The sequence below is a fragment of the Gopherus evgoodei genome, chromosome 6 (genome assembly GCF_007399415.2).
Source record: "Gopherus evgoodei ecotype Sinaloan lineage chromosome 6, rGopEvg1_v1.p, whole genome shotgun sequence".
In the NCBI taxonomy this organism is placed as follows: Eukaryota; Metazoa; Chordata; order Testudines; family Testudinidae; genus Gopherus; species Gopherus evgoodei.
Window position 1 is genome coordinate 114,294,843 of NC_044327.1, and position 288,358 is coordinate 114,583,200.

At 41.8% G+C, this 288,358-nt stretch overlaps 2 protein-coding genes across 2 annotated transcripts; both read left to right on the forward strand.

The window, feature by feature from the left end:
- Nucleotides 1-461: 461 nt before the first annotated feature.
- CCBE1 (collagen and calcium binding EGF domains 1) lies at nucleotides 462-176,765 on the forward strand. The gene is made up of 11 exons (XM_030567911.1): nucleotides 462-592; nucleotides 714-794; nucleotides 142,776-142,828; nucleotides 151,718-151,852; nucleotides 152,579-152,716; nucleotides 159,717-159,823; nucleotides 166,291-166,411; nucleotides 169,459-169,598; nucleotides 169,705-169,740; nucleotides 173,671-173,706; nucleotides 175,077-176,765. The coding sequence occupies exons 1-11, from the start codon at nucleotides 462-464 to the stop codon at nucleotides 175,308-175,310; spliced, it is 1,212 nt and encodes a 403-aa protein (XP_030423771.1). The 3' UTR covers nucleotides 175,311-176,765.
- Nucleotides 176,766-251,955: 75,190 nt separating this feature from the next.
- On the forward strand, nucleotides 251,956-285,562 carry LMAN1 (lectin, mannose binding 1). Its single transcript, XM_030567111.1, has 13 exons — nucleotides 251,956-252,198; nucleotides 259,931-260,085; nucleotides 260,173-260,280; nucleotides 265,134-265,195; nucleotides 266,133-266,232; nucleotides 267,729-267,852; nucleotides 269,245-269,303; nucleotides 270,048-270,180; nucleotides 271,785-271,978; nucleotides 272,115-272,185; nucleotides 280,236-280,389; nucleotides 281,948-282,069; nucleotides 282,665-285,562. The coding sequence occupies exons 1-13, from the start codon at nucleotides 251,973-251,975 to the stop codon at nucleotides 282,699-282,701; spliced, it is 1,545 nt and encodes a 514-aa protein (XP_030422971.1). The 5' UTR covers nucleotides 251,956-251,972; the 3' UTR covers nucleotides 282,702-285,562.
- The last annotated feature ends 2,796 nt before the right edge of the window (nucleotides 285,563-288,358 follow it).

A 288,358-nucleotide genomic window follows, 5' to 3' on the forward strand; every position in this document is an offset into this window, starting at 1 on the left:
CTAGCTACCCTGCCTGCCCCTCACATCTGGCTACTACAGCATCTGCCTGGTTCCCGAGCCCGCCTAACTATCCCTGCCTGCTCCCTCTGCAACATCTGGCTACTGCAGCGTCTGCCTGGTTCCCGAACCCCCTAACTACCTTGCCTGACCCCTCCGCAACGTCTAGATACCGCCAGCCTTTGCCTCGTCCCCTAGCTGCCCCTGCCTGCTCCCGCTGCAACATCTGGCTACCTCTTTCCCCACTGCCCGTGCCTCTGGCTAGGACCCCGCCGCCCCCGGGTACCGCTGCCTGCCCCCTGTGGAGCATCTGGCTGCAGCGGCCGCCCCTCTCCAGGCCGCCCCCGCGCTAACATCTGGCCGCTGCTGTGCCGCCGCAGGGGGCCGCTCTCCTCCTCGCAGGCGGGGGCTGCGGCGCTGCTCTCCTAGGAGGCCCAGGGAGCCGCGGAAGCAGAGCCCGCCTGATGGTGCTGCAGGGCGACCCGGGAGGGGCTGGGCGGCGGTGGCTGCTGCCCCGGAGCCTGGCTGCCCTGCTCCTGCTCCTGGCTCTGGGGCACACCTGGACCTACCGAGAGGAGCCCGAGGAGCGCGACAGGTGAGTCCCCCGCTTCGCCCCACCGGGGCCAGTTCCCAGCCCGCGCCGCACCTGGCAGCCCCCGCCCGGCCCCCCTCGGGCTCTGGCTAAAGCCGCCTCTTCTCTCCGGCTTCTCCCGCAGGGAGGTTTGTTCCGAGAACAGGATCGCCACCAGCCGGTACCCGTGCCTGAAACCCAGCGGCGAGCTGGCCACCTGCTTCAGGTGAGCGAGGCGGGGCCGGGGCCGGCGTGTGTGTGTTACCGGGACTGCCCCCTTCTCTGTGTGTGTGTGTGTGTGTGTTACCAGCACGTGGGACTGCCGCCTGTGTGTGTGTGTGTTACCGGGACTGCTGCCCCCTTCTCTGTGTGTGTGTGTGTGTTACCAGCACGTGGGATTGCCGCCTGTGTGTGTGTGTGTGTGTGTGTTACCAGCACGTGGGACTGCCGCCTGTGTGTGTGTGTGTTACCGGGACTGCTGCCCCTTTGTCGGTGTGTGTGTATGTGTGTGTTACCGAGACTGCCCCCTTCTGTGCGTGTGTGTGTTACCAGCACGTGGGACTGCCGCCTGTGTGTGTGTTACCGGGACTGCTACCCCCTTGTCGGTGTGTGTGTGTGTTTTGCCTGGACTGCCCCCTTCTGTGTGTGTGTGTGTGTGTTACCAGCACGTGGGACTGCCGCCTGTGTGTGTGTGTGCCCGCGTTACCGGGATTGCCCCCTTCTGTGCGTGTGTGTGTGTGAGAGACCAGAACTGCCCCCTTCTATGTGTGTGTGTGTGTGTGTGTGTGTGTGTGTTACCAGGGCTGCTATCTCCTTCTCCTCTGTGTGCTGTTACAAGCACAGTATGTGTGTGTATTACCAGCACGTGGGATTGCCGCCTCCTTGTGTGTGTTACCGGGACTGCCCCCCGTGTGTGTGTTACCGGGACTGCTGCCTGTGTGTGTGTGTGTGTGTGTGTGTGTGTGTGTGTGTGTGTGGTACCAGCGTGTGGGACTGCCACCTCCTCAGTGTGTGCCACCGGTATCTTGTGTGGTATAGTCACTGTGTTATGAGTGTGTGTGTACTTGTTACCAGAATGAGACTGCCACTGCCTTTGTTTGTGGGGAAGTGCATTATGTTGTGATAGCTGGTGTGTGCTTGTTGGTATGAGAATGTATGACCATCTTCTTGTGTGTGTGACACTTGTGTGTTGTATTGTGTGGTTACTGTGTTGTGATAGTGTGTGCTTGTCTTTGTGTGTTGTGATTGGTGTATTATGGCACTTGTGTGATTGTTGTATTGTGGTAGTGAGTGTCATCATCAAACACACGCAGCCTCCTGAGGACTGTTGTGCCAGGCAGAGTGGCCACAGTTGCTGATGTGGCACCAGATATTGTGTAGTGAAGTTCCCAGACCTGGCTCAATCCTGTGAGAATGCTTGACAGTCTCTTCCTGTGTGTTATGATGGATGCGGTGTTATGGCACTTGTGTGACTGTTGTGATCAGCGAGTGTGTGGTGACAGTGCGAGTGTGTATTTTTTGTGTGTGTGTGTAAGAGTGTGTATTTGGAGTTTGTAGGCTATGGGTGCTGATAGTACTACACATGTAAACATTCATGACAGTCCTATCGAGAAGATGAATAGCTGGTTTAACGGTTGCATGTTGTTTACAAAAGTTGTATCTGAAGTCAGCCAGAAAGAAATGTTTAACATTTGATTGGCTCTATCGTGTTCCCTTGCAAAGTCTTTCAGCAGCTGTGTCTGCTTCGTGCTTAGACTTAGGGAAGTCACTCTGTGTAGTGAATGGGATGCAGCGTATTCAACACTTGCTCTGGAGACATTGAATTAGGTACTGTAGCAGGTAACCCCTGTGTACTAGTAACGTTTTCTAAATTATAGCAGCTCTCCAAGGGTGCAGCTTGGGAAGTAGCAGTATAGGCTTCCAACCACATCACTCTGGTAGCATTTGTCTTAATCTTAACCTCGAGTGAACAACCTACCGGGGTAAGGGGATAATTCATTCCTGGGCCCATTTCATAGTTGACCTCTCTGCTGTGACTACCAACAAAGGGACCAATAGTGACAAACATTCTTTTTTTTAGATAGATACTTGTCTATTATGAACCCACTGAAAACATCATCATATAATTATGGCTTTCAATCATTGCTGGGTTTCATCTGTGCCAGGCTATAGCATATGTCTTAGAAGTGAATGGTTTCACGTTCCACGGGGGTGCAGTTCAAGGGAATGATATTGGTGTATGAAACCCTGCATGATTTGCATAACTGACACTTCCTCTTGCCATGCACTAACTAGGGCTGCATTTAAAATTAGCCAACATGCCCTAGCTAGCAGCCCCTAGATTTGAATGTTTGGGGCGTGCTGGCCAGATGTTCTCAATGGGGTGGTCTTGGACTGTGGAACTCACTTTCCCTGTTGATCTGAAAGAGTTTAACCTTTGGGGTATGGTTCATAAATCCATCTATTTACTTAGACGTTTGCCTGAGATAAGTTGATGGGAAGGATGTTATGTCTTTAAGGATGGCCTTCCTGTAGTTATTGATCAGAGATACTGTCTCTGAGTTTCCACTTTTTATTATATGTTTGTAAATTTGAGGAATGTCCTTTTTATATCCAGTTGTCTGCAAGAAATTGTCAAAACTAGAATTGTTTCTAATGTCTATAAATGTATCCAGAGCCTTTGACAAAGACATAAACAGCAAGCAAACGAATATCTAATTACCAATGTCCTGAGTAATGTAGTCTCTCTCAGACAAAATGTTTAGCCTATGAGAGGCACTTTCCTCTACATAGCCACTTCCAGAGGTAGCTACATTGGTGTGTGTGTGCGCTAAGTGATCTGCTATTACATAGAGGGAGCATGTGATATGGTGAAAGCACTTTGGTGCTAGTGAAAGGCATTAAAGAAATCCATAAATGATAGAAGACAAAGGGGAGTTTTTAAAAACCTCTTTTGCTGACGGATTGTTTTTCTTTTCACAATGCCTTTTATTTAGTATACACATAGGTGGTTTGAAAATGTAGCTTTGCAATGCACATAGGTTCTGCCTCCACTCTAGCTGTAAATGGGGAATTGTCACTAGTGGATGTGTTTCTAGTGGGATCCCTCACGGAACAGTTGTGGCCTTACGCTGTTTAACATTTTTATTAGTGACCTGGAAGAAAACATAAAACCATCACTGAAAGTTTGCAGATGCCACAAAAATTGGGGGAGTGGTAAATAATGAAGAAGATAGACTATTGATTGAGAGAGATTTGGATTAATAGATAAACGGGGAGCATGCAACATAGGCACCGACTCTGTGGGTGGTCTGGGGCTGGAGCACCCACAAGGAAAAAATGATGGGTGCTACTCCCTTATTAGCTCATCCCCACCCCCCACCAGTGCCTCCCTCCTGTCGGTGGGCCCCACAGATCAGTTCCTCCTGCCTGCCACAATCAGTTGTTTCATGGCATGCAGGAGGCTCTGGGCAGGATGGGGGAGGAGCGAGGACACGGCATGCTATGGGAAGGGGGCAGAACTGGGTGAGGACTTGGGGAAGGAGTGGAATTGGGGCAGGGCTTAGGGCAGAGCCAGGGATGGTGCCCCCTGCCCCCACCAACCGGCACTTTGAAAAGTCAGTGCCTGTAGCAAGCAAACAATATGTGTTTGAATATGGATAAATGTAAATGTGTACATCTAGGAACAAAGAATGTAGGCCATGTTTGTAGGATGGGGGATTCTATGCTGGGAAGCAGTGACTAAAAAGATTTGGGGGTTGTGATGGATAATCAACTTATCATGAGTTCCCCTTGTGAATCTGTGACTAGAAAAGCCTGTAGATCCTGGGATGCATAAACAAGGGGATCTTGAGTAGGAGCAGAGGTTATTTTATGTCTCTATTTGATATTGATGTGACCACTGCTGGATTACTGTGCCCAGTTCTGGTGCTCACAATTCAAGAAGGATGTTTATTTGGAGAGGGTTCAGAGAAGAGCAAGGAGAATGACTACAGGATAAGAAAACGTGCCTTATAATGACAAACTCAAAGACCTCAATCTATTTAGCTTAATACACAGAAGATTAAGGGATGACTTGATTATAGTTGATAAATATCTACACAGGGAACAAATATTTAATAATGAGCTCTTCGATTTAGCCAAGAGAGGTTTAACATGATCCAGTGGCTGGAAGTTGAAGCTAGACAAATTCATACTGGAAATATAGTGTAAATATTTAATAGTGAAAGTAATTAACCATTGGAACAATTTACCAGGGAGTGTGGTGGATTCTTCATCACTGACCATTTTTAAATCAAGATTGGATGTTTTTCTAAAAGATCTTCTCTAGGAATTATTTTGGGGAAGTTCTCCAGCCTATGTTATGCAGAAGGTCAGACTAGATGACACAGTCATCCCTTCTGGCCTTGGAACAGATGAATCAATGAACCCATAACTACATCTGGGATTACAGAATATATCAATGTAGATGACCAGCCAAAGGGAAGTCACAGTCCACTCACTGCTGTCCCCAGAGAGCGTTAGTATATCATCACACACTCTGGAAAGGGTTGGATGGTGCTATGACTAAGTCCTTTTTTCTTCACTGGTCCCTGCCCCAACCGACTGCTGAATCTCCTGTCTTCCTTCCCCGCATCCCCATGGCTTAGTCTTTTAAAGGTGCAATAGAGTTCATTATTGCATACAATTCCTTAAAACACAGTACCACAAAACATTTTACAGAGAAACGGTAATAAGCAGTGGAGAAAAGGAAGGCTGCTGAATGGGATTTAAAGTGTTAGTGTTTCAGAGGCAGAGTTTTCAGATCAATGAAACAGCCTTATTGAGAGAGCGACCTTTGACTGTGGAGAGTTTGAAGACTGAAGGAGCAGAATGAGCAGTGTGAGGTCCATTTACTGAGGTGTGTTTGCCCTCCCTGAAGGTAGAATCATAGAAGATTAGGGTTGGAAGAGACCTCAGGAGGTCAAAGCAAGATCAATCCCAACTAAATCATCCCAGCCAGGGCTTTGTCAAGCCAGGTCTTAAAAACCTCTAAGGATGGACAGTCCACCACCTCCCTAGGTAACCCATTCCAGTGCTTCACCACCCTCCTAGTGAAATAATTTTTCCTAATATCCTACGTAGACCTCCCCCACTGCAACTTGAGACCATTGCTCCTTGTTCTGTCATCTGCCACCACTGAGAACAGCCAAGCTCCATCCTCTTTGGAACCCCCCTTTAGGTAGTGGAAAGTTGCTACCATACCCCTCACTTTTCTTCTGCAGACTAAATAAGCCCAGTTCCCACAGCCTCTCCTCATAAGTCATGTGCCCCAGTCCCCTAATCATTTTTGTTGCCATCTGCTGGACTGTTTCCAATTTGTCCACATCCTTTCTGTAGTGGGGGGCCCAAAACTGGAAGCAATACTGCAGATGTGACCTCACCAATGCTGAAGAGGGGGGAATAATCACTTTCCTTGATCTGCTGGTAATGCTCCTACTAATGCAACCAAATACGCTGTTAGCCTTCTTGGCTACAAGGGCACACTGTTGACTCATATCCAGCTTCTTGTCCACTATAATCCCCAGGTCCTTTTCTGCAGAACTGCCGCTTAGCCATTCGGTCCCCAGCCTGTAGCAGTGAATGAATTCTTCCGTCCTAAGTGGAGGACTCTACACTTGTCCTAGTTGAACCTTGTCAGATTCTTTTGGCCCAATCCTCCAATTTGAAAAATTCTCCCACACTCGAGGGGTCCCAAATGCAGCAATAACAATGTTGTTCTGCTCTGTGTGCAGTGAGGCAAGACTTTTCCTGGATATAAGCGGCGTCACAGTCCATGTCTGTAGTAGCAGTCTGTAGTATTGCCTACCCCAAGCTTTAAAAAAATCACAGTTAATCAAACTGAAAAGGTAATGAGATTGGCTTTAAATTAGATTTTTTTTTAAAAAGTAACTTTTGGGTTCTTTTTGCTTGCCTTCCGGTTTCTAAGTCTTTAGGGCTCATTTGGGTCATGTTTTCAAACTTTTGTCCACTATGTGAATATTTTCACTCTTTTCTGTAAAGAAATGCCATTTTGAAAAAATTGAATTTTTTCATAACATTGCACAGATTTTGACAACATTTTGTTTAGAAACAAAATTGAAAAAATCCATTTAAAAATGTCTTGTTTGACATTTTTAGAATGAAAAGTTTTGATTTGTTTTGAAATTTATTTGATATTAAATTAAAAAAATAGAAAGGATTGAAATTGAAAAGAAACATTTTTAATTTATCAAAACAAAATGAATTTATTTTCAGAAATTTATATTGTGGAAATTTATATATGTGGACATTTTATCCTGATGTGGGAAAAATTTTGTTTTTCAAACTTTCACTGTTTTTCACAGGATGGAAAAAACTCTAGCTAGGATATCCTTTTATTTTATTTTTTAAAATCATTGCTGTAATTCCCATGTAATTACTTGTGTCCAGGAGCTGGGGCTCTAAGTAAATTACCTAATATTGTTAGAATTTGCAACACTGTAGCAGTGGAAGTGGTATACAGTCATCTCTTGCCAACCTTCAGGATTGTGAGGGGAGGAAGCAGGGGTGGCTCTAGGCATTTTGCCGCCCCAAGCACGGCAGGCAGGCTGCCTTTGGTGGCTTGCCTGCAGAGGGTCCGCTGGTCCCCCTGCGGCTTCGGCGACCCTTCGCCCCTACGGCTTCGGCAGCAAGCCTGCAGGAGGTCTGCTGAAGCCTTGGGACCAGTGGACCCTCCGCAGACAAGCCGCCGAAGACAGCCTGCCTGCTGCCCTTGCGGCGCTGGCAGAGTGCCCCCCGCAGCTTGCCACCCCAAGCACGTGCTTGGTGTGCTGGGTCCTGGAGCCACTCCTGGGAGGAAGAGCCCCTCATCGCAACCTCTCTGAGGTCTCCCATTTACCCCTATTCTGCTGTAGCATTTGGCCCTAGGCAATGAGAATAAGTCTGAAAAGTGGGTTAACTTCCCCATTTCTGGGCTCTGCTTTTCCATTTAGAGAACATCTGTCCTGTGTTGCATCACCTCACTCATCCTGCCTTGCAGAGGAGGCTGTCATCCCTATCAGATTTTACCACTGATCAATAATAGCAAGCGGTACCTATGTGGTGCAGGCTTTGACCTCTGTCCTGAGATGGAGAAGCAAGAGGCATCACTATGGTAGTAGCTTATGCTACCAGCCAATCTGTGAGGCTGCTCCCAGAAGAATTTAAAACACAAAAATATTCTCCAGTTAATGCTAATGTGTTTCTTTTGTAGTGCACTGGCAGAATACACCTACTAAAACTGAGCAAGCCAATGGAGGCTTGAGGTAGGGTGTGGCTTCATTATGAGCTTATGAGTAAAGATGAGCCAAAAGCAGGGCCAGGCCAAAGGGAATATTTTGATATTATTCACTTGTGATCATAGTGACCTTGTACATGACTAGATGTATTTTTTTTTCTTCTAGTATGTGTAGAGTTTGGCCCTTTGGCTTAGCTTGGTTTGTATTTATTTTTAGATGGTGCTTTTATTTATTTCCATAAGAGAACAGAGGAACAGATTTGAATAGCAGTTGGTGCTTCAGCATGGCCAGTATTCTTAAGCCTTACTTTTATTTTTTTTTAACAATAAATTAAGTGGCATGTACCAATAATAAGCTTTCGTATCCATAGACAATAAATTCTGGTCATTGCTAAACATATAATATGATACAGGACTTGATCTTGCATTTCTCAGGCACCCAGAACTCCACCTGAAATCAATTAGAATCTGATTGGATTCTAATTGCAAGGAAGGGGAGGCAGGGGATAGTTCAGTGGTTTGAGCATTGGCCTGCTAAACCCAGAGTTGTGAGTTCAAACCTTGAGGGGGCCACTTAGGGAATCTGGGGCAAAAATCAGTACTTGGTTCTGCTAGTGAAGGCAGGGGGCTGAACTCAATGACCTTTCAGTCCCTTCCAGTTCTAGGAGATTGGTATATCTCCAAAAAAAAATTTGGGGCAGGGGAGGGATAGCTCAGTGGTTTGAGCATTGGCCTGTTAAACCCAAGGTTGTGAATTCAATCCTTGAGGAGGCCATCTGGGGCAAAAATCTATCTGGGGATTGGTCCTGCTTTGTGCAGAGGGTTCAACTAGATGACCTCCTGAGGTCCCTTCCAACCCTGATATTCTATGATTCTATAAGACAGAGCCCTTAATTATTATAATGTTTCCACCATCTCAGATACTGCATATATCATATTTAATCTGCTTAACCCCTTTAAACAGTCCCTAATAGCTTTATTGGTATGCCAAATTAGAATGGTATTAGCAAAGTTCCTTCACTGCTCCAGGGTATGTGTGTTACTTGGCTTGTATTTGATAAGTCATTCATTTTGTACATCTTGGTTTAGCCCTAGCAGTAGACATGACCACCCAGCACACTTCTTTCACCACTTATAGGTATTTTTGTGGATAGTTCGCTTTGCTCATTTTCATATCATACAGTGGTGTCCTATATTATTCTCGTGCTCAGTAGCAATCTGGTAGATGATTGAATGAAGTTTGTCACTCTGAGCTATGGTGACCAACTGTATGTTCCTCTAAGAAACAATGTTAAATGGGACACCCTGCACCCACTTCATCATAAGACAGAATAGCTCTGTTCCCATGAGAATGTGGCAGTGGTTAGGATTATAGGTCTGTAAATTTAGTTATTTCCAAATTAAGGAGGCTTAGCCTGTAATTTAATGTAATGCCACAGTCATACCAGAGAACATCCGAAGGCAATTTTGGAAACGTATGAATACTTGTTGGAGTTGTCCTCCTTTTTGAAAACAAACAAAACCTAACCTCACAATCAAGTAAATCCTGCATAGTATTTTCAAGTGAGAGAATTTAAATATCGTATAATAAATGTCTATGATATAATGGAGATTGGTTTATAATAGATATATTCCAGAATGATAATCTAGAGCAGTGCTTCTCAAATTTTAGCAACCTGAGGACCCCCATTTTGATTTAAGATTTTCATAGACCCTCATAGACCTGCTCAGCCTCAGGTCCCGCCCCACCTCCATCCCTTCCCCCAATACCCCAGCCCTGCCCCATCTCTTCTTGCCCCCACTCCACCTCATCCCGCCTCTTCCCCACCTCTTTCCACCCCCTCCCCCGAGTGTGCTCCATCCCTGCTTCTCCTCCTCCCTATCAGTTCCTCCTGCTCACCACTGAACTGCTGTTCCCCAGCGTGCAGGAGGCACTGAGAAGGAAGGGGAGGAGTTAATCAGCAGGGCCCGCGCACCCCCTGGAGTACCCTTGTGGACCCCCGTTTGAGAAATTCCAATCTAGAGGTTTAGTAAAGATATTTGCTAATAAAAAAAAACATTGACTAAACATTACAGTTATATAGTAATTTAAACTATAGGAATAAAAGAACAGTCCAGTGCAAAATACACTTTAGTAACAGATGGGAAAATGAGAGAATGTTTGTGTCTCAAAGTCATGGAAACCACCAGATGCAGTAGATACTTATTTCGGGTCCAACCCTGTGTGCTTGAGCATCTGCTAAAGGGTGCTGAGTGCCCTCCAGATTCTGTACTTTAATGGGAGAGGAGGATATTAGGTATCTCAGAGGACTGGGCCTTTTATATCGCTACAGCAAATTTTAGCTCAGACTGCTCACTAAACTTGCATGAGTGAATTTACAAAGCATCCATGTTAGAACATGCTGTGTTCTTCCTTACTAATGTGTGCTGATATTGGTGCACATGCACCCATGCAATAAAGAGAGAGTACATCTATCTACTGGTTGGAATAAAGACTGGCAGTTTGAATTCCTGGATTCTCTCTGTTTGACCAGTCCTCCCCATCTTGCAGTCAATGAGAAGTTTGCCATTGACTCAGATGGGACCAGAATCATGCCTGAAACTACTGTTAGTCCTGGTTTACCCATCTATAAAATGTGCACAATGTATAGAATCATAAAATATCAAGGTTGGAAGGGACCTCAGGAGGTAATCTAATCCAACCCGCTGCTCAAAGCAGGACCAGTCCCCAATGTACCTGCCTCATGGGGTGTAATGATGAGGCCTAACTGATTAAAGTTTGTAAAATGCTTTGCAGTCCTTGGGAGGAAAGTGCTCCAGATGTTCTAATCATTATCATGGATAAATTGTCTCCTGAGAGGTTGGTGGTACAACTGAGTGAATGAAGCATGATGCTGGACTAAAAGTAGGTGCTAAATAAGAATTATAGTCTTATTCAAAATATGGGTAATATATATATGAAGAGAGTGATGATTTCGAAAGTTATCAGGCTCTTAAGTACTAACAATATCATCAGATTAGCCAGTATTTCCCTAGAATAAATCCATGCAGGCTTTTGAAAGAGGATATAATGATTGTACAACTCTGAAATATTGTCCGTTTTCTTATCTCATAATTGTCTGGCAGCTAAAAATATCTGTAGTCAGTATAGTATTGCAGGTGTTAAATTCTGCCATGAAAAGGATACTCTAAACTTTATAACAAAAAGATAATTCAAATATAAGGCAGAAATACATGTATGCCTATAAGCTAGCTAATTGTGATGCTGACTAAAGATCACATTCTTAAAAAAAGTCATCTTTTTATTCTATTGAATGTTGTTGGTGCTGGCAGAGTCCAGTTTTTATAGACTGTATCATTTTACACATTCTTAAAGGATAAAAGTTATTGCAAGTAAGTTAGAACTGAACTGCTTCACAAAGGGCAGTACTTTACTGATATGCCCCCTGAGACCATGTTCAGTTCTTAGTTCCCAGAGTCCCTGAAGAGCCTGTTGCATTGCTTCCCAGTTAATTTGACTACATAGATTTTTTTGAAGTTTTCAGCCAGAGAAAGCAAAGGTGATATTTTATCTTAAGACTCTTTTTTGCTTTCCAGACACCATTTCCATGGCCTTTCTAATCCAAAACTCTGCTGTCATCACTTTCAGCGGAATCAACCTAACCCTGATTCTCGTTGCAATATTAAATTGTAAATGACATTTATCCAGTTAGGGCAAAAGAATGCATAAGCCCCAGTTATCTTGGAGGATAATGTACTGCATGCTGGAAGTTTGCTGAGGATGAGATGTTCTTGGTTATATTTTACTTGTGGTGCTTTTTTTTTGTTTGTTTTAGAAAAATAAACAGCTACAACATCTGTAACAATGCTTTTGCCAAGAATGTTTGTTTCCATAAACTAATAGATTTTATTTCACATACTTTAAAGTGCAATGGCCTGCTAGCTCTTTGGGACAGTGCTGGTACCTCTGTGCCTAGCATATTGTGAGTGTGACTATAAATGAATGATGAATATTATTTAGTCATCATTTTCAAAATGAGAATTTCAGAACTAGATATGTCAATGCATCTGTCATGTATAAAATCTGTCTGTCTGTCTGTCTATCTCAAACCTTAGGCCTCTAGGCACCAAAACAAAAACATAGAACCATATCCTGAGATGTGCTGAGTCCCACTGACTTGGATGGGAGACTTGGATGCTCAGCATCTTTTAGGATTTGGCCCATAGACTTGCTATTTTCAGCATCTGACTTTTAGTAATTCGGATTAAAATCAGTAGCACAATGAGCTTTCTCAAGGACTAATAAGTATAATTGTGGTCATGCTGAATGCAGAAGTGCTTCTAATAGCTACATCTCTTTCTTCTATCTTTGCTGTTTAATTGTTCTTACTCAGAACTTAGAGCTTGTGAAAATGGATAGTTTGTAGGAAAATGTAGCATGTTATTTTTTCCCAAAACAGGTAAACCAGGGCAGCGGACTAAACTTCCCCATGCCACCTACTCATTTACCCTCACTACTACTTTGAAGTAGCACCCCAGTAACAAAGGTTTTGTGCCCATTCAGTCCTTGGCTTGACATCTTTGCTGAGACTACCAAAGGAACTGATTGGTGTCAACTGTTGTGGTGAATTATGATGTGGACCTCTGTCAATAGGAGCAAAACCAACACCATGCACGCATCTTATGTAGGTACCTGAATTGCTGGTAGTTGGTCATGGTAACTTTCCACCATTACTGATTGGAGACACATTTGTGCTAGTGACAGAGGCCTCGTTTAAACACTGAAGTTGTACTGCTTTAACTGGACTGGTATAGTTAAAGTGGTACAACCCTCCCTTATTGTGGGTGCAGTTATACCAGTATAAAGGTTCTTCTGCTTGTTCAGGAAAGGGAATGAGCTATGCTAGAATAAGACACCTTTACAGGGGCATAACTGTGCCCACATTAGTGGTTGTAGTGGTATAAATGTGTCAGTAAAAGAATCACACCCCTACCCAACATATGCTCCTACAAAAACTGTGTGTAGACCAGGCCTAAAATTATCATTGACAACGAGCAATACAGTCTTCTAGTATTTTATGTCTTTTTTTAAATTAAAAATGTGTCCCATACCAAGGTCACAGCCTCATTTTTATAAGGCATAGTACAATTGGTATGCTGTCACCATGTAGTTTAACTGGGAATGTTTATGAAAATCAGTGTTTGCAGTCTCAGAATACTATAGTATGTGTACTAAACACGTTTAACATTTATATATGATCTCTTGTAAGTCTTCACTGAGGTTTATATAGTTTTGGATCATATACTTGCTGCTTATGAGATGCAATACCAAGGATTAGGATATATCTGTGTGCCTTCGCTAATATATCCCCCTAACCCTTTACCGTAGCATCTGAGAAACACAGTCTTTTATGTACATATCCTCACAACACTTCTGAGAGGCTAGGAAGTACTGTTATCCATATCTTTTATAGATGGGAGATTGAGGCATAGAGAGGCTAAGTGACTTGCCCAAGATCACATAGGACATCTATGATTGAGCAGGGACTTGGACCTTGGTCTTCTGAGTCTTAGGCTAGTGCACTGTATACTGGATGATCCTTTCTCTCAAAGGTAGTCAAAGGTGGATGCAGATGATAGTTTGGATAATACTCCAAAAGTTATTTTCTGCACAAAAACCAGAACCTCCCCAAATTTTTCTCTGAAGCACTTAGCTATTGTGGTTGTTGGCAATATACAAAAACTTAAGACCTAGAGAAAAGCACTTTCACACGTGGTAACACTTATACATATTTTCCAAATTTGCTGCACAGAAAAGGGGGTGAGTTTCTTCAGGAACTCTTGGTAAAAGATCATCTTATGGATCTGAGGTTGCCTGCCTGGCAAACCCATCAAGACCACAAATGGTGTCAAAATGTGTACTCTGCTGCAGAAGAGCAAAGGATTAATACATTCTCTGTGAAGTCTAGTCCATGTTGGATGACAGCCCTCTGGGCTAAGTTCAGTCGGAATCTTACACAGACATCTAAATCACGCAGTGCAAAATGCAAGTTCTCTTATTTTCCTAAGGGAGTGTTACAGGAGGAGCCTCGCAAAGGGCTTTTTTCTTTTGGAGCAATGGATGTATCTGCTGTTCCACAGTGTGCAAGTGACATGCTTAGCTGCTATTGCTGGAGGAAAATTAGCACTCCTCTTAGGAACAAGAGTGTAACCAGTTCTGTGCAGCTCTACAAATCACCTCAGCTCAGCACCAGGTACTCCACAAGCTTTCTGAATGCAGCCCCCTGCTGCCAACCTTTCACTTTGCTAATGTTGTTTATCCTTTATTAATAACCTCCCATCTACCCCAAATGTGAATGCATCATAATGTTTTGCAGTATGGAGGCTAAGGGCGGGTTTTTCAAAAGAGCATCTGGAAATGTGGTGATTAATTTCCATTCAAATTCCCAACCCGAAACCATTATTACCCTTAGCAATGATGTTTTGTTAAGATAACTGAAGAGAGAAGCCTCAAAGTCCCATAAATACATGCTTTTAATAGCTCTAGAGCAGGGGTAGGCAACCTATGGCACGGGTGCCAAAGGCGGCATGCGAGCTGATTTTCAGTAGCACTCACACTGCCCGGGTCCTGGCCACCGGGCCGGGGGGCTCTGCATTTTAATTAATTTTAAATGAAGCTTCTTAAACATTTTGAAACCTTATTTATTTTACATACAACAATAGTTGTTACAGAAAGAGACCTTCTAAAAAAGTTAAAATGTATTACTGGCACATGAAACCTTACAATTAGAGTGAATGAATGAAGACTTAGCACACCACTTCTGAAAGATTGCTGACCCCTGCTCTAGAGTAACAGCAAAAATCAATGCCTATTTGGGTTTACTTGTAAAAAAGCTCCTATTTATACTTCCCCCTCAATATAGTCAGTTCACTGTGAAATGAACCAATATAATTATGATCTTCTGGTGAGCTGGTGTAATTATTGTCAATAATATATTGAGGCAGGAGTTACTACAAAGGATGAGGTCTGGCAAATAGCTGTTCATGTAGACGGGAGGTTCTGGATGGTCACATCAGAGAAGTTCTCAGAATTTTAAAACTGGGCAAGCCACGAACTATCTGCTTAGTGCCGTCCTTGGTGGTTTGATTAAGTAATGAAACCCAGGTGCACTGCATCATGGTTTTGATCTACAGACTATAGGGTTAAATATGAACTGACTTTCGGGGCATGTCGTCTAGTGCAAAGATTCCAGACCAACAAAATAGTAGCCTAAGGGCCCACTGTGGTTGATTCAAAATCTGTAGTAAATCTAGGCCACCAGAGGGAAAGTGACTTTTAAGATCATACTGGGTATCATATATGCTCCTGAGGGTCAGACTATTTTGTCTTTAAAAAAATCTGCTCACATCCCCTGTTTTAAATAAAATAGGGAGGCAGTGTGAGCTAGTTGTTGTTAATTATTCTTTGCATTCCTGTAGCACAGAGGGGCTGTAACTGAGATGAGGGGCCCATTGTGCTGCATAGACAATCCCTGCCCCCAAGATTTTATAATCTAAATACACAAGACAGATAAAAGAAGTAGGAAAGGGCAAAGAAAAGGAACAACCGGGAAGAGAAACAGAAGACGGGAACTAAAACAGGCAGAAAAGGGGATGAGCAGAGACAGGAAATGGGAAAGAGAAATTTCATCTTGTCATTATTTTCATCTAATTTGTGTGGGGGGGAGGAGCAAGGAAATCATTCCCTAACTAGCTCCAATTAAAATATTTCCAGATTGCCTCTGTTTTATACAAAAATTATATTTTCTAAGAAAGAACCTTGTACTCCCAACTATACTTGGAATAAAAAAATCTAGTAAATGCTGCATCTTCTCTTGATATTTCTTTCTTCCTTTCTCTCTCTCCTTTACCAGTTTGAAAAATGTCTCTTCCCTACTGTATATTCTAGGTACCTGGGAATAGTGAGAGTGTATCACAGATAGACATGTAGGTTGGCCCACTCACCCTTTGCTCAGGGTGGCTTTGCTCTTCTGTATTTGCTGGTCCTTGATGTTAGAGAACAAAAGATTAAGTGTCACTTGCCTTCCCTAGGCAAACTGGCTCTGCAATCCTTTGATGACCACCCACTAGCGAGCTTTGAAGGAAAATATGTTTGTCCTCATTCTGGTTCCACGAAATCAGGGAGAGCTAATTTAAAAAGAAATATTTAAACTGAACTAAAAAGTGCAATTTTCTTATAACAACGTCTCCAATTTTTTTTGTTTTTGTTTTCCATTTAATTTTTTGTAACGCTTACCCACAAACTGTGGGGTAGAATCTCAGCTGGTGTGAATCATCCTGGCTCCATTAAAATCATATCAGGACTATGGGTGGGAGTGGAGGAGAGACAGTCAATAGATGTATAAAGAAATCAATAGAGTTGTGACAATTTACGCCAGCTGAGGATCTGCCCCATGTGTCCTGATCTTGCAAACACGTACTCATCTGCATAGTTCATGTGGCCCTGATCCTGCATTGCTAAAGTGAATAGGGACATAGGCTAAAGCCCCACATGTGTAAATTTGTAGCGCTGTCAGTTTAATCCTTTATTTTTGTCTCCTCAACCTCTTCCCCAGAGTTCTCCTAGATTTTCTCCCTGTCTGTGTTTCACTGATAACACTTCAATATTAGTATAATTTCACTTGGAGTTTGTTATAATCACAGTGATTGCGCTGCACTCATTTGATGTTATATACATAGCAAGATACAAGCAAAGGGTCTGATTCTTGAACCTTTACTTACATTACTTCTTCTACTTATTTACATGAATTATTCCAGTGCAGTTAATTGAACTATTAATGTCTATAAAACTTATTCCCACTAAGGGGTGCAGGATTGGGCCCACAGCTCAAATGAATGGATATTTCCAGTGATGGTTGTTAACCAGAAATTTGAAAACAGGTGGGCTATCATTTTTCTTCCTCTTCTGCCCATTTTCTTTACTTGAGTTTTAACTGATTAGTTTTCAAACTATTTATTGGTGTCTGTTATAAACACAATAGTTGCAAATGTGGTTCCATTACTGTTCTTTGCTTTTTCTTCTAAGTTAGTCCAATTATAACCAAACTAGATAGAGAACAGGACCTGCACGATGCTAATTCAGGAGAGTTGTTGAGAAGATTGGGATTTTTTACGCCAAGAAGAAACAATTTTAGTTGCAGACAGTAGTCTCAGATCTTAGTTCTGCGTTAGGAATCCTTCTCACTAATACAGGCTCATCCATCTTATCCAGTAAATTTCATTGCTGAGCATATAAGCAACTGAAACATTGTACGGTAAAGAGTTTAGTTACAATCAGGCAACATATTTTCTGTTACATATGAAAGCTAAATACATACACTTCCATTAGTTAGTTTGTACTGGAATTTAAATTAGGTGGCACAGATAAAGACCATGCTCATTGTATTGGTATTAGCAGCAATTCAATAGTAAATCCACATCAAAAAGACTTTTCCCCTTCCTTTCAAGTAGGCTGGGAACACTGTCATATGCAATATTTTAAATAGGCAAGAAAGGCAAAGTCCAAAGGAATAATTTGATTTTTTTTAAAAGGATTGTTGTTGGAGAATGAATAGGCTTATTATAAGTTAAATACGAGTGACACCAAAGGGGAAGCTTAAATTTGTGGAGGAGAATATTCATCTTGGGATTGCAAGTGTATAAAGGACAAAAGTCTTTTCTATAGGGAAATTAGTGGTGTGTAGCCTCCAGTGTAAAACAGCAGTGTTCACATTGGCTCTGCAGTCTCATTAACCTCTAGCTGAAGGTGAAGGTTGAAGATCTAATTCTTCTAGGTAGTGGCCAATAACTCAGCTTGCACAGTTGATGCTAAAATATTTTTAGGTCTACTCCTTTAACGAAGAATTGCTGATGAACGCCGACATTTCAGAATACTCGGTAAACTACAAGTTGTATGTTTCACAATTGTTTTATTAAAAAAGAAGCACAGGACCTTAACAGATACATTTTAAATAATTTTCCAAGGTGTAGCATGGAGCCTTACCATCTCAGCTGAATGTTAACATCTTTATGGTCACATTAGATATCTTGTAAATAAGATGTCTCGGCTGGTCAGCAAAATGATTTAATCATTAATTACCCAGCTTGCATTGTAAAGTTTATTTGCATAGCTGCAGAAAAGAAAGCAGTGTTGTTTTCGGAAAGTTGCTTTCTGAAATGTTGACAACACATTTAGGGATCATTGCCCTTGAGAGAGAATAAGTTAAAATGACTTACGCTATAAACAGTAAATAGCTGAAGAGGAAATTTCTTTATCTCTATAATTTCTTAATAAATAAATGTCATACTGATGTAAGAAAGGCCTTCTATCTCTCAATCAGCTGGAGAACTTCATCCATCACTGTACTATTTAAGCAGCAAAGAATCCTGTGGCACCTTATAGACTAACAGACGTGCATCTGAAGAAGTGGGTATTCACCCACGAAAGCTCATGCTCCAAAACGTCTGTTAGTCTATAAGGTGCCACAGGATTCTTTGCTGCTTTTACAGATCCAGACTAACACGGCTACCCCTCTGATACTTGTACTATTTAAGTAACCCTTACTCATAAAAATAGAGGACAGAGGCAATGGTAAGCTAATCTTGGGCCATGTTTTGCTTGTGATGGCTGTGAACAATCCAAAATGTGATGTCAGAGAGAATGAGATGCAAGTACGGGAGGTAGCTCTAGAATGGAGAAATATATACAAGACTTGTTAGCACAGAGGAGGCAATTAATCACACATGAGTGGATGAGGTGACCCAAGGATAAGGTATAAAGAGAGAAGAGGAAAGGGGTAAAAATAGAGCCCTGGGAAACTCCCAAAGAAAAGGAGCATTGAGAGGGGAAAGAGCAAGTGGAGAGGTGAGAACAGAGGTGCCTAAGCCAAGAGAAGGCAGATATCAAGGAAGAGCTCAAAGACAAAGGATTGCTAGAGTCAATTGCATTAGTAAGAGTTTCAGGGAAGGACCCAAAGTTTATAAATTACTTGGAGTATCTTTGAATATTGTAAGGGCCTGATCCTGTAAACGGTTGAGTGTTGTCAACTCCTGTTGCCTTCAGTGGGAGTAGAAGGCAATCAGCACCACACAGGGCTGAGTCCTCTGTTAGTTGGAACCTTCTCCACTGAAGTCTGTTCCTACTGGGAATGGGAACGTGATGAGACCTTTTGTCCGCACACCGGCTCCACACAGCAGAGTCTATAGTCTCTGACTGTAAATAGCATGGTGCAAACAGATGTTTACTGCATGTGATAGCTCTCTCCCTGTATACATACACAGTAAGCAACATTTCGGTCAACCGGAAAACTGTGTATAAATTTAGTTAAATGTATAAACATTTGTTGTTTTGGTGTATAATGTGTTGTGACCTAAATAGCTAACTTCCTTCAGAAGAAGGCATACACATTCCTACCGCAGCACAGCTTGTACCCTATTGATTTTGTGGAATATAAACTTGAAAAAAGTATATGAAACCACACGTTAGCTCCACTCTTGTCAATTTTCATATTTTGTCAGAAAATGTTTTTTTTTTCCTGTTGAAATCTGAAATTTTCCTATTGGAAAATAATGGTTCTCTTGTGAGAAAATTAATAAAACAAAACTTTCTGACACTTTTTGACAATTTTGTGTCAATTACCATGCCCTGAATCAAGTACCAGTAAGAAACTGGCAATTGCTGCCCCTGATTCCTCAGCTACTGGATCCTGGGGTGCAGGGTCAGGAGGGTTGGGGATTGCCCGAATATTGGCTACGTTGGACTCAGTGCAAATTAGAGAAAGTGATGAATGGAAAACTGCCTTCCGAATGCACTGTGGTCATTTTGAATACCTCATGATGCTGTTTGGACTGATCAACCTTCCGACACTTCACGAACGACATGTTATGGGACATACTGGACCATTATGTAGTGGTTTACCTGGTCTTCCTAGACAACCCCGAAAGCACACTGGTCACATTTGAGTGGTCCTGAAGCCTTTACGGCAGCAGACTCTATAATAAGCTTGAGAAGTGCATGTTTGTCCAGATTTCCACAGAATTTCTAGTCTTTATCCTGATCCCTAAAGGATTGAGATGGATCCATACAAGGTCCAGGCTATCTGTGACTGGATGCCCCCCCTGCCCAACCCCGACAATGCTTGATCTGCAACGCTTCTTAGGGTTCACCAATTTTTATTGGCTGTTTATCCTACATTTCTTGAAATGAATTGGGCCTCTCAACACTCTGCTCCAGAAGAATACCCAGTTCCAGTGGTCCCTGAACCCAGAGCGTATTTAATCAGCTGAAACTCACCTTTACCACTGTGACAATACTGGCCCACCCAGATGCCATGCAAGCCTTCCTTATAGAAGCGGATACATCTAGTATGGCAATGGGGATCATATTTTCTCAGCCACACGGAACCAAACAAATACTGCACTCATTGGCCTATTATTCACAGAAACTTCTCTCTGCCAGACAGAGCTATGAGATCCGGGATAAGGCACTCCTAGCCATTAAGGTGGTCTTTGAGGAGGTGAAACATTATTTGGAAGCTGCTCAGCATCCAATTGAAGTACACTCTAACCACAAAAACATGTGCAGGGCAAAGACACTAAACCAGGGGTTCTCAAACTCGAGGTCGTGACCCCTCAGGGGGTCACAAATTTATTACTTAAGGGGTTGTGAGTTGTCAGCCTCCACCTCAAATCCTGCTTCTCCTCCAGCATTTATAATAGTGTTAAATATAAAAAATGTGTTTTTACTTTATAAGCAAGGGGGCACTATCATAACCTTAGTCCCAGATTTGGACCTTAGCGTCCAAAATATGGGGGTTAGCATGAAAACCTCCACGCTTAGCTACCAGCTTGGACCTGGTACTTGCTGCCACCATCCAAAAATTTAGAGTGTTTTGGGGCACTCTGGTCCCCCTGAAAAGCCTTCCCTGGGGACCCCAAGACCCAAATCCCTTGAGTCTCACAACAAAGGGAAATAATCCTTTTTCCCTTCCCCCCTCCAGGTGCTCCTGGAGAGATACACAGACACAAGCTCTGTGAAACTACACAGAGTGACTCCCCCTCTCTGTTCCCAGTCCTGGAAACAAAAAGTACTCTCCTCTTCACCCAGAGGGAATGCAAAATCAGGCTAGCCAATTCAACACACAGAGATCTCCCTGATTTCTTCCTCCCACCAATTCCCTGGTGAGTACAGACTCAATTTCCCTGAAGTAAAGAAAAACTCCAACAGGTCTTAAAAGAAAGCTTTATATAAAAAAGAAAGAAAAAATACATACAAATGGTCTCTCTGTATTAAGGTGACGAATACAGGGTCAATTGCTTAAAAGAATATTGAATAAACAGCCTTATTCAAAAAGAATACAAATCAAAGCACTCCAGCACTTATATTCATGCAAATACCAAAGAAAAGAAACCATATAACTTACTATCTGATCTCTTTGTCCTTACTTTAGAAACAGAAGACTAGAAAGTAGAAACTACTTCTCCAAAGCCCAGAGAAAGCAGGCAGACAGAAAATAAAGACTCAGACACAAACTTCCCTCCACCCAGAGTTGAAAAAATCCGGTTTCCTGATTGGTCCTCTGGTCAGGTGCTTCAGGTGAAAGAGACATTAACCCTTAGCTATCTGTTTATGACAGGCACACACTGGGCTTGCTGTGTGAAAGGAGTCACCAGTACAAAAGTTTGAGAACCATTGCACTAAACCAACAGCAGTTCCAATGGGCTCTGTTCTTTTCACAGTTTAACTTCACCATCACATATTGTCCTGGGACTAGAAATGGTAAGGCTGATGCCTTGTCCCAAATCTTTGATACTGAACTCTGTGAACCTAGCCAGGAACCAGCCCACATCTTTAAGCCCTGTGACTTCCTGAATGCTGCTCTTCACCAGAACCTAGTCATGCAATCTGTTATGCCTCTGCCTCAGAAATTCCACCTGACAAATTAGCTGCCATCGATAGCGAACTGCCTGACCTCCAGAAGGGGTCACGTTTGTGAAGAACCTCATTTATCTTCCCTTAGGTCAGGCAAGAGTGGCAGCCTTAGTGACACAGCTCCCCCTGGTAGGACACCTGGGTCATTTTAAGACTCAGCAGCTGACATCCCATCTTTTCTGGTGATCCTGAATGTGCCCCATCATACAAGCCTTTGCAGTAACTTGCTAAGTGCATGGTCAAGCTAAGATGCCATTCCACACACTGTTTGGTCTACTTCAACCTCTAGGTACCCAGTCCGGACCCTGGGCTGCTATTGCATTGGATTTTATTGTGGATCTCGCACAGTCCAGTGGATTTATGATAGTCTTGACATTGGTAGACCTCTTCACCAAAATGTCCCACGTTGTGCCCTGCACCGGTATGCTCTCTGCTGAAGAGATGGGATCCGTTTCCATGGCTCACTGGATTGCATCACCTCGATTTCAGGCAGAAGGCTCTATGTCTTCTGGGAGTCCTGCTGCATCTCTCCTCTGCCTCTACCCCTATTCCAACAGCCATATGAAAAGGGTCAATCGGGTTTTAGAGAAATACCTCTGATATTATATTAATCACCGCCAGGATGATTGGTCCTCACTGTTACCCTATGCGATGTTTGCATATAGTAACACAGATCATGCTTCCACAAGGAAAAGCTCCTACTTTGCAACCTCCGATTCCACCCACAGCTTCCTATGAGCTCTCCTAAGATAGCCCAATTATCTCAGGGTTGGTGCAGAAGATTCATTGGTCACCTGGAAAAAGTGAAAGTTGACTACAAGTGACATGTAGACCAACGCTGTCAACGAGGCCCCACCTTTCAGTGGGACAAATAGTACAGCTGTTGACAGAGCACATCCACATGAAGAGACTCTCACTTAAGTTAGTCTTCCAGTTCCTTGGCCCTTATTGAACCTGGTCACCAATGAATCACACCTATCTTGATCTCTCAAGATCCACCCAGTATTTCACATATCCCTCCTGAAACCACTTACTGAAAATTTGTTTCCACATAGGACCTAGCCCTCTCTCCCACCAGCGTGCATACAATGCCATGAGAAATACGTCATCCATTAGATCTTGGATTCTAAACAGTGGTGGGGTAAACTTCTGTACCTGGTTGTCTGGGAAGGCTTATGATCCTCAGAAGCGTATAAGAGAGTCAGCAGAAAATGTTCATGCTCGTGCTCTAATACAAGCCTTCCATGAGAACCACCTTGAGAAGCCCAGACCCACAGGAACCAGAGGGTGCCCCTTGGGGACAATGGGATGTCAGACCCCATGAGTCTTGAACCTAGGTTCATGGGGGTCCTGAGAGTCATAACACTTCAATCCTTCATCAGGCAACTCTGACAGCAGCTGGGACTGGGGTCTGTGAAGCCCATCTGGGACACAAGCCTCACTCCTATGCTTTGAATGGAAGAGATCAAAGATTCCTGATTGGGCTAAAGGCTCTATTTAGGCCAGAGGAGGAAACAGGAAGTTGTCCATACAGCTGGGCTCTGTCCTGCTTGCCTGGTGTTTACCTCTTTCTTCCTTCTGATCCTGACTTCTGGTATCCTGACAAGGCCTGGCTCTTGGTAACTGGTTTTTGTCCTCTGGGTCTGTCACCTGAACCTGACTTCCAGATACCCTAACTTGGCCTGATTCATGATAAATGATTCTTGATCCCTGGCCTCCAGTCTGTCTCTTGATTCTGATCTGGCATTCCAGCCTGGCCTGATTCCTGGTGATTGGCTTCTGTCTTCTGGATCTTTGGTCTGTGCCAGAAACTAACTCCCAGGCCATGCTGCCCTTCCTCTGGTCCCTAGACCCTTGGCCAGCTCCTAATGCTAATCCTTAGGCCAGGCCACCCATGCCAAGGAAGAAACCTCAATTTTCTGTTGGGGAAATTTCATTAGGGGATTTCCCCCTAATCCTCCCAAAAAAATTTCACTGGGAAAATCCTGGTTTTCTGGTCAGCTCTTCTCAAATTTTGTTAAGACCAGATGCAACAAATAAGTTTAAATTAAGCCCCTTTGCTGCAGACACTTCTGTATGTTAGTGTCTCATGACATCACTCTCATGCATATATTAACTGTGTGTGTAAGTCTTTGCATGATTGGGTTCTCAGTGAGTATAATTCTACTCTGTTTTTATTAGAAGTCCAATCTCTTTTTTGTTTTGTAATTTTTTACTGAGGAAAATAGAATGGAGCACAAACTTTGGCAGCTCAAATGTAAAAATATAATATAGGCAGGCCAAAAAAGAATTTGAAGAGAAAATAGCAAAAGACACACAAACTAACAGCAATTTTTTTTAAGTACATCAGAAGCAGGAAGCCTGCCAAACAATCACTGGGGCCACAGGATGGTCAAGATGCTAAAGAAGAACTCAAGGAGGACAAGGCCACTGCAGAGAAGCTAAATGAATTCTTTGCATCAGTCTTCACTGCAGAGGACATGAGAGAAATTCCCACATCTGAGCTATTCTTTTTAGGCAACATATCTGAGGAACTGTCCCAGACTGAGGTGTCAGTAGAGGAGGTTTTGAAACAAAGTGATACATTATACAGAGTAAGTTGTTGGGACCAGATGGAATTCACTCAAGAGTTCTGAAGAACTCAGATATGAATTTGCAGAACTACTGACTGTCTTATGTAACCTATTTCTTAAATCAGCATCTGTACGAGATGACTTGAGGATAGCTAATGTACCACTGATTTTTTAAAAGGACTCCAAAGATGATCGTGGCAGGCTAGTAAGCCTATTTTCAGTACCAGGCAGATTGGTTGAAATTATAGTGAAGAACCGAATTAACAGACACATAGATTAACACAATATGTTGGGAGACTTTCAGAAAGTCTTTGGCAAAGTCCCTCATCCAGGTCTCTTAAGCAAAGTAGGCAGTTGTTGGATAAGAGGGAAGGTCCTGTCATGCATCAGTAATTGATTAAAAGACAGGAAATAAAGGGTAGGAGAAAATGATCAGTTTTCAGAATGGAGAGAGGTAAATAGCGAGGTCCCACAAGGAACTGTACTGGGACCAGTGCTGTTCAATATATTCATAAATGATCTAGAAATAGGGGTAAACAGTGAGGTGGCAAAATTTGCAGATGATACAAAATTACTTAAGATATTGAGTCCAAAGCTGACTGTGAAGAGTTATAAAGGAATCTCACAAAACTGGGTGACTGGGCAACAAAACGGCAGATGAAATTCAATGTTGATAAATGCAAAGTAATGCACATTGGAAAACATAATCCCAACTATACATACAAAACAAGTGGGTATAAATTAGTTGTTACCACTCAAGAAAGAGATCTTGGAGCCATTGTGGATTGCTCTCTGAAAACATCTGTGATATACTGCATCCCATATTCTTCATAAAAAAATGATGATATGATTATGGCATAATTCTGATGTATTTTATGCAAGATATGTCATGAAATATCATTGAAAATATTATGATTTACTGAATATGATTATCCTATTTGTATGCATGTATCATGTTTGTATTTAAAGTTAGGAATATTGTGACTATGTAACTGTGTTACAAATGTGTTTACATATGGGAAATGCCCCTGGACAAAAGACTTGGTCTAGATGGCTGGCTGGGAAGGCCCCATTCAAGTTAATGAACCATTAGGGAGAACAATAGACCTTAGAAGAAATGTATTTCTCACCAGGGGGCCTTCCTGACGATGCTACAAACAGCCTCTGACTCATGGCTCCTGTAACACTACAGGGACATGTGACCAGGTCACCTGGTGCTGGACTCCATCTTGGGATACCAGTATTTTTCCACTGACTGGTGTGGGAACCAGGTTTTGAAACAAATGGTTCCTGCCATATAAAAAAGCTATGTAAGGCAGAGGAGTGATATAATTGTGGTTCTTCACTGAGCTGCCCAAGGAGACTCCTGAAAACACCTGAGGAACAAAGACTTAAGTGTGGGGAAGTGCTGAACCCAGGCTGAAGGGATTTTTAGCCTGTGAATGGAACACCTGGGGATTCTAAGCTGTGAGCCAGCAAAGCTTGCCCCTTAAGAATCTGCAGCCAGCTTCCATCATCATTTAGGGTGAGAATTTACTACTTATAGCCCATCTCTTTAGTATATTAAGCTTAGATTGTGTTTTGGTTTATTTGTTAGCTACCCTGCTTTGATCTGTTTGTTATCCGTTATAATCACTTAAAATCTATCATTTGTAGTTTTTGCTTTCTCACAAACTATAGTGTGGGAGTTACATTTCCTCTCCACATTGAGGGAGGGGACGAATTTCAAGAGCTTATGCTGTACAGATCTCTGTGCAGTGCAGAACGGTATAATTTTGGGTTTACACTTCAGAGTGGGTGTGCTCTTGAGCAGTTGGGCACTTCCTTAGCTGTAGTCTCTCTATGCAGAGCTGATCACAGCAGCCTGTAAGTTCTGCAGCTGGGTGTGTCCCTACCTGTATGTGTGCTGGTTAAAGTGCAGGGTGGATCCTGGGAGAAGGCTTGGCAGACTGGTCACAGTGGTACGGTGTAAAGGGATCACAGGCTGGTGGGCCAGAGGGGCTCAGTGGTACCTCAGTGCCAGGTGGCACCCTGGGGGAAACCTGTCACAATCTGCTCAGTGTGCAGTGTCAGTCAAAAAAGTGAATGGAATGCTACAAACTGTTGGGAAAGGGATAGGTAATAATCCAGTAAATATAATGACACTATAAATCCATGGTGCCTCCACACCTGGAATACAGTTCTGATTGCCCCGTCTCAAAAAAGATATATTAGAATTTAAAAGGAGCAGAGAAGGGCACAAAAATGATTAAAGGTATAGAACAGCTTCCATATGAGGAGAGATTAAAAAGACTGGGACTGTTCAGCTTGGAAAAAATGACTAAAGGGGATATGATAGAGGTCTGTAAAATCATGAATGGTATTGGAGAAAGTAAATAAGAAAGTGTTATTTACTCCTTCACATGACACAAGAGCAAAGGTCACCAGATGAAATTAATAGGCAGTCAGGTTTAAACGAACAAAAAGGAGGTACTTCTTCACCCATTGCAGTCAACCTGTGGAATTCATTGCTGGGGATGTTGTGAAGGCCAAAAGTGTAACTGGATTCAAGGAAGAGTTAGATAAGTTCATGGTGGATAGGCCCATCAATGGCTATTAGCCTCTAACTGCCAGATGCTGGATGACAGGAGATGGATCACTTTATAATCGCCCTGTTCTGTTCATTCCCCTGAAGCATCTGACATTGGTCACTGTTGGGAGACAGGATACTGGGCTAGATGGACCATTGGTCTGACCCAGTATGGTCCTTGTTATGTTGGTCCCTGGTTGGTCACTTAAAATGCTAGAAGGCCAGATTTTCAGTAGGTGTAAATTGGCATCCACCTACTTCATTGGAACTATGCTTATTTGTGCCAGTTAATGATTTAGCCTTTTATTCTTTTTAACATTCTAAGAAAAATAAATACATATACAGTTGTTGCAACAAATTAAATATGTCTCATCGCTGATGTTTCAGAATGTCCCATGATTTGTGTTTGTGTATCTGAATTATCTATGTAAGTGTGCTGTTTATTTTTCCCACCCTACCCCTGTACTAGGAAAGAGAGTTTGGGTACCAATTTTATTAAATTTGCTTGAAAGAGGTGCATTACACTGTCCTTCCAGACTTGTATCACAGGGAGGCAGTGGGATCCTGGGACGCAGTATTGTTGAAGCATAGGTCTACCTGCCAGAAATGGAGTTTTACTACTAGCTCTTGTGCTGACTTGCTGTGTGCCCTTGGGCAAGTCATTTAACATTTCTGAGCCATATTCTGCCCTCAGTCACCCCTGTTGGGGTCTACTACTTCAGAATTTGGTTCTGATTATATCCCCCTCTGTAAAATAGAGGGATGGAGATTTATCCTTACTTTATAGAGAAGGTAAAGATTAAACTGATACACAGATAAATGTAGGAAGTGCTTTGAAAGTGTAAAATTTCATGTAGATGCTAAGATATTATATTATTATTATAACAAAAGGGACCTTGTTAATTAACCCCTCGAATGATTGTTAGACTTATCTGCTTATAATGATTTACAGTCATACAAGACCACTGAACTACTTCTGTGTGAGATGGGGAAAAAGTTGTTGCATTTTTTTGGAGTACAGTTTTCGTATCCACAAAGAGACACATTTGATTTCTGTGATGTTTTCTTATGTTACAAAACTATCCAGACAATTTCCACAGTGGGAATAAGCTAACGAGACCTCACTGGAATATATCCAGTAAAAATAGCTGTGTTGACTGAAAAAAGAAGCAGAAAACAAGTAGTCAAAGGGAAAGAATTGCTTTTTCTCTCTCATACAGACAAACACACTTATTTACACATCTTCCTTTGAATATAGTCTGCTGGGTATTTGAAAAGTATCAAGAATAAAAGATACTTCTAGAATTACAGATGCCCTTCTCACCATTAAAGTTAAAAGCTCTTCCATAGAAAGAGAATTGTTCTAATTTTCTTTAAGGTTTTTACAAGTGATTCCTGGATAACAAAATATATCTATGGGAGTAAACATGGAGATGGCACTTTTTAGTGATCAGTTCCTGTTGATTGTAGATGATGGAATTATATTCAAGATTATGGAGATCTTTTGTACAGCAGAAAGTGTGGCATTGTTCTGTAGTGCTTTTCTTTGGAAGGAAGAATTAAGGCAAATGCAGAAAACATGATTTTAAATAGTGTCGTAATCTTCAGCTCTTGGAAATAAAACTTTACTGATTTATTAGGTGAACATGTTGCATTAGGTCATTTTACTGAAATTCAGTATCAGTTATGAAATGATTAAGTATGAGAAAAGCAACTTTAAATAATGTGATAGACACAGGCCAGTTGTGAACAGCAGAGTAGTAGAAGGGAGATATACTGGTCACTGGATAAGCAGTTTTCTGTTCCCCGAGTGACCAGAGCAGAGGCTACTCCAGGCTAATGAGAACACTTGACTCCAATTAACCTGCTAAGAGTCAGGTGAGGCAGTTAAGCACCTGACTCTAGTTACGGCCCCTCTGATGCTATAAAAGGGCTCACTCCAGTCAGGCCAGAGGGAGCCAGAGGAGAGGAAGTGTGTGCGTGTGAGGAACTGGGAGCAAGAGGCATGCAAGAAGCTGAGAGTGAGTAGGCATAGTGCTGGAGGACTGAGAAGTACAAGTGTCATCAGGAGGAAGGTCCGATGGTGAGGATAAAGGAGGTGTTGGGAGGAGGCCATAGGGAAGTAGCCCAGGGAGTTGTAGCTGTTGTGCGACTGTACCAGGAGGCTCTCTAGACAGCTGCAGTCCACAGGGTCCTGGGCTGGAACCCAGAGTAAAGGGCGGGCCTGGATTTCCCCCAAACCTCCCAACACCTGATCAAACACAGGAGGAATTGACCTGGACTGTGACTTCTACCAGAGGGGAAGGTCTCTGGACTGTTTCCTGACCCACAGGGTGAATCAGTGAGGCAAGCAAATCTGTCAATAAGTGCAGGACCCACCTACATAGAAGAGGAAATTTGTCACAATAACCTCATATTTGACTCCTGGTCTACACTGGGGGGGAGCAGGAGGTGTCGATATGCAGCTTCAGCTATGGCAATACCGTAACTGAAGTCGATGTATCTTTTTTCAACTTACCTCCTGTCCTCACGGTGTGGGATCAACGGCCGCGGCTCCCCCATCGACTCTGCTACCTCTGCTCGCTCTGGTGGAGTTCCGGAGTCAACAGGAGCGTGTTCGGGGATCGGTAGATTGTGTCTAGATGAGATGGGATATATAGATCCCCGATAAATCAGTCACTACCCGCCAATCTGATGAGTAGTCTGAATGTACCCTTAGTGTGGTAAATGGGCCTATGTATCCTGGTTAACCTAGAAAAAGTCACAGATGACAGAGATGAGAATTCTGAGAAATATGGTTCGTTGCTTTCTTGAGAGGTTTGATGGGTATTTGAAGAAAATGCCTGAGGACATGAATTTTAATCACGGTCATCAGGCACCTTACTCCAGAACTAGCCTCACTAATTTAATGAGACTCTGTGCTAATTAACAAGAGTAAAGGAACTGGAGTCTATCATTCTAGGTCTTTGCTTACAGCTTGTTTGCTGCAGTTGTTGTGTATGACTGTTGGGGAGGTAAGTTAAGGCCAAATGAAGCCAAAATACCGCAAAATGTGTGTCTGAGAGTGCTGGACAAATGGCAAGTGACCTTTCTGCAGCCAGACTTCAATAACTGAATGCAAAAGGTTTTTGTTGCCAATCTGATCTCTTTTCCCAGAGTAATCCTGATTCCTCAACATATTCATGTTTACGTTGAGCTTTACTGATGCTATCCTTACTTTTGAATGAATAAGATCTGCTCACACAAGGAAAGGTGGGTCAGTGATTAATAAACCTAGATATAAGTTAAATGTTGTTAGAAATAAACATGTTTTGCAGAAAAATCCTTCAATGATAGGGATTTTAGTAGATATCAGTTTTTTTCCACTTCTTAAAGACAAAATAAAAATTAATGCTTCTTTGGGCACTTTTCTATTTGTAATATTTCCCTCCATTTCTTTCATATTATAAGCGAGGGGTCGGCAACCTTTCAGAAGTGGTGTGCCAAGTCTTCATTTATTCACTCTAATTTAAGGTTTGGCGTGCCGGTAATACATTTTAACGTTTTTAGATGGTCTCGTTCTATAAGTCTGTAATATATAACTAAACTATTGTTGTATGTAAAGTAAACAAGGTTTTCAAAATGTTTAAGAAGCTTCATTTAAAATTAAATTAAAATGCTGATCTTATGCCACTAGCCTGCTCAGCTCGCTGCCAGCCTGGCGTTCTGTTTGCCTAGCCAGCAGCAGGCTGAGCGGGGCCTGCGACTGGGACCCCAGACCTGGGGTGGGTAACATAGCTATGCCGGTATGGTTTCCGTAGTGTAGACATGCCCTAAGCATAGCAACATCACCTCCTTGAACAATGGTATTTAAATCGATGGAAATATTCTTCCATCAACATAGCTGCGTCTACACTGGCGGTTAGATTGGCAGAGCTATACTGGTCACAGGTATGTTTTTTGCACACCTCTGACCGATCTAGCTATGTCGACCAGCTTATAAGCACAGGCCAGGCCTTCCATTCTGTTAAATGCTCCTAGACAATTAATGGAATATAATTAGATGGTCCGTAGTAAGCCTTCTTGTAAGGCCATTTGTTTTGACAATGTAATGTATGTTAACTGTTGTTTCTGATGGCATATGTCCTTAATTTTCCTTCCATATAGCACTGTATCAAAATCAATAGGTATCTCGTAAAAGGGAATTTCTACTGGCAAATTAGGATCATAATTGTTAGAGTTGGAAAAGATCTATTCAATTATTGGGTTCATCCCTCTGGAAGGGAATGTAGTCTCGTGGTAGAGAATTGTTTACTATGACATTTTGAACCTAGACAGTATAATAAAGAGTGCCTTATGAATGCCTCGGTAGGCAGATCTTAGTCAAGAGACTGAGGCCAGGTGCAAAAGTCCTGAATGGCATAGTTAAGCTGACATATCCTCCAGTGTAGACAGTGTGAGGTCGATGGAAGAATTTCAAAACAATAGTAGGTCAAAGTGCAGCACGGAACTTTTAGTGCATGGCTCTAAGGTCTACATGTTGATTTAGTCTGTGTCTGTAGTGTGCTGTACCTTCACACCGTAGCTTGCCAGTCACTAGATCTCCATATGGACAAGCACTCAGACTAATGAATAACCACTTTATTAATGATTAGAGTGCCTAATTGGGTGTCACATACTAAGATGTTGCAAGGTGGGTTTAGCAAAGTGTGTAGTAGGGTGAGGGCTAACACTCTTCTTTCAAAGCTAACGACTTTCAGTTTTATAGCTTATAGCAGATCATGTATTTTCCTGCCCTCAGGGCTTGTCTTTATGACATATAGGCTATGTCTTTGCTAGAAACGCTTCAGCATCACAGCTGCAGTTCTTCAGTGTAGACACTCACTGGAACACTGCATCCCATATTCTTCATAGAGGTATTATTATGATATGATTATGGCATAACTATGTTGTAGTTTATACAAGATAGGTCATGTGAGATATCATTGGAAGGGTTATAATTTACTGAATATGATTAGCCTATTTTTATGCATGTATCATTTTTGTGTCTGAAGTTAGGAATATTGACTATATATCTGTATTACAGATGTGTTTACCCCTGGGGAACACTCAAACTAAGCAGAATGTAGTCAATCTAGACAGCTGGCTGGGAAGGGCCATTGAAAAAAACAATAGGCCTTAGAAGAAGTTTATCTGCCACCGGGGAGCCTTCCTGAGGATGCTACAAACAGCCTCTGAGTCATGGCTGCTATGACATTACAAGGGCATTTGACCAGATTGCCTGGTACTGGACTCCGTCTTTGAATGCCAGTGTGTTTCCACTGAAAGGCGTGGGAACCAAGCTTCAAAAGAAAGGATTCCCAACATATGCAAAAGCTATTTTGGGCAGGGGACTTACATCATCTGGGTTCTTCACTAACTGCCTGCCCAAAAGAGACTCTTGGAAATACCTGAGGAACAAGAACTGAACTGGGGGGAAGTGCTAGACCCAGTCGAAAGGAATATCTAGCCTGTGAAAGGAATACTGGCATTTTAAGCTGCAAACAAGTGCAGCGTGCTCCTTGAGATCCTGCAGCTGGTTTAAATCGTAATTTAGGATGAGAATTTGTTATTTACATACAATCTCTTTAATATATTAAGCTTAGATTGAGTTTTTGTTTATTTGTTAGCTACCCTGTTTTGATCTGTTTGTTATCCCTTATAATCACTTAAAATCTATCATTTGTAGTTACTCAATTTGTTTTTGCTTTATCACAAACCAGTGTGTGGGAATTATAACTTGGGGCAAAAAGCTATTGTATATTTCCTCTCCACATTGAGGGAGGAGGCAAGTTTCAAGCACTTGCTCTGTACAGATCTCTGTGCGGCGCAGGATGGTATAATTTTGGGTTTATGCTCCAGAGTGGGGTGTATTCTTAAGCAGTTGAGCAATCCCTTAGCTGTAGCCTCCCTATGCAGAGCTGATCACAGCAGCCTGTAAATTGTGCAGCTGGGTGTGTCCCTACTTGTATGTATATTGATGAAAGAGCAAGATTGTAAAGCTTTGCAACATGTCACAGCAGCACAGTGTGAGAGGGGGCTCAGGATGGTGGGTCAGGGGGGCTCAGCAGTACCCCAGTTACAGGTGGCACCCCAGGAGGGAAACCTGTCACACTCACTGCAGTGACAGCGAGATCTCCTGTCAGAGTAGTTAATCCACCTGCCGGAGAGGCAGTAGTTAGGTCGACAGAAGAATTCTTCTGTCAATCTAGTGCCATCTACCTTGGGAATTAGGTCAGTTTAACTACATCTTTCAAGGGTATGGATTTTTCACAGCCCTGAGAGACATAGCTATGCTGGTGTAACTTTTCTGTACAGATCAGCCCTAAGTTCATGGCAAGCAGGTGTGTAAATCTACCACGCACTAAGTGTGAGGGCGGACCCTCCTGCCATCCACTAAACGTTCCTAGTGTACTTTGATCTGCTCCCATTTCAAAGCAGGGTAGATCAAAGTGCACTAGAGAACTTCTAGTGTGTGGCAGCAGGGTCCACGTGAATGCTTCATGCGTGAACCTAGAGTGGGATAGATTTACACCCCAGCTTGCTGCGGACTAAGATTTTGTCTAGACAAGCCCTTAGAAAAATTCTCTTTAAACGAAAACTCTGCTGCAACCTTCGCCACGAAGTCACTGCTGCCCTTCTGCAATGCAAAAGTCACTGTCACGGGAGCTTGTTCTCCATCTAATACCCATTTTAAAACAGTTGGCTGATAATTAGACCTGAATATTGTTTTTCAATCACTAAAAGCAAGAAATAATGATCCACGGTCAAATTCTGCTCTGTTGCACCAGTGTAAATCTGGAGTAGTTCCACTGGCTTCAGTTGAATTTCCCTAGATTTATATTGGCCTAAATGAGTGGACGGTGTAAACTGAGGCAGGATTTGGCCTCTGGAATTCAGAATTTGTGAAAAGGTTCCTAAAACTCTTGGTCAACAGTACATTGAGGTACAGATCTTTCAAGATAGGGTAATCAGCATTCATTAAAAATGAATTGTCTAAACCCAGCAATTATTGTAATTTCAGCTGGGGATTTTTTTCCTCATGAAAGATTTGTGAGTGACTTTTGGTTGTGGCCAGAGCAGGATTTTAAAAAACTGGTTTGCCTTTGCATAATGTCTTTGTGCACAAAGCAATGTAGTCAGCAATTCTTAAATGTCTGACTTTACATTTGGTTGTATTGAAATGAATATTGTCTTTTAGTTGCTTCAAAATACTTTAATTGTATTCAAAATGAGATTGAGTGGGAAAAAAACAGCAGTCCAGAGGGACCGGTTAAGTCTGCTAGAGGAGGAATTGGATGTCTCCAGAAGGAGAGAGTGAGCCACCGGCAGCAGACCTTGGCAAAGTTACATAATCTCATCTGTAGCTTTTAAAATACCACGGTGTTACCCTGGCTGACATGAACTGATGAGGTGAATCAGGTAGAAAATTATAGAAATGGACCTGAGTGTAGAGCAAGATTCACATCATCTGCTCAGAGAATGAACCCCTGTTCCACTTAATAAAAAGAGACGTGTCTGAACCAAATCGGATGTTCCCATACCATATATCAGTCGCTCTTGCCAGTTGCAGACTTTCCTGATTTCTTTCACATGTGGGAAAATGAACAGGGCTGTTTAGGGTTTGACTTTCCTTTTAAATTAAATCATTCCCATACTCTTAATGAGAGAGCTGCTGAACTTTTTCAGAAAGTGAATGCGAAGAAGCAGCCTTGCCACCTTGATTTGTGTGAGTAAAGAGGGCACAGCTGAGGCCTTGTCTACTTGGAAAAGTGCACAGGTATAATTTACAGTGTGACAATAAACCTTTATAGTTCCACTGGTGCAAACCTTCAGTGCTCTCCTCTAGGTCGCAGGGTGTTTTTTTCTTCACTTTGGTGTCAGTTGGGAACAGTTCTCAGTTTAAACCGAAATAAACTGCTTTTATGCTGCAATATGTTGGGCCTCAGAAGGATTAGCACTGGTGCGCAGTGCAGCGGTTTATATTAACCCCTAGCTCTTATATAGTACTTTTCATCCATAGCCCTCAAAGCTTATCACAGTCTTTAACGTATTTGTCCTCATAACATTCCTGTGTGGTAGGGAAGAGTTTGTTATCCCCATGTGACATGGTTTTAGAGAGATATACTGTGGCACAGTTATAATCCATTTTGTCCAATTCAACTCTGATCTCATACGAACAGGGATACTGCAAGATTCTACAACTATTGTTGCTTTCCTGAAAAGCTATTTTTAATGAACGTGTCTCTTCAATAGGTTTTATAGAACTTTCAGTTTCAACTCTTCCAAACCCATTTATAAAAAGACCATGTGGGATGCATCCTGAATTTGAAAAATCCAAATCCTTGTCTCCCAGAAAATAATCCTTCCTGCCATAGATATATTCAACTACATATTTTAATTCTCTCAGCAAAATTGCATAGTTTAAATATAGGTATATTAATATTACTGTTTAACATGGGAGAAAAAGCAACTAACTTTTAAAATTATAACTTATTGTTACTGTGTAGTTCTCCTTTAAAAGGAATTTTTGTTTGCTGGTTCCTTTATGATGTATAAATATGTACATTTATTTTTAAATGTATTTAAATTAAGAAATATTAGGAATAATACATCATCTTGTTTTTGTCCTGAGGATTATATAGAAGACCTGAAAAGTGGAATATGAGCTTTCCTAGCACTCAGCTGAAAAGGATTGATGTTGAATTTTTCACAAAGACAGCTTTTCTCCTAAGTGTTTGTTTGGCAAACTTATGAGTTGAAATTGTGTTAACCAAAACAAAACCATAGTGTTTTAAAAAGCCTAGCTAAATTTTGCTTCCCATCCCAGTTGCTCAGCTTCCTGTCTTTCCTCTTGTGATGTCATAATCTCACTAGTTCTTCAGTCTTCCATTTCACAGAGCAAATATTGATTACAACGAAAAAGACTTTTTTCTCTGGGTGTCCATAGTGTGGCTTGCCAAAGCCTCAGCAAATCATGGAAAGTCAAGATCTGATGTTTCTAATGTGTACTCACAACAGACAACAAATAAACATTGCATAATAAAGGAACAAAAAAGGAATGAATGCACTTTTTGTGGGCTAGCTCGCCTCTAATCAAGGTGGAAAAACAGCTAGTTAATAATTATAAGTATATGCATGGTTAACATAGGCTTGATGTAAACAAATTTAATTATATGTCTAGCTTATAGTCTCAGTAGGGAGCTTGCCAACTCGGTTTGTGTGTTTGAAAAACTGGTGTGTATATATCCAGTGAGTAATGTTTGTATATATTCTTTACAACCATCACTTTAGAAAAAGTATGCCGGTATTTGCTGTAGGCATATTTATAATCATGGGGATGCTTGTGCTTTTCTAATGCAGTTTCCTTGTTGATTGCCTTCTTTGAATACTTATTTCTGTACCCACTGGCAAGCTGGGATGGTGCCAGAATAGGGATATGTCTGCCATTTATTGCCCCACTGCAGTTTGGGAACCGCACTGCTTCAAATTCATCCACTATGTCCTGCATGTTGCTGACAGTCACAGTCCTGTGCACCAGGATACGCTTATGGGCCTTGTACATTTGGATGACAACTGCCTCCAGGGTGGATTTTCTAACTCCAAACTGATTGCCTGCTGACCGATAGCAATCGAGAGTTGCAAGCTTTCAGAGCTTGATTGCCACTTGCTTCTCCACTGTCAGTGCAGCTTTCATTCTGGTGTCCCTGCTCTGGAGGGCTGGGATAAGCTTATCACACCAATCCAAGAACGTGGCTTTCCACAACTGAAAGTTCTGCAGCTACTGCTCATCATCTCTGACTTGCATTATAATGTGAGCCCACCAATCCGTGCTTGTTCCTCGGACCCGAAAGCTCCACTCCACTATATGGAGCTGTTCCATGAAAGCCAGCAGCAACCTGGCATTAAAACTTCTCCTCCCTTGCACACCTGGTTATAGAGTATTATCATAGAATATCAGGGTTGGAAGGGACCTCATGTAGGCCAACCCCCTGCTCAAAGCAAGACCAATCCCTAGACAGTTTTTTGCCCCAGATCCCTAAATGGCCCCCTCAAGGATTGAACTCACAACCCTGCGTTTAGCAGGCCAGTGCTCAAACTGCTGAGCTATCCTTCCCCCCCTTAGCTGAAGTTCTGCAAATACAAGAGAATTGTGCATCCTGTATTAACAATGGTTGTTAGAATTGTGCTGAGCTCTGCAGGATCTCTGCTTCTGCCAGAGAGATGGTGGAGACTGAAAAGTGGCATGCATGACCATGGGAGGTTTAAAAAAACTGCAGAAATTATGGGATGGAAAAAGTGGCATTATGGGAACTTGACCCTTGGGTCCTGGGAAATTCATGGATGAATTGTTAGTATAATACAAAGCACTGCAAATATGTTCCATAAGACATTGTGCAGGACAGCAGCACAGGTAGGGTTGCCAATGTTCTGATTGCACAAAACAAACATCCTAGCCCCGCCCCTTCCCACAAGGCCTTGCCACCCGCTCACTACATTCTCCCTCCCTCAGTGGCTCGCCCTCCCCCACCCTCACTCACTTTCACTTGGCGGGGGCATGGGGTGCAGGCTCTGGGGTGGGGCCATAAATTCAGGGTTCAGGGTGTGGGAGGGGGCTCCAGGCTGGGCCAAGTGGTTGGGGTGCGGGCTCTGTCTGGAGGTGCTGACCAGAGCCACCAAGGTCCCTTTTCAGGCAGTTGTTCCGGTTGAAAACTGCAATACCTGGTCACCCTAAACGCAAGGCACTCTGGGATACCTATCCTTGGTGCATTGTGTTTTCCATCCATGCAACTCCTACCCTTGCTGCATTGTGTTTTCCATCCATGAACCACGCCTGGTGAGTATATGCAGTGCTGATGCAAGCCCCAAAGTGTGCAGGCTCATGTAAAATATATGTGCATAACTTACATCAGCCAAACTTTGTAGTGTGAATATGGCCTTAAAGAGGCTACACTGCAAAATCACTCCAGAGTGATCTCATTAGAGCACTGGGCGATTGGATTAACAACTGATGAATTGTGCTGACTGAAGCAGCTGCAACCCCGCTACATCAGCAGCAGTAGAGCTTCAACCCACACCCCTTTACAGGCTAACTATCTTGCATTTACTCAATATAGAAAATGTTTGGGTGTGGACAGGAGTCAGGTTAGGGACAATACTCAGATTGCAACTTGAGCTAAATCTGCAGGGAAAACAGGCCCTTATGATATGTCCAGTGTCACACACGAAGTCTGTGGCACAGGGAATTATTAGGGTTGCCAATTTTGGTTGGATGTATTCTTGAATATTTAATCACATGTATAATCTTTAATTAAAGATTAATCTTTAATTCCTGGAGACTCCAGATCAATCCTGGAGAGTTTGTCAACCCTAAGGGAATTGAAGCTAGGTATCACAAGTCCAAGGCAGGGGCCCTAACCAGGGGACCATCCATTTTCTTTGGGAGTTTGGTCAGGCCTTGAGATTTGTTCTTGGAAGTAGCGAGCAAGAGCACCCTTATCTCTGGTGGAAGTGAGTTCCAGGTTGCAGTCTACCTCCTATGACAGTTATCTTCTCATGAACCTCCAATGCTGGTAGTGTCATTGTTGCTATGGAATAAATGTTCCTAGCAATGAGAAGCAAAGGAAAGGAGAAACAGAAAATATTTGCTATGAAGCAGACATGTCTTTAAAATAGAACTTTCCCATGATTCTGTTATACGTGTTCAGCTTGTTAATATACACTTCATAGCATCTACAGCCTGGTCTACACTATAAAATTAGGTCAATGTAAGCTGCCTTGCGTCAATTTAGATGTGGATGTGTTGACACTTGAATTTGTCACCGACCCATGGAAACGCCCAGTTACAGGTGAGCCACAGTTGATGTATTGAGTTCAACGCAGTGTGAGTGTAGACACTGCACTACTTACATCATCCCTAACAGTCCTCCAGTGACTGTCCCAGAATGCCAAACACTGATCACTCCAGTCTCACTTGTGAACTCTACTGCCCAGGGGACATAGAGACCAGAAGGCCCCCCTCCACTTTAAAGCCCTGTGAATTTTTGAAATGCCTTTTCCTGATTGTCCATCTTGGTGAGCACACCTAGCAGCTCTCCATTGCTGATCATACTGGCTACATGCTCCAGGCGCCATCCAGCTTGGAGTAGACCAGAGATATTGGCTCTCCTGGGCTTATGGGAAGAAGTGACTATGCAGGCACAGCTACAGACCAGCTGTAGAAACGTGGACATCTATGAGCAGACCGCCTGGGGAATGCAGGGACAGGGACCAGCAATAGTGCCATGTGAAAGCAAAGAAACTGAGGCAGACATATCAGAGGCCACAGAGGCTGACTGCTGCTCTTACAGAGAGCTGAATGCCAGACTTGGCGGAGCTCCCCCCATCACTGCATGCCCCAATGGATACCTCCGAGAAGCCTGAGCCGCAGGCCCTTGTCATGAACAGTGAGGTGGAGGTGGAGGAGGAGGTGGAGAAGGATGGGGGACATGCGACCAATGGGATCCAGCTACACCACAAGCCAGGACCTGTCTGAGACTCCACTACAGTCCAGTCAGTCCTGGCTGTCGAACACAGGTGAGCCTGATGCAGGGAAGGTTACCTTGAGTAAGGATATAATTGTATTTCCCATTACAGTGAGGTACTGATGGCACCCCCAATTTAACAGGACACAGCTGTAAGTTTTTCATTAAATTACTCCTATTGGAAGAGGTAGCAGTACAACAAAGAGAGGTAATGTTATCTGCTTTTCATTCCCCTGTTGAGTTAGGCAAGGTGGGGCCATGTGAAGCAGTTTTTGTCCCCCCTTGAATCCTCCTGAGATATCTTGGTGAAACTTTCTTGGAGGCACTGTGCAATCCTCTCCTGAAGGGTTCTAGGGATGGCAGCCTTAGTTCTTCCTCCATGGCAGGACACTTTCCCATGCCAGATAACTTTGAGAAGACACCACTGCAGTACACAGGCTAGCAGCATACAGACCAGGTGGCTTCGAGACAACAGCAGCAGCTGTGCTCTCCCTGCCTTTGTTACCCGCAGGAATGAGATATCAGCTAAAATCACCACCACCTGTGGAAAATGGCACCAGTATTCAGTGTCATTGTCCTATACTCATTGTTTCATGCAAACGAGCAATTCCTCCCTCTTTTCCCTCTGAGTGGCACTGTGCCCAACCACTCCGAAGCAGAAGTGTCAATTAGCCTGTCTTGTTTAAAGCTATATGGGAGTGAGGGAAGGGAGTACTAAATATTAACATTCACTTTCTGTTGTGACTATATGGGCCATGGTACGTCTGCCTGTTTTATCTGCAGCTGCTGCCATTGTGGCCTTGAGGGGCTCCTCCTCCTACCCACAGAACATCTGAGCCAAATAAGGAGGAGAAAGGAGGGGACTCAGGATGACATGTTCAATGAGATCCTGCCAGCCAGACAATGAACAAAGGTCCCGGAGGGAAAACGCTGCAGCCAGGAGAAAGACTCAGGAGTCCTAGCAGGAAAAGGAGAGGGAGACTGTTCATTATCCTAAGCCTGCATTACGATGCGGTCCTACCAGTCAGTGCTTGTTTCTCAGGCCCAGAAATGGTTTTCCACCATCTGTGGTTGTTTGAATGCCACCAACAACCTTGAATTGGTTCCCACTATGTCCAACGGTAATCTGTCCTCTAGGAAATTGTCATGTTCCTTGCTGATTTGGTTCTGCAAGTATCAGTGGATTGTGTATTCTGTGCTTATGACAATAGTGCAGAGGGGTGGCAGCTCCATGCTCCTGCCAGACTTGGTGGACAGTAAGGAATGCCACATGAGTTTGTGGGATTTTTTTTAAAAAGATGCAAAAATTATGGGATATAGATGATATTACAGAATGGAGACAGATGCACACTGGGAAGTTGTCCCCTTGCTCCCAGGCATCCCGCAGGACTCATTTGTGCCCCACCATGCTTTACTAAAACTCTCAAAAGAGGGTACGCTGGATGGTAGTGGATTGCACACTGGGATACCTACCCATGGTGCATCACACTATGCATTGACATGAGCACTTCTGGTGAGTCTGTGCAGCGCCGATGCAAGGAGTCAAGTATGGACCTGCACAAGCACTATGCCTGCAGCAGCAGCTTTATGCTGATGAAACTTGCATCAACCAAAGTTTGTAATGTAGACATGGCCTTAGCCCAGATGTTAAATTTTCCTCTGAAATTATTATTCTTTATACTAAACAGATGATGAGCCTTTTTAAAATGTCAGACGTCTTGTTGCATTCCTAAATCATGTTAAATTTTGTGTGTGGAATGATTGAAAGCTAAAAGGAGCTAGAGCCTTAATGTCATTCACATGCATTAATTCTTGGGAAACAATGTTACTTGACAATGTCCATTCTGAAAATAACTCAACAGTTTTATTTTATGCTAGTGGTTTGGGTTGGAAGGAAGGATATGGTATTTGGGCTATATTCTTCTCATTGTGCTCTGGGGATCTCTTTACAATAATCTGTACCTATGCTGCGCAGAGCAAATGTTAATTCTAACATGAGAGACTGTTTCTATAGATGTGGGTACAAGAGCAGAACTTCGCCCTTTTATTTGAGTCACCAAATGTAGCAATTTGGGGGCTGGATGGCTCAGATCCAGGCAAAACAATAGAGAGCATTTCACCTGTATGTTGCCCATTCAAATTGCATGCAAAGCCTGTTCGTATTAGCTCTGGGGTTTCCCCCCCTTAGAAGAATGAGAGGCTAGTTGTTCTGTTCCCTGTTTTTACAGTGCTTCAGGGAGTGTCACAGATTCTTGTCCATTGAATAGTAACGTGGACCTTTTGTGGGGCAGTGGAATGACCTGGAGTCTAACTCTCCAGTGACCCTTAAAATTGGAGTAACAGAGGGAGCAGCGGTTATGTCAATAAAGGCTGAAAATGAAGTGATGGTTGAGACTGGAGAGCTTGCTAGTGATCTGAAGAGTTTGACTGATATCAGTGGTGATCTGATACTCTGGGGACAGGAGCATTATCTCTCACACAGAAATGGTGCCTCCCGAGGGCTGATGGGTCAGGTTCTTAGTTTGCTTAAGGGCACAAAGAAGGAAAATACATCCTGCCTATCCTACAGGACACCAAGAATCCTAATTAGGATTGCTAATTCATTCGAAGGAGCTTGCCTCTTCTTGGAACCTCTTCACGGGTCTGTGTTCCTGGGTCACAATGATGGAAAGTTAACTTTAAAAATATATAGTTCTGCAAAGACAGATAATTTTGAGCTGAATCAGTGGCCAGATGCGGAGGCTGGATCTGTGGTTCTTATCCGGCACAGAAATTGCATTATTATGGAAGATTTTCTGATGAGCAGAGTGTCTTACTATTTAATGAAGACTTTGGCCTATAGAATAAAGTAAAAAAAAAAAAAGTTCTGGGGAAAATGTAGTCAGAAGCAGTGTACTTAAATGCAGGAGGAGTAGAAAATCATTTTTGAATGGTATGTTAGAAGTCAAGGCTTCAGTTACAAATACTGGAGTAAAAATATAATTGTGGGCCTGTTTCTGTCCCCCTTCTGTTGATTTTAATGAGACTTGTCACAGAGTAAGATTACTCAGTATTAATAAAGTTAGCAGACTGTGGTCCTTGACGATGCCCACAGGCATTCTAGTTACTTCAGAGGACAAAATTCCAAGGGAAATTTGAGACGTAACACAATCGGAGGGGTGATGACTAACTGCAATGAGGGGATAGGGCAAAGAAGGACTACGTTTACAGCAATGTAATCACATGGTTACTCAGTCTAGAATGTGCACATAGTGATGATTTAGTAACTTAAATAGTTCATCATGTATAGCAATATGGAAGACCAAGCCACGAATAAATTTGACTGAAGAGTATTTCCAACCACTGATGGCGTTTACTCAGCAATGTTCTTCAGCCTGTGCTATGCAGGAGGTTAGACTAAATGATCATAGTGGTTCCTTCTATTAATCAAACAGAAAAGTAAGCTCAGAATAGTTGTGTGTCACATGTTTTGGAGTAATTTCACAGATAGTTAGACGCTTCTGAAGAGTGCACACTGGGGGCCAATATTTCAAAACGTTGGGTTCCTAAACTAAACCAAATTCATATTTAATCTGCTTAATACGTGGCCTGATCTTCAGGGGTGCCGAGTACCTGCTGTTCTGATTGACTTCAACAGCAGCTGTGCATGCTCACAAAAATGAAAATCAGGCAGTTTATCTGGATGCAACAGCAATTTGAAAAAATTGGCCTGATTTTTTTTAACTCATCTGGTGCTGCTGCTGCTTAAGGCATTTTGGTTCAAATCAGTTTTGTATTTATTGAATTATGATCTCTAATTTAAGGAAAAACAAAAACATATTCATTGTGGCATCTTACAAAGGGGAGAGGGCATGTACATCTGTCTGGGTGCCTAAGTTTGTCTACTTACTACTTATGGGTTAGTAACAGTATCTGTATTTAATTCAGGTCTCAATAGTATGACCATGTCTTGTGCTCTTGTCTTTCGCAAACATCTCCTAAGGGGTACAACTTAAGCAAAAACAGGGGAAGATCATAAGAAATATTTAGTTGCTTGGAACCATCTGAAACAGGCAAATTTGGAGGGAAAAGTTTTGAGATAATTTGTGTTCTTCAGGCTCCTGAGAGGTGTGGGTAGGTCTCAGAATATATGTGATCTCACACATCTGTCAACTAAATCAGAGATCAAAATGCAAAAATCTATCTCTAGGGTTTAACAGTATAAAGATTTGTGGCAATTCCCAATATCCATAACTAATGCATGGATTATGGTGAGACATGAAATAGTATTTTAAACTGTGACAGATGTAATCTTGCACTGATATTGTTCATGTTATTTAAAGGGAAACTGAAATATAGGCTAACACTGTAATGTATTTTAAAATATTTCTGCTTTTATTGTGATCTAAATTATTAGAATCAGCATGAGTAAACTGAGCATTATTTATAGAAATTAATAAAGTACCTTTTCAAAAAACTGTGGAATGAGCAAAGTGGGATGTAGTTTTCTTTTGGTTGGATAGCATCCAGATTCCCAGCTGGCATAAAGTGGCATAGCGCCATTAATGGATCTTCGTCAACTTTCACCAGCTGACAGTATAGCTACCAGTGTAAACTTCTGTAACACAACGTAATGGAGATTAATTAAAAATGTGAGTTGAGTTTGCAAAAAACTGTGGTATATTTATATCAGTGAACCGAGAGACTTGTTGCAAATACAGGCTTTCTTGCTGTGGTATGATAGCTGGACTGTGACATGGTAAAAACGAGTCATGGTGCAGTCTAGGTGATCTACTGCAGCTGAAAAACAGAGGTGTGACAAATATCAGAGAGGTAGCTGTGTTAGTTTAGATCTGTGTGACATGAGAGGTGTGACATGCACTTGTCTGTAATGTGACAACTAAGATGTAAACACTAACATATTTAATTTAAAAAGCAACATTTGTATCTAAAAGGTCCAAGTTCCCTCTCCACTGATGTGTAGGGTCTATGTCACAAAATGCTGCCTTGTCACTAACAGGTAGGTAGGAGTGCGTGTGTGTATGTGAGAAAGATAGAGAGAGAGAGATGTTTATGTAATGTTGAAAACAATGAAGAGGCATGAAGGTTGTATGAGAATCTATGCAAGTGTCCTATTGCACCAGATATACACAATTTAGAACTTCATCTTTGCAATACTTTCTATTACATTACAAGTGGAAACTTTTCCACACTGTTGACTCGTATTTTTGATATCTGACATGTTAGGTAAAAAAAAAACTGTCTGGATTAATCAGTTGTGGAAAGGTGCATTTGGGTTATCTTTTGGGAATGACGCTGTTTTTTTCAGAACAAATAGATATGTGTAAGATAATTCTTTATGGAGTTGGAAGAATAATATGAGTACAATACTCCCAGGTACAAAAACTACTAATAGGCTTCTTTTAAATTAAGACAGAATAAGGCACCTGGAGTGGACAAAAGTTGCTTGAATCTAGCCTCAGATATGGCGTTACAGTGGATACCATTAAAAGACAGCTACTAATGGATTAGGTAGATGTGCCAGTTCTGTGTGGGGCATTTCCCTGGTCTGAGGGATTTGCTGCATATGGACCCCATCAGAAGTAATTGTGTAGCAGTTACTCTGGACTAAGAGGAGAGGTAACTGCTAGGCTCCCAAATGGCTGCATAATGGCTAGCTCAAAAGTACAGCATACGGAGCATCTGCTCTTTATCCTTAAGACCTTCATCACATCTCCTGCACTTTCTCTTTTCCAGCTATGCAGGCAGGGGATCTATCCCATTGCACAGAAGTTGGGCAGGGGCTGTGAACACAGTGCAGTATGTAGCTATTGCTACTCTAGCGTAGCTTGCTTTGGCTCTCAGAAGTGTTGTGCTAACAGGCTGCTACAGGAAACATTCACCCTGTGAGGAGCAGGCCCTAAGGTGGGGATATCAGAACAGCCCACCATCGTATGACAGGTGTAAACATCAAGGCAAGTGTTTAGGGTGTTCCCAAAGATTTGCAGGACGCTCCAAGTAAAAGGATAGTACTGAGCAAAGGACAACTGAGGCTGAATATTTTATTTCTCTGACTGTGTATTAGAGCCAGTGAAAACATTATACTTTCATTACTGAGCTGGCCTGTTTAGATTTTGTCGTCACTTAAAAATTGGCTGTCTGTGACAATGGGCACCAACAACTAGCTACCATCAACATTACCCCATCAATTGGTGTTGAAAACGGTTGGGCGATTGAGAGCGGTTATCAATGCAGATTTTTAAGTGCTGACAAAGCCTTATTACTGACTTGTTCTGAGGAGTAAAGCTGAAGAGTGATATTTACTGTGGGATAAAAGCTAAAATTACTTGAGCTTGCACTGACATTTTGCCAGTGAAGTTTTAGCATTCAGACCACACAACGGAAATGTTTTCGAAGATGTATTGCCTCCTTAAAGCAGACTTTGAGGTTATGATCTGATGTTTATAATTGTAAATCATTGATAGTCATTTAATTGAAAATACAAAACTCCCACACAATAGCAGTTAGCATTCATGTGATTAAAGTTAATCCCTTTTTAAAAAACGCTTGTGAAATGTAAACAAGTTGAACAGATTTAAATGGAAAAAGTTTTTGAGTCACACACTTTATCAAGAGTGAAAATTAAAAACATTTCATATGCTTTACATGTGGTTTAAAAGCATATGATTTCAGACCATATAATAAAAATCAAAGGAATTTTTAATGGGAATTAACAATAATTAAGTTTTGCTTATGCCAATAATAATTTGGAGAAGTGCCACATATTTCTTTGGAAACCAAAAGGAATATTGGTGACTGAATTGTACTCAGTGGGCTTAATTATGTGTTCAGATAATGGAGCCTCTACTGAAGTTTATCTCACTGTGGCATTGGTTCAGCAAGGTAGTTTAAGCATGTGCATATATAATACCAACAGATCCCAGTCATTGGCTGGCAGGATCAAACTGGGGACTTCCGGAGCTTCGTGCAGGAACCTCTACCGCAAGAGCAGTAGAGCCAACTGGCTGTTAGCTAAGGCTGTAGAACAGACTCATTTTATCTCTCTATCTAAGTGGTCTCCATGCTGCTAGATGACACACAACACCACACCCAGGAGGTGTGTGGGTTACACATAGTCTCCTGAATTGGGGCCCAAATGCTGCACTTACTACATGCATGTGAGTGAGGGAGCAGAACTTTTTAGGTAAGTGAGATTAGAATAGAATCTGAAATTTGCAACATCTTGAAGGTAATTCTTATCAGATTTCAGCATATAGTTGAAAATGGCACATTTTAGAATGTCAGACCACAAATTTAGTGCAACTCTGGAAGACCTTTCGTGTGGTAGAGGAAGCACAATCAGTTCTGCAGTCCAGAGTATGACTTTGACTCATTGTTGGCTCAAGCAAAAGTACAAAATAATTTTAGAGCTCTTTTGCAGACAGATTTATTTGAGGCTTGGCTTTTTTTTTGCCAAAGTTAAAGATGGGGCTGTTTTTTCTAAGCTTGCTCCATTTCAACATGTCCATTTTTTGAAGAAAGTTCAGTATTTGGGAAAACAAAGAGGAAATGGAAAGTCTTCATTGAGAGACTAAGACATCAATAAAGGCACAATTCCATTTTCCTGGAAACTACTGTACCTCTTTACTTTGCAGCCCTTGGTTTGTGTGAGGTATTATTACTTTTGTTATTTGTTGTTGGATTTTTTATAAGTTCCTCACAATTCCTGGGCTGGAGCATCTCCGTTTCACAGATGAGAAAGTAAGGCATAGAGAAATGAAGGACCCAATCCAAAGACTACTGAAGTCAGTGTAAAGTCCACTAGTGGTCTGTCCAGTCATACAGGAAGTTTGTGAAATAGTTGGGAGTTGAACTGAAGTCACTTGACTCTCAGTGCAGTGTTTTAACCACAATCACAGTCCGCCAAACTTAATCCCCTCCCTCCAAAATGCAAAATGATGAACATTGGAAAACATAATCCCTACTATATATATAAAATGATGGGATCTAAATTAGCTGTTCCCACTCAAGAAATAGATCTTGGAGTCATTGTGGATAGTTCTCTGAAAACATCCACTCAATGTGTAGCAGCAGTCAACCAAGAAAACAGAATGTTGGGAATTGTTAAGAAAGGGATAGATAATAAGACAGAAAATATCATATTGCCTTTATATAAATTAGTGGTATGCTCACATCTTGACTACTGCTTGCAGATGTGGTTGCTCTCATCTCAAAAAAAGATATATTGTAATTGGAAAGGGTTCAGAAAAGGGTAACAAAAATTATTAGAGGTATGGAACAGCTTCTGTATGAGGAAAGAATAATAAGACTGGGACTTTTGAAGTTGGAAATAGATGACTAAGGGGGGATATGTTTGAGGTCTATAAAATCTGGTGTGGAGAAAGTAAATAAGGAAGTGTTATATACTCCTTATAACACAAGAACTAGGGGTCACCAAATTAAAATTAATAGGCAGCAGGTTTAAAACAAACAAAAGGAAGTATTTCTTCACACAAAAGAACTCTTTGCCAGAGGATGTTATGAAGACCAAGTCTATAACAGAGTTCAAAAAAGAACTAGATAAATTCATGGAAGATAGATCTATCAATGGCTATTAACCAGGATGGGCAGGGATAGTGTCCCAAGCCTCTGTTTGCCAGATGCTGGGAATGGGTGACAGAGGATGGATCACTTGATGATTACCTGTTCTGTTCATCCCTCGGGGGCACCTGGCTTTGGCCACTGTCAGAACACAGGATACTGGGCAAGATGGACCTTTGGTCTGACCCAGTATGGCCGTGCTTATGTTATGTTCATTGATTGCAGTGGAAGTTTTTCATATGCAAGGACTGCCAGGTTAGGCTCAAGCCTATACCCAGGTTGTGGCAATTTAAGGCACTGTTGATCTGTCCCTTTGCAGCTTTTTTGATTTGATTGATTCAGCTTTCCTTTTGCATGCGGATAGAGGTTACTGAGGAGTTGGGAACACACATTTTTTTGGCTGACTCTACTCAGTTTGGTTTGCTCAGCCCCTGGAGTGTGCTGTGGTTAGAACATTACACTTACTGAATGGTCATAGTTTTAGTAAAACTTTTTATTTAATAAGGGCACCGATTTTTTTTTTACAGTTTTTTAAAAATAGTTTTAGTCCATTTATAAGTTGCAGTTTAATAGTGCATCATGCAAAATATCTTTGGAATGATTCCTTATTACAATCTAACTTAAGAATACTGTTATATAGATTTTTAAGAAATAAGTGTTCTATTTTGGCAAGCCCCAGTATTGTATTTGAGCCTGATCCAAAGCTCATCATAGTCCATGGGAGATTTTCCATTCGCTTCAGTGGGCTTTGGATCAGCCCCGTAGTGTCTCTTACATTTTGAATGATTTTTCATAAAGAGCTGGAGTAACTGGGAGTCTGAAACACTTCGGCCATGCATCATGTGCAGGCAGCTGCACACCTCCTTAAATTGCCTACCCACTGACCTGAGTTGTGACCTAGATGGACCACCCTCCCTCTAAGTGAAATTCAGCCTTTGTGCTTGTTCAGGTACGGACCTGCTGCTTGGGTCAAATTACTGTATTTGTTAATGCTTTTGTGGTGTGGACTCTTGCACACTAGGGATGGAGTTTAAACCACCCCACTCTTTTAACAGCCTTGGTCTCCAATCCCAGGTGCAGAAGGCCAGCCATTTTCCTGTTAAAGCGCCTGGCCCTCATTTGCTATTTTTAGTTTGTGTGTTATACTTTACAATGGTAAAACAGGGAGTTTTTCTGTAAATGGCTTATATTGTCACAAAAAGAACTTGTATAATCAGATGCGGCTTTTTAAAAATCGAATTGTCTCCTAAACAAGTAAAAGTGAGAGAATGCAGAGTGAAAACAGGTTTCATGGCAGTGCTCACATTTAACGATGTGCCATGATCTTTAAACAACATGTATTCTATAGCATTATAACTTCCCACTGTTTCATGGAGTTAAATAATTTTCCAGAGCCACAGTCTAGCTGTGCATTGCCATTTCTCCTGTTAAGAAACCCAAATGTCTTAGTATGCTGTCTTTTTTTAACTGTATTCCAATGAAATTTCCTCATCCTCTGGGAAATTAGCAAGATGTGTATACAGAGTGATACAAAGCCATATTTTCTATTTCCATCATATTTTCATATTGGTGAGAACTTCTGTTAAGATAAACAGTAGTTATGTGTAATGGGTAAAAAATAAAACAGTTATACAAACATGATATTATGCGTTCATAGTGTTGGAAACTCTGTAGAATGCAGATAGGAATTTTAATTTTTTTAAGTCTACTTCATTACAAATCCTTATTGTAAATTCTGTTGTAATAGCGTAACTTTAGGTACATTATTTTGAACTTGTCCTCAAAAGTAAAATTCAGACAAGCCATGCATGGAATGCCGTTTGCGTCATACACCACATATGAGAAGTTTAGAATTACATTTTAAGGCAGCTCTAACTTCTAACATCCCTTCCCCTGCAATCAGCCAAGAGACAAAAAATCACTCCAATAGCTTCCTGAATGGAAACTTCAGGAGCTGGGCACAATCCAAGGTAAGAGGTTGTCCCAACTATGGACTTACTGATGAGAACGATGGGGACATTCAATGAACCTGCAGGCAACCATTTAAAATCCGATAAAAAGGCAATACTGCTTTATACATTGCATAATTCAATGATGGAACTCATTGCTACAAGGTATCATCGAGACAAAGAGCTTAGTAGAATTCAGAAAAAAGGCTGGACCTCTAGATGGATGCTGAGAGCATCCACAATGACTTTAGGATACAAACCCTGATGTTTCAAGTCATAGGCACCCACTAACTGAGGGGGTTAGGAAGAAGCTTAACCCATAGGCAAGTTGTTCCCAGGTTGTTCTTTACTGGGTTTCTGGACCTCCTCTGAAGCATCTGGTACTTGCTACTGTCTGGATTAGGACAATAAACTAGAGACGGTATGAAATCTCAGTGGTGTTCTGCAAAGAGCAGACTGGTCACAGGTGCCTTCTCTCCTTGTTTCCACCTGCTACATTTCATTAAAAGACAGCTAAAACTACATTATGTATTTTAATGCTATTTTTCCATGCAAGCAATCACAGTATAGTTTTCCTAACATTATGGTGTGATTGTAAACCTTGTGCCATGTCTCATTAGCCATAGTAAAGGCTGGATTCAATGCTGTCCAGGGATACCTTTTAAAAATTATTGTTTTGGAGCCCCCACCTCAAACCTTATTCACTCCCTGGTTTTAGGAACTTAAAATTTTAATCCCCCATGCACCTTTACGAGTGGTTCTTCTCCACTCACAAGCACTCAAGAGTCCTCAGGAATGTGAAACCACAAATACCTTTTCACTGGGAAAAAACATAATAGCCATATACTTAGATGAGATTAAAAATCAGCAAAACTCAGTGTGTATCCAGACTATGACCAGCCCCATAGTCCCAGTTATTAATTGTCTGGCTTGTAGAGTTCAGAACTCCTCTTCTTAAAGTAGTCTCCATCTGCTTACAGCCTCACTCCTGAATCCATTTACACTTAGTGGTGGTCAAAACAGGCACCAAGTCCAGCAGCTCCAGTCCAGCAAAGCCCACACCACCAGTTCATACTGGCGTCCATTTGCCATATTCCAGCAATCTGTTGGTTGCTCTTTGCCCATCCCAACATAGGTCTTTCCAGTTCTGGGTCTTTACCTGCACTGTTGACATAAGAGAACATGAAAACATTTGATATTAAATCATGTATTTTTACAATAGGAACCGTGTCAGCACTTGGTGACTCAAAATAAACATTTAAAGAAACAGGTAGATGTGGTTAAAGGTCAAAATTGTAATCCCAGGCAATTAGCTGAGTCTACAAATAAATTCTTAATTCTCCTGTCAAATGTACTATATATTTTAATTTTGATTATTTTTGTGACGGGTTAGCCCCATTTCTTTTGGATAAGATTATGTCCATTAGACAATCTACTAATTCTCGTACTGCAGGCAAATCATAGAAAGTTTATAATGATCTCTTGGGCAGTAATTCTAATGCAAATTCAGGTTGTTTTTTAAAAAAATGCTTGCCCTTTAATGTTACCGATACTGAGGAAAATGGCATGTACAATGAGAAATGCAACCTCTACATTGCTACAGGAGTCATAGCTTTTTGTTCTATCTCTAGTCAAGTCTGTCTTGAATTCGGTTGTTCTCTGTTAGATGATATTGAAAGAGTAGATACTACAATTCAGGTAGATACTTGAGCATGTGGCTAATTTAATACTTGAGTTCCAGCTACTGTGCCCAAGGAAACTGACCTAGTATTTAGTTTTGATTGTCCATTTACCAGAGATTCACATATAAACCAAAAGTGAAAACTGTAGCATAATTCTATCTTTCAGTAGCTTTATGATTAAAGCAAAACACTTTTTTCTCTGCAGGAATTGCATACATTTAATTTTCACTTATGGTGAAATTGCATCCTTGTAATCTCTAACACTCCTGTTTCTTAAAGGAGGAAGTTTGAAAAAAGGTGTTTTCACAGGCATCTTGGAAGAACATGATTGAGAAATACTGTTGTGTAAACAGGAACTGGAGCCAAGGTATTCAAATTTGGTGCTTAAAGTTATTTGGCAAAAATCATATTTAGGCATATTAATAATTTTAGAGCATCCACAACTCAAATAAATAAAATTGAAGTCCTGTGGACGTACTTCTGTGGCTGCCATGAACATCATCTCCCCCATTAAGAACAAGACTGAGGCCACCAACATGTTGATATATGTCACTCAATTGAGTGAGAACCCATAGTTTCCAGTAGAATTTGGCCTTTAGGTTGAGGACAGTGATGTAGCCTCAAATGACACAACTATGGAGGAAGATGGAGTAGAGACCCTGAGATTTAGGTAGAAAGAAGTCATTTGTGACCTTGATGAGACCAGTTTTGGCAGAGTGAAAGGGTGGAAGGCAGGCTGGAGGATCTCCAGTGTGGCGCTGGAGAACAGGAATGGTTGTAAATAGGGAGTTTGTGTTCTGAGGTGACAGGAAGATGGAGATGGCTTGGTGGACAGGAAGTCAGGTAGGATCTAGGATAGAGTTTCTGAGGATGAGGGAGGTATAAGAATGCTTGTACTTTGAGGGGAACTGGCCAGAAGAGAATGAGAAGGAAGGATGAGAGTGGAGGAATTAGTAGCTGGAAAGAGATGAGCCAAGGGGCTGGTTGCAGGGTTAGAGATAAATGAACCTATGCATCAGTAACAAAGGGGGACTCTATGTTGGGATGGAGTGTTGATGAAGAACAGGAGATAAGATAGGAGTTGTGGTATTCCTTGTTCTTTTCTCTGAAAAACTCAGGGAAATCTTGTATGGAAAGGGAACCCAGGTTAGGACTGGGGGGAGATTTTAAGAGTCAAAAGTAGCTAATGGGCAAAGGAGTCGAAGAGAGATTGGAAATAGTGCTGCTAGTGCAGAACTACGGGAAGGGAAAACCTATTTGTAGTAGAGGAGGTCAGTGCAGTCACAGACTTATTGTAGAGGCTTTAGGTTACATAGGAGTGGAGACAGTGGGTGTTTAATTATTGGTTGTTCATGGTGTAATCCCAAAGAACCTTTATGGTTTCTTTAATTAGTTTGTTCTTCATGTTCACTCAATGAAGAAAATGTTGCAAGTCCTCCATGCTTAGATATGTGTAGTATCCACCATCAGTGTTCAGTACTGTAGGCCCAAGCACTCAAAAATCATGAGTCGGGCCTGCAGTAAATAATGAGATTTTAAAATAAAAAAGAAGGTGCTTTTTATGTGCCTTTTGTTTTTTCAGTCTTTGGGGTACGTTTGGCTGACATTTCACGTTTTCCTGCTCAACAATGAGGGCTAAGTATGTACTTTAACTTTTTTTCTTTTTTTAAAGGCAGAATGGCTCATTTAGAAAATATCGATTCAAATTGACCTGAACACGCTTTTTTTTCAGTTGTTCATTTGGTGAGAAAAACCAAAAACAAATTCAGTTTCAGGTTGAAACAAATTGAATTTTGTTCAGATTTTTCAATGCACTGAAACAAAAACTCAGTTATTTTCTCAGCTTTAAGCTCATTTACTTATGGGGACTATGAAAAAGCACTTCAGCGCTCTGCTGGTTACTCAGTAGCGTCATAATACTGCTTGGTAATCCTCTCCTGGAATGTGTCACATGTAGTTGGAAGTAATGTCCCCACTCTGCACCCCGTACCCCGAATTTAAGGTTGAAGTGTAACACTGAATTGGGATGAAGTTACACTTATTTTATCTGATGTCCTACTATCCTTTTTGAGAGGGGAACTATTCCCCAGCAACAGTCTTTGCTATTACTATCCATCACACTCCTAGCACTTCCTAGAAGTGATGGATGTCACATAACACTATGTATATGGGAGGGGAACTAGATTGATCAGACAGCAAGTGTGAAAAATCAGGACAGAGGTGGGGGGAAATAGAAGCCTATATAAGAAAAAGACCCCGAAATCAGGACTGTCCCTATACAATTGGGACATCTGGTCACCCTGGAGGGGAACAGAGTGGCTGATAACTGTCCTGCTGCTAATGCCTGCAAGGAGAGAAAGCAGTAACAATGAAAAGCAAGCACACACACACACAAAAAAAGGAGAGGGCTGGGGGTAGAAGTGAGAGATTTCCCCCTTTTGAAAGTTAAGCATCTGAGTCCATCTGAAAAGTGAGAATTTCCTTCGGAGCTATAAATAATCAACTATTTAATGCATCAAAACATCTCACAGCTCTGCAAAGAGAGGTAATCATAGTAGTAGTAAGACAGTGTTTATTGTGCAGAACACCTTGTGCAAATTTGGCATGTTCCTGGCTTGTAATTTAGAGGCACTGTTTACTCCAAGGGCTTTTATCAGATGTTAGGGAGTGTAAGGAGACCCATCAAAGTGTAACTCTGCTCCACTTAAATGGTTTAATTTGAGCTCTGGAGCCGAGGGCTTAATTTGAAAGTTTAGAATATATAAGAGATTTAATCATAAAAGATTAAATAAATCCGAGCTACATTTTGCTTCCCAGTAAGTCGTATGATCCATAATTAGCCTATTAAAAAGCCTAATTAGTCCAAGTGTCTCATTTCAATGACATATCTTTTGTAATAAGACTGTTCTGATGTAGCCTACTGTAGGCTGCGCTGTAAAATTGTATATCTTGATTTGTTTGGGGAAAGCTTGTGAAGTGTTCAGACTCTGGGTAATCGGGATTTAGATTCAACCTTTGTAACCCTGTCCTGCAGTGAAGTTGTTATGTAGTAATACTTTCAACTGAGCACATATTGTAGAGCTTTATAGGCCTAAAATCTCAAAAACCTGTGTGGTAAAGTGCCCCAGGACAGAAGTTAGTGTGAGTCAAAGGCCAACACTGTGTGACACGGTCCATGATTTAAACCTGCCTGAAGAAACTCGAAAGAAGCATGACATAAAGGTTCTTCTGCTTGAGGCTTTTCATTCCACCTGTTGCCCTATGACCCACCTCTAGCTAAACAGAAACGAGCTCTTCTCTTCCTGGCAGGTCATAGTTTTCTCTGTACAAAATGAAGTCACCTTTCTGATATTTGTATTTTTTTGCATGTTCCCAAGCAAAGTTTTGAGATATAAGGAGCATTCGCCTAAGAGGAATGCAATTCCTTTATTTCCTGTATATATGTAGATATATTGTACAGGATGATGCTCAGGAAAAAGATCAGTCATTTACTTTATCAGATCAGATTAAAACAGACTGCACAAACCTTTCCAAACATTTTAGATTATAATCTTTAAATTGGGATGCATGCAATCTAATAAGAATCCTGCACTTTTGACTAAATGGATATGTAATCTGTATATGCATATGCCCAAATTTATTTGGCTACAATCATACCATTTTTTCCAATTAATTTTTAGTTTCAGAATTCCCAAAGAGTATTCCAGGCAACAAAAAATAAATCTCTTGCACATTTTAACATAAATCGTTAACATACCATGTCCAAAGCAAATGAAATTTCCTCAGCATAATGCACTTGTTTAACTCAAATGAACAACCCCAGAAGTAAAGGTTCTCTGACATATGGTCTCTGGAGATCTGCCTGGTTACATGATGCTGACTCTCCTTGTTTCTAGCTGACAAATCCCATTATGTATTCACATATCCGCAATCCTATTTTTCCATGTAATCAATTGCAGTAGCTGCCCCACTGATTGTAAGCAGATGGGAAGGTGGTCTGCATGAGTGGTAATGGGAGGTGTACACAGGACAATCTATTTGCAAATATAAGGCCTTATTCTGCAACACTTACTCACACTGAGTAGTACTTTAGTCTTTGAGCACATTTTATTTATTCGTTGTGGTCACCAGTAAACAACAAACCCCCAAAAATACACAAGTCCAAGAGAAAATTTCAGGGAAGAGCAAGAGGAAAAAAAGGAGTGGTCACAACAGGCCAGTACTGAACAGAGGGCACAACATATGCATCGCTGGTGGGCTTGTGTCAGAAAATTATTTTGTACAGGCCAAACTAAAGCCCCAAGCTGTGTGTGTAAAAATGGGTTTGCACAGTCTTGTGAAACTCACATCCATACAGTGTGGCACTCTCACCTGGATCCACAAAAGGACTTAAGCATTGTGTGTGGAGTTGGATGTGCCCAAACATGCCAACTGGATTGGGCCCCACAGTCAAGATAGGCCTTGCCCTGCCTACCTCTTGCTGGTTTGAGGATTGCGCTGGAGTTCAGGTGTGAGGTAGGCAGCTGGATGTCTGCTTTAGGCAGCATTATCCAGGCCCAGAGATGCAGAAACTTAGGGTGCCAGTGGAGATTCTACAGTGAAAATTTAGGCACCAAGTGACTTTAGGTGTCAACATGGTTAGGTGGCATCTGAGCAGGGGTTTTGTGGATTGCCAGAAACTAGCACTTAAGCACCTAAATCTGAGTTTTATGTGCCTAAGTTCCTTTATGGATCTGGACTTCCGTCCCCTCCTAGTGATGGTTGAGCTGCAGATAGAGGTTGATAAACCTGCTTCAGTCTTGTCTAACAGAAGTGGGTCAGTCAGTAGCAGCTCATGCTTTAAGATCCAGAGGTCCCAGGTTGAGTCCCCATTCCTGATGACCCATCCTGGGATTTTTTACTACTGCAAAATCAGTTTTGATACAGACCAGTACTCTGACTTGAGCACAGGCCCATGGAGAGCCTCCCAGGAACAAGGATAAGCAGTGTGAGATTTGGAGTGGCCAGCACGGAGAGTATATATGCTAAAATCCTCTCACTGTGTTCCACGACCCAGAGCCTATGCCACAATGGTGCCGCACTGACACAGCTGTCTGTCTGCATATGCATGAATTTTGCTCCAGCTACTGTTCTAATGTATTAGTTGAACCACAGGGTGGTTTGGTTTGTTTGATTAAATGTGTTATGCGAGTGTCACAGACCTGGTACAGCCCCCCGGCTGGACACTCACCACAAGGGGTGGTGTTTGGACTAGAGCTGGGTGAATGATTTTTTTGTTTGTTTTTGTTCAGACAGCCAGGTCCATAGCCATGGGTGGGCCGGCATGGGCCTCAGCTCCCACTCAAATCTGAGCCTGTGTGAATGCCAAGTTTAAGTATATTTATTAACAAACAGGCTTATTATTGATTTATTTATTTTATTAAGCCATGCATCCTGAAGGCGGGTACTCAGGTTTTGGACGTTGCCCATCCACCATAAGTTGGAGTGCACCCAAATTTCCATTCCTAGCTACGCTACTGTGGAGAGCAAAACTGAAAAATCAAAAAAAAAAAATTTGGATTTCGTTGTAGTAAGTATCAGAAAACTCTGTGTGTGTGTCCATCTGGCCTAGTGGGCACTTGCTTGGGATGTGGCAGACCCAGGTTTGAATCCCTACTCTGGAGGAGGGTCTTGTCCCCCCTCTCCACCTCTGCCCCACCCATCATCAGCCTAATCACCAAGCTATAGGCTGTTCTGGGGTGGGCTGCTCTCATTCTCTCTCACTGAAGCTCCCCTTTGTATAAATACCTAAATATGCACTGGGCCAACTAGAAGTAGTGAGAATAACTCTCTAGTCTGGTGATTAAGGGACTTTCCTGGTCAGTAGGAACTGTGGATTCATATATTCTCTCTGACTTAGAGGGGGGATTTGACTGCACATTCTCCTACCTCCTCAGTGAGTGCCTTCATCAGCAGGCTGGGGGCCCAGTGAATAGTTAAATATGTATAAAAATTGAACAGTTTCAATAGGAGAAGCTGAGAGCAGACTAGCCAAAAGCTTGATGGTTAGGGCACTCATTGGACAGATAGGGGACCTGAGTTCAACTCCCCACTTCAGAGTGGGAATTCAAATGTGTGTCTTCTACATATCAACCTATCTCATGTCCATGCTCCTTTTTTTTTTTGACTTTTCTGAAACTGGCAAAACTAATTGGGTCAAATTCAGTAATAGATTCAGCATGACGGAAACTGCATTTTTTTGGTGAATAAACTATTTACCTGAAAAAATTCTCTCAGCACTGGTTTGGAGCCATGTGCTTCTAAATGCTTCAGGGTCCAGTCACAGGTATTGGCGACACAATTCCTGGGAACAGAACTGTGTCTCTGGTACCACTTATAGGGAATACACTGCCCTCAGCCCACAGGGCCAGTACTGACTCCTCAAGCACTCAGTCCCCAGATCTTCACCCCCGTGAGTACTGTGTTTATGGTTTAACCTTTCAGGGACATGTGATAGATGAAGCAAGCAATGCACAGACTTTGCTGAGGAATATCTAAACCAATCACACTTTTCTTATAGACAAATCACCTGAGATACACAAATCTAGGCAATATAATAAACACTTGTACGCAGTTCCCTCACTTAAAGTCCTTACCATGCTGGAACATTCTTTGGGTTTTAGTCAGTGCCTTTTGGGGGTCCTGGGTCCCCTTCTGGACCCCACTCCTCCAGCTCAGTTTTCTCTTCCTGGTTACAGGTCTGACTAATCTATCTTGTGACTCATGCTTCCAGCTCCCCTTTGCTTATTCAGGTCTGGTAGTCAAAAGGTGAGCTTGGCCCTTTTAAAGAGAAGCTCTTAACACCCTTTCCCCCTCCGCTTCTGTTTTGCTGGAGGTTTTCCATTGCTCCAACCCTACCCCCTGCAGACAACCCGGGGAGCCATCCCATTGGTCTAAGGTAGTTCTACCTGAATGAAAGATCATTCAGGTTAATGACTCTTATTGTTCCTGTAGCACCTACCTAGCCCAGGCTGGGGAGGTACATGACACAAACCCTGTTAGCAAATGGCTTATTCAGTACACACTGAGGCATTCAACAAAAGAGCAATTTTGTAAAATCAACCAGAATTCATAACTTTTAAATATCCAAATTTCCCAAATTGTCACAGCAATGATCAGTGTTTATCGATTTTAATAAATGGCATCTTGTCTATTCTCCAGAGTGAAGGGATGAACTAGATCTAAATTTAACCAGAATTCCTATGACAACTTAGCTATTTTGCTACTATTTTTGGATGCAAAATGTTTTTTTGTACAGCTGTGATATGGTATTAGCAATAAATCATTAAAAAGGCAGGGAAAAGTCCAACAAAATTGGGCCCTATTTAAAATTACAAAAGTTCAAGTGTTTTGAAATTAAACTAGCCAGTGACACATTGTTATAAATTACCCCTACCAAAGGTTGGTCTGTTATCCTATTGTATGAAATTGAGAATAACTTTTATAAATACTTAGCTGGCCACAAGGAATGCATGGTTAGGCCAACATATGGTATATATCGTTTAGGAGTAAAGAATGTTTACTACTTTATTTGAAGACAATTTGTTATAGGATGTCATAACAGCCTCTTTAAGCATCAGTAAATTAAAACAAAGTTTGATGTATAAAGGTTGAAAAAAACACACAAGGATATTGTGACATTCCCCTGGTGTTATTTGGACTGGGGATTTGCTAGATCACTCCAAGCCTTGACTCTGGGAGCCAACCTTAACTTGCTCTGCTGTGAGAACTCCCACTCCTGGGCTGTTCACGCACAGCCTCTGTCATGTAAGCTGCTTGGATTGTGCAACCAAATGACACTAGCCAATATCTCCTGTCCCAGACACAACCCTAGGAACCTCCGTCTTGCAGGGTCTGGTTATGCCCACTGAACGCTGTAAGCTTATATGAGTTCATCAATTTAAGGAAGAAATTGATATGTAACAGGCGTGTTATCCCAACTGGAGTCTCTGACACGCTTCAAACCAAACACACTGCTTCAGCTCGAATAAACAAACAGATTTATTAACCATAAAGCTAGATTTTAAGTGATTATAAGTCAAAGCATAACAAGTCGGATTTGGTCAAATGAAATAAAAGCAAAACACATTCTAAGCTGATCTTAACACTTTCAGTGCCCTTACAAACTTAGATGCTTCTCTCCACAGGCTGGCTGGTTGCTTTTCAGCCAGGCTCCCCCTTTGATCAGCACTTCAGTCACTTGGTGTGGTGTCTGTAGCTGGAGGTAGAAGAGAGAGGAAGAACATGGCAAATGTCTCTCCCTTTTTATCATGTTCTTTCTTCCCTCTTGGCTTTGCTGCCCCCCATTAGAGTCAGGAGAACATTACCCCATGCCAGTTCCAAACTGACCAAAGGAATGGGGGTGACTCACTTGGGAGTCCAACAGATCCTTTTTTATTGCCTGGGCCAGTGTCCTTTGTTCCTGTGAGGCTGGCCTGGGTTCGTCCCATACGTGCCCTGATGAGGTGTGAACTGCCCCTCTGCTCTTGGAGAGTTTTTGCCTGGGTTTTCTTTAAGCCATGAGGACACATTTCCAGCCTCATAACTATATACATGAAATTACAACCTAAAACATTACTATAACAATGATTACTATAACATTACCGTAACAACAATGCTCAGTATATCATGAGCCTTCCGAAAGCACTTGCACATAATCATATTATAAGGATGAACATGGGTAGGGTGTTCCCATGAGGTACAGAACATCACAGATATATCTTTCATTAACAAAAAAGTACTTCATATGCAGAGTGTATTTTTAACATATGCCAAAGTTCTTTGGTGTAAATCTAGAGTGACCTTACTAAAGTTACTCCAGGTTACATCAGTGAAATGGAGAACAGAATTTGACTCTTGGTTTCTCTTTCCACAGCATTAACAGCCCCCCAGCTGCAGCTAAGTGGATGTTAATGTTTTTTCCTCCATCAGAGTTACTCTTGAACCAGATTCTCTGCTGTCCAGCACCTTTGTGGTCAGTTATATCAATGCAAATCACTTTCATGCTGATTTAGTTGTGCTCTACCTTGCACGGGTGTAATTGACTGTATGAGGTGTAGGGCTGTGGGGAATCTGGCTCATTGCTGTTATTTGGCATTATGAAATATTTATATTGTAGGTGCTCCAAGAGACCTGAGTCATGCTAGGATCCCACTGTGCTAGGCACAGTACAAAGTAGCGCATTGTTATTATTAAATGATAGTTCTTGTACCTAATAGCTTATTTCTCATCACCACATGACTGTTTTGCAATGTACGGGTGCATCCTGAAGTCCTTGCACAGTTTTTAGTCAGGCAAAACTACTATTGAGTAAGGATTGAACCCTGTGTAAATGATAACCAGCAGTTGTTACCTGTTAAAGATAAAGTATCCCCCCAAGGTATCTATAAAAATCTTCAGGATTAAAATTAGGAGAACACTGAAGGCCTGGTTGTGGTTGAACAAGGTGGGGAAGGAAAGCTTCCACATATGTTCCTGTGTTGGGGCACGTAACAGGCTGGCAGGGTTTGCCTGAAAAACCTCACCCTGTGGGGGTGTTGATTCTGCTGAGAAGGGGATGAGGGGATTCTACTGGCTTTCTAGAGAGAGGGTCTAGGCTGTGGGCTGAGTAGTCTGAGGGAGGAACAGCCAGTCTTGAGGAGAAGGTGTGAGCTGAACTTTATCATCATACTGTAATTTTTGTTGTTCATAATTTGAAACTACAGGAAGGGGGTAAGATCAGACTGTATAAATACAGTCTACACATGATGTAGAGGTGGCTGGGCAAAGTGCCTAGGTGCTTGTCATGATCACAGTACTTGCATGCAAGAATTGCACAAGTCAAACACTAGACTCTAAAAGTGGGTGGTGAGGGGTAGGGGTATAGCCCTATTTCCCTCTCCTGTCCAGCCAGGAGAAGGGTGCAAGGGGAAAAGAGAGTGTAAAACATAAGAGGGTGTTGCAGGGCTATTGTGGCCCAAAGTCCTCCTATCACTGTCAGAGGCACTGGGCTTCTTGAGTCTGTGTGTGTCTTTACAACAGTCTAGTCTCGTATTTTGCACTGCGTGTTGAGTACCTCAGGACCTTTCCAAGGTTAAGCAGAAGCTAGCTGACATAAGAACCACAGCTGAGACCTTTTGACTTAACCCCAGAAGTGTATGAAAAAGAGAGAGAGAGAGAGAGAAGAAATCATCCTGCAATATAATCTTTGTAAATCTAAAACCAGAGTTGCCTTACTAACTAAAATACTGTACAGGCATATCAGGAAAAATTCATAAATAGATATTATGTTTCATATGGTGGTGGTGTGTCTGCTCAAAAGATTTAGTAAATTGAGTGTGTCCCAGGGAAGGCTGTAGAGCATTTCAAATTAGGTGTTCTGTAAAAGGTGTCTTGTGTCGTTTCAGTGTGGCCAGGATTTTCAAAGGTGACTAGTAATTTTGACTGCCTTGATTTTTGAACACCTACTTTGTGTCATTGAAATGGGCTTGATTTTTAGAGGGTGGGTGCTGGGCCCTTACTGAAATCCAGGCCACTTCAAGGTGTAGCAAATTAGATACCCGAATTCATGAATCCTTGGTTGAAAGACTTAAAGGACCAAATGCCGGTGTTCTGTCCATGAAAGGTCAGATTGTCTACATGAAGGGCCAAGTAAACTAAAGGTGAAATTCTGCACTGGGATCCATTGAACTTAATTGGAAAATGAACATCAGACGGCAGAATCTACTTTTAATCAGAGTATAGTCCAACGGAGAGCAGAGATTTAAATTCATGACAATTTGGGGCTGGAGTGAGAAAGAGATGGGAAAAATTCTGTCTCAATTTAAAAAAAAAAAAAGAAAGAAAAAGAAATATCTACTTTCTGTCACAAAAGGCTTTTTACTACTGAGAGTCTAGCTTTCAAACATTGGAAGCCAGCCCTACTCCAGATGCCCAAACATTTCTGATGAATAGCGCTGTACCAGGGGCCTGCCTGCCATGCTTGGGGTGGCAAAATTCCAAGAGCTGCCTCTGCGCTGTACAAATAAGCTGTCCAAAAAATCAGAAAATAATTGTTTTGGGTTGTTTTCAAAAAAAATCTGAGCAAAAAAAGTAAAAAAAAAAAATAAAAAATCTGAGATTGAATGAAATGTTTGGGGGAGTTTTTCTCTCTGTGTGTGTGTGTCTGTGTCTGTGTTTTATCTTGTTTTTTTTAATACAAAATTGAAATTTTTGATTCATTTCTGACTATTTTAAAGTAGTTTTGATTTTTAATAAAATTAAAGGAAAGTTTGAAATGAAAAGTTTTGTTTCAACACATTTTGGTCATCTTGGATTTTTTTATTTATTTTATTTAAATTTTTTTTAGGTTCCCTCCCCCCCCACCAAAACAATTTGGCAAAACAAACAGATATTGGTAAAACATTTTGCTATTGCCGATGCTGCATTTGTTGCTGGGGAAAAAAGTTGTGGTCCCAATTCAGCAGAGCTCTTAAGCATGCACTTCGTGTCATTGGGATGCTCACGTGCTTAAAATTCAGCACATGCTTAAGCACATGCCTAAGCCTGAATGTCAATTTGATGAGGATGGGCAGAATCTAAAACTGTGTGCCAAAGATTGAAAAAAAACCTGTGGAGTTTCTCAAGAATTGCTAGCTATTTACGTTGCATGGTACAAGTCTCATAATCGAGTCATACTTAATTAAGGAGCACTTTTAATCTCCCAAGGAATTTGTCCATCTGTTTAGTTCCTATACAGTGACCAGCATTGCAGTATATGAGAGCCTTCATTCTAATGATATACAGTGAAATGATCCCTGCTTAAATGGAATGTCTTCAGGTGGATGAAGTGAATATGTGTTTGTGTGTGGACGTCTCATGCTGACTCTACATCTCACAGGTGCCTCTGCCAAGAGCCATGGGCAGGTTGCATGATTAATTTACCCAGTGCACATTAGGTGCCCCTTTGTAAGTCCAAGTCTGCTAACTGCATGATAAGCTCAATGCAGCTGTGCAAATTCCTAGACGACAGCACTAATATTGAAAACAGCATCTTCTGATAACTGGAAATTGATTTTAATCAGGACAAAGATTTTCAGCTGCTTGAAAATGAAATACTTTTAAAATAATCATAAACGTTTTCAAAGAAAGAAACACAATGCTTCAAAATGGGAGAACACTCTGAGACATAATGAGAAGTCTTGGATTAAGTAACTCAGGCTGTCATTCTTTTACTCCCTTTTATTATTCTTGGCTTATTTAAAAGATCTTCATCCAGATTTGTCTTTTACGAATTCATAGTAGAAGTGGATTACGCAGTTAAGACAAAACAGCTACATCTTCTCATTTTCTGATGTTCGTTTTTCCTAATCTTCTAATGTTATTCTTGGGTTATGGTTTATTTTACTCTGAACAATTAAGTCAATTTAAATGGCCAGAGTGTAGCATAATTCAGAGAGGTGATTTAAAATGATTTGAGTCAGGTGTGTGCTAAAAGCAATGTCCGAATTGTCTGTGGATGATTGAAAGCTTTTCATTGATAAATGATTGTGATACCATCTGGCAGATTGCTGAATACAAGGAGGTTAGCATGGGATGTGGAACCTGTGCTGTTGAGAACAATTAGGAAAGTCCCTACCTTGACTATGACAGTGTTGTTGCCCCTCACAATTTTATCATAAGTCTTATGGTATCTGGTGCTTTTCTTAAAGCCCCATCTCCTGGAGTCATGTTGTTATGAGGGTTTCTAGCCCTGATAGTCGCAGGGCAGGAGGGTTGAAAATGTGAACCGTAAAGGCTCAAACACCAGGTGGTAAATAAAAACCACACATTTATTCATTTAAAAACCTCATGATTTTTAAGGCAACCTCATGATTCTTGTTGGGTCTGACTCATGATTTTTGAATTCTTGTGGTTGGGTAAGGTGCTTTAGGACCAATCTAGCACCCATTGAAGTCAATGGGAGCCTTCCCACTGGCTTCAGATGCATTGCTTCAGGATAGGGTTGACAGGCAGCTGGTTTTTGACCAGAATGCCAGGTCGAAAACAGACCCTGGCAGTTCTGGTCAGCAGTGCAGTGGAGGCCTACGGCTAAAGCAGGCTCCCTGCCTGCCTCAGCTCCATGTGGCTCCCTGAAGCAGCTGCCAGGTCCCTGCAGCCGCTAGACACATGGGAGGCCAGGGAGGCTCTGCGTGCTGCCCCTGCCCAGAGGGCTGGCTTCGCAGTTCTCATTGGCCAAGAACCACGATCAATGGGAGCTGTGGGGGTGGTGCCTGTGGGCACGAGGGAAGTGCGCGGAGTGTCCCTGGCCACCCATGCATCTAGGGGCTGCAGGGACCTGGTAGCCACTTCCCGGGAGCCATGGTAAGCGCTGCTGGGTCTTTGCACCCCAAACCCCTTCTGCACCCCAACCCTCTGCCCCAGTCCAAAGTCTCCTCCCACACCCAAACTCCCTCCCGGAGCCTGCACCCCCCATCACCCTGCCCCAGCTGCATCCTTCACCCCATATCCTTCATCCCCAGTCTCACCCCAGAGCCCACACCCCTAGCTGGAGCCTTCACCCCCTGTCCCAACCCAGAGCCCTCTCCTGTACGCTGAACCCATCATTTTTGGCCCCACTCAGAGTCCACACCCCTAGCCAAGAGCCCTCATTCCTCCAACATCCGAACTCCCTGCCTCAGCCCAGTGAAAGTGAGTGAGGGTGGGGTATAGTGAGCGAAAAAGGGAGGTGGGATGGAGAGAGCAGGTGCAGGGCCTCAGAGAAGGGGCAGGGTAGGGGGTGGGGTGGAGGTGTTTGGTTTTGTGAGATTAGAAAGTTGGTAACCCTACTTCAGGACCCAGTGAATAGTGGGGAGATGTGTGCTTGTGAGGGCAGAGGGATTTCTCAGTTCTCATTCCAGCTTATACATGGGCTATCTTTGGTGGTCTTGGCAACCTTTCTGTCTCAGTTTCTGCATCTCTAAAATGGAGAGGATACCTGCCTCTCAGAGGTGATGTGAACATTAAATTGGTTAGGGCAAACTCCTGCTGTTCACTCCTCTCCTGAGAAGCTGCAGAGCTATAGCAGCCCAGGGGAAACATCCTGTGAATTGTGTCGAAAAGGGGCAGGCAGCAAGTCTTTGGGAGCACTGTGGGGAGATGTTCTCCAGCATCATAACCTGCTGATGTGCTTCCCCATTGCCTGTTGCTGGAAACGAGCAGATGCTGTGAGGATAGCATTGAGGGCTTGCCCATACTCCAGACTCATTTGGTCACACTGCTTTGGTGTCTGGAGGGCTTCTGCATGTACTAGCCTCTCATGCTTACTGAGCAATTAAGGTAGGATGCTGCCTGGGTTCTGTGCATGTGTGCTAGGGGTGTGAACAGATCTCTGTGATCTTAGATAAATGACCAAAATTAAACCCACATGAGGAAGTTCAAAGTGCTGGTTGACAGTCTCTCCATCCCGCTGTGATCTTGAGCCTCATTAAGCTTGCTGAATTCAGCCTGCTTAAATAGTAGTACATACTAATAATCCTGGGTCATCCCATAAACCCTAATAAGCTAATGTGCAGCAAAGCGGGGACTGGGTATCTCAGAAGATTTTTAAATGGGCTCTTGATACTTTAGGTCAAATCTAGTCCTGGTCAGTTGTGGATGAAAAATCACTTCTCTCTCTAGCTGTTCATTGGGCTACTGTCCTTGAAATAATTTGTAGTCTCACTAGATTCTTGAAGAACAGCGTCCATATCATCACCTCCTCCCTCTGTCCCTCAAAAAAATATCACCATTGAAATTGGCAACCAAATTTTCAGACTGGCACCTAAGGTGTGCCCACAGAATTTGCACTGGCACCCTTCACACAGAACTGCACATTTGTGCCTTTGAAACAGGCGATGGAAATTTGAATTTTAAAAAACAGAGTATTCATAGAAGTAAATTTGTATATAACAACTTATTTTGCATGTGCAAATGTTTATTTGTGAACAAACAGGAGAGCTGCATGCACTGGGTATGCAAACAACTGTGATGGGTAGAGCATGAGTCACCACTAACTTTTGTGAATTTGCCTTAAAGGATGCATTGCCAGAAGACCATACTCCATTCCCTTTGTGAGCAAGGAAAGCTAAATCAACAGTCATCCTTTTTCATAGCTTGGCATAAATATTACAATTTTTTAGCAAGATACAGTAAAAGGAATCTCATGTGGCTGGAACTGCAGATGTTAGTTATACATTTGAATGTGTGTGTGTGTTTTCTAGAAAGCACTAGGATTCTGAAGCCAGACCATGCAGTGAGTTGGAGAAGCTTTCTGCTTTTTTTCAGTCATCATATTAAAGCCAAGAATGATTATCTCCAGCCCCAGTGATGCAGCTTTCTGAAATGTTAGCTTTTTTAATTTCAAACTTTTGACTAGCCTCCAAAAGTTGAAATGTTTCCAAAACCGTTCTATCATATGTATCATATTAGCACAGGTTTTATTTTTGATATTCAGTCAAATAAAGAGAACCAGCCCATGTTAGGCAAGTTTATTTGAAAAAAGTAGAGATGAAGCTTTTGTAATCTGTGCTGTTGGCATGAATTCAGCGCTGAACCCATCCATTACACATGTTGTCAGATCCCTCACAAAATTCCAAATGTCTCTGGTTTTAGTTTTACAAAAGATGGCTTTTGTTTTGTAGCTTTGTTCTACTACAAGATAAAGACTGATACAAGAAGCAGCATTTTTAACCTGATTGGGCTTTTTAATGTGTCTTATGCATTTTTTTATTGTGTTGGCACATCACTGTGCGAGTGTTTATTTAGAGCCTCTAAGCAAACATATTTATTTTGATGTTATCTTAATTTAGTTCCTCTTCTTCTTTCTGAGGTAGTACATTTCCCCATTGCATCTTCTCGTCCAGTCAGGAGGCTCAAAGGGCCTCTGTTGAGGCCACTGGCAAGCCATTCCATTCCACTGATGGGCCACCAGAGGGAAGCACTGTAAGAGTGATGAAGTGTTTTGTTCTCTTGGAGAAAGAACAGGAATTTTGCAATATGCTAAGAGCAGAGGTCCTGAGTAGAGTTGTGCAAATAATTAAACTGTTTTGTTCGGTGGCTGAACCAAAAAATTTTTAAAAAGGTTTTTTTTTTATTTTTATGAAACATTTAGTTTGACTCAAAATAAAATGTTTTGTTTTTGAGATTTATTTTTTTACATTTTTTAAAATAAAATGTAAGTAAAATTTGAGGCATTGAAACTTTTTATTTTGAAAATGTCAAAGAAAAATGCTTTAGCTTTTTTTGATATTTTTTCTTCAGCTAAAACAGTCTGGTGAATTTAACATGAATTCACTAAATGTTTTGGTCAACCCAACAATGCATTTCTTGGTGGAAAAAAAGTTTAATCTGAATTTTTTCACCCAGCTATAGACCTGAGGCTACTCTGTCAAGTCTTGCTCTCCCATGAGAGCTCTCCTGTGCAATCATGAAAATATAATGATCTCCAGTGTGTACATGTGTATGTGTGTTTGGTTAGATTGAATGAGGATTGTATCCTTCTGCTTTGTTGCCAGGATTTTATGATACATTTTACAGTCGTTATTAATGTTATCCTTTTTTTAAATGTAGACTAATGTGGCAATATCTGGAAAACACTGGAAACTACTGTGCACGCAGGCACTTTCATTCGTTCAGTTAGTGATGTAAAGGTCGATTTATAGCTCTAAAGCATATTCCGCAGCCAACATGTCAAGCTTAGGAACAAGAAAAGGCCATTTTACTTTTGGACCAGCTGAAGGAGGTTTGTGTCAATTAAATTCGCTGTCTATCACAAAGTGCAGAAAGCATTCAATTGCACTGCCTGGTAGCAGAAATTTAAAGACCTCAGATACCCTATGATATTAACTCAAGAAAAAACAACACTGAGCTGGTCCACAGAACATAGTAACTAAAAACTATATTTATAGACTCATAGACTCAGGTCAGAAGGGACCAATATGATCATCTAGTCTGACCTCCTGCGCAGGGCAGGCCACAGAACCCTACCCATCCACTTTTATAACAACCCCTAACCCAGGACTGAGTTATTGAAATCCTCAAAATTGGTTTGAAGACCTCAAGCTGCAGAGAATCCACCAGCAAGCGACCCATGCCCCACACTGCTGAGGAAGGCGAAAAACCTTCAGGGCCCCTGCCAATCCGCCCTGGAGGAAAATTCCTTCCCGACCCCAAATATGGCGATCAGCTAACCCCTGAGCATGTGGGCAAGACTCACCAGCCAGCACCCAAGAAGGAATTCTCTGCAGTAACTCAGTTCCCATCCCATCCAACATCTCCCCGCAGACCATTGAGCAGACTTATCTGGTGATAATCCAAGATCAATTGCCCAAATTAAACTATCCTATCATAACATCCCCTCCATATACTTATCAAGCTTAGTCTTAAAGCCAGATAAGTCTTTTGCCCCCATTACTTCCCTCGGAAGGCTGTTCCAGAACTTCATTCCCCTAATAGTTAGAAACCTTTGTCATCTGGTAATTTTATACCATTAATTCTTTTGTTGTTGTTGTTTGTTGTTGCCAACTTCAGATTGACTATTGCAAAATCTGCACAGATCATCATGTTTATCCACATATTATGTGTAGCTAATTCTTCAAAATTCTGGACAAATAGCCATGGAAACAATAAGGCTACACCAGCCACCTCAAGTGAAGATGTCAGCATCTGTCCAGAGACATTCTTGGCAGGCAAAAGGGATCACTTTTTTCTAATTATAGATGCTTGATGGTTCCTGAGCTCTTCCCCAAGGCTCTCCTCATCCCAGCCTCCTTTGTTCTGGGCATACAACAGTTCTAGTCTATGCCTTATTCTATACCCATCAATATTATATCTGAGGGTTTTTTTAACTGTAGGAATTTGAGATCCTGCAGGCCAAATTTAGGCTGCTAGGTAAGAGTTTATAGTCCAGGACCTCCATGGTAGCAGTCTATGAAATGCTTCCAGTTCCATGCACGTGGCCAGTTAGATGGGCGGAACTGCTGGGTCTCAGTGCATGGATGAGATGATGGTGTTCAGAGGAGGGTTTCGGGTTTATTAGGAACCAAGGAACCTTTTGGGAAAGGAGGAGCCTATGCCGGAAGGATGGGTTCCACCTAAAACAAAATGAAACCAGATTTCTGGCATGTAAGATTAAAATGGTCATAGAGAAGTTTTTAAACTAAGGTCTGGGTAAAGCTGGCAGGTGGGAGGAGCACAGGGTTCCGACAGAGACATCCCTTAGGGGAAGATCTATGAAACAGGGATTCTCTATATCAGTGGTTCGCAAACTTTTGTACTGGTGACCCCTTTCACACAGCAAGCCTGTGAGTACAACCCCCCTTATAAATTAAAAACACTTTTTAAAATATTTAACACTATTATAAATGTTGGAGGAGAAGCGTGGTTTGGGGTGGAGGCTGACAGCTCTTGACCCCCCCAAGTAATAACCTTGTGACCCCGTTTGAGAACCCCTGCTCTATATCCCAGTAAAGAGGAGAAGATAAAAGTTGATAAAGTACACATAGGAACTGAAGAGAAACAGTCAAATGAAAAATAGTCCCATTCAGTTACATCACATGAAGGCAGACAATTAAATATTGACAAATTTTATAAGTTCTTGTATACAAATACTAGAAGTCTAAATACTAAGATGGGTGAACTCGAGTGCCTGGTGTTAAACAAGGATATAGATATAATAGGTATCTCAGAAACTTTGTGGAATGATGAGAATCAGTGGGACACGGTAATACTAGGATACAAAATATATAGGAATGACAGAGTAGGTGATGCTGATGATGGAGTGGCTCTATATGCGGAAGAAAGCATAGAGTCAAATATACTAAAAGTCTTAAATGAATCAAACTGTACCATAGAATCTCTGTGGAAAGAAATTCCATGCTTGAACAACAAGACTCTAGCAGCAGGAATATGTTACCGAACACCTGGCCTGGATGATGATGGTATTTTGGTAAAGGTCAGGGAGATTAGAGAGGCTGCAAAATCAGAAAATTCAATAATAATGGGGGATTTCAACTATCCCCATATGCACTGGAAACGTGTATTCTCAGGCTGGGATACAGAGATAAAATTTCTAGACGCCATTAATGACTCTTTCCTGGAGCAGCTAGTCCTGGAACCCACAAGGGGAGAGGTAATTCTTGATTTAGTCCAAAGTGGAGCACAGGATCTGGCCCAAGAGGGGAACATAGCTAAACTGCTTGGTAATAACAACTATAATGTAATTAAATTTAATATCCTTGTGGGGGAGAAATACCAAAGAAACCCACCACAGAGGCATTTAACTTCAAAAGGGAAACAACACAAAAATGAGGAAGCTAGTTTAAATGGAAATTGAAAGGAACGGTCGCAAGACTGAAATGCCTGCAAGCTGCATGGAAACTATTTTAAAACACTGTAACAGAGGCTCAAACTAAATGCATACCCAAAAGGGAAAAAAAAAACAATAAGAGGACCAACAAAAATTCCACCATAGCTAAACAATAGAGTAAAAGATGCGGTTACAGGCAAAAAGATCCTTTAAAAATTTGGAAGTCAAATCCTACTGAGGAAAATGGAAAGGAACATAAACTCTGGCAAGTCAAGTGTAAAAGTATAATTAGTTAGGCCAAAATAGTTTGAAGAGCAACTAGCAAAAGGCACAAAGACTAACAGCAAAAATTTATTTTAGTATCTCAGAAGCAAGAAGCCAGCCAAACAGTCAGGGAGGTGATGGAGGGGCTAATGGAGCTCTCAAGGGAAACAAGGCCATTGTGAAGAATCTAAATGAGTTCTTTGCATCAGTCCTTACTGGAGAGGACGTGAGGGAGGTTCCCACACCAGAGCTGTTCCTCTTTAGGTGACAAATCTGATGAACGGTGGCAGATTGAGGTCAATAGAGCAGATTTTGGAACAAATAGCTAAATTAAACAGTAATACATCACCAGAACCAGCTGGTATTCACCTAAGAGTTCTGGAGGAACTCAAATACAAAATTGCAGAAGTAACTGTGGTGTGTAACCTATTACTTAAATCAGCCTCGGTGCCAGATGAGTGGAGGATAGCTAAGTTAATGCTGATTTTTAAAAAAAGCTCCAGAGGTGATCTTGGCAATTACAATGAGCCTAACTTCAGTACCAGGCAAATTGGTTGAAACTACAAGTAAATTACAGAATTACCAGACACACAGATAGACATGTGTTGGGTAAGAGTTAACAAGACTTTTGTAGTGGGAAATCATGTCTCACCAATCTGCTAGAATTCTTTTGAGGGTGTCAACAATCATCTGGACAAGGGTTAGCCGTTTGACGTAGTGCACTTGGACTTTCAGAAAGCCTTAGACTGGGTTCCACACCAAAGGCTCTTAAGCAAAGTAGGCAGTCATGAGATAAGAGGGAAGGTCCTCTCACACATCAGTGACTTTAAAAGACAAGAAACAAATTATAGGAAGAAATTGTCAGCTTTCAGAATGGAAAAAGGTAAATACAGGGGTTCCCCCACAGGTCTGTACTGGGACCAATGCTGTTCAACATATTCATAAATTATCTGGAAAAGGGAGTAAACAGTGAGGTGGTAAAGTATGTTTGCTGATGATACAAACTTACTCAAGATAGTTAAGTCCAAAGCAGACTGAAAAAAGTTACTAAGGCCTCTCACAAAACTAGGTGGAAACAAAACGGCAGGTGAAATTCAATGTTCATAAATGTTAAAGTAATGCACATTGAAAATGAAATCCCAGCTATACATACAAAATGATAGGGTCTAAAATACCACAGATACTCTAAGATCTCTTTCTTGAGTGGTTAGTTCTCTGAAAACGTCTGCTCCATGTGCAGTGGCAGTCAAAAAAGCTAACAAAATGTTAGGAACTATTAAGAAAGGGATAGATAACTAACAGAAAATATCATATTACCAATATATAAATCCATGGTTTGCCCACACCTTGAATACTGCCTGCAGTTCTGGTCACTCCATCTCAAAAAAGATAGAGTAGAACTGGAAAAACCACAGAGAAGGGCAACAAAAATGATTAGGGGTATGAAACAGCTTCCATATGAAGAGAGTTTAGAAAGACTGAGACAGTCCCAGTCCATTCGTTTTAGAAAAGAGCTACTAAGAAGGAATATGATAGAGGTCGATAAAAACATGGATGGTGTGGAGATAGCAAATGAGGAAGTGTTATTTACCACTTCATAAAACACCAGAACCAGGGGTCACTCTATGAAATTAGAAGGCAGCAGGTTTAAAACAAACATAAGGAAGTACTTCTTCACACAACACACAGTCAACCTGTGGAACTTGTTGTGGGGAGATATTTTGAATGCCAAAAATATAACTAGTTTCAAAAAAGAATTAGCTAAGTTCATGGAGGACTTTGTGACTTGGCCAGAGGGCTGAACCACACAAGACCTGGAGTCAGGAGCAAGCAGGAAGAACTGGGACCAAAGATACTGGCAACATTATGCCTGGTCAAAAGTGTGCCCCACCACAGTGGGAAGCTCCCTGTAGTTTTTACTGTGAGGTAGCTAAGGAAGGTCAACATTATATCCCTTGCCCGTGGCTGATCTTGCCTAGTTTCTCTCAGTAGAACTACAATGCCTTATTCTCCACTAAGATTTTACAATGGGATACGTAATGTGTGTTAGTTATCCCATGGTAAACACACACTGTCTTTTCACAATGAAGACAAAATAGTGTTGTTTTCATTCCCTGGCCTGTGCCACAGTACATGTTACAGAATACTTTTCTCTTTACTAAACAGAATCTGAAACAGAGCACAAAACAAATCCACAAGGGAAGTCACTGTCAATATTACGGTAATATGGAGACTTTAACCACAATAAAGTTAGGAAATTTAAAGTTATAGCAACTGAAACATGGCCACATTGCACATAGATGGAGGCAGTAAAATTAACACCATATACAATTGTCAAAAAAGGCTACATATGCGTAAAGGCGCGTAACTTGTGGTAGCTGTGGGAACCATAACATTGCATACATGTTTTGATTTGATAAATTGGAACAACTTCTTTGATTGCTGTACATAATGCACTTTTCAAAAACTGCCTGAATATGTCTATTTCCATGTTTCTTGGGTAGATAAGGCATGTTTTGTAATTATCACTTTTTATATTCTTAAAATTTATTAGGTAAAAGTAATTAAAATACAAAACTCTCTACTATAGAATCTTCATCTTTAATCCTTTATGGGTCTCTAGTCTGATTTCTGGGCCAGAGAGCTGTTATTAAAATAGACATGCTATTAAATAGAAGGTTTTTCATTTTCACATACATGAATTCATTTTTAAAGAGCCTAAGAAAATGTGCCTGAAAATATTATGGGTGTACACATTTCAGTCCAGGAAAAAACAGTAAAGTATAATTGCAGAGAGAGATTTATGCTCACAAATGCTTGTTTTCACACACAAAGATCTAATTCTGTAAGTAGTGGAAGCTATTTCCACTGAGATAACAACTGTGCGTTTCATCAGTCTGTAAACTGCTGTGTACCTCTGAAACCTCTTTCAAATTGTTTTGGGGATGTCTGGTAGTTGGATGCCTAGGTAGCGGCAGAGGACCAGATTCTCAACCCTGTTCTGGCTGCTTTGCATTGCTCTAGTGGCACACTCTATTTCTAAAGGTGGCCATCCACCCATTTCTGTCAAAAGAGCCCTGCTTTCTTGTCATTTATTGTTTATATGGTGCCCTAAGATTGCATGGAACTGTACTGACAAATGCTTGAGAAAAAGAAAGAGCTGAGGAGAAGCAACGCATGTAGTCACATTGCTTAATGAACTACTGGAAGGCGCTCAGATATGATGGTGATAAGTGCAGTGTAAGAATCTATATAGAATAGAATAACATCAGACCTAAAATGGGACATGCCAGGCGATAAGTGCATTGCCCACAGCTATCATGTGGCTTTACTAGGGCTGGTCCACACTACGGGGGGGAAATCGATCTTAGATACGCAACTTCAGCTACGTGAATAACGTAGCTGAAGTCGAATATCTAAGATTGGATTACTCACCTGTCCACACCGCGCGGGATCGATGTTCGCGGCTCTCCCTGTTGATTCCGGAACTCCGTTGGGGTTGATGGAGTTCCGGAATAGATATAAGCGCGCTCGGGGATCGATATATCGCGTCTAGATTAGATGCGATATATCGATCCCCGAGCAATCGATTTTAACCCTCCGATATGGCGGGTAGTCTGGACGTGGCCCTAGGCTTTCACCAAGTCTGCTTTCTGAATTGGAAAGGGATCGCTCAGCTGACTTGTTAGCTACCCAAGTATTTTTGACCAAATTACCAGATAATCACTCTCCAATTAAATTATCTAAATAAAAAGAAGCAATCAATAAATTATGCATGTCACATAGGTGGGAGATGGGTGGGCAGATTAATTGTTCCATGTTTCCTGATGTGTCTTATGGGTGATTTGAGAGGAGAGACAGAATTTCCCTTCGTAACAGACTGACCACTGGTGAGTTCAGCAGCAGTTGCCAGTTATGTCACCTTCACCCTGTCAGTGTTGCTGCCACATTACCAAGCTGTGTGTTTTAGGGAGCTTTAGATGCTTAAAATCCAGGTGCTAAAACCCTCTCAGTGCTCTTGTTCCCATGGAAGATTTATGTCTGTTTTGTCGTTGTTTATTTTGGCCATCAGTATCTGGCTTTGTTATGCTTATTTTAAATAGTAGGGATACTCCCTATGCCTTTTGTTTTAGTTCTTGAGAGCTTTTCCTGAGTCCTGCTACTGACTAATACCTGCCTAACTAGTGGGTTAATATCTTTGACAGCTGCCATTCTTTGGACAGCCCGCCCATCCATGTACCTTACAGATGCAGTGTTGTGTGTCTAGTGTAACTCGCACAAAAACAAACCCACAAAAATACCTAGCTAGCAAGTGACAGAGTCCTGTATCAGAGGGGTAGCCATGTTAGTCTGGGTCTGTAAAAGCAGCCAAGAGTCCTGTGGCACCTTATAGACTAACAGATGTATTGGAGCATGAGCTTTCGTGGGTGAATACCCACTTCATCGGATGCATGCACCCACGAAAGCTCATGCTCCAATACATCTGTTAGTCTATAAGGTGCCCCAGGACTCTTTGCTGCTTTTAAAGAGTCCTGTGGCACCTTATAGACCAGGGGTCCCCAACGTGGTGCCCGCGGGCGCAATTGCCCACGTACTGGCCAGTGGACAAGCACCACTGAAAAGTGGTGTCATCAAGAAGTGTCGCCACCGAAATGCCACTGAAAAGCGGTGTCACCAAGAGGCGCTGCTGCCGCTGATTTCAGCGGCACTGCCTCTTGATAACGCTACTTTGGCGGCATTTCGGCAGCATTGCCTCTTGACGTTGCTGCATGTCGGCAGCATTTCGGCAGAGGCTTGTCCGCCGGCCATGGTCCTCGGTGGCTCATCGTCTGGTGCCCGCCACCTGGAAAAGGTTGGAGACCACTGTTATAGACTAACAGACGTATTGGAGCATAAGCTTTTGTGAGTTAATACCCACTTCATCAGACGCATGTGTCACATACGTCTGTTAGTCTATAAGGTGCCACAAAACTCTGTCGCTTTTTACAGATCCAGACTAACACGTCTTTCCCTCTGATACTAGATAGCAAGTGTCTCACATTTTTTATCACACAGACTATAGACCAAAGTTTCAGAATAGCTCAGGGCCAGATTGGTTCAGCATCTATATCCAGGTTCAGATTTTCAGAAAAGCTCAGCTTCCATTTAGACCCCTAAATAAGGGCCAGCTTTTCTCAGAGTTTTAGCTTGCCTAGCCTTTTATTTACACAATGCTGTGCTAGTATCACTATTGGTTTATTTCCTTTGCTGGTTTTTTTATATTCCCCCACCCCTCAAAGTTTCCCCTGAATTATCTGCAGTGATGTCTGAATCTTTTTCCTGGCTGGTTGCAGTTAAACTAGAACCTATGAATGTGTATTAGGAAATCAAATTGTTCCTGCCGGAGGTGCATTACTTTGCACTTGTTTCCACTGAATTTCATCTGCCATTGTGATGCCCAATCTGTCAGCCTTCTTGGACCCCTTTGAAGCGCCTCAGAATGCTCTGTAGACCTAGCCAACCTGAATAATTTGTCATCCATAGATCTTGCCACCTTTCTCATCACCACTTCCTCGTGAACTGAAGACAGATGCTTATTAACAGCTAATACAGATCCCTACCCCACTTTTAAACTCTTTGCATGTTGAAAACTGGCAGCTTTTTTCTACTTTTTGTTTCTCTTTTCCAGTTTTTATTCCATGCCAGAACTTTACCTCTCACCACATCCCTACTTAAGTTTCCGTATCAGCTTCTTGCAAGGGACTTTATTAAAGGCCTTTAAAAATCAATTAAATTATAGCTACCATTTCTCCTTTATCTACTTTTTGTTAATTCCTCTAAAGATTTGCAAGAGGCCGAAGGGGCCCTATCATGCAGTAGGTTATTAGTAGAGCTCCTAGGCCCAGTGAATATTTCAGCGCATAAGCACATTTTTCTTTCTCTGGGTTTTTTCCTCTACTTAACTTGCAAGTTCTTTGGGGCAGGGAATCTGTCATCTATATTGTAAGGACAGACGCATGCCTTCGTTGCTGTACAAGTAATAAGAGCAATGCTAGATTGCATGCTTTTTCTAATACACTTTTCCAGTTGAACATACTTAAAGAATTTATCTGAAATTTCAGTTTGACGATGCTGTTTGGATAGTAGTTCTGCAAATGGGAGGAAATTGTCTTCCTCTATGAGATCACCTCATATCAGAATTACTTTGTATCTCTCCAGTTTGGCTACGGACAAGTTTGGATTTTTTTGCTTTTTCGGGTAAATTTCTAAAACAGGAGCTAAGCCAGCTAGAGCGGGCTGTAGTCTGAATGATTGATGAATGTTGGTGTGAAAGTAGCTCTGCTGTGCAATGATTTTATTTCCTACCTACAGTATAATAAAAACCATTTAAATACTAATCTATAGTACATGCCTAAAAATAATTACTGTGGCTGTGGGCTTAAAAATGAGAGCCGAGCACATGTGTTTGCAACTGAAATATGTAATTGTCTTCCCCCAAAAAATTCCATGCCTCTTCCAGTCTTTTTTTTAAACATGCATTATTCAGAGTGCAGTGTGTATCATGGAAGCAATTTAAATGCACAGGGCCAAATTCAACCAAAATAATAAATAGCAATGTGTAAATCACAGCCACCTGCACCAACTGAGCACCTTGTGTCACAGAGAACATTCACCTTAAGAGACATACACCGTTATGTGCTACCTTCCGTGTGATTCTGTTGTGGTACTGGGTGAGGAGAGAGGGCATTTGTGAAGAGACACATGCTTGGACCTGGGACAACCCTCCTTCCCCAACCCTTGGAATCCTCACCTGACACTTTCTTGTCATGATCATATTAGATCAGTGCCCCCCTTACTCCTGTCCACTCCCTCCCCCGTCCAAGCCGGGGGCTTGAGCAGGGCTGCATCTCCTGGAGAGGGGGACGCAGACGGGTGAGGGGGCCGAAACTGGGGCCACAGCTCAGGGTGGGGGAGCACTGGCAGCAGAGCCCTAGCAGCGTGCAGGGGTAGCAGACGGAGACATGAGCAGAGCCCTGAGCATAGGGATGGCATCCGGGGCTCCAGGCATAGATCAGGGAGAGGAGCCTAGGGCCAGGAGCAGAGCTGTGTGGCTCTCCCTCCCGTGGGGGTGCGGGAGTGGCCCAGCCCCAGCCGCGCCCCCTCGAATGTTCCTCCTTGCCCCCTTAGGGTGTGCACCGCACAGTTTGCGGACCTCTGTATTAGACTGTAAGCTCTTTGGGACAGGAACTCAGGGCCTGAGTTTTCAGAAGTGATCACTCGCACTTCCTGTTGATGTTGATAGGAGATACAAGCACTTCACTTTTGAGAAACCAGCCCAGCTCTGTTTCCATTTGTTATGGAAAGTGCCATGCACATCTCTGGGAGAGGAAGGCAGTTTGGTTCAACGAATGGGACAGCGGGCGAGATGTGTCCACACTGTAGCTGGGAGGTGCAATCTTGGATCAAGCTAGCATGCTAAAAAGAGCAGGATTGCCGTAGTGGCACATTTGTTGACTTGGGCTACCCACTGGTGTCTCTGTGGCCATGCTGCTATGCTGAGCTTGTTCCATGGGAGCTAGCACGTGTACTGCTACCTCAGCTGGGAATTCTACCTCCCAGCTGCAGTCTAGACATACCCTTGGACTCAGCAACAAAGAGTCCTGTGGCATTTTATAGTCTAACAGATGTATTGGCGCATAAGTTTTTGTGGGTGAATACCGACTTCATCAGACGCAGGACACTTAGGTTCTATCCCTGGTTCAGCCACTGGCCAGCTTGGTGTCACTAAGCAAGTCATTTCACTGTTATGTGTCTCAGTTTTCCCATGTAAGAGACGGATAATGATACTGCTTTTGCAAAGCGCTTTGAGATTTCTGGATGAAAATTGCCAGGTGAAAGCTAGGCATTTTGTTATATAAAAGGAATAAATAATAATAAATTGGTCCATAAATTATTCAGCAACACCAAGCACTCTGTCATTTCAGAGGGATAAAATACCTTGTCAAATAAAGAGCAGAAATGCAGGCAAGCAGTGTTCAAAGGTACCATGTAATCCCTAGGGGAAGATCTGCTTTTGTGAGCAATTTTCAGAAGACAGCGTGGAGATTTTAACAAACTGGTCCTTGTAAACTTGGAGGTACATTGAAGCCTGAGTGAACATTCATCATTTGGCACCAAAAGAAACTGAAAAGGTGGGGCGGGGGGTTGAAAAGCTTAGTCAAGGTAAAAACTAAGTCCTGTCTTTACTTGAAGCCACTGTGGATACAAATGAATTGCTTCAGTGGAAGTGACCAAAGATATGTTATCCCACATTTAATAAAAAGCAAAAATGAAAATACAAAGAGCTCACTTCAGATGTTTGATGCCCTCTTCTTTATTGCACGCCATCATTTTCTGTTGAGAAGGAGGCCAAAGAAGTATATCCTCCTTTAAAGTGTGGGGTGCCTGGTCATTTCCCATTAGCGTTGTTATGGAACGGCTGAATCTGCTTAATATATTCACTTTCACACATTCATCTTCCCTGTGCCCAAGAGAGGATGGGCTTCTAGTTAAGCCCAGCAAATGTGCACTAGAGGAAACTGGGGTGCATTTAATTTTGGTCTGTAACATAAAGGTGGAGACCCAAGAGACTTTAGGGCCTTGATTTGTGAGATGCTGTGCATACCCAGCTTCCAGAGAAACAAAGCTGCTCTGTACCTTGTAAAATTGGACCTGAAACACTACAGGCCTTATTCACATTGAATCGCACTTGGTGGGCTATTGCAGAGTGGATTGGCTGCCTGATGTGAGTAAGAATCCATAGACTCTGATCTTAAGTTTTCTCTTTCAGTTGAAATTGTTTTGTTACTCTAGCAGTCACAGCACTACATTTTAGAAAATATTGTTCTTGACCGTGCATTTCTGTGATGGGGTTCCCAAGGTGAAACCTGGACTGTGGCACCACGGAGCCCTCTGTCCCACCAACCTGAGGTATCCCTCTCACTCTGTGATGATGTTGTCTAGCCACAAACTTCTGACAGGTGCTGCACTTACACAGATGTCCACAGGCAGGTGTGCACCCAAGTGAGTAACATGAATGCTTCTTTCAACCACTCATGAACCAACAATAGAGAGACTCCAGCCAATTCCCCTCAGCTCCCCAGCCTTGCACCTCAGAACTGTACCATCTTGCCCTGGTCAGAAGCCTGACCAGTGTAAATTCATTATCCAGCCTGCCCCTCCCTCGATGTGGAGAGGACACATACTAGCCTTTGTAAACTGAGCTGAGATTTCCCAAGCACTTAAACCAATGTTAGGTAAAATATAAAACAAATTTATTAACTACAGAAAGATAGATCTTAAATGATTATAAGTAGCAATCATAGAGATCAATGTGGGTTACCTAAGAAATAAAAGTAAACTCACAGTCTGAGTTCTATAAACTAAACAGGATTTGAATCAAGCAGTGTCTCATCCTGACAGATGGTATAGATCCTCGTTATACAGGCTGGGACTCTCCTCCAGCCCAGGACTACCCTCTCCAGTTCAAAGGCTTTCTCTTCCAAATGTTTCTTCCGGGGGCGGGGGGGCGGAGAAGAGAGTGAGGCCAAGTCATAATGTCACTTCCCCTCTTTATAGTTTCTTCTAGCTTGCTATGATGTGGGTCAAGCAGTCTCCACTGCATACGTGTTGTTTCTGACATGGTCATTGGGAGAGTGGATTCCCTTCAGTGAGCCATCAGTGTGTCTGGCTGCTCCACTGTTGTACCTGAAAGACTGGCTATGGGTGTTCCCTGCCTCTCTAGATATTTCAGTAACATAGCAAAACTTCATAACTTCGCATACAATGATAGCATATACAATCCAACAGGATGTTAATGTTCAACAGATGAAGGTTTTTAAAGTAATATCTCACAAGGCATGCTTTGTACAAAACATATCATAATTATATGACCGTGGTGAAGAAGGGTGCGACTTTGAGGAACAGAGCGTCACATTTTCCTGCCACAGGACTTATTGAAGTAAATGGAAGATTGGAACCATAGTGAATTTCTAGACACTAATAAACACAGCTCATTTTTCCTATCAAACCCCACAATTTTATAACTGTATTACTAGTTAAGCAGAGATCTACCTTTGCAATGTACTATAGAATATCCTTGTAGTGAATCACAGTTGCATTGAACAGCAAATGTAAGTGTAATAGAATACAGTTAAGGCTCAAGTTATAAAATTATTTATTTGATATTTAAGTACTGTGTTTTGCACCAGCAGTACATTTGGAAATAAGTCCCAATGATCTCAACCAAATGAAATAGATCAAGATAAATAACTTTTGGGGGAGTTACACATTTTGACATTTCTCAAATAATGTATCATCTTAAAATAAATTGGTGCAAGATGATATCATTGTGGAACCATGACTTTGAGAAACAAACTGATTTATATTAATTTTCCTTATGAAAAATATTTCACTTGAAAGCATTGTCAAAACAATCCCCAAGAAAGTCATTGTTGTGGACTGGAAAGAATGCTACTTCACATGTGTTTAATTATTAACGGGGGGGGAGGTGAAGGATACTAGTCCTGCATCACAAAAATCAATCTGCAATAACAGGAAATCCTGAGCCATTTGTATTGAGATTCCTCTTTCATTGTAACTAGCAATTGGTTCCAGCTTCTAAAAAAAGTCTAATTCTTGACAGCTACAATAATACTGCCTCAGCTGGATTATACTCAGCAGTGTTCTGATCATAAGCCTGATTTGGTGCTATAGATCATAAAAAACAGGGGAAATGACTTATTCATGTGTAGTGATGTTTTATTACTTTTAGAGCTGAGCAAAGAGATTAGTGAAACATCAAAATGCCAAAATCTACTATAAAAAAGCTGGTTCTTCTCTCTTCTTCCCCAACTGTATTTTAACTTTGAGTTTATGCAGGAGACAGGGGCGGGAGAGGTGGGGAGAGAATGGGGCGGGGGCAGCAAACAGGACACTTAGGATTAGGTTGTGCAAGCTACTTCCATTTGTGAGCACTTAGACACAAGTAGTTCTACTGATGTCAGCATGACTACTCATGTGAGTAAGAGTGCACCAATGTGAGTAGTGGCTTGCACAATCTGACCATTAGCATAACTGTGGGGAACCTTGTTCCAAACATAACCCTGGATATGACAGAGACTGACATACTATAGCCTGGGGTTTAGGGCACTGGCCTGTGGAAGACCTGGGCTTAATTCCCTGCTCTGCCTGATTCAGAGCAGCGTTTTCGTCTCAGATCACTATGAATCAGACTCTGCTCTGAGCGTGAACTTGAAGCTGGATCTCCCATATCCCAAGGCAGTGCCATAGCTAGCCGGCTATAAACTGGGAGAATCTGTTTCTCTCCAGAAGTGACCACAAAGCCCTGGATCTAAAAACACCATCCTGAATCAAAAAGCTGAAGTTTTGAGCTGAAAATGGACATTTAGACATAATTCTCTTTCCAAAAGGTTTTGTTTTCAGTCCAATGTGGAAGCAAAACAGATCAGGAAACCTCAAAAGCTGCTGTGAAATGGAATTGTCATCCTCTAAGCAGCTGTAGCCCCCAGACAGGTCACATGCTGGTAGGCTGGCCTCCCCTCCATGGTGCCACCCAGCAAACGTATGCACTGCCTGAGTCTTTGCGCTGGTGGTCTCTGCACAGTGCCAAATCCACAGGATGTCAGGGAGGGGCCTTGCTCAGCAGGGGAGGGGACAGGGAGGAATGGTCACTTTTCTCTCTTCCCCACACACCTATTCACACCACTTTATGCACACATCCCTCACCCCACCAGCAACACGCCTGCCATGAGTGTCCCTGGAATTCACTATGAACTTCTGGTCACTCTGTGGATATCATACCAGCCAGGTGTGAAGAAGAAGTTGAGGTGACTGAACCCAAGGTAAGAGTTGGACACTGCTCTGGTTCTGCATTGCCAATGAGAATGAAGTCATCTTCATTTTTCTAAAAATCCTCCAAATTCCTGGTTGCTTTTGGCTTCGCATTAGTTCCTGTCCCCACTCCCCCCAATTCCCCCACAAGTGTCTTGGAGCAGGGACTATCAGTGTCTTTGTTTTAGACATTGCCGAGCGCCTTGTTAGCACAGAACAAATAGGGCCAGTCTGCTCTCCTTACCCATGTTGAGTAGTAACTTGCTACACATGTATTTTCATTGATTTCAGAGTCTGAGACCGAGCTGAGTAAGGGTGGCAGAATATGGTCCTTAATCATTAATAATAGCAGGAACAAGCTTTTCTAGCGGATATTAGTCACTAAAGGGTATTGCACTAAAAGGCATTCAGCCCATATTCAGCAGTGCACTTAAGCATGTGATAAAGTCTAGCCCTGTTCAGCTGTGCACGTGCGCTTACATCATGTTGACTTCAGTCACTGGTTTAAATGGGACTTAAACAGGGGCGTCATTTCAGAAAAACATGGTGAGGTTGTATCAGCATCTTGCGTCCACCTCCACAGCGAGGCTGCGGCTGCTAATTGGGGATGAGGGGGTCACCAGGTTAGTCCTATCCTTCTGGGGGTTGGGGAGGTTGCATGCTGGTGCCATCATTGGGGAGATGAGGTTGTTTGGGGGTAGGTGTCTCACCAATTGTCAGCCAGGGGCAGGGATAAGACTGACTTGCTCTGCCCTCAGCTCTGGCCAAGCCACCACTTCTGCTTACTCTCCAGGTGGCATGGTGTGAGGGACAGCAGTTACAGAGGCTGCTCATGACAACCTGCTGCCCCTCTCCTTGTAGGCCTAGGGTAGCAGATTTGGTGAAGCTGCCATGACAGAGGGTTGGCCAGGCCAGGCCAAAGTTGAGCGAGTGGAATTGTAACCTGATGCACTGGCTTGCAACTCCACTCAAATTTGACCTGTCTGCTACACAGCATCTCCTGCTGGCCCAAGGGAGAAACTGCAATGTTGGCTGGTGAGGAGCTATGGAAAGTTGGAGGAGTGAGGAAGTTGGGGCTGGGAGACAAGGAATGGGAAACTGCCCCTCACCCCCAGATCCACAGCAAATTACGCCCCTGGATTTAAATTGGAAATAATAGGCTTTATATGAAATACAAGTAGAGAACTGTGTGTGAGGGTCACCTTTCTTATTTTATACTTGGACTGTCAGCTGTGTGGGGTGAGGGCCGCCATTTCTGTGTTTGTGCAGCATTTAGCACAATGAGGCCATGATCATTGACTAGGGCTCAGACTGAACAGGAACAATCCAGAGTAAATGCAGGTGGTTAGCAAAAGGGCAGGAGTTATATGTGAGGGGAGATTATAAACTCTGGGATTACATAGTTTTAACACTAGAGGGAACTTCCCTGAGGTATTTAAGATCATGAAGGGCCTGTCTCTACTTTTTGTGCTGTTCTACAACAAGTTAAGAAGCTTTATTCCTGTGAGGCTAAATCATGAAGTTCTTATGTGAGGCCAGATTATCCCTGGCCTAGTTCATGTATGTTGGGGAGGAGACCACAAAGTGCCACCCTTGAAAGTCCAGAGACAACTGCTGTCCATAGGGGGACAAATTGCTATAAAAGGAGTAGGGAAGAGGTGAAGTAACAGCCCCTCATCTTTGCATGGCACGCTGCAAGGAACAGGTTTTTTCATCCTACAGGAAGTGAAAATTGCATGTTCTCCATGCATGCTAGAGAACATCAGTAGATACCTACTAAATTCCATAATCTAGTCCTCCATTTTTAGTAGTCTTTGCTCAGGCAAAATTTGAATTCAGACTTCAGCCTATATAAGGACCAAGAGAAAATCAAGTAAGGAGTTCATGAGTCGGTCCAAGTGGTAGTAAATATTTATTTTGTGGTAGCATCCAACAGCCCTGACTGGGTTTGGAGTCCCATTGTACTGGGTATTGTACAAACACATTAGAGAGAGAATCCCAGCCTTGAAAGGGCACAAGGGTTTGGCTTCCTTTCTAAAAATGCACAGGCCTTTAGTCAGGCCCATTCGCAATCTATCAACTCTGTTTCATTCCCACCGCTTCTTTTATATGGTGCTAGAAAAAGTATCTGCTTACAAAATACTCATGACATCAGTAATAGCCCAATGAGAGGGAAATGATGTATTCTCTGTGGTGGCTCTGATTGTTAGAGGCCAGATTCTAATGCTCTCAATCCCACTGAGCAGTGATTTACTCCACAAGGTAATCACCCACAAGCCATTGGAGTAAGGTGCTGCTAAATGGTAGCAAGGCTATCAGAATGTGGCTCTGAATGAGCAGGGATTTAAAACTCTCAGTGCAGAAATCCATTGTTGCATGATGTACTGGCTGAACCTTAGGAAATTCTTAGGTCAAACTGCATCCTACGCAGCTGAGGCCTATATGTACGCAAAGAGACAAAGTCAAGATAAGCCACCACCTCCACTGCTGTCAGGCAGCTGCTTACAGGGAAAGAAGACTGAGAAGTAAAGAGATTTTTGGAAGATTGGACTAAATTGTCCTTTTGTAAAGATTGGGATAAAATCTCTCTCACTTAGGCTAGAGGCCAGATTTGTTGTTGTTAATTATAATCAGATTCTTTGTTAAATTGAGCCAGGGCCGGCTCCAGCTTTTTTGCTGGTGAAAAAAAAAGAAAAACCCGATTGAGCTGCTGCCAAAGAGGAGGCAAGGGAGTGAAGGACCCGCCACCGAATTGGTGCTGAAGACTGAAGCAGAGTGATTGAGCCACCACCGAAGTGCTGCCAAAGAGGACGAGAGGGGGTGAAGGACCTGCTGCCGAATTGCCACCGCAAATTTGGACATGCTGCCCCACTAATGGGCGGAGTGCCGCCCCTTTCTATTGGCCACCCCAGGCACCTGCTTCCTTTGCTAGTGCCTGGAGCCGGCCCTGAATTGAGCAGTACCACCAAGTCCAGCCTCCCCTGAAGGCATACAGAACTTGCTCCATTATGGGCACTACTGCAACCAGGGCTGGCTCCAGGGTTTTTGCAGCCCCAAGCGGCGGAAAAAAAAATGCAGCCATCGGTGACAGTTCCACTGCGCCGCTTTCTTCTTCAGCAGCAATTTGGCGGCATGTCCTTCCCTCTGAGACGGACCGAGGGACCTGCGCTGAATTGCCGCCGAAGAGCCCGACGTGCCGCCCCTTCCCCTTGGCCATCCCAAGCACCTGCTTGCTGGGCTGGTGCCTGGAGCCGGCCCTTACTGTAATGCAGAAAAATTACTGAGCCAAAAATTCATTCTGCAAACACTGATGAGAAAGAGGCATTGCATCTCACACCAGACCCACAGCTATTCAATGAGGGCAGGTAGAAAAGAAAAAATCTTCCAGCAGATACTAGTTTCTGATGCCAAGGGTTGGGAGTTATGGAGACCTCATTAGGAAAAGAGGACTTAGCAGATCAGACCATTGACTGGTCCATCAAGTAGTTACTACTTGATGCTTTAGAGGATGAAGAAACCTGGACAATTGCCCAGAGCTGTTCTTTCCTAATGCCATTTGTGACAAGCTCTCAACTTGGACCATGGAGTTCATTACTCAGTTATGCAGACCCCTTAAAATCCAGCTACTTCACTGATTTATCTAAAAATCTTATTAATTTCATACCATGAATCAGATGGTGGATCATAAAGTGAAGTGTGGATATCTACTCCTTGGTTGTGTGCCGAACATTGGTTAAAAGAGACATTGGAGTGGTTGAAGGTACAACTTCATGAACAGCTGGTAGCACTGAACTGCCTAATGCCTTTTTAATGAAAACATGTTAACTAAATTACTTAATTCCAGGTCTTAATCTGAACACATTGCCAAAAAAAAAACAACCCAAAAACCCCACCTGAGGTGACCTGAAATAGTTTGCTTTTCTGCAAGTGTTTATTAAAATTATAATTCCCTTTCATATGTAAGATTGCAAAGGCCTCAGATATGTATTCAGCTGCTGCTCCATCATCTGACCTGGGACTATAGTGAATAACCTTTTTGTTAATTCACTGTTGCTGTTCTCCCAGGTTTAAAAGTCAGCTAGAAGCAAAGAACATGAAGACTAGTATGTGGCTGCAAAATGCTCCAGTGTGCTGATGAAGCATCTATAGACAAAAAGTTAAATTCTGGAAATAGATCTTAATGTACTAAATTATTTTTAAAAATTCAGTAAACACGAACTGGCCAAAGAGGTCCCTGTGAACAGTTAATGAACAAGAATGGCTGCTTGGCTGAAGCATATGCTTGAGCTCAGAGAAAAACTGCATATGTTTTATTTCCTGGGTAAATGGAACTGAACGGATTGTCTGCAGGAAACTGATGCTTTTCATTTTGTTTTTGGTCACACAAATTTTAGAGAGTGGCTGTTTTTCATTCAAACATCCAGATTTCCATGGCAACAAGGGTATTCACGTGCAAGTAAATGTATTCGCTATTTGCACTAAAATACTCATTCTTTAAAAAATTTCAGACCCTGATTTTCAGAAGTACTGAACACCCACAAGTAAAGCAGGGTGCATTTTTTGGTGAACAGTAAATTTGCCCCAAAAATGCATTTTTTTTTTGGCAGAGCATCAAAACAATCACAAATTTCAGTTGAATTTGGCAAAAAACTGGAGAATTTTTTTTTAAGTTGAAATTCAGTTGTGGTTCAAAATCAACTATTTTCCCCCCAGATTTTTCAGTTCAGTTTCTAAACCAAAAAAATCAACTATTCACTCAGCTCTACCCACCAGGCCAATTGAAGTCAGTGGGAGCTGCAGGTGCTCAGTGCCTCTGAAAAGCAGGCCCTCAGTTGTTCAGTCAGGGAGCTGAACAGGAATCATACGGACTCAGATGATCAGAAACACACCATAAATAAAAAATAGTTCCCCAAAACAGCTGAGTGCAAAAATGGAATTTCTGACCCAAGGGAAATGCTGACTTTTAGACATTTATTTTCCTCTTGAATCAGGGCAGAAAGTCAGAATCTTGAAATATTTTGCAGAATGGAAATTCCAAAACATTTTAATACATAAACATCACTATGCCCTTGATGATAATGCTGAAATGTTATAATATAAAATATCAAGTATTAAATATGTAAATATTAAATATATTGATTTTGTTATTACAAGGCCAAATGAAATGAGAAAACCAAAATGAAATACTGCAAAATGATTTTGAATCATTTTGCATTTTTTCTGTCAGAATTTTAGTTGAAGTAGATATATTCCTGCAAAGCATTTCTAGTTTGACAAAACAGCATTTTCCGACAGAAAACTGTTCCACTGAAAATTTTGCAACCAGCTTTATTTATGAACAAGCCCACTGGTTGAAATATGTTCACAAAGCTTATATGAAGAACTAAATTTGCAAAAATCCATACTCTGTGTATAATTCCTGAGCAGATTGCTTTGCTAAGGTATTCACTATGAATAGTTTATCCGATCATCTCCTCATGCACAATCTTTAGATCTGTTTACATTGCAAATATGATAAGACAGAATTAATATATTTACAGTAGAGTTAATATTGTTATCAGAATATATTTGGAACATTAATATAAAATCTCACTAATCTATGTTGGGGTTGGTTGATTGTATTAAATATTACATTTTAAGTGCAGTAGAACCCACTTTAATTAAACTTCCGTGTAGTAAAACTGTCTATATTGATTTTAAAGAACCTCATGCTGTTTTAATACATTGTGATTTGCAAAGCAATCCCAGCTATTTATAGTGAAATTGACTTCACAATTTTGATCTTAGCATAGAACCTGGAAAAGCCTTCCAGCTAGTACAGATTCTAGTACTCAAGTTGCAGCATTAAGGGGGAAAATATTAATACAGTTTATACGGGCCAATCCTGGTGTTGGGAGAAGGGGGGGGTTGGTTTTTTTGCTTGCCCACATTTTCCTTTGAAGCAGAGCTGGATGACATTTTTCAGCTGAAACATGCAGATTCAGTTCAACTACAACGTTTCACAAACTTGTGCAGAATTGAAACATCCCCCTCCAAAAAAAATTCAGACAAAATTAAACTGTTTAATTTCAACATTTTCGGAACAAACTGTTTCAATTTTTCATTAGAAATTTACTTTAATTTTGTTTTAAAAAATTAAACATTTTTTTTTAAAGTTCAAAACCTAAACTAAACATTTCACTCAGCCTGAAATTCTTACTGTTTTAATTCCATTTTTGGAACAGCCAGAAAACCAAAAAAGTCCCAGTGATTTGCCTTGCTCTTCTCTGGAGTCATGCAGGATATGTGTGCACTGCGCCTGGGAGCCAACCTCCCAGCCTGGAGAGAGAGACTCATACAAGAGGGGCTGGAGCTAGTGCATTAAAAATAGCAATGTGGACACTGCAGCTCCGGGTCTCAAGCATGGGTAGTTGGGGGTCTTGAGAGCTCCAGCCTGAGCTGCAACATCCACACTGCTGTTTTTAGCATGCTAGCGAAAACCTTGTTATCATGAGTCTGTGTGCCCCAGCGAGGGAGGTTTACTTTCAGCTGCAGCGTAGACACTCAGAATTTCAGGTGCCACGTGATTCAGTATTATCCTCCAGAAGAGCTGGTTTGCATAGAATTAATAAGATTCTGGAACTTTTCAGTATCTCTGTAGTGAATGGGAGGACAATTGCTACAGCAAGAAAAGAGGAGAATGGTGTGACTGGCACAGGGTACACACACAGCATTAGTTTTGACCGGGTGAGGACACCTGTTTGAATCCTGTAAAGTACTTGGTGCAAGGATAATGTCTTCCTCTGCATTTGGAACCTGTTTAGCAGAGCCTGGAGGCTACTGCAGTCTAAATAATAAATAATAACATACTACTGCTATTTTGGCTGGAAGTCTGGAAAATGCCAGTATTCTAAAGAGAAATAGGAAAAGTTAATAAAATGTCTCCTACTTTGCGTTTGAAATATTTAACCAGGCGGAAGCTGGGGTTTAGGTTTTGGTTTGTTTTAATTGTCTTTTTAGCTTCTGCCCTCCCTATTGACTATGTCAATTTCACACTCAGTGGTGTATTGTCAAAAATCTGGTATTCATAATACAAGCGCATTGGAGGTAAACTATTTTCTGATGTATTTCCATTGATGATAATGGAGTTAAACTTACCACCAGGTATAAATGTTGAACTCACCTTTTAATCTTAACAATTGCATAGGAACTAAGCCTTAAAGATATCCTTGAGCATCCTCCTTGATTGAGAACTTCTTGCTGGCACTCAGTTAGTTATCTGAGGTCACGCATTCTTGGAAGCCAATGTTTTTATAAAGCCCATGTCAAGAATTCTTCAGATGTAATTGAGACAGATAATAAAGAAACACATCTTATTGTTTTTAAAGCAAATATCATGTACCTCGTTCCTGGGGTATTTTGTGATTTCTAGTATTTAAAAGTATGGGGGTGTGTGTGTGTACAGATGTGTGTATAATGGACAACCTTAGCAGTGTTGGAAAGTATCTTTGGCACTTTGCAGCACAGTGGAAAATATATGAACATCTTTTCAGAATTTTAAGGCTTTTCTGGTTACTGTTTTTACTGTGCTATTTCTAAAAAAATTCCAGCAACATTAATATCCAACATGAAAAACTTAATGCATCCTGTTTAAAACGTTTGTTTTATTGCATACAGGCCATACTTTCTGGACACTTAAAACTTAATTTGTTTGGCAGTATTTCATAGTGCTTATACAAACATTTGTACTAATGAGTGCAGATGAATGTTAACATGTACATACATGCCTGTTGAGTTAATATACTCCTAATTAAAGTGTCTTAGCTTGGAATTCACACTAGAAGAGTGCCATATGGATCTGATGATTAACTTTTTAGTGGACTTTTCCAAAATTAAAATGGACATGTTGTGAATGGTGCCAGAAAGCAGAAACTTAGCATATGATATTAAATTAAATACCAAACACTATTTCTATTGGCTATATTGCTTGTTTGCCTACCTCTTGGAAGCAAGCACAAAAACATTTTTGTAAATGGAAAAGAATAGTGTTTTTTCCAGAGAAGTATGATAATTTGTTCCCTAGGGTTTCATGTGGAAATATTCTTTATAGTAATTATTTTTCATAGGGACAAGAAAGCCTGTAGGATTTAGAGAGTTTAGGGTAGAGCTGTACAGGTTTTTGAAGAATCCTAGCTGGCAAAACTTTCTTTTCTTTTTGTGTGAAAAGCTTGTTATTTTCAATAAAAAATTCAGCCAGAAGCGGGGGTTCAAATCTAAGTTCCATTACCAGAGTTCCCAAAGATTCTGGGTTTGTGATTCAGACAAAAGGTTTTCATTTTACCCCTCCCTAATTCTGACATAGAGTAAAACTGCTGCTTGTGTTAGGTTGTTGTTGCTTGCTTGATCATTCACAATAGCTCTCACGGTCCTTAGTGCAATTCTGCTGTAAGGAATTTAATAGATTTAGGATTTCACCAAAGTATTAGCAGTGGTGTTATACTCCTTGCTAATTTATTTTAAAGTATATTTCCAGCTTTTGCCTCATGTCTGCTATACTATTCAGAATTCTCCTGTGACTTGAAAATCATATGATTCCTTGATTTTTTTTTGTATGTTTTGAATCTATAGGAGGGACCTAAACATAAATGACTGTGATGCCAGAAAGAAACATACATGTTTTATGTCAGAAAGTAAGATATGAAGTTGAGGAGGAATGACACGGGTTTAGTCTGGTATTTCAATGGTAAGGATCTAAAACAAGATGAAGTAGAGGGATGATAAGGATCCAAATTGCACCCAAGATAGATGATCGCTATTCTTTCTTACTACTTGTCCATGTCCTGTGTTTGATGGCCTTCAGGGAAACTGCCTTCATCTCTCTCCTTTGTTATGCAAACATGTATTTCGCTGCCAGGTCATATCCAATAATTGCAGTATAGCTGATTATGTGCTTTCATTAATCATCACTCAGAAGGAATGTCGTGGGAGAAGTGTTTCTGCAGTTCACTTTCTCCTGTCCTTGGTGATATGAGGTCTTCTCACATTCTGGTATTAAAAACATGACTCCTACTTTATCGTTGTCTGGAGACATGCTGCAGCTGTGGCCAGCAGCACAAATGGTGTGTACATGTAAATAGCTTGAACTTTTGCTACACTGATTTTCTTCTGTCAGCATTGTCACACTTACAGCCAGGCACTAAATGCCACAGTGACCACAGGTATCCCAACTAGTGCGAAGTTTATGGCAGAAGCCCAAGTTAAAGCTGCAGTAAAAGAAGAAGGGATACATTCCGGGGCATACTGTGTCTCTGCCTTGGTAATGTAGGCAATTAGCAGAAAGCATACTTAGATTCTGTGCATTCTGGGAGTTCACCACCACAAACTGAACTCTGCTAACGGCCTGAAAGTGGCTGAGCACCCTCAAATCCTGTTTGACTTGTCAGAAGTTGGGAGTGCTCAGCCCGTGTAGGATCAGTCCCTACAGTTAGTAAACGCAGACAACAGACTTACTTTTTGTAGTGTTTTCACTGCCAAGACAGAACTTTATTTGTAACAGATGGGGCCAGTCTGTTACTTCAGAATGCCCAGTTTGGCTCCCCCTTGACCTTCAACTGTAGGAAATGGTGGAGAATTCATACTTGTCATTTTAGCAGTAGCCTGTGGCAGCACTAGTGATTTTTAGCCATCACAGTTATATGTTTTGCATTTAAATCTGCAGTGAGCTCGTTATAACTATTGGATTTGTTTAGTGTTGTAATAAAACTAATGGTATATTTGAGTATCTGGCTCTTTCAGACATTCCAAAGTGTAAATTTTTGTCTATGTATCCAATAGTGCACATGCAAAGTAAGCATGTCGATGAGCTTGCGAATAGGTAATCTCAAGAGCACTGAGATCAGACCCAGTGTGTATTTCATGGAATACATTTGGGATACGGTGGAGGTGGGCAAGGCAGTGGTACCAAAACAGCCTCTTCCCCAGGAACATTCTGGTCACTTTCCAGTCCCCACTATGGTGTATGGTTGTCCTTTCATGGGTTCTTTTTCCTGTCATACCTTTCTAGAGTTGTCCTTTGTAAATTTTGTGGAGCTGAGTAGTAGTGGCCGTTTTGCTGCTGGCAGCAGTTGCTTACATCTCTCTTTCTCTGATAGCATTTAAGTTTTGATCTGTTTGCTCCCAGCTTTCACTTCCTTATTGCTGAGGAGGTGGCACCGTCTCACAGTACATTTTACGTCAAGAAAAAAAAATGTAAAAACTCACTTAAAAGACCATTCTCATTGTACAAACCCAACTCTTTCAACACAGAGTGCATCACTATGTGAAACAGCGCAGAGTATATTCCAGATGTTTAAGTGCCTTTAGAGTATCTAAAGCTGCTATAAATTATCGAAAATGATAGAAATAATGAACACCACCTGGAATTAGAAAAGTGTTTGTAGTGAAAGCCTCCTACCTGTGGGGTTTGATTTTGATGTTTCTGTTTTTCGTTTATGCAAAGGAAAGCTCCCAAGCAGGCCTGTTTTCTTTGGCTCCTGTGCTATCATGTGGTTATGCTTCTTGACGATGTTCTTCCTCAATTATTTAACCCTGCTGGACTTATAGATCTAATTTTTGTAATAGTTCTGCACCATGGATATTTGTATGTGGCAGAGTTTACTCAGGAAAAGCATGGAACGATTTATTCCACTGTTTAAAGCATGTCTTTGGAAGTAATGGAGTAATTGATTAATTAAACAAACTCCCTTTTGCCACAAGCGATGATCCTTTTGAAAGTGACTGCCAGGGAGAACCTTGGTGAAATTTCAAGTCTTGACTCATGGCTGCCTATTAGCTTTTACTATGTAGGAATATCTTGCCATGTGACTTCATTAAACATTCAGCACCACCTTGTTGATTCAGGGACATCCATAGCATTCAGATCAGAGATTTGAACTGAATTAATCAATGGTTCCAAATATTTAATTGATTTACCTTTTATTTTTGGATGGTGCTTTAAAAAATTGTTACAAAATTGGCATTCCTGAATGGGACACTGATTGAAAACACCACTTACACTATACATATTTTAATCTATTGCAATCAAAGTTCTCAAGAGCAAGTGGAGATTGGAAATTGGTTCAGAAAAACACTGGATGCGCGTGGTGATTGCTAAATGATGGGTGGATCCTGGGAGTTCCTGGGTGAAGTGGGCTCTCAGTACCTTCAAATAAAGGTTTGACTCATGAGAGTGCTGGTAAGAGATTAGTCTATATTTTCTGGTCCCAATTACAGCTGCCTGGGACATCATTACATTGCATATAGCAATGTAAGCTATGCATATTGGTTCTTCTGTGGTGCATATATGTAATCCACGCATGCCCAATAGGAAGATATCTCTTTAAGAGATCTAGAGAGGAGACGTGGGGGAGGAATGAGTTGTGTCTGGGTCATTGTTGCCAGGCCAATGCACAAGTAGCATTGCAGGCTCACATGTTTCTGGAATTTGGTGTGGTAGCGTTCAGCATAGTCAAGCGACAGGGAGCCTATTGAGCAAAATAGACTCCACTGAGGGCAAATAGTCAGGACAGCTGCTTTCCAACAGGATGTATGATGGGAGTGGGCTGGGAGAGACTCAGCCACAGGAGCAGAAAGCAGGCTGTTTTCCCCTAACTCTGAAGCATTTTGCAGCAGGCTAGTGATATTATTAACTTCACAACAGTAACTCTGACAGTTGTAGTTATAGAAAGGGGAAATGGGGAGGGCAAACTAATGTCTTTCTTTTTAATTGTATACCTTGAATGTTATTTCACTTTAGCCAAATGGTTCACCAAGTCTTTTCTCATATAAATGTGATGAAGAGGAAAAAGTCCTCTATGTTTTGCTATTCTCAGATTTGTATTTTTCTTGTAATAGGGTTATTCGTTTACATATTTCATACTGATTGATTAATTAGCTGACTAGAAACTGAGTGATTCCAGTCCAGCAGAGGAGGAGAAAAAGTCTGCATGGGTTCCAACTGGAGATTTTTGCCAGTAAGAGGAAGGATGATATTATTGTAGTGCTTTTGTCTCGGCAGACTGTATGAAGTTGATGAGCAGAGACTCAGGTGAACTCAGCCTAAGCTTTTGGAATTCTGAGTTACTTCTCACTGTGTTTCCATGGGGATTTATCTCTTGAGATTTAATTTGGTTATCATGTGTATATTCAGGTATAACTATAAAGATAATGTATGTGGATTATGAAGTAGACTTTTTATTTAATGGAAATTAAGCTACTACTATTATTATTATTATTATTATTATTATTATTATTATTATTATTATGTATCTTTATGAAGTTGGCACTTAAGAATTAAGTTCATTCCTCTTGTTCTATTTGGATTTTGTTGTGGGGAGGTTGACTCTGTGCGGCCCTTGCTGAAAATCTTCAACTGCATGCCCAGTCTCCATCTACTTTTCTGTAGGAGTTGTGGGGAAGCACTAACAGAGAAGTGGTAAACTAAACTCTAGTCCACCCAAAGGTTTCACATGCAGGGATTATTGGCTGCTGTTTTCTCTGTTTGATAACAAGGGGTTGGGAGCACTTTGGTCCAGTGCCCTGTGTTGGTACTGATTTTGGGTGTGGAACTCAGAGCCATGTGGTATTTGATGGGCTTTTTAGTCATGCCCACTGTATTCTTCATGATGGAGTTATGCACGTATCAGAGGGCATGTTACAATGTAAAACTTCTAATTGTATTTAGTAGATTATCTCTCTCATGCAGTTTCCCCTGTTACATACAGGACTGGGTCTAGGCACCAGCAAAGCAAGCATGTGCTTGGGGTGGCACAATTCCAGGGGCAGCATTTTTTTTTTTTTTTGCTTGGGCAGTTGTGCTCTCGGAGTTTGGGGTGGCAACTTTTTTGCTTGGGGTGGCAAAAAACTTAGAGCCGGCACTGGTTACAGGGGCACATGGAGATTTGACTAAAGAGAAGAAGGACTCATTATAAAACCCTATGGGTCTAGAACTCAGGCCTGCAGAGCTGCCAGGTAACAGCTTCAGGCTGCTACCCAGCAGCAACTGTAAGGTGCACTCCACTGCCCATGACTAGAATGACCAGATGTCCCATTTTTAAAGGGACAGTTCCATTTTTTGGGACTTTTTCTTATATAGGCGCTTATTACCGCCCACCCCCATCTCATTTTTTTCACAGTTGCCATCTAGTCACCCTACTCATGACCCCCTGTGGACACTGATTAGGGGAAGTCCCACCTCAAGGAGTTTGACAAGTAGCAGCTAAATAACTGCTGATTGGCTCCCCGCACTATATAAAGGCAGGGGGCATTCCAGGAAGTGTCCAGGCAATAGTGTGGATTTTCTGTAGCTGCCACAACTATTCCTGTTCCTGAACTCCTGGCTTTGATCTCAGCTTGATTTGGACTTTACCTCCTGACCCAGATCCCGAAACCTGATTCAGACTCTGGCCCTTGGTATTGACCCTGGCCTGGCACCTGACTACAAACTCTTCCACTATTCCCAGCCTTAGGTTTAAATATTCTCTGATCCTTGATCCTGCCTGTCCTTGTTAGGATCCTGACACTCACCTTGATTTATGTGTCCATCTGTAATTAAGCGTGACTAACATCCTGGCTCTGTGCATATTGCTTCTCTCTCTGAATAGCTCTGATCTGAGAATTTGCTGGGGAAAGACCTTTGACTGAAATTCTGTTTCTCTCTTGGTGTTTTGGTGGTGATTTTTATTTCATGTTTATATTGTGATAGCATTTAGAGGCCAATCAGGTCAAGGCTGCATTTTTCTAGTTGCTGGTGTTGCTGCTGCTACTGGCTGTTTTCTAGATTTTCTGCCAAGAGTATATTTCCATGGCTGCTGTGAATCTCTGTGGTAAGGAGAGCCATAGGAGTTTTACGATACCTGCTGTTCCCAATCACGTGTCAATACGAGACCATAAAGCATCAGGGCTTGTTTCTTATAGCTTCTGAACAAATCCTATGATAATGGACAAGATTCTTGGCAAAACACTTACATACAATCCCCCACCTCCCCCCAGAGTCCACTGTTGTCTTTCTCATCTGAAGTCATTTTTAATAGTTGCAAAATCTAACTTACCATTCAGATGGACTAAGATACAAGCCAAAGTCTGGTCTTTGCATGGAATGTTTAGTGGCAAAATAAATATTGGAGCAGCCTTCTAAATCCCCATGTATTTTAAACCTATACGTTGAATAGTGAAACATGGTATTAAGAGCAGAACCCATCACCTACTTCACACACTTCTTGCTGACAATGAAACAGCAGAAGCAGGCTGGTATCCATCCTTGCTGGAAAAAACTGTCAAGCTTTCATACCAGAAAAATGGCTTGAGTTATTCTGTAAACTCACTTAGTTGTTCCATAAGCTTTCATTAGGCTGTGCCAGGGAAACATAGCACAGTGCAAGGGGGAGATATTATTCACTCTGCATTTCAGAGCGCTCTCAAGGTCAGGTATGCTACAAGTATGCAGCCATAATCCTGCTTTACAGGAGAAAGATCATTTACCTTGCAGTGTGACATCAAAATTATTACTGCTTTCATGAGAGAGAGATTCTGTCCATTCAGATTCAATTACAGTTTCCATTCACAAAGGGTTCTTGTAAACGGAGGCTATCTGCTTCATCTTTACTAAAAGTTTTCTTGTCATAACACTTGTAGGGCTGTTTTATCTTGGCTCCCAAATGCACTCAAATACGTAACTGCCTTTGTTTTAAATATTTGGGCAGCAGCTGCTGCAAATGTCAGATCTAAGTTCATGTAGAACATGCCACCTTGTGCTATTAATGGTCCATTGATATCAGTTGATACGGCCTTAAGATACCAAGGTGCTGGGTGACTTAATAAAACTTAAATAGAATGTTAACAAATAATGATGGCTACTCATTCTCCACTGCATCTGCAGTGCTAAGGTGTTGATAATAGGGAAACAGTGGTTCATGTGCAGGGTTAGGATTCGCGGACTAGTGCCTTGATACTCATTCACTGCATGACTTTACCTGAGTCACTTATATTCCAGTCCTCTGGTGTACTGAATGTTACTCTGAATGTGCTGAGGCCCTTAGCTTCCATTGATGTGAATGGGAGATGAGGTTGCTCAGCAACCGGAAGGAATGTAGGGCTGGGCCTTTAACCTTGCTGGGTCTCAGTTACATTGATTCTACAGTTGGTACTGTACTGTGGTACTTTTGCACCATAGTGAAATTTAATATTTGCTAAGATCTTCTGCTGCCTTTCTTTGGAGGACTGCAACGTGCAAATTACCATTATTGGGGCCTATTTAAGTGGGGTTGATAGACACAAGGAGCCCTTGACATGATATGATGGATGCCTGAGGGCCAGGTTGAAATGCCGCTGTGATATTCTGCCCTCATGCCTCTATACCATCGGGTGTATCGTTTGAACTGCTTAGTGAGTTTTGTGATGATCAAGACATTTGTGTGTTATCGAGACATCTTCCCTTTTATTGTGCCTTTCACATGTTTTCCCCCTATTCAACAGGAAACTGCTGTCAGCTGTTTCTCTTTCTCTCTCCAGGAATAGGAATCCCAGACCTGTTCATGTGGGTTATTGTTTCACCTTCCATTCCCCACCCTCTCCAATGGTATGGAAGAAGAGTTTGGGGCAAATTGGGATGGGGAGGGGAGGTTTCACACTGAAGATTAAGTCTTGTAGAGTTGGTCTTGATTATTATTACTACTACATTCTTATCTTCCAAAGATGGTGCTACAATGGAAGTAGGGCACAGATGAATCACAACCTGCAGACTTTGGGGAAGTTTGAATCTGAATCCAGATCTAAACTCGGTGGCATAAGCATAACTCTGGAGTTCACTGTATACAACAGAGTACGCATATAATTCTCAGATTTTTCTTACAAACACAAACACACACACTCTTGACCCTTTCTACTGTGTAAGCTTTTAGGATATGTGTTTACATTTTCCATATAAAATATAGACCATTCATTTTACTTCAGTGTCTGAATAAGTCATGCCTGTATCATAATGTATTTATTAAATGAGAAGCTGCCAATATTTCCAGTGATGAACTATAATCCATAACTGGTTGACTCTCTCTCTCTTTCAATAGCCTAGTAAAATGACTTGGGGAGAGCCCAGTAACGGGGAAAAAGCCTTGACAAAAATGCTTTGACTCAAACTCACAAGTCATAACTACTTTCTGCAGGCTGGTGGGAACTGGAAGAGTCAGTCTTCATGGGACTCTCTCTCTCTGTTGATAGTTCAAAATTCTAATCTCAGTGCCTATTACAAGTCACATCAGATGGCGGTCTGATTATGTGCTGCTATATCATTAGTTAGACTAATGTAAAAAGCCAGCCAAGATAAAATTACTAATGAAGATGTGGGGTGGGAGAGTGAGTGGGCATAAAAAGCAATCTCTAATGTAATCTGCTCTCACTTTGGTTTCATTAATATATTTTCAGCAGGGTGCATATGTTTTAAATTGCGAAGTTTAACCTCCTATATACCACAAAATGTATCTGTAAGAGAAGATTAATCTCTCTTATTAGGAATTAAACCAAACGTGGGGCTAAAAAATAATTTGATCTACAAATCTTTGTCATTTGAATGCCAAAAGAGTAATTTCCTCGCTGGTAAAATGCTCAATCCTAAGGACTTATCTTATTTGCATGCTATTTATTTATAGCACATGTGCACTTAGAAGCCTCACTTAATGGACCGCTTTCACCCTTTGCCTGTTGGATATAATGGGAAGGAGCTGAGTAAGGCACCCCGTTTAATGTTACCTAGACTTAATGGATCTGCGTCCCAAGATTTGCAGGTGTGTCCATAAAGCAGACTGTCAGAATGTGCAGGGGTGGAACCTCGGTCTCTAGAGGTTCTGTGCTGTTCATGCCATTGCCTCGCCATGGGAGGATTAGAGTGGAGTCCCACAGAAGGACCCTGTGAGGCTGGGCTTGGCAGGAAGAACCTCCTAGCCTAATCTGAGTGGCAGTCCCTTGCAGCATCTGAAGGGTCCTTAGATTCTTGCTGCATAGCTGTCAGCTGGGGCATTCCTGTTTGGGCCATGTGTCCAGTTAAGTCTCTGCTGCTGTGATGCAAGAATACACCCTCATTTGGAATTAGAGATGCGGTGAGCATGGCCATAGTGATCAGATGGAGTGGAATCTGTGACACTCCTAGCAAGCCTGTCATGAGAGGATTCTCTCTCATAGGTCTGTCCAGCCATGGCACCTCCATGGGTATCTAGAGACCAAGGGTGTCCCAAAGCCCAGAAGTGCAAACCTGACAAATTCACTGTGGTTTTTCTTCAACCCATAAAACACAATTACACGTGGGCTGGTTAACAAACTGGAGCTCCCTTTCTGATGGTGTCATTCTCAATAGCTTATTAACTAGTGCGTGGCCTTTCTCTAGAAATTATGAGAGCAGATATAAAGAACTGTTTATAAAACTGTTTATTCTAAGTGAGATGTCCTGAGGGGTAACAGATTCATCAGTGGCTTGTCAGAATGGAAATTAAGATGGTGGAAAATGTTAGGGTGATTGTGGGTTTTGGCAATAGATAATAAACATTTCTTCATGGACACAGCTGAGCATGAAATTTACTGCCCATTTTTTATGAGAGAGATTTCAATGATTTTGCTATGCTTTGCTGTAGCTGTCAAAAAGCAACAACAAAAACCTGTTCAGAAATTGCACGGTTGACATTTGTGTAAGTTGTGTTGTAAAACTTATTGAGCTTTATCTGGTGAACGTGGGGTTGATGTTTTTATAAGATCTCAAATGTTTTCTTAACTACGTCAGTGCTATATGGAAGTGCAATATAGGCCCGATCAGCTCCCACTGAAGTAATGAGACTCTTTCTATTGACTAAAATGAGAGTTGGATCGGTCGCCATATGGCTGGTTCTAAGGACATGTTTCAAACATCCATCCTCATGTTTCATCAGACTCAAGAATACTGAATTTGAGAACTAACTCATCCCTTAGAACACCCTGCTTCTCAGCACTAAAGTGGGGGCTACATCTGAAATGGATTTCCTTTTGAATGCAGAATTTCACTGTCTAAACTTACCCACCATTTGCCCTTATACAATACAGGCAAAGAAATATCATGTTGGAGCTATAGGAAGCTGTCAAACTATTGCTGGTTATTTGCTCATTTTTCTTTGCAGTAATCCTTTTAGAAGCCTGAAGCTGCCAAGTGTTTGCTAGAGATGTCCAAAACAGTTACAGCAAACCCTGAACGTGCTCTGAGCTGAGTCTGGCTTCATGGTTCAACAGAGTTTTGCAAATCTAGGAGGAGGAAGGGGAAATTTGCATTCTCTTCTATAATATCTCCCCCTTGGTTGCTGGGCTCCCTCCCAGTGCCCACCCTCTCCTTTCCTTCCTCCCAACAATTCCCAGAATCCCACTACTTACTGGTGCCTCTTCAAGGCAAGTTCAGTGTCCTGCTGTTTCATGTGTGCCCTTCTTCCACCTTTCAGGAGTGCTGGGTGGCGGCAAGGCAGGACAGCTGGCTCCTCCAGAAAGACTTTTGTGGCTAGGAAGTGGCCTCACTCTTATTCTCCAGCAATACCCATTTCCTCCCACTGCAGCAGTTTGTACTTATACTACAGAGCACGCAGTGACATTTACGGCCTAGCATGATAGCTGGGGAGATGGGGGGAGCCTTCCTTTCTCCTACTGTCCTAATGGATAGGTTGGGAGGAGTTAGACACTCCCAGGAGACCTTTGAGAATGGAAAGTTTATGGTGCAGCCTGGCAGTTCTTTCAGTGGCACAAGCGGTGGGAAGTGGCCAGCACCAGTTGTGATGTTGGCCAACCACGTGCTAGTTCATGCCAAGGTCTCCATGTCTCAACTAAACACTGACAACTACATAACTGGAACCAGTCTTGTGGATTGGTGTTAAGGTAGATATTAGAATTATATGAATATTTAGACTGTATTGAATGCTTGAGTGTTACTGCATGCATTAATCTCACTTATTACATCCGTATTCCATACTGTAAGGTCTTATTTAAGCCTTTGTATCATAAGCCTCTGTAAAGTGTAAAACATCAGACAGGAGAGAGACATTAACTAGTGTGAAATGTTGGTCTCCTATAGAAGGTGTTATATCCTGCTCAAGAAGGAAGGCCCATCAAAACCAGACAGGCTAGTGTGGAACATTAAAGAAGACAAAAGACTTTGCTGTTTACTTCCCCTCCCCCTCATCCATGATGAGTCATGCAAGTGAATTCCTTCTATCAGCTGAGGCTATGTACACACTACCACTTATGTTGGTATAAGTTCTGTCCCTCAGGGGTGTGAATAAGCAACATTAGTTACACCAACCTAAGGACCGGTGTGGATGGTGCTATATATCATAGCTACCACTGCTTCCAAGGGCTGGAGTAATTACGTTGCCTGGAGAGCTCTTCTGTTCCCTTTCTCTCCAGGACATGTGGATGCTATCTCATTGCTGTAAGTTTGGCCATGATTATTGGAGATTTTATTTGTAAAGAAACAAGTGCATGTAAGAACTTGTGTTAGAAAAATATCTGAAGAATTACATTAAATTGATAAGTAGGTGCTGCATAAGAGACAGCAAAGGTCAAACCTGGGGGCTGTCACATTAATTACTCTTTTACAGCTGGCCTCTTCTGGGAGAATTAAATTCACATGTTTAGAATTTGCTGATGGGTAGAAACAGAATTTGTAAATTCCTTCAATTTGGCTCTTAGTAAAGCAAATACATACTATATTATTGTAGAGGAGGACAGTATTTGAATGTTCTACTTAGTCATTACTGGTTCATTTCTGTCTACTGGGTAATTTATTGATGCTCTAGTATTTTGATCATACAGTACATGCACAATATCTTACAAAATAACTAGTTATTTATCAGTTATTGGCAGCTTTTCATTTCTAGCATGGCCTTGTTAGAAGTTTGATAATAAGCCCTTTACAATTAACCTTCACAACATCCCTGTGTGGTAAGGAAGTATGATTATCTCTATGGGGAACTGAGAGACAGAGAGATTAAGGCCTTGGCTACACTGGCACTTTACAGCGCTGCAACTTTCTCACGCAAGGGTGTGAAAAAACACACCCCTGAGCACAGCAAGTTACAGCGCTGCAAAGCGCCAGTGTAAACAGTGCCCCAGCACTGGGAGCACAGCTCCCAGCACTGCAAGCTAATCCTCACGGGGAGGTGGAGTACCGGTAGTGCTGGAAGAGCTCTCTCCCAGCGCTAGCGCTGCGACCACACTTGCACTTCAAAGCGCTGCTGCTGTAGCGCTCCCACGGCAGCGCAGTATGGCTGCAAGTGTCGCCATACCCTAAGTTATTTGCCCAATGCCATGCAGCAAATCAATGGCAGACTTGCTGGATTTTCTGGAATTCTTGTCTCCTAATTCTGTGTTTAAATTGCTAAACAGTGCCCTTGTCTCTCACTATTTTGTAGACCCCCTGTTCCATCTTATTTCTAATTTTTCTCTGCCATGTGAACATTGGAAAAGAATGCAAGGTTCAGTTCTGTTCTGAAAAGTGACTTGCTCAAGAACTTCATGGGGTTTCATTTTTATTCTCTCTCAGTAGTTTCTTTGTCAAGGGAGGTAGCTGGATAAGTCTTTCTTCCAGATTGCCATCCTACAAACGAAACAAATCAGGCTATGCTCCATTTGGGGACTGGTCTACCTAAGAAGTTGCAGCAGTGTAATGAAAAGCATGATTTTATAACAATTTTAGTTAACCCAGTGCAACATTGTGTGTGGATCTTCTTATATGGATTCAAACCTCGCTTATATTGGTGAAGCTTGTGTCAGTACATTTACAGGTGCAGCTAAACTGATATAATTAGTTTTAAACCATATGAGAAACATAAGAGCTGCCCCAGTTTAACTACATTGATTTATGTTAAATCAGTGCAACTTGTGTATAGACAAGCCTTGATTATCATCATCACTGATGAATACAGTGCAATTAGAGCTTAGCTGACAATGTGTTGATGGTGTGTGAGGCCTAAGAGTATCCATTCTCACTCAGGCATAACGGAAGTGGCTCTGCACTGCTAGCTGTTAACAGTAAAAGATTGTTTTTATCAGTAAAACAAGGAGCTCTGACCAGGGCTGGCTCCAGGTTTTCTGCTGCCCCAAGCTGCCAAACAGAAAAAAAAAGCCACTGCAGCACGATCGCTCCTCTCCACTCTTCTGCGGCAAATAGGCAGCAGGTCCTTCATTCCGACAGGGACTGAGGGACCCACCGCCAAATTGCCGCCAAAGACCCGGACGTGCCACCCCAGTAGCTGCTGGAGTGCCACCCCTTGATATTGGCCACCCCAAGCACCTGCTTCCTGAGCTGGTGCCTGGAGGCAGCCCTGGCTCTGACTTAGGCCTTGTTTACACTGGTGGTATAGGCCACTACGCTACATGTAGCTACGTGCTGCCATAAAAAGCAGGCTGCATACACACTGTGGTGCATAGCTACATGCAACAGTGAAAGGCTCTTGTAGGGGGGAGGCAGTGGGGAAAGGCCCCAGCAACTCCCCACTGCCTCCTCTCTGCCAGAGCTTTCCCCCCGCTGCAGGAGACTTTCCCTGCTGGGGGGACAGGCTTTGGCAGCAGTGAGGAAGTTATGACACTTAAGTCGCATGAAATGCTCCACACAGCCAGCCAGGTTCTGTAACACCGGCAAAGCTCTGTTCGCAAGGTCTGGTGTTGCTGATACTTGTTCATTATCAGCGGATAGATGCTGAGTAAATTAACACCCCCTGAAGAACAACAGTAGTGTTGATGCTGAAAGTGATGCTACTAAATACCACCAAAGGCTTTGTATCCATCCTTCCTCTGCCTTCATTAAACAAGAAGTTAAAAGATTGAGAACATCTTCATCCTGCATTAACTCCCTCAACAGTTTGTCTCTTGTCTGACACTTCCATTGCGAACTCTTGCTGTTTGTATGGTGCACAGTACATAGGGGGCTGGTCAATGACTGGGGTCAGGTGTTACTGAAATACAAGTAATTAATAATAAAACTGTTGAACCTGGGAGAGGTGAACAGTGAAGTCTGCTGTCAAGCTTTCTATGGACTGGCAGTGCTTAATTTATGCCAGGGCTGAGCCGCAGCACTTCTAGGCTTGGCAGTTCATAGCCCTGGGACTTTGGGCCCGCTGCATCAGTTATGAATGTAAAAAAAGCCCCAGTATCTTTTTCATTACAAATTAAGCACTGTGGATTGGCCTATACAAATCTTAATTGTGCTAGGTGGCACGCAGCTCTTGTAGTGATGGAAACCATTGAAATTATTATGTATTTGTAATGTGGCAGTAGCTAGAGCTCCCATTCAAAGATTAGGCATTGTACATGTTTCACTAATCTGGTCCAAACCAGAGTATCCTTTTCACAATGATTTTCATGAAAAAAGTCCCCCCTTTTTTTTCCCCTCTCAGAAAATCAAATTTTGGAAAACCTTGACCAGCTGTACTTACACAGAAAATTCAGTAGATAATACTTTCTGCACTCAGTTTGTAGGTCCGGTTGGACGTGATGATATTTATCATTTATTGCAGGGGTCAGCAACCTTTCAGAAGCGGGGTGCCGAGTCTTCATTTATTCACTCTCATTTAAGGTTTCGCATGCCAGTAATACATTTTAACATTTTTAGAAGGTCTCTTTCTATAAGTCTATAGTATATAACTAAACTATTGTTGTATGTAAAGTAAATAAGGTTTTAAAATGTATAAGAACTTTTATTTAAAATTAAATTAAAATGCAGAACCCCCCGGACCGGTGGCGAGGACTCGGGCAGTGTGAGTGCCACTGAAAATCAGCTCACATGCTGCCTTCAGCACGCATGCCATAGGTTGCCTACCCCTGATTTATTGAGTGCTAGCATTGTGGAGGTAGCTGTACAAAAAAGAGAATAGATGTAGACCTGGCTCAAAGGAGCCCAGTCCGGATGCTTGATAGGGATTATTGTGTTAACGGGGCTTTATTTAGTTTTGCTATCTCTAGATTGCTTGTTTACTCAGGACAAAATTCTCTTGCTTTTGCAATGAAATACTCTGCTCAATATTTAGCTTTCCCTGTATGTTTGGAACTACTTCTAAATTGAGAGGGATTAATTTGTAACTGAGAGGTCTGGACAAGCAGGGAAATCAATGTCAAAGCTAGCTACTATTGCATGAATCTGCAGAGAAATGTATCCTCTGTCAGTCATTTAACTGTGCAGTTGTGATAAGTATAAATGATGAATTTCTGTTAGTTCTGTGATTCATTTCAATAACAAACACATGAACACAGACAGTGTCTTGGAGAGAAGTCAGACATCTGGTTGAGATTCCAGGTTTAGGAATGTAAATGATGCAAATGCTGAAATGCCAAACACATTATACCCAGCAGTGCAGTAATGGTGATAAACAAGGTAATTTAACTAAACAACAGAATATAATAAGAGAGGAGAGAAAATAAATTCTGTAAAGGTAACAAGTGAAGTTTATTTGGGGGAATCTGCACAATATTCCTTTCAATAGGCTGTTATCCATCACTCTATGTAGATTCTTCTTTGTACGCCACATGCAAAATTATATTCAGATTTATTTGCTTGTGCCAGAAACAATTTTGCACTTTAAAATCACTGATCAGAATCAGATTTAGATTGTTAGAACATAGGAACGGCCATGCTGGGTCAGACCAATGGTCCATCTAGCTAGTTTCCTGTCTTCTGACAATGGCCAGTGCCAGATGCGTCAGAAGGAATAAACAGAACATAGCAATTACTGAGTGATGCATCCCCTCCCATCCAGTCCCATCTTCTGGTAATTAGAGGTTTAGGTACACCTGGAGCATGGGATTGTGTCCCTGACCCCCTTGGCTAACAGCCAATGATGGACCTATCCGCCCTGAATTTATCAAGTTAGAGTAACATGCCAGGTTACATATATAAAAATGTTTATTGTAAACAATAAGAAATGAGGGATTGAGTCTGTATATTCTAGGTAACAGATAACACCACCATGGTATGTTGGTGTGTGACTGGGAATAGTGGATCTAACTCAGAGCAACGTGTGGGTTAGGAATATGTGTTACATGTGGGCAAGTGAGTTTAGAGGGAGTCTGAATTAGTGTGATGGGCATGTTGAGAGGGCAGAAAAGGGTAAATCTGACCATCTCGACACTGACTTACCCTTGGGCTGAATTTGGCTTATTGTCTTTTGGAGTTAACATAGGCTAATGTAATTAGCTCCACTCAGCTGCAGCGTGTATTTTTTTCATCGAGGGCCAATGTTAATCCACTTTTATGGGAGGGAAAAGAAGATTAAATCACTTACCCAAGTGACCCGGGGGTCACATAACAATTCGGTGACAGGCCAGATAGTAGGAAAAATACAGGACTCTCTTATCTTCCAGACTTCCTTCACAGTCTATATTACACTCATTAAAGGAACTGGCTTGGGAATCGCATTACTGTCTGAAAGTTTAGACTACTGAAGTTACAAGTAACATATAAGAGCATTATAACTGCAAGGAGGTACCAGGAAAAAAACTATCTGATCTTTGAGTACACTCAGTTTCATGATTTGTCCTGTACAGTCAATCTCTTTGGCTTCTGTCCTGAAATGTATGTAAGCACTTTATGCACGTGAGTAGTCTCGCTGCGTTAAACTGGTCTAACTCACATGCATAGAGTTACAAGCTAGTCACATGTTTAACTTTTTGAAGAATAGGATTCATGATCAGTTTCTCCTCTGTTGGAAAAAGAGCAGGGTAGCTTGAACAAAGTCACAGGAAAATACTTATTTATTTTTTAAAAAAATAATTTTAAAAAATCAGTCTTTTTTTTAAATCAAATACATCATTAAATAGGTGCTGTGTAAGAAAGTGTTGTTTTCTTCAATTAAATCTCATTGCAGAGACATTTAAAACAATGAACTAAATTAACCCCTGGAATAATTCCAATAAACCTATGCCTTTAATAGGTAATTGGAATTGTGTATAATGAAAAGGCTATGATTTAGTCATGGGTATTTTTAGTAAAGGACATGAATGTCAACAAAAATTCATGGCCTGTGACCTGTCTGTGACTTCTACTATAACCCCTTAACTAAAACGTGGACCGCTGGGCCGTGGGTGCTCTGGGGGGGGTGTGGCCTAGGGGCGCCATGGGTGCTGGGGGGGGCAACCCAGGGCTGGTGCTGTGGGTGCTGGGTGGTTGTGCGGCCTAGGACCCCTGCTGATGCTGAGGGGAGGAAAAGGTTTGGCAGGGCTGGCAGGCTCCCTACCCAGCTCCATGTGGCTCCCAGAAAGCTGCCGCATGTCCCATCAGCCTCTAGGGGGAAGAAAGGCAGGGGGGCTCTATGCGCTGCCTCCACCACGAGCACCTGCTCCGCAGCTCCTGTTAGCCAGGAACCCTCTGGGCCCTCTGCCTAGGAGCTGCAGGGACATGCCAGCTGCTTTCAGGGAGGCCACCTAGGTAAGCACCGCCCCACATCCCAATCTCCTGCCTGAGCCCCCTCCCAAACTGCTGCTGCCATGGAAGTGGGTGGCCTGAGACTGCCCCAGCAACGGGCTGGTGCGGCTAGCCCAGGGGCTGCTCAGGCAGCTCAGAAAACAGTGCACCAGCCACTGCAGAAGTCACAGAGGTCATGGGAAGTCATGGAATCTGTGACTTCCACGACAGACACACAGCCTTAATAATTAACATTACTAGTAGATAAGAGTTCTTATGATTGGTACAAATAACATATGCAGGACTGTTCAAATGCAATTGCTACCCTCGTGATAAACTGGATCTTGGGCTTCAAATACTTCTATTAGTGCTTGAAAATCTAGGACACAGTCCATGAAATCAGAATTGTCCTCAAATTGCCAAGATTTACACTTGTTAGCTGTAGAATTGCATAACAAGCCTCTTGAAGGGACCTAAGAGCAAGAAATCTAAATAGCCGATGGCTGATGTTTTCTTAGGAGGGGCAGTGTTTGAGGGGTTTTGTACATATATCATTTCTTAAAATGCCCAACACATTGGAGGATGGCTAGCCCAAAGTTTGTGAGCAGCTTCTTGGTACTCCCTTGTAGAGAACTTTTTACTTATCTCCAATTCTTTATGCAGGACACTTCCTCATGTTCCCCTTTTAACTATGCAAAAGATGTTTTCCTTAGTTAAACCATTCTGTAAATGTGTAAAAAAAAAAAAAAAAAGTTCCCTTCTCTAATAAGGAAAAGTTGCTTACTAATCACATTTTTGTGCAATGGTAGGAAAGGCTGAAGGAATTCTCCAGCAACCAAAAAAATGTTCCTATCATTCAAAATGATTATCTAGGCCAGTTTTGGCAATTTGGCTGCCATAGCTTATGCATGTGTAAGCTGTTCATATAAACAGCTGTATGCCTTGTTGTCAGACAGCTTGGTCCTCAGATTTTCAGCATGCTGGAGTTTGGAAAGTTTAAACCTGTCTTGCATATCACTGGAAAACATGCATGAGGATTGTGCATGTTTCCATGCAGTATATGAATAGAACTTTATTCATAGGTATGATGTATATTTCTGAGACTATCTGTGAGATATCACAGGTAGAAATGATCTGGAATATCCAGAAACAGAATGTCAACAAGATTTCATTAATATTGTAGCTTTTCTATTACACTCTTACCTATTACAGTTTCAGAAGAACCCCAGTGTTTAAAATAGCACTTGTGTTATGTTACAATAGAGCACTTCTCAGGACTGTGAGTCTTGGCAATGTACAGAACATAATGGATGGATTTGCAGTAGTGGGGTTCCTGAACTGCACAGGGACAATAGACAGCCCACACATCTGTATTTTGGCACCAGACCACCTTGTCACTGAGTACATCGACAGAAAGGGCTGTTTTTCTATGGTTATGCAAGCACTGGCATATCACCGGGGATGTTTCACCAACAACAATGCTGGCTGCAAGATGCTTGCATCTTTAAGAATACAGGCCTGTCCAGAAAACTACAAGCAGGGACTTCCTTTCCTGACCAGAAGATTACCACTGGCGATGTTGAAATATCAATAGTGATCCTGAAGGACCCAGCCTACCACTTACTCCCTTGGCTCATGAAGCTGTACGCCAGCCAACTCGGTAGTACCAAGGAAAGATTCAACTACCAGCTCAGCAAGTGCAGAATGACAGTTGAATGTGTAACTGAAGGGGTGCCGGTATTTTTATACACAAGTTTGGATCTCAGTGTGAAAAATCCAATGGTTGTAGTTGCCTGCTGCATCCTGCAAAGCAGGGAAAGTTGCCACAGAGATGGAGCAACTGGCTGCTGAGTTTGGACAGCCAGACCCAAGCAGTATTAGAAGAGATCAGTGTGAGCTACATGGCTCAGGGAGGCTTTGAAAGAGCACTTTAACAGTGAGCCACAGTAATGTGTTGTTGTGGTATACTGTGCTCTACCTGGCCCTGTAGCTTGAAGGCCTGTTAGGAATTGTTCTGATGGGACTCCTGGGCGTTTCTCCTGTCAGCTCTTTCCTTCTCCATACAGTCTGCAATATTCATCCTCCAGGCCTTCTAATCATAGTCTGATGTAGCCTGGGCCAACTCCAGGCACCAGCGAAGAAAGCAGGTGCCTGAGGCGGCCAATAGAAAAGGGCGGCACTCTGTCCGTTATTGGGGCGGCATGTCCGGGTCTGCGGCGGCAATTCAGCGGCAGGTCCTTCACTCCCTCTCGTCCTCTTCAACGGCACTTTGGTGGCTGCTCAATCGGGTTTTTCTTTTTTTTTTCTTTTTCTTCACCACTTGAGGCGGCAAAAAAGCTGGAGCCGGCCCTTGATGTAGCACTGGCTGGCAGGATCTCACTGAACATATCATTGTGAGTCCTCTTCTTTCTTCTCCTTATCTGGCTCAGGCATTCCATGGGTATGGAGAGGGAACCCCTCAAGGCCACAATGGCAACAGCTGCAGATAACACACAAAGGTAAGTATAGTCTCAATGGAGCACAAAAGTTAAGATTCAGAACTCCCTTCCCTTGCTACTGTAAAGCTTTAAACAAGACAGGCTTATTGACATTTCTGCTTTGGCATGCTTGTGTGACTCATAGCACCAATCAGGCTCATCCAGGGTGAGGGAAGAGAGGAGAGAATTGCTCTGTCGCATGAACTATGAGTAGAGAGCAATGAATACTGAATACTGTCACCGTCTTCCACAAGCGATGGTGATTTTAGCTGATCTCTCACTCCTGAGGGTAACAAAGAAAGCACAGCTGCTGCTGGTGTCCTGAAGCTCCCCGGGGCCTTTATGCTGCTAGTCTGTGTACTGCAATGGTGCCTGCCAAAGTTATCGCTGACCAGCATGGGAAAATGTCCTACTGTGGAGCAAGAAATAAGGCTGCCATCCCTAGAAACCTGTGGGAGAGGATTGCAGAGTGCCTCTGAATGTTTCATTGAAATCCTTCATGAGGATTCAAGGGACATCCCTGTATTCATAAACAAACTGCTCCACATGGTTTCCCTCAGACCCCTGTTTAACTCTACTGGGGACTGAAAAGCGGATAACAATGTTACTTCTCTTTGTTGTACTGCTACCTCTTCTATTACAAATAAATTCATGGAAAGCTGATAGCGGTGTCCTGTTAAGTTGGGGGCACCATTACTGTAATGTGAAATACAATTACATACTTACAGAGGTTCCTTCCCCTGCATCTGGCTCTCCCGTACTCAACTTCTGGGACTGACTGGGCTATGGTGGCATCTCAAGCAGGTCCTGGTGTGTGGCATAGCTGGATCGCCTGGTCACATGACCCCCATCCTCCTCCTTCCTCATCCTTGCTGTTCTTGCTGAGGTCCTGTGGCTTGGGCTCCTCCGAGGTGTCCATGGTGATGAGTGGGGGGGGCTCCACCAAAACAGATGGTCTTCAGCTCATTACCAGATTGATTGTCAGCCTTCCTGGCCTTCTAATATGTCTGCCTTGCTTCCTTTGCTTTCATGGGCACTGCTGTTAGTCCCTGTCATATCCCTTCTCCTTCATCCTCTGTGTAAGCTGTTTGTAGATGTCAACATTTCTATAGCTGGTCCATAGCTATGCTTGCACAGGCTCTTCTCCCTGTAGTTCAAGGAGATCCAATATTTCGTGTCCATGGTGGGCCAGTGCGCAAAGCCAGCATGGTCAGGTGGGCAGTGTCATGCAACAATGCTAGGTGTGCTTGCCAAGCTGGAAAATTGGGAAAAGACCTTTAAAAAATGTATGGGGTTTTAAGGTGGGGGAGGCCTTCCAGTCTCTGTGACCCACGGTCAGTGAGTTCACAACTGTGACTAGAGAAGTCAGTGTCAGGCCTTGTGGGACAGCGGCTGGAGGACTGCTAGGGTCGACATAGGTAACATAGGATCTACATTGGGACTGCTCTGTCCTCAGTACATCAACCATGGTTTAACACTGCTCGGTGAAGTAGTGTTACTGTGTTGTTGTAAGGGGCACTTACATCAGTGGGAGACAAATGGCTTGTCTTCACGTACTGCACTACAGTGGTGCAGCGGCACTGCTGTAGCATTTTAGTGAAGACCGTCCTGTGCCAACAGGATAGCATCTCCCATCAGCGTAGTTAATCAGCCTCCCTGAGAGGCAGTTGCTATGTTGACAGGAGAAGTTCTCCCATTGACATAGCGTTGTTTACATGGGGGGTTAGATCGGTATAACTATATCACTCAGGGGGGTGGATTTTTCGCACCCCCGAGCGATGTAGTTATACCGATATAAGTCTGTAGTGTAGACCTGGCATAGGTTGACGCAAGGCAGCTTATGTAGACTAGCTATTTTTTTCTACATTTTGTTAACACTCATATAGTCTTTGAAAAGGCAGATTGAGTTTGACATCTGTGTGTGTGTTTCTGTGGCTGCAAGCAAGGCTGCTAAATAAGAAAAGCTTCTGTTGCTTCAGCCCTACACAGTCTGTGTGGTATACCTGCCAGTATTTTAATCCACGTGAAAATTATTTAACAGTATCAAAATAACATTTAAAAATGACTTTCTAAAAGGAAAGCGCATCGCTGTATATCACAAATGAGTATGCACTTGTAGAGTATGAATGTATTGATTGCAACGAGATTCAAACCCACAACAGACATCAAACCAAGGCTATAGTAAATACCTCATGTGAACACAGTGGGTGGGGTTCTCTATTACTTATTCATAGCCAGTTGTACCCAGGGCCGGTGCAAGGATGTTTCGCGCCCTAGGTGAAACTTCCACCTTGCGCCCTCCCCTCCCTGCGCCTCCGCCTTGAGCTCCCCCCCCGCGGCAGCTCCCCTCCTCTGCCCTGAGGCACCCCCCCACCCCAGCTCACTCCTGCTTTGCCTCCACCCCGAGCACGCCATGACTGCTTCACTTCTCCCATCTCCCAGCCTTGCAGCATTTAAGCTGATTGGCATCGCAAGCAGGGCTGGCTCCAGGCCACAGCGTGCCAAGCGCGTGCTTGGGGTGGCATGCCGTAGGGGGTGCTCTGCCAGTTGCTAGGAGGGTTGCAGGTGGCTCTAATGGACCTCCCACAGGCGTTTCTGCGGACGGTCAGCTGGTCCCGTGGCTCCGGTGGACCTTCCACAGACACGCCTGCGGCAACTCCACCGGAGCTGCAGAACCAGCTGACCGTCCGCAGAAATGCCTGCGGGAGGTCCACCAGAGCCATGGGACTGGCGAGTGGCAGAGCGCCCCCCATGGCGTGCCACCATGCTTGGGGCGGTGAAATTGCTAGAGCCGGCCCTGGCTGCAAGCCTGGGAAGCGGAAGAAGTGAAGCAGCTCACCCCTGCTCTGCCTCCTCCCCGAGCATGCTGTCGCCGCTTCACTTCTCCCGCCTCCCAGGCTTAGGCTCCACAAGCCTGGGAGGCGGGAGGAGTGAAGGAGACACGAAGTGCTCTGGGAGGAGGCGGGGCAGGGATAAGCTAGGGCGGGGAATTGCCCTATGTGCTGCCCCACCTTACTTGCTGCAGGCGGCCCTCCCCACGCTCCCCTGCCCCTGCTCCCTCCACCTAAATGCCGGTGGCAAACGGGACGGCCGAAGATCCGGCCACCGTGGTCGCTGCCGAAGAAAATGTGCCCCCCAAATTCTAGCCTAGCTCGCCTAAATGGTTGCACCGGCTCTGGTTGTACCTTACTCCAGAAATAGTCCCATTCACTTCACTCAGCCTACAGAATGAGTTAGGTACTACTACTTCTTCCTAGCTCTTATGTGGTGCTTTTTCTTAGTAGATTTCAAAGCCCTTTACAAAGGAGGACAGTATCATTATCCGCAAATTGCAAATGGGGAGACTGAGGCAAAGGGTGGTGAAGTGATTTACATAAGGTCACCCCCTAGACCAGGTGCAGAGCTGGGAACAGAACCCAGGTCTCCTGAGTCCCACCCCAGGGTTCTGTCCACTAGGTGACTCAATGTGAGTAAAGGTGACGGAACAAGCATCAGAGACGTTTGCAATAGGGATTGTAACCTCCTTGTTGGCAGAGGTAGTTTTTCCATTCAGAAACTTTGTTTTTACTGTTGATGGATTAATTATAGACCTCTGAAGAACTCAAGCAAAGTTCTTGGGTTCAGTACAGAGGCAGCTGAATGGAATTCTATGTCCTGTGCTATACATGATGATCTAATAGTACCTTCTGATCTTAAAATCTATAAACACTCTTGTAGATTAAGGGCAAACCATATGCTTTTAATGCTTCAGCTAATACTAGGATAAAGTGAGAACAGCTAAGGAAGCAGTTAGAATTCCTCGGGAATGAGTGCTATAAAACAAACCAATCAGGTTGAAATTTAGGGCATGTTTACACATGGAACTGGGGTGTTACTCAAGGAGTCACACTCACACTAGCACAATAGGGCACAGTAGGGCACTAAAAATAAAATGTAGGTGCAGCAGTATGAGGTGTAGGATGGGTTAGCTGCCCCAAGTACGAGCCTAGGGACTCTGACTGCACATGCTGAGGGCAGCTAGCCCACCCTGCTGCTTGCATGGCCATGGTTACACTCTATTTTTAGCACATTAGCTCCATGAGATCTAGTGCAAGTTTGTCTCATTAAGATGGGAGTTGCACCCCCAGCTCCATGCGTAGTAGTAGCCTTCATAAGTAAACAACGAAGACTTGAGGAAATGAGCCAAAACCATCCTCTAGGAAGAGAAATAGATAATTGAAGATGAGACCTAAAAGGAGGATAAACAAAGATAAACCTGAGTGACCCAACCAATTCCTTTTCAACACAGATGATTTTATACTGTACAAGTGGAATGCAAATGACTCTCATAAATCCTGGGCCTAAATTTCCTCTTTTTGGATAGCCTCACCATCAAATAACCCATAGTGCTATTTAAAGAGTTAAAGTAGAACAACAGTCTCTTAACTGTAGCCCGGTGCTCTCTGTCAATGAAGTCAAGGGTATGCCTACACTTAAAATGCTACAGTGACTCAGCTGCAGTGCTTTAGGTGCACCGCTGTAGCACTTCAGTGTAGACACTCACTACGGTGATGGGAAGTGTTCTCCCATTGGTATAGTTAATCCACCTCCATGGGAGGCGGTAACTAAGTTGAGGGAAGAATTCATTTCTTGACCTAGTGCTGTCTACAGCTGGGGTTAGGTTGGCGTGGTTATGTCTCTCAGGGTGTGGTTTTTTCACACCCAGAGAGACTTAGCTATACTAATGTATATGTTCTGATCAACTTTGGGATGGTCTACACTGGTTTAGGCTGAATTGCACAAGGTGCCTAGCACTATTGATGTAAATGGGAGATGAAGGTTCTCGGTCTCTCTTAAGAGTTGCCTGGGGGGGGGGTCATTAATTTGGAGTGTATTATATTCAGGGAAAGAGATTCAGAGAGAGCCCATTAGCCCAAGACAGTATTTAGATGAAAACGGCAGTTAAAAACACCCAAAGCAGTTGTGACCATTCATAGCTCAAACATGCTGACAGAGAAAGAAAATACCTGACGTGGTGGTGGATGTAAATGAAAACTGACATCTTTGGCTGTTCAAAAGACAGTTTCATCTAGATGGACAAAATTTAGTCTACAAACCAGTACACAGTGAGTGTAACTCCGCGGTGGTGATTCTGAGAGAGAGAAGCATTCACATGAATAAACAAACATGTGGCATGCATCAAGTACATCTCTAATCAGGCTGCCAGCAGGAAGCATCCCTTAGTCATGGCTCACAGAAGAAAGGCAGATGGAACAAAAACCAATCACCAGAAGAAAACAAACATTTGAAAGTGAGTTAAAAGAAGCTCTGCATGTGTGGATGAATCCATCGAGCCAAGCGAACTATATTTCTCTACCAGCAAAGTTTTATGTTATGATCAGCAAAGAATCCTGTGTCCTATGTTATGAACAATACAGGAAGGTCTATAATGAGGGGAAAATCTGATGAAATAAGACAGTCAGGATGGGGAGAGGGAAATTCTTAAGAAAAACACATTCCCAGACAAAATGAAAAAGATCAAACCCAGTAAAGCTAAGTAAGCCCTTTCCAAGCCTCATAAAATGCTATGCATACTAAGAGGTCAGAAGCCAATGATCTTATCTCACTGTCTCTTCTCACCTCTCCTAAAATAATGTTAACACTTTATAACAACAAACATCATGCATATCAAAACCCATTTTATGGATATTTTCTAACACTTGCTCTTATTAAATTGATCTGTAGCCCTGATTCTGAGCTCACTTTGGTGTAATGTACATTGAAACTCTTTTGGGGCAGATCCTAATCTCATTTACACCAGTAAATGCAGGGGAGAGGGATAGTTCAGCGGTTTGAGCACTGGCTTGCTAAACCCAGGATTGTGAGTTCAGCCCTTGAGGGGGCCACTTAGGGACCTGGGGCAAAATCAGTACTTGGTCTTGCTAGGGAAGGCAGGGGGCTTGACTCAATCCCTTCCAGTTTTAGGAGATAGGATATCTACATTATTTTTTTTTTTTTGAATGCACAGCAAATCCACTGAATTCAGTACATTTGCTCTGAATTTTCACCTGTGACCAGAATCTAGTCAACCAGCCTCAGTAGAGTTGCTTCTGATTTACACTGGTGTAAAGGACAGGTGAATGTCTGTGTTTTGGTTTAAAATATACACATACAGACAGCTACGGTGTGTACACAGTAAGTCCAATTACAATATAAAGACACTGCAGTATTAAAACATAACTACTTAAGCATTACAAAAATAGTAAATATATGAATACATATATAATAACCCATTCAAGTAGCAAGAAAAACAATCTGTTATCAATATTGTGCTAACACTGAAATGTAACAGACAGCCACAAACAGATTTCTACTATACAAAGGGAACAGGGGCCAAAAAAAATAAAAAGTAGCAAAAAATAAGAAGTAGCAACACAAGACTGTTGTTTTGTCCTCTTAATTAGAGTGATTAACAGAGTTGATAAAGCAACTGCATAAAATAACAACAAAACCCAACAACAACCCTAGAATAATGTAAAATTTGAATGTACTTCTGAATGTATTATTTTGACTCTGCATAAAATCTAAAATTGAATAATTTCAGATATAGAATACCATCCACCCAAAGAACTTTACAAAGAAAAACGACCCATATTATCTTCAAAGGGATCATTTTACTCACTAATGAAATGCATCCACTCCTAAAGTAGAATGTGGCTGAAATGCACAACAACATTACACGGCAGTTCAGGCCAGAATGTAAAGAAGAATCCTGGATGCATTTTAAATTGCAGAATAAGGATAAAAATATCTAAATGATTATTTGTAGCAATATTACCCAGCGGGCTCAATGCCTAAAAATGACACACTCCATTACTTTTCCTTGGAGATGTTCATTTTAATAAATAAATTTTATTCATACTTTATCAAAAACTAAAAAAAAACCCAATAAGTACCTTCTCCAAGTAAAACACATACTTGCCCAGAAAACATACTATGTGCCAGATCTGTATGCTTTACTTTCTCTAATTAATGGGCTGATGCAGCTGAAAATATCTTCTGCTTCCCAAGTAGCACAAGCCCTGGAAGTCACAGATCCTAGTCATCTGGCTTTCCTTACAGAGGAAAGATGGGAATTCTATTTTTTTAAATGAATAAAGATGTTTTTGATTCTGGTGAAGCAAATGGCAGGCAGAAAAGCTGTGCAAATTTGATCCCAACTGCGAATGCTCCTGAGACTTTTAGTCCTTCCATGACACACAGCCCCCAACAGCTCAGAGCCATGAAGCCAGTATAGATTTGCCAGCAGTTTCAAGTTGGATGGGATGGGACGGTCTTGAGCTTTTAACCTTTATCCTTGGTTCCCTTGTGACTCCCAGAGGGCTGGAACTAGCCTGCACTTCTCCATTCTGGCATCTTGGGGCTACCAGTTCTGCAGGCCTCTCGTGCTGCTACTCCACCGCAAGTTTTACTGCTCTGTTGGTTGGGTTTCCATTCTTCCACTTCTAGTGCTTCCTTTTGGGAAAGAAAGTTGGCCTTTTCTTTACCGGGCCCTCCAACCCCCAAAGCAAGCAGCCATGATGCCAGAAGCAGATTTTCCTCCCACCCTCAGACAATGGGATGAGAGGAGGTACTGTGCATAGAAGATGAGAGGAAATAGATGATATTCAAATGCTGGGGCAGAGCAGGGAAGTATGGAATAAAGGGAGAATCCCAGAGGGACACCAGAATTGGCAGAGGGAGTGAATGAAAAGCAGACATCTCAGATAAGGGGGGAGAGAGGGTAATTATCCCCCAAATATAGTGAATTGCCCCCCAGGCTCTGCTGTAGAAAAGAAAGGCCACTTCTACAACCCTCTCTTCCTCTGGGAGTCAGGTGTGGTGAAGGCCAGGCTTCTGAATGCTTGGCCCACCATGATAGATCGCTACAGGAAAATGGGTCCGGAAGTTGTTATGGGTTGGATTCTCATCTGTGGCACGAGACTCTGGGAACAGGTGAGGAACAGCTGGCAGTAAGGCTAGATGAAGGGTTTGCATTGGACCTTGGCAGGGAGTCTGTTCAGGACCAAGTTCACCTTTCAGCAGCAAGATCCATGAGAGGCAGCAGCTGTTTGTTGAGCTGGTCTCTCCTCTGACTCAGTGCTGGGGTTTTGCTTGCAGATGGCTTAGCTGGATCATGAGATTGGTGACCACACACTGTAAGTGAGTAATGGGCAGTCGGCACCAAATTCAAAAAGTGGACAGGCTCACAGGCTGTTTTGTGTGGACTCTGTGAAGCAGGGAAACTGGAGGAAGTGACAGGAAACTGGTTAACTCAGGGCTTGTCTACACTTATAGTGCTTTAGTACTTAGTGAAGATGCTTCCTACTCTGATGAGTGAGCTTCCATCAGCTGCCAGAGAGGCAGTAACTATGGTGACAGAAGTGCTTCTCCCGTCAACATAGCGCTGTCTATACTGGGTGTTAAGTCCATGTAAATACATCACTCAGGGGGGTGGATTTTTCATATCCCTGAGTGATGTAGTTATACCAGCATAAGTTCTTAGTGTAGCCCAAGCCTTAGTTAAAAAGAAAAATATCGTCAAGACCACTACTCTTCTCAACAAGAGAAGTTAAGAGAGTTATGCACATACACTGAGAGAAGATTGTGCCCAGTCCAGATTACATTAATGTCAAAGAACGACATCAGTGATATTAAAGGGAGTTGGATTGACCCCCTACTCCTTGCATTTTAAACAAAGGATATAATGGAAGAGCTGTATTTGAAAGCCACTTCTTTCACCTCACCTTCCATTATCTATTGACTGCAATGGTGTCTGCTCCCATCCTCACTCTTCACCATTGCAGCTGCCTGCCTTGTGTGTAAGCTCCTGTGAATGGCAGCAGTCTGTCTCAAAGAAGACTCTAAGGATATGTCTTGTCTACACTACCACTGTAACATGGTTAAAACTCAGGCTCGAGTTTAACCTCCCTTCTGTCTACATACAAACTGTGCTAACCCAGAGCTTGGACCCAGAGTCCCAGGACCCCACAGGGATGGAGGGTCCTCACTTGAGTCAAACCGGGACCCAGAGTTTGATTTGCAATGTGAAAGCAGTCCCACAGGACTTGTGGTCTGGGAGTCCACCAAAAGTATCCCACAGTCTCATAGGCTGACTTTCTTTGGCCTCTGGACAGTCAAATTTTCTCACACTGCACCATGAACAGAGGGTTAGAGCAATCACATTTTGGGAGGGCATTAGGAAGTCTGAAAAATGGCTGGCTGGACTTGGGTCTGCATATTGTAGTGTAGATGTTGAAGCCTCAGGCTGGAAGCTAGGGTTCAACAATTCCTAACCTGGGATTATAAGTGAGTGTAGATGCTCAAGCTCTAGGTTAACTAATCCAGGGTCTGATAACTCAAGTTCGACTAACCCTGGGCTTAGATTGCAGTGTAGACATACTCTAAGGGTATGTCTACACTACAATAAAACATCTGTGGCTTGCCCATGTCAGCTGACACAGTCTCGTGCTGCAGGGGCTATAAAATTGTACTGTAGCTGTCCAGGCCTAAATTGGAACCTGGGTCCTGAGATCCTGGGAATGAGGGGTGTCCCAGAGCCCTCCAGGCTCCAGCCCAATCCTGGATATCTATACTGCAATTTTATAATCTTGTGATCCCAGGTCAATTGTGTGGAGTTTTATTACAGTGTAGACATAGGCTAAGAGACCTGAAGACAAGCTCTGTGGAGCTCGAAAGTTAGTCTCTTTCACCAACAGAAGGTGGTGCAATAAAAAATATTACCTCACCTACCTTGACTCTCTCTAAAGGCACTGTATAAATAAATCATACTAATAATGATTGTCTAATGATTCAACCACTTCACGACTCACTGTGCATAATCCACCCTACAGCAAATAACCTGCAGCTGAGCATGTCTAAAAATAATCCATGGCATTGATACTACAGTATAATAACACTAGACTTTCATACAGTGTTATTTTACAAGCAAATCACTTCTTTATGCTGGAAGTGGTTCATAGAATAGAAATGTACTCCAGCCAAATAATGACTTTTCTATCTGTAGCACATGTCTTTATCATCTCCTTGGGCAATAAACATTCATCTGGCATGGTCACTTGAACAATTATTTTTTTTTCTCATCCAGTTAATTAAGTCTGTGTACTTAATAATCAGTTTTATCTTTAAAAGATCTTCCCTGAAAAAAATGAAGCAGAAAAGAGAAACATCTGGATAAGTGAAACACACTTGGAATAATTTCTTTGCTGTCTCTATAGAGATTTTATTAACTCACATTGAGAAATTAATTCCATGTTCTTTATGTGCTGCTTTTGATGTTAGAATATGTGTTAATGGAACAATTTTTCCATAGTCTCATTGCTTTGCTAATTCGATATTCATCTGAGCTGGTCAGCATTTTTTGTTTGAAAAAATTTTGATGAGAAAAAATGCGATTTTTCTAATCTAAAATTTTGGAGGGAAATTTTTGTTTCTTTCTAAATTTTCTGTATTTTCTGGGGTTGTTTTTTCTCCACCTTTTTCTTCTTTTTCCTATTTTGCCAAGGGAAAAGGATGGGAGAAAGAGAGATTCATAGATTCCATGCCCAGAAGGTACCATTATGACAATCTACTCTGCCCTCCTGTATAACACGGGCCATAGAACTTTCCCAAAATAATTCTTAAAGCAGATCTTTTTAGAGAAATATCCAGCCTTGGTTTAAAAATTGTCAGTGATCGAGAATCCACCACAACCCTTCGTAAATTGTTCCAATGGTTAATTACTCTCACCATTAAAAATGTACTCCTTGTTTCCAGTCTGAATTTGTCTAGCTTCAACTTCCAGCCATTGGCTTGTGTTATAACTTCTTCTGCTAGATTGAACAGCCCCTTATTAAACATTTGTTCCCCATGTAGATACTTATAGACTGTAATCAAGTCACCCCTTAAACTTCTCTTTGTGAAACTAAATAAATTGAGCTCCTTGATTCTATCATGATAAGGTATGTTTTCTAATCATTCTGGTGCCTCTTTTCTGAATTCTTTCTAACATCCTTCCTGAATTGTGAGCACCAGAACTGGACATAGTAATCCAGTAATGGTCACACCAGTACCAAATACAGAAATAAAATGATCTCTACTTCTGCCCAATATTCCCCTGTTTTTGCATCCCAGGAGCGCATTGCCTCTTTTGGCCACAGTGTCACACTGGGAACTCATGTTCAGTTGACTGTCCACTCCCAGCCCTCCAAATCTTTCTCTGAGTCATTGCTTCCCAAAATAAAGTCCCCCTTCCTGTAAGTATGGCCTACATCCTTTGTTCCTAGATATATACATTTATTTAGCTGTATTAAAATGCATGTTGTTGCTTGCCAAGTGATCCAGGTTGCTCTGAATCAATGATCTGTCCTCTTCATTATTTACCACCACCTCAATTTTGTGTGTCAGATTCAAATTTTATGTTTGATGACTTTGTTTTCTTCCAGGCCACACATAAAAATGTTAACTAGCGTAGGGCCAAGAACTACTCCCTGTGGGGCCCCACTGGAATCACACCTGCTTAATGATGATTCCCTCTTTACAGTTACATTTTGAGACATATCATTTAGCCCATTTTAATCCATGTAATGTGTGCCATGCTAATCTTTCATTCTAGTTATTTTAATCAAAATGTCATGTGACACCAAGCCAAACACCGACAGAAGTCCACGTATATCAATGCTATTACTTTTATCAACCAAACTTCAGTTGTACCCTCATCAAAAAAAGATATCAAGTTAGTTTGACAGGATCTATTTTCCATAATCCTATGTTGATTTGCATTAATTACATTACTCTCCTTTAATTCTTTATTTATTGAGTCCCACATCAGCTGTTACATTATCTTATCCAGAATTGATGTCAGGCTGATAGGCCTATAATTACCCAGGTCATCCCATTTTCCCCTTTTGAAAAATTGGCACAATATTAACTTTCTTCTGGAACTTCCCCAGTGTTCCAAGAGCTATTGCAATCATGGTCCAGGGAGAGCCTCAGACAGCCCTTTAAAGCTCTTGGATGCAAGTTATCTGGACATGCTTGTTTAAAAATGTCTCACTTTACTAGGTTCTGTTTAACATTCTCCAGAGATATTAGTGGAATGGAAAGAGTGTTATCATTACTATATGATCAGATTGTATCATCTGTTTTTCCCCAAATACAGAACCGAAATATTTATTGAACACTTCTGCCTCTTCTCTGTTGTTGTAGCTAATGTTACCATTTCCATCTAGTTATGGACCAATACCATTGTCAGGATTCTTTTTGTTTCACTCTCTCTTCCCCCCTCCCAATATATATATAAACTCTTCTTATTGTCCTTACTGCTGTTGACAATAGAGGTTGCCTTGTGTCCCTTGGCTTCCCTTATCAATTTTCTACAATTCCTAATTTCTCATTTATATTATCTACTGTGTCAATTTCCCCTTTCTTCCATTTTTTTTTAAATTTACAGCTACCTTCACTTTCTCTCTAAAGGACATCAGATTTTTAACCAGTAAATCCTTCTTCTTCAATTGTGTTTTTTTGAGCATTTAGTAAGGTGTTCTTCAGTGATTCCCAATTATCATTCACATTTTTGATTGAATTCTTCTTCCAGGCTGATTTGTCTCAAAATTGTTTTCAGCTTTGTGAAATTAGCCCTTCCAAAAGCATAATGTGTATATATATGACTGGTCTGAACTTTAGTTTGGCGATAAAGGAAGTGGGAGAGGACTGAAACAGCAATATATTTTCAGGTTTTCAGAAAAAAAGGTTTTTGTTTTTAATTGAGAAACTGAAATTTCTTTGTATTTTTTTTTGTTTTGTTTTGGTATTTTCCACTTTTTAAGACTTTTCAAGCAATTCTACTAGTGATCATGTAGCAAGAATGTCTTCCATGCATATAGCATGATTAGAAAAGCAAGTTGTCTGATTTGTCTTAGGTCTTGTTTAAGGTATATGCAGGATGGGTGAAATCCTAGCTCCAACATTCCCACTGTCTTCAGCATTTCACCCTATGTCTCTGGCCATTACTAGCCATGTCAAAGCATGTTGTGTTAAAATGTGTACATTAAATCCGGGTAACTTATGCTGAACAATGTTTTGCAATTCATGATGAATAAAAGTGGATCAATGTACTTTTTACACTCTTACAAAGTGTGTGCACCTTTTCAGTTCTTGCACAAAAAATCAAATGTATACCATCTGTCATTAGACAATATGTAAACAGTGCCCAGGAGACAACTAGCGATTTTTCTGAAGCAGGAGTAGCAGAGTAGCAGCTCACCAGTCTGATTTACTTTACAGGCAGCATATTGTTGAAGGGAGTTGATAGGTTTTTGATTCATAGCCATACAGATTAATGGGGGCTTTTTGATTTTGGTAAATGCAGAGTATTGGAATTATATTGTCCTTTTGCTCTCAGGAATAGATGTGACTGAAAAAGAAACTCTCAGTATGGTATGAAAGAGAGGCAGAGGCTAATAAATTTTAAATATCAGGCTGGTAAAACTTTGTTCAAATGACATTTGAATGAAAATGTTTGTTGTCAAGGAATTCTCAGGAATTTAAATTCATTCTTTTGTGATATCTGTCACAGTTACCGGGTGAACAATATCTCTGACCCCTTCATTGAATGTGCACTCCTTTCTTCGATATCAGGCCATCACCTGTGCTCAGGGGGGATTCAAGTGATTCTCCCACTCTCAGACCATATCCTGGGTTGCAATCCTCTGATATTAACTGCAGTTAGCTTGGCAGGTCTGATTTAAGCTCACACTCTGCAGCAATGCCAATGGTAATCAGTGACCAAACAGTGTCCTCAAAGCAAAGTATCATTCATTTGGAATGAAAGCATTTCAGAGAGAGCATACATCTTTAAACCAATGAACCAGCCTGCTTGCTAAGTATCTAGTCTTCTTCCCTGTGGAGAGTCTGGAAGGGCTAATTCATTAGAGATTCTTCTGTAGCACCTCTCTCTGTGACAGCTTGCCTCCCTGTCAGACCTCAGGGACAGCTCCCTGGGTAGCCCATAGCCACTCAATGCCTTTGGGAATAGCAGATCTAAGGATATGTCTACACTGCAGTAAAACACCCACGGCTGGCCTGTGTCAGCTGACTCGGGATCTGGGGCTATAAAATTGCATTGTAGACATTCATGTCAGGCTGGAGCTGAGACCCCTTCCTCCTTGCAGGATCTGGGAGCCCAGCTCCAACCAGAGCTCAAACATCTACACCGGGGTCGGCAACCTTTCAGAAGTGGTGTGCCGAGGCTTCGTTTATTCACTCCAGTTTAAGGTTTCGCGTGCCAGTAATACATTTCAACATTTTTAGAAGGTCTCTTTCTATGAGTCTATAATATATAACTAAACTATTGTTGTGTGTAAAGTAAATAAGGTTTTTAAAATGTTTAAGAAGCTTCATTTAAAATTAAATTAAAATGCAGAAGCCCCTGGACCAGTGGGCCATGACCCGGCCAGTGTGAGTGCCACTGAAAATAAGCTCGGATGCTACCTTTGGCGCGCGTGCCATAGGTTGCCCATCCCTGATCTACACTACAGTTTTACAGCCTCACAAGCCCAAATCAGCTGACAAAGGCCAGCCACGGGTGTTTTATTGCACTGTAGATATACTCTAAGGGTTCTGGGAGTGTTCAGTAGAATAGGATCTGGGATTAGGGTTTTCGACTTCTCGAGGGCTAATTTTAAAGAGTTAAGGAAATTAGTTAGGGAAGTGGATTGGACGGAGGAATTAGTGGATTTAAATGCGGAGGAGGCCTGGAATTACTTTAAGTCGCAGCTGCGGAGACTGTCGGAAGCCTGCATCCCAAGAAAGGGGAAAAAAAAACATGGGCAGGAGTTGTAGGCCAAACTGGATGAGCAAGCAAATCAGAGAGGGGATTAGACAAAAGCAGAAAGCTTACAGGGAGTGGAAGAAAGGCAGGATCAGTAAGGAAAGCTACCTTGGTGAGGTCAGAACATGTAGGGATAAAGTGAGGAAGGCTAAAAGCCGCATTGAACTGGACCTTGCAAAGGGAATCAAAACCAATAGTAAAAGGTTCTACGGCCACATAAATAAGAAGAAAACAAAGAAAGAAGAAGTGGGGCCGCTATACACTGAGGATGGAATGGAGGTTAAGGAGAACCTAGGCATGGCCAACATCTAAACAAGTACTTTGCCTCAGTTTTTAATAAGACTAGTGAGGAATCTAGCGATGATGGAGGGATGATAAACGGGAATGTGGATATGGAAGTGGATATTACCGCAACTGAGGTAGAGGCCGTACTTGAACAGCTCAATGGGACGAAGTCGGAGGGCCCGGACAATCTCCATCCGAGGATATTAAAGGAACTGGCGCGTGAAATTGTGAGCCCGTTAGCGAGAATTTTTAAGCAATTGATAAACTCGGGGGTTGTGCCGTATGACTGGAGGATTGCTAATGTAGTTCCTATTTTTAAGAAAGGGAATAAAAGTGATCCGGGTAATTATAGGCCTGTTAGCTTGACGTTTGTAGTATGTAAGGTCTTGGAAAAAATTTTAAGGGAGAAAGTAGTTAAGGACATAGAGGTCAATGGTAATTGGGACGAATTGCAACACGGATTTACTAAAGGTAGATCGTGTCAAACCAATCTGATCTCCTTCTTTGAGAAGGTGACGGATTACTTAGATAAAGGAAATGCGGTAGATATAATTTACCTAGATTTCAGTAAGGCGTTCAACACGGTTCCGCATGGGGAACTGTTAGTTAAATTGGAAAAGATGGGGATGAATATGAAAGTTGTAAGGTGGATAAGGAACTGGTTAAAGGGGAGACTCCAGCGGGTCGTATTGAAAGGTGAACTGTCAGGCTGGAAGGAGGTCACTAGTGGAGTCCCTCAAGGATCGGTTTTGGGACCGATCTTATTTAACCTTTTTATTACTGACCTTGGCACAAAGAGCGGGAATGTGCTAATAAAGTTTGCGGATGACACAAAGCTGGGGGGTATTGCTAACACGGAGAAGGACAGGGATACTATTCAGGAAGATCTGAACCACCTTGTAAACTGGAGTAATAGAAATAGGATGAAATACAATAGTGAAAAGTGCAAGGTCATGCACTTAGGAATTAATAATAAGAATTTTGGATATACGTTGGGGGCGCATCAGTTGGAAGCAACGGAGGAGGAGAAGGACCTTGGGGTACTGGTCGATAGCAGGATGACTATGAGTCGCCAATGTGATACGGCTGTTAAAAAAGCAAATGCGATTTTGGGATGCATCAGGCGGGGTATTTCCTGCAAGGATAAGGAGGTGTTAGTACCATTATATAAGGCATTGGTGAGACCCCATCTGGAATACTGTGTGCAGTTCTGGTGTCCCATGTTCAGGAAGGATGAATTCAAACTGGAACAGGTTCAGAGACGGGCTACAAGGATGATCCGAGGAATGGAAAAACTGCCTTATGAAAGGAGACTCAAAGAGCTTGGTTTGTTTAGCCTGGCCAAAAGAAGGCTGCAGGGGGATATGCTTGCTCTATATAAATATATCAGGGGGGTTAACGTTAGGGAGAGAGAGGAATTATTTAAGTTTAGTACTAATGTAGGCACGAGGACGAATGGGTATAAATTGAATATTAGGAAGTTTAGACTTGAAATTAGATGAAGGTTTCTAACCATTAGGGGAGTGAAGTTCTGGAACAGCCTTCCGAGGGAAGTAGTGGGGGCGAAAGACTTTTCTGGCTTTAAGACAAAGCTTGATAAGTATATGGAGGGGATGTTATGATAGGATTGTTAATTTGGGCAATTGATCTTGGATTACCACCAGATAGGTCTGCTCAATGGTCTGCGGGGAGATGTTGGATGGGATGGGAACTGAGTTACTGCAGAGAATTCCTTCTTGGGTGCTGGCTGGTGAGTCTTGCCCACATGCTCAGGGTTTAGCTGATCACCATATTTGGGGTCGGGAAGGAATTTTCCTCCAGGGCGGATTGGCAGGGGCCCTGGAGGTTTTTCGCCTTCCCCTGCAGCGTGGGGCACGGGTCGCTTGCTGGTGGATTCTCTGCAGCTTGAGGTCTTCAAACCAATTTTGAGGATTTCAATAACTCGGTCCTGGGTTAGGGGTTGTTATAAAATTGGATGGGTGGGGTTCTGTGGCCTGCCTTGTGCAGGAGGTCAGACTAGATGATCATATTGGTCCCTTCTGACCTATGAGTCTATGAGGAGCTGAGCCGTCCAGAGGGATGCTCAGAGTACTCAGCGGTTGACATGTGCCTGTCATAGGGTTACCATATTTGAACATTCAAAAAAGAGGACACTCCATGGGGTGGGGGGGGAAGGGTATTTGCACCAGTATCTGCCAACTCGCGTTGTATTAATGTGTTGTTATGCTGTTATATATGCTGTGCGCTACGTCGTCTATAATGAGTATGTATAAGAAAAAGTGATATGTCCTCAAAAGTGAAGTTTAATTATTTAAAGTTTACTGTACTTCTTTATATGTAGTGAATCCTTTCCTTTCACCAGTTCTTCAATTTTCTTTCTCCACACATACTTCTCTGTAGATCACTTTTTTCTCAGCAGTGGTTGATTGCTCTTTAAGAAGGCCTGAAAGTCTTTACAAGTAGTTTGTCTGAAGTTGTACTGTACAAGTAGAATTCCTTTCAGCGACTCAGCATTCAAGTTGTTCCTTTCCTTTGTCCACTTGCTTTGCATCAGTGAAAAAATTCGCTGTACATTTGCATTGTGAGAAGGAATAGCAAAGAAGAACTGTGCAATCTTTAACAGTTCTGAATGACACTCAATGTTTTTGGATTCCTTGAAATCTTTGGTCCACTTCTGATGTGCTAGCAAATAATTACTGAACTCTTCATCACTGTTGCAACTTTCCGTAAACTTCTTCAAGTTGCTGATCTGATCAAAACACTTCACATCATCAATTTGCACCCCCTTATCAATCAGGTACTTGATACAAGGCTCCACATCACTCCAATCCGATGTCTCACTCAGGGTAATCCACCTGAAACAAGAGAAGTCTTCCACGGGTCTAAGCCACTTCTCCAAATATTCTAAGCATCTGCTGTACATATTATCTACTTCACCACAGAATTTGTCACACTCTTCATCAATTCTTTCTGTGCGCTTTTGTGCCTGTAGTCCCTTAACTTTCAGGGACATAAAGTTGTGAGTCTTGTGTTCAAGAAGGATAGTGTGAACCGAGTTCAAACTTTTCATCATTTCCACAACAGAATTTGCTTTCCCTTTCGATTTCTTAGATGTAAGTTTGGAATACACTCATGAATGAAGGCATGTGCCAGAGGTAAATCTCTTAGTTCATACTCAAAAAATGTCTTAAGTACGGTGGGTGGTTTGTCCTGTGACAGAAAGAATGACTTCAAGGCTGGAAACATCTGTATCAGCCTTGTAATGCCTGGAAATAATGACAGCCATCGTGTCTTGCTATGAGAAAGCAGCTTTCTATATTCGATATTACTCCTTCAGCCGCTCAATTTGGACAGTGTAGATATGAAAGTACTGATAAATTTTAAAAATAGTGTTCTCTGTGTCAGTGTTCATTCTTTCTGCTGCATAATTGGTGAACACAGTTCAAAATGTGTGCTGGGCAACCCACATCACTTACTGTTCTCTTCTGCAACAACTTTTTTAAGTTTGCAAACACGTTCTTTCCATCTTCATCATGCTGGAGTCCTCCAAATGTTGTACTGAAGTTGTCACCTGTACATGCAATACACGTCTTGAACAAACCATTTTTTTCAAGCATTTCTTTTACGTAATGAGCAGTCGTGTCAGCAGTCTCATTAGATGTGTTCTGGACCTCATCAGTTTTGACTACAAACTGCCATTCTTCTAGTCGAAATACTGAATAATTACTGAAAACATTTTCACCGAACTGTGATTGCTTCCATCTGTAGCAACTCCACAGTAAACAATGTCATTTTCTTCAACCATTTTCAGAACAACCATCAGGGAATGTCTTCTTCAACAAGACAGATGTGCAATCCATTGACTTAAAGCTATTATGATGCTTAACGGTGTGAAATGCAAAAGTACCTTCTGCTGTAGTAACAGCATCCTCAGATTTGCTCCCTGGTTTTACAAAATAATCTGTCAATTTTGTTGATGAGCTCTCTCCTCAAACTGCTTTTTTGTCCTTGTCTGAGTCCACATGAGTTTGTAAATCATTAGCGCCTTTATTTTTCACAGAGATGTAAGTACCAGGTCTACGTACCAAGCACTCAGTTTCCCATTCTTCTCTACCACTTCGAAAACACAGACATTTTGTCTTTAGTTCTGCAGTGAATTTACACTTTCGTTTTGGCATTGTGTTTGGGAGTAGTAAAATAAAATATCAAATAAAGAGCTCTTGAGGAAACACTACCGTGCACGGTACGAACTCAGAAAAGACACTGAAATTGTCAACGTTGCACTATCGCCACCATGGAAAAATGATCATACCTGTCTGGAACCATAGGGCTAGGTGCCAACTTTCTCCGGCGACGGTGAGTACTCACGCCCCGCCACCCTCAGCCCCACCCCAATTCCATCCCTTCCCTGGCCCCATTCCAACACCTTCCCCAAAGCTCCCGCCTTAACTCCACCCCCGCCCTGTCCCATTGTACCCTTTCCCCAAATCCCCGCCCCGGCCCCACCTCCTCCCCTGAGTTTGCCACGTTCCCTCTCCTTTCCCCTCCCTCCCAGCTGCGCAAAACAGCTGTTTTGTGGCACAAGCGCTGGGAGCTAGGGGGAAAAAGCGGGCACTCTCTCAAGTGATCAACTTTCACTTTCTTTCTTGAATGATCAATTCTTCTTTGGGGAAAAATAATAATGGCAAAATCCTGGATGTTTTAAAGTATTTAAAAATTCCTCCCAGATGGTGATTTAAGAACCCAAAAGCTGGACATGTCTGGGAAAATAGGGATGTATGGTAACCCTCACCTATCACTATCCTGTGCAGAGTGAGCAAAGCCTGTCAAGGCCTGGAAGGTAATGCTTGTGTTGCCAGGGGGCTGATCCATAGCAAGCATAGAGAAGACTTCCTCGTACTAAGGAGAGGTGGGGCAAGGTGCCTCACAACACTGGATACCCCAGAGAAATGTCACATGTTCCTTATCATTGACAAGTCAAAATCAAATAGTTGTTTCTGAAACAAGGCCTTCTATTGCTAGGTGGGGGCAGAGGAATGTGGTGGTGGAGGGGAGGGTTGAAATCCTTGCCCCATTCAAGTCAATGGATATTTTGTCATTGACTTCAATGGGGCCAGGATTTCACCCAAGATCTCTTCTATTTATGCTGCAAATTAGGAAAACGTCCTTTTATAGGACAGCATTTAAGCATGCAATTCCATTCTGGGCAAGTAAATGAGACATTACCACATGCTTAAGTACTGTCCTGAATCTTGGTCTGCGGGTCTAATTCTAATCATATGGATGTCAGTGGCAAAACTGCCATTGACTTTCCGGAGAACAGGGTCAAGCTCTTATGCAACAGCCTCCTCAGTCTGGACGATGTTATTACTCAATATTTATATCTCATTTGGAAACCTAACTTTTAAAATCTGAATTCCTTGTATCGTTTGTATGATGTGTTTGGGTGTACGTGCATATGCGAACTGTGTGGTTGCCTTTATTTGTTTATTAAAAAAGGGTTTTATTGGGCATTGCTTATACAGCATTTTGTGATCTTCTTGATGGAAGATGCTTTGTAAACTGGATTGGATTCAGTAAATCTAACAACTTGCCAACAACTTATTTCTGTTTGGCTTCAGTGACCTAGCAACAGAACAGCAGCCAGCTAATGAGCACAGCGTTCCTTACAGCCTGCTTTGGCACAACTTTCATTACTGAAAAGGAATTTATGGCTTTCTATCGAGAATGCATTTTTTGTAGGAAATTGGAGCTACAAAATGAAGAGTCATGGAAGTTTAAGAATTCCAAGACACTGGACAGATGTGCAATGATTAGCACTGTACTCTGGCTCACCTTTATTTAGATAAATAACTGAACCTGCGCCATGAGCAAGACACGCTGTTTACAGGCTTGGAAAGAAATTTGGCTCCAATTGGAAGTCAGAGATGGTGAAAAAAACATCATTAGTCTCTTTTTTTATTTTAAATGTCATGTGGGCTCAGTTTGGGATGTCTTCAAATGAGGTTTAGAACACAAATATTTTTTGCAGAAGAAAACACATAAGAATAAATCCTACTTTGCCACCCTGTAAGAATGAATATGTAGCAAATTAGAACAAAGCCGTGTTTGCTGTATTCCATATATATATATATATATATATATATATATATATATATATATATATATATATAAAATACAACAATATACAACAAACATAGCTTTATTCTCTCTCTCACTTTCGTTAATCATTTAATTATATACATAAATGAAGTTATTTACTTTTTTCCCAAAATGTCACACCTGTTATCATAAATATGATTTATTGAAATCAAAATCAATTTTACCTGTGCATTTAAACAAAACCACTTTCTTGGTATAGGTCAACAAATTAAACAGAGCTGTAAAAAGAGGAGGGAAGGGAGATAGCCTGTAAATCTGACAGCACATAAGAGTATGAAAACCAGGTCTGAGCAGACAATATTAGTCACACACTCTCTTATTTAATCATATCATTATTTTCTGACAATCTAATCAAAAATTGTATGAATATTCGCTTGTATTAAACCCCATTTAAAAACAGGAAAATATGGTCCAATACCATAAATAGAAAGGGGAAAAAAGAAACCAAAATTCCAGTTTTATCCATACTATCTTCAAGAAGGTGATTTACATCCACTTTATGGAGGAACCTAGTGAATCTAATCGATGGCTCTTTAAGGTAGGCAGAGTACGTGCTTCCCAACATTATTGGAGTCACATACTTACATCGTGCTCTAAACTTGCTTTGATCAAGTTCTCATACCAGTTTTGCCTGCCACTTTTACATATCATTAAGCTAAACTTCATCAAACTGTCTGTGATAAGCCATCCTGCTGATTGGCGATGTCAGTTGAACTATGTCACAGAATAGAACTATGGCTATTTTACATGACATTTCCAAGGAACTAATATTGATAGTTCAGCATCAAGATCTAAGATATATTGTGTATACCTAAAAATTACCATTCTTGAGGCCTGGTTATGTTTTGGCGATGGCAAAGACAAATATTGTGTGTTTCCCCACAGAACAACACTGAGGTTTCCCAGAAAGTCCGAGAACCCATAAGAACAGCCATGCTGGGCTAAACCAATGGTTCGTCTAGCCCAGTATCCTGTCTTCTGACAGGAGGCCAATATCAGTGCTTCAGAAGGAATGAACAGAACAGGCAATCCATCAAGTGATCCATCATCCCCTGTCATCCATTCCCAGCTTCTGGCAAGCAGAGGGTAGGGACACTTGGCGCATGGGGTTGCATCCCTGACCCTCCTGGTTAATAGCCACTGATGGACCTATCCTCCATAAATGTATCTAGTTCTGTTTTGAACCCTGTTATAGTTTTGGCCTTTACAACTTCCCTGGCAATGAGTTTCACAAGTTGATTGTATGTTGGGTGAAGAAATACTTCCGTTTGGTTGTTTGAAACCTGCTGCCTATTAATTTCATTGGGTGACCCCTAGTTCTTGTGTTATGTGAAGGAGTAAATAACATTTCTTTATTCTTTTTCTCCACACCAATCAAGATTTTACAGATCTCTATCATATCTCCTATTAGTCAGCTCTTTTACAAGCTGAAAAGTCCCAGTCTTTTTAGTCTCTCCTCATGTAGGCTGTTCCATACCCCTAATCATTTTTGTTGCCCTTCTATAACCTTTTCCAGTTCTAATACATATTTGTTGAGATGAGGTGACCAGATCTGCACGCAGTATTCAAGATCTGGGTATACCATGGACTTATATAGAAGCATTTTTTGTCTTACTGTTTATCCCTTTCCTGATAGTTCCCAATATTTTGTTAGCTATTTTGACTGCCACTGCACATTGAGTGGATGTTTTCAGAGAACTATCCACAATGACTCCAAGATCTCTTTCTTGAGTGGTAACAGCTAATTTAAAACCCATCATTTTGTATGAAAGTTAGGATTATGTTTTTCAATGTGCATTACTTTGCAGTTATTAACACTGAATTTCATCTGCCATTTTGTTGCCAAGTCATCCAGTTTTATGAGATCCCTTTTTAACTCTTCATACTCTGCTTTGGGATTAAGTATCTTGAGCAATTTTGTATCGTCTACAAATTTTGCCACCTCACTATTTACCCCCTTTTCCAGATCATTTATGAATATGTTGAACAGACTTGTCCTAATATAGACCCTGGGATACACCACTATTTACCTCTCTCCATTCTGAAAACTGACCATTTATTCCTACCCTTTGTTTCCTATCTTTTAACCAGTTACTGATCCATAAGAGGACTTTCCCTCTTATCCCATGAGAGCTTACTTTGCTTAAGAGCCTTCAGTGAGGGACCTTGTCAAATGCTTTCTGAAAGTCTCAGTACACTATATCCACTGGATCTCCCTGGTCCACATGTTTGCTGACCCCCTCAAAGAATTCTAATAGATTTGTGGGGCATGATTTCCCTTTATAAAAGCCATGTTGTCTCTTCTGCAACAATTCATGTTCATCTATGTGACTGATAATTCTGTTCTTTACTATAGTTTCAACCAGTTTGCCTGGTACTGAAGTCGGCCTTATTGGCCTGTAATTGTCAAGACCACCTCTGGAGCCTTTTTAAAAAACTGATGTCACAGTAGCAATCCTCCAGTCATCTGGTACAGAGGCTGAGTTAAGTGATAGGTTACAGACCACAGGTAGCAGCTCTGCAATTTCATATTTCAGTTCCTTCAGAACCCAGTCTGTATCATTTGGAAATGGAAATGCCAATAAGGGTGTTCTCTTTTAACAGTCAGAAGGGATGGTCACAGGAACCATCCTTACAAATATGGAATCTCAACAGCTTGGCTCTGCCTACTTTGAGACTATCTCTGTCCCCTGTGCCATACTGCCACAGCTACACTCAGCAGAGGCTCTTGAACTTTATCCCCCTGGTTGCAGGTAGGCTTTTCTTTCTAAGGGCCCTTTCCTTTGGCAAGCTCTGTCCTGCAAGGTCTGAAATAGCCAGTATGCATTGACCTTTTAGGCATGCTGCAAAGCCAGTGTGTTGAATAAGTGTTGGCTCAGAGAGCTAAGAGTGGGGGTTTTGTCTAGTGGGAAAGAGGGGTTAAAGCTGTGTTGGTCACGTGACGGGTGATCAAATGACATATGGTAGGGAAGTGCTGCTGCTCTGGTCAGACTTTATTTTGTAAGTTTAGATGGCTCCCATTACCATAGTATTTGATCATCTCTCAGTCTTTAATACATTCGAACAAACACCACTCTGTGAGATAGGGCACATTTTACTAATAAGGAACTGAGGCACAGAGAGACTAAGGACCAGACCCACAAAGGGACTTAGTCACCTAATTACCTCTTTAGGTGTCTGCATGGAAATTTAGGCACACCTTGATCCTCAAAACCCTCACTCATCTGCCAACTAACCCTGGAGGCACCGATATTCCTTAGGCACCTATGTTTCTGCTGGAAAAATTCCCATGGTGCCTACATTTCTGCTGGTGAACATGTGCAAAGCCATCTAATTCCTGGTGCCACTGAGCTGCTTGGTGCCTTACCTCAAGACTTGGAAGGATTTTCAAAAAAGACATTCCCCTTCCTGTGTCACCTGCAGGGGCTGGTCCAGTATGCCTTTTCTACTAGCCTGGGCCTCACACAAAAAACAGCTGGGGGCAACTCAACTGGGACTGTTCTGGGCTGGGACTTGTGGGTAGATGAGGAGCCACTCACCTGTTATGTGGGAGCACCAAATTCAAGCTCCTCCACCAATGAATATTAATGTATTTATACAAAGTGGAACAGCTCCAGCAGAAAGGGTTAAGAAAGCTACACCCTGGAATACCCGATAGCCCGGTGGTCAGGGCATCACCTGTGATATTGCAAACCCAAGTTCAAGTTTCTGCTCCAAATGAGGAAAAATTGCATTTCACATTGTAGGTGAGTTCCCAAACCACTGGGCTATTGGTTATAATGGGGTGAAGATTCAGTCTCACTCTCTTTTCCTAAGAAAGGGCTGAATTGACCTTATTTAGGTGCCTAGCTCCAGAAGCGGGTTCACAGCTGTGACTCCCAAGCAGAGGTAGGTACCTAACTATCTTTGGGGGGGTGCAGCTTAAGAGATTTTTGGTAAATTCCAAATCTTCAAATTGTTTATTTCATTGTATTTTCAAAAGAATCCATCTCTCCAGGTGAACTGATTATTATCTCCTCTCAGCATATCCATCACCATGAGCCTCAACAGTTGGATCTGTTTGATCTTAGTGAGACTTTGTCTTACTGAAGGAGTTTTGTAGTTAATTTCTTTTTAACACACCTTTTGAAATTGATCAGAATCAAGATCACAGTGTCTCTCTATCCATGGATGTGCAGCCAGTTTCCTTCATGTGAAAAGACTGAGTTCTGCAGTAGCTCTGCAAAGTAATTCATCATTTTGTCATTTTTGCAACGTCCTCTGTAAGTTAGGAGGCCAAGAAACACAATTTCTACTCACGCATCATAAAACTCCCTGTGTCCATAAAAACACAGGGAGAAAACAACACTTCAAATAGCTGAGAGGGAGAGAATCAGATAATAATACATTTCAGTAATGGACAGCCAAATAGCATGTCAAAAAGCTTTCAAAATCACAGGGTCAATGGAGCTATGTTGATTTTTAACAGCTGAGGATCTGGCCTGTGGCATGTGTTTGGAGAATGAGTAATATAGTGCAGGCATTTTCAGTCTTATCAAGGGCTTCACCTTAACAGCAACCAAAAAAGGATTTGTTTCCTGATAAAAATGTGAAGAACAAGAGCCAAGCAGCATTTTGTTTTAGAGAAAACAGTAATGCACAACTAGACTGAATTACTTATTACCTGCAATTGCTGGTCAAAACAATGACCTTCATTCGCATCTTTCAAAATCCATTTATCAGTGGTAATCTGATTTTCAAGAAATCAAGTCTTTTACTACACTAGCTGATTCTCAGGTCTCTGACTTCTTCAGTTTCCTTGTCCCGGGGGGATCTTCCTGATCTTTACTCAGTCAAAATTCTCATTTTGCTTTCCAATAAACTGGTGAATGAGTTAGTGTGAACACAGTATATATGTTGTGGTCCCAGGTACCAGGAAGATTCTTTAGATCCAAGATAGTCAATAGGAAGACTGCAGGCCAAATCTGGACCACCAGATGCTTTTGAATGGACCCCAAAATCTTTTTATTTACTTATTAGTATCATTATTGGTTTTTTTTTCATTATATTCTCTGGAGTCTGGGCCTTGACTTTACGTCGACCCAGAAATTTGGACCTTGACAAAAAATAATTGCCTACCTCTGTTTTAGATAATAACAGGAACCTGCTGCTCCTTATATTATTCAGTCTCATTGAAATCAATGGAAAAACTTCTTCAGAAGAGGGAAACTGCCTTAGTGTGGTGATGTGGTCGCAGCTCATTTCGTTCTGATGATTATGGGCTCAATCCAATTCCCACTGAAGTCACAGGGAGTCTTTCCATTGACTGCAATGACAGTTGGAACTAGATTGATGAGAGAAATATGCAGAGGAAGAGAGAGGAGTCCCACTTTTGCAGGTAAGATGTCCAGGATAGCAAATGCTGCCTTGGCTGCATTTATCTTTTCAGATAGCTGTAAAAGAGGACTCAGTTTAGAAACTATGGCAAAGCTTATGATACTGAACTGCTGTCTGCACCATTCACTGTTACTCAAGATTTTGGTATGTATCCCAAATAAAAACAATGCATGTTCTTTCCGTTTTAGATCATGTTGTCCAAAACTGCATAAATCTTCTGTGTATGTGAAATATAGATACTCACAGCTACTGGGTTACTGAGCACTCTCGCGCTGCATATGGGCCTTATTTGTCCATGCAGGATTTGACAGGCCATGCAGGAGTTCATTTTGATTATATATATAATTTTTAAAAACCAAGGATTTTTGTAGCAGTTTAGTTCACTTCTAAACAATTCATCAGCCAGGTGTAGAAGTTAATTATTCCTTTTTGGTATTACTTTTAGAGTCTTGCATATTTCTGAAATTCAAGATCAAAGAAGCGCTTAGGACCGTCACAATAAGTATCCCTTCAGTGTACATATTACAAAGGCTCTCTTGTGTTATTAAGCACAGCAGGTTCACTTGCAGTTCTTGCTGAAACTCTGATCTGTGAGATAGTGCGCAGGTTCTTGTGAGTTCATGTTATGATATTCTTTGAGTAGGTCTGGTGGTGAATTTTCTGATGAATTTTTTTTCAATGGAAAATTGGGTTTTCGATTAAATGAAAATGTTCATGGAATATAGGCTTGAAAATTTGGATTTTTCACTGGAAAACCCCAAATGTGAAAATTTTCCTCTGAAAACCTAAAGTGTTTTGGTTTTTGATAGGTTTTGGTTGAAAATTTTCCAGCGTTTTGGGGGAAAAAAGGCAAAGTTTGCCACTGAATTTATATGAAAATGTGTTTTGTTTTCATCAAGACGTTCCATCGAGAAAACTACTAATTTCTGACCAGCTCTGTGAGATGTGGCCTCTTGCTACATTAATGATGGATACCTGGAAATGGATTAATATAATATCCATCTAAGGCCATGTACACACTTTCAGTTAGAATGTTATAGAATGCTGACAGCTGTAGAATTATGACACCTCCCTGATACTGTGACTCTTTTATTACTTCAGGTGCCAGATTTTGGGAGATGGGGACTTATGCAGTCTTCACTCAGGAGAAACTCCTATTTAAAACAGTGCTTTTCCTGAATGAATACTACCTCACTGAGCTCATGGAAACCTGGGAAACTGACAGGAAACTGTTGATACAACATTTTCTGATAGGTAAACCACTGTTACATGATGTGAAAGGCAGGTGTGCTAAAAAGTTACCGCTGTTTGGAAATAGAACTTAATAATGAACCATGCTAATTTCACAGCAAACCCACTACTGTTTCACATTCTGAGGCAGCTAAATATTATCCCCTGTATTTAATTCACACTTAAATGTACAACTACCTAGCAACAGGCATGAAGAAAACTGTTCAGTGCTTTAAAAGATCAGTAGCAGCCTGCTTGCCTTTCATTATGTATCATGAGATGATAATTATGCAATGTTGATTAGAAATGTCAGCCAGGTTCTGAAAATAAGTTTTACCATTAAAGTCCCTCTGTTAATAATCAACTTAAGTGTCAGTTATTTTGATAAATTGATTTTCAGGAATGTAGTTGGCCTAAAGAATGTCAAGGTCATCAAGAATGTATCCCAGGCTGTGTTACTTAGACTTAAAGATGTAATATGATATTCAGGCCAGCAAGTACTGTAGTATTGTTTTTTCTGTGTATGAACCCTAACCTGTCAGATTCCCCTTGTAAAATCGTGTCAAATTAATGTTTGCTATTTAGAAAAGTCATGTATCAAGAAAAGAAGCTGATATTCTGAATTGGGAATTTACTGCTAAGGGATTGTATGGGGAGATAATGCAGTTTCTGAGGCCTGCTTAGGTCCTTTTTGTACCATTCCCTCATATGGGACTTAAAGGTACCATGAAGAGGAGCAGGGATAATCCAGAGGAAGGGAGATCAGCAACTTCTGTTCTCCCTGTCTTATAAAACAAGACTAAGGGGACATTCAGTAAAATTAAATGGTGAGAAATTCAGAAGTGAGATAAGGAAATACTTTTTTTTTTTTTTTTTGCACATTGTGGAATTAAGCTGTGGAACTCATTGCCTCTCTGTGTCATTAAGGCCAAGAACCTAACACGATTGAAAAAGGGATTGGCTGTTCATCTGGATACCAAGAATACCTAGTAGTTATAATGACTGACAACGGACATATTGGAAGAAATACTAAATGTCGTGCTTCAGGGCATAAACCAATATCTAACTATTAGCGATCAGGACATGACCTATATAGGGGAAAACTGTGCCGCATCTGCCTATCACGGGGTTTTTGCATTTTCCTTACAAGATCTGGAACTGGCCACTAACAGAGATGGGATACGGGTTAGATAGACTTTGGGTCTGGTCCAGTGTCACAATGCTTCTTATGTCGGGGAACCTCCCTTACCCCCAGTAGCATGAAGAGTCCCTGCTCCCTCATTATTATTCTTTTATTTATGGACCAGGCTCCTGTGGTGGTAGGTGTTGGCCAAACACAGAACAAAGATAGTCCCTGCCCCAAGGAGCTTACAATGTAAGTATCAGACAAGAGACAATAGCTGGATACAGACGGATAAAAAGATGGGACAGAACAAGGAAACAATGAAACAGTATTGGTCAGCATGATCGACTCTGGGCTCAGCACACCAGCAGCCTAACTGTTGTCAAGTTTCTATAGACATCACAGTCAATGAGAGTTCTGCGCATCTGGCACGTTCTGGGGTGGGAGGGAGTTTGAACAGGGCAGGGGAACAAGCTAATACAATAATCCAGAAGGGAAGATACGTTAGCTTTAGATTTACACAGTTTAGCTTGCAAAAAACCCAAAAGTATTTGATTTAGGAGGATAGGACCCAAACCTGGAAGGTACTGAGCATTCTGACCCTGATCCGGCAAAGCATGTGCATAGATTTAAGCATCTGAGTAGTTTATTCCATTCTCTACCACTAACAGCTGGTTTCTTCACTGGTATGTGCCTATACTACCTACAAGGAGATGGTGCTGTGAGTCTCGCCCTATCCTGAAGAGGAAAGGAGATGACTGTGCATTTGGAAAGCAGTCTGCATAGCTTGAAGCATCTGAACAGCCTCTCTGATGCACCTTTGAACTTTTTCCTCTTCATTTGTTTGTCTTGAAGATAAAACGTCACAGCACTGTTTGTAGTGAAGTCTAATGAGGACCAGTGTTTGCATAACAAGACAAAGCTTCCCCTGCAGCCGTCCAAACTTCATTAAATTTAATTTATATTCTGGCTAATCTTGCAAAGTGTATAAAATGTGCGGCCAAAGCTTGTTTTTACATAGTTTGGAATAGTATATTGTTTGTTTTAAATGGGCAGTTGCAACAGATAGTTGTTTTAAATGCAACATAATGATATATTGTGATGAACTCTGGGTCGCCTAGGGGATGCATTTGTGTCATTGACTTCCATTGCGTTAGCATTCTCCTGGGTCAATTATACATTTAAGGAGGAAAACAGAAGAGTGATTACTTCTCAGCTTACCAGACACTTCACTTCAGCACGTCTGCAAAACATTCTAGAGTCCATATCTCTAAAATCCACAAAAACCAGATTAAGTCACTTAATTTAAATTTAATTCCACAGGAGGTTGAATGACAGGTTACTTCTGGGTAAACTGTGCTGGCAGTCCACAAGCAATAGAAAAGATCACTCAGTCTTGGCCCTTAGTATCGCTGTAACAGAGGACTGTAAAGATTGTTTCCATTAGTATGTATTCAGAAATGCTATCAAGAAACTTGGAGGCTTATTGTAGTTGTGCCATACAAAATAGAAGCAGAGAAATAACACCATATGTTTAAATGTGATTTCACACTAGCCTGTAAGAAACATGTTTTCCCTACACCCAGAACTTTCTCATGTTCTCAAGAAATTTTACACCATATAGAAGTGTTAATATTTAAGTGTCCCTGTTTCTAGAACATTCTAAGTGCCCTGTTAATCTTTCTGTAGTTAAAATATCTCATTTATTTAATCGGTCATCTTTTCAGAGTTCTTTGAAATGTGGGAAATGAATTATAACATTTAATCTTGTGTGTACGACTAGCTGAGATATAGGCCCTTCAATCAGTTTACTTTAGAGTGACAGATGCTTGGAAATGCTCTATGGCATGTCATGAAAGTTATGATCATGATTGTTTATATGTATAGCTCCAGAAGTATATCATGTGCTTTCCACACAAAGGCATAAGTTGTCCATGATTTTCAAAAGGGACTAATGATTTCGAGTTGCTCAGTGTTTGGGTGCACAATGTTAGAACCCTGATTTTCAGATGGTGAGTGCTTACCTCTTTCCAAAAATCAGACCCTTTTAAAGTATCTCAGGTAGAAGCCAAGAAGCTGAGGCACCAATAATCACTAGTCAGTTTTGAAAATCTTGGCTAAGGACCCTGCCTTAGAACTGAGTGAATAAAGATCAAAAATACTCTTGCTTTACAAAATAGTACCAGGTCATTTTCAACAGGTATCTTCTCATCCAAACTTCCATACTTTCCATGATTTTTTTTTTTTTTTTGTAATTGAGACACTCTCCATAAACTTCCCCACTTCTCTCCAAACACTCACCTATTAAAAGCACAGTCATCCAGCCTAAATAAGAGACACAGAAAGCCCTGACTGCGGCAGAGCAGAGGGACAGGATGCTCAGAGCTTTTAGGGGCCTAAGAACTTTGCTTTTCCACTTAGAGATCAGTATGCATCTAGGATGGAAAAAGGCCCTTCATTCTGAAGTTACCGTGCACCATTTGTGCTAGTATGGATCATTTCAATTCTCTCTCTATACCCGGGAATAGAACTCACTAGTTTATTAATCAGTTTTTTGAATTAATGGCTTTTTTAATTTATTTTTGAGATCGCTTCTCAAACAGAACTTTTAAACCCTTTTAAAAAGTTGTTTTTAAAGGCCATATCTCCTTTAAACAACATTTTAATTTTATTTTATTTTATTTTATTCTATTTTTGTCTTGCAGGAAAAAATGCTGTAAGGGTTATAAATTTGTTCTTGGACAATGCATCCCCGAAGGTACGTGATTTCATTGTTCTTACCCGTCACATCCTTGTGCCATTAGCCATTTCTCATTTCTTCTGTTTTCTGTGCTGTTAATTTGGGAGAAAATACTGAGTTAACCACAGGCTTGGTTTTCCCTGGTGTGGGATTCATTACCAGAAATAGCAATACGATAAAATTCTGTGTCTTCAAAATATTTCAGCTAGGAAGCCAGGTCTTGGCTCTCCCTACATACATCTGGTTGTATAGATCTTGTGATATGAATTAGTGTACACAGAGGGCTATATTCTGCCCTTGAATGTGTGTTGAGAGCCACTTCACCCAGGAGTGTTAGTCAGTGCAGTTAGGCCAGCAGCTAATTATTCCTTCTCTCCCAACAGCAGTAGTGCAGAGGCTGGGAGAGGATAGTGCCTCAGAGGAGTGTCTCCCCGGGATACTCCTGGGGTGGTGCAGCTTAGACATTGCCTCTTACACAGGGCTGTCCCTAAAGGCAATGAGAATTATTCTGCGTAGCTCATGCTGTGGTGAAAGGGAGTATTCTCTTACAGGCATTAGTGAGTGATGCTAAACCATATTTTGTAAATACAGGTTTTGAATCTCCTGAGTTCAAAGGTCTTTGAACATCTGGATCATCTTTTAGAAAAGAATGAGATGCATTTGCAAGTGAAGCTGTAGCTCACAGACACAACACAAAATGCTACTGGATGACAGGCATGAATTTTAAGGGCCTGATCTGAACCCTATTGACATCACCAGGAGTATCTCTAGTGATTTCAGTAGGCTTTGGATTAGTCCCTAAAACAGGTATTCACAAAACTGCATCACTTAAGATGTCTCCTCCTCTCACTGACTTTCCTGATGCAGGATCAAGCCATATATGCAGAGCTAAGACTGACTGCAAAGCTGTAAAATCCTCTTGCTGTAGGCATACTCTTTAAGCTGAAAATAAAAAGGCTGTGCTAGGTAACACATCAGTACAAGGACAATACCATACTGGGACCATGGAGTTGGTCAGTGAGGATCCTTAGTACCAATATGGACACAAGAACAAATGGATATAAACTGGACACTAGGAAGCTTAGACTGGTAATTAGACGAAGGTTTCTAACCATTAGAGGAGTGAAGTTCTGGAACAGCCTTCCAAGGGGAGTAGAGGGGGCAAAAGACATATCTGGCTTTAAGACTAAGCTTGATAAGTTTGTGGAGGGGGTGGTATGATGGGATAGCCTAATTTTGGCAATTAATTTGGCAATTGATCTTTGATTATCAGCAGGTAAGTATGTCCAGTGGTCTGTGAGGGGATGTTAGATGGGATGGAATCTGAGTTACTACAGATAATTCTTTCCTGGATGCTGGCTGGTGAGTCTTGCCCACATGCTCAGGGTTTAACTGATTGCCATATTTGGGGTCGGGAAGGAATTTTCCTCCAGGGCAGATTGGCAGAGGCCTTGGAGGTTTTTTGCCTTCCTCTGCAGCATGGGGCACGGGTCACTTGCTGGAGGATTCTCTGTAATTTGAGGACTTCAATAACTCTGACATAGGTTAGGGGTTTGTTATTGAAGTGGATGGGTGAGATTCTGTGACCTGCATTGTGCAGGAGTTCAGACTAGATGATCATAATGGTCCCTTCTGACCTTAAAGTCTATGAGTCTATGAGATGTAAACATTTTGAAGAGAATAGAGGCAGGGTAATGTCGTTCTTGAGAAACTCGGTGAACTGCTTGTTCTTTGGCTTATACATTCTGGACAATAAGTTCCTCCCAGCTGTGGATCTTACTGCCATTTGCCCCTGGGTGAGTGAGCTATTTGTTGTCAGATAACAAAAAATAGTCACCTCCTAAAAATATTGATCCTTGTGCTGTCAGTGAGGTGAGAAATTCAAAGTGCTCCGAGCACAAGACCCAGCATAGCTGCTGCAACAGTGGGTGATGTTTGAATGAGATCAGTTCAACTTGGTCTGCTTATGTTCATGGCTTTTATTTTGGGCTTTGCCTTTGTGTTTGTGTAGGGAGCTCATGGCAGGACTGGTGAGCTACAGTGTGAGAGACTCAGACTGAGTAGAAGCATGGTGTTGGACTGAAGAATTTTTTGGTTGTGTAAAATATAGGAAGACGGAAACAGAGACCACAGAGAATGGAAAGAACTCAGACTCTCTGCAAATCCATCCTTTGGCTTTCTCCAGTAAAATATCCTGTGTCTATAGTGATTATTGACTAAGCATCACAGAGATTGTGGGAGAAGAAACAGGGGTATGGATAACAAAAAAAGCCACAACAAAAGAGATTTGGTGCTTTTAGTTTTGACCTATTCAGATTTTGGTGAACCTGAAAGTAGCTCTTAATTATGACTCCATTGACTTTAGTTAAGTTCTCCCTGGGCTCTGGATCTTAACAAGCTTGGAGAATTTCTTTCTTTAAATGAACTTGTTTGCTGGCTGTGGTTTCTCTACCTCCAGCTCAGCCCTCTTTGTATCCTCCATTAGGCCCCTCTCAACCTGACCTGAGTTTCACCTTGAATTTCACAGACCAAAGGAACAGCGGAAACAGCCGAAACTGTCTGGGGCAATAGCGTAAAAACTAGAAACACTATGATTCGGAGAAACACTCTTTTAACCTACTCTGTTAAAATGTAACGGCTCCCCGTCCATCATTCCATTGTAATCTTGGCAGTATGGGTGTGCTTGAAATGCATATCTCATCACAGGTACATAAGTATATTACAGATGTCTCAGGCTGTTAGTTTCCTTATTAAAGTATATCCTTGCCTTTTAGCCATTACTGGCAAATCACAACACCAAGAAAGCAGTTGTAGTACCATCTTCCTGTGCAACTACCTGTGAGTACAAAGAAGGGCTTGGGAGCTCAGGCAGACTCTGCTCCATCTACTTTATTATGTTTGCAGCAGAAAGACCTGGTTCTCTTTCTGGGGCAGGTGTTTTTTAAATAGTCTCTCCTCCCTAAGGAATGGCGTTGTCATTGATCTTCAACCTCCTTCCTGTCGTTTCCATCCATTCTCCCTTCCCTGTTCTACCCTCTAAATCCCACGTATCCAGATAGAAGGCAATGCAGTCCAGTGGTCTGTGCCTCAGCTTCCCCATCTGTAGAATGGGGATAATGATATTTAGAAAAACAATTTGAGACTGAGTGCTAAGTACTATTTTTATTACTACAGATGCCTCTCTGACATCTCCTTCTGCACCACTTTCTCAAACCAAACGTGTCAAAAATAGAACATTTCATCTTTTCTCCAGAACTTCCTCTCTCACTGTCTTACTATTCGTGGTTGACAATTCCATTCTCTCTTCCTTCTCTGGGCTCAGCCTAAAGCAAAGTATACATGCTTGTAGCCTGGATCAAACATTCAGGAAGTATCCATGGTAGCTTTTACAAATGTGTTCACTACTGTGAGTTTCTTAGCAAAGATTAACTTGAGATAAGAGTCTAGTGTAGACAAACCCTGGTCAGATTCTCCTTCCTCAGTATCCCCATGACCAAAAACTCTGCTTCCTCCTTTCGGGTCTCTTTCTTTATCACCTGTCCAGTCTTCAGTCCATCCACATGCTGCAGCTAGAATTATTTATGACCTTTTCTATGCATTCCCTGTGATAATATGAAGAGTGATTAACAAGATCAGACAGGACAATATCTGGGTTATCCTTATAGTACCAACCTGGCTGAGACAGATTTGGTATTCTTACCTGCTTCACCTATGCGTCCAACCTGCATTCAAGTTTTCAGCCATCCTTTATCTCCTCTCCTAGGGTGCAGATCATGTGCTTCACCCCAACTGAGGGGGCTTCTGCATCAGAACATTGCTCCTAGAGGGGGCACAAAATTATAATCCACCTGTTCAACAGAAGTACAACAAGTATTACTAAACAAGCATAAGAGAGTCAACTAAAATTACCTTCAGAAATAGAAAAGGTTCAACCACTACTGTCACTGTGACAGTGTTGTGCCTGAATCTTCTTTGCCCTCAGTCATCTTGGATTACCTGCTGAACTTAAAGAAATCAGGTTATCAGTTATCTCTCTTAAGGTTTATCTGGCTGTAATATCAGCACTTCATCCCCCACTAAAAGGGTTTTCCATATTTGCTCACCCTATATCCTCAAGATTTATTAAGTGTTTAGGGAACCTCTCCCCCAGTTCAAGGATCCTACTCCTGCTTGGGATCTCAACCTGTACTTAAGTACCTCATGGGACCTTTGTTTGCCAGAGGTTGAACCTGCTCTTTGCTTCAGTTATCTATGAAGACGGCCTTTCTAGTAGACACCACATCAGCTCACAGTGTTGGGGAGACTGGGGCCTTGATGGCAGACCCTCCATTTATGGTATCTTTCAAGGATAAGATATCTTAATGGCCACCCTAAATTCTTACCTAAAGTGCTGTTGGATTTTCATTAACCAGGCCATTCATCTACCAGTATTTTCCCCTAAACCACATATATCTCAGTATGAGACAGATGTTAGATTGGCATTAGCCTCTTATCTAGATAGGACCAAACAATTTTGGAAATCACCTTGACTCTTTATCTCTATCATAGAGAGATCCAAGGAGTCCACAATCTTTACACAGAGATTTTCAAGAGGGATCTGTAGGTGTATCATCACTTGCAATAACACAGCTGGTGCTCTACTTTCCCCAAAGATAATAGCACACTCTGCCAGATCACAGGCACAGCTTTAGTCAAGAACATTCCAGCGTCTTAGAGACACAAAGCTGCTGCACAAGCCTCAGTGCACACTTTTTGTAAACACTATGCCTTGGTCCACAATGCCAGATCTGATGCGATGCTTGGTTGTGCTGTACTGTCTTCAGTCTTAGATTCAATTCTGAAGCTCCTTAAGGGTCCTCAAAGAGATGGGGGGTGGAGGGGAAATTAGCTATGGGAGTGAGCTTCACCATCATGGCTTCCTGGGACCCCAGACCTTCTTGATCCTAACTCTGACCACACCGGGCAAGAGCGAGGGACTCTGATGACATTGCCCCTCCTCTGGCTCCAGCTGAATACCGAATACCACCTGGGATGAAATGGGATTGGACTTTAACAACAATAAGCTCCGGCCCATTTCAACTAAATTCTTCTATTTTCCCCAAAAGAACAGGTGTTACTATCTTTGATACCCTCTAAGAGACTGTGAAACAAGGAGTGTGTGTGGGGGGGTTTCATGTGGGGATACTGCTCAGGAGGCATCTGAAGCGGAGCACCCGTAGGGACACTCTTTGAAGAAGAGGTTACTTACCTTGTGCAGTAACTGTGGTTCTTCAAGATGTGTGTCCCTACGGATGTTCCACTACCTGCCTCCTCCTCTCTGCTTTGGACTTCTTTATTGGACATTCGGGTAGAGAAGGAACTGAGCTCCGTTCACCCATGCAGCTCTATATACATTAGTGTGCACCATGAGGTCGTATAGCACATGCATGGGCCGAACAGACACTGCCAACAGAAAATCTCCGATTAAGGGCTTGAGAGGCACATGCACACCAGAAGTGGAGCACTATAGGGACACACATCTTGAAGAACCACAGTTACTGCACAAGGTGAGTAACCTCTTCTTCTCTTCAAACACAGCACTGAGTTGGTTTATAGTTAAAATAAAACAAATGTATTAACAAGAGGAGATAGGTTAAATAATGCCAAGTACAAGGAATAAAGTTAGAAAGGGAAACCAGCAAATAAAAGTGAAAACACATCTAAAAGTCTACAACTAAATTTAGTAAGGTACAGGCTTTGTTCAAGATGCCTTCTCTCACTGGTCTTCCTTCTTCTCAGCCATGGCTGACTTTACCTCAGTCAGGACCTTCCACAGCAGTACAAGATGCTGTCTTCCCTTGCCTTCCTAGGTGAAAGGTCTTTGCCTAAGCAGGTTTCTCATCTATATTCAGTATGCAGAGACTTCAACCCCTCCACTTGGCTGAAGGACCCATCTTTCTCTACTTGCAAGAGCTCTGTTCCCTTGTGTCTATCTAGTGATGGATGCCAAAGATGGCTTCCTTCTTTGCTTATGTCTTCCAAAGTTCAATGATGTCATTTCAAGAGGCAGGATGACCTCATTCTGTTTTTCCCTTTCTGTGAGTTTCCCATTACCCTGTATGTAAATAGGGTGTCCATTGTTTTGATTCCATCATGCTTAATTGATATAGGAGAAGGTATATAGCTGTGACATTCCCACCTATCTGAGAGAGACCTCTTTCTCCTTTTGTTTAGACACAGACTGTAAAGACTAATGTCAATAGAAATCCATAATTCCTTACGTAGTGTTAACACATACATTTTACGATGGTGTTAATCACCAATGTGTCATTTGCTGGTCGGAGAAGCAAATACACATTCCTTCCTCTAGGGCAGACCTGTTTACCAATTCCCGCTGACATGCCTGGCTTAAGCAAATTTTAGTCATCATTCCTGCCTATATCCATAACTGTTAATACACACCCCATATATACATCATGCAATACTATTAATGATCAGGGGGGTTCCAATGACATATTACGTGATACCTTTTAGATACAGATTATAAACATAGTGAGTTGAGGCACACTGAATTGATCAGGCCCGCTGAAACACATTACCTGATATGCCACAACTCCCCTTCCTATTTCTCTGCCTCTCCTCTTTTAAGAAAGCTTCTCCCCTCCCCGCCTCCTGGTTCAAGCAGAGTTTTTCCAGAGGCTAGGAAACAAAGAAAGGGCTTTTGGAATAAAAGGATGAGCTTGAACTGACAAAGAGCCTTCCTTTGATTCAACGAGTGGGCACGGTCCTAACCCTTGCCTCAGGGTGAAAGACTTTGGCTTACTGGGACCCCATAGGACTGATGGGTGGCCTCTGGGTAAGCTTTTCCCATGTATATGGGAACTTTCAGTGATTTTTATGTTTTTTTTCTGTAATGCTTTTACTCTAAGAATAAAAGCGTTTTGCTGTATGAAGACTGGCTGGTAACTGGTGTACACTGCTGTAGCTTCTGATGAGAGGTTAACCACACGGACCACATGCTGGTCAGACCTGCTGGGGAAATCACAGTGAGGTGCAGAGGGGCGACAAGCCTCAACCCCCTGGTCTGGAGGGAGAGAGGTGCAGTGCTCTGTCTGACAAAAGTGATGGTTGGGAGCCTGAGACCTTCAGAGGGTGCCCTCAAGAAAGACCAGGAGTGGGGGCAAAGCACAGTTAAGTTTGAAACTGTGACAGAGTTTAACCTGCATTGCCATCTATCAGTAATTTGTTATGACATTTGATCTTTTGGAAAATTCAGCAATTCACAAGGTGGTTGCCAGTCACTAGTATGAGTCAGAATATTTCTTCAATCATTTTAAAAGTATAGCATACATGCAAAGAGTGTTGGAATGTTGGCAAAAGCATTTAGAGTTTACTTAGATTTACATTTTCTTAAGTTGCAAGCGTTTGGGGGCAGGGACTGTCTTTTTGTTCAGTGTTTGTGCAGTGAGGTCCTGGACCATGATTTCAGCTCCATGGTGCCAAAATAATACAAGCAACAATTAAAAATAATTATTTTTTAAAAAGGTTAAAAACAAGGGACTGGCCCTTTTATAAACTCGGAATTAAACGTTTAGAAGTTTTTTTTAAATGATATAAAGCAATATTGTCATGAATTTTGATATAAAACTAAGGGCCTGCAACAGTGCTTATCCAGACTTGCTTTGGGCCCGGCCACTGTCTCAGTTTCCCCTTCTTCTCCAGATAATCAACCTTCTCACTGAGGGAATGTCCTTACTGCAGAGTTAACTTGTGTGATTGGCACCTGGGTCTAAGCACTCTTGTTAGCCTCGCCAGGGCGTTAATTCTGAATCATAGAATCATAGAATATCAGGGTTGGAAGGGACCTCAGGAGGTCATCTAGTCCAACCCCTTGCTCAAAGCAGGACCAATCCCTAGACAGATTCTAAAGCCCTACCTAAATCATTGTGTCCTCTCTGGTACTGCACTCACCTATATATGTCACTCGGACTTCTGGGGGCATAGCCCATGGATCTTAGTGCTATGGTAAGATGAGCTGCTCTGTAATTCTTTCCCAGTGAATTGTGGGAGAATTTGTTTATGGTTCTGAGCTTCGGGGGGGGAGGGGAATTGTGGGAAGGTACTGGATGACTATCATCACTGGCATGATTTAGGCTGCACCTGCACTGCAAAGTGAATGGTTACAAGCCCAAATGAAAACTTCACTTAGGCTTCACCCTCTACCCCCAGAGGGCCAGCTGGCCCAGGTGGAAAAGCTCCACTACACTCCAGTAAGAGGGTAGGCATCAGATGCTAGTCTGTACATTTATATTATTAGAAATGGTGATACTTTATTAACCATGTGCTTTTTGCTTAGGCAATTAGGGTTGGTTTGGTGCAGATAATGTGTTTATTTTAACTACGTTTTCTCTCTGAAGCATTTTCTCAATGTATTTGCAACAGAATTATCCGTAAGCTATTGTATAGTATATTACACAGCAGCTGTTGCTTCCGTCACTTGTGAATTTGGGGAGAGGAAAAAAAGCAAATTAGTCTTATGCAACTAGTATTTCCCAGAGAATAATTACTAATTCTGTGCAACCAAAGCAGCAAGTTAATTATTATTTTATTATATTGTCGCACCTAGGAGCTTCATTTGTGTTAGGATCCCATAGTGCAAGATGCTGGTACAAACACAAAGAAAGCGCCCCTTTCTTAAATTATTAGACCTGTAGAAAAGCTGTGATAAGGAATTATAATTCCCCAATAAAACATTAGTTACATTTTGTGACAATCTCACTTGTGTTTCTTCCATCTGTTGTGATAATGTAGCAGGACTTTGTTAATGAACAATAACATAAGCTGAGATAAAATATCAAATGATATGGTTGTCCTAAACACATGGGCCTGCAATCAATGTTTCCCTTAAGCACACTTTTCTCTCTTTAGACTACGATGTGTGTGCAGAAGCTCCGTGTGAACAGCAATGCACAGATAACTTTGGACGTGTCTTATGTACATGTTATCCTGGATACCGGTATGACCGGGAGAGACACAGGAACAGAGAGAAACCCTACTGCCTAGGTGGGTATGAAGAACATGTCACATTTATCTTTGGTTAAGGCTGTGTCCTGCTACAGGCAGAATTTTCAATTTTTTAGAAATTCTTCAAAGAAGAAGTTGAATGGTGCTAGACCCTTTCCTCTTAACTTGTGTGATTGGCACCTGGGTCTAAGCACCCTTGTTAGCCTTGCCAGGGCGTTACCATCCAGACTCTAAAGCCCTACCTTCCTTCATTCTTTTAGTATGAGAATGCTTTTAATTGATCTAAGTAAATAGCTGTATAAGTCCCCTCTCCCATGCAGTCTCTGAGCAGCATTCAAGGTCTTTGGCAATGAAACAGGGCAAGATTCTTGCATCAAACTGAAAACCAGAGAAATTATGTTAAATTATTAAAGCAAACCTCTGAGGTTCAGTTCAGATTGTAACTCCTAATTCAGGGATTTATACCTCTCCCAGATGACTCAAAAGCACTACCTTGCAGGCTGAGTATTCATGTGAACCAAGGTCTGCAGGATCAAGTTTTGATGCAAAGACCTGCCAAGTGGTGGTCATGTGTAAAGGGCCACGCATGTTAATAATTATAATACAGTTGATGTGAAGCTGTGGCCCAGGCCCCCTTAAGTTCTGTGTTTGCTTGACCATCCATTCAGAATCCCTTCTGATAATGGAACCCTTAAGGGAAATATCTTATTTGATCTCTGAACCTCTGTAACTTTTGGGGAATTCTCAATGTTTGTTCAACTTCAGATATCGATGAGTGCACCACAAGCAATGAGACTCTCTGCTCTCAAATCTGTGTTAACACCGTAGGCAGTTACAGATGTGAATGTCATGAAGGCTATATCCGGGAAGATGATGGGAGGACTTGCACCAAAGGAGACAAAGGTATTACTAGTATGCAGTAATATCCTGGGCCAAATGTAGCCTAAGAAAACTGACCCATCATAGAGAGGGAGCTGTGGAAATGTAATACAGCCAATGCCAAATTCAGGTGCCCTGGCATACCAGAATTGAACTTGGCCCATTGGCTGAGATTACTAAAAAGCAAGTGAACAATCCAAAAGCTGTACCGTGCTTCCATAGTCCTCTGTCCATGGTGCTCCTAGGGACAGTTACTGTCTAGAAAACCCCTATGGACGGCTCTGGCCTCCCACTGAACAGGGGCTCCACAGGGTTTTGGGACTAGCCTCTCACTGTCTGTTCTGCAGGGGGACAAAATACACTGCCCTCTGGCTGATGGAATGTTTGGGAAGAAAACTCCTGTAGGAGAACCTTTTGGTGATTTCCTGTCCTTTAGCCATGGGAGGGGGTAACCAGGTATTGTCTCATGATGTGATCCATACAGAAGATATTTGTACCTCATTCAGTTAGCGTGACCATACAGCAAATGTGAAAAATCAGGACAGGGGTGAGGGGTAATAGGAGCCTATATAAAAAAAAAGACCCAAAAATCAGGACTGTCCCTATAAAATTGGGACATGTGGTCACCCTACATTCGGTGCACTTGAAATAGTATTGATAAAAATATTTTTACATTCATGGCAAACATAGGTTCTCATCAACTAGACCACTATGTAATAATGTAAAAAATCTACGTGAGTATAAGTCTTTTACTGCCCCTTAGATACTGTACTCTTGAGTTCATTCCCAGGGCAATTCCTGTGGCTTGCTCTGGAAGTACCTTTTCCCGCTAATTAGCATTAAATGAACTGTCATGTCTGCATGTGAGAGGAGTGCAAATGAAAAGCTAATATTTTGAAGCATGTGGAAAACATTCTCCCTGGAGGGGAAGAGTGGGTGAATAACGAATCTTGCTCTTATTACTTAATTTAGGCCACTTTGTCTGAAACACATAAAATACTTGCAGCTAACATAATAATAATAAGCCAAATCCAATTTATACAGGCATAACTAAGAATAGAATTTAGTCCAGTGTGAGATCTCACTTAGAAGGAAAATGAGCCAGATTCTGACCTCCAGAAAGCCAAAATCACTTAAGTGGATTTAGACTGTATTTACAGACTGAGGCCAATGACATTAGCAGATGGCCCAATGTTAGTACTTTTGAGCTTTCAGGCACACACCAAAATCCTACCTGGAGATTCAACTTATGTTTTAATAATCTAAATCAGTAGGCTAAATTCCATCTGTGACTAGAGCTCTTGAATTCCATGGCACTGAAGTTAATTGCATGGCACTGTTGCAACAGAGATCAGAATTTGTTCCAATAAATATAGAATGTTGAGCTTTTGGGCTTTGTTTTGTTTTATTTGAACATTGGTATTAAATATAAAAGTGTTTGCCATCATCCAATGCCTTTAAATTAATAAAGTTTGGGATAATTTAAGTTAACCACAGATATAAAAAGTTAGTAACAGAGGAAATAAAAGAAAAAACTGAAAATATATTTTGATGAATGATAGGTTACAGTTGGTTCATCTGTTAATGACTAAAAGTACATTTTATATCACTGACTCTTCCAAACCCCAGCTGGACAATAGGCACAAACATTTTGTAATTTTTATTTGTCCCATTGAAAACATGTATCTGGAGCATCCCAGTAATCTGTGATTGCTCTTTGTAGCTTTCAAACATTTCTAATTGTTCCATTTATAAAGATGTCATTAACAAAACATGTGTGCGGTCACTAATACCCTTGCAGATATATTTATAATTAACATTTCCTCTGTAGTTCAAGCTTTCTGACAGAGGAATGTTCATAGCATTCAGGATTACTGACTGTTCAAAATATTCTAGGCATTTGTAAATGAACTTCAACTATCTTCCAACAGCAATTTGTAACACAATTTTCTTTTCATTATAATCCATGTCTCCTGTGTGGCGTAGGACACCACCTCTCAAACAGTTACCAGCAGCAGTTGGAGAGGCAGCATACAGATCTAAGGGCTACATTCTGCTCTGTTACACCACTGTAAATGTAGAATAATTTCACTGATTTCGGATTTAAATGAGAGCAGAATTTGGCCCTAGCTATTTTTTATTAAGCACGCTAGCCTGCGAAATACTGGCCAGAATGCACAACAGGAAGATTTTCAGCAGCTGACTTCTAGGTCTATAAATTATGTGCCACCTTGTGGTAAATGTAAGTTCCTGCACCATTATAAAACAGCAACACATTTAAGTTGTAATAACCTTATATAGAACTACAGTAGAGTCACATTATATTGGTTGCTGGAACACTAAGCCAGGTTTTCCGATAATATTTTGTATGAGACAACATAAAAACAGACAAAAATTTGACATCTCACCATAATTCCAAATATAACATACCTTACACAGAGAGTTAATAATAACGTGTTTCCTCTGCAATGCCAGAAGAATTACACTCTTTGGCCCTATCCTACTAGCAGTGGATTGGATTAAATATGATGAAGATTTGTACATCAGGCACCAAAAGGGGCTGCATCTGTGCTGCTTCAGCAATCACTCTTCATATTACAGAGGCAATACAGTTACACACTCAAAAAAGGACAAACTAAATCTTCTCTGCAGTCTGAGTCCAGATAATACAACACAGATGATAAGCTAAACAATCTCTGTGCAAAGAATGCATTCAGGACAGCTCCCTGTAGAGATCTTCTCCTGGCAGTATCTCTCTCTCTTCCAGCATAAGCAAGATCATGACTTCCAGCATATGCTAAGGAAACATACTGCCTCTCCAAGCAGTTTTCTTATCAATAGCAGCTGCAGGGCTCACCAGTAAGGAGGTAAAAGGCTCTGGAGAAGGCCAACAAAACATCATGTGAGCTGGACTTAATTGTTTGTACTGTAGGAGGCCCTATAAGATGGGACAGGATCAAAGGGACTCTGTCAAGTTTTATACAATGAAACCATTTATTTAAACAACCCACTGAAGTGTTGGTGATCCCTGGGGTTGCCAAGATTTACTCTGCCTGAATTCAGTATCTGCACCAATGATGACTGCCTCAGAATCTCATTGCTTCCTTGACCAATGGGCATGACCCAGATGGATTCTGGTTCTATTCAGAAGTGGACGCATTCTAGATCTGATATCTGGGATCACAAGGTAGTGATGGATGACTGTTTTCATGGTCAGAACATCACCTCCCTTTGGTGTAAATCAGGAGAATCCTGGCTTGCACAAGTTGGGAAGCAGAAGCAGGGAGATATCTTATCCCTGTTCTCACCAGTGTGTTGGATTTTGTTTTGATGGTCCCAGAGACTAATGGATCCAACTAGATTCACACAATTCTCTGCAGCACGATCCTTACCAACTATTAGACCACCTCACTGGTAGCCTTAGTCAACTATTATAACCATATTTTGTTGATCACAGGTCTTTGCTCTACATCAGTTGTACTGATGAACTGGATTATATATTAGAACTAGGGGCGAATTCAGTGTTTCTTATACTCCACTCAATCCCACTGGTTCCAATGGGATTGCATGGGATTTAAAGACAGCGGAGAAACCTGGCAGTTTTTTCTCTCTGACTGTTGTTGGTTTCAGCAACATTTCTCTACACAGTCCAGTCATCGGGAGCGGGGGGTGGAGGGAGGATGAACTCACTGGGATAAAATAAAAATTGAAAGGGACTCTGGTTTAATACTTGTTCCAAACCAACATTTTTACTGTAGTTTAAAAACAGACAAGCCTAATTATCTTTTTATTTTTAAAATGATGCATGCCTCTGCAATTCCTGCTTTTGACTAGAAATACTGGCACCAAAATATTCAGATTTTTAAAAAGATGTTGAAAAGTTGGGAGAAGGTGCAGAATTTGAGGTCTGGAAAAAAAATGCCTTGCAAGGAAAGACTGAAAGAGCTCAGTCTGTTTAGCTGATCAAAAAGAAGATGAAAAGGTAACTTGATTTCTGTGTATAAGTACTTTCACAGGAAGAAAACTTTGGCTATTGAAAGGCTCTTTAATCTAGCGGAGAAAGGCATAGCAAGAACCATTGGCTGGACATTAAAGTCATACGCATTTAAGTGGGAAACAAGGCACAAATTTATAACCGTGCAATGGAACAAACTACCAAGAGAGGTGGTGGATTCTTCATTTTTTGATGTCTTCAGATTAAGACTAGGTGCCTTTCTCAAGTATATGCTTTAGCCAGACACAAGTTATTGGGCTGAGCACAGGGGGTAACTGGATGAATTTTATGGCCTGTGTTATTCAGGAGGTCAGTCTAGATGATGTAATAATCCCGTCTGGTCTTAAATCTATGAATCTGTGGAGAATACGATGAGGGAAGCTGTTCTCCTGGTGTTACCATCTAGGAAGCACTAGAAAGCTCACAAAGAAGCCTGGTATTTCAAGCCAGAAAAAGGACTAAATAAAATTCAGAGGAGTATTTGAGGGATGTTCCAGTGCCCAATGCAATCAGTGAAAAGATTCCTATTGGCTACCGTGAGTGTTAGATGGAGCACTTGATAAGCATATGAGTGCTTAGATGCTTGTCTGAATCTCCTAATCTTTTGACTATTCATCGCTAATTCTGATACCCTTTATACTGATGATCAGCTGACTTTACCTCCTCTTTATCATCTTCCTCTTCGTGCTTTAGGACAATGAAGTACGGGTTCGGGGCACGTTTCTGATCTGACATGCCAAAAGCTGCTTGTTGCAGTGGATCCCAAAAGGCTTCCTGGATGTGGAGTCTGGTAGAATAATCCTACAGAAAAATCAATTGGCTGTGAAGCTGTATTAGTATCCTGTTGTATTACTAAGGTTAAGATTCTGTCATGGGTATTTTCAGTAAAAGTCAGATACAGGTCGTGGGCAATAAACAAAAATTCACAGAAGCTCACAACCTGTCCCTGTTTCTGTGGTCCCAAGGCTGGATGCAGCACTGCTCTGGCAGCCACAGGGCAGACGGCAGGTCACCTGTTCCAGCTGTTCCCCCCAGCTGCTGTTCTGATGGCCTGGGGGCTGGTTGCCAGCCAGCTGTTCTGGCATCCACTGCTCTAGCAGCCCCAATGCTGATCACTGGCCAGCTGTTGCGGTGGCCCCTGGAGTGACCTCTGGTCAGTTGTTTGGCAACCCAGAGGTGGCCACCTGTCAGCTGTTCTGGTAGCCACTGCTCCAGCCCTGGCCCAGGAAAAGTCATGGAGGTCCCAGAATGTCACAGAACCCCGTGACCTTTGTGACAGAATTGTATACTTATGTATTACAGAAGAACATAGTGAAATTTGAACAAAGGGGAATGATGTGAATTTTTTTACATTGGACAGAGTAAATATATATATAACCAAAAGTCAAGCCCTTAATACTGTACTAAAAGAAACCCTGTTTGTATTGTGACAGGGTCAAGCCAGATGGCTACAGGAGAGTGAAAGAAGGCAGATATATTAGCCCCAGGTTAAGTAGGTCCCCTTTCCCTGAGTAAGGTAACAGGGAAGGTTCCAGAACAATCAGGAGCTTTCTGGAAACAATTAAGGCAGGCTGATTAGAACACCTGCAGCCAATCAAGAAGCTCCTAGAATCAATCAAGGCACACTAATCAGGGCACCTGGGTTTAAAAAGGAGCTCACTTCAGTTTGTGGTGCACGTGTGAGGAGCTGAGAGCAAGAGCAGCTGAGAGTGAGAGGGTGTTGCTGGAGGATTGAGAAGTGCAAGCGTTATCAGACACCAGGAGGAAGATCCTGTGGTGAGGATAAAGAAGGTGTTTGGGGGAGGCCATGGAGAAGTAGCCCAGGGAGCTGTAGCTGTCATGCAGCTGTTACAGGAGGTACTATAAACAGCTGCAGTCCACAGGGCCCTGGGCTGGAACCCGGAGTAGAGGGCGGGCCCAGGTTCCCCCCAAACCTCCCAACTCCTGATCAGACACAAGAGGAGTTGACCCGGACTGTGGATCCTACCAGAGGGGAAGATCTCTGAGGTGAGCAAATCCGCCAATAAGTGCAGGACCCACCAATGTAGAGGAGGAACTTTGTCACAGTATCTAGTGTTGCAGTTTTATTTTTCAAAAGCACATTTGTGAAAACATTACCCAAACAATTATATTAAAGTTTGTTTTCAAATGGGCAAGTATAACACAATAGCTAAGTGTGTTGCTGCTGGTCCATTTAGGGGCAAACAGCCTACTATTGCTACTAGAGTTCCTCTTTTAACTCCAGTAGTAGAAGTCTGTACCATGATTCTGAAGGTCCAGAGTTTGAACCCTACAATTGGCTCTTGTGGCTGATCATTACGCAAGCCTGCATATGGGACAACTATTAAAAGAATAATTGTTTTTTTTGTGCTGCTAAAGTGATTAGCTCTGTGTGAGGCCAACAATAATAAGGTTGCAATGCCTATTCTCAGGGTTATTCTGCAGATGCCGCAACAGATTCATTCCTACATACCTAATGGTTATAGTGACCTTTTCTCTAACTTGGCTATAAACTTTTACCACGAATCCCAATTCTCATCCCTGTTAGCTCTTGCAGCTCCATTGCACAGCAGAATAATCTGTGCTGATAAAGACCGATTTGTGTGTAAATTGAATAAGACTGTCACGTTGAATAGGGGTTGAGTGTAATTCAGTGTATGAAAAGTGGCCGTTGGAGGGGATTGTAAATCATTTCAGATCTATAGGGCTGGCCTAGTGTAAATGCACAGATGAAAGTACAAGTGTAAACATTTTCAGATATAAAAAAGGAAAAGGGCATTTAGGACTATTAACTGGAAACAGCTGCGTCTAAAATGTGGGCTGCCTCTGTGAAATTGCTCAGCCTTGCATTGTGATTCATAATTGAAAAGTTGGTAATGGCATGAGCCTCTCTTCCTTTCACACTATTGGGTAGTCTCAAAACCTCAAAGGCTGTTCTAGGGCACAGTAGCTTTTGCAATTGCTGTATGCTTTTCTTTCCTTTGGGTTTTCTGCCCTTTTAAAAGGTATTGGAAATTGTTTTAATTTTAGCCGGGCTTTCTGAGAAGGCTGACAACGTGGTGAAAGCAGGAACCTGTTGTGCCTCTTGTAAGGAATTTCACCAGATAAAGCAGACGGTTTTACAACTAAAGCAGAAGGTACAAACATTTTGTCAGTCCCATTGTTATGTTATACATTTTAATAATATAAATTAGAGACTAGAAACAGCTGCAGTTCTTCTTAGGGTCAGGCTTGACAAAGCCCTGGCTGGGATGATTTAGTTGGGGTTGGCCCTGACTTGAGCAGGGGGGTGGGATTAGATGACCTACTGAGGTCCCTTCCAACCCTGATATTCTATGATTCATTAGAGGGTAACTTTAAACATACCAGTGTTGATGAATCACAGCCACATGAGGCTTGTGTTCATGAAATTGAGTGTAAAGTTTTAAAATCATGTGTGAATGGCAGCAATTGCTATTCAACTGACCTCATCGGAACAGATTGCTAATCATACCAAATTCAGTGGTAGCTTTGAGATATGGACAGATGCCCACTGTGGACTAGGATAAGACCATGAAATCCAGTTCCACTTACAAGGGTTTGAACCCAGCAGTGTTAACAAGCTGCATCATCTTTTCCCCTTTAATTCCTTCCAAATACACAACATTTAGGGCTTGAGCCTACACAGAACAGGTATAGCCAGTACAAATGTAGTTTTGTCAAAGTGGAAACTTTTGCAGGATCCGGGGCCAGCTCCAGGCAGCAGTGGAGGAAGCACGTGCCTGGGGTGGCACATGCTAAGGGATGGCATTCCGTCCATTCTTGGGGCCGCACAGTCCAGGCTTTCTCTTTTTTTTCCCGCTTTGGCAGTTCGGGCAGCAGTTCGAGTGGCTTTTTTTCTTTTCTCTTCTTTTTTCGCTTGGGGTGGCAAAAATGGTAGAGCCGCCCCTGGCAGGAACATGTCAATTTCAACTACATTTTGGTGGAAGGAGGTCTAAGTGATTCATTTTGACTTTCTCCTTACATTTTGGTAATATTCATTTGGACTTTCCTGCTTAATTTTATTTCATTTCAACTTTTATATTATAATCTAATTTTAATGTTTTTTATTTTGCAATCTGATGTTATTGAAACAATGTTTTAATGGTTTAGAAGGAAAAATTTTTAGGCATTTATGTTGTGTGGGAAAGTTGGAAATTTTTAGCTTTTCTTTCTGATTCGGAACTACACATTTTGAAATGTTGCCGTTTCCCACAGAACAGAAATTCCATTTTCCAACCATCTCTCGTTAGAAGTAATATTAATTTAATGAGAACAGCTTATAAAATAGCAAAGCTGGCTGTAAACAAACAACGTTAAAAAAATGACAAGTCATTGTGTGCTACTATGTGCAACTATTTACAGTAAATATGGCTCTTTGAATGGGCTGGTTGCCCAGTTATTTGTTCCCAATTGAGAAACCTGGCATCAAATCCTGTACTAAGTATCCTGGTCTCAGATTTGGTGGATATTGTAAACACTTAAGCTTGTGTGCTTATCTCCATTGGTAATTAAGTTTTGTCTATAGCAGGGGTAGGCAACCGCACATGAGCTGATTTTCAGTGGCACTCACACTGCCCGAGTCCTGGCCATCGGTCCAGGGGGCTTTGCATTTTAATTTAATTTTAAATGAAGCTTCTTAAACATTTGAAAAACCTTATTTACTTTACATACAACAATAGTTTAGTTATATATTAAAAGACTTATAGAAAAAGACCTTCTAAAACGTTAAAATGTATTACTGTCACACGAAACCTTAAATTAGAGTGAATAAATGAAGATTCAGCACACCACTTCTGAAAGTTTGCAGACCCCTGGTCTATAGCAAAATATACTGGCTGATCAGGAGTGACTTTCTGAACTTAGAATTGTTTTACGAGAATAAGGCATGTATGCATGGAGGAAAAGATTAGCAAACAGAAAAGAAGGCCTTCTAACAGAGGCATGTACAAGAACTTTAATGCCTAGGTCCTGCCTATCTAGGTTGCCTTTATCTCATTACCCCGAGGGCATTCTGCACCAAAAAATTAAAAATTCTACACGCAATATTTTGAAATTCTGTACATTTTTTTTGTCAAATGAGTGTGGAGGGTCTAGCATGGCATTGGGGAGCACAGGCCACTGACAGCACAAAGATGGGAGGTCACTGTACAGCTGTTCCCCAGGACACTGACTCAGCAGTGAGGCTGTACCAACCCTGACACAGCACAAGGAGCAGGCCTGCCCCAGAAACTCCTGAGGGCCATGCCCCTCTATGCCAGGTGCACCAGGTGTGGGCAAAAAGGCTCAGCAAGGCAGGATCCAAGTGTGAAGAGGCTTAGTGTGGGGGGAATCCAAGTGGGGTTGAGAGGGTTCTGTGTGGGGCAGTCTGGGCGTGAGCAGCTCAGTGAGGGATCCAGGTGTGGGGCAGGGTCTAGATGCAAAGGGGTTTGTTGGGGAGTTCTGGGGGTGCAACGGTAATGGAACCGTGCAAGGGGGTCCAGGTGAAGGTGTTTTGGGCTCAGCTCGGGGGGGGGGGAGAGAGGCTGGTTGTGGGGAGGATAGAGCTTGGCAGGGGGTCTGGGTGTGGTGGGTCCAGATGCTGGGAGAGTGGAGCTCAGTGAGGTAGGGATACAGGTGCAGCTGGTTGTGGCTCAGTGGGTTGAGGAAACAGATGCAGGTGGCTCGTCAGGGTGGGCCAGGTGCAGGGTGAGGGGGGGCTCATCTGGGGGTTCTAGGTGCATGTGGGAAGTGAGGCTTGGTGAGAGGGTCTGGTTACGAGGTGGGTCTGGATGCATGGAGGTTGGGTGGAGGGGGGGAGCAGTTCCCTGTACAATGATCCCTTCCCCTGCAGCTGAGGAGCGTTGGATGCTGGAAGCAGAGGAGTGTTGGGAGTTTGCAGAGCTTTCTACCACTGGGGGAGACCTGCTCCGAGATTTCTGACACTGCCCCGTGTGCTGTGCAGGGGAAAAGGAAGTCCCGTCCTCCCTAGCCCAGCCAGGACTAGCAACTGAGAGTGGCGCAGGGTAGGAGCCACCAGCCGGGTCTTCCCCAGTCTTGCCCCACGGTGATTCAGCTTTCTGCCAGCTGCCCTTGGCATCCAAAATATACTGCTTGGGAGGGTTGCATGACTACTCCTGTGGCTTCCCCATCAGAGAGTCATTTTTCTTCAGGGAACCAAAGAAATCTACGAGGGACATAAATTCTGCACATGTGCAGTGGCACAGAATTCTCCCAGGAGTATTTCATATAACAATCCACTACAGGCTGAGGCATCACAGATGGTAGAGCCAAGAAGTAATAGGGCTGGATCAAGACAGAGATGCCACCTTGAATGGTTTCTCCAGTGGGACTCAGTGTCACCATGATGTACTAGTGCAACATCCTGACTGCAGAGTTGTGCTGACCCTGAACCTTGCAACATTCAGGATAGCTCCAGTGAAACTGGGATGAGCAAGTTGAAGAAAGCAAAATGAGTTGTCAAAATTTATAAAAAAATATATATATATCAAGTCAGCAATCCAGTGCTTGGAATCAGTGCAACATAGTACCTTATGCACATCTGCTCACCCAGACATATGTAAGCATCTTTATTAGAAATCAGTGTTACACATCAGTCCAGTCAAACCATATCAAAATCAACTAGTCTACAGTTCTCATAGGAACCCCTCAGAGCTACAATATGTAACATGAAACACTGATGGTGTAAGGATCTTGTTTCTAGCACTAAGAATGTATCCACGCAAATCTTTACATGGAGACAGAAAAAGGTAGGCTGTGAGGAAAGGTTGGATTTTGAGTTATGGATTGAGAAAGCCAAGGTCATTTTGGACAAGTATCCCAGTCCATCCAAAGAATAAAATATGAATTAGGTCAGTGAGTGTAGTTAATCCCTAAGAGGATAACAGTCAACATCAAAAACACATGGTTTGGCACCAATTTGTATAACAGGTAGTTTCTGGCCGGGAGATATACAAGTTAGTGAACTAGACCTAGGACTCACTCACTTGACATGTTTGGTGCATGTCTCAGGTCCAGTTGACTCAGTGAGGAGGCATGTGTGTATGCTGGCTTTGCAGATATGTAATTTTTTTTTACTTACTAAATTATTTAATAAAAAGGCTTGTCGACAGTACTAGTCATTTTTTCTTACCCAGTAACAGAAAACTTTTTATATTCTGTTCATGTCGATCCTTTACAGTTACACACATATATTCCTGTCTGGCTGTTCAGAACATAAACTGAAGAATTGGTCATTGTAATGACTATAATGAGTAGCATTTGGGATCCTGAAAGAGCCCAAAGTAACCTCCAGGCCACAAATTGAAATAAAATCTATATTGGGGAAATTAATTAATCTATCACTCAAATGTGACCATCTATGGCTTGAAACATTCCATGCTTTTCAACAGTACATATAAATGCTACATAACTGCTTAGTCCAGTTGAAACTTGAGATTGGCAGAATTTTACTTACTAGTTTGAATGTATAGAGATGCTGAGTCTAAGACTCCTAGAACCCTCCTGCCAAAAGTGGTAGGGAAATTTTAACGATCACAAGTGGTCAAGACTTAGTTCTAGCTCTCAGTCTAAAAGTATCATTGTTGGCAGAATGTAGCCCCCAAACTGTGCTGGGGCATTGGTTTAATACCTACACAGAGAGAAGAATTTCATTTACAGAGTCACCACTGTGACTTCCTGCACCATTTAGCTGGTTCTTCTATGCTTCCCAACCAAGTGGTAGCCCAGCCCAAGATTACAAGCTTGTATAACCCACTGAGCAGTGCGTGTTATGTATCCCTCTTATGCTTAATCCACAGAGGCTGGGGGTCTGATACAGACCCCTTCCCACAGAACCTTGTTATTTAGCTCAAGCTGTAGCAACTCATCCTTTTGGCTCAGGAGGTCCAAGATTCAATCCTTGGGTAATAGCTAAAATAGCGGCTGGCACACCTGCAATCCATAAATTAATTGATGAGGGAAATATTTTAATTTAAAGCAAAGGATAAAAGTGCAATGCCCTGCTGGCATCTGTGCTTCCTCTGGGGCTCCTGGGAAATATCTATCCCACCCTGACCATTCAACTCCTTCCCCTTCCCAGAGTATAAGCTGCACTTGAGTTTTGGCCTGTGCCCCAGGACAGACAAGCTAGCTGATGTGTACAGCTCCACCGCACTCGGCTGAAAGGGTGTTGTGTGTGGACGGGAGCCAGATTAGGGACAACACTCGGGTAAGAGTCTGTCTGTGTTAGCTCTGCAGTAAAGAAAAACCTTTGGACTCCAAACAGCCCAGCTGCCGTCTGTAGTGTTGTGGAATGCAGGGCCGGCTCTATGGTTTTTGCCACCCCAAATGGTGGGGGGAAAAAAAAAGCAGCAATCGTGATCATTCTTTGGCGGCAATTTGGCGGCAGGTCCTTCCCTCCGAGAGGCGCTGAGGGACTGAGGAGCTGGACGTGCCTCCCCTTTCCGTTGGCCGCCCCAAGCACCGGCTTGCTGCACCGGTGCCTGGAGCCGGCTCTGGTGGAATGACAGCAGTGAAAGCACTGAGTATGAGCTGCAAGAAGCCTTAGTGGGCTGATTAACAGACAGGGAGAGATTGGATTGGGTTAGACAATCACTGTCCCTGGTTGACAGCCCTAAAACAGGCCTCAGACAAGGAGCTGAGCCAGGGGCTCATTAGGTGAGGTGTGACCAGTGTCAGATGAGAGGGAAGGATAAGAGCAAATCCTTCTACACACACATTCCCATTCCTCGAAAATACAGTTTTCTTCTTTTCTTTAAAGAAACAAAATTAGGACACTTGGTCCTATTTCCTCTCTCTCTGCCTTGGCTGCAGCCTTAGGGCTGTAGATACTGGGGCGTTACAATGAGTGAGAAGGACAGGAGAGGAAGTGATCTGGGCCCCGGTGGCTTTGCCACTGACTTGTTGTGTGATGTATGGCAAGTCATTTGAGCTGCCTTTGTCTCAGACACTAAAACAGACGCTAACATTTAGTTCCATCCCAAGCTTAAGTCATTAATGCTTGCAAAATGCCTCCATCCCTTGATGGAGATGCTTGCATAAAAGTTGCTACATATTACAGCACATAGTGTTGCCATCTCCTTACATTAACAGCCTTAGGTTTATACCATTGGCAGGTGAGTGTATGTCAACAATTGATAGCAATAACTAGAGGAGTCCTGAGACCATCCAGTTCGATGAATGCCACGTGGCTGGTCAAATTAACGCCAGATAACAAGAATCATTATGCTTTAGAATACAGCTGTCTAATGCAAATGTGAAGGAATCAAACACTGGAATAGCCAGTCTGCCCTTACGCAGTCTAGTATTGCAGGATTGGGGCCTTGTACTGGAAGCACCTAGAAGCAGTGAAATATGTCTTGGTTTGCGTCTGTACAACAACTAGTACAAGGGAACCCCAAACCTGATGGCCCTTGGGAACTGCCATAATATAAATAATAGTGAGAATATTAGTAATAAATACTTCATCTGCATCAAGACCTTTAAAGTTTCACTCACTTTGTTTCCAGAGAAACTTAACAAGGCTTGTAATCGAAATTGGGGAACTAGAGTGGATCTACAACCCTTTCTCTTTTTCCCCCCTCAGGTTGCTTTGCTACCAAACAACGCTGCTGACCTTAGCAAACAAATCACTGGTGAAAAGGTGCTTGCATCTAATGCCTATATACCAGGTCCCCCTGGGCAACCAGGACACCAAGGCCCTCCAGGTAAGATGCAAGCCGGGAGAAATCAAATATAAAATAGTGATATGAACAAAAAGCTTTTCATTTAATATGATTCTAAGTGTGCAACATTTTTCTTTTAAAATTGGTTTTATCTGCCAATCCACCACATCACAATCTGACAGTGCCTTCTATAGCTTTCCCATTTTCTCTTCATCAAACATCTCTTCACATCTAAAACATACTAGTCCTATAGATGTGGGTTTTTTTTCCCATCTCTTCCTGGGGTGACTCATATATTTCAGTCACCGTTTCTTATTTTTGTAACTCAGCCTGAAACTGAGTTACAAAAAATGAGTTACAGCCTGAAATGAGTCACCTCATTTCAGAAATGTCTGTTACTTTAGCCCATTCTCATTAGCACAATAGGAAATGTGCTTTTAATTTGCAAGGGTTCAAACAAACCTTTTTCCTATGATACTTTTGCATGGATTCATTCACTGGTTTAGTGCCGGATTTCTGGATTCAAACCCATTAGAAAGCAAAAACAAAACTCCACTGACACACTGCATTTTGTCTCATTTGGAGTTGAAACCATGAGAAATCACAGAAACTATAATTCAGCCCTGATACCTTCAAGCTAAGGTCAAATATACGAAAAGATTCACTAACTTTGATTAACTTGGGTCTAATTTTGGATTAGTAACAAATCCAAGAGAGTTTTACCTGGTTCTGGGTTTCATTAAGAAGTTTTGCAGAGCTCTAGGTGTATTCCTTAGTTGGTTTGATTTCTTATCTACTTAATTGATTCCTATCATTGCTGTCTCTTTTATTCTCCGAGTAGAAGAAATCTTTGCTTTATTTTCTCGGAGGAGAGTGTCCTCCGTCTACGGTATGTCATCAGTGCAAAGACAATATCATTTTAGACCCTTCTTCTGGCTAAGACTCTGACTGCAATGTATTGTTTATTATCTTCTTGAAATCATTCTGAACAAGGCTTGACTCTAGTCTCTACACTTCTTCCATCTAGTTTCTCAGTGACTTGCGCTGTCCAAGGTACTGTGGAATTATCTTTTTCTAGTTGAAAACTATCTGTGCTAACCTATTTCCTATGTGATTAGTGATCAAGTAGACTGGAATTTTCAAATGGAATGACACACTAAGTCACCGGGAGTTGGTTGTCTGGCTCCTTTGCAAACCCTAATCATAAACATTTTTAGTTCTGTTTTCCACCTCATTGTTTGACTTTCATTTCTTGTGCCCCTCATGTCCGTGCACTATGAAAAAGAATGCATCATCTGCTGGTTATAAAGCAGTTCAGCCAGATACCATATTAGTGTTGCTTATTATGTGAACATTGTTTGTTTCAGACATGATGTCTACTTGTAAGAGGCAAAGAAAGGCAATGTTTCTCCTGACATATATATACTTAATTTGTCTTGCTTCGCCTCTTAAAAGTATATTTTGTACAGAGTCAACAGTCACCTGGTAGCTGATGAGTATAAGAAGTGGAATGGAAGAACAGTACACATTTCTGCTCATGTATCAGGTAGAAGAAAGATGCAACACATCACCAATAAAAGTGGGCTAAGCTTGAAAGTCCTGATTGTTTCTGTGCCTCTCCTCTGTAGAGCCTTAAATTCACTTGTGATGGGTTCAGTCACAGAGACTCCCTTGAGGCTGTCACATGATGTGCTGGAATTACCTCTGAGCCTGTTTTTCACTGCCACCTTGGGATTCCAGAATCCTGCCTTGTTGAGCCAGACACACCAGTCTGCTGTAACACAGACCCAGGTCAGGTCCATGCCCCCAAAGCTGCAGACTTTAATCAAAAACTGCTCAGCAAATTGCCTATCTCACTCAGACACCCAGCTCCCAGTGAGATCCAAACCCTAAATAAATCTGTTTTACTCTGTATAAAGTTTATACAGGGTAAACTCATAAATTGTCCACCCTATATAACCCTGATAGAGAGATATGCACAGCTGTTTGCTCCCCCAGGTATTAATCACTTACTCTGGGTTTACTAATAAACAAAAATGATTTTATTAAGTATAAAAAGTAGGATTTAATTTGTTTCAAGTAATAACAGACAGAACAAGGTAAGTTACCAAGCAAAATAAAACAAAACACACAAGCCTAAGCCTAACACATTAAGAAACTGAATACAGGTAAATCTTACCTTCAGAGATGTTCTAATAAGCTTCTTTCACAGACTAGACTCCTTCCTAGTCTGGGCCCAATCTTTTCCCTGGTACTGTCCTTGTTAGTTCAGCTCAGGTGGTAACTAGGCGATTTCTAATGACTGGCAGCCCCCTTTGTTCTGTTCTACCCCCCTTTTATAGCTTGGCACAAGGCAGGAATCTTTTGTCTCTCTGGAGCCCCACCCTCCTCCTAAATGGAAAAACACCATCAATGGCCCACACTTTGCATAATTACAATAGGATCTCAGAGTAATACTTCATATTTCTAGTTTTAGATCCAAGAATGATACATTCATACAAATAGGATGAACACACTCAGATTATAAGCTTTTGAATGACACATTACAAGAGACCTTTTGCATAAAGCATATTCCAATTACATTATATTCACATTCCAAGCATATTTTCATAAAGCGTATGGAGTGCACCATTGCTGCAAGTTTGCTGATGCTTCTTTCTTTACAAAAGGTCTTTCTTTAGTTTAACTTGCCCATTTGCTCTGTGTTGTGTTAGTATTGAGACATTTCTGCTTTTCCCTTCATTTCCCACTCTTGATATCCTTGACCACCTGTCTGAGAGCAGTTGTGGTCTAGTTCTGTTCATGAGGTTTCCTTAGTTAATGTTTGTGAAGCACACTGAGATCCTGGGATGAAAGTGAAGAAAGGTGCTGCTACTCTGAATAATGTCGTTGTCCCTGACTGCCTTAGTGCTGTGTTTTGGTTTTGTGGAATTACTGCAGCTAATCAGCGAAGTAATATCTTAAAGAAAAGAGAGAGAGGAAAAGAGGGATCCATTAGGGAGATTGTATACTTTGCTGCTGACATTGATATTCTATCAGAAAGTCTCTAACTGGGTGTTAACCTTCACTGGATCACTTTTAATTTATAGGGGCCCCGGGACCGAAAGGAAGTCCAGGATTTCCTGGATCACCTGGACCTCCAGGCCAACCAGGTCCTAGAGGATCAATGGGACCCATTGGACCATCGCCTGACCTATCGCATATTAAGCAAGGCAGACGGGGCCCGGTGGTCAGTATTTTACTTTCCTGTCAAGAACATGCAGTGTGTCCTCCCACCCTCCACAAGCACACACAAGCCTTTCCGTTCTTGTGACAACCATTCCTTTGTCTTGCAGGGTCCACCAGGGGCACCAGGGAGAGATGGTACCAAGGTGAGGCCAGAAGTATTAGTCTTTTCCTGTATGCATACATCCTACGATCGCTATCATCAATCTCACTGATTGCTATTGCGGATCAGTTTATTCCAAATACTAAGATAATTTTCCTTTCCCAATATTTGACCGTGTTCCCCTCCCCTTCAAAGCCCTTCCACATCTTTCTATGTTTCCACATCAAGTTCACGCTCCTTAGCCTCATTTTCAAGACCATCCACGCGTTTTCACTGATGTCCTCAGAGTCTCTTTCTCAATCCCTATGCACTACTGAATCCTCCCTACCTACAAATCCCTTGTGTCCTCATCCCACTCTCTGTGTTATGCTTTTATTTATGCTCCCTGGCTCTTGAAAAAGCTTATCCCTTCTTCTATGCTGAGCATCTGCCCTTTCCTTCTCCATATCACTCCTTAAAGAGGACAGTGATCAGTTGTCCTCTATGTTCACTGAGGGCAGGACAAGAAGTAAGGGGCTTCATTTTCAGCAAAGGAGTTTTAGGTTAGAGATTAGGAAACATTTTCTAACTAAGAATAGTTAAGCTCAGGAATAAGCTCCCAAGGGAGGCTGTGGAATCCCTGTCATTGGAAGTTTTTAAGAACAGGTTGGACAAACACCTGTCAGGGATGGTTTACATATCCTGCCTCAGTGCAAGGGGATGAACTAAATGAACTCTTGAGGTCGCTTCCAGCCCTACTTTTCTATCATTATATGACCATAGCAGAATATTAGAATCAAGTCCTTCATCAGGTATTGAGTACAGTCAAAATGAAACTTGATTCACAAGGTAAAATCACTGCTTTGTTTTATCCATGAAGGGTATTTTCCTGCAATTGTTGTGTAATGAAAACCCCTACTGGTTGCTGGAGGATTTTGTATAGGATAATTACATGGCTGAAGGTAAAATTTTCAAAAGCACTTAAGTGACTTGAAGCCCAAGTCCCGTTTTCAAATGTGACTTAGAAACTTAGGGCTTGGCTACACTGGAGAGTTGCAGCGCTGGTGGTGGGTTTACAGCCCTGCAACTTACTCACCATCCACACTTGCAAGGCACATCCAGCGCTACATCTCCCTGGCTGCAGCACTGGCTGTACTCCTGCTCTGCCTGGAGTATAATGATTGCAGCGCTGGTGATGCAGCACTGCTCCACAAGTGTGGCCACCAAAAGCGCTGTAATTGGCCTCCGAGGTATTCGGAGGTATCCCAGAATGCCTGTTCAGCCACTCTGCTGTTTTGTTGTGAACTCCGGGCTCCCGGAGCTGCTTATCTAAAAAACAAACACAGCTCGTTTGCTTGAGCAGAGGCAGGCAGGGGGATTCCTTTGGAATATTCACAGTTTGCTTGAGGAGAGAAGCAACACGGCGGGGGGGGGAGCGGGGAGTCCGTTTTGGAGCAGCTGCTTATCTGGTCTGAAGGCTATTTGCATTTAGTGAATAAGAGAGGGGTAGGAGAAGGGGTCGAAACTTTTAAAATGATTGAAGGTTGGTGCTGTGTATCTGACACAGTGTCAGCTCCAAAAATCCACTCTCTCTGTCTCCCCCATGCTCCCTGTCACACTCCATCCCACCCCCCCTCTTTTGAAAAGCACGTTGCAGCCACTTGAATGCTGGGATAGCTGCCCATAATGCACCACTCCCAACAGCGCTGCAAATGCTGCAAATGTGGCCACACTGCAGCGCTGGTAGCTGTCAGTGTGGCCACACTGCTGTGCTTTCCCTACACAGCTGTACAAAGACAGCTGTAACTCCCAGCGCTGTACAGCTGTAAGTGTAGCCATACCCTTAGCAGTCAAAGACCTACTGACTTTTTAAGAGACTCTGAGTGCTAAGTGCCTAAGTCACTTTTGAAAATTGGACTTAGGTTTCAAGTCATTTAAGTGCTTTTGAACATTTTACCCTGGGTCCTTAATAATAGTCTCAGCTGATGTAAATCAATATAGTTCTATTGAAGTCAATGGCACTACTTCAGTTTACTTCAGGATCTGGCCCACAGGTTTGAAATCATTGCATGGTGGCAAGTTTGGGGTATCTTAAGAAAACTATACTTTTTTTACATAAACTTTCTAGCACATGCTTCCAAATTGTGTGTTCAAGGAAAGATGAAGCTCAGAAAAAGTATTCATGTGGGTAATTTCATTTTTAACAGCTGGAACATAAGTGCTCCTACATTTAATTGTTTTTATAATGGGATGGCCATTTTATTAAACTTATACATATTGTGTGTGGAGATATCTGTCTCTGGGACATAAATAAAAACATATTTTAGAAAAGATAATCACAGCCATTTTGGAAGTAATCAGCCAATTTATCTTTATATGCTCTAATTACTTCTATGATATGAAACTTCTCTTTCTAAAATCCCAGTAGAAAGTACTCACGTCTCTCTCACTTCTGTTGTTACATGCATGAAATGTATTTAGTTCTTCATACTGATTTCTGATCTCTATCTTCCCTCTACTGCAATTTCTGCTTCTTCCATCTGACTGATCCAAGTCTTCTAATTCCTCATTCTTTTCTCTTGATGACTATGGCCCAGGTATGCAAAGGTATTTAGGGGCCTAATTTCTATTAATTTCCATGGGAATTAGTCGCGGAGTACCTTTGAGTATCAGGGCCTATGTCCTTCTGATCTCTTTTTTTTTCCTAGGGCTTCTTTTTTGGTTGTTTTTTTAGTCTGATTTTCTATCAGAAGAGATTGTGCAAACATAGCATTTCCTCTCGATCTGAATACCTTTACAAAAAAAACCCAAATAGTATTTGGAAAGCTTTTGTCTTACATGTATAACAAATGGTAGCAAACGCTTAGTTTTACATGTGACTGGGGACCCAAAACATCAGCTTTTCAAGCAAATAATTATTACGGTGTTATAGTAAGCAAGTAAAGTCTTTCTCCTCTAGTGAAATGTGATTTCCTCTGTGGTCAATACTCTCTCCTTGGTTGTATTTTGTATGATGAACTCTATAAATCATAAAAATGAGTGAATGTCCTTAAGAACCAGCACTGATTTTTGACTGACAATTACTATTTATTATTTTTAAAATAACTTCAGGCTATTGGAAAGCTACTGGTGCCATTTTGTAAACCTTGTTTTCTACAAACCTTTCAGAAATTGATTGCTTCTGTAGATCCTTGTGCCAGCCAAGATTTGAAATTTTGTCCTTAGGGGTATTTAATAGGGTGTAGGTTTACAGGTTGCTGAGTGTGGTTGTGGAAAGCAGGGAGACACAAGCAATAATGTATGTACTCAGTAATTACCCTGTGCTAGTGCTTCTACCTAGTGAGGAGAAATATGTGAAAACCTCTACACCTACAGTGAACAAGCTCCGTTGAATTGGGGAAAAGTGGGTGAGCCATGTAGCCAGGGCATCAGTTCTTAAATCCAGTGACTGCAAAGTGTGCATAGCAGCCACTTATAGGATATTTAAACATGCTTCAGAGCTGTACATAGTAGTGAGAATTGAGACAGCCGTGAAGACCAGCCTCTGACAAAGAAATGTGTCTGAGGTTTGCATGCAACCCCTAGCTCTCACAGCCAGCTGCTAATTCCCTCATGGCATATGCTGGGCAAATGTTCTAGCTGGCCTACTAGCCTGCAGCACCTGTGTAACCCACTGGTCAGAGTGTGGCAGGTCCCCCAGTGTGCCTGGGATATGCATCTATTACAGACTGAACTAGAGAGGCTTGGCTCTTTAGCTCAAGCTTTTAAGAGCTTTTGCTTGAAGTTCTGGAGGTCCCTGATTCAATCCTCAGTGTGTAGGCTAGATGGAAGCTGCCCTACCTGTTCCTCGTATTTACATCACCTTATTGGATGATGCCTATAGTTACCAAGGGATTCTTGATCCACAGGAATGAATGAGTGCCTCAGTTGAGGCAAAGCTATGTCATTTTCTGCTTGCTTTAATCACAGCTAATTAAAATGGTATTTATTACAGGGGGAGAGAGGAGCACCAGGACCAAAAGGGCCACCTGTAAGTATCACTGCCAGCCAACCAGGATTTCCACAGTAGAGAGAAGACATGATCTAGTAACAATGTCACAGTCAGATACCTATGGTGAAAGGAATCCATCTATGTCTCTGTTACTGTGTCAGTATTTGTACCTAAATGTTTCATCAAGCCTAACACTTGTCTACGTACCCTGTTCTCTTTTCAGTGGATACGCTGCATCGCCATGCCATCATGGTGTACTGTACATCGCTAGAAGGCACTGTCCTGGAACATCTCCCATGGAACTAGTTAGCTTAATAATAGTAAATGGCAGTAACAGATGCTTAATTGGGACAGCATTAGCAAACAGTTTGCTTAAAAGGAACACCAGCCAGTAAGAAGGGATTAATTGGGGTTTGGCACATTTAACAAATAAAGGTTAAAAGAAGAAGAGAGAGAGATGCAATGCAGATCATTTGTTCTCATATACTTATTCAGTCAGGATGAAATTCCACCCTCTGCAGCAGACCAGTCATTCCCAATGGAGTTAGACACTGGTGTGTGTTTAAAAGTCTCACTAGGTACTTACCTGCATTTTTAACTACCTAAATACCCTTTTTAAAAAAAATCTGGCCCTTAGTCACCATTTACATCCTCAAAATAGGACTTAACTGGGATTTGAGTGAGATGTAGCACTGGGCAGGGCATCTGGACAAAGTTGAATATTTGCAGCATGTTAAATCCTTTCAGACTCTCGTTTCTACAGAGCAGATTCTTAAGTGGATGGTCTACCAGTGCGTCCACAAGGAGTATGCTACAGTGTACTTATCCATAAGAAGAGAACTTAAAAAAAAAGTTATGGTTTTGTCAAATGACATAAACCAGATGGAAACATTTTTACATATGGAAATGTATTTAGTAATTAATAAACAGCATTTGGGTCAAGGTACTGAAATGGATTAATTTAAAATTCAGTTTCTCATATAGATTGTGTTTTTATTATAAAACTTCCATTCATAATAAGTAAGTCATTATTTTTTTCAAATAGAAGGAACATGAGGAAAACAATCTTCTCTGAACTATGCTCTGTGCCTGCTCAGTGCAAAGTACTCTTCTGAGATGATGAGGGCTGATGCTAATAGAGGTTGAAGGCATTTGGCTACTCACAGAAGAGTTCAGCATCTTGCAGGATGGAGCCCTGTCCGCTAAATGCATTTACCAATTGAAGCTGTTTTTCTGAGTTATTCCAGGCTGATTGAATGGGAGATGTTTTATTTCGGGCAGCCAACACCAAGCAATGTTTTGTCAAAGTACCCCATCGAGCATAACCATGTTAATATTTGGGCAGTGCTTGGAAAATATCAAAGCACTAAGTAATAAGTATTATTAATGATCACATGTCATGTCTGCAGGGCCCACCAGGCTCGTTCGATTTTCTGTTGCTGATGATGGCAGACATCAGAAATGACATTGCTGAGCTTCAGGAGCGAGTATTTGGACACAGGACTCACTCATCAGCAGAGGAGTTTCCATTACCTCAGGAATTTACAAACTATCATGACACAGTAGACTTTGGATCTGGAGAGGACTATAAGCAAAGAATTGCACCCAAAGACTCTAGGATGCACAAAACAGACCATCATTAGCTAGGTTTGGTTATATATAGCAAGGAGAGATGTTCAGAGTGGTATGGTATAAAAATGCACTGATGATGTAAAATATATGTATAATTTTCCAGTTTTCTCTTTTCTTGTCTCCATGTCCTCTAGCTTTCTCTATTTACAGAGACATCTACTAGTGGTGGTTACATACATTCCAGCCTGTGTCAGTTTTTGTGCTTTGTGTATGTAGACATTATTGTAATGGAGATTAGTTGGCTAAGCACTAGTTCGAAGTGTCATACAATGAGGTCTAAGGTAAACCTGGGAGATGCGTGTGTCCTAAAATTACTCCTGCTTGTCCCTTAAAAATACCCTGCTGTTAATTCAGTGTAGGCAGTCAGATTTATTCAGCAACAGATTTCTGGCTGTGCAATGAGAGAATATGGTCTATACGTGATGTAGGGGTGGGCAAGGGAGCAGGAAACTTACTAAGAGGAAGAACTGGTGTGAATGAGACAAGTTTGCTGATTCACACAGATAAAATCAACTAACCCTCATGGTGGCAAACTGACTGTCAGGTTCAGTTATATGAAAGGAGTGGCAATATACACTGTAGATGACTAGGGGTATACTAAATGATTCTGATCTCACTCACACCCGTGAAGGTCATCCTATTGATTTCAGTGGTGATACACTGATATACGTGAAAATAGAATGAGGCCTAAGGTTTGCAAAAGAATTTTCATCCAATTTGTTTCTACAGACTGTAGCACAAGCATCTGCTGTATGAGTTGAAGGTAACTGGTGTTCTTCAAAGTGTAATATGAGTCAACGATTCCTGTAACATATATAATGAAGAGGAGTGGTTAAAGGAGTACATATGACCAAACACTGTAGCTGATGCTTGGGATGCCATGGGTGAACTCTGGAGAGAGTCACATCGCTGTCCTGGTGCCAGAGAGAAAATTGTTGTTTGAAAGCAGGATTGAAGAATTAATAGGGAACCCATTCCTCACATCTTTCTATACTGAAAAGTTGGATTAACAAGTTAGTGTACCCAGAGTCATCTACAATGTATATTACCACTCCTGGCACATTACTGAACCTGGCAGTCACTTTGCCACCATTATAGTCTAAACAGTTTTTCCAGTATATTAAGCACAAACATTTTATTTGCATGGCTCCTCTCACTACAGTACTTGTAGTGTTAAGAAGACAGCTTCCCTGTGACGAATGCAAAAGAAAACCCCTCATTGCTCCACTTCATCTTCAGGGCTTGTATGTTCTCCCTAGAGCAAGTATGGACAGTGATATAAGCAGCACCTTTCCAAGATGCATGGGTTGGTTGGGAGTTTTGGGGGGCGGGTCCCCTTTCATGTCTCCCTTCCTGAGGGCAACTACTATAATTCCTCTACCAGTAGTACTGTCCACATTGGCTACACTGCAATTAAAATCCATGGCTGGTCTATGTCAGCTGACTTGGGCTCGCAGGGCTCAGGCTAAGGGGCTTTTTAATTGCAGTGTAGATATTCAGGCTTAGGCTGGCACCTGGCTCTAGGACCCTGCTTGGTGAGAGAGTCCCAGAGCTCAAGCTGCACCCTGAGCCCAAATGTCTATACCACAGTTAGCCTGAGTCAGCTGTCATGGGCCAGTTGCAGGTGTCTAATTGCCGTATAGAAGTGCCCATATTATATTAACCATGTAGTTCAAACTTAATATTAGCCCTGCAGTTTGCCAGCAGAGGAGCAGGGAATCTCAGGAAATCTTGAAATTTGTGAAATTTGCAAATTTTCTTTGGGGGACTTGTCAGTTCCTCAGATACCTTTTCAATTCCTTCCTATGGTTATATTTCTGCAGATCGTATGGAATAAGTTTTTTCTTCATTCCTGTTTTCTTGATCTTGAGTGTATATCCCAAATTAAAAAGAACTGAGTACATAATTGGTAAAGATAGGCTAATTACAGTAACCCATGGACCTTCAAGGCTCTGAAGAGTTCTGTGAGCTGCAGATTGAAATATTTTGAGAACCAAGCAATGGCGGTTGGGGTTCTGGGAAAGAAGGTGTGTCCAGAAGTGGAATAATCTTTGAGTCATCAGAATGAAAGACCTAAACCAGCGTTAGATGTAGGGTGACCGGACAGCAAATGTGAAAAATTGGGACAAGAGTGGGGGGTAAGAGGAGCCTATATAAGAAAAAGAATCAGGACTGTCCCTATTAAATCAAGACATCTGGTCACCCTAGTTAGATGGGCTGTATATGGCCCACTTAGGGCTTGTGTCCACTTACCGGGGAACCAACGCATGGTGATGAATCCACCAGGCATCAATGTACTGGATCTAGTGAAAACCCATTAAATCGACTGCCAATCATTCTCTGTTGATTCCGGTACTCCACTGGAACAAGAAGCATAAGGTAGGTCGAAGGGAGAGTTTCTCCTGTCAACCCAGCGCCTTGTAGACACTGCAGTACGTTGACCTAAGTACATTATTCACATAGCTGGAGTTGTGTAATTTAGGTCAACTTAGCCCTATACTGCAGACCTGCCCTTAGTTATTTTCATGTAGGCAACTATGTATATGTCACTTTCTTAAACTATATATGTACCCCATACATACAATTATGTCATGCACTTAACCTCCTGGATCAGGTTGATATTCTCCATACATTATTAACTAGCAGGGGGTTTTGGAACACAAACTACTGAACAGGATGTTTTGTAAATCAATCCAGATTTCCCCCCTCCCCAAAGAAAACGTGATCTAAAATAAGGAATCGGTTTTAGTTTTAAGCTTTGCTTTTTCAGTTGTAGGGAAAACAACAAATTAAAGCTTCTGGACGCCCCAAGGGACAGATTGCCCTGGTATGCAGCAGTATCTGTGAGAGGGGAACTCTGACCCTGAATCCGGAAGTTACTTAAGCACATGCCTAACTTTAAGTGGGCAGGTAGTCCCATTGACATCTATGGGCATTACTAAAGACATATTTAAGTACCTTCCTGAATCAGAGCCTTAGTGAGGTTCCCCTTGTGGAATTTCCATCATGTCACTCCATTGGTTGGGCACAAGGTTTTCTGCAGGTCCTTGTCCCCAGTGGAACAGGCATGGAGATGAGCCCCCACAACCTGTGTATAGGGCTCTGCCACTCCTAGAATCATAGAAGATTAGGGTTGGAAGAGACCTCAGGATGTCATCTAGTCCAACCCCCTGCTCAAAGCAAGACCAACTCCAACTAAATCATCCCAGCCAGGGCTTTGTCAAGCTGGGCCTTAAAAACCTCAAAGGATGGAGATTCCACCACCTCCCTAGGTAACCCATTCCAGTGCTTCACTACCCTCCTAGTGAAATAGATATCTGCTTGATACCGGCTGCCAACTAGACATGGAGCCATTGATCACTACCCGTTGAGCCTGATGATCTAGCCAGCTTTCTGTTCATATTATCTGTGGCAGTCCAGTTCTGGGGAAGCTGTGCTGAATGGGCTTCCCTATTTGGCCACTCCCCTTGGGCATCCTTAAAAGGAGGGTAACCATGGAAAATGTTATGTAGCCTAAGGTGTCACTTCTAGAGCAAACACCTAGCAGGTTTCTGGGGTAGGAGATTTAATTGACCAGTACTTCTGGTCTCATGCCTGGGCTTTATTCTCTTCTCCCCGATCCTCCCATGGATTCCCAACCTCTGAGCATGCCTTGGTTGGGTCCCAGGGACTTGGGGATGGTGCTATTGAGCAAGGTCTGTCATTTTCACATTGCAGGCAGAGTTCCTCTGGCAGGGTCACCTCTTCTGCAATGATATAGCCCTAGGTGTGCTTACAGAGCAGATATCTTTTGGATGGACCATTCTTCTTATATTTTCAGTTAACCATATATTTTTCACAATAAAGGAGCTATAGCCGAAATTGTTCAGTTTAGGATTCTGAGAGAGAGACTTGTGTACATGTCCACACACACAAATCCTCAGATAAAAAGGTAAGGTATTAGGTATTTTCTGTGACCTACCTGAAGCATTGAAATTCCAGATAAGATAAATAGATTCCAGATTCAAGATGAGATTTTTTAAAGTGTAAATTACTTACTCCTTTATAATTCTTAAAATAACAAAAACATATGGATGCAGCAACAGTCACCTTTCTGGCTAGTTTCATTACTTAGTCTCATGCACATGACAAATTTGTTTCATCTAGCTAAATATCATGTATAATTTTATTAGAAAGAAATATTATTTTGATAAATTAAAAATGTGCTAAGTTTAAAAGAGAAGGATACTAAGGTAAAAAGTTCACTTTTATTAATATTGGAAATAAATATTTAATTGAAACATTTTCAGATGTGTAGTAATGGGCAGAATTCTTATTGTTTATGGGTTGGTATTAGTTTTTAACAAAATTAGATCAACAAAGCTGGAAGAAATTTTTGACTCTCCCAAAAGTGTACAAAGTTAATATGAGATTAGCCATTCTTGTAAAGCTGGAATAGTAAAGCAAAAAATGTCATGGTAAATCAGAAAACCAGGAAAAAATAAAAGAAATTGAAGTGACATTCAAGTAATAGCTTGTTGGTATCATAGTGTAAAAGAGTCTCTAATCAAGTCACTTCCTGGTTGTATTTCATAGTTAATAAATTAGAATCCTACTGACATCAATGAAAGATGAGAATTTGGGTCCATGAATTTGTTTTTAATTTGCCAAGACTCAACTTTGTTCCAGTTAAACATTTTGTACACTGCTCATGTTATTTATAATAAGTATATGAAATATTAAAATGTATATAAAAATGATTATGATTATATGATGTATTCTTAATAACAAAGATATTTTTCTTATGCTGTTGGTTGTTGCTTTTGTTATAAATCTTTTCCCAGAAACTTTCCAGGTTTTTCCAGATTTGGTAAAAACAAAATGACTGGGAGCCCCCTGAAACATGAGTCAGACTCCTGTTTACTAATTCACATGTAACAAAGTATGTTATACAGGCCCTTTTGTATCAAAAAAGAGATTTAGTAAATCTTTTCAGATGGCACGTTATTCATTAGAGCTGATCAGAAAATGGGGGGGGAGGGTTTCCATGAAAAATTTCAACTGTTAGACAAAAAAAATCAAAACTTGAAAATTTTCAGCCAAAATCTTTCAGATCAATGCTGAATATTTCAAATCAGAAATGCCGCCAAAGTGTCTCCTGGGAGTTGTAGTTCAGGTGCCTCATGCCCCCTCTTATCTTCTATGGACTGGACTACCTGAGCAGACCACATCTCCCACAATGCACCAGAGTCTCTACTCTTGCTGAGATGCCACAGTGCATCATGGCAGTCCCAGCTCTTATGAGACTCTATGGCAGTATTTCCAAATCAAAATTAGAGGAGGTTGGCCCAAAAAGGAAAACATTTTGGTTTTCAGGTGGTCAGTTTTTTGACAAAGTGTCAACATTTTCCATGGAAAGCAAACACCTTTTGGGAACAATTTCACTTTGTCAAAAAAAAAACAATTTTTCATCAAAAAATAGCGTTCATGGAATATTTTTACCCAGCCTTACCACCCTGGTAGCACTGTGACCTTCTAGGTGGTCAATGTCTGATGACTATTATTCCCAACATAAAGCTGCTTTTCGCAGCAATATGTGACACCTGTTCATTTATAACAATTCTCTCTACCAGCAGACTGAATGGGCTTGCTATCTCTGGACAAAAGTCTATACTTTGGGAAACTAGTTTCATTCTTGTTGGAGTTCCATGTATGTGGCCAGTTGGCAACATGTGTATATGCGAGTGTGGATTCATGCATGCACATGTGGTCCTGATTCATTTTGTCAACTGTTATTTGGGAGGAGGAAGCAGGAGACTGTTCCTTGAGGTCATTAATAATACTAATTCATTAATACTTAGCTCTTATATAGTGTTTTCCACTTTTGATCTTAACTCAACAGAATATGGTTCACTTCTAAAAAGTGGTTATGTAATCATGGCACCTTCTTACTCAGCTTCTTGGTCCCTTTTTTGTATCCAGAGGTCTGTGCACTTTGTTAATGATAGGAATACATTGTTTACTGCTTTTCACTGTGGCTAGGCCTGCAGAGCGAACACACTAACAAAGGAGTGAGCTGGTCCATGCTCCCTCTTGTGCAACACCAGCCAAACTATTTACTAAGTTCCAGTCAGTTTCACCTGTGCAAACTCAGTGACCCCACGGGGAATGCACAGGTGTCCATGCAAAAATGGAAGACAATGAGGATGCACAGGTATAAGTGAAAGCCAAGACATTTATAACTAGCGATGATGCACAAGAAAGAAAGAACTTAGCTTAACCAGTTTGCAGGACTGATAGGGTGGGGTGGGACAGGGTGGGAGGGGGAAAACACACCACTATCTTTTTATTCCACATTCTGGAGGGCAATTAACATGAAACTTCAAGAAGTCATTTTTACAGAATCACTTTTCAGAGTAGAGCCTCCTAGCAAGAGTTCCAAAGAAATGGGAGTATGATACTGCTGTATCCACACTGTATTGGTATTAATGAATTAGTGTATACTGCTATATACACACTGCTGATCTTTAAAAAGTAGAGATATGGGTTTAAGGGTCCTATAGTGGTTTCCACACTGTTGCCACTGTTCCATACTGTCCTGCAGTAGCTCAAGAGCATAAGTACAAACCTAAGGACAAGTTGTTAAGAGGCAGGGCCCAAAACCCAAATTGGCCATGAGTTCTATACTTTGATTTCACCAACCATTTATTAAGTGTAAATGCCTCAGGCACTATAACAACCTAACCATGGAATCATAGATTGTCCCCTTGCATATGCTGATCTATCTTGTCACCAAATACCACAGCAGTATTCAGGTTAAGCCCAGTCCCAAAGAACCAGTTACTTACCCCTGGTCAATTGCACCTTAGAGCTCACACCAAAGACAACACTTGCACCCAATCCTATAATAAACTATATACAGATTTATTAACTAGGAAAAGGGAATGAGTTATTGGTGGATTTATATGTTTGCTTGCTTTACTCTTGTAAATGAGTTCCAATCTTAAGTTTCAAAAAGTAATAGCTTCTATTGTCCTGATAACCACATGTACATATATCCTCCTTCCCCTTGTGTAGAATCCCAGCTACAAGATGGAGTTTTGGAGTCACGTGGGCAAGTCACATGTCCTTGCATGACTCAGTTCCTTACAAGTGGCAGCCATTGTTTACATGCTACCTTGAACATCCTCAGGTAAACTTCTGTGTGGATTGGAGTCTTCCAAGATCCATTGTCCATTAAGTGTTTCTTGGCTGGCACTTAACTTGCAAATTCCTTTCTAAAGAAGCTGACCAAATGCCTTACTAAGGCTACTTAAAATCAAATAAGTACAAAGCTAATATTCATAACTTCTAATACAAAAATGATACATGCATACAAATAGTATGAATAGATTCAATAGATCATAACCCTTACAGAGATATGTTACATGGCATATGTAGCATAAATCATACTCCAGTTATGTCATATTTACATTCATAAGCATATTTCCATAAAGCATTATGGGGTGCACTGTCACAGATATTGTAAGTGAGAGCAACTCACAAGCATTCACTTAAGTCTAAACACTAAGCACATTCTTATAACTTTAATACCTATTTTAACAATACTAACCCACAGGTGAGTGAGACTGCATCCAGCTATGTATTTGTCAGTGTTTAGTTGAGATGTGTGGACCTTGGCATGACCTGCCACTATCATACTCACTAATGCACTACCACTGGTGCAGCCCAGCTGTTGCTCATAATGCTAATGGAGACTGGCTCCTGAGGTAAGTAACCCCATAGTGTCTGCACCTTCTCAGAACAGATCTAGATGACAAGGTGGTAAAAATGCTGGCAGCACTTTATAGTAGCACCCTGCTACAGTTACCACTGTTAGGAACTCCCACTGTTGCATGAGTAAGAGAAAGCTCAGTATAGACACAGTCTAAATCAGTTCTCCAGGTTTGTCTTGAGAGCCCCTAGGAAAGGTCATGGGGACCATGGCTATTAGTTAAGATTCACACTTATTGTTTTAGTGCTGTGTAGTTGAGGTGCTACTTACGAACTCTGACATTACACAGGCCAGTGGGGAAACATTTATATTGTGATAGCAGATTTTGTTGCAAAAACATATGGCTATTGATCTGGGAATTAGCCACACAGCTCCTACTGATACCGATAGATAAGGACATGGCTTAAACTATGCACAAAGTACAGAAAATGAATAGCCAACAGCACAACATGTTGCCTATTGAGAAACAGACGTCTTTCCTCAGCCATAAACAGGCAGAAGTGAGAGAAACTGGGCCTTTTACCAGAAATCCAAATTTACAATTGCTTTTCATTGGTTCAAGTTGGAAAAAAGTTTTTGAACAAATGAGCTAAGCTACTTGTTACTACTCCTACAGTTCACACCAGCAGGGGCAAGTTGACTGATTCTACAGTCTACTAAAATATCTATTAGGGTACATAAACCACATGAATTAGTGTGTCACTTAGGCTGAGGATCCCAAGACAAGTTGTCAATAATCACAGACCTGTTTTAACAATGAATGTAGCACTGCAATAGTCTGACTTGTTAAGCCAGCACTCAGACTGCCCCATCATTTGTGGAACCTCAGAACACAGTACAGAACAGCAGTACCTATGGTTACCTGCTATGCAATTAACTGCTCACCTGCAGAGACTTTAGCCTCGGACCATAGCACTATTGCATCTCTCCCTTCGCAGCCACATTACACATGCCGGTCATTTTATGAGGGACAGAAACAGTTACATCAAACTGCTAATGATCCCCAAGTAGTTTGCATTTGCATTTACAAATAGATGTGCCTGGTAGATGAGGCAAAGGGCTGTCTTTCAGCATGTGAAGTTTAAGACATTCTGGAGGACTTTCTTGGCTATTTTTCCTTTTACATTTTTTCTCCCTGTAATACAGTATTTAATCTGGTTCACTGGAACTGCTCTGACTCATCTTGATTACTGACATTGTCACATTTTTATTTAGTAACAATACACACGCTGGGCCTGTTCCTGCTCTCCGTGATAGACATGCATGAATGTAAATAAGAGCAGAATTTGGCCATGTCACTCAGATACTTTCTTGCCAGTGTTGTAGATGGCACAGTTACAGTCTGTCTTTCCTCCGTTTGCAGATTATGCTCTTTTTATACCATAAAAGTATATTTCACAACTGACAAACATGAAAAGAAATAGAGAGAACCAGATGCTGGTACTTTCCTTTTAGAAAGTCTAGAAATGTGAAAGTTGCACAGATTGAATTTGTTTTACATTATATAAAGAGGAAATAACAGCTGGAAATCATTTTACAATGAAGTGGCTTCAAAACACCATTCTAAAACCACATAAAAACGATGTTCGGATTTCATCTGCGTTTTGTTAACTAAACTATCAGCATCTCGTAGTCCTAAGGCTTGTCATGCTCATTAGACAAGGTTCACAGAGTCTGTGCATGAAAGCATTTAATGTAAATTAATTTTCTTTATGTCTGAATAAACATAATTAGTCATATGGTCTCTTTGTTATAGTTGGCGTATCCAACATGCTTTGCGTTTTGTTGTGGTGTAGCAGAACAGAGGAGCTATGTTAGGGGAAGCTTATAGTTTAAAATGCCGTGAAAAATGTCAGTGTCCAAGGGAATATTTATTATCCAGTTGTTAGAGTGGGGGGCTGGGAGTCAGGAATGCTCTGTCAGAATCCTGGTTCCCACTTCCTGGGTGACCCTGGGAAAGTCATTTACCCACCCTCACCTTCCCAGTGTGATGGCAGGAAGCAGAGGTTTTATGCTGTCCCTGGCACATAGGGAAATAACAGCCACTCAGGCTCATATAGGTATTTCAGAGAGAGTCCATCAGAGCAGCTGCTCCAGGAAAAGGATGAGTGAGCCTGTTTGTTACTCCTGGGGCTGGGCAAGAAACCCCAAGCTGGGAGGGAGGAATATTTTTGTGTTTCAGCTGCTGTTTGTTTTTTATTTTTATGTGACCAAGAAAGAACATTTCCCCTGGGAAAAACCAGGATCTGGTTAGGGGAAGAGTGGGGCTGTGGTTTGCGTGCTGAACTGTTTCACTAGTTCATGCACACTTCACGCTGAAAGGGATGCTGTCTGTCAGCATGAAATTTAGCAATTACTCTGCCTAGCACAGTTAGTGCTATGATATACAGAACAAGGGACTGGGCAAAGCTACTATAATAAAACATGTTCACTGTCCTGTGCACTAACCTTTGCTGGGTAACGCTGTAATCCTATTGCTGTAAGTCATGCCCTCCCTCCTCACAAGGCCTCCCGTCTGTTCTGTTAACCCTTTATTTCTCACAGCTGAACTGAAACTATAATCCCTTTGAGGCAGGTACTATCTTGTGTGCACTCCCAGCATGCTTTTGGAGGTGTCAGATAAGGCCATTTACAAGAGTGGGTCAAAAGCAGTTACACAGGGCCCAGAGCCCCTCATACAATTTTTATGATATTACAGTCACATTATTCTGTGGTTTTACCCACATTCTATCCCCCAAGGCTGGGTGAAACTACCACACCAACAACCAAGGGCAATGACTAAGGCCTTGATCCTGTAACTGACTCTGAAGGCACATCCCTGCACTTCTGCATTGTGTTCCAAGTACCTGTGCCATGCAGACTTAGTTGCATGATCATGCCAAATTCCCAGAACAAGGTATGCCTGGTATGGCTACTGATAGTGCTAGCAGCTAACGGAGATTCCCGTCTAGCACAGCGGCAGAGGCACAAACTGCGAGAGTAGAAGGATCTGCATGCTGTTCTCACTGAGCTAATGAAGTTCCAAGTATCCATCATCTGCCGCAGGAATTTTTCTCTGCGTTGGCCAACAATAATTGAGAAAATTAAAACATTCAATTCTCACTCAGGCTGACCGGATAAATTAGATGGTAAATGGGACGAAGAGAACGTCTCCTTTTGTGGGCAAACAGCAGCTTGCCCAGTGGGGCCAGGCTGGATCCTTCAGCAATTACAAAGAATAAGAACAATACTATTCCCAGTCTTTGCACTGGAGAGGTGACATTCATTTATTACGTGGTTCATGTTTTTGTTTGTGGTGCTTTGTGTGCCTGCACACTTGCTGGAGCTGGATGGGATGACTCTGCTGGATAGACCAGAATCATCCAGAAATTGCATGTGGTAGGCATTAGGCATACTCATTAGCTGTTTGAAGCCACTTAAGTGATTTCCACTATGGGCAAGCACTCTGGCAGAAGACACCCAGAGATACTCTATGAGAGTGGAACCAATAGGAACTCAACAGGAGGGGGAGGAGTTTATAAATAGGAGAAATAGGTGCCAAACTGTAGATTCAGTAATGGTGCAACCACAGATGGAATGTCTGTAAGTGGTGTGCTCCAGGGACTTTCCAGTTTTGTTGGATTTGACTGCAGGTTCCTTCATACTGTAGATGAAGAAGAGGATTGGAATGTGATGCAGGCTGTGCAAATTGCAGACAATTATTGCAGAGATTCAAGGGGAATTTGAAGGAAACTGTAGGAACTCAAAGGAACTTGCAGCTCTACAGAGGTTTTGGAGCCCACAACTCAGACTGAAGTGGGTAAATCCTCCCAGAAAAGAGTCCTAGGGAACCATTTGTATGTGCATGGACATAATTTATATTTTGCATTGAAACATGGGGTAGGAAAAAACTTGAGGAAGGCATCCTGAAAATGTTATCTTTAAAAAGTTGTTATTGGCAATAATCACGTTTGTTTCATGGATCATAGGTAAACTGTTTTGCATTTACACACACACATTTGGATGGATTTAGTAAATGTGTTTTTCTTTAGAGATTTTTGTGTCACTCTTGTTCTCTGAGATTTAACTCTGTATTTTTTACATAAGTCCTGAAAAGACTAAACTCTTTTCTGTACCCCAGTAGAGAGATAAGCTGAAGTACAGGAAAGGGGAAAGTAATGTTATACTAAACCTTAGCATAGTGTTTTCCCCAAGCCCATTACATAAGCCCATGCTTAAGGGCCTTAAAAACCTCCTCCATAGCTGACAGTAAACCATAACCGGCGTAACTTTATAATTTTTTTTAGCTGAGTCTTGTTTTTTGGACCAAACAGAAGTTGTTCCTATTTCAGCCAGGCATGAAAAGAGGGCCATTTTTAGAAGAGTTATCAACTCTTTGCCAGAAGGATTTCAAGGAGCGTGTTGTGGCACAGTTGCTGGAGCTCAGTGTGTGGCACACCCACAAACACTCCCTGCATGGCTTCTTCCAGAGGGGAAAGACCCCGCCCTCAGGAAGTAGTGGGAGGGAGTGCTTTCTACATGGCTGGGAAGTCATAAAGGCCTAACTCCACAAAGGGACTAAGGCATTGAGATTATGAGCGTCACAGGACCTAACAAATCACAGGAACCACATGGTGATCCACAAAGCCTGACTTATGGGCCTAGATTCCCGATACAATGAATGGGGAGAGACAGGCACCTTAGACCAGTAGTTCTCAATCAGGGTGCGAGGCCCCCTGTGAGGCTGGGAGCAGGTTTCAGGGGGTCTGCCAAGCAGGGCCAGCATTAGACTCACAGGGGGCCAGGGCAGAAAGCCAAAGCCCCACCGGCCCGATCCATGCCAACCAGGCCTCAAACTGAAGCCTGAGCATCTTAGCTTTGCTGGGGCCCTGTGGCGTGGGGCCCTGGGCAGTTGCCTCGCTTGCTACCCCTTTATGCCAGCCTGGCTGTTACATGTGGAAAAACAGTTGTTGTGGCACGTGTGGGCCATGGAGCTTTTATAGCATGTTGGAGGGGGTGGAGGAGCACAGAAAAAAAAAAGGTTGAGAACCCCGCCTTAGCCTGTGAGCCACAAAACCAGCATTCTGGGTGGGGATACACCTAAGGTAGTCAATGGAAGATGCTGACTTGAGGTGTGGGGGGTTGCTCCTCTCCTGGAGATAGGTGCCTAACTCCAGGCTGCAGGAAGGGACCTGCTTCTGCCTGTGATCCATGTACTGTGGAAAGATAGGAGTTTGGCTGCTTAACTCAAGTGTGGGTCCTGAGCCAGTAGGCATGCTCAGAATCCATCTAACAGTTCTTATAGAGGCTTTCAAACTCTATCACTGGCTCAAATGCTATTTAACAACTTTAATAGGAGACACTGAGGGAACCCCATAGCAGACTATCCCCTGGCTTAATGGTTAGGGCTCTCACCTGAGAGGTGGCTGGACCCTGTTCAAATCCCTGCTCCAGGAGGGAGACCACAAAATCTCACAATAGTATCCTAAAGTCCCTTCTTTGTTTTGAATCTACATTTATGTTCTTTCTTTGCATTCAAAATGGACTGGATCCTGCAAGGTGGTAAGACCTTCCTGTGAGATACTGAGCCCTTTCAGCAACATGGCCCACACCAGTGTTTCCTCTAATTTTTTACGTCCATGTGTGGAAAGAATTTTGTTACGTGCACCAATATGGAGGTGATGTGGGGTAGGGATGAGGGGTTCAAAGTGTGTGGGGGGCTCAGGCTGGGGCAGAGGGTTGGAATACAGGGCAGTGAGGGCTCTGGCTATGGGTGCAGGCTCTGGGTTGGGGCCGGGAATGATGGGTTTGGGGTGTAGGCTGCCCTGGGGCTGAAGCAGGGAGAGAGGTCTCCCCCCAGTCCTCTCTCACCACAGCAGCTTGGGGCTGAGGGGAGAGGCACCTCTCCATGGCTGCTCTGGCAGGGCTGGACCAGGGGAGGAGTGCCTGTCTCTACATGACCACAGCAGCTCTGGCTGGGCAGGGCTGGGGAGGGGTGCCTCTCCATGGCTGCAGCAGCTCCAGAGGGTTGGAACGGGCTGGGGGAAGAGTACCTCTCCCAGCCTGCATGGCGCTTGAAAGCCTGCTGTGTGGCTGTGCAGCTTAGAGGGAACTTAAGCCCTCACTGCTGTTAGGCACTCAGCACCTCACCGAATTGGATCTCACATCCCTTCATTGTCTATGTCAACACTAGATGTGACAATTCCTACCATCACTTCCACTGTTTCAACTCCACCAATGGTGGCAACAGTGGGACCATTTGCATAGAGTGTAAACTTAGGGGCCTTTTTGGTCTGTGTTTGTACAGTGCCTAGCACAATTGGGTCTTGGTTCATGTCTAGGGCTCCTACGTGCTACCACAATGCACATAATAATAGACTGATCAGCGCTGCCTTAACATCCTGTCATCTACAGCAGATCTAGACAACTCAGGCCTGGATGCATGGAAGAATTTAGGCACCTAAATCCCAGTTCCATCATCATTGTGAAATGCAAAATTCCCAGTAAACCCCATAGGAGCCTAAACTCACTCGGAGCCTAAATTTTTGCAGTAGAAGTTCCCTAGGTGTCTATGTTTCAGCCTCTGGGCATGAGCACTGCCGACTTCTTCTGGGCATCTGAACAACCTGTCTCCCACCAAAGCTCCAGAGCAATTCACAAAGCAGAGGAAGAGAGGTATTTGGCTGTCTCAGTCGTATGTAGGGCCCAATTGGGTACGGGCCCTCTGAGCCTGAAGAGGCAGGGGCTCACTCATAACTTTTAGCCCAGTGGTTAATGGACTGTTGTATTAATTTAGATGGAATACATGGGCTAAAGGTGTTAACATAACCCAGCTGCTTTCCAGCAATAAAAAAATTCAAACAAGGTTTGGGGTTTGATATATAGAGACCTCAGCCTGTTTAATACCATGGCAAACACACCATTAAAATCCTTTGACAATTTATTAAAGCTACAGAAAAGAAGGGAAAAGCAGTTATAGCACGTGGATCAGACAGAGACTTCTCTTTGAGGAAAGTCTATTGATAGAAATTCTCTAGGTTTTAGTCAGGGGAAGAGGATAAAGTAGGGGCCAGATCAGATGAGAAACATTCACATAAAAAAGAATCCGCCACAACTGCCACATCAGAAAAGGGCAGACAAATAAACAGGGACAAGTTTTTAAAGTGCTTGTACACAAATGCTAGAAGTCTAAATAATAAGATAGGTGAACGAGAGTGCCTCATGTTAAAGGAGGATATTGATATAATAGGCATCACAGAAACCTGGTGGAGTGAGGACAATCAATGGAACATAATCATTCCGAGGAACAAAATATTCACTAGTTGCCCCTCTCCATTCTGAAAATTTACCATTTATTCCTACCTTTTGTTCCCTGTCTTTTAAGCAGTTCTCAATCCATGAAAGGATCTTCCTGCTTATCTCATGACAACTTAATTTACATAAGAGCCTTTGGTGAGGGACCTTGTCAAAGGCTTGCAAATCCAAGTACACTATGCCCACTGGATCCCCCTCGTCCACATATTTGTTGACCCCTTCAAAGAACTCAAAGAGATTAGTAAGACATGATTTCCCTTTACAGAAACTATGTTGAATTTTGCCCAACAGTTTATGTTCTTCTATGTTGTCATAAACAGATAAGTAAGAGTTAATAGAACAGAAGTGCTTCATATCTCTTTGCCTGGAAAGGGTTAACAAGAACAGTGAGCCTGGCTGTCACCTGACCCAAGGACCAATTAGAGGACAGGATTCTTTCAAATCTTGAGGGAGGGAAGTTTTTGTGCTGTGCTGTTAGTTTTGGTTGTTGTTCACTCTGGGGGCTCAGAGGGACCAGACGTGCAGCCAGGTTTCTCTCCAATCTCCTTGATACAGGTTCTTATAGATTCCAAATAATGAGTACTAGATAGATAAAGCGAGTTAGGCTTATGTTTGTTTTCTTTATTTGCAAATGTGCATTTGGCTGGAAGGAGTTTTAATTGTGCATTTGGCTGAAAGGAGTTCAAATTGGTATTTTGCTGAAAAGATTCTAATTTGTACTTGTATACTTAGACTGGGAGGGTATTCCCAGTGTCTATAGCTGAAAGACCCTGTACCTGTTCTATTTTAAATTTACAAAGCTAATTTTTACTGTTTTTCTCTCTTTAATTAAAAACTTTTCTTGTTTAAGAACCTGATTGTTTTTTTATTCTGGTGAGACCCCAGGTGACGGGGTCTGGATTCACCAGGGAATTGGTGGGGAGAAAGGAGGGAAGAGGGAGAGAGAGGCTGATTTCTCTCTGTGCCAGGATTACTTTCTCTCAGGGAGAATCTGGGAGGGGGATTGAGAAGGAGGGGGGAAGGTGCATTTTCCTCTCTGTTTCAGGATTCAAGGAGTTTAAATCACATTGATCTTCCAGGGTAACCCAGGGAGGGGAAGGCTGGGAGAGGCAACGGTGAAGGAAAGGGTTTACTTTCCTTGTGTTAAGATCCAGAGGGACTGGGTCTTGGGGGTCCCCAGGCAAGGTTTTGGGGGGACCAGAGTGTACCAGGCACGGGAATTCCTGGTTGGTGGCAGCGCTACGGGTACTAAGCTGGTAATTGAGCTTAGAGGAATTCATGCTGGTACCCCATCTCTTGGACGCTAAGGTTCAGAGTGGGGAATTGTATCATGACATATGTTTTTGATGATTTTATTCTTTACTATTTTTTCAACTAATTTGCCCGGTACTGATGTTAGACTTACCAGCCTGTAATTGCCGAGGTCACCTCTAGAATCCTTTTAAAATATTGGCGTTACATTAGCTAACTTCCAGTCATTGGCTACAGAAGCTGATTTAAAGGACAGGTTACAAACCATAGTTAGTAGTTCTGCAATTTCACATTTGAGTTCTTTCAGAACTCTTGGGTGAATGCCATCTGGTCCCGGTGACTTGTTACTGTTAAGTTTATCAGTTAATTCCAAATCCTCCTCTAGTGACACCTCAATTGTGACAATTCCTCAGATTTGTCACCTACAGAAGACGGCTCAGGTTTGGGAATCTCCCTAACATCCTCAGCCGTGAAGACTGAAGCAATGACTTTATCGTCTTTAAGTGCTCCTTTTGTATCTCGACCGTCCAGGGGCCCCACTGGTTGTTTAGCAGGCTTCTTGCTTCTGATATACTTAAAAAAAATTATTAACTTTTGAGTTTTGGCTAGCTGTTCTTCAAACTCCTTTTTGGCTTTTCTTATTACATTTTTACACTTAATTTGGCAGAGTTTATGCTCCTTTCTATTTACCTCACTAGGATTTGACTTCCACTTTTTAAAAGAGGCCTTTTTATCTCTCACTGCTTCTTTTACATGGTTATTAAGCCACGATGGCTCTTTTTTAGTTCTTTTACTGTGTTTTTTTAATTTGGGGTATACATTTAAGTTGGGCCTCTACTATGGTGTCTTTGGAAAGTGTCCATGCAGCTTGCAGGGATTTCACTCTAGTCATTGTACCTTTTAATTTCTGTTTAACTAACCCCCTCATTTTTGCATAGTTCCCCTTTCTGAAATTAAATGCCACAGTGTTAGGCTGTTGAGGTGTTCTTCCCACCACAGGAATGTTAAAAGTTATTATATTATGGTCACTATTTCCAAGCGGTCCTGTTATAGTTACCTCTTGGACCAGATCCTGCCCTCCACTCAGGACTAAATCGAGAATTGCCTCTCCCCTTTTGGGAGTCATTTAAAGTATCAAGAAATGTTGTCTCTGCATTTCGTCCTGAGGTGACATGTTCCCAGTCAATACAAGGATAATTGAAATCCCCCACTATTACTGAGTTCTTCATTTTGATAGCCTCTCTAATCTCCCTTAGCATTTCATCATCACTATTACTGTTCTGGTCAGATGGTCAACAATAGATCCCTAATGTTATATTATTATTAGAGCATGAAATTACTGTCCAAAGAGATTCTATGGAATATGTGGATTCACTTGAGATTTTTACTTCATTTAAGTCCACTTTCTTTCACATATAGTGCCACTCCCTGCCCTGCACGACCTCTTCTGTCCTTCATGGCTATAGATGTGGTCTCCTCATCTCAAAAAAGATATACTGGCATTACAAAAGGTTCAGAGAAGGGTAACTAAAATGATTAGTGGTTTGGAACGGGTCCCATATGAGGACTGATTAAAGAGGCTAGGACTTTTCAACTTGAAAAAGAGGAAACTAAGGGGGGGATATGATAGAGGTATATAAAATCATGAGTGATGTGGAGAAAGCGAATAAGAAAAAGTTATTTACTTGTTGGAGAGAGTTTTTAGAAGGAAAAACCTGCTTATTTGACAGTCTCTTAGATGGTATCAAAGATGGTAACACCTGTCCTTTTGGGGAAAAGAGAAAAAGTTGAAATGGGCTGGAGCTTTTTGTTATTAAAGTCCAATCCCATTTCATCCCAGGTGGTGCTTGGGATTCAGCTGGAGCTAGAGGAGGGGACAATGTCATTGGGATCACTCTCTCTTGCCTGCACAATTTGTAGGCTCAGTTATCACAACAGCACTCACCTGAAATGTAGGAGACCCCCAGTTCAAGTCCCACCTCCATCTGAGCAGGAGAAGGGGTTTGAACAGGGATCTACCACTTGTTCCGGTGAGTGCTCTAACCACTGGGCTGCAGGATATTCTGATATTGGGCACCCTCCGTCTCTACTGTTGAAGCTGTTCCACTGTGAATAAATGATTAAGGAGTCATTAGCTCCAGAGAGAGCAAGCAAGCGCCTCTATAGCCCAGTGGCTAGCGCACTCGCCCAGGATGTGGATGACCAGGATCTAGTCCCCTGCTCCAATTACCCTTTAATTATTTATCCAGAGTGCACAGCTTCAATGGTTTGAGCATTCATCTGAGAGGTGGAGGAGCCCTGTTAAATCCTTTCCCCCTTCAGGCAGAGAGGGCACTTGAACTGGGGGTCTCCAAGTTGACTGTCCTAACCACTAGGCTAAAAGTTATAAGGGAGGTCCTCCTCCATCCTCCCCCATTTTCTTGCAAAAATAGTGTTGGCTCCTAACTCCAGAAGAGGGATCCTGGGTGACAATCACAAGCAGAGATGGGCACCTCCCTGCAACCTGGACCTTGGGTGGTGGGCATCGTAGGCAGGGGGAGGCTGTGCCTCCCCAAACAGTCTGGCATGGCCCCCCCACACGTCACCCCCAGGGACTGGGAGCACTCCAGCTAAACCACCTGCCCAGCGCTGGGGCTGGGGTCGCGCGTGTGTGTGTGTGGGGGCAGTGTGCTCTGGGCTCCAGCAGGGAGGGAGGTAGAAGAGGAAGGGCAGAGGGGGAAGGACCAGGGGCTAGCCTCCCCTAAGGGCATGTTCTTCCGCCACCCATGACCTGGACTAAGGTGCCTATCTCTGTGAGAGAGGTGGGCCTTAACACACCCCTCTAGTTAGCATCTCCCATCAGCTAGCTTAGGCAGGTCCCTGTCTAATGTACTGGCTTTTTTGAATCACAATTTAAAGCACCTATCTCTCCCCAGTCATTATAGAGAAACCTAGGCACCTAACTCACGCTTTGTGAATTGCAGTGATTTTCTATGTGCCTAAAAGTGAGATGCAGTGATGCGCAGTGTCACAAACACCTAATTCCTTTTGTGCATCCAGACCTTGGTGGTTAAAATACAGGCAGCCACATCAACACTACCATTTTCATTGTAGGTACCACTAATGAAGCTTACTGGTGGTAGCAACTGTGAGAATTTTTAGGAGAAACAATCTAAGGTAGAAAATGCTTTTGATTTCTGATATGTCGTGCTTTAATGTACAGTTCTACCATATTTCCCATAAAGTAACACTATGCACTTTATAGCGTGTTTCACACATTCATCAAATTTATCTTGTGCATGTTGACTTGCTTATGGAGTGTGATCATGAGTAGTATTCTGTATGTTACTGTGTTGATTTCTGGTTTTGTGAGCTAGGTGTCATCTGGAAAGGAATATAGACTGAATCTGATCAGAGACTTGTCAAGAAAGAGGTAATAAAATCAAGAGCAGTTCTTTATTCTCCTGATACACAGCATCAAAAGATCAAAAACACATTCCCAGAGAAAACAAAAAACTTGGTCATGTACTGCCACAACTCAAGTTACCTTGGGGAGCACAGTTTTGGATTTCCAGATGGTATCACAAGAACTGATTTAAACATTGGGGACAGGCAGGAAATTAAAGACATGTGACAAATGAAGTGTTACATTTGGTTTTATGAAATAATGTCCTTTAAAAAAAAAAAAAAAAACAAAGGTACAACTTGTGCTTTGGCACAGAAAGAGACTCATAAATCCAGTTCAGTGGAACAGACTGGTTTGGAATTGGGTTCCCCAATCAAAAAGAGGGTAACTAGAAAGAAAACTTCCCTTCCGCTGGTTTTGGATTGGGCTCGCTGTGGCTGTAAATCAGTGCCATGATTTGGTGGGTGGGTGAGCGAGGGAGGGGAGAGGAAATGATATTTCACTCCAGCAAGATATTTTTTACTGTTCATGTATATTGGGACTGAAGACATTTTTTAAGGGGGGCATGTCTAATCAGGAACTGTGAATAATAAACTACAGCATAATCAGCATCTGTGCCTGGCAGCTGGCATCAGACCTAACCGGGGGTGCTAATCTGTAGATTTTGACTGTGCACAAAGGATGTTCCATTGTCTATTTTAGCCACTCAGAAGAGCTCACATCCACAGCACTGGCTCAATAGTTCAGCAGAAGCAACAATAATGCACATTATATGATGAGAATCCATTGCTCTCTCTCTTTTCCCCCATTTCTATTTTCTTTCTCAGTATACATGAATTCATTGTCAGGATCTGGCTTGACAGGCTCTAGTCACAATCCTCCATCCAGAGGAGAGGGTCAGCACACACAGCCGCCGTTCAAGTGTCCTCAGCCCCATCAGTCTACCTTATCCTTTGCCTGGAAGGATCCTCAGTTTGGCTGGAATCTCTCAGCTCCCTGACCTCCAGTCACTGATTCTGTCCTGCTATAGTATAATCGCTCCATATCAGCTGTGTAAAAGGAATGTTTGCTGTTAGTCTTATTGGGTTGAGGCTACGGATCCATGGGGTTTCGGGGCAGGAAGTTCAGAAGAAAGCACTGTATTTTCACTCTCCTTGATTGTCACCTGTCTTACTTATATAGCTAGAGTAACGGATCTAACAGGCTTTTCCACCTCTAGCTTCTATGATTAAGCAATCACTTCCCTTTATAGGGTGCTCTTTGGGCAGGTACCTCTGAGCACTTCCCAAACAGAGAGCAATTTGGCAAGTGACTTTAGGCATTGTGGGATCAAGCCTTTGATAAACTAATGCAGAACTAACTAAATAAAATGTCAGCTGATTTAAAGCTATAGAAGACACTGCTTAATTCGCCAAAGCAAGGAGATTCCATAGGCAGGGAGCATAATCGGAAAAGCAACAGGTGACCAATGCTTTATATCCAGGTGCACATGAAAATACAAGAAGAAATTACTGAGTGAAAATAATCAGCCCATGCAGAGTCAGCTAAATAACTGTTAGACACTATAGAGTTCCTCATTACCTTCTGTATTAAAAATCTGTTACAGTGCTGTATTTTCATGGCTTCCCAGCAGATGGCACCATTGACTCATTAGGAAAATTTCAACATTTGTCCATATTTCCTAGATTATGTTGCCCTAAGGTTACCATGGCCATACCATGGGCCACTCTCATTACCACTTCAAAAGTTATTTTTCCTCCCTTGGTATCCTGCTGGCAACTGAAGTGTCTTGTTAGACTGACCTCTACTTGGTAAGGAAATTCACATCTTTTCATGTATTTATACCTGCTCCTGTATCATCCGTTCCATGCATCTGATGAAGTGGGTTCTAGCTCACGAAAGCTTATGCCCAAATAAATGTGTTAGTGTCTAAGGTGCCGCAAGGACTCCTTGTTGTTTTCTCATGTCCATTCTGTCTTTGTTCCCAATTCCACACATAGTGCTACAGTGCTAGTAGTTCCAGAGTGTACACAATCAAAGATATGAGGACTTGTTAATTATTATTATTCATTTTATTTATATAGTGCATAAAGTGTGGGAGCTACACGGTTCATACTCTAAAGAGACTATCTAAATGTAGTCATCTTACAAGTGATGACAGACAAAGAGAAGATAGAAGAGAGAGCCAGGATTACAGTTACTAGTTTGGGGTTGCTTATTTTAGTGGAAGCAGGCAGCGATGCCTTTAGTTAAGATTGCCTTATATTTGCCACTGTAGAATAAGACCCTGTTTCCAGTTGTTTATAACTCTAACAAACTTTAACCAATTTCCATGCTCGGTGTCTGCCTCAGGCTGAATTATTTTGGAAAGTTTCAGCTAAACTTAGGTCAGCTGGTTCCAAGAATGACATTAGGGGGAACGCATTGTTTTTGGCCCATATTAAAAAAAAAAATCTTACAACATTTTGTTGAAACCCTCTAGTACTTCCACGCTTCCCAGTAGGGACTTCAGATATGGCAGGAGGATCAGTCTGGTCTCAGGGTGGCTTTTGTAGTTCTTGTGAAAAAAGCCACCTAATTGGGCCAAATTAAAAAGCTCCAAAAAAATCTCAGTTTTTACATGATCTCCCTGGAGTATGGCAGCTAAATGCTCCAAAGATTCTACCTGCACTGCACATGCTCCAGCCCAGCGACTGACTGGGCTGACCCCTTCAATTGCTGCTCCTGGCTGCTGCTGCAGCAGCCGTGCCCAAGTGAGAACTGGAAAACTCCTTTAGCTGTGGTCTCAATTAATCCATCTGACTGGAATGAACAGAAGCGCTCTACACCATCTCTTCAATTAAGAGAAGACACAAAAAGTAAATATTAAACCAGAGCCAATCAAATGTCCAAAATGACGCCTGCAGACATAAAGTAAGTGCTTGATACGATGATACTGAATGAGTATCTAGATAGACAGTTCCTAACTGCTGTAGGTAAATTAAAACCCTAGTTGAATGTGGGGCAAAGGAGAGAGAGAAGAACGGGACAATACAACATTAATGTGAGCCCATTTTCTAAGCCAGCTGTTGCTCCCAAAAGTTGCCTCCTGCCAGAGGCATGACACTCAATCTATTTAGTAGCACAAAGAAGTTGAGGGGTGACATAATTACAGTCTATAAGGGGGTGGCCAAACTGTGGCTTATGAGCCATATGTGGCTCTTTTATAGTTAAAATACAGCTTGTGAAGCTCCTGCCACCCCTACCTACCAGACTGGGGAGCTCGGAGCTTCTGCCCAGCAGGGGTGGGGGGGTTCGGCGCTTCATCCCCACGAGGTGCCTGGCGGGGCTCGGGATTTCACCCCTCCCCCGCTGAAGCCCCGAGTCCCGGAAGCCATGCCCTGGCTTGTGAACATCTGAAGATTGTCCTGTGTGGCTCGAAGGGTCAGTAAGTTTGGCCACCCTTGGTCTATAGGTACCTACATTGGTACAAATATTTAATAATGGACTCTTCAATCTAGCAGATTGAACATGATTAGGGCCCTACCAAATTCACAGCCATGAAAAACCTGTCATGGACCATGAAATCTGCTCTCCCACCTTGAAATCTGGTCTTTTGTGTGCTTTTACCCTATACTGTACAGATTTCGTGGGAGAGACCATCATTTCCCAAGTTGGGGGGCCTGATGCAAAAGGGAGTTGCAGGGGGTCACAGGGTTATTTTAAGGGGGTCGTGGTATTGCCACCCTTACTTCTGTGCTGCCTTCAGAGCTAGGTGGTTTGAGAGCAGCAGCTGTTAGCTGGGTCCCCAGCTCTGAAGGCAGCACCACTGCCAACGGCAGCACAGAAGTAAGTGTAGCAGCACCACAGGCCTCCTCCACTATAATAACTTTGCAACCCCCCCCCAACTCCTTTTTGGGTCAGGACCCCTACAACAACAACACGGTGAAATTTCAGATTTAAATAGCTGAAATCATTAAATTTATGGTTTTTAAGATCCCATGATCATGAAATTGACCAAAATGAACCGTGAATTTGGTAGGGCCCAAAACATAATCCAACACTGGAACTTGAAGTGAGACAAATCCAGGCTGGAAATAAGGTGTAAATGTTCCATCACTGTCAGCTTTTAAATCAAGCTTGGTTATTTTTCTGAAAGATCTGCTCCGGGAATTATTTTGGAGAAGTTCTATGCCATGTGTTATACAGGCTCTCAGATTAGATTATCACAGTGGTCCCTTCTAGCCTTGGAAACTATGAATCTATGACTAAGTTTTACTTTAACTCAAAATTTCCTGGTTTTCCAGTGCTTGTTTATTGAGCATTACAATGTTTTTCTGAAGTGTTTCGTTCTAAGCTTTAAGTAAGGTGGTATTGTACATACGCTTGACCTTTAACTTTAGAATAACAGAGCTTTTTGTTCGGGAATTTACTTAGTTTTAAAAAATATATTTCAGAATTGCTGAGTGAGAGGAGCTGTGTCCCTAGGGGGACCAGACATCCTGATATTATCGGGATAATCTCGATTTTAGCGGACTTGTCCTGCATCCTGACCTTACGTCGGTTGGGACGCACTTTGTCCTAATATCAGGAACTATCCGGACCACAGCCACAGAACTGAAGCTGTGCCGCCACCACTCACCGCTGCTTGGGGCAGCTCCCAGGTGCCCCCTCCCATCTGACCCGACTCTAGGAGCCTGAGGGGCCAGCCTGCTAGATGCTTCCTGGGATGGGAACTGCCTCAGATGAGCACCACTGGGACTCCCCACCTTGCCCCCTGGCAGGTCCTTCTGGCTCTTGGGGGATGGGAGGGGAGTTGCATGTTGCCGGCACCTGCAAGCCCTGCTTTGTGGCTCTGGCAGCTCCCATTGGTGCTTTTCCCAGCCAGTGGGAGCCATGGAACTCGCGCTTGTGGCAGGCGCAGCATGTGTAGAGTCTGGAGACTCCCCTCGGTGCTCTCCCCTAGGAGCCAGAGAGCTCCCAGCAGGGCTGGTGAGTGCAGCCAGGAAAGGGGGCAGGGTGTGATGGAGTGAGTGTCTGGGAGGTGTGTGTGGGGTGCAGGGCTGTGAGAGTGTGGAGGGCGCTGGGTTGTCAGTGTGTGGAGAGCGCTGGGCCATGGGGGTGGTTTGTGTGTTTTGGGGTGCTAGGCAGTGGGGGCCTGTTGGGGGGAGTGTGCGGAAGTGGGAGGGATCTGTGTGTGTTAGGGCACTGGGCAGTGAGGGTCTCTGTGAGGTATTGTGGAGGTGTGGTGGTAGGGCTGTGGGGAAGGGCACTGGGAGGGAGGAAGGAAGGGAGGGAAGGAGGGGAATCTGTGTGTATTGGAAAACTAGCGAGTGGGGGGCTCTATGTGGGGTGCTGGGCAGCTGTGATGGGGCTGTGGGCAGGGGGGTGCTGGGCAGTGTGTGTGTGTGTGTGCAGTACTGTGCATTTGTGGTGGAAAGGTTGTAGGGAGGCTCTGGGCATAGTGGATCCAGGGGGCGCTGGCCAAGGGAGCTGTGGTACAGCATGGGCCCACCCCCAACAGGAAAGGGCATGCTGGTAGCACAGGGCCAGGTGGACCAGTGCCACTGGCTCTGGTTCGGGCTGTGCACCTGTGTCTGTCTGTGTCTTCCCTCTTCCCCCCTCCCCCACATTCGCCTAGTGTGTCCTGATATTTCACTCTTGCAATCTGGTCACCCTACTTGTCCCTGTCTTTTCTGCTCTACTACCTGGCTTTTCACTGTAGGAACCCCCTGAACTACAGTGCCCTGTAGAGTTTGGGAGCATCAACAGGCTCACACTCCTACTTCCATTTCCCCATGAAAGGTACTATCTCTGAGGGGTGATTACTCTGTGCTGTGCTCATTCGGCTCACATTCCTTCAAAGTGTATTTATTCCACACCCACTCACTCCAAAATCATTTGGCCACACCAGGTTCACCCTACCAGCCACTCACCAGCAGACCACTTTCGAGGGACTGTCACTGCAGCTCTCCAAAGCTCCGTGGGCAGCCAGTGGTGGAGGGTCTGTGTTCACAGGGGTTTCCCTGTCACAGGTGAGACACTTACAGAGACATGGGAGAATGGAGATGCGGAAGTATGTGTGACAGCAGGGGTGTTAGTCAGATTGGCCTTGTGTCCTTTTTTTAATTTACAGTTACTATCTTCCCTGGCTCTGTATCTTCCTGTCTATTGATGCCATCCCAAAAGCATTTTCTGTTCTTTAAAGGATGTTTTTATTTAGCCCTAATAAGCTCATGTGGAGCTTAACCATGTAGTTTTTCTCTAGTCATTGCCTTTTCTTTTTAGAGGTACTCATACCTTCTGTGCCTCAAAGATGACACTCTACATGAGATTCCAAAACTCTATGGGTTTTTTAAATTTTTTATTTTCACCCTTCAGCCTATTATTAACCAGTTTCCTCCTCATTTTAAAAATCTACCCATCTAAAGTTCATAGTCACCAAGTCACCTGTTTCAGAAAGTCACTCTGCATTCCAGTATCAACCCTAACTGTGCACAGGGCACTTTTAATCCCGGGAGTGCCTACACTTGCAGCCATTATTAACTCTGATGTATTTCACAAGGATGAATTGTGAGCTAGCTCCTCCTAAATAGCATGTGAGAATAATTGCTTTCCCTAACCAGGCCGCAGGGGCCATTCAAACAGTGAGTGCCTGACTAGTTAAAATTACCCGGTGGTACCAGCAGGTCCTGCAACTTCCTTACATTTTTTTAACATAAAGAGGTCATCATTTTTCTCATCCTAAACTTTTAAAACCAAACCAAACAAAGGACAGGGTATTAAGGTGGGTTGGGCTTGTGTCTTTTGGCCAGACTGGTTCATTGCCAGCTCTGTGTCCCATTCCGCTCTAGCTCAGAACCTAACTAACCCTGTTTATTTGCAGTGAGGGAAACCTCTCGGTCGTCCTTCTGCAATGAATTGCCCCCACAAAGAATCTTTTCCCCTCTTTTATCCCCATTTTGTTCCCACAGGCTTTCATTATTAAGATTTCAATTGATCATTGCTGACATACACTTGAGTCCAAATATTTGTGCTATTCAAAGTGAATTGCTTGTTCAACTAAATGCTTGATTGTGCCACGGCTCTTTTGATCCAAATGAATTGGACACTTGACCAGGTATTCTATATACGCACCAGTCATATGTAGGAATTAATCAGTGCATGGACCACATGTGATAAGTAAGGCAGCTGCCTAATCCCCTGTGAAGCATCTATACCTGACATGTTAAGTTACAGATAGAAATAGGAACAGATAGTTCTAGGTTAGCACTTTCTCTAGCATTAGCAGTTCAGGAGGAGGGGAGCTCATCTACAGAGGGGAGTGAGAGAGACCTAAGTAAGCCCAAATAGGAACATTCTGTGATTGTGAATAGTGAAGTGCAGACTATCCCTGTTTATAATGCATTATCAACCTTATCATCCAATGAGAAGGACATTCGGATAAATGTGACATTTTAATCTGATCCCATCCCTCAGGCTGAAAGACTCACCTTTTACTCTCGCATTCCCCAGAGGGAGACCAGAAGTGCACTCAAATGTGCTTAGTGATTATACTAAAGAGTGGGCTGGAGATCTGACCTTCTCTTCTGAATGCTGGCTTCAATTATCCATCCACACAGCACCTGGGGACTACAGCAGTAGGCTCAAGAGAACAGATGTATCATGTAAATAACTTATAACCACAGATAGCATCATAGTTCCCAGCATTAGCAAAAGTTACTACCATCCACCTGATGAGGTTCTGAGTTTGTAAATCTTATAACTGCTACTCTTTCTTAGAGGGGAAAAGAAGAAACAATGAAAGAGCCTAGATCTCAGTGAGAGTCCAGCCTCTTTGAATATTTCAAATTGTAAAGACCAGCTGGTGTTGAGTTACTTTTGAACTAAAAGGGTTTTACCATTTTTTCCCCATTTTAAATCAAATTCTTTTTTTTTTTTCACTTTTCCATAACTCCAAAAAGGGTGAAAGATAGGGTGACCAGATAACAACTGTGAAAAAACAGGACAGGGGGTGGGTGGTAATAGGCACCTACAAAAGAAAAAGTCCCCCAAAACGGGACATCTGGTCACCCTAGTGAAGGGATTTTTACTAAAAATTCACCTCTGGGTTGAAACCAAGTATTGAAACTTGCAGCTGAAAAGGAGTGATTCCCCCCACCCCACCCTGAACTCCAAACCCCATGAGCATCTGGAAACAAGGAGGTTTGGCCCTGCCAGGCAGTTGCTATAGAAAGACTTTCCTTTATTTCTTTCAAGTCTCCTTGGACGTCTCTTAATAATGCATATCCCCAGTACAGACATTCTACTGGTATCTTGCTTCCCTGCCATGTTTCAGGTAAGTCCAAGACACCAAAATCATCTCTGCACAGGCTTTTATTGTCCCTGTTTTCTTTTCCATTCATTTTGCATCTGACCTTTAAAATTTCCATTCAGAAGAACTGCATCTGACATATTTGTGGATTTAACCTGATTTTCCTCTTTATGTTCTTTTTCTAATTCCGTGAGGCCTTTAAATGATCACTGTTACTGTTCATAATATGTCCTTCTTGTTTCTTCAGCCACTCCTATACTTGTCACTTTCTCCTCTAATTGCCCCTGTAATGTTACCCTTCGCATCCCCACATGCTTATTTTCCCCCTCCCCAGCGTATGGTCTCCTTACAGCTCTGTCTCTTCTTTTGAGGCTACCCATGAACAGAAGAGGGCACTAGTACACTGCCTGTCTCCCAAATATGGGCTGCATTACCTTTAAAATGACTCTTATTGCCTTACAAATCTGAAACCTTCCCATGATCAGCCCTGTTTTGGGGGGTGGGGGGGGCAACTTTCCAATTTGCTATTGTCTACCAATCCCAAAGGCTGGTCAAGGTATTGATGAAAGTCCTGCTCTTCAGAGTGCATCATATTCTTCTTTTATTTTTGGGTTAGTTTGTTTAGTTTATATATTTGTCTTACTGTAGCATCTAGGAGACCCAATCATGGACCAGAATCCCATTGTGCGAGGTAATGTACAAAACCAGAACCAAAAGATACCCCCTGCTCCAAACAGCTCCTAATTCCTCAAAACTGGTTTACTTCCAAATATGTTTGTTCTACTACAGTCCAACATTACTGGATCCACTGCAGCTTTTGCTCGGTTTTCATCTATACTTGATGTTTTCTATCCTACAGTACCAGCCATGAGGCCAACATGAGACCCAGGGTCATGTCTGCAAACTGTATTTCTGCTAGCACTATGGTGCCTCATTGCTACTTACATCTTTTCCTTACCCCCCTCCACTTGTTCCCTTATTGAGGTCTGCCCTATACCTTGATTCTGCAATTTTTACTTCAGCCTGTTAACCATTTTCTTCCTCATTTTAAAAATCTGCCCACTTTTTCATCCTCATAATCTTACATTTCCTCAAAAATTTCATTTGTATGTGCTTTTATTTGTTTGGGTTGTTCCTCTCTTCCTGTTTCTCTTTGGTTCACAGTAACTTAGGGCTTGCTACTCAAGAAGCATCGTTATGGAAGATGGAAAATTGGATACTGAAGTCAGCATCAAAATAGCAAGAGCAAAAGAGAATTCTGGAAGAATAAACATTGAGAAGAAGGGACATAAATCTGAAGACAAGATTCCAACTCTTAAAAACTTACATTTGCTCTGTGCTAAATTATGGTTGTGAAACATGAACATAACTGATAATGAAAGAACAATCAATAATAAAGAAATTACAATCCTTTCATTTATGATGTTACACAAGAATTCTGAAAATATCATAGCTAGATCACATAACCAACAAAAAAGTATTGGAAGTGATTAGAACTTGGCAAATGCTAGTGACAGATTGTATGAAGAAAAAAATGAGATTCTATTTGCAGGACATATTTCTAAGAGGTTCAGTGGGTGATGCATGTTTACAGGCACTTTCAGGAAAATTGATGGCAGAAGAATCTTGGATGGACGATGTGGTATCTTGTGTGGATCAAAAAAGATTATTTATCAGCAAAGAGATTAACAGCAGACCATACAGAATGGGCTACCATGATTGCAAACCTTCAGTAATGGCGATGCCACATAAGAAGAAGCAGCAGCTTAGATCTACTGCTCTATCATCAACGCAACCCCCCGTCCTAGTCTAAGTGTGAGCACTTCTCAAAATATGTAAACTGTGAGCCTTTACGTTGTCATGAGAGTTGCATGATCTGGTACCTTGAAGTTCAGGATCATCAATCTTAAGAGACTACGTTTTCCATCAAATCATTCTCATATGCACAATGTACTTCCCTTCAGTGTTGGCACTGGACCTACATCAAACTATTTGCTCTTTTACTGAACAAGTCCCTCATCTCCACTGCAAATTTGAATACTCCTCTTTGGATATGGAGCCATATTTACAGATGGGTTACCTGACAGGTACCTTCATCAGGCTCCTTGGACAATTCATCTTTTTCAGCTGTTTAGGGTAGTTTGGACAAAGGAGTAGCCCTCGTAGAGAAAGCTAGTTTGTTGACCAAATCCAAAAGTTTTAAGAGGGGTGCATTTCTTACTTTATAGGCTAACATTTCTTGTATTTCAGACCCCATTGCTCTGTTTCTTCCTCTTACCGTTTTGTACTGGCATCCATCGCCATAGTATCTGAATGCCTGGTATAACAAGAGTCCCAATGGGCTTCATGGAGTGCTTGGCTCTTCTTGCAGTAGAGTGGTTTTGGGTTTTGTTTTTGTTTCTTTTGTTTTGGGGGGGATTTTGGAGGGGTAGAGAACTGGTGCTGGTGGAAGGGAATGGTTGTTGCTGTATCCACCATCTGCTAATGTTAGGAAGGCTTTAGCAAAGAGGAAGATTTTGCAGCATGACCAACATGTGGTCAAACTCTGGATTAGACTCAGCTCTTCTAGAAGTTTGTTCTGCAGCTGACGTATTCAAATGAGAATGGCCTGCCCCTGGCTCTTACATTCTTCGCACTGGGCTCTGTGATCTGCATTGTCACAGAGGAGTACAACTGTGGTGGTGAAACATAGGTGGAGATGCAGCGTCTAATGTAGCTGCACTTGTTCCACTAAGGGATCTGAAGATCAGGACCCAGGCTTTGAACCAGGAATCAGAGGAGAGCCTGAAGAACAGTACTGATGTGTTTGTGTGTGCCTAACCTTTGGAGGAAATGAGCAGCCACATTTTCAACAAGCTATTTTCTTTGCCTTGGTTTCACTGCATTTTGTTTTCACATTCAATTTTGAATATAATGTTGGACACTAATCCGGTCTGTAGACCTTAATGGCCTTTCACATTTTGACTCCTCCCTCCACAAATTCCCAACCCTGCCCACAAAGCTCCCTACAGCCACACTTTTCAGCATTTTTTTTTTGAAAGGTAACTTTTTATTCGCTAGCTAGTCGATAATACAGTGCTTGGAGAATTGGTACATAGCTTCTAAGCAGGGATTTAATGCCCTACTCAGCACCATGCTATAAGAGCTCATATCTGAACATGCTCGGGGACTCTCCTGTGTTTTGAACATCCAGCTGAGATGGAACTCCTTTGCCAGAGGGTTTTCCTTGGATTGAGTGGCTCCTGGTGATGTACCGTGCAGTATTGCAATTTGTAGCCAGCGTGATCCTGTGCAAGCCCTTGCTGAGATTCAAGTTGTCCTCTCTCCAGTGGCAGTCAATCTATCTGGAGAGGAAGCCTGCATCACTGAAAAGGGCTAGAAGAGAGCTGAGCTCCTCATTCACACTACCCACCCCAGTGCACTATTTAAAAAAATAAACCAAATTGAGAAAAATCTGTAATGAAGACAGGAAATAAAAAGCTCCTGGCCCTCAAATCCATTTTCTCTACCTCTTTCCCCCTTATCTCCATGCCCCCAGAAATAACAGGCAGGCCCTTGTAATGGGCCAGTTTTCAAGGGTAATAACCAGCCAACCATTACCCAATTTGGATACCTGGGGGGTCCCAGCAGGTAATGATTAGCATAGGACAGGGGTAGACAACCTATGGCAAGTGTGCCGAAGGCAGCACACAAGCTGATTTTCAGTGGCACTCACACTGCCCGGGTCCTGGGCACCAGTTGGGGCAGGGGCTCTGCATTTTAATTTAATTTTAAATGAAGCTTCTTAAGCATTTCAAAAACCTCATTTACTTTACATACAACAATAGTTTAGTTATATATTATAGACTTATAGAAAAAGACCTTCTAAAAACCTTAAATCAGAGTGAATAAATGAAGACGTGGCACACCACTTCTGAAAGGTTGCTGAACCCTGGCATAGGATAAGATATTACCTATCTGTTTCCCATTATGTTCTCTTCTGTGTGCAATTTTGACCATATTCAGTGAGAGGCAGGGGATGGAATAGAGCCAGGTTAAGCACTAAAGCATCAAAGTAAATATTCCTCCATTTAAAGCATCTTAGAAAGGAAGAAAAAAGAGAAGATGAGCAATGGATTAAAGATCAAGGACCAGATTTCTGAAATCTGCCCTCTGTTTTTATGACCACAAATTGTTGACACAAATGAATGAGCACGTGACTTTGCATCCACACTTAACTGTAGACAAAGTTTATTGTCACTGAGGTTTCTCTCAGAAATCAGGTATTCAGATGTTCCAAATTACCTCATTTGTACCTGCAAATAATTTGAAGGCAAAAAACTGCAGCAGCAATTATATTCGATTATTATTTTTAATCAAACAAAACCAAAGATTTCCTTTTAAGCAAATCTTTTAGTGCTTTATTTCCAGGGAGAAAATAAACAGTAAGACTCAGCTCTTAGGAAATACAGCATTTCACATCGTCTAAGCAGCATATAAACATCAAACAATTAATAGCAAATTAACGACCAAGGTTCTGATCCAAAACCCACCGGAGTTAATGGGAGTCTTTCAATTAAGGGCAGTGGGCTTGAGATCAGGCCACTAATAAATAAATAAATAAATAAATAAATAAAAAGGAAACATTATTGTCACATGGATCCTCAACTATCCTTTTATGCCTAGAAGTGATGCCTCCAGGACACAGTTGAAACACATGCTACAGCTTGCCTGTGGATAAATACAGGCCTTCAGTCTCTTGGTATGCCAGTCCAGTACCATACAGGAGCATATACCTCACACAGATAAAATGTAATGCGAAACAGCCCTGGACTTCACTCTTTTCTGTGCACATAAAAGTCTCACTGTAAATATACAGCCACTAGCACATAACACTTTTAAGTACATAATTGTCTTGTCACAATCAGTATCTTTTCTGAAGCTTGTGCTTGGTGAAACTGACAAAGCTTTTTGCTTGCAGTGTTGTTGTAGCTGTATTGGTCCCAGGATAGGATGGCGACAAGGTGGGTGAGATAATCTCTTTTATTGAAGCAAAAGAGATAGGTTTTGGCACTTACACAGAGGTCTTCTTCAGATCTGGGAAAGGTACACAGGCCACATCTACATTACGATGTTTTGCTGACCCAAGCTACATCAGCATACCACTGCCACAGTTAGTATATCGTTTGTACATGTGTATACATGGCTCCTTGTGTTGGTGGTGCGCGTACTCACCAGGAGTGCTTGTGTCAATGCATAGTGTGGTGCACCAAGGGTAGATATCCCGGTATGCAATCCCTCACCATCCAGCACACTGTCTTTTGAGTAGTTTTGACCAGTCACGGTGGGGCAGAGATGGCTTGCACAGTGGTGACCAGGAGAAAGGGATCACCTTCCCATAATTCAGTGTTGTACATTCCATATTATTATCTTCATCTCATAATTTGTGCACCTATTTCTAATGAATGAGAGTGGTACTTGTCACTATCCGCCATCTCTGACAGAAGCATGTGTAAGCAGAGTCAGGATAAGCTCTACACTGACATCTGGTGGAAAGAATTTCAGAGAGTGTATTTGCATAGGCACGCCTACCCTATCCCAGACTGCCAAGCTGTGGGACTGCTTGGTGACAAATTGCTCACCCTCAGTTGGGTGGTACTTGCTAGACAAGGGACATGGGTTCCAAAACCCAGAGAATTGAGAGAGGCTGGGGACAGGTATCTGTGCCTGGTAGTGCAGTCTCCTTGTGGAGCCAGAAGCACCAGTTCTAGCCCCTCTTCTCTCCATTGTGGAATGTCAGAGTTGATTTTTTTATTCCCTTAAGAATTTAAATACAGGTTACTGAGCTGAAATCACTTTGGGCTAATGGTGCACTAGCACTGGGGCTCCCCTACTATGAGCTGGAATCACTAAGAGCTGAAAATCACTAAACAGCTAAAATCACTGAGCACTGTGCTAACTAGTGGGGAGCCCAAAGCTATACTGTGGAACAGAGCTGCTGATGGAGTGGAGCAGTTGTGGGGACGGCTGGAGCGGATCACGGGACAGCTGGTGGCAGCGGAGCGGCTGGCAGAGCGGAGTAGCTGTGAGACGGGTGGAGTGGCCCGCAGAGCCAAGCAGTTTGCAGGGACAACTGGAGCAGCTCACAGGACAGCTGGTGGAGCAGAGCAGCTGGCGGAGCGGAGCAGTTTCTGAGGACGGCTGGAGGAGCAGAGTGGAGCGGCTGGTAAAGCGGAGCAGTTCGTGGAGAAGGCGGGAGCAGAACCCACGGAGAGGCAGGGCAGTTGGCCCCGGACCACGTAAGGTGCCCCTTTGTACCAGGCTGGTGGGGGGAGACCTCTGCAGATAGACTCTCGAACTTTGGGGCTGCACTGACCCAGGACAGAGACTTTTGGGACTGTGGGTGATTTGGGGGTTGCTGGACTCAAGAGCCCAGGAAAGAGGACACAGCCCAATTTCCTGGGGTGGGTCTTTGCTCACAGTTTGGTCTATGAACTCTAGTTGAGGTGTTTTTCCCAATTTAGTGTTTGTTGTTTATCTCATGTATTAAATCTTTTCTGCTACACCGAGACTCTGTGCTTGCGAGAGGGGAAGCATTGCCTCTTTGAGGCGCCTAGGGGTGTGTGTAAGATTTTCCCAGGTCACTGGGTGGGGGCTCGAGCTGGTTTGGCATTGGGTTATTGAAACGGAACCCCTGGATACTGAACCCGGCCCTTGTTGCTGCCAACTCAGAGGGGCAGAAGGCTTACACATGGAGCCTGCACAGTTCTGCACTACTGTCATGACCTTTGCAAGCACAGGAAGCATCTCCCTCTCCTTTTCCTGCACCTTTCTCCTGACCACTCTTTCTTTCTCCAATCTGCAATATTCATCCTCCAGGCCCGCTATTCAAGGTCTGATGTAGCACTAGCTTGCAGGATCTCATAGAACATGTCCTTCCATGTCTTCTTTTTTTCTCATCCTTACCTGGGAGAGTCATTCCGCTGGTGTGGAGGGGTACCCTTCAAGCCCGCCATGGCCACATCTGCCGAGAAAACACATACATGTACTATTGTCAGTACAGTAGGAACAGAATGTGCTCCCCAAAAGTGTTAAACAAGTTTATTAACACTTCTGCTTTGGAGTTCCTGATTCCCAGTGCCACACAGCTCAAGCCATGGTGAGCACGATCTATGAGGGGTGCAGGAAACTAGGAGGGAATTGCTTGTTTGCATGAAATTGTGATCATAGGGCAATGGCACTGAATACTGCACCATTTTCCCCAGGTGGTGGTGGTTGTAGCTGATATTTCATGCCTGAGATACATGCCTGAGAGTGTAACAAACATACATAGAGCACAGGCCTGTATGCCACTAGACTGTTTACAGCAGTGGTGCCTGTCGAAGCTATCATCAACTGGCATGGAAAACTGTCCTCCTGCAGAGGAAGAAGGTAAGGCTCCTTTGGGAGAGGATTGCAGAATATCTCCATGGAAGCGTCATCAAAATCTCTCTGCAGGGTTCAAGAGACATCGCTGTGTACATAAACAAAGTGCGCCGCATGCCTGCCCCCCAACCCCCGCCCCCTCAATTCTAGAGGGGAATGAAAAGCAGATAGCAACTCTACCTCTCTTTATTATATCACTCTCTCTTCTAGCACAAGTAAATTCATGGAAAGTCAATACCTGTGTCCTGCTAAGTTAGGGGGGTGCCGCCACTGTAATGGCAAATTTATTTACACCCTTACCCAAGGCTCCTTCCCCAGTATTGGGCTTTGCCCATGCTTGACTGCTGGGACTGACTAGACCGTGGTGCCGTCAAAAATATGTCTTGGCTTGTGGCACAGCTGGCTCCTGCGTGCCCAGTTGCCTGTCTCACATACACTTCCTCCTCTTTCTTGTCCATATCCTCCTCCTCACTGTTCCCAACAAAGGCCTGTGACTTAGGTGTCTCAGGGGTATCCACAGTGGTTTGTGTGGGTGAGCGGAGGCGGGGTCTCCACCAAGTACAGCATTCAGCTCATTGTAAAAGCAGATCGTCTGTGGCTTGGCACTGGATTAACTGTTGGTCTCCCTGGCCTTCTGGTATGCCTGCCGCAGTTCCTAGGCTTTCACGTGGCACTGCCGCTCATCCTTGTCATATCCCTTCTCCTGCATTCCCTGGGCAATCTGCTTGTAGCTGTTGAAGTTTCTATCACTGCTGCATAGCTGTGTCTGCACAGCATCTTCTCCCCACAGGCCAGGAGATCCAATATCTCCTGTCTACTCCAGGCCGGAGTTTGTCCAGAGCATCCAGCCAGCATGGTCAGTTGGGAAGTTGCACACATTTATGGAGATCAGATAGAGGTGTGCTCACTGACCATGACAATCAGGGACAGGCATTTCAAAAAATTGCAGGGGTTTTTAAAGTTGGGCATGGGGTGGGCTGGCTGAGGTCTACCTGAACCCTCAGCAATGGAGTTCACAATTGTGACCACTGCGGCCAGTGTGAAGCATTGTGGGACAGTGTCCAGAGGACTGTTGGGGGTTGACATAGGTAACGCAGTGTCTACACTTGTGCTGCAATGACCTCTATAAATCGACCCTGGCTCAAGACTGCTCTGGGAGGCGGTGTTACTATGTTGGTGTAACGGGGCACTTACCTCTGTAGGAAATAAATACAGGTATAGACACATACATGAGTAGGTCAACAGTAGGTATAGACACATGCATGAGTAGACCAGGCCTCAGAGTGTTACAGCTAGATACAAGGTAGAACAGATTGTTAAGTAAAGGCATTAGCACATGTTGCAAGAGACCATTCAAGGTGAAGTTGACACCTCTGAAGTCACCGGACCAAAAAAGGGGGTTAGTGGGTTAGAGATTGTTGTAATGAGCCATAAATCCAACGTCTCTATCGAGGCCATGATTTTCAGGTTTTGTGAAGCTTTCCTTTGAGGATGAGGACTGATAGGTCAGATAGCCAGTGATTGTTTTGTGAAGTGTTCACCCTTGGGTGATATAGTGTTTTTATCTTATATCATTTTCCTCTGTGAGTTTGAGAGAGTAGTGATTGTCTGGTTTCACCCACATCGTTGTTACTGGGGCATTTAATGCACTGGATGAGGTATACCACATGTTGTGATAGAAATGTGTAGGACCCAAGGATCTTGAAAGGTGTGTTCTGAGGGGTGTTAATCATTGTAGCAGTGGGGATCTGTCTGAAGGTTTTACATCTGTTGTTATGGCAGAGTCTGGTGCTGCTTTGAGTTGGTGTGTCCTCATCTGTGGAGAGTTTGCATCTGATGCTGAGCTTGGTGAGGTGAGGGGTTATTTGAAGGCCAGAAGAGGGAGGTTGGGAAAGATTTCTTTAAGGATGTAGGCCCCATCAAGTATGGCTTATAATTGTTTAATGATACCCATATGAGTTCCCGTGTGAGTTGGTAGGTGACAACAAGGAGTGTGTAGTTTGTGGAGTTATTTTGTGTTTTCTTTTTTTTATCTGTATTGAAGCAAGTTCTCTCAGTGTAGTAGAGTGGCTTGTTCCACGATGCAATTTACTCCTCTGGTGGAGTGCTCCTGTTTGGTGAAGGCAGTTTTAAGTGTGCTAGCTTTTTGCTTAACCCATCTCTGTAAAGTACTTTGAGATCTATGGATGAAAAGCACTATATAAGTCAGTGGTTCTTAAACTTTTGTACTGGTGATCCCTTTCATATAGCAACCCCCCTTATAAATTAAAACTACTTTTTTATGTATTTAACACCATTATAAATGCTGGAGGCAAAGTGGGGTTTGGGGTGGAGGCTGACAGCTTGTGACCCCCCCATGTAATAACCTTGCAACCCCCTGAGGAGTTCCCAACCCCTAGTTTGAGAACCCCTGATATAAGTGCTAAGTATCATTACTTTTAAAAAGGAAATGCAGGCTTGTTTGCATGTCATATAGGTGGATTCCACCTGAAAGCTCATTCGGCTGTGGTTACCCTATAGGGAGCATCAAGAGCTAAGTGGCAGTTGCAATTCAGGAGCCCTATCCTGTACTCCTCACTCTGGCAAGTCTCCCATTAGGCACTGTAGGAGTTTTGTGTGTATAAGGAGTACAGGATTGTCATAAACAGATAGCTAAGGGTTAATGTTCTTTTACCTGGAAAGGAGTAACCTGAAACACCTGACCAGAGGACCAATCAGGAAACAAAACTTTTTCAAATCTGGGTGGAGGGAAGTTTGTGTCTGAGTTCTTTGTTTTTTTCTTGTGCCTGTACTCTTTCTCAGCTATGAGAGGATTTCTGTCTCCTGCTTTCTAATCTTCTGTTTCCCAGTTGTAAGTACAGAAAGGACAGTGGTTTATATGTTTTTTTTTTGTATTTACATGTGTGTAGTTGCTGGAGTGTTTTGAATTGTATTCTTTTTGAATAAGGCTGTTTATTCATATTTCTTTTAAGCAATTGACCCTGTATTTGTCACCTTAATACAGAGAGACCATTTTCATGTATTTTTCTTTCTTTTTACATAAAGCTTTCTTTTTAAGACCTGTTGGAGTTTTTCTTTAGTGGGGAACTCCAGGGAATTGAGTCTGTAGCTCACCAGGGAATTGGTGGGAGGAAGGAGTCAGGGGGGAAAATCTCTGTGTGTTAGATTTACTAGCCTGACTTTGCATACCCTCTGGGTGAAGAGGGAAGTACTTGTATTTCCAGGACTGGAAATAGGGAGGGTGGAATCCCTTTGTTTAGATTCACGGAGCTTGCTTCTGTGTATCTCTCTAGGAACCCAGGGAGGGAACACCTGGAAGGAGAAGGGGGAAGGGAAATGGTTTATTCCCCTTTGTTGTGAGACTCAAGGAATTTGGGTCTTAGGGTCCCCAGGGAAGGTTGCTGGGGGGACCAGAGTGCCCCAAAACACTCTAATTTTTTGGGTGGTGGCAGCTTTACCAGGTCCAAGCTGGTAACTAAGCTTGGAGGTTTTCATGCTAACACCCATATTTTGGACGCTAAGGTCCAAATCTGGGAATATGTTATGACAAGGATGAAGCCCCAGATTCCCAGTAGTAGCAAGCGATGAGGTCAGGCTAGGACAATGGGAAAAACTGAACTGAATGTCATGCAGATAAAAGGCATCACCTCTGGTTTTATGAACAAAAATTAAACTTAATTTGCTTCACAGTAGTTAAGATGCCGTTAATTCAAAAACCACAGAAAAACCTGTTGGACACAGTTAATAGTCAGCAGACTACATAGGCCAGGCTTTGAAAGCATTTAATATTCTCTGAAGTGCTGCTTGTATCCAATTATAACTCACTACTTGCCATCTTAATAATTTAAATCTGTCCGCTCTTTAGAGAGAAAAAAATTCACTAATCAAAGCCATGAATGCACCTTTTGCTTTTGACAGCATTAAATTAAAGCTAAATGGTAGATCTTGAATGAGTTGCTGTGCAAGAATAAAGGCATTAATGAGGTAATTTCATTATAGAGGCTCATCCAAGCCTATGTGAAAACAAGGGGAGTAAATGGAGAGGAAAGCTACTGAGGAAATTAGGGTTCCTTCCACACTAATTAATGTTTGGGGCATTTAGTACAGGCACCAAATTAACTGCTCCAAAGAACTCTCATTGAAAAAAAATATATTGTTGTCCTCCCATGTAATTAGAAGACAGTACGACTAGAACATTTAATGAGTATAAAGCCAGCCTTTAACTTATTCTGCCTGGCCACTGAAAACATGCCATTATTGAGGCCTAAGTTTAAGGAAGCACTAAGCATACAATATAGGATTGTTTAGGTCCTTCTGCTCTGTGAGCTGTAAACAGGTAGCCCCTGAATGGGGACCGATGAGACTCCTGGGAGGCCCGGCTTCCCAGCAAAACAGTCTTAAAAGCATCTAAAAGGAAGAGAAATAAAAAGTGAATAGGCCCAGCACAGTTAGCACAGTGAATGCTCAATGCTGTCTTAAGTGATTACATGATGTTGTGCCACCCCCTCTCATTGAGTTATCTTTACACTGCTTTTGTCTCCTCTAATTGGAGCTGATGAGGCGCTAATTGGTTGCTTTTTTAAAAAAGCACTACTTAAGCCGGGGCAGACAGAGTGAGACAGCATGAGTGGAGTTAATGAGGGTTTAGCAACAACAACAACAAAAAATAATAAAAAAAAAAAAATCAAGAAGTATGGGCGGTTTTTAGGCTTGGGGGTAAGTTTTACATAAATGGCTTTGGGCAGTCGAATTTTGTAAAGGATAGGACACAACCTGCAATAAATGTGAACAAATAGCCAGCCACCCTTTAAATGCCACAAACATGCAGTAAACTCATTATTATCTTGATAGGCTTACATAAAAGCACCCTCCAAAGCAAACCGCTCAGAGCAGATAGACCCCTCTCATCAACCTGAATTAGGGCTGTTGCCACTTCCACTCAGTTAGGCCTCCTTCATTTCCCTGCATGCCACCATGGCTTTGGTAGACGCTGCTGTTCTGTTACACATCTGTTGTAAACCTTAGCTGCCTTTGTGTTCTTGAACACATATGTAGTCTGTATTTATTTATTTAGACTGTAAAATCCTGGGGGTAGGGACTGTTGTCTATGTGTTTTGTACAGAGCCTAGCACAGGCGCCAATTCTGATGGGGACCTCTGGGAGCGACCACGATACAAATTATAATAGAGAACCACCAGTGTGTTTGGAGCTGTATCAATGTATAAAATTCACTGTATCTTCACCAAGAAGCATATAATCTTAAAGGCAAAGCCCACAGCATTTACCTCTAGGAGTCTCTACTAGTTCTCTGGGACAGCTTGTTTGGGGAGGCTGGGTGCTATGTCTACATCTACAATTTTGCAGCGCTGGTTGTTACAGCTGTATTAGTACAGCTGTATAGGGCCAGCGCTGCAGAGTGGCCACACTTACAGCAACCAGCGCTGCAAGTGGTGTTAGATGTGGCCACACTGCAGCGCTGTTGGGCGGCTTCAAGGGGGGTTCGGGGAACGCGAGAGCAAACCGGGGAAGGAGACCTGCTTCCCCACGGTTTGCTCTCGCGTTCCCCGAACCCCCGAGCAAGCAGGTCTCCTTCCCCGCGGTTTGCTCTCGCGTTCCCCGAACCCCCCTGCAAACCGTGGGGAAGGAGACCTGCTTGCTCAGGGGTTCGGGGAACGCGAGAGCAAACCGGGGAAGGAGACCTGCTTGCACGGGGGTTCAGGGAACGTGAGAGCAAACCGGGGAAGGAGACCTGCTTCCCCGCGGTTTGCTCTCGCGTTCCCCGAACCCCCCTGCAAACCGCGGGGAAGGAGACCCGCTTGGGGGCGGGGGGATTCGGAGAACACCGGAGCAAACCGCGGGGAAGGAGACCTGCTTGATTACCAGAGAGGCTTCCTCAGGTATGCTGGGATACCTGCTTATTCCACGGAGGTCAAGAAAAGCGCTGGTAAGTGTCTACACTTGATTACCAGCGCTGGATCCTCTACACCCGAGACAAAACGGGAGTACGGCCAGCGCTGCAAACAGGGAGTTGCAGCGCTGGTGATGCTCTGCAGATGTGTACACCTCCTAAGTTGCAGCGCTGTAACCCCCTCACCAGCGCTGTAACTTTGTGATGTAGACAAGCCCTCATCTCACAAGACCATTAAAATACACAGACATGTCTGCTTTGAATCGGAATTGCTATCTTGGAGAAATCATTGTTAGAAGATGTGAGTTTTAAGAAGGTATTTTTACCTGGTGATAAAGAGAGAGAGAACCTTCAGCTAACATGACTAGTGCTCCACCACATGACTAAGCATCACTGAGGCTATTTCCATGAGCTATTTGCTGCAAGACTGGGCCCAAAATATGCATAGGTCATAATTGTTTGAGAGGGTTTTGCTTATAAGTGAGATATTGGTAGGAAGACTGGAAGCATGTCAGTGAGAAGTAAACATAAACATTTGGGGGATTTTATGATTGCATGCTCACAACTTTTTCCCTTTAGAGAATAGGATGCTCATAGTTATTCGAAGTCTGCAACTGACATAAAAAAATATTGAGCAGGCACGTTATCAGTGAATCCGTGTCATTTGCTTGCTATGAAATATGTTCATGATCACAGAAAAACCAACAACCAGAGCTGTGGAAATTTTTTGAATGAAAAGATTTTAATCAAAATGTGGTTTGTGTGCCTTTATTTTTAAAATAATTTTTGTTATCTTTTTAAAAAATCTGATATTTTGTTTTGAAATTTTATCATTTTAATATTTTTCATCTTTACAAAGCCATTTTTGAAATGACTTGGATTAAATTTGGATCAAATTTTGGATTAAAAGATTCATTAATCATGTTGATAACATTTTCAATAAAAATTTGGATTAAAAAGAATCCCTGAAAATTGTTTGAAAAAAAACTAAAAAAAAAAAAATCTTTATCCCTGTGAAGAGAACCAATTTTGAAATTTTTGGTGGATATTTTATTTTTAACTACCTATATGCAAAATATTATTATCAGTATTATTATACAAGTAAAAGGTATCTTAAAAAATTAATATATCTAGCATTAGAGCAAAAGATTAGCGGGTCGTCTGGGTTCTAGTACTATTGTGTTCTTGGGAAATTCATTTAGAACCTGATCCAAAATGGGGTGTCTTTCTATGGATTCCAATTAACTTTGGATCGGGCTTTTGCTCTTTTTCTCTCTGCTTTATTAGTCCAGTCTGCAAAATGGATATAAACAATACTTACTGCACTTCAAAGATGTGTCTTGAAGTTTAACTAATGTTTCTAAAGTGCTCTGAACTCCCCAGATGGAGAGCATCAGAGCATATGCTTAAAGCTTAGCCATAGACCAATATTTATTAAGAATTTTCAAAGAAAGTTCACAAAAGTGTCATTGCAAAAGTTTGTGCTAAATGAAATCATCAGCAGTGTTTAGTATTGTTTTTACGCTGAGCATACATGCTATGAAAGAAATTTCTGCTAGTTGCAGTGAGTGTTGCATATTACAATCAAACAACCTTTTGCAAGTTGCATGGAAATAGATGTTTGAGTGGGTAAGTGTATTCCTGTTGTTGTAGAACCTCCAGGTGATGCTCTAATTCCTTTAAAGCTTCTCTTTTAAGTATTCCCACATTAGACAAAAATGACACAAAATTTAAAAACTATAAATATAAAATACGTATAATGAACATATTGAGTCGACTGAGCATCCATTTTTAAAACAATTCCAAAATATTTCATTTATGCTGAAGTGAAACTAACATTAAAGACTCTTTTTTTTTTTTTCTGACTTTCATGTAAGTGCACTTGGCAAAATCAATTAGTCTGCAAGCAGTCGAACACTGGCTAAATGTTTATCCCAGGTAATTTGTGACCTCTATTCAGATTCTAAATTGGGAGTTAGATTCCTATAGATGCTTTTGAATTTTGTACTGGGCACTTGCTTTTCTTTCCATTGTCATGAAAATTAAGGATTTCCTACTAGCTCAGAAAAAGAAACCTCCTAATGAACAAGTTACAATTAACTCCTCTAAATGTGGGTTATTTGGTTGCTGCAGTTACAGGGTAACTAGCAAACACTGTAAATCCATTACTTGGTACAGCCACAAAACATACACAGCTGAAAAACCTGCTGTCTGCCTCTTGCTCTAATACCTGTCCAAATCTAAGCTCATTGCACTTTTATGTGTTGTGCAGCTACAAATTTTAAAGTGCTTTCCAGATATGTTTGTTCTGTAGATCACAGCTGCAGTGATCTCTGTTCTCATTGTTTTTGGCTAACGTGCTTGGGTTCTCCCAAGATCCTTCTGTTTTCCTTTGTTTCCCATAGCAATAATAGTGTCTGGTTACTGCAAGTCAATGAATCATGGGGTGTAAAACACACATTTTACAGCTGCCACTGTACATTTCCCACATCTGAGCTGTAATCCTTAGATCTGTGCTGTACTCTCCAGTTAACCTCAGTCAGTGTCAGTACATGTGTTTCATATCCCCCAAGGGCTAATGAGCGTGGTGGATTATGTGCCACTTTAGTCTGGAATGAGTGTCATTTTCTGAAGGGAAATGTTGATCTTGTGGTTAAGGCATAGGGATGGGGAGGAAGACAGGAGATCTGGGTTCTGCCGTGAATTTGCTGGGTGACCTTGGCCAAGCTGCTTCACCTCTCTGGGCCACAGTATCATTAGCTGTAAATTGGGGATACTGGTACATGCCCTACTTCGCCGAATGTTTGTACAGCGCATGGAGGTCCTGGAATGAAAGTCACCATATAAAGGCAAAGTGCTATTTATTAGTAGTACTGCACTTGCCACGACAAGAGTATTTTTCAGTTCCCACAACCACAGCAAAGTTTCAGGTACCCTCTCTCTATGGACCTGACTCAAACAAAGTCCATTGAAATCCATGGGAGTCTTTTGAATCGGGCCCTGTGTAAATAATTGGGTCCTGTCCCACCGAAGCTTATGTGAGGTGTATCAGCAGGTGAAAACTTGTGCATACAAGTCATTTATTAACCATCAGTGAGGTCCTCAGGGGAAGACGGCAACTTCGGAAAGATGGAGGTGAACACACATCTCTGTTCCTTTCCTCTTCTGTCTTCTTTCTTTCCCCCTCCTGTTGCTCCATCCATTGAAGTACGACACTGGCACTTCCTCATGTTGATCACTGTGGAAGTGCTGGCTCAGCACAAATTCACTTGGCTTAATGTTAAATAATTAAGCCCTCTCGAAGGGCAGTAAAGCCTATTTACAAAGCTCATGTACAAGGGGAAGGTACAAGGGATGATGTAAAGAGAAAGTGACAAAGGAGTATTAACACAAGCCAGGCAATTATTGAAAGAGAAAATCTCTGTTGCCAAAGAAAATAACTGAAAGGTATTGGGGGAGGCTTAGAAAACATAGTGAGTGAAAGAAAGATTATTTTCTAATGAAAGTCTGACAGGTTCCTTGTACCTTTCTCCTGGCTCCCCCTTTTGTGCAATTGTGCAAAACTGAGGTCACTATTGGAGCTAGGAGGAATAAACTTTAAACGTAAAGATGTAGTTGGTTGTAATCCAGGTGCGTACTGTGTCTTGGGATCCAGGAATGGTTATTGAATGTAAAAGTATCAGAGGGTAGCCGTGTTAGTCTGGATCTGTAAAAGCAGCAAAGAATCCTGTGGCACCTTATAGACTAACAGACGTTTTGGAGCATGAGCTTTCGTGGGTGAATACGAATGTTCAGCCCTGCTGAATGTAAAAGCTAAATCATGGCAGACATGGTGCCTTCTGCCAAATCCTCTGGCCTTATTTTTCCCTTTTAAAAAACGTTTTGTATAGAATAAGTTGAATGTTGGCACATAAGGAGACAATGGAAAACAAAAGAAATGATACAACATTCATAAAAATCATGCAGCAAAGAGCAGAAAGGGCCTAATATTTCAGACCCCAGCCTCTCTCCATCTCTCTGTGCACAGAAATCTGCATATACATATTAGTGCCCCAAATGGGCATAACCAGTGGTAGAATTTTCACATATTACAACACATTGCCTGCTTTTGAGAATTTTAGTGTCAGGAAAGTGCTCACACAGAGGTTAGCTTGAGACTCCAATGATAATTGGGCCTAAACTGTCTCTGGCTTGCTGTGTTCATCATTGTAATTATCAAAGAGACAAGGTGGGCAAGGCAATATCTTTAATTGGACCAACTTCTGTTGGTGAGAGAGACACGTTTCTGAGCCACATAGAGCTCTTCAGCTCCATGTGACTCAAAAGCTTGTCTCTCTTACCAACAAAAGTTGGTCCAATAAAAATATTCTCACCCACCTTGTCTCTCAAATATCCAGGGACTGACACACATAATACAAATTATAACTCTCAGTAATTAGTAAAGATCTCAACAATGTCATTGGTGAGGATTTTAATATTCTCTGGGGAGTGTATTAGCATAGGCGTCACGAAAGAATGAAGCCGGCCAATTCAGAATTCTTACTTCCTCACGGATGGATGTGGCATCTCAAATACATAGTACAGTATATGCTACTCCATAAGTTTCATTTTTTGCAGCTGGAAACAAACTGTGCTAGCTCTGATAAGGATGCCCCAGAGCATGATTCTGTGAGATACTAAGTGCTGTCTTGCAAAATACTGAGCACCAGTAATTGAGAGCTGACCACCTTGGAAAAGGCACTCCGCATCTTGCTGGATTGAACAGGCTCTAAGAAAGGATCAAATGATCCAGTGTCTGATACTGACATGAAGATGACCTTGGCTAATAAAGGTTAAAAGATTATAATGTAGCTGTGGAATTTGAACATGGCTCTTTTAGCTTTAATGGGCTAACTAATCTATCTATGTATCATCTAGGTAATAATATATTTTATATCTTATGAAATAAACAAACCTACACTGAAATAACTGATAATTCATTTTACCTTCCTATGCATAAACAAATCAGAAATGAAAGGATAAACTATTTGAAGAATATTATTGATATATGGGGAATAACATCTGCCATTTTCCTCAAGGACAAGTGCTTTTGCTCTTTCCCTTGGCATCCAAGTGTCAAATTAAGACACCAAACTTCTAAATCTTATGTTCTAGCAAATACTTTTCAATATGCTATATTCTGTGTCTGACCTCAGTGAATGGAAGCTGGGTGAAATTAACTTACTAGTATTTGGCCTTGTAAAATGCGAGGGCCAGATCCTCAATTTGTGTAGCTATTGCTTTGTAATCTGGTACAATAATCTCGCTACACCCACACCTACTCCCATATATCCCTCAACCATACGTTAAAGTAACATTACAGCAAGGTTGAGTAAGACTGAGGAAACTCACAAAAAGCAAAACTGGAAGGAATGTACGTTTGAATGACTTCAGTTATACTGAGCTGTCCAGCTATTTCGCAGCTGCCATGACAACATCTTGCAGCAAAGTTAGAGGATGACTTTTTGGATCAAATTTTGAAAACAAAAAGAGGAGGGCCTGACTTGCACCCAGTTTGCATGTTCAAATGGTAATTACACCTGCACATACACACTTTGCCTGTGAGCACACACATTTCACAGGTGCAGTGTAGGTGCCTCCTTGTTTGTTGTTGTTTTTTTAAATGTCTTCATATTTATTTTATTAAACACTTTGCTCGGTAAGAGACACCTCATATAACATATATCTTTTGTAGTACTTTTGTGGCCCCCCATGACCATAGTATCTGAGCGCCTGGGAATCTCTGATGCATTTATCTTCACAGCACCCTTGTAAGGTAGGGAAGTTCTGTTTTCATCATTTTACAGATGGGGAGTTGAGGCACAGAGACAGTGTTACAGTGGAGACTCTGATGAAGCAGGAAATTGAACATGGGTCACTTAAGTCCCAGGCTAGCATGCTAACCACTAGACTATCCCTTCTGTAAGAACTCCAAAGGGACAACAGTCATCCTATGTTACTCCTTCTTGTTTCCCTGTCATACAAACAATACAAGGACAAATTCTGCAGCCTTCTCTGTAGCCATGAAGGGCCCAGCCCAACATAACTGGCAAGGGGATGGAAGGATTTGGGACCCATGCAGACCTCTGTCCTGCAGTCTCCTGTGCCCCCGTCTACAGGGTGGGTTGGATGGTGGGCTAAGAGCAAGCTGTGGTGAGGGGAAATAGCTGGGCTGGCAGCTCCATAACTAGGCCATCCATTAGCTTTTTCATCTCCTGGCTGAGGACCACAGTGGCAGTGGGAATCTATTGCAATCCTGACATTGCATCAACAGCCTTTTTGTAGCTCTGCTGTTTCTTGGTAGCTTTGGAGGCAGGATTCCTTCCCTCCTATGTGCATCCTAGAACTTCTCAGTGTGCAGCCTGGCCAAGGACTTCCAGGGTTTAGCCCATCCACATAATAGAATACACTCAAGGTGAAATATTTGCTGAGATAGGAACAAGACTACTGTAACCCTCTAAAGTGGCCTGGGACATAATGTCACCATTTGCTTTCTCTCTAATCCTTTAGGTTTTGGAGCAAGCCACAACTTCAGGTCACCCTCTGGCATGGGAGACCAGAAGAGCAAGTATTTGGACAGAGGGGCTAAAAGGCAGCAGCTGCTCTGCCTGAAGAGAGTGTCTCATCACCTCTCCAACTGTGTCAAGAAATACACCCTTCTCTCCTCCCAGCTAGCAAATTCTGTGTTCCTCGCTGACATTAGGATTACTACAGACACAGGTAAGACCATATACACAAGCACTGGAGAAGCTTTTTTTTAAAAAAAAAAAAATAACAAACTTAAAATACAGTAGCTATTCATTTAAACATGTTCCGTTTAAAGCCTTTTCTTCTCCCCCTCTCGCTCCTACACGTTCCGTTCCTGGACTCTGGCATCCAGATTCCAGTCTAATTTACATTAATGTAAATCAGGGGGTGACTGGATTTACTGGGAGCAGAATCTGGGCCCCAGTGGACATTTCCTCCTTGTTTCTCTCTTCCCAGGATCCAAACTGGTACCTAGTTCCTTATGTGTGCTCCCTATTCTTCTCCAGTTTTCACCCAGGTATGCTTATTGGATCAAGCTTTGGACTAGTTGTTAACATCAGTCCAATGCTAAGAGGACGACTTGCTTCATGTGCCCTCTCAGGGGAAGTGGATTTAGCTTAGCATTCTGTGTGATTTGATGTTTTAGAACATGCAGTACAATACAGTACACACCTTGGAGTTCTATGAAGCTCATTGGCAAGATTCTGCTGCTGTATTCTTCTCCATTTTATTTGCTTTTCCTTCCTCTCCTTTGCTTAACCATTCCTTCTCTCCTCACTCAGTGTATCCTCTTTTTCCATACTCATTCTTGCTCCCTCTTTCTCTCACAGACCTAATTGTTCATTCTCCCCACCTCTTTCTTGGCTAGGAAGTCCCCAACAGGCCATTCCCAGTTTGGGAGAGGAAAATTCACTGCAGCAGGAGGTGGAGAGTGCAGATTCAGTGACTTTCACCAGCAGCAAGATAGAGCCAAGGAGTAGGAGGGTCAAATTCCTGCTGGCATCCAAAAGAGGTTCTCTTATCCACAGATGAACACCTGAAGTGAATAGGAGCCAGCTGTCTGGCCAGCCATGAGCTTGCAAGGAAGTAACCCAACCCTACAGCCCAGAAGAAAGACTAACCTGACAACGAATGCTCTGTTGTCCAATGTGGGTCTAGTTCTACTTGTAGACCTACAACAGGAAACTGGCAAGCCTGAGATTTCCCTCTTGGCAGATCATTCCCTCTCCCATCCACTGGGCCCCACAGGTTTCTCTCTGCATTCAAGAAAAAAGTAGCAAAATAATTGATGTTACTCCAACTGGAAGTGAATTTGCAGAATGACAGGACTCAAGAACTGTGTTCTTTGCAACTTGACTGGATGTAGCCCCTTTCCCTATTCCTCCTGTAGTCTATTGAGTGTCACCTTGATGGCTGCAGTGCCTGTGGCTGCCACACCCATGGCCCAAAGCCCTGGAAATTTGGAGGAATTATATATAAGGGCTTGAGAAATATCCTGAATGCCTAGTATGTAGTGCTATTATGTATCTCCAACTTCCCCCAGAGTAGAAGGATTTCTTATTGTTTCAGTACTTTTATTTTCTGGTTTCATTCATTAGTACTTCCAGGTTCACTTTAATCACAATCCATGTTGAAGAAGATCACTGTGTTGTTTGAAGCAAGACCATTGGAAAGCAGCAGCATTGTATCGTTAGTATTTTCATCTTCCTCTGAGCATTAGTCACTGGCCATTTCCTGGGATAGTATAGGCTAATGGCCTGATCCCATATAGCAGATCCCATTAGAGAGGGGAGCTTCTACAGTGAATCATAGGAAATCTGCACTATGGATTTCTGCACTGCTCCTTCCCTTATCCGGTGTTGTGATGCTGGCAGTTGTGCTGTACCACGGAAGAGATAAAGCATCTGAAAGACAGTGTGTGGCAGCTGAAACAGGACCTGGCAAAAGGAAGAAAATGAATGTCATTGAGAGAACGGAAAGAAAGTGAAAGAGAGCTTGGGATTGAAGGGGTAGGGGAAGGGTTTGCAAGCAAGACTAAAGAGGAGTATCAGTTGTGGAAGGCAAGGAAGGGTGAAGGCAAGCTATTAGGTAGATCAGGGTACAGATCTGGCAACTGAAAATGAGAAGGAATCCTTGGTAACTGAAAAGGAAAGAGATTGTAGCAGTGAGAGAGAAGAAAATCTGGTGGGTCAAGTGAGGGAATGGTGTGAATCACATGAGTTCCTCCAAGGGAGTAACTCATGCTTCTCATGGGTGCATTTTAGAAGTCAAAGTTCAAAGCCTAGGATGCTTCCATGTTTTTCATGGTTCATTTCCAGGTCATTTACTTTAAACGAGTCTAAACTTTCCAAACTCTAACGTTCAAAGGGTTTCAGAGGTTTTCAAATCAGTTCAGCTCATCCCTGCTTGAAGTAAACATGAACTGGTCAGTTGTTCATTTTAATAAAATTTGACTTGAATATGGTTGTCCAAAGCTGCAAAAGATAGTGAAATCTCTTACAAAATAGCAGTCCTTTAGCTCTAAATGTATTATAATCAGCCAAAAAAGAAAAAAGGAGCGAAAGAAACAAGGAAATGTAATTGATGGTGAGTATTGCTGTGACCTACAGGTCCCAATAAGATGCAGCGTCTGCTCAGCTCACATTTTAAAAAGATTATTTTAGATGTTGAACAAAATGACTAGATTTGTTGACCTATTATTTTAGAAAGAGTATAGATGATCTAGTGTGCTTTCTAAATAATAATTATTAATGGCTAGGCAATCTCTATGACTTTGTCCCTGCTTTGTGAGTAATAATTAATAATAATTAATACCATCAAAATTAGGTATTATATCACTCCTGCATTGATAGCTGAAGGGGCTACATCTTGCCTTCATTTCACAGTCAGGCTGATTTGTTAACTGTGGCCAGCTGTTACAGGAAGGCATGTAAAAAAGGAAATAAGTTATCTTCCTCTCCATAAAGACTTTTGCACGGTAAAGGGCTTTTGCTTCCTTGTCTATTGAAACATCAGGCATTGGTAAAGTTTCCTTAAGGAAAATGTTGAGAAGAAAAAGACTGAAGTCGATTGGGAAGTCGTGTTTATTTACTGAATATTACTGACTGTATGGTATTTGTGCGAAAGCTACAAAGCATGTCCATAATGATGTTTGCTAGTTTGCCACTGCTTAATACTTGAAGTACTCAGATTAATCCCATTGTTAAGTTGTTATCCTTGGTAAAATTTTGGCAGATACACCTCCCAAATCAAATGTTGAATTAAGACGTACTAGGAATCACAATAAGTTAAATGCCTCCATTGACTATTCAGGCAGTATTGGGGTTTTGAAATTGTATAAATAGACAAATAAACCTAGTGAGTAATTATATGCAGCCTGGAGTCTAACAGTTAAGCAGTCAACAGTTTGATTATATTTGTTCAACCTCTAGATAAATTCGTCTTACAGAACCTCAAAACAATTTGGCAAAATTTCTAGATTTGCTTAGTGGATGTCTGTGGCAGACTAATACTCAGCCCAAACAATTCACACTGCATGGATGTGTCACAGCACCATTTTTTTACAACAAAATAATTTCATTGTACTATTGGAACCAGAATGCATTATTTTGAGAAACTTGGCATTAGTCCAATTTTGACGAGCTACTTGACTCCATTGTACAATGACTCCTGGTTTTCCAAGCTTCTATATTGATTCACTTATGTCTTTTAAATGTACTTTTAATCCTTTTGCAATCATAATGCTAGAGTTAAGATTTCTCTTTACCTATAAATCTGTGCAGCATTGGGGAACTTCTGAACTGACAAGTTGCTTGTAACCTCTTGTATATCCTGTAGCTTAGGGGTCAGCAACCTTTCAGAAGTGGTGTGCTGAGTCTTCATTTATTCACTCTGATTTATGGTTTCACGTGCCAGTAATACATTTTAACATTTTTAGAAGGTCTCTTTCTAGAAGTCTATAATATGCAACTAAACTATTGTTGTATGTAAAGTAAATAAGGTTTTTTAAATGATTAAGACGCTTCATTTAAAATTAAATTAAAATGCAGAGGCCCCTGAACCAGTGGCCAGTACCCAGGCAGTGTGAGTGCCACTGAAAATCAGCTCGCGGGCCGCCTTCGGCACCCGTGCCATAGGTTGCCTACCCCTGCTGTAGCTTATTGTGAAATCTACTTAAGCATGAGGCAAAATTAGTTACTTACAGTGACATTTTTATCCTGTTCATTGTGAAATGTGAAGAATAAAACTAAATGAAGACTATGTTATAGACACAGAGTGGCATGTATTGCCAGCTGCACTTTTGTTTTTTGCACATTCTCTCCTTTTTATATATTAAAGTAAAGATATTGAGGGAAAAGTTTATTTACTTATGCAGTGCAGTATGTGTACCAAGTAACGGGGTCTGCCTCAGTATGCCATAGTCCCCCAAATTAATGCAGATATACTAGAAGCTGCAAAACTATGCACATGTTCAGGGGGCTGCATGGAGAAACCATTGTGGAGTCAGATGGCATGCAAAAATCAATTGCCCTATATGAGACACCCCTAATCAGTGCACATTTTCAAACAATTTGGCCCAAACTAAGTTAAACATTTCCTAGTCTAACAACCGTTAAAACACATTCTAGAGTACTGATTTCATTTGTGTATTGCAAATGGTAGGAAATTCATTTTTGAAAAACACCTGCAGAGTTTTTCCTTTCAACAGATCACAGGAGAGAACCTGTGATACAGAATGGTTAAGAAAACATTAAAACACTAATAGATCATTCATACTCTCCATGTTCCATAATTTATAAAATTACTGTTGTGCTGTTTTATGCAACAATAATCTCATTTGCAACTGGATAAACTGAAAGAGCAAATTGTTTATCTCAGCAAGAGAACAGGATTATTACAGAGAAAAATAGAATGTATCTTCTAATATTGCTATTAAACTGCAAAGGAAAACAATGGTAAGAAAGAAACAATAGTTCTGAATGCTTAATGAGAACAATTAGAATAGTAATAGGAAATATGTTTGGTTAAAAATCATATATTTTTAAAAATCACAACTTTCCTTCCTATTGATATTAATACCGCTTTAGATTAATAAGTCTGGAAGAATTTTAACAATGAAATTTACTTTTTATAATGGATGCTCTTGGTTTTTTTTTTATTTTTGTATCAGTTTGGGCAATGAAAATAGATTGTACTTTCATTTTCTTTAGTTAGCTTAATTTTAAGATTCACATGCACTAACACAATGCTGCAATGCTTGAATTACAAACACTACAGGTGGCTATTTATTTACTTTTTTAAAAGCCTGCTCCATCAGAATTTTTAAAATATTTCATGGAAACCAGAGCTGATCAGAAACCAAAATTTCTGTTCCGCAGGCAATTCTGGAAGAAAAAAGTGGTTCTGAATCAGAACAAAAAGCTGAAATTTCCTGTGCAACAAAAATTCTGAAAAAATTCAGTTTGGAGCCACTGAATTTTTTCGTTTCAATAATGTTAAAATGTTTAATTTTGATAAAGCTAAACGTATTTTGTTTCAATAATGTCAGTTTTGTTTAGACTTTCACAATATATTTATTCAGAGATTAAATATAATATAGTATTAAAATTAATTATTGATAAGTCCAAACTAAATGAATTTAAATGATAAAGTTGAAGTGAAACATATTGACATTAGCAAAATGGAACAACAAAGTCAAAATGAACATTTTCCCACTGAAAGTTGAGTCTAAATTGAAGCATCCTCACAAAACATTTTGGCTCAGACAAAACTGCATTTTTTAACAGAAAACTGCTCCACTGAAAAATTTTCAACCAGCTCCAGTGGAAACCTTTTGCAGACATACACCTTATTTAGCATATGGGCATAGATGCTGGTGCTGTGGATGCTGCTGCACCCCGCACCCTCCACCCCGGCTTGAAGTGGTTTCCATCATATAGAGGGTTTTCAGTTGGCTCAATGGCTCTCAGCACCCTCGCTGCAACAGTGTACTACTTTAAGCAATGATACTCACTGAGGGTCATGAGCTTTAATGTGTCTCCTGCGGCTCTTTGCAGCACAGGCTGTTAAAACACTGTGTGATTTAATTCTTAGCCAGTCAGGATGCTTTTACTATGCTATTAACCAATTGTAGTTGATAATATACTATTACTTGGTCAGTCATTTTGCTGTGAGGAAAAAAAATTATATATATATAATAAATGGTAAATGAAACAATGAATTCACATTACTGTGACTTTTTTGTGTAATGTTGATCACTAATTTGGCTTCTGAACTACTGATGTCTGAGTATCACTGACTTAAAGGTAAAGTAGTTCTGCTTTAGCAGCTTTGTAGAGGGGCCTACACTTCGAGGCATTGAAACAGCAAAGGCCACCTCTATTCATCAGTACAAATAAGCATGTGCTTAACTTTGAGTATAGGCTTCAAGTCCCATTGAAGTCAAACATGTGCTTAAGTGCTTTGCTGAACATGGATGGATGTAAAATTAAGTATGTGCTTAAGTGCTTAAGGTGGTCTTAGTGCTGAAGGGCCTGCGTTTGATCCGTGCTGATAACTGTTTGTATGTGTGGCACCAAGGCTTTATAAAAACTTGTTTTTGCAAAATCAACATTTTGGGGGTGAGATTTTTATCTGATCGTGTCTATATAATTAGAATCAGGATGATGTGTGATGGGTATGCTAGCCAGGTATGCGCCATGTCTCAGTGGCCTATTGACATGTGCAGTACAACGCTGAAGGTTACCCTCCACACATGGGGCATTGCAGGCATGATTGGAACATTCAGAAGTACTCATGAGGCATGGCACATGACTCCATAAGCAGGGATCTGCAGAGGCAATTCCATGGTGGAACAACATGTGCCCACTAAGTCTGAAAAACTCAACACAAATTAATAAATAATATTTCCTCTTGAAAGCTGGTCTCTCTCACCAACAGAAGTTGGTCCAATAAAATATATTAATTCACCCACCTTGCCTCTCTAACATCCTGGGACCAACATGGCTACAATAACACTGCATACAATATTTCTGTGCTGCTATCCGGTTTGTGCATGAAAACACAGGATTTTGTGACCAGATTTTAACAAGTTGGCCTCAAACATTGAATAATGAAGGAATTCTTACCATTGGCTCTGCAAAATGCACCAGCTCATTGGCATCTCAGGGTTACATTCAGCCCCTGGAATAAGCAGATATGACTTCTATCTAAGGGCTTGTCTACATCAGAAAGTTGCAGCGCTGGTGAGGGAGTTACAGCGCTGCAACTTTGAAGGTGTACACATCTGCAGGGCATCACCAGCGCTGCAACTCCCTGTTTGTAGCGCTGGCCGTACTCCCGTTTTGTCTCGGGTGTAGAGGATCCAGCGCTGGTGATCCAGCGCTGGTAATCCAATGTAAACACTTACCAGCGCTTTTCTTGACCTCCGTGGAAGGAGGAAGCCTCTGGTAATCAAGCTGATCTCCTTTCCCGGTTTGCTCTCTCGGTCCCGGAACCCCGAGCAAGCAGGTCTCCTTCCCTGCTGTTTGCTGGGTGGCTCCGGGAACGCGAGAGCAAACAGCGGCGAAGCTGGTCTCCTTCCCCGGTTTGCTCTCTTGTTCCCGGAACCCCGAGCAAGCAGGTCTCCTTCCCTGCGGTTTGCTGGGTGGCTCCGGGAACGCGAGAGCAAACCGCGGCGAAGCTGGTCTCCTTCCCCGGTTTGCTCTCTCGGTCCCGGAACCCCGAGCAAGCAGGTCTCCTTCCCTGCTGTTTGCTGGGTGGCTCCGGGAACGCGAGAGCAAACCGCGGCGAAGCTGGTCTCCTTCCCCGGTTTGCTCTCTCGTTCCCGGAACCCCGAGCAAGCAGGTCTCCTTCCCTGCGGTTTGCTGGGTGGCTCCGGGAACGCGAGAGCAAACCGCGGCGAAGCTGGTCTCCTTCCCCGGTTTGCTCTCTCGGTCCCGGAACCCCGAGCAAGCAGGTCTCCTTCCCTGCTGTTTGCTGGGTGGCTCCGGGAACGCGAGAGCAAACCGCGGCGAAGCTGGTCTCCTTCCCCGGTTTGCTCTCGCGTTCCCGGAACCCCGAGCAAGCAGGTCTCCTTCCCTGCGGTTTGCTGGGTGGCTCCGGGAACACGAGAGCAAACCGCGGCGAAGCTGGTCGCCTTTCCCGGTTTGTTCCCGGAACCCCCCTTGAAGCCGCCCAACAGCGCTGCAGTGTGGCCACATCTAACACCACTTGCAGCGCTGGTTGCTGTAAGTGTGGCCACTCTGCAGCGCTGGCCCTATACAGCTGTACTAATACAGCTGTAACAACCAGCGCTGCAAAATTTTAGATGTAGACATGGCCTAAGTCAACGGGAGTGACGCTTCCGTTTGTTAGCACTGAATTTGGCTCTTGATGTGGATCTGTCCACCTTGTGAGAGGGGTCGTATGAAAGGGTTTAAATAGAAGCAGAAATATGGGATGCAGTGAAGATGTTCCCACTGAACCATGTGAACGTAGTCTTCTGTTCTCCAAGACAGCCTGATTATAAAAGAATAATTGGATTAGTAGCAAGCATTTAGAATGGTCATAAGTGTCCACCTGGTAATATAACTCAAATTACAATTTCTTATGAGTAGTCTCCTCTGCATTAGATTCCATTTTTAAAAAATATTATCATTGTTTTAATGTTTTGATTGAATTTTGGTTAACCTTTACCCTGTGCCCCTTGAGCTTCTTGTACCCATCAGCCTTGTCCAGAATGTTTAGCTGTACGCTTGCCTCTTGAGATTTTTTTTGTAAGATTAGTCCTGGAGGCCTAGAACTCTGTCAGATAATGCTACCTCCTTAATACGTAGAAGCTGTGTGTCCTGCTCCCAGTGTCATAACCCCATCAGGCTGATATCGCTCTAACAAAGTCCCACAGGTAGTAACCAATGTCGGGACTTACTCTAGGAAGAAATGAATGTCTAGCATTTAGTGCCAATGAAAACAATGTCAGCTTACGCAAACACTGACAGTTTCATACTGAGACTGCAATGAAATCCATGAATGACAACTGAAGTGATTTGAACTCAGAAATATGAGGCTGGTCAAGCGTCACTGTTTTCGATCTCGCTTGACCTTACCCAGCAGAATGTTCCCACTGACTGCAACCTTTGTCTCCACTATTTTCTGTGTTAACCAGCTTTGTAAGCATGTTTTCTATTACTGAATCATTAAATGGTAATATAATTGTTATTTCTATTTCCCTAGCCCTAGCATGTTTTGCAGCCAGTAACCATTCCCAGTTCATTAACTGACTGACCTCGGCATTAACACCCCCTCCACTGGGGTTGCCTTGGAAACAAAGCTTCCTGTGCGTAATCCAAGATTATCTAGCTCTTTATCCTACATGTGACCCTTAATTACTTGCTAAATTAGAATGGTTTTTTGAAAATCACAAGAGGAGGTTAATATGTTCTTCCAGAGCTGGTCAAGCTAAGATGACACTAAATTCACAGGGAATTCAAATTACATGATCCCTGAAGGCGTCTCTTTCAGAAGAAAGAAGAACTCTCCCAATGGGAGGCAGTGTGTCATGATAATGCTTCTGTCACTCACTTTCCTTGTCCTGCTTCCCTAGCTACAGCTTAATCTGGTCAGAGCAATTTACTAAGTAAATATCGGGTAGATTAATTACGGTGTGAGATCCAGTATCCATTTGTCTTCTATAATTAACATTGTAATTGAAATTAAGCAGTATACTTCATTTATTGATTTCTGGACTAAAAAGAGCAACTGAGTAGGACCAGAAAGGACCACTGCCTGGAAAGTAAGAAAAGTTGTGAAATGTTCTTTTCCTGTCTAAAATTGTAGTGGAATTTGAGATCCCTTTGGGCCGCAGCCACGAGGGGAAAATCCTAACATTAAGTTATTGCTGGACATCACCTATTGGGGCATAGATTGGGTTGTAGAAGGGTGTTGCTTAGGACTTCTGAAAATCTGGCAAACACCTTCCTTCCACCCATATACAGGGGTGCTGGAACGATTTGTATAGTGGGGATCCTGGTAGCCATTGAACCAAACTGTAAACCCTGTATATGCTGGAAACCACTTCACGGCAGCACTCCAAGCACTCCTAGTTCCAATACCTAAGCCCATATGCTAAATAAGATTAATAAGAATCAGTTCATTTGTGATTCAGAAGCATCTTAGCTACAGTTGTGTGTGTCTAAGTATGCTTGTTAGTATGGCGTTCTAGCATGATTTCTTTCACTGACGTGGATAGAGCTTTTTGTTTGTATGAGAACTGTGTTATCAAACTGTGCTATAGATTACCTAGGAGGAGAGTCAAGGGTTGGATTATGTGGTTCTCATGAAAAAATAACACTGTACATACCAGTCAGGGAACCTGTGCTAGAAGCAAGATCTCAACAGGGAGAAAGGATAGGCTTGTGGAGAACACCCTGGCTTAGGTCTCACCACAGACTAGTTCTACCACAGACTGCCTGGGTGACCTGGGCAAATCACTTAATCTCTTTGCCTCAGTTCCCTATGTGTAACATGGGGTGATACTGCTTTCCTATCTCAGGGAGTAGTTACAAAGGGTTTGTTTATCCCAACACATAATTCACAGCAAGCGGGGGTGTAAATCTACCTCACACTAGCCTGTTGTGCACTAGGTTTCAATGTGAACCCTGTTGCCATGCACTAAAAATTCGCTATTGTGCTTTAATCTATGCCTGTTTCAAAGTGGGGTACATGAAAGAGCACTTGGGAAATTTTAGTGTGCGGCAGCAGGGTCCACATGGACACTTAGTGTGCAACAGGCTAGGCCACAAACGTTATTTGTGTAGACATGCCCCAAAATAAATGCACTAATGGTTGTGAGGTTCTCAGTGATTATACAGATGAGGGACAGAAGGACATATATGAGCCTAGATGGGCTAGGGATCATCACTGAGTACTCACAGCTAATGTTCATCATTTAAGTTACTCATATCTGTTTTTCTTCTTGTGCCCTTTTTTTTTTATAGTCATTTCACTTTTTAGTACATTTCCAGTTGATGTTCTGTTTATTACCCCTTATCTTCTCTATCTTGAACATGAACAACATAATGTTCCCAGAAATAAATCATTTTATGTTTCCACTCACTCCCCAGGTGTGGATTCCTCAAAGGGCTCTCCTTGGGGCTGCAGCTGGGGAATAGTGCCATGAAGGTGACAGTTTATATTCTTTGCTCATGTAGATCTCTGGGGTATACCATCTATGGCCATTAAAAACTATTTGAATACTTCTAGATAGACTAGATTAGATTAAATAGGGATGTAATTGTAATTAATTGTAAATTGTAATGAACTGGTTAATTGTTGCTCCTCATTCTAACATGTCCCATTGGGACACCAACTTTAGTCATCTTACCAGTGATAGCAGATGTCCAGGTTTTTGCAGGTCTGCTTCCCAGTAGAGTTGAAATTAGTGACGTAAGTGGAGCTGGGTCTATTCTGTAACTTCTTGTATTTACACATATACATTCATCCTGGAACAGTGATGGTCAAACTGCATACAACACCATCTCTTCTTTCAGAAAACTCAGACCAACACCAGAACCCAATTCCCAATGAGCAACTCTGCTTTAAGAATTTATTCCAACCAGAGACTATATTTACCAGCTGATTGCTCAGTTTCTTCCCTGAGAACCTCTGTCTCTATGCAGAACTTTGCATAACAAAAACTAACAATACAGCATGTCTCCCCAAGACTGAACATTTGCTTGAACTTGGAAGACTATGAATAGACTATGCACCACTTGGTGACACCTGCCATAACATAATATTTACATGTACCACTACCTAGTACCCCAAAGCACCTATAGTTTCTCGTTGCAACCTAGTCAGATTCCTGGGGCTTGGTAAGAAACGTCAAGGAAACCTCTGAGCTGCATCACTGAGATCTGATACAATAACAACACAGGTACAGTGCTACGTCATCCCCTGAGGCTACTCCATACATCATTATATCAGAGCAATGGAGAAGGCCAGAGGCAAAGCTGACATTCTGTCGAAGGCTACATCAAGCCAGAAAAAGCTCCATCAGGACTACCCTAATTTTTAAGTGATCAGCCTACTCTAGCCGACAGTCAAAGTCCAAATGCCAAAAACAAAGCCAACATTTAACATATTTTAGTCTATAGGTTTTCAAAAAGTTCAGGCTTACCAGCAGAGCTAACAGAGATGATGTCAGACACCTCTAGACTCATTGTTTTGGGAGACTTCTGCACCCATGCTGGCATTGCTCCAGTGCTCTGGTCAGAGTCATCATGTCTAGATTAACAACCCTAGGGTTCTCTTAGGCAGTCACAGGCTCTATCCACACAGTGTGCCATTCACTAGACCTTATCTTCTGTCTGAATGTGGATGTAGATAACACATGAAGCATATCCTATCATACATGGACCACCACATTCTCCTTGCTGATGTCAAAGATCTACCTGATAAGAAGGCATAACAAGACACTATTGCAATAGAAGGCTATAACACAGTTGTCCACACCAGAAAACCTCTGGATCCAGAAAGTTCCCAGAACTTCCTTAGGAAAATTGCTACGTACCCAGAAAGATGTTACAATCACATACTATTCATTGGAATCAACATGTAGCATGTAAATCACTCTTCCCCGCCAACATCACCCACACAATACTTTAGGGTTCTCTGACAATTTGTGACAGAGGGAACACAAAGGTAGTTGACTCTAACACTGTGAGCAAAAAAACACTTCATGACACAGAGGCTATGAGCTAAGAAATTCCTTCAGACCTTTACCAAGATCATGGAAATGGAGAGACCCTTCTTCTCATCAGCCATAAGTCCTGGAAAGTCTTAGGTGGCAAAACTAGGCTGGATGACCAGTCGGCTTCAAGAGTCAGCACAGACTGCTGTGAAAAATGATCAACCTTGGCAAAATGATCTGTGTGGAATCCCGAATTGGATAGTAACCCATGGACTCCAAAACAACCATATGGCTGGGATTCAAGAAATCAAAGCCCAATCCCACCAACTCTTCATTACAGGCTTTGGCCTTTTCATTCAACAGAAAATGCTGGATGTGCTAAAGGATGTTTGAGCCACCACCTGAGATACTTGCCAAGGCCCCTTCTGGCTGTTGAAGGACTGTGAACATTGCGACTCTCTACTAATATAGACAATATTGTAAGCTCTTAGGGGCAAGGCCTCTCTTTTTTTCTGTGTTTGTACAGCACCTAGCACAATGGGGTCCTGGACCATGACTGAAATACTAGGCAGTATCGTAATGCAAATAATAATATAATAACAATAATTATTAATAATAAGTTGTCAACATAGAAAGAACTTCACAACCATATGGCTGGGATTCAAGAAATCAAAGCCCAATCCCACCAACTCTTCCAACTACCAGTGAGTGTTCAAACCCCACCTTTTCAGAGAAAATTAATTGAGAATAAGTTTCCACAACCAGTCAGCTGTCAGAATGAGGGAGAGAAGAATAAGAATAGAAAGAATTTCCTAAAAATACTACTTTTTCCTGATAAGAGGCAAGAAAACTCAAGTCTATTTGTGAATTGCTCACCTGGATTTAAATAAGACACTCAAATATCATGGTGATGTTAGGGGAGTATATAGATAATTAGCTGAAGAAGCATAACCCACTGGTCAGTGGGTATTGCAGGTTCCTCCCTGTGCCTGCTGCATAGAGAACATGAGTCTCTTAGTGCCCCAGCTAGGCAATCTTCATGAAGTAGCAGCCCATGGTTCAGTATTCAGTGTATCATCCAAATGGTGGCCACTACAGAAACACGTCTTCAGGTCCACAATACTAGGAACATTCTCAGCGCCATCATGTCAGCTAGCACTCAGTGAACACAACTGTGTGTTAAAGTACTCTGGTTCAGTTGTACTATGGTTTTATAATGTACAGTTAGCTAGAGCAGGTGAGAAAATAACATTTTCCACAGAAAACTCTGGGAAAAAATAGTTTTATGTTAAAAATAAGCAAAATCTTTTTAATGAAACAAAGTTTCCCAAGAATTTTTTTAAAAGTAATTTTCTGTCCAAAAAACTGTTTCAATGGGATTTTTGATTAGTTCTAATTATAACTATTTATTGTATGACATTCTTTTCAGCACTAACATAAGGACTTTGAAGATGATTGTTTATATGAATATTTTTGCAAGGAATATTGATCACCCTTTATTTAATGTATTAATTAATTCTTTCTGAGCACACCGTCAGAAGAAATTTGGCCTTCTGTTGGTCAGTTGATTCTGTAATAATTAGGTCCCTGTGATTGCTAGGGTTACACAAGCTTGTACCACACCACCCTGCCAAAAAGCCTCATCCCCAATAGGTGAGAGGCTATGTTAGTACTTTTGTTTATTTGGTCCTTGGCCACTCCGCTGAGACATCCAGAACATATGATGGTGTTTTCTGAGTGCACATCTCTTCTCCAGGAACTGGACTGATAAAACCAGCTCTTTTCTTGGATAGCAACAACTGTCAGTCCCTACTAACCTCAGCTGAGTGCAGACCACTGAACCAGTTCTGCAGCCCCTACCGTCAACCATTCTGTCCTCTTCCCCTTAAATATATTTGGAAACAAATTTAATTATCTGGACAAAGTGAAAGAGTTCTTACAAATGAGCGACATTATTATGTATACAGTACAATGAAGACACTCACTTATGCATAACACCTTCAAGGGATGTTGCCATTTCTTGGTGCTAATTTGCATAACGGGGGATTGGATGGGTGGTCTTCTTCATTTCAGGATGGTTTAATTTTTTGCAGGGGGAGAGGGCATATTTTCAAACTTGTGCATGTCTTTGAAAAAATTCAGAAAGCAGCTCATGACTGGGAAATGGCAAACATTCCTAACAATGACCTTAGTTTTAAAATAGAGAATCTCCTTACTGTGGCAGCTTCCAATATTTTTCTACATTTGGAAAGTGGGGGTTTAAAGGTGTGAATTCCCATTTTTAAATTAGTTTTTAAAAAAATCCTTGTGCATGATAGTTCATGGGGGTAGCTGCTTAATGGCCATAGTAAAATCTTTGGATGACAACTGGGTTCTTTTAAACCACCTAGAAACACACACAGTCTCTCAGTATGCCTTATACATTTATATGTTTTACCATATTTGGAGGGGTTAAAGTACTCTCTTATTTCTAGGAATGGGTGAGCTACCTGGAATTTAGGTCTTTTCAAGTCTCTTGAACCCTCTTTCACAAATTCTGGGTCTCACAAGGGCTTGCATCACTTTTTAGAAACAGATGGAGTGAATTTCAACCCCTCCCTTTGGCCCAATAAGGAAACAGAGATCCCTGTGGGGTGGAGAGATTTCAGGGTGGGGGAGTGAAATTGCTCAAATCCTCCCTCTTGTTCCTCCATCTCCCTAATCTTCCTTCTCTTATTCTTAATGAGTTTTTGGGGGCCTCACAGCCTACCCTTTCCCCTTTTTCTAAAGGAGTAGCAGGCTGTCCCCTCTCCTATATTTGTTATTTCAGGAGGAAAACTTGCTGCCTTCACAGGCCAAGGAGTAGTTAAGCTCTGGAGTAGGTCTCCAAGGGAGACTGTGGAATACTCATCATTAGAAGTTTTAAGAAGAGGTTGGACAAACACCTGTCAGAGATGGTCTAGGTTTACTTGATCCTGCCTCAGTGCAGAGGGCTGGACCTGATGACCTCTCAATGTCCCTTCCAGCCCTATATTTCTATGATTTTACGCCACATTTAGTTGAAGGAGGAACAAGGAAACAAACCTCCTGATACAGCTGTACTGTCTCTTAAGTGTTATGGGGCTGGGAGAAAAAAAACCTTGAGGTGTAAGTCCCATTCTGGCTCAGAGGTCACCCTTATTCAAGCCTTGCTTAGAGGCTGCTGGCAGGTGAGGCATGGGAAGGCCTTTTGCTCTCAGAAAAGTCTCCCTTTGGTTGAGCACCAATAGAACTCTTTGCCAGTCCCTCTCAGTTCAGAAGATGGGGGAAAGTCAGACTGCCGCCTCAGAAGGGCTCTCTAGGAGACATCAGTTGAAAGGTAGGGAGAGTCTGGACTTGGTGGATTGGGTTAGCTATGTCATTAATTTTCCCTAGGAGAAATGAAGCTTTCAGTCAAGGATCTTCATCTCCTCTTCTAACAGAGGCATGTAGAGGAAGCAACAGAGGTAATGTGTCTTCTCTCTGTGTGTCCCTTTGTATAGGGGAGAGAAGAAAGAGAATTTTATGGTCATTAAAAAACAAATTCAAACTGTTGGGCTCCTAGGTTGTAGCAACTTCAAGTTGAAGGTCCTCAGCATCTCTGAAAGTCAGACTCCAGGGAGACCTATTTTGGAACCACAAAAACTGGAGCACCAAGAATTAGTGGATGGTTCTGGAACATGTTGCCTTTGCTTCTTTTTTAAATTGACGTTGGAATTCTGAGCGTCAGTTTGAAAACAAATCCAAAATACCCTCAAACGCTTTTGTATTTTGAATAAGGTACAATCAAGAATTCGCTCACCTCACCTATGCTCCCCCAAATGCTACACTAATTCAATTTTAAACAAACACAATGTTCCCTCCTTTTGCCATGTCCTTGTCCCATAGTACAAAAATAACAATACTTTGTACAATAATGCTTTGCACTTCTACTGTATTTTTCATCCTAGGATCTCAATATACTCTGCAAATAAATTAATTTCACAGCTAGTCAGTGAGATAAGTAATGGATACATGGGAATCACTTATTCCACCACAGTTGTGTAGCTGTCTCTGGGTAGCAAGATGAAAGCTTTTTAATAGTTTGTAACAACACTAAACAAAATAGTTTAGGTCAAAAAATGAAGCATAACACAGTAAATTGCAACTAGAGGGGTAGGCAGTGTGTAATAACCTTAGTTGGAATTTGGCTAGGATGGCACGGTTAGCAACACGAGGCTTACAAAAAGTGCCATGGATCTTTAAAGAGCACAAATAGTCAGATCCTCTACCAGCATAGTGCCTCTAGACAATATTTGGCTATATTTCAGGTCATAACTGTATCATGTACAGGGCCATGGAGAACTATTACTCTACATAAGGCATTGCTTAACTATCTAGTTGTATGTTGTGTGTGTGCTTCTCTTCTTCTGAAGCATCAGGTTATTGGCTACTGCAGAATCCTGGAGTAGGTGGACTAATGTTCTGATCTGACATGGCATCTCTTTTTGTTGTGGTTTCATCCTGTGCTTTGGGAATCCACATGACTTTAAGGCAAATATACTAGTGTGGGTACTGGTCCATGGTAATGCCTTGACTGCTTCCTTTAAATCAATGGCACAATTCCCATTGACTTCATTGGAAACATGATCAGTCCCACTGTAATTTTTTATGCTGCTGCTGCTAAATATTATTGTTGGAAAATTATTAGGAGCTTTCCATCCAAAAGTAAGTAGGTTAATCCTGCAATTAATGTTAAGAATTAAGGTTTGCCAGCTTTTAATCACTAGAGCTATTTTTCCTTTGAATTTTAAGGTGCCTGCTAATGATCTAACAATTGCAGTGAAAGGATCTGCAACCAGTAGTTGTAACTGCATTGCACTATCAAATCTAGGAAGAAGGCAAGTAAATAATCACCATTCAATTAAACAAAAACTTTGCTATACAAGTAAGAGTGACCTGCAGAATTATATGAGAAAGGTACAATGAGCATATGGAGTAATGGTAACAGGGCTGTTCATACAGGACCAGCTTCCAATCTCAGTTACTCTGATGCCAATTCATTAAAGTCACTCCAGCATTACACTGGTGTGATTTAGATCAGAATTTGGCCCTTCTCTTTTTCAGTCAGCACAGAGCAGTCGGTCTCTGCACCAGTCCCACTTCCCAACATTAGCACTATGCCAGATGCTGTGCATGGCATTCCTCAACTCCTTGGCCACTTACCTTTGTCTTGTATCAACCACTTGCCCCTTTCTGCTAGCACATGCCGGTGCTTGGTTGTGGGCTGCTTGCCCATCACTTCTTTCTGTCTGGGTGCCCTTCCATCTTTAATTGATTGTTACTTTTTGATTAACAGTTTGATGGACAGGAGAGTAGAGAAGTGGTGCAACTCTTATTTAGGCTATGTCTATACTGCATACCTTACAGTGGCAAGCTGTGTCACTACAGATTTGTCACTGTAAGGTCTCCCATGTAGCTGTTCTTTGCCAGCAGGAGAGAGCTCTCCTGCTGGCAAAATAAAACCACCCCCAATGAGTGGCAATAGCTTTGTCGGTGGGAGAGCATCTCCTGACAACAAAGCACTGTCCACACCTGCGGTTTTTGTCAGTAAAACTTTTGTCAGTCGGGGTGTGTTTTTTAACACCCCAACCAACAAAAGTGCAGAGTAGACATAGTCTTAGATTTCCTGTGCAGGCCAGAGTGTTTGTATAGGTTGGTTCTCTTTGCAAATGTTAGATTCTCATAGCTGATGGATGGTGTTTGGAGTAATAATATTTAACAATGTATGTGAATTAGAAAAATAATGTCTAAGTGAATACTTCACCTACTGACATCAGAGGCTACTTGTCTTATCTCTAGAATGAAATGCAGTCAACATTCACCCTTCAGATTTTTCTACATTAACTCTGAATTCTCACCACCTCCCACACTCTTAGAGAATACCTGAAGTATGGTGAATTAAGACAAGGGGACTACACGATATGAGCTTCTTCCAAATGGGTTTTCATGCTTTTATACCTTCCATCCCCTTAGGAAGACTGAGCTAAGCACTCTGCTACTCATATAGGACTTAAGTTATGGGGAGTCATTCCACTGACTTCTATGGGCTTTGGCTCAGGCACTTAATGCCTAGTCCTGTAGGCCACTCACCACCTTATAGGGACAATTCAGCCTCTCATGAAGTCAGGCCTATAATGAAGAGTGGAGTGTCCCATTGGCAGGTTATCCCTTCCCAGATGATATGGTGATGACAAGTCTATTATAACATATTTTCACCCATTTCATAAATCCTTTCCAGTTCCAAATTTCTGTAGAACTGCATACAAATTTTCCCATGAAACGGTATGGGAAGCTTTCTTAGTGGAATTGTCACAGAGCTGCAAAGGACCTGACAAATTGTATTTTAGGCTACTTTCTGTTGCCTGTCAGCAGACAGCCCTTGATTAAACCTACTTGATCAGGATTAAACAGTGCTTGAAGGAAAGTCTATGATTTATTTTCTGGTATCTCACTCAGCAATCTGAGGTCCCTTTTGAATGCAGAGGGAGGTTCTCAATTCTTGAGATGCCCCAGTCTGCAAATGTAAAGCCAGGTGTGGGACTACATGCATTGGCTGGTACTCTTCTAGTTTGATTAACTAGTTCTCTGATTATCAGATTGCCTATTGTTAGGCACACCAAGTGGAGTAAAGATTTTCACCAGTCTCATTCTAAGAAAAGGCCTAGCAAACAAATCTTCCACCATCTCCTAAGCACCATATGATCATGGTGGGAAAAACAGAATAAATAGGTTTTTTCCTCTTTAGGTCCGTCTTGAAAAAAAAATTGTGAGTTCTTGATACTGAATATTCCAAACATTGTAAATAGGAGTTAAATTGGTCAGATGTAATTGGTCACATAAGCCACATGGTATTGTTTCTATTCTCCGACTGGTTGCGTGTACACTTAACATTAGGACGAGGGCTTTGAAGCACTTTAAAAGGAAGGGTAGCAGATTATATGTGAGTTTAGGAAATACAGTAACTCCTCACTTTAAGTCGTCCTGGTTAATATTGTTTGTTACATTGCTGATTGATTAGGGAACATGCTAATTTAAAGTTGTGCAATGCTCCACTCTTACCTTGTTTGGCTGCCTGCTTTCTCCACAGCTGACAGCCTCCCTACGCCCCCAGCGCCTCCGGACCCCGCTGGCAGACCCTGCTAATCAGTGGCTTCCCCCTTCTCCCCCCCACACCCGCGGCAATCAGCTGACTTGCAGCGTTTCAGGGGCAGGAGGGAGAGGTGAGGAGCAAGAAGTTAGTGTGCAGGGTCCCCCTCCCTCCCCAGCATTGCAAGTCAACTGATTGCCTCAGGCAGGGGGCGAGGGTGGGGGGCGTGGAGGGAAGGAGAGCCTGCGTGCTGAGTCCTCGCTCCTCCTCCCTCCCTCCTGCCCCCTAAACACCGCAAGCCAGCTGAGTTGCCCCAGGCAGGAGGGAGGGGGGAGGAGCAAGGACTCGGCACGCCTCCCCTCTCCCTCCGCTGCCTGCTGCCAGAGGCAATCAGCTGGCTTGCGGCGTTTAGAAGGGAGGGGAGGGAGGAGTGAGGATGCAGTGTGAAAGGGAGGAAGAGGCAGGTCAAAGATGGGGGTTTGGGGAAGGAGGGGCATGAGCGGGCTGAGGGTTGAGCCCCCTCCCCCCCCCCCCGGTGCTTGCAGAGTAGGGGAAGCTGCCGCAGCTGTGCAACGTGCTTCTCCTAGCCTACAGCACCTTCAGCCTCCCTGCCTCATCTCCAATGCCAGTGGGCTGTGCCTGTGTAGGGTAAGGCAGGGGCACCTCCCAACTATAGTACTGTACAGTATGTTTGTAAACACACAGCACGTGCACACTACTCCCTCCCCCCCCAGTGTAGTATTAAATTGCTTGTTTAAAATTATTTAAAATGTATATAATGCCTTTTGTCTGGCAAAGAAAAATTCCCTCGAACCTAACCCCTGCATTTACATTCATTCTTATGGGGAAATTGGATTCGTTTAACATCGTTTCACTTAAAGTCGCATTTTTCAGGAACATAACTACAACGTTAAGTGAGGAGTTACTGTATTAGAAAATTTTAAACCTTTTTCCTTTCCAGACAACATAGGTCTTGTCTGAGGCATCATTCTGAGAACAATTAGGCTACTGTAAGACTTGGGTAATTTTTTGAAGGCACACAAAGTTCCATTTTCCAAAGCACAGAAATCACCTAATACCCTAAGTTCCTGTTGACTTTTAGTGGGATTTGGGGTCAGGAGCAGCACCAGAGTTTCTGACGCTCTAGGCAGAATTCGAGGGGGAGGCATTTTGTTCGCTCCCCACGGGGCACGCGGGAGCGTCTGATTCCACTCCCATCGTGCTGCCGAAGAAGGACCCTCCGCCGAAATGCCGCAGGCGACAGTGGCAGTCAGTGAACGGCTCAATTGCCTGACGCTGTTTTCCGCGGCACGTCGACAGAAGGTCCTTCTTCAGCGGTGCGATGGGAGCGGAACTGGAAGCTCCCGCATGCCCCGTGGGGAACGCACAAAATGCTGCCCCCCGAATCCTGGCGCCCTAGGCGACCGCCTAGGGTCACCTAATGGAAGCGCTGGCCCTGTTCGGGGTACTACATGATTTAGACACTTTTGAAAATTTTATACTTTTTGACTAGGGACAGAGTTTAAATTTAATTTTCTGCTGTAAAATTCACACAAAGGATGCAATCAGATCTCTGTCTCGTTCATTTAATTGCCTGTTTCCCAGGTGTCTGGTACGTGGTTTTGGGAATCCTGTTCTTCTGTTTATGAAGCAGTGTCCCACTTCACGTAAAACATACCAAGGACATAGGTCTGTAATTTTTTTGTCATCCCCACAGCCCTGAATACAAAGTAACTACAATGTGTGTGCATGTTCTGTCTGCAAAGTCTGCAAATATTTGCACTTACAAACTAAAATCCACTTCGTGCAAGCTGTCATGTGAGCAAAAGTTGGCTGTTTGAATGTTCTTGGCTGCTTGAAAGTGAATACAAAAAAGGCAAGAAAAGGGCAAGAGCAAATTCATTTTTACATTTAAGTAAATAAAGAGAATTTTTGCAGTGTTTGCCCAGCTCTATTGGCAAGTCCGTGAACTTATATAGAGAGGCAAAATGATCTAGCTGTGCCAAGACAAGGAATGGCAGAATCTGTCCCCTACTCATTCAGTGGCTTGTAACCACTCCTCCTTTAGTTTCACTCTCTGGATAATAATATTTACTTTCCTCACAGAGGTGTTATGATGATTAACCAGCTAATGTTTTTACAGTGTTTTGAAAGTGTTAAGTGCTAAGAGTTGTTATTAATCTTGAAATTAAACAGCTGAGAGATTTTTTTTGACAGGGTTCTACATTTCTGTTTATGAGGTAAAAGCAGATACTCAGCTCAGTGAACTCTGAGGTGTTTATAACAAACTGACCTTGGGGGCGTTTTTAGCTCAAGATATAGTTATTGCCAAATTGACAGGAGTTATAGTTATTATATTGACATTTTAAACAAAATATTCCAATGTACAATGAAAGCGAATGGGGGAAAATCCTACAAAGAATAAAATGCGCTGACAAACATCTGAAAGGTAAAACTTTTTTTACATAAGTTAAAAAGCCCTTTTGGCCACTTCTCTTCCGTGTTATATCATTTATTCATTTTTATGCTTAAAATTCCCTTCTCCACCCCCTTGTTCTCCCTAGAGAGCCCCAGTCCAGCAGAGCGCCTAAGCACATGTTAACAAGGACTATTCATGTGCTTAACATCACATAGGGCTCCTCTTCCCAGAATAAATATAAGACAGTTGTGTTTACACTGCACTCCAAAACTGCATGGCAATGAAGGGGCTGAGAGTCAAACACTGTAAACACAAATATGACAGGTATTCTGGCCTCCCGGTGTCCCAGAGCCCAAATGTCTACATTGCAATTTTATAACCTTGCAGCCCAAGCCCTATGAGCCCAAGTCAGCTGACATGGGCCAGTAACAGGTGATTTACTGAAGTGTAGACATACCCACAGAGTGACAACCCTGCAATTGTATTTTAGCTGAAATTAGGCTGTAATACAGAACAATACACAATATTTTAAAAGGGAGAGATGTGTTTCTGTGAGTGAAGTTGTATGTTGGTTCAGTCACAAGTTTAAAATAAACAAACAAACAAACTGACATTTTCTGGTAAAATTGGCTGCACCTGGAAGTCACCATAATGAGACAGACAAAACAACCAACACAGGTGGACTGCAAAAAAAAAAAAAAGACACAAGCACATTGGAAGAATGAAGGTAGGCAATCAGAACACCACACACCGTAGTGAAAATCTTTGCTTTCTGCATACCTCACATTCAGCCCTCCCCCACCACCACCCTCCACACACGTTTTTGTCTTTATGGGCCTGACCCTTCTAGCTGCTCATGGGCCTCATTTCCTATTGACTCTAGCACTCAGCATCTTTCATCATCAGTCCATAAACATTAACTAACACACAACCAAATTCATCTCCAGGGAAACTCTATTGACTTCCATGGTGTTACATAAAGAATGATTTTGGCCAAGTTTGTTGCAAGAAAGTCTGTTATGAAAGCATGCTGGATGTCAGACCCTTTTAAGTATACAATGGGCCAGTGTAGGCCCCTATAGATGGAGATTACATTAGTTAAGGAGGAGCTACCCTCTCTGAACAGAAGTATGAAGGCCAAGGGAAGGCATAATGCCTGCACAGTCACTTGGGGAAAGCATGGTCCCTAGAAGCATCTGATATATCTGTTAATATGATACAGACCTCCAGGTGCTGTCTGCTGTGTAGAAGCCACAGGACAATCCCACATGTGCCCCCTGGGGACCTTTCAGCACTTGAGCATCAGCAGTAGCCCTTCGCTTCCATGCACAGGAGACTTGGGAACAACATTATAGTTGTCTCCTGTGTGGCATTGTGGGGGAAGGATTACCTTCTTTCAGAACACCCAAGCCGTGATAGAGCATAATTGTTCCAGTATGGGCCTTGCATTCCGACATGAATGAGGACATTTGCATCCTCAATTTGATCATGTCATGTCATGTGCCACTAGGACATTTTCAAATACATTTGGATCTGTGGACTATATGAAACTGGCGCTATTTATCCAGCAGAACTTGTGACATTTCAAGAGTCATTGAGGCTCATTTGGTAAATAGCTAAATATTTATAACTGTTTGGAATTAGTTGAACCAGTTCTCAAACAACATGCATTGAATTGTTTAAATAAAGCACTACAATGTCACTGTATGACTAAAGTGCCTGGAACTACTTTATTTTTAGTTTTTGTTTGTTTGTTTGTGTTGCATACTAATCATAAAATATTTTGATTGCTATGCATTATGTTAAGATTTAATTCAATGAGATCTTGTATTAAATTTCAGATGGAGTGATTTTATGTAGTCAAGTTACAAGACTCTGGGGAAAAAAAATAATATAAAAGCTAACAGGCCTTTATATATAGTAGTACAAATGGCAACACCAGTTGAAGGATTTGTGTTCTCTAGAGCAGGGATTCTCAAACTTCATTGCACCGCAACCACCTCCTGACAATAAAAATTACTACATGACCCAAGGAGTGAAGACTGAAGCCCGAGCCCGCCTGAGGCAGAGGGGCAAAGCCTAAGGACTTCAGCCTCAGGTGTGGGGTTTGTAACATGAGCTCCACTGCCCAGGGCTGAAGCCCTCAGGCTTTGGCTTCGGTCCTGGGCAACAGGGCTTGGGCTTTGTCTTCTGCCCCAGCCTCCAGCAGGTCTAATGCCAGCCCTGGTGACCCCATTAAAATGGGGTCGCGACCCACAGTTTGAGCACTGCTACTCTAGAGGTCTAAATTAAGCACAGGATCTCTGGAATACTGTGTGAGTAAAGACTTGCTTAAGAGGTAATTAAAAACCCACTAAGTTTCCTAGGGGTTCCAAAACATTATAATTTCCTACGGTCCAGATTCTGCTACCATTGTACCCATGATGCCATGTTTTATTACATACTGTATTCCAGGCCAAAAAAACAAAACCTGGAGTTCAGTCTGAAAGCCAAACCCCCACAACAGAATGTTGTCATTTTCTTAAAATCTTACCTCTGCTTCTATATATCGCTATCGTGAGAACAACCAGAAAGAGTCGTCACCATCCATCCCACAGATCCATCTCCTTCATGACCATAAAACACACTGTGACGGGTTGCCCCCCTTTAAGGTGATACCTGATGTAATGGGATACCACTGAGCCCACCTGTTCCACCAGCCTGGGCCCCCTTTACCCTGTCTTGCTGAGCCAGGTTCTAAAGCCTCCTCTAGGACACACATAGGCAGGGCCACACCCAGCTGCAGAAAGACACAGACACTGATCAGTTCTGGGAAGACTCAGTTTAAGAGACTTGCCCGAGCACTCAGTTTCCCACCTTCTTTGGAACGCAGACCCAAAGGTGTATTGTCTTGCGCTGTATAGAAAAATCTGCACAGTGCAAGGTCATAAAAATTCACCATCTCCTTCATTGTGAAGAGAGATATGCACTGCTTCTTGCCCGCCCAAATATGGATTGCACAAACTGGGTTATGTTATAAACAGGAAATAAGTTTATTAACTACAACACAGATTTGAGTGGTTATAAGGGATAGCAAATAGAACAAAGCAGATTACTAAGCAAATAAAACAAAACATGCAAACTAAGCTTGATTCACCGAAGAAACAGGACACAAAATGTAATTTCTCACCCTAGATGTTGAATTAGGCAGGATGAAGAGTCTGTGTAGATTAGAGTTCCAGTTATCTCTTCTTACAGACTGGACCCCTGTCTCAGTCTGGACTCACACCTGCCTTTCCCCTCAGGTACTTTCAGCAGTCTTTCTTCCTGGGTAGGCAGTGGAGGAGAGTCAAGACCAACCCTCTCCCGAGCCTTAAAAATGATCCACGTAAGGCGGGAAGTATATGTTTGATAATATAAGTATATGTTTGATCCCCATCCCCTACAGAGGAAAAGTACCAGCAGTGTCCAAGGTGATATTTTGCATTAGGTGACATTATCACCTGACCTTGTAGTGTCAATGTAGCATCCCAGGAAACTCCTCAGGAAGGTGAGAGATTAGTATCTTCAGAGCTCTATTGTCCTTCTTAAATGGCTCATTCAGGCTGATTGCTTACTGTCTGGTGGGCATTTTCCCAAGTATATATATAGTTGTAATTGTTGCATAGTCAATATTCCTAACTCCAGATACAGAAATGATACAAGCATACAAATTGGATAATCACATTCAGTAAATCATAACCTTTCCAATGATATCTTACATGAGCCATCTTGGATGAAGTATATCTTAGTTATACCATATTCATATCATAACCATATTTTTATGAAGAATATGGGCTGTAACGCCAAACACTCTTATACCTTATTCATAATATGAATAATCCTGCATCGTGGATGCCCAGGGTTGTCTCAGAATTCCTCTTGTTCTCAAGGTGGTACTACCGGAGCAGAGTTAAGGGTTGCCCTTGCACAGCTCATTGCAGGATTAGTGTTTATCTAAGCTTTAGTACCATGTTGTAAAAAGAAAGATCTTAGCAGGTGACGTTATCCTAATTGGAGTGGCTGGTGGAGGGGAACATAGTTTGCTTTATTTCATGCAAATCAGATATGGTCTCCTGGCACTGTGCTAATACAATTGGCCAAAGTTGTACTAATCTCAATTTGATGCTTCCCCTGCCCCGCCCCCCCATTCCCCATAATAACCAGCCAATATTTGAAAGCTAATACCAAGAAAGGCACTTTCTGAAAACAGGGATTTTTCTCTTCCAAGTAGGTAAAAATGTTGCCCGTCTTTTCAAAATGGAATAGTGCATGCTATAGGCCCTGGCGTTCTGTGAGATGCCTTTCTACATTAAAGCTAAGAGGTGCTTCCAGCAAGAGGGTGCACCTGTACTGTGGGGCATGGCAGCTTGCAGCACCATGCACTCTTGCGCATTTAGACAGAGGGGAAGGAGTGACACCGGTCACAATCTACTGTCCCTTCCTTCTCCCCATGGGGGACTCCCCTCTCCTGCATGACACTCCTCTCTCCATAGAAAGCTCTTTCCCCTCCCTATGGACCTTCTCCACCCCACCTATCTATGATGTCCCTTTCTGTCTCCTCTCTGACTGTTGTGATAACTGGGCCTACACATTTCCCCTTAATTGTGGAATCAACTTTAAAAAGTGAGTGACGGTATATAAAAGGTCACAATAGCATATAATAACAAGTGTTGATGGGAAAAGGTACAAAAGGGAGTCAGAAAGCCTGAATTAGTCCAAACCAAAAGACCTTCTCACATAACTCAAGGACTGTGTTAAGATCATGACTGGTGAACAAGAAAAGGAGGGAACCAGAAATCAGTGAATTAAAATTGGTGTGTCAGAGACTAGGCCTAATTGGTGGACAAAATAATGAGAGGATGGACTATTCTAACGAGCACTCTTTTTTGCGGGTCCTTAAAGAAAGAAACTTTGGGGGGAAAATTGACTACTGGCATGAGTTTCCTCATCATGATTGCTACCTCACCATTACCTTGGACCTTCTACATCCTAATTCTGACAGATGTCCTGAGCAGACCAGGCCAGAGAGAGGGAGACAGATGACATCATCACCTTCATCCATTGCAACTGACTTCTGAACACCATGTAAGACTTTATCTCTTCCTCCAAGCCCATAGGTCCTTTTCTTTCTCTGCTTTACTTCTTCTTCTCTCTCTCTCTCTCTCTCTTTTCCTTCCCTCTAATAAGAGTGTGCCTTAGCCAGCCTAGACTATATTTTTCAACACTGCTTTAAGGCTGTGACACAAAATAGGCAACTAAAAGAAATTCCCTAAACAGCTCCCAGCTGGTACAAGTTTGCCAGGTCTAGGAGAGCCTGATATGACTATATGCTGGGCCTGTGTTTGTCCAGCAGTGCGGTTGCAAGTAAGAGTCAACCCCAGACAGGGCCGGCTTTAGGAAGTGCAGGGCCCAATTCGAACAGTTTCAACAGGGCCCCAGCAGGGATGACTTTAAAAAAAACAAAACAAAACAACAACAACAACAAAAAACACGTGGGGCGTGTACTCACCAAGTGGTTCTCCAAGTCTTCAGCGGCGGGTCCTTCAATTACTCCAGGTCTTCGGTGGCACTGAAGGACCCATCAACGAAGTGCTGCTGAAGACCCAGAGGGAGCGAAGTACCCCACCATCAAAGTGCTGCCAAAGACCCGGAGCACCGCCGGGTGAGTAAAAATTAAAAACGCACCTCTAGCCAGGGAAGGGATTCTCACTGGATGCGGGGCCCTCTTAGGCGTGGGGCCCGATTCGGGGGAATTGGTGGAATAGGCCTAAAGCCGGCCATGACCCCAGAGATGGAAGCTGCATTTTTTATCTTTGCTGTTCTTTTCTTTCTCTCTTCTTTTGTATGCGTTTTGTCTTGTTATGGCTTTTAGATTGCCTTTAACAAAATAGCAGTTGACCAGCTTAACTAACTTTTTCCCTTTCCCCCCAAAAGGACAGTTATTACCATCTCTAAAACCACCTAAAAGACCATCAAATGGGGGGCGGGTGCGGGGGACAAGGAGACTCCTTCTAAAGCCTCTTTACAGGGAAAGGGCACAAGGGATATTGTTAAGATTTAAGCCTCATTTAATGCTTTAACTGTTTTTCATTCTTTTCTGTATCTTTAATAAAAAGTTGTAAGGATTTTACACGGGGTGTTTGCCATGGAACTGAGCAGGCAACCCCCGCCCCCACCTTGCTGAACGCTGTTTGATGACAGACAGCCCATATACTCCAGCTAAACTAATATAACAGGACCGCCTCTCCATGCCCACCCCCATGGGACTGCACCTCCCACCCGACTCCGCCCCCTCCAGAGGATCCCGTTCCCTCCCGTTGTGGAGCCCCCTCCTCTCTGCTGCCCACTCCTGGCTTGGGAGCAGTGGGGGTCGGGAGAACAGCGAGGAGAAGAGAGGCGGGGCGGGGAGTCCTGGGGGGCGGGGACAGGAACGGAGAGGCCCCGCCCCCGAGCGGCGCTGACATGTAGCCACGCGCTCGACTTTGCCCTTTGGCCGGCAGTCCCCGCCCCCTGCCCCCTGCCCCCGCAGCCAATCAGACAGCGCCCTGTTGGCCGTGCCTGGCTCCCCGTGGCAGAGTCCAAGATGGCGGTGTCCATGCAGCGGGGCTGCCTGGCTGGGGGGAACGGCCTTTGGGCCGCCTTGCTTTGCCTGGGCTGCCGCCTGCTCCTCCCCGCCGGGGCCAGCAGCCTGGGGGCCGCGGGAGAGGCCGCTGCCCAGCCGCACCGCCGCTTCGAGTACAAGTACAGCTTCAAGGGACCGCACCTGGTGCAGGGGGACGGCTCGGTGCCGTTCTGGGTCCACACGGGCAGTAAGTACCCGCCGCTCCGCGGCCCGCGCTGTGGCGAGCCCTGACCCATGACTCCCGCAACCCTGGTAGCAACTCTCTCTAGTTGAGTGGGGGCGACTGCCTCCTTGGCCCCGCCCCCCGCCTGGCCTACCTCGCCCCCCAGTACGGCCCCCTCCGGTGCCAGGGGGCGCCTGGCTCCATGGACATACCCCCGCTCCGCTCGTGTTGGTCCCCTATGGCCCTGGAGGGCGCCTGGCTCTATGGGCATGATTCCCGGACTGCTGGGTTACCGCACTCAAACGTACAGGCAGCTTGAGGCTGTATAGTCAGAGTTATCCACAGTACTAAGCTCCTCGCTCCCACCAACAGAGACCCCGGTGCAGAGCGTTTGGGGGGGGGGAGGGTGTTTCTATAATCCTAAACCCCCGAAATCATCCCCCTGTGCTGTGTCTGGTAGCTCAGCTGGCTTTGGGGATCACAGTAAAAGTAGGTGAGGAATTTCAGGGTGACTATCTAAAAAAAAATAAGTTTCTTGTATTTGTACTAAGGATGCAGCTCCAGGTCATTATAACCAGGTATGTAGTGTAGTTGTAGCCCTGTTGGTCCCAGGATATTAGCGAGACGAGGTGGGTGAGGTAATATATTTTATTGGCCCAACTTCTGTTGGCGTGAGAGACAAGCTTTCAAGTTACCAGAGATCATCTTCAGATCTTTAAAAGGTACTCTGAGCATCGCAGCTAAATGCAAGGCAGATCAGATTGTGTATCATATGTAATTAACACACATTTTGAGGGACCTTAAATTCATAACTGTACTGTGATGCTTGGAATATATTTTCCCAATCTGAAGAAGAGCTCTGGTGGCTCAGAAGCTTGTCTCTCTCACCAACTGAAGTTGGGCCAATAGAAGATATTACTGCACCCGCCTTGTTGCTCTGGTAAATATGGTGTCATTTGTGGTAAGGTGAGTGTCAAGTCACTCTAAAACAGTTTTGTGGGAGAAAGACTGATGCACATGTAGTCAAATTCTTGGAACTAGTCCTCTGACAATATGGTATCTGGTCCGTATAGCTATAAACAAATTAGGGTAGCTGGTGACTTTGGCCATGTCCTTGGCATATGCTTTCATCATATTTATTGCATAAAAGAAACTTGGTGCTGATGGATTATCTTTCCATGATCTCCAAGCACTGTATTATTGTTAATTAATTAAGCCTCACAATGCACCTTTTAGACAGTCAAGTAGAATCTTGCATCACAATTGTAGTATAAATAGTTTTGGCCTTTACCTCTCTATCTGTAATTAGATACCTAAATAAGTGGTTTGACTCTTAAAAGGTGTGTTGAAAATGAATGTACTAATTCAGGTCCCTCAGCCAATTACTTTGAATTGACTTGCTCAAGGTCATGCAGGCAGTCAGTAGCAAGTCTGATAATAAAACCAAGTGTAAATAATCACTTGATAAGGCTCCCATTTGCTATTTATCTTCTACAGCAAATGTATGTTAGCTCGTTGGCTACAAAGCAGGATTGGGACTTTCAGGTTGTTTTTTGGCCTCTTGTATGGATTTGGACAAATCACTTATCCTCTCTGTGCTTTAGCTGTAAAATTAGGACAATATGAATATGTTAAGAGGCCTTGTTAATAATTTACTTTGCAAATAAAACACTTTGAGAGTTTTGAATGGCAAGTACACCTCTACCCCGTTATAACACCACCCGATATAACACAAATTCGGATATGATGCGGTAAAGCGGGGCTCTAGCGGGGTGGGGCTGTGCTGTCCGGCGGATCAAATCAAGTTCGATATAACGCGCTTTCACCTATAACATGGTAAGACTTTTTGGCTCCCAAGGACAGCGTTATATCGAGGTAGAGGTGTATTATATGAATATAAAGTGCATGTGGAAATATGAAAACCATGTCTTCATTATGGTTTAAACAAGATAATATAATAAGCAATAATTTTTTAAAATCCATGTGCCTCCTTTCAAATATTATGCATCAGTCTGCACTTTTTATTTTGTTTTTATTAGTAAAATTACTTACTTAATTGTCAAAACAGGTTTACTTACTATGTAACGTGAAGCCCTTTCTAGCTTAACGATATCAGGAAAGTGTTCTTTTGTACTGACTGTTCTGTCACTGATACAGAAGCACTTGAAACAAATCGCAGTTACTTTACAAAAGAATAGCCATGCTGGGTCAGACCAGTGATCCATGTGGCCCAGTATCCTGTATCTGGCAATAGCCGGTACCAGACGTTTCAGAAGGAATGAATGAAACAGGGCATTTTCCAGTGATCCATCCCCTGTTGTCCAGTCTCAGTTTCTGGTAGTTGGAGGTTTAGGGGCACCCAGAGCATAGGTTGTGTCTCTGACCATCTTAGCTAATAGCAATTCATGCACCTATCCGCCTTGAACTTATCCAATTCTTTTTTGAACTCAGTTCTACTTTTGGACGTCACGACGTCCTGTGGCAACAAGTTCCACAAGTTGTGTATGATTGTGTGATGGCCTTCCTTTTGTTTGTTTTAAACCTGCTGCCAATTAATGTAATAAGATGACCCCTGGTTCTTGTGTTATGTGAAGGAGTAAATAACACTTCCTTATTCATTTTCTCCATATCATTCATGATTTTATAGACCTTTGTTGTCCCTTGAGTAGTCTCTTTTGCAAATTGGAAGTCTTTTAATCTCTCATCCTGTGGAAGCCATTCCCTCCCCCAGTCATTTTCATTGTCCTTTTCTGCATCTTTTCAATTCTAATATACCTTTTTTTTTAAAAGAAGTGACCAGAACAGCATGCAATATTCAAGGTGTGGGTTACCATGGATTTATGTAGAGGCATTATGATATTTCCTGTTTTATTATCTATCCCTTTCCTAATGGCTCCTAACATTCTGTTAGCTTTTTTGACTGCTGCTGCATACTGAGCAGATGTTTTCATTGCACTATCCATGGTGACTCCCAAGATCTCTCTTGAGTGGAAACAGCTAATTTAGACCCATCATTTCATGTGTATAGTTGGGATTGTCTATTCCAATGTGCATTACTTTGCACTTATCAACACTGAACTTCATGTGCTGTTTTGTTTCCCAGTCTCCCAGTTTTGTGAGAACCCTTTGTAACTCCTCGTAGCCAGCTTATAGGTTCCATTCTATGCATCCGATGAAGTGGGCTGAAAGCTTAATAAATTTGTTAGTCTCTAAGGTGCCACATGTACTCTTTTTCTGTTTGAGTAATTTTGTATCTTCTCCAAACTTTGCTTCCTTACTGTTCATGCCTTTTTCCAGATCGTTTATGAATATACTGATCCTTGGTGGATCCTGATATTGACCTCTCTCCATTCTGAAAATTGACCATTCATTTCTACCCTTTGTTTCTTGTCTTTTAACCAGTTACTGATCAATGAGAGGACCCTCCCTCTTATCTTGTGATTGTATACTTTACTTTGGTGTGGGACCTTGTCAAAGGCATTCTGAAAGTCCAGGTACACTATATACACTGGATCACCCTTGTCCATATGCTTATTGCCACCATCAAAGAATTATAATCGTTTGGCATAATTTCCCTTTCCAAAATCATGTTGACTCTTCCCCCAACAAATTGTGTTCATCTATGCGCCTGATAATTCTGTGGTTTACTATACAGTAGTTTCTGCCAGTTTGCCTGGTACAGAGGTTAGGTTTACTGGCCTGTAAATGCCAGGATTGCCTCTGGAGCCTTTTTTTAAAAACAGCTGTTAATTAGCTACCCTGCAGTTGTCTGGTACAATGACTGATTTAAGCATTAGATTAACTACCACAGTTAGTAGTTCTGCAATTTCATATTTGAGTTGGTTCAGAACTCTTGGGTGAATGCCATCTGATCCTGGTGAGTTATTACTGTATAATTTTATCAGTTTGTTTGAAAACCTCCTTTACTGAGACCTCAATCTTGAACAGTTCCTCAGAATTGTCATGTAAAAAGAATGGTTCGGGTATGGGGATCTCACCCATATCCTGTGCAGTGCAGGCTGATGCAAAGAATTAATGTAGCTTTGTCTTTCCAGAGTGCTCCTTTAGCACCTCAGTTATCTAGCGGCCCCACTGACTGTTTCGCAGCCTTCCTGCTTCTGGTGTACGTATAGGGTTTTTAAGTTTTTGTGTCATTAGCTAGTTGCTCTTCAAATCCTTTCTTGGCTTGCCTTATAATACTTCACTTGCCAGAGTTTAGGCTTATTTGTATTTTTCTCAGTAGGCCTTGACTTCCAATTTTTAAAGGATGTCTTTCGGTCTCTAACCACTTTTTACTCTGCTGTCTAGCCACAGTGGCATCTTTTTGGTCCTCTTACAGTTTGCTTGGTTGGTTGTACAGTAGGACCCTGTTTATCCAACCTAATTGGGACTGGGGTGAGATCGGATAATGGGGAAAGTCTGAGGCTGCACCCACAATCTAGCTATCGCAGGAGTGATTGCCTTCTTCTGGACCTGTATGTGCTGGTTCTTTGGTTAATATGGAGAGATGGATAATGGAGTGTCGGATGAATGAAGTTTTACTGTATACATTTAGTTTGAGCCTCTATTCTGGTGCTTTTAAATGGTCTCCATGCAGTTTGCAGGCATTTCACCCTTGTGAGTGTTCCTTTTAATTTCCTTTCAATTTCTGCTTCCTCATTTTTGTGTAGCTCCCCTTTTTGAAGTTCAGTTCTTTTGTGGCACTTGTCCCCCTGCAAGGATATTAAATTTAATTGTTTTATGGTCACTACTACTGAGTGGTTCCGCTATATTCACCTCCTGGACCAGTCCTTTGTTCCACTTGGGACTAAGGCCATGTCTAACTAGCACTTATGTCACAAAACTTTTGTCACTGAAGAGTAGGAAAAAAACACACCCCAAACAGCATAAGTTTTGCCAGCATAAGCTCTTGTGTGCACAGCGCTTTGTCAGCAGGAGACGCTTTCCCGCCAATATAGATACTGCCGCTCACTGAGCTGGTGTATTACGTCGAGGGGAGAGCGCTCTCCTTTCAGCATAACGTGGCTACATGAGTGCCCTTACAGTGGCACAGATATATCAGTACAGTTGTGCTACTGTAAGCTTGCAAATGTAGACATGGCCTTAATCAAGAATTGCCTTTCCCCTTGTGAGTTCCAGGACAAACTTCTTCAAGAATCAGTCATTTAATATGTCTGCAGATTTTATTTCTGCATCTTTTCCAGTTGGAAATCAAATTGTTTAGTGACATGTAGAAACTATACTTTAACGAAGTAGATATAAGTTTTGGCTTGAAAAGTAGGTTTATTGTACACTGTTTAGTTAATTTCTTCATGATTTTCAGTCATGGTTTAAAGACTTGATTGTGCTTCCAGGAGGCAGAGTGCTGCTCCAACCATTAGCAGATTAGTATAAAATGAACAGACACTTACTAGCTATATAGTATCATTCTGAGTCACTGTATAGAAACTATATTGAATTTCTGTGATGGAGTTAAATATAGGCTATCTGGTTAACTCATGGGAATGTTTGCTTATTGCAAGCATCCATGTGCTTTATTCACTCCATGTAGCATAATAGATGCAGATGTTACGCTTCTTCAAGAAAGACAAGCTATCTTAATTACATTTTATAAAGGACACTCAGATTATCTGTTAATGTGGCTTGCTAATTAGAATTACGAAGAGAAACTATATAAACTACCTGTACAGTAACTCCTCGCTTAACATTGTAGTTATGTTCCTGAAAAATGCAACTTTAAGCAAATCCAATTTCCCCATAAGAATGAATGTAAATGGTGGGGAGGGTTAGGTTCCAGGGAAATTTTTTTCACTAGACAAAACACTGTTGTGTTATAGATATATGCACACAATATACATTTTAAACGAACAATTTAATACTGTTCACAGCTATGATGATTGTGAAGCTTGGTTGAGGTGGTGAAGTTAGAGGGTGGAAGTGGGAGGGATATTTCCTAGGGAATGCCTTGCTGCTAAATGATATATTAACACTCAGCTGAGCCCTCAAGGGTTAACACATTGTTAATGTAGCCTCTCATCAAGGCAGCATGAACAGTAGGGAGAGGAGATAGCATAGCAGACAGACAGACACACCTTGTGTGTGGGTGAGAGAGAGATGCACACTGCCCCTTTAAATAAGCTGACCCACTCTTAAGGGCATTGTCTTTTTAAGTGGATCAGGAAGTTGAGACAGTGGCTGCTGCTCCATGCTCTCTCTGTCTCTCTCCAACTGTGTCCCCTCCCTGCTCTATATGGAGAAGGGGTAAGTGGGGTGCAGGAGTGAGAGGGACACCCTGACATTAGGCCCCCCACCCCTCCCCTGCACAGCAAGCGGGAGACTCTGGGAGCAGCTCCAAGGCAGAGGGCATGAGCAGCAGCACATGGCAGTGAGGGGAGGGACAGCTGAACTGCAGACTGATAGCCTGCTGGGTGGCTGCAGTACAGGGAACTTAGGGGAGCAGGGAGCTGATGTGGGGGGCTGCTGGTCCACCCTAGTTACAATCCCCCACCAGCTAGCTGCAATGGGCTGCTCTTCCTGCAATTAGTGGACAAAGCAGGCAGCTGCCAAACGATGTTAGAAAGGAGCATTGCACGACTTTAAATGAGCATGTTACCTAATTGATCAGCAACGTAACAGCAAAACGTTAACTGGGATGACTTTAAGTGAGGAGTTACTGTATTACTGTAGCACCTGAAGGCCCCCAACTGAGATCATGTCCCCATTGTGTGAAGTACAGTCCTGTGTAGACATAAAAAGAGAGAACCTCTGGCAAAAGGCCAAAAGGTCTGAAAACAGAAATAGTTTTATACCCATTTTACAGATGGACACAGAAAAATTAATTGACTCACCCAGGAAGTCTGTGGCAGAAGGAGAAAACTGAATCTTGGTCTCCTGAATTCAGTTCCAGTTCCTTAACCATAAAACCAACCTTCCCCACAAGTTGTCCATTGCTATCCCAGATGGACTTTGAGTAAGGCACTGTAAAACATGGAGTTCTTTTAAGCAATTGACCCTGTATTCGTCACCTTAATACAGAGAGACCATTTTTATGTATTTTTCTTTCTTTTTATATAAAGCTTTCTTTTTAAGACCTGTTGGAGTTTTTCTTTACTGGGAAACTTCAGGGAAATTGAGTCTGTACTCACCAGGGAATTGGTGGGAGGAAGAAGTCAGAGGGAGATCTGTGTGTGTTAGATTTATTCGCCTGACTTTGCATACCCTCTGGGTGAGGGGGGAAAGAGAGATTAACTCTCGGTAATTCTGTTCTCCAGGACTGGGAAACAGGAAGGGGGAGTCCCTCTGTTTAGACTCGCAGAGTTTGCTTCTGTGTAGCTCTCCAGGAGCACCTGGAGGGGGGAAGGGAAAAAGGATTATTTCCCTTTGTTGTGAGACTCAAGGGATTTGGGTCTTGGGGTCCCCAGGGAAGGGTTTTGTGGGGACCAGAGTGCCCCAAAACATTATAATTTTTTGGAAGGTGGCAGCTATACCAGGTCCAACCTTTAATTACAAAATTTTGAATTATGAGATAATAAACAATGAAATGTTACATTTAACATGTTACTTCTTTAATTGCCCCTTAACTGTTCAAATGTTAGGTTCTTAAAACTACAATCCGAAAACAGTTGGCCCTTCAATTAGAGGGACCATCTATCTGCAAAATTATAAGGTAAAGTGTGCTTAGCAAATCCTTATAATTGCAGAATGTGCTCCTCATGTTCTCTCATATGTTCACTGTTGATTTTTTTTTCTTTTTCAGACGCCATACCTAGTGCAGATCAGATTCGAATAACTCCATCTTTAAAAAGCCAGAGAGGATCAGTGTGGACAAAAACCAAGTCTATATTTGTATACTGGGAGGTTGAGGTGACATTTCGAGTGACAGGGAGAGGCCGGATTGGAGCTGATGGACTAGTAAATTAACTTGATTATAATTTTGAAAACAAATTTGTTTTTAAATGTATATCTTTATTTATGACTTTATTTAATTTTTGTGCGCAGGCAATCTGGTTTACTGAAGGTCAAGGCTTAGAAGGTCCAGTTTTTGGGGCAGCTGATACTTGGAATGGTGTTGGCATTTTCTTTGACTCTTTTGACAATGATGGAAAGGTTAGTTCGAAGCAAACTCTTATAATAAAGGTTCCAGAATGGTTTCACTTTTACATTTTGTATTCACACATGCTTATACTTTTTGTGAAAAATTAGCTGTTTTATATCAGAGATTTTTGGTTTTCAGCTAGATGCAGGTTTTTTAAAGAAGAGAAAATGAAGCTTACAACTTTTCTGTTTTGCAGTTTCCTAAAAGACTCCTTTTTGATCAGATTATGTTTATTTAAAAAAAAAAGCTGAAGCTTGAAAGAGTAACCTTGCTGTAATTGAGGATCAATGAGGACCAGTGCCTTTGCTAGAGTTGAAAGGAAAATGGTTTTGATAGTTATACATGTTTAAACCCCTTGTACTTTATTAGGTCTTAATGTTTATGCGTTAGGAGAGGGATACTGGCATATGTATGCAGATCAGGAAATACACGTTTTTGAAGCTTCTTTATTTTTGATTCTTCTGCATCCAACTGTCTATACTCTACCTACCATATCTACTCGTTCATTAGCCCATTTGTTTATAAGCCAGTCCCCCAAGATGGCTAGGTAAAAATAGCAAAAACTGTGTGACCCTTTCATAAGCTGACCCTATATTTCAGGGGTTGGCAAACTTTGCCTCCTGGCCCGTCAGGGTAAGCCGCTAGCGGGTCAGTATGTTTTGTTTACTTGGAGCGTCTGCAGGCATGGAGCCCCTCAGCTCCCTGTGGCCCTGGTTTGCCATTCCCTGCCAATGGGAGCTGCGGGAAGTGGCGCAGGCAGTTTTAGTTCGTCCTGCCTAGCTGGAGAAATGGGTAGTGAGGTGTTATCTAAATTCCTTGTCCCTGTCTACTCTTTGGTACCTTTCCGCTATCTGGAAAGTAGTTTCTTAACTCCTAAGTGCTTACTACTTTTATGGGCACTGTTATGGTACTACCAAGAAGTATACCTGTGCCCCTGTTATTTTCTGGGTTTAAAAAAAAATAACAGTGGGGAACTAAATGTATGTAAAAATTATATTAGGGCCAGAGCCTCATTAAGGTTGAATAGTTAAAATGAGTAATGGAATACAGTAGCTAATGTTCCAGCAGCGATGTTAACTTTGCATGTGTATCCCTGTGTTTTTCCTTATCTAAATATTAAGGCATTTTTGACATCCTAAAATATACAGAATTTGCAGTGTGACAGAGTTGCTTTAGGGATCCAAACTTTTGTATCACTTGTTGAAGATGTTTTGTAGTAATGTCAAACTATGTGAACTTAATTCCTTTTTTGGGAGGAGGTAATTCTAATAAGAAGATCATTCTTATGGATTCTAATAGTCAAACTTTACACCGTAGACAGTCTAGAATAAATTCTTCAGTTTTGAAATACTGTCAGAACTATCTTTACATATGCTAACCACACCTGTTTAGACTGATGTGCTTTGTATTAAGACATTGGTGAGATTTTATGTTGTACCTCTAAAGGGTATAGCACAGAACTCCCAGCCCAGGGACAAGGGGTGAAGGTGCTTTTAAGTCAGCATTATGTTCTCCCAGTTTTGGGAAGGTGTAGGAACCAGAGTGGACCCTGGCATCTAATTTGATAATTCTGGAGGACTGAGTTGTGGCATCCTGTCACTGCTTATGGGCAGCAGTGCTGCTCAGAATCACCACAGCATTATGTCTCTGAATGTATTCTACACTGAGGTTTTTGAGATGGTCCTCAAAAGACAACCTGTGGCTGTCTCTCTCAGTTCCTGTGCCAGAGGAGTCCTCTCTTTGGCTGGATCCAACTCTATTTGATTGTTTTTACACAGCTTTCGCCCCTTAACTCTGCATATGTGGAGTGGAGCTGAGGTAAGAATTGGACCAACCCAAAGTCTCATGAATCATGCCCTCAAAATCATGACATTGATTTAAAAATCACAAGGTTTTTTAAAATTCTCTGTCTTCTGCTTTTTGAGCCTTAAGTTTCACTTGTCTGTTTTCCATATTTTCTCTGCAAACATGGTGGCAAGAATCTTTCTTTTTTTCTTTTTCTGTTTTTAAATAACAACTAAGATACTCATAATTTCAGGAGCTGGAGCTTTGGAAAAAACACCAAATATCACAAGACTTGTGATAATATTGTGGGATAATATTGAAACTCCATCATCTGATGTTAAGATATTTTTAAGGAGCAAAAACTGTCCTTTTATACTCTTTGATTTTGATTTTTTTTTAGGTCTTTTCAAGGCATTATATTGCCTTTCACCATTTGTCCATATCTTATTTTCAGACATGACCTTTTACAGAAATCAGCTTGCTAGTTAATTGTTAACGCAGAATGCTTCAAGTTAGGAGCTCATGTAATCTCTTCTAAAATACTTAAAATATTAATTGACTGTTCATTGGTCTTTGAAATGTGAATAATTTGTAAACTTAGTCTGAACTATGTGCAAATATTTTAAAAATTCATTAGTTTCAGTTGAATAGTGCCACTTTTAAACTTAAATGAACAATTAAATGGCGCTAATAAAGTACTTAAACTTAACTAAAACATTTAGGCCTTGTTTACACTGTACACCTTACAACAGCCCAGCTGCGCTGCTGCAGCCATGCCATTGTAAGGTGCGCGCTGTAGCCGCTGTGACGAAGTTTTTCCTCTACCTTGGTTGGTCCTGCGTTTATTGGCGGATTTTGCTAGCTTCAAAGATCTTCCTGTGTTGGATCAAGAGTTGGGAGGTTTTTGGGGGGACCCGGGCTCATCCTCTACCCCAGGTTCCAGCCAGGGCCCTGTGGACTGCAGCTGTCTAGAGTGGCTTCTGGAACAGCTACATGACAGCTTCAATTCTCTGGGCTACTTCCCCATGGCCTCCTCCCAACATCTTCTTTGTCCTCCCCACAGGATCGTCTTCCTGATGTCTGTTAACGCTTGTACTCCTCAGTCCTCCAGCAGAACGTCCTCTCATTCCCAGCTCCTTATGCACACCTCACTAACTGGAGTGAGAGCCTTTTTATACCAGGTGTCCTGATTAGCCTTCCTGCCTTAATTAGTTCTAGAAAGTTCCTGAGTGTTCTGGAATAGTCCCTGTTATCTTACCCAGGGAAAAGGGACCTGCTTAACCTGGAGCTAATGTAGCTACCTTCAACCACTCTCTTGTCGCCGTCTGACCTGACCTTGTCACACTGCTCTTCGTCGCTGGGAGAGAGCTCTCCCAGTGACAAAATAAAACCACCCTAAATGAGGGGCAGTAGCTTAGTCGACGGGAGAGCAGCTTACGTCTGCCCTCCCATATTGGCAGCAGAACTTTATGCTCCAAAGTCTTCATCTCGCCTATCCTTTTTGTAGGCTTTAGTTTGAATCCAGAGTCTACAGGTCTTGATGTGTCACGCTGCCTCTGGATTCAGTGTGATTGATTACCCATCAATTGCAGACATGACTTTCAGCCTGGCTTTGATTTTCCTTCTGTTGTACCTTTATTTTCTTTTTAAGGTGGATGCTTCGTGCTGGAGGTTGATTTCATCATACATACATACCTCATTCACACATCTAAACAAACTAATAAGATTACAGCAGGGTTTTGCAAAAATAAAGGTTGCAGCAGACTTTTACAAAATGAAGTGAGCATTTTAAAATGGAGTTTGAGTTGCAATATGGCCAAGAGTAAGGAATGACAAAGAGTGAACAGAAGCTACAGTGTAGACAAATATAATGAGTGGCAAACAGTTAGCAGAAGTTAGTGTTGAAACAGTGCAAGTTTCAGTGATTTAAGCAGCGTACAAGGGCAGCTGGCGGAAGGTTGGCTCTTAACAAGCATCTTAATTGTCAATTAGCCAGTTATTGGGGTAACCGGTTTATGAATGAATGTTGTTTCATTCAAACAACTTTACTTATGAAGTTACATTAATAAAGTGAACAATTAAAAACAATTTCATCAGTTCTGCAGTTTTAATCCATTTAATGTGTACCATATTCCTTTTATATTGTTCTAGTTTTTTAACCAAAATGTCATGCTGTACCAAGTCAAATGCCTTAGAGAAATCTGAGTGTTATGTCAACACTGTGACCTTATCAACCAAACTTACACTCTCATCGAAAAGATGAGTTAGTTTAACAGAACCTATTTTCCATAAAACCCATGTTAATTGGCATTAATTACATTATCCTAATTTAATTATTAATCAAGTCTTTTATCAGCCACTCCATTATGTTGCCCAGGATTGATATCAGGCCTATAATTGTACTCAGGTCATCCCATTACCTTTTAAAAAACGGGCAGATCATTAGCTTTCTCCCAGTCTTCTGGAATTTTTCCAGTGCTCCAAAACGTATTGCAAATCAACATTAATGATCCAGCAAGCTCCTCATCCAGCTCTTTTAAAGCTCTTGGATGCTTATCACCTGAACCTGCTGCTTTAAAAATGTCTAACTTAGTATCTTTTGTTTAACATTCTCCAAAGATACTAGTGGAATGGAAGGTCAGTCCTTCACCTACTGCTCCCGTTACCGTGTTTAGGTATGAAATGCTATATCTTTATTGGGTTTTATCATCTTTCAACTAATACCTTCAGTTTTTATTCTTGCAATTTGATAATTTAAAAATAAATAGTAAACATGAAAATAATGTGCCCATAACTGAACTCCCATACGTTTTTCCCATCACCAGATCTTTTATAGAACAAAAGCAGGTTGACGTTCTTTGTGTTGATTGACACAGAGCTATTACATCAAATGATTTAGTTTTCCTACTTCCCTCCCACCAAAGCTGCATCAGAGTTAAGACTTTGGCTGTCTCTATAGCCTACTACCATGCTATTGGAAGGCTGTTAATGATATTGTGTATTGAATCTGTTTCTAATTCGTAAAATTACTTCATTTTAAATTTTTAAACCCTGTTCGTTCATGTGGTTTGTCTTTCAGAAAAACAATCCATCAATAATTGTTGTAGGCAACAATGGAAAACTCTTTTATGACCATCAGAAGTAAGTCTTGTTAATTTTATTTGATTGTGATAGACCTGTGGTATTGATTGCTGAAATGTTGGAGGCTTTTTAAACAAGGTTGAAGACACTTTATTTTTATTGGTAAGAGAATGTCAAGTAGTTTTTGTTGCGTTGCATGTAGGTGTACATGCCAGACAGTGTGTGTGTGTGTGTGTGTGTGTGTATGTGTATGTGTGTGTTATAATATAACTGCATTGATTGAAATCACCTAGAAGAATACAGTTTCTTCCATGGGGGTTTGAATTTGAGTAGAATTATAAAATGCTTTTTTTGTTGTTGGAGAATCAGTATAATTTAATAGCTTTTTTTTTTTTAAAGCTCTTGTGAATTTAGCAGAAGCTGCATATGAGTGCCAAAATTTGTTTTAAAATAACATGGTGAATGTTGTGGTAATATAATACCAAGTGTACTGGGATGAGGTGGCTCAGATAAACTGGTGAGGTACAAAATTGTTCACCTGTAGATCGCTCATCCAGATATGCCACAATTCTCAGTGATCACAAGTACCTACCAGTTGACAAGTGACATACCTCTGTGAAATGAATTAGTGGTCTCATTCAGATTCCTGATGGACAAATGTCTACATCACATTTGACACCCTTGTTAGCTGTCTGCTTAGAGAGTCTCCGGGAGGTGGTCCCTCTGGGTCAGTACTGAAGCACATTGGAAAGGTAGCATTGGGAAGCTTGTACTGCCTCTGCCCATGTTTGTGTCCTGTGCTAAAGGACCTCACTTCACTTCTAGTGCTGTCAATCCTAAACCTTTTGTAAATGCAGAACTTAATTTAACTATCCAGAGGGCTTTTGTTCTTGCATGACATTTGTAATTCACTAAAATAATGAAATTTTCATGCCTTTTTTTCTAGCTAGTACATAGTAAAGATGTAGTTCTGTAAGCAGATTCTCTTCTTTCATAGTGATGGTTCCACACAAGCATTGGCATCTTGTCAGAGAGATTTTCGTAACAAGCCCTATCCTGTCCGAGCAAAGATTACATATTACCAAAAAACACTAACTGTAAGTACTCTGGTAATCTTGAGATAACACAGTACATTATTCAACTTCTGGAGCTTTTAAGTATGACATTTTCTTGGCTTTTTTTTTTTTTTAAATAAGAGTTCAAGTGAACTGTAAAACTTATGAAAATGAGGGACTGATAGAAATCAGATAAAAGTATAGTGTCGACAGCCACTCTGCAAGTTTCCCTAACTCTGCTATGCACCTGCGACATTCTTGCTTCTACATTCCAAGGCTGCTTTTGGCAGGTATGCCCAGTTTTGTGGTGTTTTTATGATGCAAGGAAATGTCCAAGAAACTTTTTTAAGTTTGTGGTGGAATGAACCCACTCCAGATGGAGAAATGGCACTAGGATGAGGCAGCTATGAAATAAATGTGTGTTCTATTTTTAACCTTAATTCTGGGCTTCCATAAAATGTGTCCAGCTACCAAGTTCTAGAGTAGTTACATGAGCTAATTAATATGTTCAACTCTTATGTTCAACTCCAAAAAGCAAACACCAGAAACCCTCAGAAAAGATGCATCTTTCCTGGAGCCCTTAATTGAGTGGGCCCTGACACTCTTGCTAGTACTTTAGATCTCAGGGCTGTTAGCCCAAGCAACTTTGGTGCATTTTGTGGTGAAGGAGGTGGTCTCTAAGCTAGCATCCAAATCCTTGGCTGTACATTGAAGGCAACCCTTTGAGTGGCACCAAAAAGCATACAGGAAATTATTACATTTGTCAGAACTTATGTAATACTCTTGCATGCTGGATAATAGTACTACTTCTGTTACCCCAGTGATGCTTAGACTGAGGCTCAGAAGCTGCAAGTGGCTCTTTGCAGCATGATATCAAAACACTGTGTGATTGGCTAATAATTTACAATAGTTAATAATCAAGATGCTTTTACTATGCTATTACCCAATTGTAGTTGATAAAATAATAATACTTGGTAAGTTATTTTGCTATGAGAATAGCACACAAATTAACATATATAATTTCCCCTGTCATACTGTTTAAATATGAATATTTAGTACTATGGTAAATGAAGCCATGAATTCTCCCCATTGTGGCTCTTTTGGATAATGTTGAGCGCTAATTTGGCTCCTGAACCACTGACCTCTGAATATCACTGAACTGGGGAGCTACCTTTGAATTAGAATTTTAGTTTTTTTCTTCCATTGCTACACTTTGGAAAATTAAGTTCTAACTGCTTTCTTTCACTGTTGGTGTCCTTTGGTATAAAATCTGTATTTCATACCATGTATGTCTAATGTATAATCTTTTATAGATTTATAGAATAAAGGAATAATGCATTTGCTGCATACTCCCTAACTAGAACTTTAATAGTTTAAATTCTGAGGGGTTTTACTAATTGCTTATTTCTAGAGCCTCTTTCTAACTTACCTAATGCACTTTTTACTTTGCTTTATGCAAGTTCTGTGCTAATTAAACTGGCATGTTTTGAGCATCAAATTCAAATTTGTAGGTGTAATCTAGGTGTCTTTCTTTCTAGGTAATGATTAACAATGGCTTTACTCCAGATAAAGAAGACTATGAATTTTGTGCTAAAGTGGAAAATATGATACTACCATCCCAAGGGTACTTTGGAATATCTGCAGCAACAGGGGGGCTTGCAGGTAATATTTTTCACTGTATTTAAGTTTGAGGTCAATGTTGATGAGCTGTGACGTATAGGGCTTCAGTAAACCATTACTTGGCAACTGATATTTTAAGATAGAATGAGGCTAGTTGTAAATGACAGGATGTCGAAGGGGGTTGGTATGGAATGATGGTGACTAGCTGAAAGTAAGAGTCTAGGCTGTGCTGGCCATGATAGCTGTTTGGCCTGTGTGAACTGACTTGCTGATCACTCTCTGGTGTCTATTAAACAACTAGCCAAGCTGCAAAGCCATCACCCTAATTAGCAGTACTTGGAACCTTGTGGGTGATCCTTATCTGTAGGGACAGTGGACTGCTTATTAGCAGGATAGTCTGAAAAAGCATGCACAACTGCTCTCTGTGCAGCATCTGTTTTATGGATGTGAAATCAAGAAGCCAACACTGCCCAATGCCTGAGTAATTGGTCCTTGTGTAAGAATCAGTTCTGGGTTTGTGTGAGTAATAGAATGAATGTTGTCAACCAGTGGATGGCACAGTTACTATTGCAGTCTTCCTTTACTGTGGTTTCTGGCCTCATAATATAGATACAGTGGTCATGACCTCCCCGCAAACCACCTTTTATGCTTTGGCCTATTTGTGGCTAGAGCAGAGACTCCTTTAACAGTATGGAGAAAGATACCAACCTCTGCACCTGCTCTGCCTGTGCCACCTTCAGTCCTTGCTCACTGTGCAGTCCCACTGCCCACTCTCTGCATCTGGGTGAATTTTAGAGGACATCAGTCTCGAGCAGTATTAACTGAACACCATTCATGAGTACTAAGCTCACAGGGGGGAAAAGAAAATCTTAAGGGGATATAGGAAAGGAATTGTTGAAAAGATGATAAACTTTTAAAAACAAACACCATCTATTGTTTAGGTTTGAGATTTGCAACTTGTCAGTTTCATCCCAAATAAAACAAAGGAGTATTAGAACATTTTAAAGCCAGACTGACTGTACTTCCCAAAACTACACACACGCACACACCACTTATTTATGTGTGTATGTTTTTGTTTTTGTTTTTTGTGAGGTTGGGTGGGCAGGCAGGGGACAGACAGGTGGAAGGGAAATTATCTAATACACTGGTTAGTGTGTCCTTGTAATTTTTTAAAGTACTATTTGGAAGACTGTTTCACTTTTGTCTTTGGTATGCCATTCATCTTGGCTACAAATCCAAGTGATCAACTAAGGAGAACTGGGATAGCATACCACAAAACCCCAACAGTCAAAAGAAGGCTAGAATTTTATTGTAGTAAATCAGAAACTTGAATAATAAATTTAGAATGTGTTAGAAATAATATTTCATAGCTAATATTGGTAATTTAAGTACTAGTATATTCAGGCTAATTTGATGTATTTGCTTTTTATCCAGATGACCATGATGTACTGTCTTTCCTAACTTTCCAGTTGACTGAGCCTGGGAAAGAAGCAGTAAGCATCTTTATGCACTATAATATATTAATTTTACAGATGTGCATATGTTCAGCATGTGGCTGGGAGTCCATTTAAAATGTCAGCATTGAAGCACCTTATTTCATATTTTTCTTTTCTCTTTCAAAATGTTGATGTGAATATGCAATCTACTATCTTGGGAAAATGAGACTAATACAATATAACGTCTGAATAGTAAAATGTGGAAAAATCTTAAACTAGACACTTTGAAAGGGCACTGAATTAAATTGCATAAGTTTTAAAAACAAAATATACCTGTTTTGTCATATATTAATAGTGAAAATTTTAAAAATTTACTTTTCACTATTTCTCTTTCCTGGAAAATGCTTGGCCAGTTTCACTTTCTGCTTTGCATGGTTCTTGTTTAGTGCTGTAGTATTTGTTCACAATGTCTGTCTGTCTCTCACAGTAGAAAGTTCTGATGTTTCTAAATGCGAAAAAGAATTTCCACAAATACAGTGGGAAAAATTAAAATGGTAGGAATCACAATAGGGATGTGTAGTGTCTTATAATATCAACTTTACACTCTGAAGTATGTGTTTCCATAAGTGTAGATCTTATAGCAAGTAGCGTAAGTGTTGAAGCATGTTTGTTTGCCTCTGAATGTGAACAAATCTTGACAAGAGAGCCCCTGGGAGATGAGATTTGTTGGAAAGAGGACTGAAAATGTTGAGGATTTCTAGTAAATATATAAATACCTTGTTTTTAAAAATTGTTTTAAAGCCTATTCCAGAAGCAGAAATTCCTGAGAAGGATAAAGAGAAATATCAAGAGGAGTTTGAGCATTTTCAACAAGAACTGGATAAAAAGAAGGAAGAATTTCAGAAGGATCATCCTGACATGCACGGGCAGCCAGGCAAGTTAAATAAACAAATTATTAATTGTCAGGGGAAACACATTATTAAACCTGAAGATGATGATATCCATGTTCGCGATTACATTAGCTGTGCCAGTGTATTTAGAACTGGGGCCCAGTCCCATAAATCCTGAGCTCCCCCAACTCCCTTTATGTCAATTTTTTATCCAGAAGTTCTTTGGACTTCTCTGTGCCAAGGGATTGCTGAAACATTAACAGATATATATGATGTTCCTGTAACTGAAGGAGCGAATAGAAGTCTGTGTGCCTGTGGGATGATGGGTGGACAGGTGACTTTTTAATTGGCTGGGAAAAAGGTTTGACAGTTTCTAGAAAATTTATTGAGGAAACTAATCTCTTCTGCTGACCTGAAAGTAAGGAGCCAGGCAAATGTTTTCTGTGGATCCTCTTTCTGTCTATGATGTGTTAGTTGTTAAGGCCCTAATTCAACAGTCCATCCCTATTCAGTAAAGCCTTTGAGCATATGTTTAACTTCAAGCAGATATCTGAGTCCCATTAATTTCAACTCTGCAGAAATAACTAGCATTGAAATATTATAAATACCAATAACTCTTGTTAACTCTGGGTTAGATTTGAAAGTTATGGCCTAAGTGTATTATATGCCATATCTCTAAGAAATAGGACTCTCAAATTATTAACATAATAGTATTTAACATATAAGTACCTATCAGTAGGCTCCTAAACCCATATTTAGGATCTTACACCTGTAGCTCCCAGTGACTTAAATGAGACTTGTGAGTGAACTGGTCTTAAATTCAGGTCATTTATATCTAGATGCCTAAATATGGATTTAGGGCCCAGTTTAGAAAATTTTAGCTATACCAGGTCTGCTGCTAGGATCATCTGTTTTGTCCAGTCATATGACTACCCTACTCCCCACTTTGCATTCCTCCACTGACTCACTTTTGCCAACTGTATCAAGCTCAAGCTTCTTGTCTTCACTTTATAACCCTCTACCATTTTAGCCCCACCTTGCCTTTCAAATCAGATTTTTTTTTTTAATTGCACAGTTGACTTCAGCTTTTACTTGGCTACTGAATGCTGATTTTGATGGACTGTTTTTCTCCCATTCCCACATTGCCTGAGAGGAACTCTTGTCAAAATTCCTGAAGAGACCTCTTTATCTCAAAATTCTCCTTAAAACATACTTTTACGATTATTCCGTCAAATTGCTCCTGATGGACAATGGGTTAGGCTGGTGACTACTGAGACCACTGTGACTACTAATTTATGTGAATTTGTCTATCCATATTATTACCTTGTCTTTCTTGCACATTGTCTGAATCGCAGCTTGAGCTTTCTGAAGCAGGGACTGTCTTTGGTTTGGGGTTTGGTTTGTGTATTGTGTTTTTTTTTTTTTTTTTTTTTTTTAATTGTGACTAATACAGAAGAGGCTCTAATCCTAGGCTGGGGTTTTGAGGTGCTGCATGTATTAATATAAATATAAAAATGAGTGTACTCATAACCTCTGGGTGTGTTTTGGGTCTGAGGTGAAATAAAACTCTATGGCATATGAATATGCATGCACATATTTGACTGTCTGAAAATGCAGAACTATAATTCACTTCTTTGTTTTGTTTTAGCGGATGATTTCTATGAAACTGTAAGTGATCGTGAATTGAGACAAATTTTTGAAGGGCAGAATCGAATTCATCTTGAAATCAAGCAGCTTAATAGGCAGTTGGACATGATTCTTGATGAGCAGAGGAGGTACGTCTCTGCAGTAACGGACGAGATTACCAAAAGAGGAGCTGGTATTCCAGGCCAACAAGGACAGGTGAACTCAAAATGTGTATCATTGTTAATATGCTGACATGAATTCAAACATAATCAGTTTACTTCTTTTCTACATGCATAGCTCTGTACTCTGGCATTGACCATTTTGAGGTTTTTTTTTTGTTTCTTTTTTTCAGATCTCCCAACAAGAGCTTGACGCTATTGTGAAAACTCAAGAGGAGGTCCTCAGACAAGTGAATGAAATGAAGTAAGCGTGCGTCCTTAGTATCTTGTTGAAGACCTGATTCAGGTTTCTCTTGCATTTGTTTTACAAAGGTCTAATTCCATTTTGTACTTCATTGTAATTCTTCCTGATTTAAACCAGTTTAGGTCAGGTCAAACTCAAATATGAAAAATTTGTACATGAGTGTAGATGGACATTCATGTACAGACAGTAGTTAAGTGAGCCTCTTGAAATTTCTCTTGCATAGGTACATGAAGGATTAATATTTCAGACGTTACTCTGACAATATGAGGTTAAAGGGACATCATCAGCTGGCAGGCTAGTCAATTTTTAAGAGGTTTCAGGTTACTGCATTTGCCTCTGAGTCTGTGTCAATTTTTCTGTTTTTACAATCTCATTTTCCTGGGTTTTTTGTTCTTAAAAGAGTAAACTTCTTCCTTGTTTCATTGGGGAAAAGGAGCCACACAAACTGGGAAACTGACTGTGGAGGGGAAACAGTGAAAGTGACTTTTGAGGAGTATTATAGAAAATATTTTCATAACATTTGTGCTTCCCAGGCAAATTACCTTGGCCATAGCAAGATCCTTTGTGGACTTTATGGAATCATCTCATTTCCTTGATTATACAAAGCTCTTCTTCCCTGCATATAAAATACACACAGTAAACAAACTGAAAGACATTATCTTTTCTCTAATCTTTCTGTTACCACCTAAAATGACTGTTTGTATCATAATAGCTTAAAATCCAAACTAATTTTGTTTATTGAAAAGTAGACAACTTTTTAATTTGGCTGATATTTCTCAGTCTGATAGCCTCTTGAATTTGGCTCTGGAAATAGTAAAAATAGATTTTTTTTGTTTGTTCATATTATTAATATTGTATCACTTTTGGTTACTGCACTCCCCATGACATAACACTATCTATATGGAGGATTAGTTTGGTATAACTACATTGCTCATGGATGTGGATTTTTCACGAGCAACGTAGAGGTGTATGGAGTCGACCAGATCTTGGGGGGACACATGCTCCATCATGGCTAATCGCCTTTGATGGACTTATCCTTCCTGAGCTTATCTAATCCTTTTTTGAACTCAGGTTTGTACTTCATCATGAGAAGATGATATTTTAGCAATGTAACTATCTCAAAAGACTGTAACGTTAGTGCAGTGACTTTCAACCTGTGGTCCACGGACCCCTAGGGGTATGCAGACTAAGATTTCCAAAGGGGTCCACACCTGTGTTTGAAATTTGTTAGGGGCCCACAAATAAAAAAAGATTGAAAACCACTGCATTAGTGAATTCTGGCTTCTGAAAAAAGCCAGGCATAGGTGTTTTTCATGCCAAGAGCAAACACATGAAATTAAATATTTCTAGTATCTGTGTTAGTGTCAAACAAGTTTATGTTAAGGAAGTTAGCTTTCCAGGGACATCGACTAGCACTGTTCAAAAGTTCATAAATTTTAATATTTTTTATGTGTAAAAGTTCAGAAGTTACCATTCAGATAAAAGTATTTTTTCTTTAGTATGTACATCAAAAATTATGATGATTAGATCGGTTGGACTTGTCCCTCTAAGTGTATCTAATCTTTATTGCTCTGCTTTACCATTCCTCTTACTTAAAGATATCTAGCTGTATGTTATACCTACTAACTTTTTATTAGTTGGGGATTGGTCCTGTTTTGAGCAAGGGATTGGACTAGATGACCTCCTGAGATCCCTTCCAACCCTGATATTCTACGGTTCTGTGATTCTAACTTCATGGTCTTTTTTGCCATATAACTTCATTTGATCACTTGTTTTGAGTGAAGCATCTCTGCTTGAATTACTTTAGGGTGTGTTTGAGAGAGAGAAACACGTTTTAGATGAAGTGAAGAAGCATAGCTCCTTACCATGGTGGTAGTTGAGATGATCCCTTTCCTAGTCACTATGATGTCTAAATGGTGCCATGTTGGTCTGTAGTCTGTCTTTTAGTTTGCATCCCACAGAAATTTTTTTTTACAGTTGTTTCCATTTTTCGTCACATAGACTACTCAAATCTCTAAGTCTTGTATCGTTTTCCTTTGTTGTTTAGACACTCCCCAAACCTCTATATTTAAAACAAATATTTAGTATCCCAGTGAGGGGCCCAGTTCTGCTCCTGCTGAAGTCAGTGTCCCATTGAATTCAGTGGAATTAGAGTTCAAGGACCAGACTTGAAAAAGTACTAAGCACAATGTTTCCTCTAATTTTTTCCATCCATGTGCAGAATGAATTTTGTTGTACGCACCAGTATGGAGGTGATGTGTGCCGGGGTGGGGCCGAGACTTTCGGCATGTGGGAGGGGCCTCAGGGCTCGAGCAGAGGGTTGTGGGGGTCGGGGGGGTGGCTCTGGCTGGAGGTGTGGGCTCTGGGATGGGGCTGGGGGTGAGGGGTTTGGGGGTATGTGCCCCGGGGCTGTGGCAGAGAGAGAGGACTTCCCCCGCCCCGCTCCCCTCCCCGCTGCAGCAGTCCCCGGACCAGGGCCGCAGGAGAGGAGCCCCCAACTCCCCCTATTCTCCCACACACACACACCTCTCGCTTCTCCAGACCCTTGTGGCTACATGGCTCTCCTCATCAGGTACACAGTCCTTGATAGGCTCCTGTGCGGCTGCACAGGCGTGCACATTAGAGAGAACACAGACTGAGTGCTCTCAGCTGGGACTGGATTTTCAAAATAGTCCAGTGCCTCTTGTGAGTCAGAGCTTCTGGGTGTTGAGTACTTCTGGAAAAATGTATCTTAACTCTTGAAAACCTGGCTTCAGTTCTATGCACTGGGGCCTTCTGAAAATTCTGGCCTAAACTACAAAGAAATCCTATACAAGAAAACTAAACTGTGTACTGTGTTTATAATGCAAAAAGTTAAGAAAATATCAACCGTAATTACCTCTAATCATAGTGTTCTCATACAATATCTGATACCAAGCTGCACATTAAATTCAGAAATGTTAACTGTAACTTCAGATTTCCTGAGTTCTTCATGTGTCATGTCATTGTAAGAAACATGTTAATACAATCTCCTGGATTTTTGGCAGGAGAAACATTTAACAATCTTGCAGGCAAAAAATCATTTGCCTTTCAGTAACCGCACTTCAAAATACATGCTAAGATGCACAACATATCTATGTGTTTGTTTGTATTCATTTAACTTGTTCAGATATTTATCATTTTTAGAAATGAATGTGGCAAGTCATTGTAAAAAATGGATCTATCAATTAATACATGAAAGTGTCTTTTGTGTAGCACAGTTAATGACATTAGAGGTAGAGTAGGGCAAAAATATTTTGGCAAATAGTTTTTCTGAAAAATACAGTTTTGGTCAACTCAAAACTATTTGCTTTGAGTTTGACTAATAGTTTCGACTGAACCAAAAAAATCAAAACACAAAAATTTCAAAACAAAATGTCAAAAGCAAAGGAGGACTAGATCCAGAAAATGGCAGAGGACGACAACCACCTTCTTTATAACCTTCATCCCAGTTGGTAAGGTACTCACCTGGGTTTTGGGAGGCCAGGGTTCTATTTCTTCCCCTTTGCCTGATGTGGCAAAGGGATTTAAAACTTGGTCTCCCTCACCTGGGGAGGGGGGCACTCATCCTAGCCATTCTAGCCATTGGGCTATGGGATATTCTGATATGGATCTTTCTCAGTCTGTTCTGTTGAAGATGTTCTTTTAAAAAAAAACGCTCATTGGGGAGGGGACTTGAACTTAGGGTACTTACCTAGGATGTGGGAGACTTAACTCCAGCGCTGTAGTCATTCTGTCTTTCTCTGGTCCAGTGGCTGTTCAATGTAGGGCTTTGGAGTGGAGCCTGGAGCGCGGAGCAGTGGAGCTACAGGATTTTGCCTGGAGCTGGAGCAGAGCCGAAGCACAGCTCAAAAGCCCTGGTTCAGTGTCATGAATGACAGTGAATTGCTACTGTGAATTACAGTTGTCTCTGTGCCAGGAAAAGAGAGTGAGAATTACTCTATAGCCTGTTAGGGCACTTACCTAGGATGTGAGGGACCCAAGTTCAAATCCCTACTCCAATGACTATTTATAAAGAGTGGAACAGTTCAACAGGTGAGATTGAGAGACACCCAAATAATACATGTTTAAAAATCTCTGCTCACAGTTGTATATTGGCACACAGCTACTCTTATTTGAACCTTTTGTAAACATAAATTATCACTTTGTTCGTTGGTAGTGGCTTGTAGCTTAAGTATTAGTAAAACTAATGGATTTTAATATTGGGAATTTTCTGAAAGGCATGTTTGTACATTGTATTCAAAATTTTTCACAGTTGTATAATTCCTTTAACTTTGTATTCACAAAAGTTAAAACATTAATTATCTTTTGTAAAAATTTTGCAGACAATTTTATGCTATAATTATAAACAATTGTATTTTGCCAGTGTTAATAGTTCAAGGGAAACATCTTGTAATTCATCTAAGTAGGTCAGTTTTTTTGTAGGACGAAGATTAGAATACTTCCATTTTCACTCTTGTTCTTCCAGGAAAGCTTTTATTTTAATATTCTTGACCAATCCTTATGCCAAGCAAATAAATTAGATTTTCTTGTTAACATTGGTAGTCTGCCCTTTCAGTGACTACTTATTAGATATGCATTTGCGTAACATCTTAATATTTTCTGCTTAGATTAAAGAAATGTTTTATGTTATAGATAAGGAAATAACAAAAATGAACAGCCCATTGCTGCTTTATTGGTCATCCCTGGAGGAAAAGGACTTATTGTCAAAGTAATTTTCATGTCAAGATTTGCAGATTTCTTAATATCTGATTACAGAAGAATCCTTGCCAGTGTAGACAATAGAAACAAACAGCATGTTGTCTTTGAAGGAGCAACATAATTTAAATTTGACATGGCCCACATTTATTTAGAGAACTTAATATTTTCTTTTAATAACAAAAATGGATCATAGTTAATTTACTTTTTTTAATCTTATCCCATCATGTATTCTTAGTGCTAGAGTCAGTTGATTCAGAGAATTAGAACACCTGCTCCTGTAAAGTCATCCCATATATAATAGACAGAAATTATTACAAAAATCAATGTACTGTATTTGTACAGATTTCTTTATAACAAGCGTTTATTAGGTGGAGGTCACTATAGCTGTTGAATATAGCTTGCATGGCTTAGATTACAAGCAAAATTATTTCTCAAATATATGCAGTCTGTTCCAGAAAAAAGACTTGTAAAAGTAATTCAAACAAAGGCCTGCTTTCACAAATTGACTTCTGATACAGTGATGATAAAAAGAAAACTGATGGTGAGGGGCGCAGAGGAAACATTGGATGATAAGTTCACTAATCTTACTTAGCATGTATACAGTTTGTGTCACATTCAAAGTTTTATTTAGGCTTGGAAGGATTAGATTTTTTTAATAGGTAAATGTCTGTAAATGACAATTTTACACACACACTCCCCCACATCCTCTTCCCCCACCCCCCAAACTGGTGAAAAAAGATTTCCATCAATGATGATAGCCTATATGGAAATTTCGAAGTGAGAACTGCTGCTTGAGAACTTATTACAGTTTGATTTAAGCATATTTGTATATTTTGACGTGATTTGTGTTTTAATAGCTATAAAGCTTTAACTGTTCGAATCTCAATATCTGCTGTCATTAAATAACTGTCAACCCTTTTGCCTGATCAATTTCCCTCAACTGTGAACACTTAAATAGATTATTTTTAAGCATTTTTATTTTTAAACACTGATATTATCTCTCAAAATTATTTTTTAAAAAATCGAATTCTGCCAAGCCTAATTATTTTTCTGATTGATGAAGAGCAAAAATAAAGAAAGATTGAGAGTTGTTTGTAGGGCCACTTTGGCTAGTGTTGTTAGCAGTGGCTGGCAGAAGGAAAATGACTTCAAAGGGTAAATTCCTTTTTCTCATAGTACATTTTGAATTGTGTTCAGAATGGGAACTTATTTTTGGCAAATACCAAAAGTCATGCAGTAACTTATGACTGACAATATTTTACTTATTGTGAAGTAAATCTCCTGGAATTATCCATTCTAAATTTGAAATTGAACCAGGAAGAGCAGACTAACTGTTCTTAAAACTCACTTTTTCGTTAATAGCTTTTAAACAGAGTAATGTGGAGAGGGATACTTCTTATGTTAAGTTATTATTTTATCTTTTTGTGAGAGACCTGAAATGAAAAGGGAATTCCTGGGTTTTGTCATTTAAGAAGGCTGGTGGAGAAGAAAAGTAGAATTCTTGAAAAGCTGAATCAAGGAGAAATATACTTAATGAATGAAAGTCTACCATGTTGTATTGGTTGGTTTTTTTTTTTCCTTTTTTTTTTCCCCCCCCTGAGCCTCATAAAGAAACTAAGGATAGTAACCAAATTCAAGAAACAGATGAAAATCTAATTGTCAACTCATGAAAAGAAGAATATTTCCATTTTAGTAACTGAAAGAAACAAATAGATTTTTAGGCTAGTCATATCTAAATATTATAACAGTATGGTTAGTAATTAAATAACTTGAGTGCTTCTTATTAACTCAGTACTGGTTATGTCTGGGGTAAAACTGAGATGAGTGTTAGCCCAGGATGTATAGTACTGATCAAGTTAAGAATCCTCCCCACCAAATGATCTAAATACACTTTACTGCAATCACAATGAAGGGAGAAACCTCTAGTGAGCTGTGGTTTAACAATACATGTACTACTGCAATCAAAACCACTCACAGAATCTGCAGTGATAAACAGTATATTTGTGGTGTAGTGCTTGTGGATATGTATGGTGCATTGTACTGTTATCTTTTGGATTCTTATACTTTTTCCCCTTACAGAATTCCAAAAATAAAAAGACTGATCTTGAAATTATAGTTTAACGATGTGACTGGTAATTAATGCAAAAGTTAGGGGGTGTTTAAAGTTTTAATTTGTATTATAACTATTAATTATAATTTACTTAAATTAACCATTACATTTATAGATGATCAAACACTAGCAGCAAAACTTGATCTTTGCTTTCACCTCTAGCTCTTACAAGAAACATAATCCTATTTTGAATTTTAAAGAATGTATAAAAACGGTTTAACAGTCTTTCTAGTGTGTGGACTTATACACATGGTAAACATCCAAGACAGATGACTTGAGTTTTTTTTAGGTAGAAGTTGAGTCACAGACCATTGGATGAAGAGTTAAGGCTTTACAGTCAGATAGTTGTCAAACTGTCTTGTCTGAACAAAATGTAAAGTTTAAAGTAAATTAAATCCAAGATATAAATGTTGATTATTCTGTTAGTAATGAAGGGATTAACATTCACATGATAAATGTTTTAGCTGTAGACTTTAATCCTCTTTGCAACTGAAAAGAAGCATCACAATAGGGAAAAATTATATGAACATATTGATAGAGGAGCATGTATGTTTTCTTCATTGATTAGTTTATATTAGTTATGGAGTTTCAACTTTTTGTGGATTTAATTTGATTTGTTGTAACAACAAAATGAATTCACGTGAACACAGTATTAAGTATTACAGCAGTGTATATGGGGAAATGAGTTTCTCATGTAAAAGGTAATCATGGAACATGAATGGCCCTAAATCTTTTCTTATCCCTAAAGCCTCTTCTTTATTTCTTACATGACTGCATTATTTTTATTTATATATTTATTTATTTTGGAACAGCTTTTAGTTTCCTTAAAAGATAGCATTATACCATGTTTATCCTAAAGCCTTGGTCAGATCCACAGATTCAAAACATTTCTTTGAGACTTCATCCAAAAATAAGCCAAAGCAGATGCTTAGCAAAAGAATATTCACCATAGAGCTGATTTTGCTTTTACTATAGCTTTGGGACATGTTGCACTCTACAAAATTAAGATTCTTCTGCTCAATGCAAGTTTAAAAACAGGTATTTTGAAAAACAAAGTGCTTCACAGATATTCATGGAAGCTATAAAAAAAAGTGTCCTATCTTTTGTTTGTAAGATGTTAAATTGAAACTAATCTTAATAGGTTATAAATATAGCATGTATGCGAGAGGGAATTTTTCAGGAACTGCCTTATGCTGAAACAGGTCATCTTTTTGTTTTCAGAAATTCCATGGGTGACACTCTGAGGTTGGTCAGTGGAGTTCAGCACCCTGGCTCTGCCGGAGGACTCTATGAAACAACTCAGCACTTCAATGACATCAAAGAGCATCTTCATATAGTAAAGAGGGACATCGAGCATTTAGTGCAGCGAAATATGGTAATTTGTGTACTACTGGTGTAAAGAATGGCTGCGGAAATTCAGCATATGGCTGTTAGTGAAATGTTGGGAAAAGCCAGCATGTAATTTAATGAACAATTACTCTTTCATTAAGCTGCTCTACTGAAACTGTTTTGCCTTAACTACATGATCAGTGTTTTGATAAGATAGGCATAAAAAGCATGATATTTTTAACTGCCTTAACTTGATATCACATTTATGCATGCAAATCTTATATTAATGTAAATGGCCAGTTAAATGCATTACTGCCCATTTGAGCATGCACAGTTCTGTGTTTGCTGTTGTGGTAAATGCACACTCAAACACAAACATTGTTCAGAATCTGATCAAAAATAAATGTTGTGTGACCACTTAGAAGATAATTCCTCAGACTACACTAGAATGTTCATTTTTTTCAAATTGCATGAGCAGGACCTACAACAATTGTCATAGCTAATACTTAATAATTAGAAAACCCTTTTTATTATAAAGGTACCTGTATGTGCATGGGGGGCATATACACTATTTTTATCTTATTTGCAAAGCAAGGGCTGCCATCGTTTAAAAACCGCAGCTGTAAGAAGCTATGTGGGAATTAGCATCAAATACTGCATGTTAGTTGTTTGTTTGAATATTTACCTATACAGTAGCCTGGAACTTGTTACCTGTGGAATCACTCAGTCTTGGGGGGGGGGGGGGGGCATTGTGTTGGTTTTTTTGGTTGTTTTTTTTTTTTTTTGAATGATGCAATGTTTTCTTCGTAAGCTGGGAACATTGATTCAAATGACTTCCTATTTGTCCATCTAATGTATTTAGCAGAGCTCCATCCGTAATAGCCTGTTCTGTCTTTGGTAACAGGCCTGAGATGCATTCGGAGTATGAATACATCTCAAATATTTTTTGGCCATGCCATATTTCACTTCTATATTTACAAAGCAGAAACGCTTGGAATTTCTGGAAAACTGAAAGAAAAAGTTGGCACTTTTTGTCCCACAACCTGATGTGTTCCCCTAACAGTGGCACATTTTTTCTTTTCATCAGTTTTTAAGACCATTAGTAACAGGCTTCAGCACATGCTTCAGTAATAACATCATCTGCAGACTTCCCAGCTGCCTCTATTGCTGCAAGGAAAGTCCAAGCATGCTGATGTACTTTAACATGGAGAGTGTCTATTTTGCATAGAGCTCAGGCATTTGGAACTTCCCAACTACGATCCAGATTAGATAATTCAAGGCGCCTTCACCACTGTTGCGCTCAAATGGCTTACAAGGCCTGCAAGAAATTATTTAATTATTATGTCTAGGGTGCTTAACTAAACATGTATCCTTGTACTCCCAGCCTCCAAGTAACTTCAATCTGTTCAGCTCTCATACACAAAAAAAATAAATAAAAACAAAGTTACATCTTGAGTCTCCTACCCACACACTCCTTCACTTTCCCCTGTTCTTTCTGTAAACACATATGTGCAACTTTCTTTTGAAAATGTTTTCTAAAATAGCAGTCTTAAAAATTCAATTGGCATCTTTCTGCATTATCGTAACAAATTTTTGCTTTCTAGCCATCAAATGAGAAACCAAAGTGTCCAGAATTACCACCATTTCCATCATGTCTATCTACAACTCACTTCTTCATTTTTGTAGCAGTTCAAACAGTGTTGTTCATCGGTTATATCATGTATAGGTAAGTTACTCTTTAAAAGATTGATAAATATCTTTATTTAGGAGTTCTAATTTTAAGTACAGTTAGTGACATGATCATATTAATCATTGTTTTCAAAAAAAAATGTATTAAGTTAGATTTTTAAAATATTTTTTATTATATATTTGCACACACTATCGATTTGTCCAGGCTGACAAATTAAAATAGCATAGTCAGTTTCCTCTTCGATGTATATGTCCGTTAGCACAGTGCTACATTGTTGAACTCAAACATGGCAGAAGAATCTTTTTAACTATTTCAGTTAAACTTTCTCAAAATACGCTAATTAAAACCTTTTTTATGTATTGGGCTTGGTTTTCTAAAAAATTTTTTTTGTTTTGTTTTTGGCAGGGGAAGTTGGGGTTTTTTTGTTTTATTTTTTATAAAATCTAAATTTTGGGTTGAATAGTCTGTTAACAAATCTGATTAATGTCCCTGATCGTGCCATGCTTGCAATGTAATTGAAGCTTTATTGGGGAAAAAAAAATATTGCTTATATGAGTAGCCTTTTCACGAAATGAAATGTACTAATTTCTTTGTGCATTATCTCCTGCTTTTTTTCTTTTTTCATTTTTAGGAGTCAGCAAGAAGCAGCAGCTAAAAAGTTCTTTTGATGATCTGTTCCTTTTGTGTGTATGTGCCTGCTGTATGTATGCACAGAATATTACATAAGTCTGTAAATGAGGGAAATTCTAGTGTTTAAAATGCTTCAATATTGTAAATTATTGAATTTTTGCTAAACAAAATAAGTTCTTGTTTAAAACATTAATACTGTGGTTAAAAACAGCCCTTAGAGCAATGGAGCAAGTACAAAGGAAAACTGTGGATCCTATTTACTTTTTTTTTTTTTTTTTTTTTTTTTTTTTTTTTTGGTTACGTTTCTGGTAGATACTGGGACTTGACCATGGTATTCCTATTGTTTTATCAATATGTTTCCAAGGTAGAGAATTGGGGCATAGAGGGCCAGTCGCTGTTGCTGAGTATTTCATGTCCAATGATTTGTGCAGAAAAATATATTTAAGCATCCTGACGTGAGATTTCTTTTAAATAAAAATTTTGCATTCCTCTAATTTTGGGGAAAAAGCATTGTTACAAATATTTTATTTGTCATTTGGATTTCAGTTTGGCAATTATGTAGTAGCTTGTAGATCTAAATTTCACAAGAGTTTGTAGAAATAACTTGGTAATTTGTGAACCCTGAAAGCCAAAGGCCTTTAATAACAGTCTGACTAGTAGCTGCTGGAGTGTAGAACAAAGGCGCTCTCTATGCAGAACAAGCAAACAAAGGCTTTTGTCTTATGAGACAATGAGAGAAAACAATACATTCTAATAAAGTAGAGGTCCTTTAAGCAGTTGTGTGGGGATTGTTAGGGTTATAGTTTCATGACTGACCGTAATTCTGTAAAATAGTTAATGGAACCTTTCTGACAAAGAGATAATATTGCTGATATTTCTTAAACTCCAATTGAGATGAGGGCATATTTAAATTGACAAATGCTTTTATTTTTATAAGCTGTTTCATGAATCTAATAGAAATATCACAGTGGAGACTCTGGTTAATATTTTACATAGTAAGTGTTGCAAACTAGAAGTTTTGTGTACACGTTTCCTACTTCCTCACAAGCCGTTGTCTCAGATGTGTTTTGCTGTTAGTCCAGCAACTCTTACTGAACCAGTATTGTGTAAGTTAACTAAGTGTTCAGTCTGATGGATTTGAAGATTGTTTAACATTGCTTATCATGTGAACATTTTTGCTTCAGGGACAAAATGGAACAGATGGTCAAATTAGTAATAAGAAAAGGATTCACGCTACTTTGTTTACATATCCATAGCAATCTGTTCTTGAGTAGCTCTCCTACAGAGTTAAAGTATTTCTAAGTTTCTGCAAGGCACATGATGAAAACTGAACGTTGGGACTGTTCTGTTTTAATTACAGAATGTGTTTTGTCTCAATACCTGCAGAAATTGTCTAGAACTTAATGTATGTAATTTTGACTCCTTTGGAGGAGGCAACACATGCTGTCAAGTTCAATGTCATGAAAAGCTATTGGTTAGTATTGTGCCTGAGAATTTGGGGAAATAATAAATCTATGCAATATTTTTTACTGTAAAAATTAAACTATCATATAAATGTGGATGTCTATGCTATACCCATAAAGTGTGATTAGATCCATTCCACACCTGTTTGTATAGCTAAAGTATGTGATACACTAAGTAAATTTATCAAACTATACCATTTATAAATTATGGGAAGGCTTTGTTTGCATTAGTGATTAGGAGAAACTACTGCCCCGCACTGATCTACATAGATAAAGACAAGTCAGTGGCAGAGCCCTTGCTATAGCCTAGAGTAACACAAGGCAGCAATTAATCTGCTCTCTTCTCTCACACCAGTAAGTATTTACAGATGCCTTGGACTAAACTATATTTAATGAAGAAAATGCCAGTGTTTTATCAGATCATTGTATTGTAGTTCATTATCTTTACAACAATGCACAGTATTATTTCTTTCACCTCTGGCGCTGGAACATGGTCAAACAAACAAAACCCCCACTTTCATGATAGATAAATAGTTTGTATGTTCTGCTGAAAGAATAGATCTCATACGGTCCTACATTTGGTAAAATGATGTACAGTTCTTAAAGATATCTTCCAATTAATACATTCTTGTTTCTCCATTTTGTGAATCTCTCAACTATGATTTATTCAATTTGAAAATTAAAATGTTGAAGCAACCAGTGGTATTGTATCTTGTGTTGGGAAGAGGAAAACACTGGGGGAAGCTTTTGCAGTTTCTGAATTAGCTCACTATCTAAAATTATATCTACACTATCATGTTAAATTAAAATGCATTTATGCTGCGGATGGACCTGATCCCACAGGAAACAATAGCAGTTTGCCATTGACTTCTGTGGAAACAGAAGACACAAAATGTGCACTTTTCAAAAGGTGATCGCATCTAATTCTAGCAATGAAACAACAATTCATGGGTTATCCTTGCTACTTGATGGAGGGATGGATTTGACTTTACTCTCATTCCTACCATGACTTTAAACTGTGGCTTTTTCGTCAGACTATCTTGTTAGCTAAAATACTGTTTCATTAGTGCCACTAAGTGTTGCAATGTTGTGTACAAACACACTTGCTTTTTTCAAATGAATTGAATCTTAGAGAGATGAAAAAACTTGGAATCTAATTTTAACAGTTTGAGGGGCAAATTAGCCTGGTCTGAGTCTTAAAATTGAGTGTAGCGTGATAAATGGCACATGGAAATGGAAAGAGAATCTCAGCACAAGACATCTGAGCCCTTTAAGCAAAATGCAAAATCACGGTTATTTAAATTGACTGTTTCCTATTTGAGAGACTTTGACTTGTATTGATGTATAATTACTGTAACACTGAAAAGGTTGTCCATCTGTTGTTTTGGAAGTGAAGAACATAACCTTATTTGAATAAAGAAACATATTTTAGTAAATGTTTTCCCTCTGAATTTGGTACAATAACTCCTCACTTAATGTCGTAGTTAAGTTCCTGAAAAATGCTACTTTAAGCAAAACTATGTTAAGTGAATCCAATTTCCCCATAAGAATTTATGTAAATTGTGGGGGAGGGGTTAGGTTCTAGCAAAAAAATTTTCGCCAGGCAAAAGACATTATATATACATATACATATACATACACACACACGGAGAGTATGTTTTAAACAAACAATTTAATATTGTACACAGCTGTGATGATTGTGTAGGTTGGTTGAGTTGGTGGAGTCAGAAGGTGGGATATTTCCCAGGGAATGCCTTGCTGCTAAATGAGGAACTAGCACTCGGCTGAGCTCTCAAGGGTTAACACGTTGTTAATGTAGGCCTCACACTCTACAAGGCAACAGGAATGGAGGAAGAAGACCCAACAGAGGCATGGCAGTGGCTGCAAACATTCCTTGCAGAAACTGAACCCAGGCAGATGTACCCACACTGTCTGCTGGAGCGCACCCCTCCCTCTACTTTCCAAAGTGCTGGGTGTGTGTGTGTGTGTGTGTGTTGGGGAGCAGAGGGGGAGCATCTCTACACATACCTCTGGAGCGATCGATCCAGCGGGGTCGATTTATCACGTCTAGTGAAGACGCAATAAATCGACTGCTGAGCTCTCTCCCGTCAACTCCAGTACTCCACCGGAGCGAGAAGCGTAGGTGGAGTCGACGTGGGAGCAGCAGCAGTCAACCTGCCACAGTGAAGACACTGCGGTAAGTAGATCTAAATACATCAACTTCAGCTACGCTATTTTCATAGCTGAAGTTGTGTAACTTAGACCAACTTAGCTCGCCCCCTACTCAGTGTAGACCAGGCCTCTATGTGTGAGACAAAGAGACATGCATTGCCCCTCTAAGTAGGCCAACCCCACTCTTAAATACACTGCCTTCTTAAGTAGATCAACAAGTTGAGACAGCAGCGGCTGCCAGCAAACTCCCTCCGTCCTGAGCCCCGTCCTGTCCCGTCTGTGGAGATGGGGTACAGGAGTCGGGGGAGAGGGACACCCTGACATCAGCACCCCTCTTCCCCCGCTCCCACCCCCTGAACAGCAAGCAGGAGGCTCCCAGGAGCAGCTCCATGGCGGAGGGCAGGAGCAGCACATGGCAGTGGGATGCGGGGACACCTGAATGGCCAGTCAATTGATAGCCTGTTGGGTGGCTGTGGCACAGGAACTTATGGGGGCTGCCAGCTCACCCTGGTTCCAACTCCCCCCCCCCACAAGCTAGGTCCAATGGGCTGCTCTTCCTGCAAGCAGTGGACAAAGCAGGTGGCTGCCAAACAACGTTATAAGGGAGCATTGTGCAGCTTTAAACAAGCATGTTCTCTAATTGATCAGCGACGTAACAATGAGATGACCTTAAGTGAGGAGTTACTGTATAGCAGTCAATGAAGTTGCTTCAAAAAAATGTTCATTCTATTCTTCATGGTGTCACGTTGCATAACTTTGGAAAATTTCCTGGGCAGGTGAACTGTAAAAATTCTCTAACTGCTGTTGTTGCTTGGCAGAGATTGGATGCTTTCTGGGATTAGGGGCTCAGTGTTTTTAATTTATAGTGAAATGCTGATCATGAGTGTATCGAATCCTTAGTGCCCATTGGCCTGGGCACTGAAATTCCACCAATTTGTCTTTTGGTTTAATAATACAAAATGCTTACAATGAGGATTAACTACACTAATTCTAGTATCAATTCATTCGGTGGAAAGGAACTAATATCCTTTTTATCATGTTCTGTTAGCTATAGCTACAAATCTTAGCGTTTGACTACTCTCAATCTACTTCAGATCTGCCGTTGATTACCGTAGTAGGGTTACACAGAAATTCAGGATTGAATATGGCCTCTCTGAATCAGCTAAACATTTAGGGCTTGTCTACATCAGAAAGTTGCAGCGCTGGTGAGGGAGTTACAGCGCTGCAACTTAGGAGGTGTACACATCTGCAGAGCACCACCAGCGCTGCAACTCCCTGTTTGCAGCGCTGGCCGTACTCCCGTTTTGTCTCGGGTGTAGAGGATCCAGCGCTGGTGATCCAGCGCTGGTAATCAGGTATAGACACTTACCAGCGCTTTTCTTGACCTCCGTGGAATAAGCAGGTATCCCAGCATCACCGAGGAAGCCTCTGGTAATCAAACTGGTCTCCTTCCCCAGCTTGTTCTCGCGTTCCCCGAACCCCGAGCAAGCAGGTCTCCTTCCCTGAGGTTTGCTGGGTGGTTCCGGGAACGCGAGAGCAAACCGCGGCGAAGCTGGTCTCCTTCCCCGGTTTGCTCTCTCGTTCCCCGAACCCCAAGCAAGCAGGTCTCCTTCCCTGCGGTTTGCTGGGTGGCTCCGGGAACGCGAGAGCAAACCGCGGCGAAGCTGGTCTCCTTTCCCGGTTTGCTCTCGCGTTCCCGGAACCCCCGAGCAAGCAGGTCTCCTTCCCTGCGGTTTGCAGGGTAGTTCGGGGAACGCGAGAGCAAACCGCGGCGAAGCTGGTCTTCTTTCCCGGTTTGCTCTCTCGTTCCCGAACCCCCGAGCAAGCAGGTCTCCTTCCCTGTGGTTTGCAGGGTGGTTCGGGGAACGCGAGAGCAAACCGCGGCAAAGCTGGTCTCCTTCCCCGGTTTGCTCTGTCGTTCCCCGAACCCCGAGCAAGCAGGTCTCCTTCCCTGCGGTTTGCTGGGTGGTTCCGGGAACGCGAGAGCAAACCGCGGCGAAGCTGGTCTCCTTTCCCGGTTTGCTCTCGCGTTCCCCGAACCCCCCTTGAAGCCGCCCAAC

What these genes read in the sequence shown, in the direction of transcription:
- CCBE1 (XM_030567911.1), top strand. Translation starts at nt 462, where the DNA reads ATGGTGCTGCAGGGCGACCCGGGAGGGGCTGGGCGGCGGTGGCTGCTG. An exon ending in TTTTACAACTAAAGCAGAAG is followed by an intron (nt 159,824 to 166,290) that starts GTACAAACATTT and finishes TTCCCCCCTCAG; the next exon opens with GTTGCTTTGCTACCAAACAA. An exon ending in CAGGGAGAGATGGTACCAAG is followed by an intron (nt 169,741 to 173,670) that starts GTGAGGCCAGAA and finishes TATTTATTACAG; the next exon opens with GGGGAGAGAGGAGCACCAGG.
- LMAN1 (XM_030567111.1), top strand. Translation starts at nt 251,973, where the DNA reads ATGGCGGTGTCCATGCAGCGGGGCTGCCTGGCTGGGGGGAACGGCCTT. An exon ending in ATTACCAAAAAACACTAACT is followed by an intron (nt 266,233 to 267,728) that starts GTAAGTACTCTG and finishes CTTTCTTTCTAG; the next exon opens with GTAATGATTAACAATGGCTT. An exon ending in ATTTAGTGCAGCGAAATATG is followed by an intron (nt 280,390 to 281,947) that starts GTAATTTGTGTA and finishes TTTGCTTTCTAG; the next exon opens with CCATCAAATGAGAAACCAAA.